Source organism: Balaenoptera acutorostrata, chromosome 1 (genome assembly GCF_949987535.1).
Source record: "Balaenoptera acutorostrata chromosome 1, mBalAcu1.1, whole genome shotgun sequence".
Lineage (NCBI taxonomy): Eukaryota > Metazoa > Chordata > Mammalia > Artiodactyla > Balaenopteridae > Balaenoptera > Balaenoptera acutorostrata.
In genome coordinates, this window is record NC_080064.1 from 177,681,760 (window position 1) to 177,970,117 (window position 288,358).

Below are 288,358 nucleotides of genomic sequence, written 5' to 3' on the forward strand. Positions count from 1 at the left end.
CCTCCAGGTGACACTTTTCATTGGGAACATTGGCTGGTTGGGTCTTTGATCCATTCCCTTCACTTTCCTTGTCACTTTCCTGATACAAAGAGGAATAAGGAAATGTTTAACAGTAAACCCAATACCTCTGATCTCCCCCGTCTTGTAGAGACACCCTTATAAGAAGCTTCGCCTTTATGCGATCTCAGGCTTCACACTCGACTACCATCTACGAACTATCCCATGACCTTCTAACTTCACACAAGAGAGGCAATTAGGAATAAGCATCATGGGGTGAGGGGCATTAGAAAAAGAAGTCAGTCTGACCATGGGAGCTCAGTGAAACTGCAGTTACATGAATTACCAGGTGGGAAAATACTCCTCCGTAAGGGCCCAAATCAGGAACAACCAACCTCCCCATCTCAGGGCTCTTGGTGTCCCCATCAGGATGTCACATACCTTATTTTGTGTTCTATAGTACTCATTTAACACATACTGGTATTTAGGTTGATTAAGACCAAAGAAGACAGCAAATCTTCCACCAAGGAATTCACATGCTAGAAGAAAGAAAAACGCTTTGGTAAACTGAATAAATAATTAAAGTTTAGACTCAGTGGAGATGCCAAAAGTTTCAACTTGCCCTCAAATGGTCTATTATTATACTTAACTCCAAGGCCGACAAAAGATTTCAATTGCTCCAGACTCCCAAAAAGTCCTAAGACTCAAAGGGAATTTGTTAAATCTTCTGTCTTCACATAGGATTACATGTAAACTATCCTTTCCAGGTGAATATATCAGGGGAGACTTTCAAAATACTTAATAACAGGTACAGGTCCTGAGCAATCAGAACAGATGTTGTCCATCCCCATGCGTATCATCTGATCATCAGCTGTGAGTATGGTGCAAAGTATACCCAAAATTAAATCCAATGTTACCGAGACCCATGTCAGAAATTCTTCCATGCATCAAAACAAACTCCTTCCTAGCAGCAATTTAAGGCCTTCCTTGTCTGCCTTCAGTCACAGTATCAAGGTGGCCTGCAGCCTCAGGGATTGTTAGAGTTAGGGATAAAGGTTTAGCATGAATAATGAGGGGTTTCCAAAAAGGTCTCTCCTAGAGGTGTTCTCCTATAAAAGTATAGGACTTTCTGATTCCCGTGATTCATTCCACTTCTGAAGAAACTGCTCATACAGTGCATCAAAATGATGCTCTCTATTTTTTTTTTAATGTGCTTTATCCTTTCAAAAATACTCTAGCTCTGTAATCTGTTTGTTTGCCACAGTGCCTAGTACATGTGCATAAGAGAAGTTTCTAAAACATTAGAATAAATCTCAGGAAGTTTTCCTGTTTATGACCTACTAGAATCTTACATGGAAAAAATTAATTACCAGTGTCGTCTGGGTTCCAGCTCTAACCAAAGTCTCTGTGTAAAGATCAGACTGTTAGCGTATTTATGCCTTCACTACAATCTGGAAGCCCCAGGCAGAAGCTCTTTCAGGCTACAGTTCCATTTGGAACCCTGAAGGCAGATTGATTCCCTGTGTGTCCTGCCCGTCATCTGAAGTCAAAGCCCAAATAGAAATCACTGTAGTCCCCGTTCTCGTTCACACTCTCATATTGCTGTACTGAGTTTTGCTTCTTTTACCTGCTCTAATCTCTAAGGCTCCCTCCCTCCAAAACATTCCACCTCTTCAAATAGTCTTGCCCTAACTAAAGCATAGAAGTCTCTGGAAGGCAGCATTTCTTCTGCCAACATATTTTGGTTGAGGTAAGGTCAGTATTCACCTGGGTCGCTAAGGTAACTTCCAAATTACAAACCTTCCACCTTGATCAAAAAGCACTTAGGGCTCATACCATCTGACTAAATCTCCCTTATCATTACTTTTAATGTGATTTAAAGACCCCCTGGTCACTTTCATGGTCCCCAAGCTGGCCTTGGCCAGACATACTTTCATAGCATTCTTAAGATGTCTCCTCTGTATGTCACCATTCCTGAGTATCCCAGTCTGTAGTCCCTACACTCCTCCTGCCATGGAAGCTGTAACAACAAATTATCATCATAGGCATGTTTACCGGCCTATATTACCCGTTGAATGTTAAGGCCCTTGAAAGCAAAGACTGTCATTTGTCTTTGTGTCCCACGGTCCTGCTCAGTGCTGAGCATACATGAGCACTCAATAAATGTTTATTGAATGAATGAATGAAGATCAATTCCTAAGAGCTATATTTTATATTTTCTCAGATTCTTAAAGTTGTTTCCCCCCATCACATACACAAGCATATGCAAGTTAGAAGGAAATGAGTAATTAGATGTTGGCAATTGTGATTTTTAGAAAATTGGTGAAAGTCAAACAAAATAAGATTTAGTATTTTGTCTCTTGTAAATAGCCACTTAGGCCATTCATTATGCCCTTGGGAGGGATCAATAAAATTCTGTTTATAATAGAGTGATTATGAAAAGGGAACTTGGAACTGTGTCAGGTAACAATAGTTGAAAAAAGAAAAAACTTGGAAGTTTATTCAGGTGAAGAGTCACCTCAGGGAGGACTGACTATTGTCTTCAAATATTTGAAATTCTATGAAAGAGGAATCTGGACTGGTGTTGTCTGGCCTTTAAAAAGACAACTAGGATCACTGGGAAGAACTTTAAAAGAAGATAGAATAGAAGATAGAATTTACTAAAAAGAGTTGAGAAAAGATGGCAGGGTCTGCCTGAAGATGTGAGGGTCTATGCCTTCGGGAATGTTCAAGCGTAGATATGGAAGCGACCAGTTCTTCAGAATGCCATGGAGTGGATTAAACCACTGGAAGTCCCATCTAACTCTGAGGGTCTGTAAGTCTATATTTAAGGCAGAAAAAAATAACCTTAGCAGTACTTACTAGAAAATAAGGTCCTTGCTATTTGCCCTACCCAAAGCCATAGGTAGGACCCCCATGAAAGTTTAGACTGAAAAAAAAAGAGAAACCAAATCAGCGTAAATTAATAACAGGAGTGGTGACTGCAGAGTCTGCAGTGTAGAAGTTTCAAAATGCTTCGTAATAGGTTCCATTTTCTCTCATAGATGAGAAACCTAAGATTATCAAAATTATACGTTGATTGTACTTGGCTGTAGAAAGCAAACCAAGGAGAGCAAGGAATTAGCTTAAAACTGTGTTTTCCACAAATCTCATCTTCCTTAATCTCTCATTCACTCAGCCCCCATGTTCACTAATAATGATATTCTAAGCTTACAGGATCAAGTGTTGAATTTGTTCTCTGTTCCTCTTTTTCTTCCTCTTCTTCTGTGCTATATTCTTCCATGATGTCACCATCAACAAAATGGATAACTCTTTTGGGAGTCCTCCTCTTGGAAGGTCTACCCTTCTCTAGTTCTAACTGCTGGAAACTGTCTTTTTCCATAAGGAAAAAAACTGGTAAATGAAAAACAGGACGCCTTAAGACAATTTGCCCAGGACAGTGTTTATATAGCAGAGACGTGTCTAATTATTTTCAATGGATTGTAAAGACAGAGAGTTCAGAGGTAATCGCAGCTGTAATCTCATCAGTTCTTCAAATCCAAGAGAGGACAGTTCAGTTCTGTACCAAAACAGAAACGATTAAATTAGTAGTGAAAATGTGAACTTTGGGTCTTCAAACAAAATTGTCAACAGGGTTCCTTTATCCCTTATTAATTGCAAAAGCTGCCTGTGGAAATTCCTCAATCATTCTGATAAATACTGAGGAGCACTATAAGTAGTGGTAAAGAGTACAGGCTTTGCACAGACAGGTGAAAATATTTGCCAAGTATATGTCTGATAAGGGACTTATTTTCAGAATATATAAAACATAACTGCAATTTATAAAATATAAACAACTCAATTAAAATAAGGGCAAAGAATTTGAATAGACACTTTCCCAAAAATTTACAGATGCCAAATAAACTTAGGAGAAGTGCTCAATGTCATTAGTCATTAGAGAAATGCAAATAGAAACCATATGCGATATCACAACATAGTCACTAGGAGAAAATTAAAAAGACTAACAATACTAAATGTTGAGGGGTAAGTGAAGCAGCTAGAACTCTCGTAGATTGCTTGCCAGTGGGACTGCAACTAGTATGGCCACTTTGGAAAACAGTTTGGCAGTTTCTTAGAAGTCAAACATATACTTACCATATAATCTTGTAATTCCATGTCCAGATATTTTCCCAAGAGAAATGAAGATATATATCCATCTAAAGGTTTGTATGTGAACATTCATAGCAGCTGTATTTGTAAGAGCTCCAAACTGAAAACAATCCAAATATCCATTAACTGGTAAAAGATAAACAAAATGTGGTATATCTATTCAATGGAATACTGCTCAGCAATTAAAAGTAACAGACAACTAATATTTGCAATACCCTGAAGGAATCTCAAAAGCATTATGCTAAGTAAAAGAAGCCAGACACTGTATGATTCTACTTATGTGAAATTTTAGAAAAGGCAAAATTACAGTGGTAGAAAACAGATCGGTGTTTGCTAGGGGTGAGAGGCTGTGGGAGGAGATTAATGACAAACGGGCAAAGGGAACTTTCTGGGGTGATGGAATTGTTCTAATAGATAGTATGATTGTAGTAGTGGTTACTCAACTGTGTATACATTTGTCAAAACGAATCAAAATCTAGCCTTAATTTTATTTAAGTTAAATCTTAATAAAGCTGACGAGCTTGGAGCCAGATTGCCTAGGTTCAAAGTCCTGTTACTTAATATTCCAGCATCTTGGTTTCTTTATCTATAAAATAAGAATAATATAATTTGAAAATGTGTGTGAATATATACTGACCTTGTAAAATTAAGGAGTAAATGAGTAAAGACACATAAAGGACTCAGAACAATTCTTAGCAAACAGTAAGTATTTAATAAAAGCTAGCTATTGCCAAGTACTTATCACTTACTTAATGATGTATATATATCAGGCACTGTTCTAATGTAGTAAGTACACTCTTGTCTTAATATTTAACATATTTTAAGATTATGTCAGCAAATATGGCAGGCTGAGCTGATGTGGAAGAATTTTTCTTCCTGTTCCAAACACACAGAAACGCAGGATAAAATGAAACAAACAAATTATTAAAACAGGCTGCACTAAGGAAGTAAGAAAGAGAGTCAGAGAGAGGAAGGGGAAGGAAGGGAGTGAGGGAGGGAAGAAGGAGGGGGAAAAGAGAAGGAAAGGAAGAAAGGAAGAAAGCTAACCCAGGTGTCAGAAAAAGAGAGGAAACTCAAAATCATACGGGTGAGCTGAAGCTGAGGTAGTTCCTGGGGTTTCAGAACCAGATATAGGCCTTGGGGCTAGAGTTTTAATACTGGCGCAGAGAGGAGAGAGTCTAAATCACAAATCCCATGAGTGTGGGGAGCTGAAGTAAAGCTACCTGCATAAAACTAAGATAATAAAGTACTATCTTATCTACAAAATATGGACGAGTAAAACTACCTGTTGGCCTGCAAAAGTGGCAAAATAATTTGTCATCTCCTGGCAACTTGGGTAGAAATAGTCACCTGAAAAAAACTGGAGCCCGAGGCCAGGACCCCATACTGGCACGTGGCCCAAATTCATAGCCCTCATACGGTACAAGGACCTATAAGGACCTGAAGCGAAGCTGAGTAACCTGAAGGCAGTGCAGCCCACAGAGCTCTCAGATGCAAACGCAAAATCACCCTGGAGGGAGGCTTCAACAGGACAGGGAACGCTGGACCTCCACTACAAATAACCCTGGCCAAGGATGCGCTCATTGCAAAAACTTACAAATCACATGATGAAACCAACCATCATGAGGAGGGTTCAGCAAATGAAATGAAAAAAATGGGAGAGTCCTCATCCAAGAATTAGGAATAATAGAACAACATGAAACTTTAAAAATGAACATGGTTAATATATTCAAAGAGGTAAAGGAAGCAAAACATTATAGTATCCAAAAGGAACAGGTTGATTTGAAAAGGAACCAAACAGAAATTCCAGAAATGAAATATACGGGAACATAGGATAGGTTGGATGTAGATTAAACATAGTGAAGAAATCTGAGGAAATCTCTCATAAACAGCATAAAGATATATATATGTACATATATATATATTCTGTTAACATGAAAGAAAAATTATGAGCTAAGAATAGATGAGAAAGTTCAATATACTTTTAATGGGAGTTCCAGAAGATGTGAATAGAAATAATGGGGGAGGTGATGTCTGAAGAGGTAATGGTTATGAATTTTCCATATTTGAAGAAAGACACACATCTTCAAATATGAGAAACATGAAGAATACTAGAGGGATAAAAAAATAAAATCAAACCTAGATCATAGAAATTATAGAAAATCTTAACATTTATAACAGATAAGGCAGATTAGGCTAAAGGCTGACTTCAAATCAGCAACAACTGAGCCCAGAAGACAGTTGATTATTGTCATAAAGAATTCAATATCCAGCTAAACAATTTTTGAGAGTAAAATAATGACATTTTATGACCTATAAAAACTGAGTTAAGCATTCCTGCATCTTCACTGAACGATGAATAATATGATTCTGTGTCAAATAGAAGGAAAGTGAACGCAGAAGAGTGAGATGCAAGAAACAAATGTAAATGAACAAGTAAACAAAGTGAAACTTTTAATAGTGACTCTTAAAAACACTACTTTGGTAGGGCACAGTATAAAAACAAGAAGTATTAAGTATTAGATAACAATAACAAGAATATGAGGGGTTGACCTCTTTAAGTATTGTTTTGGAATAGGTTGGAGAGGATTAGTATGCATGCTGACAATTTAAAGGTGACTAGCAAAATAATGGAATTAGAATGTATGGCTTCAAAAACAGTAGAAGAAAAAAAAAAGGAAATAATCCAACAGAAGGCAGGAAAAAGGGGAGAAAGAGAGCAAAGGAAAAGCATGATTAATGAAAACACCAATAAAATATTAGAAATAATTCCAAATAAGTCAGTAATCATAATACATATGAGTGAATCAATTATCAGCCATCTATCAAAATGAAGACCAGCAGATTGACTTTTTAAAAGTTTTATGGGCAATAAAAACAGGATTGACTATACATATAAATATATATTCATACATACATATGTTTATGTATGTATGAATCAGTCACCAAATCTTATTTGTACAATGCCATCGTTAAAGGTCAGAGTTACAAAAAGCCTGTCAAGGGTTAAATTTGTTATCCAAAGCAAGGTGATGTGAGACCTTCTCAGCCCAGGGTCCCCTGAGGAGTCTTAAAGGATATATACATGGTTTTTCCTGACTGACTTAGTGGCAGTGTATCACAAAAGAACCTTGGTGAGAAGTAGGAAGATTTGTTACTACTTAGTTTCTGATACCAAAGAGCAGCAAAAAAAAAAAAAAAAAAAAAAGATCTTAACTTGGTGTTTAAAATATGCCGAGTATAACAGTATTGCAAAAGTAAATATTTTCAATGCCATGAGAAATAAAACATGCTCTATAACAATCAGAAGAAAATAAAAACATTTTCAAAAAACAACTCACCATTATTCCTCTGCTTTTTCTTTCATTGCTTTAATTGGCTTTGTTTGGTTTTGAAAGTAGTGCAAAATTTGGTGTTAGAATTTGTTCGGTAGATGATAAATGAATACAACTAGCCTTTGTGCTGACGTGGAAAGGTTCTCTTGCGTGTGTCGTACAGGGCGGAACGAATTTGAGTTGTGGGAAGGTGAGTTATGTTTACACGTGCAGCATTAAATAAACCCAGTGGCCCTCAAACTTGTCTTCATGTTCGGATTATCTGGGAGTCCTTTTTTAAAATTCCAAGGCCAGGACACACCCGAGACCCGCAGTCTATTGGGGTGGGACATGGGCCTCAATTATTTTTGAGGCTGCCCTGGTGATTGCAATGGGCAGGCCAGTTTGGGGACCAGCGCCCGAAGGAGAGCAGGAAGAAATGTGACTTCTAAGTTGAACAGACTTGTGGGATTTCCCTGGTGGTGCAGTGGTTAAGAATCTGCCTGCCAATGCAGGGGACACAGGTTCGAGCCCTGGTCCGGGAAGATCCCACATACCCTGTAGCAACTAAGCCCGTGTGCCACAACTACTGAGCCTGCGCTCTAGAGCCCATGAGCCACAACTACTGAGCCCGCACGGTTAGAGCCCGTGCTCTGCAACAAGAGAAGTCACTGCAATGAGAAGCCCACGCACCGCAGCGAGAGTAGCCCCTGCTCGCCGCAACTGGAGAAAGCCCACGCACAGCAACGAAGACCCTACGCAGCCAAAAATAAATAAATAAATTTGAATTGAACAGACTTGTGATTTAGTCATGCGGTATACTGCAGAAACCTCCAATAGCCAAGCTTGGGCTAAGAAGTCTTGTTTATTTTTTTACAGGAGGATTTTTTTTGCTTTCTGCTTTCTGAGGCCTCCCTGCTTTGCCCCCAGCTGAAAAGCTTACACATCAAAAGTTTAAGAATAAGGCCTAACAGTCTCATTATAGTCAATTTACTCCTTTCCAGACCATCTCCCAACTCATACATTTCTGAACCAAATGAAGTACCCTAAGCCCCCATTCACCTGGCTCACCCCTGTTATATTACAGACTAGTGATATCTGTTGGCTTTCTGAAGAAAACAGTAGTTTCTGTTTTTCAAAATAGTGTTGTGCATCTTTAAAATCAGAGGGTTCAAAAGGAGCAGAGCGGGCAAGAGAGATGGGGGAGGAGGAGGGGGGGAGAGAGACAGAGAGAGAGAGACAGACAGACAGAGAGAGAGAGAGAGAGAGAGAAGCTGGCTTACAGTCGATTTAGTGAATGCTTTTCTGCCACCTAATGGACGTTTCAGGATATGCTATGCAAAATTCATCTTTGTAATCACAGTGTCTGTCAATATAGAGGGGGCTCAATACTGAACTGTGTGGAATCTACTTATTTGTATTTACCAAAATCTTGGGAGCATTGCCAACTTCACACCAAGTACCTAGACCGGGATGTTTTGTAAGTGATATTTCAGAGGGTCTAGTATTCCCCACAACATGTTTTTTACCTCAGTTTAATTCGCAGGGGAACCTCTAGTTTTTTCTTTAAAAGCCCAAATCTAGTTTATCAAGGATTGTTCCCAAGTATATAATGTAATTAACATACTGTATAATCTCCCTGACCTTTCAATACTGGAGTACACCAGGGCTCAGGTCTTGGACTCATCTACTCCTCATTTGGCCCTATGGCTGTTTTTTTTTTTTAAATAAATTTATTTATTTATTTTTGGCTGCATTGGGTCTTCGTTGCTGCGTGCAGGCTTTCTCTAGTTGTGGCGAGTGGGGGCTTCTCTTGTTGTGGCTCACGGGCTCTAGGGGCACGGGCTTCAGTAGTTGTGGCACACAGGCTTAGTTGCTCCACGGCATGTGGGATCTTCCCGGACCAGGGCTCAGAACCCGTGTCCCCTGCATTGGCAGGCAGATTCTTAACCACTGTGCCATCAGGGAAGTCCCAGCCCTATGGCTTTAAATACTATCTACACACACATTTATAGCCAACATTTTTATCTCCCTGAATCTCAGATGCATAGATCTACCGTCTATTTGACGTGTCTTCTTGGAGGGCTAACAGACAACTCAGTCCATGTCTAAACCTTTTGCTCATACTTTCAGTGCACCCTTCTCCTTCCTGAAACTACTCCCCCACTCACCCAGCTCCCACTCACACACTCACATCTACTCCTCTGGCAGTCTTCCCATTTCAATAAATGGCAACCTTATTCTTCCAGATCCTCAGGCCAAAAACATTGGAGACATTCTTGATTCTTCTCCTTTAATCACACCTCACATTAAATCCAACAGGAAGTTCTCTGGGCTATTGCCAGAGTCTTAATACCACCACTCCACTGCCACCGCCCTGGTCTAAGCCATCATCTGTCACCTGGATTATTGCAGCAATCTCCTAATTGGCCTCCTACCATCTACACTCAAAAAGCAGTCAGTTGTTAAATGTTAAATCATACCATGTCACTTCTGTACTTAAAATTCTCCAGTGGGTTCTCGTCTCACCCCGAGTAAAAGCCAGAGTGCTTACAATGGCCTACAAGGTTGTAGATTTGGCGCCAGTACTTTTCTGGCCCCATTTTGTTCTATTGATACCTTCCCCCTGAGCTGTCTCATTCCAGCCACTGGCCCGCTTTCTGCCGTTCCCTGACCACACAGGCTCTCTCCCCTGCAGGGACCTTGTGCGGGCTGTTCTCTGGATGAGGCTGTCTTCCCTTAGACTTTGTTCCCTCACTTCCTTCAGGTTTTTGACTCGAGGTCTTCCCGGGGCTCCAGTCGTTCAAAGAATCAGCCGACATCGTTCACCACCCCCACCACTCGACAGCTTACGTCATTGTTTTGTTTTGTCTCCTTAGTACTTATCAACATTGAACACAATCTATATTTCACTTATCCTGTTTTTGTTTCCCTCTTCCCTTCCTTCTCTGCCCCACCCACCAGCCAGGGTGGAAGGGGTTTTACCTGTGTGCTCCCTGCTTTACCTCCTGCCACTACAGTACCTGACACAGCTGGAACTCAGTATTTGTTTAATAAATGAATCATATGGTCAGTTCACTTCAATGGGTGGGGGAAGGTACTATATAATAGATTGGAAAAACAAAGAGAACAGTCTTATAATTGTCTTTACTTCCTGATGTTAAAATGGCTACCTTATATTTTTTCATTACATTTACACACTAACCGTTTCATTTTAATTAACTCCTTCACTGAAACACAGCATTGTCAGCTCCATCAACAAAATAACACACTAGTTCTACATCTTGGCGTTTAACTTTGGGAAGGTATAATACCTCAAATTTCCTAGAGTTCTTCCAGTTTTCAAAAAAAAAAAAAAAAAAATTTTTTTTTTCAGATGAACCAGGGTAACACATTCAAGAACCGGCCCTGGGTAACTACCAAGAGCACGTCAGCCTTGTTCGCCTGGGCCTGCGGTGCCCCCTCCTCCCTTTCCCTCTTCCCCTGAGGGCGTCTGAAGGCTGAGCCTCTGGTAAGAGCAAGGATGGGACAGCCAAAGCCCCACTTCACAGGGCAGCACTCACTGCCAGTCTCTCCACGCCATTTCACCTGAGGAGATGGGCCCACTCCAACTGGTGACTCACCCCAGGCAGGCAGAGTGAGGCATTCTGGGGAGGATATATGTGAAGTGTGAATAAACAAACACACGTATAAACCAACCACTGCTCCTCCTTGAGAAATGCTGACAGAACATCACCTGGCAGGACTTTTTAACCTTTATTTTCAGTATTAGACCATATACATGCACCCAACCACCAGGGGTAAGAGTGACATTACTGACATGCCTGTCCTATTGGGGTGTTTCTCAACTTCCCCTACACCATAGCAGATGATCTAGGAAATTCATTGTTTGACATTCTGAAGGTGACCAGCCTGGGAGCTCCAGCCACCTTAGGCCCTGCCCAGCCAGCCCCAGAAGGCTGAGATCAGTAGCTTGAGGCAAACGACCAGAGAAGCTCTAGACAATGTCAAGCCTCTGGGTGATCTAACATTTTCTCTGGGGAGCACTCTGAGAGGGAGCTATGAGCTTACACCCGCCTCAAGCACATCACAGTCATCAGATAGGCTGAATCGCGTGAGTGATAGCTCTGGCCTTTTGGGTAAGTACAATCCAACACCGCTTTCTGTTCTATCATTCAGAGTAGGCGCCCCCTCCAGATTAACTATTTTAATCCCTTTAGTTTACTACAAAAACATTTTTTAAAACAAAAATGTAAATTCGAAGCAAATTACTCAAATATCAGATTAAAGTCTTTAGATACAAAAGTATAGTAAACCAAATGACACAAGTTTATTTTTATGCACATATCGAGATAAAAAATGCCTCATTTTCGAAAGCATGATTACTCTAGAAGATAAGGAAATATTTCTGAATATGATTTTATTTGAGTACATGTATATAGTACTGAAAATGCCACCTCAAAGTTTCTAAAGTACAAAGTTTTCTGCAGAGTACTGTACAGCAATAATGATAAGGTCTCTAGCTTAGCTCACCACCGTATACAAGACTGCAGCATGCTGGATAATACTGTGAATAAAAATATATGCAGGCTGATTGAAACCCTACTTCAAGATTAAAAGGTGGTTAAGTACCAATAAGCATAAGTAGAAACCAAATAGGTCAAGGAGCGTTGAGTACTTAATGAATTCATGTAGCATAAAATAACTGATGCAAATGCATCTGTCATTTTAAAATACAACTGTGAAGAATTATGATTTTACATTGTATTAACCTTGTTACTGGCTTAATAAACATAAAAATATTTATTGAAAAACAAAAATTCCAATGAAATTGGAAGTAAAATCACTTTTATTTTCATAAATAAAAAGATAATTCAGTATATTAACAACACTTTTAGCAGGATATGTACGCTGTCGTTATCTGGTTTAAACTAAGTATGCAATAGTTAACACAAATAGTTACATCTATGACATTCATGCAACTTCTTTACATTTATTTACTTCCCCAAATTTCGAACACGATTTCAAAGAATATTATATATAATGGGATATTTTAGCCACAAAGTGTCACCTTTGCTGAGTCAACAGAATATTTACTATCTGCTTAGCTTAAAGCTGCCAATTACTGAGTAAATGTAATACCAGTATTTACTGCACTTTACAGAAGCACTGAGCATATTACATGTTTTCATTCCATATATGGAAGTATGACCCATAAAAATGTCAATATGTGAAATTGACACATATTGTGTCAATAAATTTAGCCTAGTTACTAAATTTTCAAAAGTGAAAATTTAGTAACTAATAAGCACTAGTTTCTAAAATAAATAGATCTTACAGGCCAAGAGTAATAAGCTTACATCAAGTACGGTTTAAAGTTTTGTCAGTAAATGGCATAGAGCACAAAAATACAGGGAAATTAAAGTGTTTTTTCTATAAACAACAAAATAAATGTCTGTTCAGTTATTACTCCACTTATTCTGAAAACTGCAGCTTCAAATATTAAATGTTATATAGCAAGGAGTAATTAGCATTTCCATGTATTAAAAAAAAAAACCTCACTGATTCTATGTAGCTTTTTTTCCCATGAGTATAAACTATGATTTAAGTAATCATTTATTTGAACACAATATTCAGATAGGTATAATCTATTTTTCATAATGAAATGTTTATTCCTATCCCAATACTTGATGCAGATTTTACTTATTTCTCACAGAATTGCTGTGTGGATTCAAAGGTTTATCTATGTAAGTGCTCAGCACAGCGCCTGGCATAGAGTAAGCTCTCAACATTCCCTACTATTACTACTTCTATTATTTGAACCAATCTGTCATTTATAAGAGAAAAATTAGGTGATGCCTCAGGAGAATAATCAAAAGAAGATAAACCTACATGTGTGACTTTTTTTTTGTTAAAGTATTATGTATCCACTATTTCCCAGGTTTGTGTATATACTAAACTATTTCAAATATTACAAGGTATTTTTAAGATATACTGTACCTGTTTGCTAAGTTTCTGCTATGGCCTTTGGCCTAAAGCAACACAATTCTGACAGGATAAGTGTATTAGAAAACTATATAAAAACCATGTACACTGAAATCAGGTAACAAAGGCATTTTACTCTAACTTCTGTAACAAAGTAGTAGAGATTTACCAGTGTAATTCAGGACAACCAATCTTGTTTAGGCTTAAAAGTTCTTTCTTTTCATCATGCACTATTTGACTTCTGCAAAAACATTTTCACTCTGTCTTCTCACACAAACACTAAGAGCTGTTACCAAGTTCTAAGTCCCCTAAGTAAAAAATCCATTAGAAAAAAGTACTTTAAAAATTTTTGTAGGTTTGCTTACTGAGACTGAAACGAAGTACAGGGCTATCAGCGTAAGAGTAAGCTCTTAAATGGTCTCAACGTACCTATAAACACTGATTTGTGAGTAAATTATAGATTCTAACATATATAAGGGATTTGGTATGAAGATTTTTTGATCTTTAACTAAAAGTGATTTTTTTTTTCCCCAACCAGAAAAGGTAACTGACACAGAAGATAACAAGTCTGCTACAACTGACATAATGGAGAGGGGTAAAAAACCTTGTCTGTTAAAAACTGACTCCTGTCATTCTTCTGGTATCAAATAAGAGGAAGGAAAATAAACTTTTTTTTGTGAAGATAGAAAAACACACCTGAAACCACATGATTCTGGCCTATAGTATATTAACCTGAAACTTACTACTACCCAGAGTTCAGGAAGAAAAACCCAACCCCCAAATATGCCCTTTAGAAGTACAATAAAAATATTTCACAGGTTGTCCTGATTAAAAAGGAGTTTGGAAACAAAGCATGAAACACTTTCACTGTGTTAAAAATCAAGAACAAATAAACTGAAGGCAGATTCCCTCTGAATGTACTAAATTAATCTATAGGCTTCAGAGAAATCATTTCAAGAAAGATGAAGTTCCATGGTTTATCTTATCTGGAAGAAAATTCAAAGTGCACACTGTATCAATGTATTTTAGGAGATGTAGCACCCAGTGTCCTTTTGAGGTTTGATATCTGGTTCTTTCACAGGTTTCACCACTTCTTCTGGTTTGGGTTTAGCCTATGGAGAAAGAAAAATACAGTGTTAAGTACATAAACTAAGATCTGGAAAACAAACACTAGATCTATTCCACTTCAGACTAATATAAAGATGATATACTAAAATACACAGCACGGAGACTAACAAAGCTGTGCCAGAAGCTACATACAAACCAATTCAATTAAAGACATAACAGGAAAGCAACATTTCAGTGAAGATGAAAACCTGGATGGGTAGGCAAAAATCAAGCTAATGGTACTCTTACTCCTTCTGAGGAGGGAGAAACTAAGCCATCAACCTGTGCACATGGAAGCCTTAAGTTTGAAGATTACTTGCGACAGTAACAGGCTACTCTTAGGACATTATTTAAGAGGCTGAACAGGATGTAAAAACTTATTTTAAGGAATAATGGTTTTAGTATGGGTAGGAAATTATATTTAAAAAAAAAAAAACAATTTCAAGGAAGCAGCTATGGTTACAAAATAATTCCCATCCCTTTTTTCACAGACCCCTTCTCTTTTGGTAACCAAACCTCAAAATTTCCACTTAATCTACCATTTGGTTTAGTACACTAAGATGTACTTAGATATAAATGAATAGAAGCAGTCTAATTTTACCCCTGGATGATGTCACAGAATGTTGAAATTAGGTCAAATCTTCAAATACCATGCACTATGCTAAATCAGAAACAGCACTGCTATAGCAATATAAACATGGATGAGCCATCCTTTTTAGACCTGTCCTCCCACACTCTTCTTTTTTTTTTTTTTTTTTAAGGATTTTCTTATTTATTTATTTATTTATTTATTTTTGGCTGTGTTGGGTCTTCGGTTCGTGCGAGGGCTTTCTCCAGTTGCGGCAAGCGGGGGCCACTCTTCATCGCGGTGCGGGGACCGCTCTTCATCGCGGTGCGCGGGCCTTTCTCTATCGCGGCCCCTCCCGTCGCGGGGCACAGGCTCCAGACGCGCAGGCTCAGCAATTGTGGCTCACGGGCCCAGCTGCTCCGCGGCATGTGGGATCTTCCCAGACCAGGGCTCGAACCCGTGTCCCCTGCATTAGCAGGCAGATTCTCAACCACTGCGCCACCAGGGAAGCCCCACACTCTTCTTAAAGGAGGCTCTGACGAATTGTAAAAAGGCAAGATAATGTGTTGAAAACAACATCAGTCAACTATGTAAAAAATCAGAAGACAATTAGGGCCTAGAGGTTTACCTCTGAAAGAGTTCAGATTTTACACCAAGCACTCTAATTAGCTAATTTAACATGTAGACAAATATATGCATCTATTTAAATAGAGGACAATATCAAACTGTGAAGTCTGAATTCTCTTTTTAAATTTTTGTGAATGAATGGAAAAAACCCAATCTCGTACACTGTCATCCTTGGGTCTTTGGGTGAGATCAAAAGCAGCCAACGTTTCTGGTGTCCAGTGCACGCTTGTAGGAGGAAATTCGAAAGGTACAGGTTCTACGAGACCATAATTTGCTTTGAGTTCCAGTTGTGGGGCTTCTGTTGGAACTTTTTGAAAGTAACTGCAAAAAGCAATGGAAACAGCAATTCATTCAGTTATTTTGTTAACTATTTGAGTGTCTATTTATGTCCAAGACCCTGTGCAAGGAAATGGCAACTTAATGATGAATCACATAGAGAAGAATTTCCTGTCTCACGTAGTTTACAGATGAGTAGGTGACAAAGTCAAGAAACCCTGTCAACAACTGTGCAATGTAAATGAAGCTATGAGGGATGTAGAGTGCCGTGAGAACACAAAAGTGGGGCAATTAAAAGAGGGGCAGATTTGGGGGGTCAGGGATGCTTTCCAAAGGAAGTGGTAAAAGTTAAACTGGGCGTGTTCAAGGATGTGAAAGAGCGCAGCATGACCAGATGCAGAATATAAAGGAAAGAATGCAAGAGACAAAAAGCAGGGACAAAATTAATTCTACAACCTCCATAGGTACTGGCCTACAGTTTGAACAACACTGATTTAATAATGGAAAACTGCTTGACAGGCCTAGACAGAACTGACAGAAAATTAATTTACCTGCATTATACATGGCTGAAAACAGAATGAGATGAGTATGTCAAGAGAAGATATGTATATATAACACACAGAGAAGGAATGGCAGGGAAACAAGGGTAAGAGAAAGTTAGGACAGTAGACGTGGGCTATATGTTAATAATTCATGTTTGAATTTTAAAATTTGCTTTTATATGTTATCATCAGAAGCAGAATAAAAGTTAGGTCTAACACAAGTGAATCCTATCACCAATTTAAATAGAAAATTAACGCTCAACTTCAATGCAACTTGATATAAAATGTATGGGAATAGAGACTAACAAACTGCGATATTATTAAAACAATATTAATATTCAAACATTATAAATACGTTCGTCCCCCTGTATCTTTGGGGGATTGGTTCTGGGACCCCGGAAGATACCAAAATCCACAGATGCTTAAGTCCCTTACATAAAATGAAGTAGTATTTGCACATAACCTACGCACACCCTCCCGTAAACTTTAATAATCTCTAGGTTACTTATAATACCTAACAGAATGTAAATGCTATGTAAATAGTTGCTGGCCTGCAGCAAATTGAAGTTTTGCTTTTAAGGACTTTCTAGAATCCTCCCTCCCTGCCCCCCCATATACTTTCCATCTGCGGTTGGTTGAATCGCAGATGTGGAACCCACAGAATACAGAGGGCCAACTGCATATACTATACCGTTATTAATATTACTAAAATCATATTGAGCTGTACTCACATAAATCCATTTTCTCTCTGACATTTTTCAAGGGTGTTCTTCACAAGATTTCCAAGTTTCCTAAAGAACAAGTGTCCTGAAGGTTTGGCTGTTGGTCCAGGGCCTTTGGTTTCTCCATATTCTTTGCATAATGCTTCTGCCTTTGCATAAACTGCATGTGAAAGGGATATACAGTCATTTGATTATAATTAATTATTGATTATTTATACTAAAAAGGCTATTAATCAGAGATGCTCTTTAACTAGTGTAAGAGCACTACCAACAACAGTATAAGGGGTAGGCAGGTATTTTCTACAAGTTCTAGGTTTTCGAAGCACTTTTTTCTTTTCTCCAATTACTTCACTGATTCTCATTCCCTTTCATGAACTCCGCCAAAATCTCTTTTAACTGCCCATTCCCTTTATGATTAAACATTAGTCTTTAAAAGAGGAGTTAATATTCTGGCAGGAATACTTACATTTTTCTGCCTCTTGAAGAGACCTGATTGCTTCACCACATTTATCACTAGCCAACAAAGTCTGACCATGATAACAATAAGCCTGATAAAAGAAACAAATTTTTATTCATTCTCTCCTCAAATGATGCTTTCCACTATCATCGTTTTCTATATGCATCAGACAAAGAAATGCCTTTGTCCATTGTTTGAAGTATCAATGCAGTCCCTTACATCTCTTTACTTGAATAAGCTTCCCCCCATCTCTGTTGGTATATAAAGTGGAATTATGTCAAGCCTTGAGCCAAACTAGCCTTCTAACCATGGACTGAGAGCAAAAACTATTTGCTGAAACCTGTTTTTAAAATTAGGGCAGAGGGGATAAAGGAGGGAAATTAGTGTGCTAATGCAGAGGGAGAAGGAGGGAGGATTTGAGGTTAAGGACTAAACAGGTCTTAAGAAAAATGTTACCAGGCTGGAGTAGAACATGCTTATTCTTTAAATGTCTACCATCAATGCAGGGATTGCACATGGCCTTATGCAGTGTGTCTGAAAGCAGATTATAAGGTATAAGAAATCTTATTTATGATTCTTCACCAACCCAGGTGATACACTGTATGGGTAAGTCTTAAGATTAGCATTAGTAAATATCTTTCTCAGTGAACAGGATGAAACGAGAGAATTCTCATGAAGTTTGCAGAAGGTTCCAGCTTAAAAGTGGGTTTGAATCGAACGGTAATTCCATTGCTATAACCCAGCTCTACATCATCTCCTTCCACTCGCTTTACTCCACAATGGCTGCACTGACCATCAGGGAACATTTATTGAGAGCTGTCCATTATCTGTAAAATGCTAACGAAGAGTCAGGCGAGATGACAGAACTGGTGCTCAAGGGGCTGGAGAGACAGTAAGTTACATTGTTTCTGGGCTAAAAATACTTACATAAGCTGTGTAGAAACACATTTTCAAGTGAAGATATTTTCTCCATTTAGCAGAGTATGCAGGCTCCAAACTGGATAAAGCATGATCTAAAGTTACATTTTAAAAAGCAAAATATAATTTCACCCTGATTCACTAGGAGACTTATAGCTTATGTGTTCAGATGCTAAAAGCAGCATGCCATTCAAGTCTAAAACTCAAGCATTTACACTTGAAAAACCTTGCTTTATTTAAAGTGATTTTATTTATTCATTTATTTATTTTGATTTGATGGTTAATGCAATTTAAGTTTGAGATAATGATAAAAATAGAAATGACTAAGAACTTCAAATTAAATATGAATAGTATTATAGTATCTCTTTCCAACCTTTTTTCATAATACAGCAATGCCAAGAGTAGTCTAGTCACCCAAGTCAGAAGCAAGGATACTCTCCTAACCCTCACTCACCACCCCATCCCTGCATCTTGTATCAAACACACATGGCTCATATATCCTGCCGAACACCTTTCGAATGTATTTCTTCCTCTCCATTTCCTACTCTGCTGTCTTTCTGAAAACCTTCATCATCTCTTCCACAGTACTTAGGAAGAAATGATTATAGTCTAAGTAGAGTCGGCCTACTACTCCTTCACTAGTAAGCTCATTTCTCATCTTGCAATGATAGGGACCTTTCTTAAATTCAAGTCCAGTCAAGTCAGATTGACTTTATTTTACCTTTTAAGGGGTCCCAAATACCTACCGAATGAAGGTCAAACTTCTTAGATAGGCTTACAGACCAACTCATAGCCTCACATATGCATACTTTCGTAACCTTTGCTCCTACCTCTCATGTTTCAGCTAAAACATGTCTCACAGTCCCAGAATGTGCTAAGTTCTTTCTAATCTCTGTACATACTACAGAATGTTCTACTCTTCCCATACGCTAAAGCATCCCAGCAAACCTAGAATTTCTATTTATATTTCCAAACAAGGCTAAACAACCACCTTCCTCTAGAAAGCCTTCTCTAGCATGCCCAGATCCTTTAGGTTTTTATTTCACCCCTGTAACCACACCTTATTTCATGCTATAATAATGTGGTTACATGTTTGTCTCCTTCCCTAGACTGTGAATCCATATACCCAGCAACTAAAAGAGTAACCATCTCATAAACAGAAACATATGCATGTTTCCTAAATAAGTGACTGAAAAGAATAATATGTTAAGGAGAAGAACTGAGTGCTAGTCCCAGCCTCCCACCTGCTAGCAGTTAAATTACAGATTAGTTATGTTAATTCTCTGGATTTCAGTTTCTTGTCTAAATAAGGATAGTAACTACAAGGTTGTTATAAAGACCAAAAACATTTCAGAAGAAAAACAGCTGTTTAATTATTAGATGTAACTGGTTAAAAAGGATAGCATCGTCCTTTTCACTAGAAGTTATGGAGCATATTAACGGTGAACAGCTCTAATTCTTTTATTTTCTTTTAAACAAGATTAATAAAATAATGCAGCTATTACTACAGCTTTGCAAAAGATGAAACAATCTGAGAGTCCTTCTGCTTTGCTTGTTCCCTACTAAGCCAAGGGCTTAATGTGAAAATCTAAAGACTTAAAATAGAACTTACCAGCTTTTTGATAGAAATTGGCTGTTTCATATGCCAGGGCAGCAATTAGTCCAGGAGCATGTTTCAGTTCAATTGCTCGAGCAATTGTTACTATAACCAAAACACAATGAAGTGAATGTATAATTAAGCTCACTTGCATTTACCTTAAGTTCAATTATAATAGCAAAAGACAGTCTGTTATCTATTTGGGATTTTAATGCAGTTTGTTAAAATTTTAATGTGAAAAGCTACAGAAAGTGCAAACATAAACAAGCAGAAAACACTGAGCTTGTTGTTGATACCACTTCCTTAAATAAATCACTAGCCGATTACTAATCACAGAAAACCCCTACTACAAAATCGCATGATGTAAGAGGAAACAAATACTTTCAGGGCACTGGAGTCTGAAATAAAGAAAAACAAAAGCCAACGAAGTTTCTTTATTGTTTTCACATAAGTCTTCATTTATTTCCTGCCACTGAAAGGCAAAGATTTCAAGGTAAGCCAAACAGTGGAAGCAGAAAAGAAATGAGCAAGGTAGAATGGGGGGAAAGATGAGTTATAGACTTAATTTTATGTTGCCAGAAATGGCATGAAATCAAAATCCTCTTAAAAAGAATTATTAAACTGTAAGGCCTTTTCCAGCTAATGAAAAATGAAGGCAAATGCTAAAGGTAAAAATCAATTTTTAAAATTCCTCACTATAAATTTCTCAAATCCTGAAACTCAATTCCAGCTAATTCTGATTTTTAAAAAAAGAACTAAATGCCAATATAAACTTTCTTTAAAAAAATCTTACAATATTTAAGATACCTTCTTGAGCTTCAGCTTGACATTGGATAATGTAAGCTTCTACGAGTCGTGCCTCTAAATCCCTCCCCTTTTCTGCAGGTGTAATTAATTTTGGGATATGACTATCCTGAGAAAGAAAAACAAACAAAAAAACAAAGAAGCCAAGTTTTATTTTAACTCAGCTGTTAGAAAGAAAACTGAAGTTGTGAGATATTCAATTTGGGGATTTATCAGAAATTTAGGGTACAAACAAAGATTGTGTAAAACGGAGCGATGTTAAGCTTACAGAGGATAAAATTTCCTGTACACTAAAACTTTTAAAGCTTTTTATAAATTTTTGTAAAATAAGAAACTCAAGAGCATAATTTGGGTCATAATAAATTGCTTAGATATGCAAGTCATATTCTCAACTTAGAAAATGTTTAACTGAAACGGAAACCAAATTTCCCTTTTGCATGACAGCCGGAAGCGTTCATTCACATTAATAATAGTAAATATAAAGAAGACTACAGTTCTGTAGCTCACTCAGGATCACAGCTTTTTCATCACTGTAAAACTACCTTACCACGAGAAAATGCAACACTGGCCTCCAGTAGCCTTCAGTAAATAGCAGTTTAATTAGAATGGGGTGGGGGTAATTCTGGTTGGAAAATACGTTAGTCTTTCCCCTAATTCCCATCACATCTCCAGGCAATTTAATATAATTAGTGTGTACTGATTGCCCCGCTGGCATTTTCACTGAAATACAGAGAATATACTCAGAAAATTTGGTTTTGCAGAATCATGATTGCTCCTGGCAACTGCTGCAGACAGCAAAGAGAAATGCTCAGAACTATCAATTTTTGGGCTTTGTTTTCTCTCATCTTTTCAGAAGAGACCGCAAAATAAGCAGTGAAGTACCACTTGCATCGTCTAACTGTAATATTCACTGATGATTTTCTGAAGTGGAAACACTTAATATTCTGTAATTGGCTGCACTCACCAACAAAGTACTTAACATAAGGAAAACAGAACACACACTAGTTCTTTCTACATGATGAAATAATTCCTTCACCCCACCCTGCAAAGAATGAAATAAAAATTATTCAAGAATTAAAGCATTAAGAATATATTTTATTATTATTATTTTACCTTTAAATGTTTAAAAATCCCAGCTGCAATTTTTAAGCTTCGATGGACTTCTTTTGCTTCATCCTCTGTTATGCTGAAAGATAGTGGTTACATTAGTTACAGGATGAATCCTGTTTCTGGTATTAAAACCAACAACTAATACATTCTCATAAAACCACAGAAGCTAGTCATTTGTGTTTTTCACTACGTTTTCTTCCTTTTGACACTTAAAAAACTAACAAATGCACATGAAAAATATCCAAAAAGAAGATACTACAAGTGAAAAAGAGAGCTCCTGTTTAGGGGTCTGGACAAAGGCTTCTTGTTTTTCCTCCCAGATAATCTTCTGTGCATAAACAAGCATAAAAATCAATATACATTTAATGCATGCACATACTTAAAAAACGCATACATACACAATATTCACCACTCTGCTCTTGTTTTCATCACCTAAATTACTTCAGAGACAATTTTACATCAGCACATACAATTCAACTCCATTCTTAAATGGCTGCATATTATTCCCATGTTCAGGTGCATCACAGTTGGTAGTTGCCAGTTTCATACTGCTAATATCCAGTTGTACTATTATAAAAACTGTGTCTCATTTTATTTCACAGTTCCTTAATCCTTCAAAACATCTTTCACATACTTATAAGGCTTTGTATTTTTCTGTGAATTGCCTGTTTATGTCCTTTGTTTATTTTCGATTGATTTGTTGATCTTTTCCCTGTTGATTTGTAAAAGCATTATAAAAACAGTTTGTCATATGCACTGCAATTTTTTTGACCAATCTGTCATTTGTTTTCTAACTTTGTTTATGGTACTTTATGTGGTCAAACAGTCAACCCTTTTCTTGGTTTGGGGTTTTATTCAGGAAGACCACCCCCATGACAAGATTAAAAATTTTTTCCCTTTTAACAGTGGGCTCCATAATTCTGATACTTAAAATATTAACATTATGAGGCAACCTTAAATTTATTAGAAGTGATACTTTTTATCAGTAGCCTAGACTTTTTAATAATGAAGCTCCATATGTTTGAAAAATAATACATATGCACATAACCCTCCCCTTTTAACTTACTTTTCTTTTCCAGCCAGTCTTGAAGCATATTTGGTATACCATAAAGCTACATTAAATCCCATGGAAATTAATTCAAAAACAGCATCCTGCTGGGCACTAGAATTATAAACATGATCATTAAGTACTGTCAATGACTGAGACATCTGTATATGAAGCCTGCTATACAACTTACACAAAATCATAAAGAACTAAATGCTAACTGAAAAAATGAAGAGTCCTTGTGTTTAATATAGGTTGGGAGATAAGACACAAGCACACACACACACACACACACACAATTAACACTGAATGACTAAACATAATGGTCCACGATGTACTTCATAATAGTAAACATGAGAACAGCAGTTCCCAAAGGTTACTGTACGTTGAATAGTTTTAAAAATACAGATTACTGGAACTTATCCCAGAAAGAAAGTCTGGGAAGTGCCCAGAATCTGCATTTTTAACAAGTATCCAGTTGATTCTGGAGCATGCAATTCTTACACCACATTTTAAGAAAATGGACATCAGAGGAGAGATCATTTCAGGCAAGAATGGTTAAAGAAGGCTTAATGGTATAAATAGAGTTTGAATTGTGCCTTGAAAGATGGCTAGAAGGGAAGCAGAAGGACATCCCTGATGAGGGAATGATGCTGTTAACGCACAAGAAATGATAAAGATTTTTCTGGTGGCAGTAACCCAACTAGCCTGATTGAAGTTGCCAGTTCATAAAGAGAAATGCAGGAGCAGGAGAGCAAAAAGCCAAGCTGATGTGAAAACTGTAGAAGATTCTGAATGCCAAGCCAATTAGTATACTACAAAGAAAAAGGTCTCAAAAATAAGTGTATTTTATATCTTATTTGTCTCCTTCAGATTCTATAACTAAACATGACATAAAGATGGCAAAAAGCTCACAAAGCAAATAAGATAATATTTTTATTCACTGCTGTTCTGATGAGACCCTGAAAATACTTTATACACATTATCTCACTTATCTCAAACGATGAAGTAAAAAACCTGAAGTAATACCCTTATTACACATATAATACTAATAAAGATACAGAAAAATTACCCAAAGGGAAGAAACTAGAATCATGATTCTGCTTTGTATTTTTTATTTAATTGCTGCCTCCATCTTAGAAGGAATAGAGACATGGAAACTTTTTAGATTAAAAAAAAAAGATTTGTTACAAAACATGTAATTCAAAAATACCTTATAAACTATCCTGTTTAATATACATTATAACATACAAAAATATGACAATTATGAACAAACTTCTTAAACAGTTTACCATGCCAAAAAAATTTAATGTATAGTTTAATGGCTTATTCTTTTCAGCACTGGGAACTTTCCAATGAGTTACATCTACTAATCACACCTAGTAATTCTAGTAATGGTGATCTAAGAGGCATATCTAATTTACAACTTTACCTTTAAATAATAAGAGAGTGTTGCTAATTTTTATGGAGTCTCATGAATAGCTCTCTCCTGTTTACCCTTCGTTTATTTCAATCTGCCTTGCTCCCAAACACTCCATTTCTATTGTACCACATCTAGGTAGTAGTTAAGAGCGTATACAGTTGAAAAAACATTTTTCAGAACAGATATGCTCACAGCACACTTTTCATTGAGTAAGTAGCAATCAAGGATTAAATAACTTAAAAATCTCAGATGTACTGAATACTCAACATTATAACTTAAGGCCTTTATCGCATAATTCTTCACTGTCTCATAAAACTATGCTGAGAAATGCTGTCACAAGGAATGAAAATTTAGCATGGTGGGGAAAAGTGCCAAATTTATGTAATACAAAACACTTTAGAATCTACCAAAGTGTTGTAATGTAACAATGGTAGAGGTTTGATTCTTTAAAAAAGGTTTTTAAGGAAAATATTCCTTAATTTTAGATGAAGTACAAAGGGGTACATAAAGAAAAACAGAAAATGAGGACTTACTTGGAAAACCTTGGTATCCCAGAATATTAAAATTTGGAAAGGACCCACAGTCCGCAACTTCCTACCCAATTTATGAATTCTATTACATACAATATTCCCACGGAAGGAAGGAAGGAAACTAACATTTATTGAATGTCTATTAATGCCTGGCATTATATCAGTCCCTTAATACAAAATTTCCTATTTTGTTCCTCACAAAAGCCCTATACCTGTAACCCCAGCATACAGTTGAGGAAGCAGATGTTCACACAGGAGAAGCTCTGAGGCTGATCTACGTGTGTATGAATCCAAAGTCCACACTCCTTCCACTGTAATGCCTGCCCTGGTTGTTTGGCAATCCCCATTTCCTTCCCTTCTGATTTTATAAAATGGTTAATTCTAAAGCAAATTGAGATAAAGATATATGACTATTTAAACAACCCAATGATGTTTAAAAAAAAAAAGTAGTTAAAAATTTAGCACCATTATGATCGGTTTCCTGTTGTAATTAGATCTAACTAGTTTCAAGTGAACGATGAGAAAGTTCGGAGGAGAAGTTTTTAAAAAGAGCAGAAACAGTAAAATTAGGAAGAAAACAAATACAGTACTGTCAGTCAGAAGAGTATGGAGCTGGGGTGGAACTGGGGAGAAAGAGAGAAAGAAGGAGATTGACCAGAGACATCTGAACTATCCATCAGAAAAGGAAAGTAGCGGAGAAAGCAAAATTCTGATCTGCTTGGACGGAGGCAAAGACCAAAATCTAGGTTTGGGTTTCAAATTCCCAAACCATTCTTTGTGTGTTATTAAATGTCAAGGCTGCTCAATCTAGTTAACATTTATATTGATTATCTCAAAAATGATTTGGTCCAGGAGAAACAAATTCTGTTTGTACTTAATAGACTGCATTAGGAGTTTAGGTCAAAAGTTTTACATTAATTTCCTGATAAGGCAAAATGCTGATCAGACTTACGTTTTAGTTCTTCCACACAGAGGCTATGAGTTAATCACTAGCTCAACAGTTACAAAAATGGCTTGAATTTAGTACTGTTGGTGCTGCTTACCTTGGAACCTGTCCCTGTAATGTATCAGTCCACTTGAAATTTTGAATATATCGTAACTTGCTTTCTTGGGTAGATTCATCCAATGAGTTAATGAAACCTATAAAAAGGTAGAAAACATTTTCAGTTTTACAGGAAATATCACGTGTCTGTTTAGAACATTTTTCAGATAATGACTTTTTCAGATACCTGAATGAAACTCCCAGCCCCTCTATCCCCTTCTCCTAAGGTAACATAATATGAAATATGCACACATTTAATTTTCAAAATGTTAGAAAGACCACATACCACCTTTACATTCTCACATTTCTGATACTCAAGCATACTGAAGAATATAACCTAGAAGACTAAACTATTCAAATTTGAAAAGTCTAAGAATCAAATATGAACTTCTACATAGTTGACTTTTAAAAACTTAAATTGATTTAAATAACTAACCTTGTAAAAGTGAAAAATATGAATCTGCTGCATTCTTCATCATTTGTGGATTACAGTTCAAATCAGTGAACAATTCAAGCAGTCGTGCTCTAGATGATCTCAAGTCACTTAAATGAGACAGAAAGAGATAGCAATGTTAAGTAAGCTGTATTACAATGAATTTATGTAAAAGTGGCTTAAAAGTTTCAACTGTAAAAGCTTAAACACACACACACACACACACACCCCGCCTCCTCTAAGATATTACTAAGTATACAGGAATGAATTTAATTAGGACTAACACGAGGTAAGTGAAATTTCTAGTAACAATTGTTTTAGAAGTTGTACTAAAATAAACTCAGTCCAACTAAAGGAGTAAATCATGAATACAATTATATAATAAAAATACACAGCAAGTTTTAATTTTAAAAAAATCAAACTAACACAAGCTTTTAAGACAGGAGGAAAGAATTAAGAAAGAGTAAACTAATCTGACCAGTTCACAATAGAAGTTTTTTGAAAAATGGAAATTTAACATTTATATATAATTTTAGTATTCCCTTAAAATTTCAAAATTTGACATTATGTCAAAATGTACTTAAGTACAAAACCATATTTCAAAATTTCATTCTATAATACAACACACACACAAACATGCAAAAACACATGGCCACTAGTCATTTTAAAACTGCTCCCTCATCTCCATTCTCCTTTGCTTCTCTGCAGCAATAAATGTTGCAGACATTTATTGTTTCTTTCTCGAAATTCTTTTCTCCCTTGATTCCAATAACGCCAAATTTTCCAGATTCTCCTCTTATCTCTAAAAGTTCCTTCTCTATTTTCTTCCATGTCCCCTTCATATTCCCACCTCCAGCAATGTTCAGTCTTTGGCTTTCTGCTCTTCTCTCTTCTGAGGTCTCATCTACGAGTATAACTTTACATCTAATCCTAGATTTACATTATCAGCTCTAACTTGGTCCTGTTCCAGTTACACCTCTTCTTTCAGAAGACAACTTGCTTAGCGAGGGATCCAGAAATCATATTACATGGACCATGACTGAAGACAATTGGGTGTAAATGACTAAAGACTAAATTTAAATTGTAAGCACCAAGACAGACAGTAGGGACTGTATACCCAGAACTTAGTGTCTGGGATAAAGCATATACTCAAATTTCTTTGTCGAGTGAAGTAATACTAACATTTCAAATATTTTAAGATTTAGAAGGACTGACTGTAAGTAGCAGTGGTGTTTAGATAGGAGCACAAACTTAAACCAGGTTTAAGATGGAATGTTTATTCATTGGTACCAGCTCTAAGGAGGGTGATTCCAAGAAAGTATATAGCAACAATTATATACAGCTGACCAAAAATGGGATGGGCTACCTTATGAATCTGTCATTGTTGAGTTATTTAATTAAAAGCTGGGAGGGAGTAATTCCTGGACTCGGAAAAAAATTTGAATTCTTTTTTATTTTTCCTTTTGGCCATGCCACGCAACATGTGGGATCTTAGTTCCCCAACCAGGGATCAAACCTGCGCCCCCTGCATTGGAAGCGCAGAGTCTTAACCACTGGACCGCTAGGGAAGTCCCCAGAATTTGAATCCTTAAGGCCTATTCTAGACTCGAATACTCTGCTAGCTATTTCCAAGTAGGCATTCAATCATCACCTGCAAACCAACTTGTGCAAAATTACACTCATATTAAAATGACAGAATTCGAGAAAAGTGTACCTTAGAAGTATCTAATTTAGGTTAGTAATTTTACAGATGAGTAATTAGACCCAAAGGAGTTAAGAGACTTGCCCAATGCTACAGTTAAAACAGTTAAGCTGGGACCAATGTCTAGGATTAGGGGTTGGCAAACTACAACCTGTAACTTGTTTTTATACAGCCCACAGCTTAATTTTGCAAAAATGAACAAAGAAGAATATTCAATAGTGACTGTGTGTAGCCCACAAAGCCTAAAATATTTACTATTTAGCCCTTTACAGAAAAAGTTTGCTGACCCCTGGTCTAGATCAACCTTTTGCTCCAATTACTTCTTTTCACAAAAAGTAGCAATTCTCTTGATTTTCCTTTACTGGTACCACCAATGTCTTGATCATCTAGGTTCTGTATCTCATAGACTAAATGAATCCTTTTCAACTTTCCAGAGCAAATCAGACATCTGGCCAGTTGATGCCTCCTTCGAAATATCTCTTGCATCTATCTCTTTTGTTCCAGTTAAACTGCTCTACTCATACTCCCTAGAACAAAGGTTTATCTAACAGAAATGACTTTCTCCTCTCCCTTCTTACTATCTAAGTCAGGGATCAGCAAAGGGCCTGAAGATATTCTAGGCCTTGTGGGTCATAAAGTCTCCCCTGGGAATACTCAATCTTACTGTATAGAGGAAAGGCAGCCATAGACAATATGTAAATAAGTGTGTGGGGGGGAGGCTATGTTCTAATAAAAACTTACTTATGAAAACAATCATTGGGCCAATCTGCAGGACACAGTCTGGCAACCCCTGATCTAAGCCATACAATTCATTTAAACCCCAGCTCAAGTCCTCTCTCCTACTGAACACTCTGAAGGCTATTTCAGGTCATAGGGACCTCTCCCTGCTCAGAACTCAATTAATTTACTATCTGGCCAATGAACAATATCCATATAAGACTTTGTGGAGTCTCTTGTACTGTTGTAACATATAGCTTAACTCTTTAATTGTGACTGTTTAGCCTCTCTGGGACTCACTCACCTATACTTGAGGACCCAGTTTAAATAATCTATGATTTAACTTTTCACATGTCATTTATAAGTTTATAAGGAATCTAAGGTTAGGGACAGTGTGTTACATACTTCTGCATTGTGCATGACCCTAAAAAAGTACCTTGTATCCATGGGTGGCTCAATCAATACCTGTGGAGACTGACAAACTTACCTGCAAATTTTTGAAGCAGCAGGGCCAGTGACCATGCCATAATAGTTAAAAGGGACAGGAGCTGTGGCTTTTAATGGGTTCCTATGAAACCAATGTGTCATTCTCTCCAGGTGTTTCCTATTGACAAAAAACAAATGTATAAAAATTAAAGATAAAACATTTAATAAGCAATGTAAATCATATTAAAATACTTTTTTAAAGTAAAAGTTGAAAATTACTATAGGATATATACATTTTAACATAAAACATATATAAAACAGACATATACATAAATAAAATGCTTCACTGCCATACATCAATCTTGTTTTAACTGTCTGTTTATAGCAGCCTATGTTTAGATCAGGCCTATAAAAAAACAGCATTTGTAAATGTGCTCACAGTAACTGCAATGTTGAATATATTGGAGCAGTAATGTTTAAACTTTAATGTGTATAAAAATCACGTCGGGGCAGGAGGTGGGGGGCTCTTGTTAAAATGCAGGTTCTAATTCAACAGTCTGGGGTAGGACCTGAGATGCTGAGGCTGCTGGTCCCCAAACTACACTTCTGAGGAGCAGAGTACTTGACTTTGGTTGGACAGCTGCAAATGAGAAGGGCACAGGACCAGAGGAACGTGATTCCGAAAGAGGTTCAAATGTGACCCGTATTTAGACTGCTAAGATTACTTGATAGAAATAGGTTTTAAATTAACTGTACCTCCCACATGATATTGCTGATGCCAACTGATTGGCTGTAGCATGTGTTCTATAATAAATATACTTTCCCCAGAATAGCTAATAAGAATCAAAATTTTCATGATAAAAAACCCCACATGATACTTGATCAATAATATCTATCCTTAAAATAGTAAAAAATGGCTGAATTATGAACATATTTAGCATGTGTAACTGAAGAAACCTCAGGTAGAGTTGGAGATGGGACAGGCCTGTAGGGGGAGCTCTCAGGTCCCGCTAGGAAACCTCAGTTAACAGGAGAGAAGTAAACCTACATCTCTGACAGGAAGGTACCTCTAGGCTACTATCAGAAGGAAGAAGAAAACTTCTCTCCATCCATGGCAGCTCAGCCAGTCTGACTGTAGCAGGCCAACCAATGAGAAGCCTCCATACTCTGGACTCCCAGGTTCCTCCAATGGACTCTTTGGTTATTACAGCCCCTCCCAACTCTCCTCTTTTCCCTATAAAAGCATGTTCCCCTTGCTTGTTCTCTGTATTTGCTTATGGTCACCCATCTTTGCATATCGCTGATTGTGATTTCTCTGCTAGTCCCTAATAAACTCAGTTTTGTTGGTTAAAAAAATATATATATATATCTATCCTTAGAACATACTTGTGGTTGACAAGGGGAAGGGCAGGTAGGGGAGGGAAGGACCGGGAGTTTGGGATTAGCAGATGCAAACTAGTATATACAGGATGGATAAACAACAGGATCCTACTGTATAGCACAGGGAACTATATTCAATATCCTGGGACAAACCATAATGAAAAAGAATATGAAAAAGAATGTATATATGCATAACTGAGTCACTTTGCTGTACAGGAGAAATTAACACATTGGAAATCAACTATACTTCAATAAATTAAAAAAAAATGTCTATCCTTAAAAACCAAAACATTTAAAAAACTACCTAAGTGAAATGCCAACTTAAAAAAATTAAGTTCCCCACCTTTCAGGTTAAAAAAGAAAAAAAAAAGGAGTGTGTCCCCTGCTTAAAAAGTCCTTGGGAAGATAGTGAAGATAATACAGGAAGGTGTAGTTGAAGACTTAAATATGGCAATTAGATTTCGGGAAGTGGGAGACAAAATCGGTTAAGATTTAATTAATTTGAAAGCATTATATACAATGTTGTCCATGGATTTTTCTTATCGGGAAAAAAACGTGGGCTGCACAGTGTAAAAAATATCTACTTTATGCTCCTCCCTTACCATATTTATTCATGGCAAAACCGGCTTTGGAGAGCACCAGCTATTTAAGGATGAGGAAACGCACTGTGCATTCAATGAAAAATTGAGCAAGTTCATTTGAGTAACTCAAAACATTTAACAAGTCCTTCAAAAATATATAACCTTCTAAACATCATCCACGTAAATCTCCTTTATAACCTAAGTAAACTAATACTGCATCTCTGTGCATATAAACCAAGCCTCCCAGAGATAACGGCACACGATACACTTGACTGTGTCAACAAATTTTCCACAAATACTCTTTTAAGACGGCCTCCCACGTCCTGGATGAAAATGTCTTAAGTTCTGTATATCTTTACCTCAGGAACGAAGAGGGTAAGTACCGTGTTCTCTACCCCTGCCCAATCTGTCCGGTCAGAGACCCGCACTCCAGTTTTCAAGAATTCGAAGGGCGGGGTAGAAGGACGACACACCCACCTGCAGGTGCAAGGAAGGGTGCCTTTGAAGCCACCAGCACAACAGTCGGATCGAGGCTGCCACCTAACCCGCTGCCACAGTTAGAGTCCGATTACCGGCAAAGGTTCCCCACGCCGGAGACCCTGGGTCCCGCAGCAAACCTACCGCCCCCGAGCTCCCAACCTCCACTTCCTGTTTACCACCCAGCCTCTTCCTCCCGGGCCCCGTCCAGTTTAACGCGGTTAAGACCTTGCGCAGGCGCACACCTTAGCGTGCCCCTCCTGAACAGGCATTTTCGTGGAAAGCCGATACTATCTACCCGGGAGAGGCGGGCAGAAGGTGCCTAAACAAACCCCTATGTAGCTATAAGACCCTCCCCCCCCCCGCCCCCCGACTGCTAGTGGAGACGCGGGCAAGGCGATTCGGTGAATCTAGCTGTCAATACCATTGATTCGTGGGGCTAATGTGAATTTCTTTCTCTCGTTTGTTTCAAGGCACTTTTTACACAGGTTCCATAGACTCCCGGATAGTGGTCCCCAAAAGTCTCCTTCTAGTGCCTTGAAACACTTGAAGGAGACTTTTGGGGACCACTATCCGGGAGTCTATGGAACCTGTGTAAAAACCTTGACCCTATTGCTTGGAACTCCGGGGAGACGACAGGGGTAGGGATAGTACTGGGAAACTCCCATCCTCATGACATACTTACTGGATTTCTCGATGTCTGTACAGCACTCCTCCAGAGGGAAGAAAGGCAGTGTCCGAATCCGCAAACGAGAAAGGGAGGGAGTCGCAGAGCCCGGATTACCGAACTAGAGCGACGGAAACCAGGCCTGCGGGAGCCGATCACGTGGTCAGGGCGGCCATGACAGCTACCGAGGCGGCAGTGCGCGCCGCTCGGGGGTTGAGGCTGCCGCGTTGTCGCAGCCCCCTTAAAACACTCCGTTCCTCAGCCCTTTCTTAGATATTCCTCCACAGTCTTTCCTCTTGCGCTGCGGTCTCCTCCAGAGACAAAGAGCAGAGCTGGCCGGGCCTCCCACGCCGAGGAAGAATGCCGCGATAACAATGGCGGCCGCTCGGTGGAGCGGGGCGGCCTCAACCTAACGCGAGGCGGGGCCTCGGGGGCGGAGCCTCGGCGGGGCGGCCGCTTCAGAGCCGCAAAGTTTGGCTGTGGCGGCAAATGGGCTTGGGCGGCTCCTTGGCGGTTGGTGGCGGTGGCCGTAGCGGTTCCTTTTGGCCCTGTTAATGTCGGGGCCAGGCCCGGGGAGGATGGCGCCCTAGAGCCCGGCCTTGCTGGGGTAGGGGCGGGAGGGGACGGGGTGGGGACCGGCCATGTCGGAGGTGACCCGAAGTCTGCTGCAGCGCTGGGGCGCCAGTTTTAGGAGAGGCGCCGACTTCGACTCTTGGGGCCAGCTGGTGGAGGCGATAGACGAGTATCAGATGTGAGTGACTAACCGCGGGAGCGGGCCAGACCGGCTCCAGTCGGCCGCCTCCCGCTTCTTTCTGTCGGTGTCTCTCATCACTGTATCTGCAGCCAAGGCTTCTCAGGGTGGGGCCCCGCAGGCGCTGGGGCTGAGATCCCACTGGCCCTGGAGACCAAGGTCCGGTCTCTGGGGTTTTTCGCTCTCCGCCTCAGCAGGGCCAGTTCCGTGCAACAGGTAGCCCTTCTTTCCTGGGGCGCCAGCCCATTCAGGCTACCTACCGAGTTCCCTGCCACCGTCTCACGGGTCCCCCGCTCTGCAGTCAGTTTCCTTTTCCCCTCTCCTCCGCCTCTCTCAGGTTGCCGCCCCTCAGTTTCTCTTTTAGAATCTCGGAGGAATACTTGTGTCTTCTCCGCCCAAGTCCCCGGGATGAGGGGCCTCGCTCTGTGTACGGTGCCTTCCTTCTCCCTTGTGTAGGGCAGGAGGGAACTGGTGGCGACTGAGGGGAGGGGAGGGAAGGGGGTGCCCCGAGGAGGCAGCGAGGCCGGAGGTATCTCGTCAGCCAAAAGAAAGGTCTCCTCTCGCGCCCCTTCTCCACCCCTGTTTCTGGGGAGCAGTGTTTTCCCAATTCACCTCGATTCCGTTTCGGTTTCTGGGACTGTTATTTGCTAGGCTGGGTGAGTCCCACCCACCCCCTCCCTCGGTTGCTCTGGGTGGAGTCCCTGCAGGATGTGAACAGAAGAGAGCAAAATGTGAATTAATAGACCACGCACAGGAGTCCCCACCGCCTCCTTGGGTCCCTCCTCCTTTTCCTGTGTATAATGTATAGCCGCGGGGTACATGTGAGCGCCAGGTTCTTTGATCTACTCAAGTCCGATTTCTTTCCCTTTATGGTTTCCTCTCAAAACTTCAGGGGTGTTTTTAAAATTAAAAGACAAGGTTTACGTTTATATTAAACCTTGCTTGTAGTTTCTTGCACATTTTACTGAAAATAGGAACTGCCTGCTGAAATGCTGTTGTTTGCAAACTGTTGCCAGTAATTACTTCTTGGTTTAAAGCAAGTTATTGTTCGAAACCATGTGTAAGTAAAATCCGCCCCAGCGTCTTTTGGAAAGAATACACGATTAGTGCTTGGAAGATCTAAATCCTGTATTCTTTTTCTACAGTCGTTACTTGTGTTTATCTGACCATTAAGATAATTTAAATACGTGGATGTTCTCTATCTCATCTTACTGACTTTGAATTGCCTGTAGTTTTCAAAAGCCCTGAAAACCACCATGGTTTGGGCCATTTTGCCATGTGTTACAACTACTGTCATTTGTTTTGCAGTTTCACTTGATTTCACTTTACTCTTGCAACTGCTCGGTGAGAATATTATTATTTTCATTTTGCAAATGAGGAGGCTCAGGTTAATCGGATTACCTAGGGTCACAAAACTATACTGGTGAAGTCTGGGATTTTTTTTTTTTCCCCCCCAGTTCCAAATCCTGTCTGCTCTATGTAGTGTTTAAGGCATTTATTAAAGATGCGTTGTAGAAGTGAATTGGACAGATTAGAAGACTTCCTTCATTCCCAGAGAATGTATCCTTCCATACTGTAGCCAGTTAGATAGTGAGCACCCATGTATACTCATTCTGCGTTAACTAAACTTGCATAGCCTGAAATCTAAAGCTGCCTCTCACTTGTGATGGTGGGACATCGCAGCTGTTGGCACTCAGCAGCAGACCTCACAATGGAAAGTGAAGAATACCATGTCCAATTGAAATTACAAAGGAAAATTGAATATGCAAGCTGTTTAGCTGGAATTTCTAAAAATATCTCAGCAAGAGAGTAATAGGCACCAACAAATCTATTGTTGAACCTCAGTTACTAACCTTGAACTTCATGATTCAGAGTAATTCTAAAATTACTATAAAAACCACCAGTGTCAAATTTGAATAGAAATATGTGATGATTGGCTTAAATTTTGTAAACATACAGGCTACATACACAATGATGTTGAATTTAAAATTAATACACTCAAAAATGAAGGCCAGTTGTCTTTTTTTAATTTGAATTATCTGTGAGAAAGGGAGACCATTTGGGGGGCCACTAAATGATGTGAAAAAGAATGGATGGGATTTAGTAACTGAGTAGATACTGAGCGAGAAGAAGGAGAAGGAGTCTGGGAGAACTGGTCCTTCTGACTGCAGAGGCGGCCGTGTCTTTACAGCCGTGCAACACACAGGAGTGAATTCATGGGATGGGGACCTTGGGGGGGGAAGGGAATGGACGTGTATGTACTTATCTATCTTAAGGTAAGAATATCACAGCTTAAACAGTTTCATCACTCAGCAAGTGAGAGCTGGGCATACAGAAATGAATAAGATTTGATATCCATCCTCAAAGTATTGAGTCTAATGGAGGATTTTATTTATTTATTTATTTATTTATTTTTTCACTGTGAGAAATGCTGGAGGATTTTAGAATAAATGGGTATTGCTATTACAGAAGTAGGAAAAGAGTGCTACCACACTCCTTGCTGTTTCCTGAAGCATGCTTCTGCCTTAGGGCTTTTGTCCTTTTTCTGGAACACTCTTCCCCCATTATCTCCTTGGGTCGATTGATCACCTCCTTCATGTCTTTGTCCAAATATTATCTTCTCTGTGAGGCCCTCTCTGGCCACCCTATTTAAAATTGTCCGGTTAAGTATGCTGTCCACTCCCACTCCCTCTACCTCAGTCTTGCAGATCCAACCCCCAATCCTGCTTAATTTTTTCTATAGTATTTATCACCATCTAAAATACAACATATTTTATGTGTTCATTTGGTTGGTTGTCTCTCTCCCCACTTGAATGTAAGCTCTTTGAGAACAGGGTATAGGAGGGGTTGTCTATTTTGTTCTCTACTGTATACGTAGTGTCCAGAGTAGCACTAGACTGTTATCAAGTAATTATTTATTTAGATATTATATGATTGTTGTAGTCTAGTGAATGGCTTGATTCAGGAATATGCTGTGGGAGCATTAAGGAGTTGATGCCACAGTACCGTTGGAAGATTTAAACAAATTATGTCAAAACTAAAATTGCTATCCAAAATGTACATGATCAATTAAAAACAACTCCCTCTAGCAGGCCACCTCTTTCAGCAGCCTGGGGGTACCTGCCCCCTAACTTAGGGTAGAGTGGCATGGACTCTGCTGCCTAGAATCAGCTATTTCACAGGATCAGTCCTGAGGCATTAATCCAGCACACAGATGCTCAATAAATATTTGTTAAATGAATGGGTGAGTTTGAAGATTGGATAAGCCCTGTTAATCGTCCTTGCTATGCCTTGTATCAGTGCCTCTCAAGGTGTGGTCCCACATCCTTGCTGGTCTGCAACGAGATAAATAAAGAAATGGGGATTTAAAATTTAGGAATTTCATTGTGGTGTGACATCTTAATGATAGTTTTTATTTTATTTTATAAAAGTATTAGCCTGGAACAGATTGCGGGGGAAAAAACTAGTTCGTCACTCTAAATAGTTTGAGAAGCACTAGTTTCTGTCATGGATTGCTGTGGGGTTTCTGTGGGTCACTTGTTTATGTGCTTTAAGAATATTTAAAACTTCCCCTTGAGAACAGTCCTGTATTACCTGTAGGCACCCTTGGAAACTGAGATTATTCTCTAGAGGAAAATATTTGATAGGTTTTTTACCTTTACTAATAGAATGTCAACTCTTCTACCTGCTCATCTGATACCCAGAGCAGGTGGATTTTCCCTCAATGGACAGATTTATGTCTCACTTTGTCTTAAAATGGTGCAGTCATTTATAGGCTTAGAAAATTAATTTTTTTGCCTAGGTTTTACAAAAAGTTTTTAAAAATAACTTTATTGAGGTATAATTTATATACAGTGAAATTCAGCATTTTACGTTTACAATTCAGTGAACTTTTAGTAAATTTACCAAGTTGTGCAGCCATCACTACAGTCAAACTTTAGAATATTTCCATCAGCCCGCAAAGATCCCTCATGCACATTTGCAGTTATTCCATGTTCCCACTCTAACCCCAGGCAGCCATTAATCTATATTCTGTCTCTAAAGATGAAATGAAATTTTTTCTGGACATTTCATGTAAATTGAATCATATAATACGTGATCTGTATGTGGCTTCTTTCATTTAGCATAATGTGTTTGAAGTTATCCATGTTGTCGTATGTATCAGTACCTTGTTCCTTGTTACTGCTGAGTAGCATTGCACTGTATGGATATACCACATTTTGTGTATCCATTCACTACTTGGTAGACATTTGAGTTGTTTCTCCTTTTTGACTGTTATTATTAACGCTGCTATGAACATTCACATGTAAGTCTTTGGGTGCACGTATATTTTCATTCTTCTTGGGTAGAGATATAGGAGTGGAATTGCTGGCTCATATGGTAAATTTATGTGTAATTTTTAAAGGGAAACTAGTTGGTTAAACTGGGTGTACCATTTTACATTTCTACCAACAATATATGAGAGTTCCTGTTTCTCTACATTGATAGCATTTGTTATTGTGTGTCTCTTTGATTATAGCCATTCTAGTGGGTATGTAGTGTACTTCACTGTGGTTTTCACTTGCTTTTCTCTTACGACTAGTGATACTGAGTGTCTTTTCTTATGATGCTTATTTCCCCTGTAAATCTTGTTTGTAAAGTGTTTCTTCATACCTTTTGCCTGTTTTTAAATTGAGTTGTTTGTCTTTTCCCTATTGAATTAGAAGGGTTCTTTGTATTTTCTGGATATCAGTCCTTTATCAGATAGGATATATGATTTGCAAATATTTCCTCCAGTCTGTTGCCTAATTTTTAAAAACAGGATTCTGTTTGAATTTAACATCATTGTCTACTGACTGTTAACATTTGAGCAGGAGTTTAGAGCTATATCCTTCTTCTGACAGTGACCTGCTTAGGTTTACAGTTACTATTGGCATATTGTGTGTAGAACTTGTCGAATAAAGAAACTGTGCAACACTATAACTTCCCTGAATTCAGGGATGTGTAGTTGACATTGTTAAGTGTAGACTGTGATTCCTGAAGAGAACTCTACCTAGATGGTAGGCCAGCAAGAGTTAGAAAGGAAACCAGGTACGGGACAAGTATGGCTATGGCTATTTCTAATTGTGCTTACTCCTGTATAAAATCCACAGAGTGGGTCTATGAATGACACTTTAGGGCAAACATTCTGGGGTTTCCAGTTTTGGGGGAAAAGAAATAAATGGATGGAAGCACTTTGATTAAGTAACATGGTAGAGCTATCCTGGCAAACGTGATTTTATGTAGGAGTTTCTTGCGTTATGATAAGGAGGATGCAGACCTTTCCTAGATTAGATAGAGGTCATCAAGTGAACTTTACACTTGATCTTTAAAGACATGATTGCATAGATTAGAACTTCCATCTAAGGCTTCTTGGAAACTTGGTGAACTGTCTTTTGCAATGGCTTGGTGGGAAATTTAGCACTTGCTACCCTTTGTATCCCTGTCTCCATTCCCCACCTAGGATAGCATAGTATGCTTGGGAATTATAGTTTCAAATTCTTTTGTAGTTACAAAATGTCTCACCAAAAAAATCCTTTCAATTCTTTATTTTCTTCCCCCCCCCCACTGCAAATTTTTCAAAATTAAAGTAAATATCACGTAACATGAAATTTATCATTGTAAAGTTGTACAATTTGTTAGTTTTTAGTATATTCACAGTGTTATGCCACCATCACCACTATCTAATTCCAGAACATTTCCATCACTATCAAAAGAAACCCTTTACCTGATATGGGTCACTTCCAATTCTCTCCTTTCCCCAGCCCCTGGCAACCACTAATCTGCCTTCTATCTCTATGGATTTACCTATTCTGGATATTTCATGTAAATGGAATCATATAATATATGATCTTTTATATCTGGCTTCTTTCATTTAGCATAATGTCTTTGAGGTTCATTCATGTTGTAGCATGTATCAGTATTTCATTCCTCTTTATGGCCAAATAACATTCCTTTGAATGTGTGCGCCACATTTTGTTTATCCGTTCATCAGTTAATGGACATTTTAGGTATTTCCAGTTTTTGGCTAATCACACATAATGCTGCTCCTGTGATCATTCGTGTACAGTTTTTGTGTGTGTGAGTGTGAACATGTTTTCTGTTCTCTTGGGAATATACCTAGGATTTTGAAACTGCTGGGTTATATGGTAACTCTATGCTTAACTTTTTAAGGAACTGCCAAACTGCTTTCCACAGTGACTGTACCATATTACATTCCTACCGTCAGTTCCAGTGGTAGGGTTCCAATTTCCACATCCTTGCCAATACCCATTATACTTTTTCCTCCCTCTTTTTAAAAATTATACCCATCCTGGTGGGTGTGAAGTTGTATCTCATTGTGGTTTTAATTTGTATGTCCCTAATAACTAATGATATGCTATTCATGTACTTATTGGCCATTTTTATATATTCTTTGGAGAAGTGTCTGTTCAGTCAAACCTTTTACTCATTTTTAAATTGAATTATTTGTCTTTTTATTGTTTAGCTGTAAGAGTTGAGCTTAGATTTGTAACACAGATCCATCCTTGAAAGCTCATCCGAGGCCTAGCTGCTGTTTTTAAGTATGATGGTAACTGGGCAAACAGTGATTTCCAGGTCTGATCGGTAGAGGATTTTCTTTATTTGCCATGAAAAATACATTCAAAAGTATAATTTGACAGAGTATCATCACTTTGTCATGGCTGTAATTTGAACTAATCTTATCAGCAAATTAATGATAGACTGATAAAAGTACCTCTGGCCGGTACTATTAATTGGTGCTCACTGGAAGTGTTTAAGCCAAATCTGGACAACTGCTCTTGGCTTGTTGTAGAAGAAATTCGTGTGTACTAAAGAAAGTTGAATTCGATGTCATTTGAGATTCTTTCCAACTCTGTGATTCTGTTTTTGCTGTCTAGAGCTGAAATTTGTCCCAGTGAAATGGTATGAAAAGTATCTTATTTCCATTGTCGTTGTATAAAGAGTTAGATTCTAAAGATAATGTAGATTTATACTTTGAAAACAGAAGAAAAGTGTTACTGTACTTCACTGTTTTTTAAGAATTAAATTATTTTACCGTGTTTCACTTGAAATAGTTTGCTTTCCTTCAATTTTAAAGAATGCTTTTTTCTTCTTACAGATTAGCAAGACACCTACAAAAAGAGGCCCAAGCTCAACACAATAATTCTGAATTCACAGAAGAACAAAAGGTACCATAAAATAATCTCTAGATACATCAGATTCCAAACGAAAAGGGTTCTGTCTTTTGAGTCCATTAAGCAAAAACAAACAACAAAAACTGTTATACTTAAGTACAAAGAATGATACTGATTATGCTTTGCTGAACATTAAGTAATTACTTTAGAGATACCACATGATTTACCATGTAATGAATTTCTCACTTAATGAATTTCTTTACTCAGCCATTTAGACTCTTAGTGGAGACCATCCACACTTTGGTTGGGGAGGAAGGGGTACTAGAGACTGGAGTTTGAGTGTGAGTGATTGCATCCCACCTCAGTACTTACTTAACTCTGAACTTCCTTAACTCCTTCTCCACCTCCTCTGAAAACAAACAAAAACCAAAAAAGCCACCACTGAAAAAAAATTAGTTCAAGTCAAGAATTTGGCATAAGAATCCATCAACAAAATAAGTGCATAAAGTTGCAGAATGTTTCAAGGGTGCTCTTTCTCCTTGAATTAAAATTTTAATGTATCAAATTGATTCCCTGTACTGCTAGAGACTGTGAAAAATGGGATATTTTAAGAAGCTTTACTGTAAAACAGTGAGAAGAAATGGGAGGAAACAATTCTTATTTTTTCTGGCTCAAGGTATCTAGTGTTAAGTTAAATTTTAATCTCGTAGATAATGAAAAAATTCATGTCAGATTTCCTCTCATTTCTTAAGACATTGTAAAAACTATGGCGACTTAATTTGCTATTATTCTCTTTTTGTACAAGGAGTGGGAGTGATTCTTTGCACACTCTTTAAGTAAGCCTAAACAAATTGGTTTTAGTCCTTTGGCCTGTACTCATTTGATTCATCTTTGTAAGTCTTTGAAAAGAAAAAAACACCAAAAATTAGGGTCAGGGCTTCCCTGGTGGCGCAGTGGTTGAGAATCTGCCTGCCAATGCAGGGGACACGGGTTATAGCCCTGGTCTGGGAAGATCCCACATGCTGCGGAGCAGCTGGGCCCGTGCGCCACAACTACTGAGCCTGCGCGTCTGGAGCCTGTGCTCCGCAACAAGAGAGGCCGCGATGGTGAGAGGCCCGTGCACCGCGATGAAGAGTGGTCCCCACTTGCCGCAACTAGAGAAAGCCCTCGCACAGAAACGAAGACTCAACACAGTCATAAATAAATAAATAAATAAATAAATAAATAAAAGAACGTGAATTTCTTAAAAAAAAAAAATTAGGGTCAGTCATATTTCTTACACAAGTTAGTATGTTTGCATTTTAAAAATATTTAGGGTCTGTTGAACTGGTTTGCAGGGCAGAAATAGAGACACAGATGTAGAAAACAAACGTATGGACACCAAGGGGGTAAAGTGGCAGGGGCAGTGGTGGTGGGATGAATTGGGAGATTGGGATTGACATGTATACACTAATATGTATAAAATGGATAACTAATAAGAACCTGCTGTGTAAAAAAATAAATAAAATTCAAAAATCAAAAAAAAAAGAACCTGCTGTACAAAAAAATAAATAAGATAAAATTCAAAAATTCGAAAAAAAATAACTAAAAAAAATTTTTTTGGGTCTGTGTCATCTAGTGTATCTTTATTTTCTATTTTTTAAATTTATTTATTTATTTATTTATTTGCCTGTGTTGGGTCTTCGTTTCTGTGTGAGGGCTTCCTCTACTTGTGGCAAGCGGGGGCCACTCTTCATTGCGGTGCGCGGGCCTCTCACCATCGCGGCCTCTCTTGTTGCGGAGCACAGGCTCCAGACACGCAGGCTCAGCAGTTGTGGCTCATGGGCCTAGTTGCTCTGCGGCATGTGGGATCTTCCCAGACCAGGGCTCGAACCCGTGTCCCCTGCATTAGCAGGCAGACTCTCAATCACTGCGCCACGGGGGAAGCCCTTTATTTTGTATTTTAAAAAGTAATAAGTAGTATTAAAATTTAAAAGTATATTTTTCTTTTTTCCTTAATAATTGCTAATATCCACAATAGATTTAGGAAACTTAGGATTTTAGCCCTGGAAAATAATTACCACGGAGGAATTGTCTGGTTTGCAAAAGGAAAGGAAGAAGGACTATATGCTTTATCACCTCTAAGAATTGTGAAATCTGTCTACGAATTGCTAAGGAAATGATCAGCTGGCATCACAGAATTGAGAGTTAAAACATCTATATTTTGAAACAATCTCAAATATCTGAGTATGTAAATTAACAGCTAACAAAGTGTGTTATGACTATGGAAACAAAATGAAAGCTTAGGAAATTAAAAAGTTTAATGACAGCCATACTTTAATCACCTGTTTGCCTTGAGTTACTTATATGCCTTGTCTCCAACATCTGTTGCTTAGGTATAGGCTCTATGAGCAACACGACCTCAAATATAAACTGATTTGACCTAAAACATACTAAAGTTTTAAAAAATGTCATCAAGAAATGAGCTTTGCTGATGATTAGACTAACAAGAAAAAATTAGCTTTTTCTTAATTTTCTTTAACTTTCTAAGGATGCAGCTGGGGTGTTTGACAGTGCTGTGTATTTAATCTTTAATTTGTAGCTGTTCTTAGTAGGCACCCGGCTGCTGTCTTTTTTCAGCTTACACAGATCTGACCCTCCACAAGGCCCAGGAGGCACCATGACCTAAAGAAATGAGCCTGAGATCTGGAGTCGGAAGACTTGGTCTTGAATCCAGTCTCTGTCTCTGGGCGTTAATTTCCTTATGTATGAAATGAGGGATTAGATAACCCTAAATGATCTTGAAAGGTATCCCTAAATCTTCAAATGACTTCTACCTTTGAGGTAGTCTGTTCCTCCTCCCCTCCTGGAGGCCTGATTTCTGAGGTATTTATTATTTATAAACCTGCCTAGGAGGCAAATGTGGCTGGCAGTAGTGACTACAGAGAGAGGTTGTGCCTGCCTCCCTATTCCTTGGGCTTGGAGAAGGCCCCCCAAATCACTCTGTACTACATTATGAATATAAGGCAAGTCGTATGCATTTACAAATTTATTTTTCTTTAAAAATACAGGTGAAACATTCACAACGGGCCAGAAACCTCATATTGACATTATAGGCCTTATTTCAATGTCACATAAGGAAAAACTTAGAGGCTCCAAGTTAATAAATGATTAGAAAACAAAGATTTCCCGGACATTATCTGGAGAACATTGACTCTGAAAAATTAATAGATGTTATATGAACAGAGTTTGTGACTTGTTAGGGCTTTTAGTATGCTAATGTGTATGTTGGATTTTTAAAGAGTTTGGGTAACGGAGTATTTCTTAAATTTGTTGGCTTTTGAAAGTCTCCCTCCTCCTCCCTTTATAATATTTCATTGGGTCTGAAGAACATGTTATGGGAAATTTTGAAACCAACTGTTAGGTCTGCAAAATTAATTGAATGCCAGACCTGGCATGTAAGCCAAAGGAGAAGAAATTTGATTGTGTTTTCCTTAAAAGAGGAAAATGGAGAATGTTCCTTACATTATTCTAAGCAAAATTGTTCTATATGTTTTCTATTTGGAATTATATTCTTTATGCTTTTACTATTTTAAATGTTTTTGTAGCAGTGACAAGTTTTAGAATTATGCCAACCATTTAATAATTTGTGGAACTTTGAAAGAAGATTTTTAAAAACCACCATATTTCTAAAGTGCTTTCTTTATGAAGCTTTTTACTGTTAGCTCACAGTAAGATTTCAAAAATATTTGATGAATAAATGCTTTGTTAGATCTTAAGTTATTGATATTTATTTGTATATGATTATTTAAGATTAGAGGAATCCTGTTGTTTTAGAGAATAACATATATATCTTCACAATATTTATTTTAAATCTGAAAAACTCTAAAGCAGAACTACTGATCTCTCTAAAGTTTATTAGTTGATGGTAAAAAATCTTCATATGGCTTTTCTATTCAAAATATTCTCTAAGATTTCTGGTGGAAAAAAAAGCAAGTTTATAATTCTTATTTGATCTTCCCTCATGATCAGTTGACATAGCTTTCATTTCATTTCTTAATAGTTTTGTCATTATAACAACGGGGTTTAGTAGCCAAAAAATAGCTGCCAAAAGCTTTCATTCCGTTAAATTCCCTGCTTTGGTGTAGTAGATTTTCTCATGTAAGTTTCTGGACAGAATAGAACATCCTGTCTCATGATGCTTAGAAAGTTTTTCCCTGTTTTGAATCAAATTTAGTGGTAATGAGAATTCCAGCACTATATGCTTGTTTAACATTTTATAGGTCCCCCCTTTCCACTGCCTCCTCCCTCTCTTCCTTTCTTTCCTCCCCACCCCCGCCATCTAAAGAGTAGACGACTGGCTGTCTAAATGTAAAAAATTAAGTCTGGATTGAGGCTATACTACTTTAACAATGTGTATTTTTTTCAACCTATTTTTCCTTGATATGTTTTAGCAAAATTACTTTAGCTCTTTATTTGTATATTTCTGTTTCATCTTTTCCTTTAACCCCTCTTTTTGAGTTGCCATTTCCCTAGCAAGTGACAAAGTAAAATAGCCGATATTCTGAAAATGACAACATTTTCCATTTCTATACCACAGTAGGTATAAGCAGTTAATTTGAATGAAGTGCTAATTATTTAAATCTTTCTAAAATTAAACTTCACTTACTTTGAGTGCTTAGTCTTAATGTGTATTAGTTAATAGTCAATATTTATATTCTGACACATATGACCTTGTGCTTCTTAATAATTTTTCTGAACCATTTCTTTCTAAGAAAGTTGAAATAATTACAGTAGCAAGCACTTGATTTTGACATCAATAAATGCTGCATGTTTTGCTACAGCTGAAAATGATAGTGTTTCACTCCTTTTTTAATACTGATGTTGGGTGTGGTCCCTTAAAATAGTTATGAATAATGCCTATTGGTATTTTGCCATAGTTCAGTAGATTCTGTGTAAAAAACTGTTGCTTCTGCTTAACTTGAAGAAATATTTAAACTTAAAATAGATTATTAGTGGACTCATAGTTGTTAAACTACATTTTACCTTAAATGTTAAAAACATCAAATCAAATGGATTGTATAGTAAAGAAGGAAAAGGAGTTAACTAGTATTTTTAAAGACTTACTCACTGGTACGTGTCCCTTAATACAGACAACCCTTTTTCAAAACCAGTTTTTAAAGAACATAAAAAGTATGGCCAAATGGTATTAAAATAAGTGTATTACTTTGTTGTATATATTGCTATTGTATAGAATACACTGATGTCCAGGGCAAGTTGCTTAACCTGTCTTCTGTTTTCACATCTGTAAAATGGTTGTATCTAACTCATAGGGTTGTAGTCAGGATTAAATGACTTAATGTGTGTAAATCACTTAGGAGAGTCTGTCATTTAGTAACTGCTCAATAGTTGTTAGCTATTACTATTACTATACAATTATATTTATATTTAAAATTATTTACTAGTTTTGTCAGATTTGAGTGATATATATGAACAATGATTTGGGGTTATTAGATTTTATGTAGAAAAGATTGTTGCTGGTTCCTCCACAACAGCTCTTTCAGAGGGTAAATAAATCTGTGAGTATCTTGATTCCTTTTGCAGCAGTTATATTAAATATAATATTTAAATGTAAAATTTCAAAATAAAATTTGACATTTTCTAAACTCTTATATTAAGATTAAAAGAAATTTTTAAAGATTGTGGAGATAGTTAAATATTGTTACTTGTTCCTTGACCAAGAGTCATGTCTTTTGCTCAGTCGTGGTTTATTTATTTATATATTTTTAAGTTAAAAAAATTTTTTTATTGACGTATACTTGATTTACAATGTTGTGTCAGCTTCTGGTGTACAGCAAAGTGATTCAGTTATACATATTGATATATATACATATTCTTTTTCATATTCTTTCCCATTATGGTTTATAACAGGATACTGAATATAGTTCCCTGTGCTATACAGTAGGACCTTATTGTTTATCTATTTTACATATTAGTACTTTGTATCTGCTAATCCCCAGCTCCTAATTTATCCCTCCCCCTTTCACCTTTGGTAACCATAAGTTTGTTTTCTATGTCTGTGAGTCTGTTTCTCTTACATAAATAAGTTCATTTGTGTCATATTTTAGATTCCACATATAAGTGATATCGTATGGTGTTTGTCTTTCTCTTTCTGACTTACTTCACTTAGAATGATAATCTCTAGGTCCATCCATGTTGCTGCAAATGGCATTATTTCATTCTTTTTTATGGCTGAGTAGTATTCCATTGTATATATATACCACATCTTCTTTATCCATTCATCTGTTGATGGACGTTTATTTACCTTGCTTCTATGTCTTGGCTCTTGTGAATAGTGCTGCTGTGAACATTGGGGTGCATGTATCTTTTCTAATTATAGTTTTCTCCAGATATATGCCTAGGGGTGGGATTGCTGGATCATATGGCAACCCTATTTTTAGTTTTTTAAGGAACCTCCATACTGTTTTCCATAGTGGCTGCACCAATTTACATTCCCACCAACAGTGTAGGAGGGTTCCCTTTTCTCCACACCCTCTCTAGCATTTGTTATTTGTAGAATTAGTGTTTTATTTTGTGAACTGCTATCCCAGCTGTTTATGGTCCATATGATAATTGCATAATGCCATCTAGCCTGGGTGCCAGGTACCAGGACAATACTTGTTACTCCTCTTTGCTCCTCATTTATTTTCCAAAGAAAATTGGTGAAAGAGAAAACCACCAAATCTAATTGACTAAACTTTTGCAGGTCGTCAGTATGTATAGAAAAACATCCTTTTTTTTTTCCAGAATATTTTTTTTGTGAAAGCATTGCAAATATTGTACATATATACTTCACTTTTATTGTCAGGATTTATTCCTTTTTATTAGGAAGAATTTAAAAGTCTTGATGGGCATAATTCAGCTGCCTGCTCTTGCAGATATTTGTTCTATGGGTCTCCTCCTTTTCATTTCAACCCTAGTCATTCATGTTCTTGTTCTGATTACTGTTTACATAGACAGTTGAAATAACCTGATTGATCTTACCTTTAGTCTTTTCCCTTTTCTCCTTCACCCTATGGATACTGTTATCGCAACAGTCTTCTTAAAGGGCAAATCTGATAGTCATTCTTCTGTCCAAAAACTATCTGTATAATTTATTGCTAAAGTAATAACGGATTCTGTATCTGGTCCTAGAAGGTCCCCTTTATAATGACCTCCGTCCCCCAACACACACATTTCACATTTCAAACCTATCTCCCCCTGCTTAAGTTTGGGACTTCAGACAACTGAACCATGACAGTTTTCCTAGTACTTTAGTTGTAGAAATCCTCCCAGTCACTGGGGCGTGAATCCTAATTCCCATTCTTGTCCTGTTCCTCCAGGACATATTACCGCTTAGTTTGCTGAAGCCCTATAGAATCAAGTGCCTCTGCTTTATGTTACAGTGATTCTGAATGTGTCTTATATAATAGAAACATGAGCTTATTAAAGACAGGGACTATGCCTTATCACTTGTATCCATTTTATAGCTCAGATCTGACTGTAAAATTTACCACCATTTATCACAAGTATTGATTCTGCTTAGTATTATTGATATATTTAATTGAATAAGTCAAGATTGGATTTGAGTCAAAATTAAATTATACCACTGCTAACTTTCAGATATTTTTGTTTTTAAGTCTTTCAGTGAATATCAGACTTTATGGAGAAGAAGAGAAGGTAAAGCTTAGGAGGGAAGATGCTTGAAGTCCTTTTCATTGCCCTTTAAATCATATCTAAAGCTATCATCAAAGCAAACTTGATTTAAAATTGGTTGTGGCACATTAGGTCAGGAGTGAATATATACTTACCTTCTCTGCCTGATCCCAGCCCTTCACCTCCTGTTCTCATCTCCAAAGTCTGCAAGATGCTAAAAGAAGTAAAATTTAACTTATTTTTTAAACTTACAGATCGCTTATCAGTGAAAATTAACTTGATGATTTGGACAACTAACAGTTATGATGTATTTGGTATTTATAGCATTTTCTTTTTCCTACAGAAAACCATAGGCAAAATTGCAACATGCTTGGAATTACGAAGTGCAGCTTTACAGGTAAATAGGTTGCCCCCCTCCAACTTTTTAATATAAGGAACAGAAATTATTGTGAACTATTCTGATAAAATATTAGCATTCATGCCAAAAGCAGTATTGTCTCAGCAAGGTTTTATAACAGTAAGAATTCATGGGTTAAACTCATATTAAAAGATTTAGTTCGTATTATATAAACTGTAAAAATAAAAAATATGACTTCAATTTTTTTTCTGTTATTTTTAGCCTGAATGTTCCCAAAACACAAAAACAAAAACCAGTTTGGAATTTTTTATTTTTTTACCCTCAAAGCAAGAAATAGATTCATTTATTTTGGCTGCTTTTTGAATATGTCGTCAACCACTTAAAAGACATAGGATGCAGTGAAATCTTTATAATAAAAATATGTAATACGCATGTTTTAAATTCAGTCCACACAGTCCCAAGAAGAATTTAAACTGGAGGATCTGAAGAAGCTAGAACCAAGTAAGTTTTATTTTATATTTTTTAGTGATACTCCTTTAGAAAAATATTTGAGCTATTATGGACATTAAGGTTATTTAGCAGAGATGCTGATTTGAGTCATTTCTGTTAATATCTAGTGCTATGTAATTTTTTTGTGCTTTTATAATTCCTATAATATTTATAGTAATTATTCTTTGGTTCACTTTCATTATAGAATATGAAAAATTATTTGATTCTATGTCGTACCTCGTCTATCTGTTTTAGCCTTTATTTTGTTTTAATCCCTTTGATAAGACTAATTAAATTACTTTGGTAAACATTTACAGTAGAGTCTACTGGAGAATATAAAGTTACAGTCATTGATGCCTATTTATACTGCATGTCACTGAAAACTGCCATCCAGCTGTTTGATCTGCTCTATAAAATATTTCCTTGTTGCCCTCATTTTCCTTCCTGAAAGGTTTTTTGAGGTAAACAATTCCTTCAAATATTTTGGTGGTTAAGATGCTGCTAGATGAAGCTTTTTTGCTGGTTCAAATGAATGTTCTCTTAGAGGAAATGTTTGAAATATAAGCAAGGGCACAAGTATTGAATATCACCACAGTCAATTTTAGGACATTTTTATCACCCCATAAAGAAACCCTTTATCCATTAGCATTCAGTCATTTCCCTCCAGCTTCCCCCAATTCCCAGCCCTAGGCAACTACTAATCTACTTTTTGTCTCTATAAATTTGCCTGTTCTGAACATTTCATATAAATGGAATCATATAATGTATGGTCTTTTGCAACTGGCTATATATAAGATTATTTTAAGAAAAGCACATTGATGGCTTTAAAAAAAAGATTTCAGCTGCAGTTAGGATGTCTGAGTTATATGATGTTTCTAAAGAAAATCATAATGTTCAATTTTAAATGATAAGAATAAGTAGGATTTGGGATCCTTACCTAGTCACTATTTTCCATTTCTTTTCAGTTTGTTTCCAAATAAAACTTAAGAATCTGTTAGGTATGTAGGATGACTGTAAAGTTTGTAAACACTTATACTCAGATGTTTATTATCTTTTTCCATAGACACACTCAATTATTCCTCCTGTTGCCTCATAGACTTTCTTGTTGGTAATAATGGTTGCCATTTTTTCGAGTAGCAGCAGTATGCCAAGCACTCAGATAAATCGTCTCAACGGCATTTTGCTTACTGACACTTGCCCGTGATCTTACAGCTTGTAAATGCCAGAACCGGATTTTGACCAGGGTTCTAAGTGATCTCAAAGCCTGCATTCCTACCACTGCACTCCGTTATTAATACTTGGAATGGTGCAGTATTGACATCAATCCTAAATATCATGGTTCTTCAGGTCAAGCTCCTGAGAGATTATTGACCCATATCTTAGTGGAAGATTGGACTAAAATCTGCATTAGTCTTCTACTTTGTTTATTTGTTTTTGTTTTTTTAAGATTTGGTGTGGGAATGGAAAGGAAAGAGTATTATTGGGATTCATTTTGTTATAGTTTGAATTTATATAACGCTTCTCATTTGAACTTCTCCCTTCCTGGTACTTATTATCTTTTTGGATGATTTTAATTTGCTGTTGCCTCCAAAAGGAACATAAATGTGTATATTGTATCTCAGTAGGATATACTCTGTAATTAATTTTGAATTTATAAAATCTAGGCACTTGTTATGAGTTAATTATTTTATCAGAATTAAACATTTTCTATAAATTGGTGTTTGTATTTCAGATTAAGTGTTCTTAGTCAAGCTGACCTCTGCCTCTTCTAAGAATGTTAAGGAAAGGAAAATTAATGAATGATTGTGTCTTTCAACATGTTAGACCTAGTTGGTTTATTTTCCTAATGTATTTTTCCTTCAAAGTTTTTAAAATATAATCCTGTCTGAAATTCATACTAAAACTAAGATTTTGAAAGTAGTATTTACTTGATTTTCTTATGTTAATCCTTAGTAACAGACTACTTCTTACTCAAACTTGTCCCCCCGTGACGACCCCATAAACTGTGAAGTTCCCTTTCATTAATTCATCTTTGAAGGCCCCGAAGAAATCCCACCTTTCTCTGAAAGCTTTCTGTGCTTTCCCTAGCCATAATTAAACTCTACTTCATGTCCTTACTAGGAGCACTTTTTATAGCCACCATTGTGGTCTGCCCTGTATTATTCTCACTTATATTTATTTCTCTCCTCAAGAAGATTGTGAATAACCTATGTATTTTCCCCACAGAGCCTCATTCAACGCTATGCCTGTAGTATGAACTCGGCAGATTTTTAAGTTGAATGTCTTCAGGGAATCTTCTCACATAGTTAAAAAAATAACCTTTCAGATGGGAAGCACTTGCTCATTTTTGCCTACCACAAAAATGAAAAATGTCAGCCACAAAAGAAGAATACATCTGGGGTGTGTGTCTGTGAGATTTTTAGAGTGTCAGCTTCCGGAGGGTTGCAGGGCCTGCTCCGTGACAGCAGGCTGGGAGTGCTGAGGTCTTACCAGTAGAGGGTGGGCCTGTGTGTGTGGTTTCTACTGGATGAGCCACTTAGTCCCCCATGGTGGTAGACTCCATGCTCATGATAATACCTTCCATGGAATTATAAACTTGCTTCTCTCTTCTCTAAATCCTCCTAAAATATCAACATTAGTGTCAGAAGAAAAATCCTATGTAAAGTTTATGTAGAACCCTATTTTAAAAGGGCGTTAGAATCCCTGTTATTCCATAGTTGGTGAAAATCGAAACCTATCCTACATTTACAGAAAGGGGGAAAGGAGCTGTTATTTTTCTTCCAAAATTATTCACACAAATTAAATATCTGATATACTCTATACTTATAAATACCAACTAAAGGAGAGGCTGTTATTCCAAAACAAACATTTCCTTTTCAAAGCATTGATACCTAAGGAAAGAAAATACTGTTTAATTCTTCTGTTATAATACAAATTCAAGATATTCTTAATGACTAATATGATTTTCAACTTTTTAATTGATGTTGTTTTGTACATATTTTAAGGTTTGATTTTTCCTTTTTATTATTAAAATGTGATCGTTTCTGATATGGATATACATGATCTTTTTTTTTTTTGTCACCCTTTCCCTGTTCTCAGTATCTAGCATAGTACTGTGTAAGTGATTAATTCAGGGGTCCCCAACCCCTGGGCCGCAGACTGGTATTGGTCTGCGGCCTGTGAGGAACCGGGCTGCACAGCATGACGTGAGTGGCCGGCGGTGAGCGAGCGAAGCTTCACCTGCTGCTCCCCGTCGCTCCCCGTCGCTCCCCGTCCCTCCCCGTCCCTCCCCGTCGTTCGCATCACCACTTGAACCATCCCCCCTCCCTCACCCCTGGTCCGTGGAAAAATTGTCTTCCATGAAACCGGTCCCTGGTGCCAAAAAGGTTGGGGACCGATGAATTAATTGATATTTGAGTTGAATGAATAGCTTACAAGGAGCATTCATGCACCAAGTTTAGAGAGGATCGTCTTATAATTTTAAAAATAGTCCTTCTTAGTGAGATCTGAAATAATAGGATTCTAGTCAGCCAGATAGGGAAAACTGTGGAGAAATAAATTACCATATAATAATGTAGACTTATACTTTTATGGTACTTTAAATGTTCCCATGCAATTTCATATACTGTGTTATTTAATTTAATTTTCTCAACAGTCTGGGAAGGAAATGGTATTCTGATTTTAGAACTGGGGAAACAGAGATTCAGAGTAGTTATGTGAATGCTCAAGTATTAACATCACTGTAGGGCTAAGATCTGATTTCAGATCTTTTGCTACTTCCCCCTTGCTTATCAGACTTCAGCTCTACATTCTATTCCTTGAACAAGCTCCTGCCCCAGAGCCTTTGTTGTTGCTCTCGCTTGTTCTCTAGTTCTTGGAGAGCCCTTGCCCCAGAGCTACTTGTGGACATTTCCTCTCATCCAGGTAATGGCTCAAATGTCTTCTAGTAATTCAGGTTTGAGAGGCCTACCCTGTTCACCTCAGCTCAAGTTATCCCTCTATTCCACGTACACAAGCATCCTCTGTGTCCTTCATTACACTCATCGCAGTCTTAACATTATCTTGTTTATTTGTTGGCTTATTATTGTCTGCTTTTCCTGACGAGGATCTAAGATCCATATATGAGGGCAAGAACCCTCTGTCTCTATCACTGCCATATCTTTAGCACTCAGTGCACGTTTGTTGAGGAGAAGAAAAAGAGAGGAAGAATGAGGGTAAGAGTTAGAGAGGGAGAGAGAATAAGAATGAGTGAGAATCTAGACCCAAGTCTCAGACTTTTCTCCCCGAAGGGCTTAGTAGGAGTGCATACATTAGAAGAAGTCTGATAAACACATCCAGCTCCGATTGGAGTAAAGCATATAATTGCAACCTGTACACAGGGATTTCCTTTTTGGGGATGACAACATCCATACCTATTTTAGCTCTCAACTGCAGGACTCCAAAATTAGAGAGACTGAATAAGTTGAGTATAAAATCATAGAAATATTTTGGGTTGCCCAATTAATGCTATTACTTCACCTTCATATAGTTGTAGGTAGTTACTGGGAATCCATAAGACCAGAGATGAAGCACTAAGTTACATATAGCACCTCTCTTTAAGTTTACATGCCAGGATATAGTCATTGACTACAACCATAATACAGGAGGTGGTACTATGTTGTTTGAAGACTTCTCTTGAGGGTAAATCCCTCTTTGTGTGTGTGTGTGTGTGTGTGTGTGTGTGTGTGTGTGTGTGTATACGAATAAATGTACATATATGTATGTATATATTACACATATGTAATAAACTATGGTAAAATGCGTATGAGAATTATAACCTCACTACTATAAACTTTACCAGTTTTATGGAGTTGAGGGGAAGTCTAATCAGGACGTAGAATAAGATATGCTCATGTCCCTCTCATTGGTCATCTTTGACACCAATCTTTTAATTTAAACACTCCAGGGAGGAGTTACTCTCTTCTCTGGTGCCCCATGTCTCACCTAGGACTTTGTACATAGAACTATTTCGGGGTTCATTTTCCATAAGGACTCTGACACTCTAGAAGTTACTGTCCTTGGAGGTCTAACAATACTCTGAAATTACTGGTACTTGGAGTATGGATATTTTCATTTTGCTAAGATAATCAATGGTTTGTGGCTCTGGATGATGATAAGATTGGGAATTTTTAAAAAAGTATTAACAGGCATAGTAAAATTGACTAAAAATCAGTCATTGACAATAAAATTGTTTATTTTGATTCATGAGATAATTCATATGTCTTTCTCTTTTTATTCTAGTCCTAAAGAATATTCTTACATATAATAAAGAATTCCCATTTGATGTTCAGCCTGTCCCCTTAAGGTAAATTAAATAAGCACCAATATTTGTCTTCTTTTTTTTTTTTTCCAATATTTGTCTTCTTATTCTATCATCTTATTTTATACCTATTTTTCAGAGATTTCTGGATGTTTTATATCAATGTTGGTTTACCGATATCATTAGTAGTAACATATTAACATTTTATGTCAGCATTTTTTATATCAACATCTTACCTAGGAAATGAGTAGCTATGTGGCTTCTCTAGTATATTTAGTTTTGTAGCTCACTCTTTTTTCTGTCCTTTCGCATGTAGAAGAATTTTAGCACCTGGTGAAGAAGAGAATTTGGAATTTGAAGAAGATGAAGAAGAGGGTGGTGCTGGAGCAGGGTCTCCTGATGCCTTTCCTGCTAGAGTTCCCGGTGAGTATCACTTGTTAAAAATATACATTACTTAATACAAGGTCAAGGTGTTTGGAACTTATTTTGGTATTTGCTAGTAGAGAGTAAAACCTCTCCAGGGTTCATGCCAATCTTAAGCAAATGGACATGTTTTGGGCAGTAGCTGTTTTATAAGTATAGTCTGAAAGTATCTTACTATCTGTTTTGGGGTTCCAAAGACCACCCTCGGGTTTGGAGATTCACTAGGAGGACTCACAGGGCTCAGCATGTGATTGTACTCACAGCTGTGATTTATTCCAGAGAAAGAATACAAAAACAAAGTCAGCAAAGGGAAAAGGTACACGAGCGAAGTCTGGAGGAAACCAGGTGCAAGCTTACAAGAGTCCTTTTCCAGTGGAGTCACATAGCTTGTGCTTGATTCCTCTAGTGACAGACTGTAATGACACACGTGAAGTGTCCACTAGGGAAGCGGGATGCACATTAGAGACTCCATGCCCAGAGCTGTTACTGGCGGCTGATCACATAGACACCCTCTGCCTAGCACTGACCAAAATTCCAGACTCCCAGAAGGAAAGCAGATAATTCAGCATAAACCATGTTGTTTGTAAAAATAACTTAGGCACAGTGACCATTCTTATCAGGGGATAGTAGGAACCCTCCCAAAACCCAGATTCCCAGACTCTTGTCAGGGGTCGACCTTGTACTCAGGCCTTTCTAAGAGTAACCGTCTCAGGCCTGCTATGTTAACTCTTTACTGTACACTGTTGTAAGTACTTCTTTAATTAATCAAATTGTGGTCATTAAAACTGGACCCAGGCAGAATGAATACTGAGCAAATGCCCTTTTCTTCCCATCTTGTTTTAGGAAAGCAAATAATGTATGGCAAGGCTTTTTTGTTTACAGACGATCTTCCCTCTCTGTCAGTAACCTAGGCAGGCACCCTGGATAAATTTCTTGCCTCTCCCAATTACTGTTTTACTCTGTTCTGTTCTTATACAGTACACAGTTTTCATTTCTGGTAAACTATAATAGTTCACTTTAGTGTAATATGCTGATATATTGTGATGTATTTTAAAATAGACGCCAGAAGCTTTAAAATACAGTTAGATACAATTTATGTGTTATCCTGATAACTTTCTTGGTAATAAAAGTACAGGCAGACCTTGGAGATGCTGCAGGTTTGGTTCCAGACCACTGCAATAAAGTGAGTATTGCAAGAAAGCGAGTCACACAGATTTATTGGTTTCCCAGTGCATATAAAAGTTACGTGTACACTATAGTCTGTTAAGTGTGTGATAGCATTATGTCTAAAAAAACAAGGTACATACTTTAATTTAAAAAATACTTTATTGCTGGGACTTCCTTGGTGGTCCAGTGGTTAAGAAACTGCCTTCCAGCGCAGGGGACTCGGATTCAATCCCTGGTCAGGGAACTAAGATCCCACACGCCGTGGGACAGCTAAGCCCGTGCGCCGCAACTAGAGAGCTCGTGCTGCGACTACATAGCCCACGCGCTCTGGAGCCCACGTGCCGCAGCTACTGAGCCTGCACGCTCTGGAAACCGCGCTCCACAACTAGACAGGAGCCCGTGTGCCGCAGCGAAGACCCGACGCAGCCAAAAATAAATAAATAAACAAATATTAAAAAAAGAAAAAAAAACTTTATTGCTAAAAAAATGCTAGCCCTCATCCGAACCTTCAGCTAGTTGTAACCTTCTTGCTGGGGGAGAGTTTTATCTAACGTTGACGGCTGCTGACTGATCAGGGTGCTGGTCGCAGAGGGTCGGGGCAGCTGTGGCACCTTCTTAAAATAAGAGCACGGTGAAGGTTGCCACCTAGGTTGGCTCTTCCTTTCACAGTTTCTCTCTAGCTTGCAGTGCTGTTTAATGGTACTTCACCCATAGTAGAACTTCTGTCAAAATTGGAGTCAAGTCTCTCAAGCCTTGCCACTGTCTATCAGCTAAGTCTATGTAATGGTCTAAATTTTTTGCTGCCATTTTAACAGTCTTCACAGCATCTTCACCAGGAGTAGATTCCATCTCAAGAAACCACTTTCTTTGCTCATCTGTGCGAAGCAATTCCTCATCTGTTAAAGTTTTATGAGATGGCAGCAATTCAGTCACATCTTCAGGCTCCACTTCTAATTCTAGTTCTCTTGCTATTTCCACCACATCTGCGGTTACAACGGTAACATCAAAGATCACTGATCACAGATCACTGTAACAAATATAATAATAATGAAAAAGTTTGAACTATTGCAAGAATTATCAAAATGTGACACAGAGACACGAAGTGAACAAATGCTGTCTGAAAAATGGCGCCAATGGACTGGCTTGCTTGCTTGACGCAGGGTTACCGCAGATGTTCAATTTGTAAAAAATGCGATATCTGTGAAGTGCAATAAAGTACTACAGTAATAATAGTGATATTCCCGTGTTTATAATGCCCCTTGGGGAGGAGGCATTATGGAGTTGGAGCAACATAGACTTGAACCAACAGACACTGGGCTTGAGTCTAACCTCTGTCCATTACTAGTTGCACCTATTCTTAAACCAGTTTGAACCTCAATTTCTTTATGTATAAAATGGGGTGATAATCATGCCTAACTCATAAGGTTCCTGTGAAGACTAAACAAGGTACAGCATATACAGCTTTTAGCACAGTACCTGTCACATGCTGAATGTTAGTGAGGTGATTATTCTCATCATCATCTTTCAGTGGAGATAACAATACCTACACTATAGGATTATTGGGAAAATCACTGTAGATGGTAGCTTTTGTTGTTAATAATGTTTCTTTGGTATAGGGCATTATTCCTAATGTACCTTGCTTTATGAAAAGAGAGATGTATTTTTCTTGTTTTTGTCATATATGTAGGAAATTTCAAAATTGCTGAGATGGTGAGAGAAATTATCTCGCTGTTTTACTAACTGAATAGTTGTTATTCCCTTTGCAAACCACATATTATCATTGCCGTAGCTTCCAGTACTATAAATTTCTATCTGACTTGGTTGTTTGCTCGCTTGCTGTACTTCTGTAGCAAACAAGATCTTTAAAGCAGATGATGTAAGCCATGAAACATACAGATCAAGGTTTTTATGAGGTTCAGGTTGCTGAGTTGAAAAGAAACTTCTGCCATAAATTAAATCCATTTGCTATGTAAGAGTAAGCCCAAACTGAATAGATTTTTGTAAACTGATATAGCATTGCGGTATTTCATTTCAGAGGTACAGAAGGCTTACTGAACCCTTCTATTCTCTGAATTTCTTTTTTGAACGAGTACATGTAGTTTAATTAGCTGTTTTTAGTTTGGGGTCATTATTGTCCACGACCTGTAGGTGTCATTAAAAAATAACTCATAAAATTATATTCATTGACATCATCAAAATAACAAGATGGCATTTAACCTTTCACTTAACTGTAAAGCAGGAAACGTTTTATTTTCTTTGTTATTCTGCGAGAATCCAAGATTTTAGTTATGCCTAGGCTGTGTCCGCGTTTGGTGGCAAGATAGTTCTGGGAATTGTTGTGACTTTTTATTTATTATCTTTGTTTTTATATAAGTTACTGAATTGTAAGTTTGTTGTGACTTTTTTTAAAAGTCAGGTTTATTGAGGTGTCACTTCCATATACAACATTCACCCTTTTTAGTGTGCAGGTTTATGCGTGCTGACAAACGCCTCCAGGTCTGTAGCCACCACCGCTGTGAGGCTAATGAGGAATAAGGTACGGTGTGCAGGTGTGGTAGGACCCAGAATCGTTTCTTCCCGTTTAAAACCGAAAGTGACTTTTTAGCCAGCCTTTAATGGGGGGAGGGGGGGAGGTAGATATTACCTTACCTTTTTTGATATTAATCTTTTTCCTTTTCAAAATTTAGAAAACTCATATGGCAAACATCATAAATTTTTGTTAAATAATTGGATTAAGCCAAAGTAGGATTTAATTCTTTTAAAGGTAGGCTTGGTAGATTTCATTTAAATCAAGGATATAAATTTATAACCTGTTTTTTATGGCCTAAAAATGTATTGACATTGCTGAATATAAAGCTCTTAAAATCATAAGCCCAAGAAATATGAATAAAAAATAGCCAAGACACAATTTTCAAGTTTTTAAAAAACATATTTTTACTGAATGACGTGATTAAACTCAAACATAGGCTTAGCAGTTTCAAAATTATACGAATGTGTTGCTTTTTTGAGCCCTTATATAGGCTTAAATATGCATAAAACATGTTTATTTTTGAAACTAAAAATAAAGAATGAAATTTACCTCTTCAGCGTGAAACCTGTGCTCGGGTTTTCCTGCACAAGTACTCAATTCTGAGTTGAACTTGAGAAATAAGCAAACATGAATTTCATTTTCAGCTGAAATGAAGTTTTTTCTTGCTCACACATATAAGAAGTTGAAAACTGCAGCAAAATGTTCATTGCTTTCCTATGACTATCAGGGCATCCTTCTTTCACAGAAATCCAGAGCATGCCTAGGGGAACAGCGGTGAATATCATCTCAAGGGTACGGTTAGACCACAGCTCGCTAAGTTCTTTTTCTTCTCCAAAAGTCTCAAGTTCTCAGGCTGTGCAGAAGAATCAGAGAAAGTGTTCCTCACCCAGGCATTTATTAGTATATAAAGGGAAGGAAAATACTCTTTGATTTTGTTCTCTTGTTCTCCAGACTGGTTTTTAATAAGATGTAAGACTTATTTATATTTTTTCTCTCTCTCAAGCCCAAGCAGTCGTGGAAATATTTCAGGATTTCCTTTTACAAGTTAATTCCTTTTCTTTTAAATCCAAGAATCTTGTCACTTGAAGTTAAAGGGTTTTCTTCAGAGCTTTGCAGAGACTGGTTCATATGAAATGTCTGTTAAGTATGCTACATCCTGCAGCCCTCATCTTCAAAGCACCCAGCAACATCTGGCCTACTCTTTTTTGAAAGTACTCTGGCAATTCAACCTTTCAACTCAGACACCTGTGGGGAACTCTTCCTTGCTTGCTGTAGGGAATGATGGATTGCCCTTTTAAAACTAGCATTTCTACATGAAGCACATGCCCACTGACTCCTTCTAGACTTTGTGGATGTGTGTTTATTATTTTTTTTCCCAAAATGTGGTAGTGATACTGGTATACTCTTTATGTATGCAAACAACTTCAATCAGCTATAATTTTAATTTCATAGACCTAGATACAATATTATTTAAATGATAATGGCCCCTAATATTTTTTTCAAACTTTTAAAGCAATTTTAAACACGAACAAATGTCTTACAGTTTTTCAAACTCTTTTTCTTGAAAGCTCAGAGGAACCCATTTTCCTCAACTGCTAGACAATAAATTACTTGCTAAAAGAATTTGTATGTGTATTTTAATGTTTTACCGCAATTTCTACCTCTAAATTGAATTCAGTATTTCAAAACAAATAAATGGTCCCTCCATAACTTTTTATCTACCTGCAATGTCATTTGCAAAGATTATCTATTGCCAGAATTTGAAGACACTTTTAATGTGTTACCTATCTACCAAATATTGTGGCTGGTTTGATCAATATCATTATCTTAAATCATGTTTAAAATTATCCCAGAATAACTAAAGTATTTTTCTTGAAAGAAAAAAATGCTACTTAAATGCAAAGTATTATCATGTATGTCCTTTTTTTTTTTTATCATGCTTTAGCAGCACAAAGAAATGTGCACTTAAAAAATTTTGGATGACAGGGATTTCCCTGGTGGTTCAGTGGGTAAGACTCTGTGCTCCCAATGCAGGGGGCCTGGGTTTGATCCCTGGTTGGGGAACTAGATCCCGCACTCATGCTGCAACTAAGAGTTTGCATGCCGCAACTAGGAAACCCGTATGCCGCAACTAAGAATCCGCATGCTGCAACTAAGAAGCCCACGTGCCACAACTAAGACCTGGTACAGCCTAAATTAATTAATTAATTAATTTAAAAAAAAAGAAATTTGGATGACAGAATCTGTGTCAATAGTACTAGATATGTGAGTTTAGTTACAAGTATTATAAATTTAAAGCAATGAAAACTAACAAGATTATGTGTATTATCACATATATATGATATTGCTTAGTCTACATTTTGGACACCTGATTGAACTCTGCTCTAAGTGTGGATAAAAAATTAATATACTCCTTGTTAATGATGTTTAATTTCCGAAGCACTAAGGCAAAATAAGGACCAACTCACCTCTTATTTTAGAACCAACGCACGTGGGAACATCTGTACAATATCACATAAAATGTCAAGCAAATAAAGTTACTTAATAAGCAAACTCAAATCACAGTGTTTTCAAAAGATACAATCCTCAGTAATTATCCAAAAAGGCATTGCCTCTTTAGGAGTCTTGTCTAGGTGATGATATACTACTGTTTTGGAACAAAGACCATCATGCCATTTTTCATTTTAGACCAGAAAGAAAAATCGTGTGAGGACAGGGTCTTAAAGGATTTCATTGACTTCAGTTTCCATGTAACCTCTGTTTTCTTCTGTGGACTTAACACACAGACTCCTGGTCTCTGGGCTGGCGGTCCATTCCTAGTCTGGTTCTCTGAAATCTCTCTCTTCCAGAGTGTCTTGGCCCCATACAGAGAACCAACCGGTCCACGTGAGGAGATCCTCCTTACGTTAGGTTCTGCAGTGTTATCAGCTTCCCTAGGAACAGAGGAGTTGTAGGTGAAGGATGAGGGGCTGCAGCTGCTCCTCCGCTTCTGCCCCCAGGTTCTTCAGAACCATTTTTTTTTTTTAAGATTCCATATATATGTGTTAGCATACGGTATTTGTTTTTCTCTTTCTGACTTGCTTCACTCTGTATGACAGACTCTAGGTCCATCCACCTCCCTACAAATAACTCAATTTCGTTTCTTTTTATGGCTGAGTAATATTCCATTGTATATATGTGCCACATCTTCTTTATCCATTCATCTGTTGATGGACACTTAGGTTGCTTCCATGTCCTGGCTATTGTAGATAGTGCTGCAGTGAACACTGTGGTACATGACTCTTTTTGAATTATGGTTTTCTCAGGGTATATGCCCAGTAGTGGGATTGCTGGGTCGTATGGTAGTTCTATTTTTAGTTTTTTAAGGAATCTCCATACTGTTCTCCATAGTGGCTGTATCAATTTACATTCCCACCAACAGTGCAAGAGGGTTCCCTTTACTCTGTTTATTTTAAATGGCTATTAGAATCCCAAAATATTAGCACCTTGTCAGTGGTTGTGATTTGTAGTTAAGTGATTTTTTTAATGTTTCTGGAGCCATAGCTGCGTTCATAAATTGTCTTCCACAATTGATGCACTATGGAATAGGACAACTTGGATTACTGGTCCAAATACAACGTATTGATAGATAGTTTTCATCATCAAGGTGGACTTTGGTGTGTCCCCTATTGCCCTAGTGCAGTAAAATGACCCTGGAGCTTGTGATTCATTGTTGTTACCTTATCAGAATCATCTGTTGGCTTAGGTTTGGAATCCTCCTCTCCTAGCTCATACCTCTTCTTCAGAAGCCACATTGAATCAAATAATTCCCCCCAGTTTTCTTTGACAGCAGTAGGACATGTTTGCTCCAGTCGGTGGTACACTGGGGAGGTAGGGCAGGTAAATCCGAAGAGGCTGACAGCACCGGGCTGCCTTCCTCCATGCACTGTAGAGCTTACCAGCTGCCAGTGGCTGCCCCTTTCTCGCATGAAAAACTAAAAATGGATCCAGCCAGATGAGCGTGGTCCTACTGCCCATTGCCATATGAGGCTCAAAGACCCGTAATAGAGTTGCCGTGGGGACTGCCCAGTCTCTGTCCATCACAGTGAACACGCATTGCTCAGCGCACAAAGTTCAGGTGGTGTTTATTCCTTCTTAATCACTCTCTTCTGTGGAACTCCTAGCCACAGCTCCAGCACACCCCTAGGATTCTGCAGAAACCTGGTTGAGAAATCCTGGCTTAGGCAGTTAGCTGTATGGCCCCCCGAAGACATCCATATTCCAATCCCCAGAGCCTGTGAGCATGTATGTTACATGGCAAAGGGACTTAGGTTAAGGACCTTGAGATGCAGATTATCCTACAGGTCCTTTTTAGGCTTTGTGGACAATTAAATTACGAAAGTGGCAAATGGGACATGGCAGTTAGAAGCATGGACTCTAGGGTCAGACTGCTGTGTGATAATGGACAAGTTACCTAACTTTTCTGTGCCCAAATTTTCACCTTCTACTAACTAAATGGGACTGACATTAACACCTATATCATAGAATTATTGTGAGGATTAAATGAGTTGACACATATAAAGGATTAGAACATTGCCTGGCACGTAGTTAAGTGTTCTGTAAGCATTGATTATCTGTTGTTTATGCAGTGCTACCGCATAGAAGAACATTTGTTATTTTTGATCCTTGCTCTAGATTTAATAGCAAATTATTTAGTTCTAGCTGGAAAAGCTTAGTCTATACCAGATCACATATGATAATTTCTTTTCTTATCCTGATTACAGTCTTCAAGTTTTACAAGTGTAGTTGCTTGTTCTCCTTTTACTTTATATAGTTGAATATTTTAATTGTTCATTTAGAAATCTTCTTTTAATGTAGTGCTTTGATTTCTGATTATCATATGGTTTTACCTTTGATACACAAACATGCTACCTTTCTCATCTAACCCAGGAGCTGCAGGTGGTATGGTATTATGCTCGTATTTTATCTTCTTTCACGCACATGTCATATAAGACAGTGCATCGATACATATATAATATATATTATCTAGCCATTTGTTTACTAGAACATAATATAACCTTTAGAGCTGTGAAATTCATTTATTTATTCAACAATACATTAATTCAAAAAAGATCTGTTTATTACTAATGCCAAACAATAAAAAAATGAGTGGTTACCCAGACTTGTCTTTCAGGAAGCTTGCTATGTAGTCAACAAGACAAAGCCAACAGTACATAATTATGGTTAGAGATGTGCATGGTGTATTATGGATGAGCAAAAAAAAAAAAAGGCTAAGGGAGTTCAGCACAGGTAATCTAGCCTGAACTGACACTCCGAGTGTGTAGGAGTTGGTCATACAGGGAGAGAGCACATTGGAAACCATCATGAAATGCCTTGAATATTCACCTTTTTATATCATTTGTAGTCTTCATTTTATAGTCAGCTTGCAGATACTCTTTAATAGGTGTAATGAGGGTGAAACTGAACCTTCATGATGGAATGTTTTCATGCTACCTTGAATTATAGAATAATGAAGCTGAATAAATTAACTTGCAGCTTGAAATCACTGCCTTTGTATTGAATTGTTAGAAATATATTTAGTAGTTAGATTAGATTTTAGTGTGGTCTGAGGCAAAAAGGTTTGTTGGTAATGAGGAAAGAAATGTCATCCCATTCATTCATTTCAACTAAAAGAGCTAGACAGTTATAGATTATGAACTGATTCATCCAAAGGTAGAAACCAGTTTTAGTGTTCACTTGGGAGAAACATAGTCTCATTATCATTGACTTTGAATATTGGATAAGAAATCACCTTCTGACTGTCAAAGAAAGAAAGCCATAGTCAAAGTAAAAAAGACCAAGGGGCTAACATTCTTAATATATAAATAAAAATTTTAAGTTTTGACAACAAAGACGAACAAGCACATTAAAAGACTGGGCAAAAGACATGAACAGACAGTACACACGTACATACAGACACACAAAGATGTACAAATAGCCCTTAAACATATGAAAAGATACTCAACTTATAATAAGAGACATGCAAATTAAAACTACTGTTGCTTAGGCTGTGACAGATGCTCATTCATCAGTGGTAGGAGTACAAAATAGTACAGTCCCTTTGGAGGGGAATTCAGCAATATTTAACAGTAACAGCAGAAGTACACATTTACTCTTAGGCCCAGCAATCTCACTTCTAGGAATTTATTCTCAAGATACACCTCTAATAATATGAAGAAAATATTTGCATATACGCCAGGTTGTTTATTACGGTGTAATCTGTAATAATAAAATATTAGAAACAACCTAACTGCCATATGTAGGTTGGCTGGATAATACTATAGAATACTATAGATAATAATCAGGAAAATCTCCATGAACTGATGATTTTTCAGAACATATTGTTCAATAAGTAAAATATATCAAGGCAATTCACATTAGCAGATTAAGGAGGAAAATCTCATAATCCTCTGAATAGATGCAGAAAGGTTTAAATTCTAAATCTCTTCCTGATTTTTAAAAATTCTAGCAGACTGAGAACAGAACAGTTCTCTGGGTGTTCTCTAAGGGATGCTTTGAGCCAAAATCATACTTGAAGCATTCCTTTTCAGATCAATAACAAGACATAGTGCCTACTATGACCTCTTTTCATCAGTGCACTAGGACCGAAAACAGAAATAAAAGATAAAAATTATTTGTAGATTTTATGAATATGTGTGTAGAACATGCAAAAGCACCTATAGGTAAATAATCAGAAATAGTAAGAGAGGGGCTTCCTGGTGGTCCAGTGGTTAAGAATCCACCTGCCAATTCAGGGGACACGGGTTCGAGCCCTGGTCCGGGAAGATCCCATGTGCCGCAGAGCAACCAAGCCCGTGGGCCACAACTACTGAGCCTGCACTCTAGAGCCCGCGAGCCACAACTGCTGAAGCCCGCGCACCTAGAGCCTGTGCTCCGCAACAAGCGAAGCCACTGCAATGAGAAGCCTGCGCACGGCAACGAAGAGTAGCCCCCACTCGCCACAACTAGAGAAAGCCTGCGCACAGCAACGAAGACCCAATGCAGCCAAAAGTAAATAAATAAAATTAAATTAAAAAAAAAAAAGTAAGAGTTTAGCATGGTTCCTGGATGTAAAATCTGTACATAAAAATTGATTTATACACATATTGTGATCATTTTGCAATATACAAATATCAAATCATGTTGTATACTTGAAACTAATATAATGTATGTGAATTGTACCTTGATTTTTTAAAAATTATGTACCAAAAAAGAATTGATTTTATCTCTATAAACAATCAACAGTTGCTTAGAAAATGAAATAACATTTATAATAATATCAGAAAATATCAATATAGCTTAATAAATCCAATGAAAAGTATAAGACCCATGTGAAGAAAGCAGTAAAACTTTATTGAGAGAAATTAAGAAGTCTTAAATAAATGGAGAGATATACTCCAGTTCATGGGTTAGAAGAAGCAATTTGTAAAGATGTGGCTGTTTCTAAAATTGATCTGAACTTCACTGCAGTTCCAACAGTGTTTTTGTTATTTGATGTTTCAGGGTTTTCTGTGTTTTTTTTTAAGAACTTGACAGCTGTTGTGTTATAATTTACATGGAAATGCAAAGGGCTAAAAGTAGTTAAGACTCTTGAAGAATAATGTCAAGGCGGGAGAATTTGCTTTACCAAATGTCAAGACTTTTTGTAAAATTATAGTAATCAAGACTCTCACGGTAGTGGTGCAAGGGTAAGAAATAGTCCAGTGAGAGAATGGGGAGCCCAGAAACAGACCCACACTTGATTTATGATCTAAATGCCACTGCGGATACATGGGTGAGATGACAGTCTATTAAGTAAGTAGTGCTGGGACAATTGAGTGTCCATGTGGAATAGAATGGGATTGGGCTCCTACCACACACCGTAGCCAAAAATTAATTCTATGTGGATTATAGAATGAAATGTGAATGGTAAAACAAAAAAGCTCTTATAAGAAGAATACCTTCATGAGCTTAGACTGGGGAAAGATTTCTTGAATAGGACACAGAAAGCACTGACTATAAAGGAATTTAGAGATTGGGAAATTTGAATACATTAACATTAAGAATTTACCATAATCAGAAGACACCATAAACAGAAAAGGCATTCTAAACATGCAAAGACTGATCAGGGTATTAAAAGTCAAGAATAGCTGTTATCTCTTAGGAGAGAGAGTGATTTGGGTGCGTGTTGGGGGCACATGTCAGGCTCCTAGTATGCTGGTAGTGTCTTTCTTTCCTGGATATGGTGCTAGTCACACAGGTGTGTTCACTTTGTGAAAATTCATTAAGCTGTGCTTAGAATTTGTACACGTTTTAATATGTTACCCTTCACTATACAGATTTTTTTTAAAAAAGGAAAGCCACTGAGAAATTATTTGTAAAACATGTATCCAACAAAAAGCTTATGTCAGAATATTAGAGGACTGCTACAAATCAGTAAGAAAAAGGTGAACATTTCAGGGACTTCCCTGGTGGTCCAGTGGGTGAAACTCCACGCTCCCAATTCAGGGGTCCCGGGTTTGATCCCTGGTCAGGGAACTAGATCCTGCATGCATGCCGCAACTAAGAATTCTGCATGCTGCAACTAAGACCCAGCGTAGCCAAAATAAATAAATAAATAAATAAATTTTTTTAAAAAGGTGAGCATTTCAGTAGTAAAGTGGGCAAAATAATTGAATAGATACTTCAGGAAAAGGGAAATACAAATGCTTATTTTTAAATGAAAAGGTGCTCAACTCATTAATCATTGGCAAAATGAGCTTAAGACTAGATTGGCATTTCTCTGCACCTAAATTGGCCAAAAAGAAGAATCTGACAACTCCCAAGTGCTAGTGAGGATGTGGAGCAATGGAGATTGTACTAGGAGTAGAAATTGACACGACCACTTGGGAAAATAGTTTGTAATTACATAGCAAACATGAAGGTGATACACCATGTGACTCAGTAAGTCCTCCCTTTGGAAATGTGTGCTTAGGTGGAGCAGAGCATGTATCCAAGAATGTTTACAGCAGCATTAACAATTTCCAAAAACTTGAAGCAACTCAAATGCCTGTCAACAGAAGAATGGATACAAGAACTGGTATATTTGTACAACCTCTATACTATACTAATTCTGGACAATCATAAAAATGAACAAATTACAGCAACTGACAACAGTTGGATAAATCTAAAGTTCAAAAGCAGGCAAAACATAATTATACAGGGATGCTTTTTAGTAGTGATTTTAAAAGCCAAGGTAGTGAGGAGGAATTCAGAAGAGCATTGGGTGGGGATAGAAGGGAACTCCTGAGGTCATGCTTTATTTTTTGACCTCGTTGGTGGTTACGTGGATGCTTGCTTTCCGACATTTCATTAAGCTGTACACTCGTTTTATTTGCTTTTCTGAATATGTGTTAGATTCACAATTTAAAATTTTTTTAAAGAATAGACAGTGGGTGCAGTAAAGACCTTTTATCTTTAATGTAAGAAAACTTGTGAAAATTGAAAATGTGTTGAAATATGGCAAAATATTTCATGTGAAAAAGTAATGTTAATTTTGAAACAGTTTTAAATACTGCTTTGAATGTCCCATTTTGGTTTTTCTGCTTTTTATACTTCTACCTTGTCATTAGTCAAAAAAAATTTTTAAGAGGTACCACCAGTTAAGACTCTTATATTTCTATAGTAATTTTCATGTCATAAAATTCACTCATTCTAAGTGTACAATTCAATGACTTTTGATAAATCTATAGTGTTGTGCATCTATCAGTGTGATCCAATTTGAGAACATTTTCATTGCCCCCTAAAATTCCCTCAAGCACATTTGCAGTCAGTTAAATGTATTAATAATATATTTTGAACATGGTAAGTTGGTTGATTCATGTACTTCAAATACTTCCTCATTAAAAGTAGAATAACACATTGTTGGATAGAAACTTGAGTGTCAACCAAAGTCCTTTATAAATGTTAGATTCTGTAGTTTGTGGTACTATATACATATTAAATTGAAATCAACTTTTGTTTGCATCTGTTCATCGATTATTTGAAATAAATGAACAAACTGTACAGTCGATTTCTTTCTTCACGTCATTTTCTTGGTGGGGAATGCTCTTGCGTGGTTCTGGGTGGTTTTCAGTTTTAAAAAATTTAATTGATCTATGGAAAAGATTTCAAACATACAACTACTCTTGTGGTTTTATGTGGCATTCTCAGTAGGACTGATTTCTGAGAGGATAGATCATACAGAATAGGATGAAGAAAGGAGTGGGAAATTACACTGTAAAGTTATTCAGTTAAATATATAAATAGTAAGTTATGTTATTTCTTGAAAGATTAATAGTAGCTGAAAGATTTATTGATTGATTCTGTTATTAAATTTTTCAAACTTTAGAAATACATAACAAATGTTTATAAAGCTTTTTGTGTTCTTGTTCTACCACTTCATGTTGAGATATGGAGTATATTATATAGGAGTAAATGTGAAGCATATATATTATGTACATTCTTTACGTGATAATTTGTAATTGGGCTTCCTGGATTGGAATTTTAACAAACTTGAGTTAGTAATTTATGCTTTACTGTTGAATATGAAGTATGGAAGTGTAGATGTATCTTGTGTCTAATTAAGCATTTGTCTGAGAAGAATAACATCAAGTGTCTGGAAGTTTTGGAAACCAAAATAATGACTGGCTAGTTACTAAGCCAGTTAAGAGCAAAGTTATATCTTCTCTATGTTGTTAAAATATTTACTTTGAAATTATTGGTGGAGCTCGTTTTTATTGCTGTTTCTCCATTGCCAGGTACTTTATTACCAAGGTTGCCATCAGAACCAGGAATGACATTACTCACTATCAGAATTGAGAAAATTGGCCTGAAAGATGCTGGGCAATGCATTGATCCCTATATTACAGTTAGTGTAAAAGGTAAATAACTATGTATATCTGTCTTCCCTCTGGGGAATTTTATAATGTTGCTTCTCATTTGGAACTTTTTTGGTGGGGAGAGGGAGGGGATGTTTTATATCTGTGACAACTTATTTTAGTTGATTTTACAGTGAGGCAAAATCCCTGGGAAGAGATGGTCATCATTCCTTCACCAAACATTTCTGAGAGATTTACTAAAAATCCTTTCCTATCCATAACTTACTCTCTTATTTCTTTTGGCTTTTTCTTTGTGTATATCTTTTTATTCTTAAAATTCCGTCAAGGGTGCTGACTAGACAGACACACTGTCTTTAACACCAGATGCATCCTTCAGAAAACAGGTTAAAAAAATGTCCCCCACCTTCCAAGGGTGTGTGGTTTTCTTTGCAAAGCCCGGTGTTCTCCTGTTTTCCCACGCCTCCACTTCAGGTCCTCTCGTTCCTGTCCAAGAGAGGTTTGTACATAGGACAGCTGTGCAGAGGTGGATGAGAATCGGGCCTTCAATTAACCATGAGTGGAGACAGGGAAATAGGATGCATCCATAAACATCCACGCCTTGAACATAATCCTGCGGGACATTAGACGAGTGATGTATTATTTCTCATCCTTAACTATGTTACCGTCATTATTAAGCATGATTACTCTTAGGATTTGTTTTTTTCTATCCAATGGCAAACCATTTTTTTCCTTGAAAACAACTTTTTTGGTCATTGGTTTAAGAGGGAAGCCACAGTAATTGAATTGTTTTGTTGTTGCCAAGCATTTTATACAGCACTTTATTTGTAAAGTGCTCAACAGTCTTTTAAAAATAATTATTGGGTGATTGACGATGAAGTTGTCATACTATTATTCAGAAATAACTGCACAGTTAATCCAGTCTACAGTTAATAAACCTGCAGTTTGAGACAAATCAAACAGGTATGGACTGAAATTAAATGGAGGGAACTTTTACCGATCATAGAAATATTCAGACCCATGGGTTCATTAGTACCGAATAAAAGAAAAAGGATTTTGGCCCCAGACAAGAATTTTAACATGGAGAGACCATGATCCATAGCGCTAAATAACCCTGTGACACTTTAACTTCTGATGTTACTGGTTCTCAAATCCATGGTCTACTGGGAGGTATTTATACCCTACAGTGTTTGACAGGCCATTCACAAAACTACATTCTCATTCAGGAACAAACACTGTAAAATACAAAAAAATGTGATGAAATGTAGATATTATGTTACCTTTGCATATGGTTGAACTGAAACATGTTTTATTTAAATAACTTTAGGAACTGAAGTAATCAAACGAAACATACTCTCTTGCTTTAAGGTCCCTAAGATGGGTCTGTTGAATAATACATGAACACTGAGTAGTCATTAAATGAGTCTGTGTTGAATTAGATTAAACTGGATGATTCCTGGCTCCAGAAATTACAGCAGTATACCGTACGCAGTGTGCCGTCTGGTTATTGTAAATCAGCTGATGTTATAGCAAGTAGAACCAGAATTTAAGTAATATATGTAAGAAGTGTTCATTCATGGAAAAGTTTCCTTGGCAGCTGTCGTGTCCATTGTTTGGTCCTCTGACTTGAATACAGCAGGGGAATTCTGATAGTTAGATTTATCGGCCTTTCCACGTCATGCACCCGAGCAAGGTTGGGAAATAGTGGTAGGAGCACCATTGGGGTATATTACATCCCCAAATGTAATTCACAAAAATATACTGGCCCGTGTCCTCAGAAGACAGCTCTTAACTAGTAAGGATCCAATTTTGTGATGTGTAAGGAGGCTTCCTCCTCCTATCCATGGGGGTCTCCCACCCTCTCTACGCCGTGCCCTCCACATGACCTTGCAAACCAGCCGCCTTCAGGTACCTGCTCACCCCAGACACGGGTCTTTATTGGCCTCAGAATCTCCTCTCAGCTTTGGCCTCTTCAGAAAACACAGCCCTTTGCAGTTCCTTTGCAGTTTTCAAGTCTTTGTATTTGAAGGCTCGAAGCAGAAACTTTTTTTTCCTCTCTAGATCTGAATGGCATAGATTTAACTCCTGTGCAAGATACTCCCGTGGCTTCAAGAAAAGAAGATACGTATGTTCATTTTAATGTGGACATTGAGCTCCAGAAGCATGTTGAAAAATTAACCAAAGGTTTGTGATGCTAAAAGTAGAACTATATTCAGAATTTGATTCTTTATTCTCCAGCTTTGAATCTGTTATGTACAGTGACTGTCATTTTAACTGAGACTAATGCTAATGAGTATACTCTATGTTTATAAGCATTTCAGTTAATCTTCCTAGGCTATTCTCATTTTACATTTTGTCCTTTCTTATAAATGCCATGAAGTATAGAGCTGTGCATACCAGCAATGCAGGAAATATATTATCTACAGATGATGCAGATGAATAATAAAATTTTTTTAACTTCCTTAAAATGATGGTATCATATTTGGACCTTAATGCTGTTTTCAAATGTGACTTTATTTTCACATTTATTCAGACCTCAGACACAATCACGATGACAAGGAGATGGGTTCCGTAGCTGAAGAGACTAAGAAATGTCATCTGCTATCTTAAAGATCTATGAGGTTTTTAAATAATAAAATGCCTCTGTTATTGCCGTGGAAGGGAGAAGAGAAGCTACTCTTTTGTGGACATGGCAGGGTCATACACCTGGGGACCGAGGTCACCGGTAACCTAACAATTGTAATCCTTTCTTGTGTGTTGGTAGCAGATGCTAAATATGCCCATCTCTGGAATTCCCTGGCGGTCCAGTGGTTAAGACTTGGTACTTTCATTGCTGGGGTCCGGATTCAATCCCTGGTCGGGGAACTAAGATCCCACAAGCCACGCGGCTCGGCAAATAAATAAAGACGCCCATCTCTCCCTCACCCACATCCCTTTGTCTCCTAAGTGATTGGCTTTTCTTTCCTTCCTTGACATGTGAAGCGCTCCATCTGGACCCAGGTGCCAGGGCTGCGCACACATTTCTGAACATTGTTAAACTTCTGGTCACTTGTGAGTTTTGTCATCAGTGAAAGTATTAGATGTATGTTAACTGTCTTTAAAAGCAAAGCAAGATCCAGCACTGCTCTGATTAAGCCTGTGTTAATAAGGAGCCAGTTAACAGGGAGACCCTGACGTCCTTCCGTCTCTTTCCTTGCCTTCTTTAGAAATTAATTGTTCTTGGCTACACAGATGAGGCGACTTATTATTCTGTTTTTAGCTTTTCTCTGTGGGGAGGTGGAGAGAGCTTATCTGTTGGGCTTTGGGGAGAGGAAACTATCTACATGTTTCATCACCACTTGTTCACTGGGGGAGGGGTGGGATGGGCGTGCTCTCTAAGCCCTCGTCTTGCTTAGCCCTGTCTTCACACAAGCACATGTCATTCCAGGAAAAACAAAACAGGGCTTTGGACACTGAGAGAGGTATTAGGAAGCAGTTAACATTTAAAAACTGAACCAGCTGTTGTTCAGACTCCAAACTTCAAACTCCCAAAAACTGAATTTTTGAGTTTTTGAGTTTTTGTTTTGAGAAACTAAGTTTGGATTTTTTGATGAACTCTTTTACATGCCTTTTCTACTTAATGCATTTCTATGAGTAATGTTACTACTTAACAAGTATCTTGTGTGGGATTTTTTGGTAGTATTTTCTGTTCTTAATATTTTATAATTCTACCTGTGGATGAACTTATTTACATTCCTGAGTCATTCTGGCTCAAGAAGTTTTGCTCTACTCTGTAGAGTAGGATGATACGGAGACATGTCCCTCCATTCAGGTACAGACGAGTTTTGGGGTGACAACCATAGTCATATCATCAGAGAGATTGTTTGACAGAGGTTACATTGTAAAATTATGACAGTTGTTGCTTGTTCATAGGCTTCTGCTGATCAAAGAAAATTTATTGACAGTAGAAATGTGCTGTCTGTGGCTAATCTGCTTTGCTTTAATTCCTTAGGTGCAGCTATTTTCTTTGAATTCAAACACTACAAGCCTAAAAAAAGGTTTACCAGCACCAAGTGTTTTGCTTTCATGGAGATGGATGAAATTAAACCTGGGCCAATCGTAATAGAGCTGTAAGTGACGCACATACAGAATTAGTACTAATTTAACGGTGACGACGCTCTCTTCTTAACATGTAACCTGGGAATAGATCAGTTATCAATGGCTTTTCTATTGTGGTTACAGATACAAGAAACCCACTGACTTTAAAAGAAAGAAATTGCAATTATTGACCAAGAAACCACTTTATCTTCATCTGCATCAAACTTTGCACAAGGAATGATCCTGACATGAACACCCTGGAACTTCTGTGAATCTCACCACTCAGTAGAAACCATCCTAGCTCTGTGTAGCACATTCGCCCTTCAACAGGCAGGAAGCAAGTCGTACCCAGGCCAGCAGGCCAGAGTGAGTCCATTACAAAGCTGTAGCACAGAATTCAAAGTCCAGCACGTCACTGATGTAAAAGACTCCTTTGGATACAGGCTTACTGTAGATCTTGAAACGTTTTCACTTTTCTATTAATTGTGCAATGAATAGCCTCTTTTCTAATTTGCCACTACTCCTGCCCTGCTTCCTGGAACGACACTGTTGTGGGTGGAATGTGCTCACCTTCACACTTAATACAGCAATAAGAGTGTGCTAGAGTTTACACACCTGTCCACTTCTGCGCCAATATGCTCTTTGGTTTTTCGAGTTAATGTCAGACTTTGGGTTGATGTGGGTAGGATAGTATGAAACTGCTTTGAGAGGAATTGGACCAATTATGCTGCCCAAGGTCAGTCTGGAAATTTATAGGCTGCTTCTCGGAGACGGCCTTGATTCACCCTGATCTCATGGTTCTCCTGCTTAGAAACAGTGTGCCTTGGCCTAATCAGTATCCCATATGGGTGTGTTCGCAGGTGGTAGCTGTGATTTTTCCAGATGACCGGATCGTTTTTCTGAAAGTGAGCATGTTTTTAAGTCATGTTGATTAGCTTTTTTCTACATCACATCGTTACTCTTTCTGATAGTGATTCTGGGGTTAGTGACGGAACCATCTCAGAATAATAACAAATTCTTGGTGGGTTTATAATGTCTTCTAAATCGTGTAATCTAAAAATAATTTGAGTCAGATGCTAACAAGATACCGCAGGAATAACTGCTGTTTTTCTGACAACTGATTGTGAAACCTTAGAACCTGCATACCTCTTCTTATAGTGCTGAGTATGCAAATCTGGAGATATTCTATTTTTTTTTTATATAGGTAGATAGGATTGCCATTTATTTCGTATGTAGATATACTGACATTCATCCATATGGAAATATGCAGGTCATTAGCTTTTTATAATTTGACTATTTACATTCTTTTGACTTAAATAATGGGGCATAAATAAAACTTTCATAGTACACACGAGGTGGATATTTGATACACAGAACATTTAAGATTTGGGGTGGGCGTTCTGTGGGTTAGATGTGGAGCCCACATATTTAATATTCACTTTTAAATGACCAATGCTAGCATGAGGGGAACGCAGTGCCAGTACTTGGCCTATTTTTAAACTCGTGTAATAAGCCTAGTCAGTACCATTCAGTATGTTTGCTTTTTAAAATAAGTAACCACAATTAAGTTCTAGCCCTTGCACTTCAAGAGATCTAGTGTCCACTTTCAGTTGTCTGTTAGGTCAGTTCTGTTTACTATGATGGATGTTAAAAAACTATATGAGCCTGAAGAATTCTCAACCCAATTTAGTCTTGCCTCCCTCTTGATTAGTTTAATTCCAGATGATTCCATCCACAGTAGCTTGAGGGGATGAGGAATTTGCCTTAATAAATTACTTTGTTGTTCGCTCAACTCTTAGACTGTGACTTGTCAGCCCCGTGCCCTCCCCCACCCCCCCGCCCCCAGACTGTAAGCTCCTCAGGGGGCAAGAACCACATGTTCTCCATGTCACGTACATTTTCTGAGGTGCTTGGCAGCGCTCTGTACCCTGTGGAGTACTCAGTACCTTTTGTTTGATGTTGCTGACAAGACCTAAAAATAATCCCTTAAAAAACCTACCATTAAAATGTAGCAAAGCTGATACATTGTTCTCTTTTCTCATAGACCATAAGACACGCACATCAAGGTGATAGTTTGTCACATCTGCTGTCATTCACAAAAGTATGGTTTAGATGAACTCCAAATGCCTTTCATCAGTGTTAAAGAAGCTTAAATCGAACACCGCGTGAGTAGCTTAGCTTTGTAATTCAGACCTGAATGAAATAACAAAACGAGCGACTGTCTTGAAGCAGTAGACACAGAATACTCCACATCCCACAAATTATTTACTTTTCGATGAAAAGCTCAGCCACTGAACAGTAACCACAACTATAGCAGACTTCCAGGCTGAAACGCTGCTGCTCCGTAACTCAGATGATTTTAGCAACCAAGCCCAGAAAGACAGTCAGTTAGCTGGAGATGACTTCTGAAACAGGTGTAATTTTCAAGCGAGTCGGGGCTGACGGGACTGAGGGTGATGCCCCCCACACCCTCTCCAAATTGGCGGCTTGCCTGGGCTGGGCTGCCGAAGGGGTGCAGACAGAGGTCTCTGAGAGGCGGCAGGGGCGGCAGGTCTGGGGCCGCTCGGCTAAGCCACAGGTGGAAGTTCTCTACAACTGACTGACTTCTCAATATGAAACAGAGAATAAACACCAAAAAGGCTTTAGAGGTTAAAAAAAAGAAAAAGACTCCAGGATTTGATGTTGAAATAGATTTAATTTACCTTTGCTACTATATTATCTTCCTAACTGGTGTAGTCTATATTTAAATACTATTTAAATTTTGAAATTATCTTAACTTCACCATTATTTCACGTCCTGAAGAGACTGATATACTCAAAAGCTGTATTTGTGACTTAATCTTTTTATTTTACATGGTTAAAAATAACCTATGCTGTTAACTATGGAGTTTTCCTCTTAAATTTCTTCTATTCTTGATAATAAACAGGACACCGAGATGGAATTCTCTTTTCCTGAAAAACTCCTTATGTATTCGTTATGAATTTTGGAAGAGTTGTCTTCTTTCAACGGTCCATATCTTTCTAAAGTGGCATCTTTTAGTTTAGTATAAAGAAAAAGTTTTGTTTCACAGTGAAGCATTTGCTTTATTTTATAAGGTATTCTTAGAGGATTAAATATCCTAAAGGTGACAAGTCGCGGTGCAGATTTCAGTAGTATCATTACATCACAGAACTTCAGAGAATGCAAGAGTATGATCTAGCTGTGAACAACAATATCAACCTTTTATAATTCTGATTTAATTGAAATCTTAAACTTCTTGAAATACGCTACAAAGTTACTATAAAGTGTCTGGTGAGTTAGTTCTTAGAAACATTGTTTAAAAGACCTGGTGCAGTAATGGGTATAGCAAGTATGATGCAATCCTAGATTCTCAGATTTACTGATTTTTAAATATAAGTGCCAGTATTCAAATATGAATTTTGGAGTAGGATCAATCAACAAAGAGGACTGAGTTCAGCCCATGGTTGCTGACCTAGGGCATGTTACAAGCCTCACAATCCTAAATCATTCTTTCTCATAGTATTACCTACTCTTTGCCCTTTTTTGCCATATTCCTTGAAAGTCAGTGGCAAGGTACAGGAGAAATAACAGACTCTCTACATTTTTTGAAAGAAATTTTCTTACTTTTATGGTCATGACACATCATTTTCATTTTTCTGTTATGCACCCTTAACGCAAGAACGGTAAAAGCAACAGAACATCAGGTCAGACAACTCTTGCTACATGTAAACTCATACTCAGAAAACCATTCTCAACCAGGCAGAGCCACAAGAAAGCACGTGAATGCTGTCCAAATTGGCCCACTGACTTCTTTGAAGTAGAAGGAAAACATATCAGTTGCGGTGCTTCCCGGTGACTTTGAGGTTGAACTCATGAGCGGTGAGCCAGGGAAGTGTGCTGCCAGGTCACCATCTTCAGTTCTGGGAGCTTGAGTTTACATGTTTCCAAAATGGTACAAGTCTCGTGAGAAAACAATGAGTCAACAGACACTTGGGAAATATTAATAACCAAATTTTTATCAACTATTACTACAAAGAACTTCAGCAAGAGGGGAGATAAAAGTTTAGTAATCTTTTAGTAAACATTTTTAGCGTAACAGTCTTTGCGACCAGATATTTTTTAAAAATCAAGCTTATAAATACTGTTGCTCTGTATTCAACTGGTGTACACTAAAAATAGGATAATAAATGGAAATACATGTTCTTATAGCATTTCCACAGGAAATGTTCATATTTTTCACGACATTCTAAATCATTTAGCAGTTACATATGCTACATTAACTAAAACACAGGTATTCTTTATTGCACATTTCAAAGTTGTAAGGAGGCTCTAGTTTACAAGGTGATTTTTATTTTGGGAGGGGGAAATGATATTTTTTAACTGTTTGGCTCAAAAATGCACACTGCCAAGGCAGCTTAGTTCTAAAAACAAACCTTTTAAAATCAACTTTTGGATTCTGAAGCCAGTGAAAATCCTCTACCGTCATGAACAGCGCACAGTCCACTTTCTCTCAGACTAGAAGTCCGAGGTCAGTTACGGGCTCTGTGTGAAAGCCTGCGAACAGCCCTGGCTAGTGCTCTGAGAGGCAGGCGGGGGCTCACCTCTGGAGCCGGAAGCCGGTGAGTCTCTTGCAGCAGAGGAAGGTGGATAATCCTGGGGGCCATGGGTTGGGGGTGGTAATCGGGTACCAGGGATAAAGTACTCTCTTGGGCCAAGAGAGCCTAAAGGTCTAAAAGGTGCGTGTCCTGGTAAGAATTCTCGAGGGTCAAGAGGCAGGTCCCGTTTTCCTGGTGGAACGCCTGGTGCATATTCTCTTAAGCCAAGTGGTGGACGCAAACCAGGACCTGGAAAAATTAAAATTCAGTCACGTAACTACATATGAACATATCTAAATTTAGATGATTCCATGTATGTTAATCGTTAATTCTTCATACCCCTGGAAGTCAGGTGGTGGCATCCCCACTTTATAGATGGGGCAAACTGAGGCTCAGCAAGTTTAAGTTACATGCCTGTAGCCAGCCAGCGATGAAGCAACATAGGCTGGATTTAAACGTGGCTCTACCTAGCTTGTGGTTTTTTTCGACAACACAATTCTGCTGTCTTTATCTCACAAGAGCTTGATTTGTACTTAGAAGTACTATATATCATACTAAGACGATAGATTATGAAATAAGGGCTTCACTGTTAGTAAATTTTGATAAGGGAAATTCCATTGTTACTGTAACAATTAAAAACTCATGCAGTAGGCAGCATGGACCTACATATGCCATCAAAGTCAAGGTGTGTGCCCTGCTGGGAAAGGCCTTCCAGCTCCACCTAATTAAATTCAGCAACATTCTACCTAGTAGCTATTAGATTCTACCTTCTCTTTAACATTTCCTTCCTGTTTATTCCCAAGGTGAGGAGTGATGGATTAATCTTTCCTTCTTTTATACTCTGTGACCTGTTGCTTATACTTCCATTATGGTGATTACAAGTTTTATGTTGCATATAATGTATGTTATGTGTCCTACAGGACGCCTTAAGCTCTTGGAGTTAGGAGAGTTAACTCCATCCATAAGAGAGCCTAGTATGTAGCCAGAGATGTTCAAGAAACATAGGCAGAAATAATATTTCTGACTTTCTATGAACAGCCCCTTTTCCCTTGTCTACAAGAGATACCTACTGCCCATCTCAGTATAGGGAGATTATGCAGCACCCCATGTGTCCTGAGAAACTGGCAGAAAAGTTCAAATGTACTCAGCCAGCTTTACCCTTTCATTGCACAGCCCTGCGTAGCAACTGTTAAAATTTTATCAAGGATTAGAGTGAAAAGATGAATACACTTCACAAGTCCATTACTACCATTCAATCATCATACCAAAGGGCGGAGGAAGTGGCCGAGGCCCAAAAGGCCCGCAGAGTTGAGGAGGTGGTCCGTATCGAATGGGTGGTAGTAGAGGGCCTCCCACGGGGGAGCTCATGAGGGGTGCCCCTGGAAAAGGAGGGGGCCCTTTTGCAGCCATATTAACCTGCAAAGGAGAAGTAATGAAAGTTCTGAAATACTTGGATATGACAGATAAGAGCACCAACACCAGTTAAAGCTAAAACCCAATGAAGCAGATGTCAGGCACCTGTCCAAAGAGCGAACTACGGCAATGAAACTCTACCCCTCCTATCTGTCCCACTGACAGCTCGGGAGGGTTCAAAGAATGTCAGAAGAGTGAACACTTCCACCATAATCATATTATTGCTTGTATAGGCAAACAGAAGAGGATGCAAGAGGACTGTCAGAGGATATTAAGAGAGGTGATTCCCAACTAAGAACTAACAATCACACCATACACACCGTAAACTGCTTCTAGGCAGCCCCTCCCTCCCGTCACCACAATAGCTCATTTTTCCATATTAAGAGCGGAAAGAACAAAAGGGAATGAAAAATCCATTTTCTACACACGTAAGAAGAGCTAATATTCAGAGTACCTTCAATTTCCTTTCACGTGTTATAAGATCTCACCTTGCTTTAAACATGAGGGAACAGAGGCACAGAGAGTATTAGATAACTTGCCGAAGGTCACACAGCACGTAAGAGGCTGGGCTGGAATCCACTATCAGCCTGACTCCAAGCCAGTGCTCTTCCTCCTCTGCCCCCGCTATCAGAGGAGGCTCTACTCTCTTTGAAGTCAGTCCGCTACTTCAAAGGGGTCTTGGGTCTTAGCCAGGCTGCCCTGGGACACAAAGAGCTCTCAAGCGATGTGTATTCCTGGAGTCCTGCACTGGAACTCACAGGTATTTCCCAACAGAGCTAACGTTATATATACACGTTCAGCAGGCACAGCTCCAGCATCTACCTCCATTCACCAGTAACACTGTCCTTCACATTATGAGGTGCTGACCCATCCTTCCCTACGGAAGCTGGGTTGGAAATTCTCAATAATGAAAATACGTATCTCGACGTCAACACAGTAAAGCACTGTGAGGTACCATCAGAGAACTTAGCAGCTGTCGCAGTTACACAAGTTACAAGAGAATACACTTATGTGAACATAATTCAAGGCTACTGCTGGGACCTGGCACAACAGGTAATTCAAGATTTCCACTATTCAGTACTTCACTTATAGCAAACATCCTCTGTTACTAATCTGTAATTTCAGATTATTCAAAATAGGGCTTGCCTGGTATACCACTGGAGATTTTCTTAAATAGCACACTTCCAAGCAAGTACGTAACAATGATGAATTTACACAATATACGATGAACTGACTTGCCTTAGAGCACTCAACACCGAAGCACACAATACAGAATTGAAGTGATGACTTTTCACATTTTAAGGTTAATTACAACAGATGCTCTAAAGAGATTAATCACCTAACCAAAACAGGAAAAAGGAGTAAAAACCAACCAACCAACCAAACAACCAACCAGACTTCAGCAACCCAGCAACACTTCCAAGTCAACAGCAAGGTCAGCATTGCCATGCAATTGAAAGCAAAGCAGACGAGTGTCATGCTCCTCTGATCCTTTCCAGAAATACACCAAGTAAAAAGCCCAGTTCAACCTACAAGTACTTAGTGCTACTGGATGCTCAGCCAAAGACGTAATGCTGGGAACTGAAGGGCCTTCAGGCTCTTGGAGAACAGTTTACTTTTTCAAAAAGTAAATGAGATGGTACAGACATAACAGAACACACAAAAGGGAGATGGACGAGGTAAAGAGAGGGCATTGTAGAAAAAGTTAGATGTTTCCTGAAATACCTAATTACAATTCAAAATGACTGCAGAATTTACCTTGCCCTCATCCATCACCTTAGAGGGGGAAGAGCTTCTTGAGCTACTGTTCATCATGAGAGCTGCACCAGATTCTGGATCTGTGGGAGGCCAGAGAACTGATTTAGACTTATTCTGACTTGTATACTCTCTGAAGAAGAATACAAAGTCCTCTACAATTTGAGACTCTCTGAACACACTTAGGTCCCTTACCAGAGGCAGAGGGTCTCCCAGATGCCTCAGATGACCATCGAGGGCGAGGTAGAGGCCCATCCACTGACCCTTGAGAGAGAAATAACAGCCCTTGCATGAATTTTTCAGAATAAACCAATTGTGGACAGGTCAGGTTTCAGTTCTACCCAGAAAGCAAAATTTAAAATGGGTCTCCCAATACGTATGAGGAGAAATCACTAACAATTTATGCACAAACTTAAAGAATTAAAGTAAGAACTATCTTGGATTTGAAAGACCTGCACGTTAATAGCACCGCTCAGGTACTTCAAGCTACAGGCAATTGTATATGCTGTTTTTTCAGTCTATATGTAATCTGACTTCCATATCTTACCAAGTATTATAGACATATTTATGATTAGAAACAGACTTACAGCATTTCACATTAATAAGAAATAGATGTACACTGCATAAATTATATAGTTTTAAGGCTACTTTTATATTATTCAAGAGAGGAACTCAACAGAAGTTTAAAGATAAAGGCCTATACTTCACAGCAAAAATCTGAAAAGAAACAAACAACAATAAGAATAAATGATATTTACATATTTGTTTTACATATATACTTATACATGACAAATAGTATTGTTATAATAATAAATAAATGCTTTTTGTTCTAAAGCAAATCTAAAGTAGACTATTTATCCACCAAGACAAAATTAAGAAATTTCCTTCTTTATATTGGACAGACCCAAATTCTCAACTGCTGCTTGCATTAGAATTCTCAAAGAAGGAAAAAACTCTTGAAACCATTTACTGCAAGGTAACACGTCAGTGCTCACCAAATTCACTCCGAGGCACCTCTCTTCGGTTAAGCGTAGCAGACAGAGGTCTTGCAGGTGGGTCTGCTGTCAGCGGCGGGGAGCATTCTCCACCACTCACAGGAGATGGGCCAAAAGAGCCATTCTGGCTCAGGGGACCTGAAGACGACGGGCAATAATTACCACTTTAAGTGAACCTTTTTTTTCTAAGTTCTTGGGATAATTTCTAGGGCATCATAAATATTACACACATATTCAGAAATAAAAAGTAATTTAAACACATTTTTCACCAAAAAGTAGATTGCAGCCCTTTAAAAGTGCTCCCTACCTCTCCGTGGAAGGTTTTGTGTGTTGGGTCTTCCTGGCATTGGTTTTATAATCACAGGTTCTTCTTGCAGCATTGCCATCTTTTGGGTTAGTTCCAGTAATCTTGAATATAGAGAAAGAATGGATTTAAATATGAAATAGAAAATTAATTCCTTATGGGATACCACACAGCACAGCCTTTAGAGACTCTAAAACACACTGAAAATATGTTTTAAAATCACATACTTGTGTCTCAAGTTGGCAGCTTCTCTCTTCTCTTCAGCTATAGCTCTTTCTGCAGCACGAGCTTTGAGCTATTGGAGAAAAAAAATATCCAAAATAAGCTGTGGTAGACAACACACAAAATAAAGAAAAGAAAAAAAAAAATCTTACCCAGTTATCGTGAGCTTTCTTCTCATGAGTAGCGATCTGAAAAAGATAACACATCAAAAAATATGTTCAGAGATTCATTATAATAATATGTATTAGAAAGCAAAGAAGTCTGCTGCTGTAGGGCAGTATAATTATTACCTGGTTTTTAAATGAGCGCTCTGTCTTCTGTAATTCTTCCTCCATTTCTTCAATTCTCCGCCTAAGAATTAAACTTGCTTTGATCATTTAGAGCACAACTGAACAATATTTTAAACAATCTCGCCATGTTCCCTTTACTCTAACAGCTACAGCTGTACCCTTTCAGACTTCATCCATATGTATAAAAACACATTCTACATGGCTGTAATAAGAGTACACTGTGATCAAAACTAATACTGCATAATTTCCTTCCTTATGATTTAATAGCTGGAGATTCTGAACTGATACCTTATAATTTCCTTAACTGTTCAATATGTTCTCAAACAATCCTGCTATAAATATTTTTCTCCAAAAAGCTTTTTCTTCCTTTAATTATATCCACAGAAAATTTCCCAGAGCTATGATTACTGGGTCTATCAAATGGCATGATCATTTTTATAAAATTAATTAATTAATTAATTATATTTTTGGCTGCATTGGGTCTCTGCTGCGTGTGGGCTTTCTCTAGTTGCAGCGAGTGGGGGCTACTCTTTGTTGCGGTGCAAGGGCTTCTCATTGCAGTGGCTTCTCTTGTTGCGGAGCACAGGCTCTAGGCGTGTGGGCTTCAGTAGTTGTGGCACGCAGGCTCAGTAGTAGTGGCGCACGGGCTTAGCTGCTCTGTGGCACGTGGGATCTTCCCGGACCAGGGCTCGAACCTATGTCCCCTGCATTAGCAGGTGGATTCTTAACCACTGCGCCACCAGGGAAGACCCAGCATGATCATTTTAATGGTTTTTAAATACATCATACAGCAAACTGCCTTCCTAAAAGAATTTCTCCGATATATAAAACCACTCAGAACTGTTGGCATGAACCAATTTCCCTTACAGTCTTGTCAGTATTGGGTGTAAGGAAATTTTTGTTAATTTAACATTATTTCCTTCGTTAGCTTAAAATTTATTTTTTCTCATGTTAATTAAATGTTTTGACCACTTATTTCTGCTTCTGGTGCCATTTTGTTCTACACAGTGTAAAACAGTTTTTTTTTTTTAAAAAGCCAACAGTAGTTTCATCAGCCACTGACACCCTCCTTAGAAGCTGAACTCACTTGTACGTTTTCACTTCCTCTGCCGCCAAAACCGCCTGTTCATCTGCAGCTGACAGCCGCTGCTCTCTTTCTTGCCGCTCATACTCTTCTTGACTCAATTTCCTAAGATAAAATCAGTTGTCAAATGAAAGTGTTTCTCTTGCTTTCCCAGCCGTCTGTCTGAATGCCTCCTTGTTACTTCCCATCCTCTCTAAAACACACATACAAACAAGTCATAGGAAGGAATTCAAACCTGCCACTTAGGGATAAAAATCAAACTCTGGCCTGTTGGCAAATCACCTGCATTTTTAAACTTCTCCTCATAAGTCTCTACTCACTAGTAAATGAAACAAACAAATGGAAAAAACACTCTGTGCCCCATGGCCAAGTTTCCTGTGTTTGAGACAATGAAAGCTCATTTTACTTCAATGTGGAAAGTCAGGGCTGATCAACCTAACACAATTAAACTTACTAGGATAGAGCAGGGGATAATTATTGCTCTTATTTCTGCCATGGAAAGACCTGCAATTACTTCTCTTACTTCAATCTTGGAAGGACTATTTCTCAATCCAAGGCTGGTACCATGATAATTAGCCCCCAAAAAGCCTTTTAGAACGTCTTCTAATTGTGCAATTAACCACAGATTAATTCCACACTTCAGATGTGGGACTCCTACTGCCTACTTCAATAGAATTATGATTAAAGGAAAGAGAAAAATCTTAGAATTGGCCATGTCTACTGGATAGAAAAAGAATCTAAGCTGTCCCATAATCAGAGTATCATCTACGGGAAACTGGTTTTAACCTACTAACCTTGGAGCTCAAGGTATCAATCTACTATAACAGAGATTGCAATGGTAGCAACATGGTTTTAAAATGCTATTTTCTTGTTACCCTTGTACTTCTTTGACCATAGTTCTGATTCAAAAGAAACTTGAAACAATTTCTATGAAACAGAAGCATAATCAGAAGACCTATAGTAAAAACAGTTAGTAATCAAAGAGAAAAAGGGTTGTATATTCTTTTGTAATTGTCCATTCAATACTCAGCATATGTCTTATGAATAGCTATAATATACTTTACCTAGTAAGATGCTAAAGATAAAAACATGGGCAAAGTACTATCCCTACACTGAGTTCGCAGTTTAATGTGTAAACGATGTACCTAACAACAGAACAACCCCTGACTCAGGAAGAGATGTGAGAAAACTGGGTCTTGAAAAAAGATCAGAGAGAATTTTGCTTCCAGGAATGAATGAGTTAGTCTGAGAACACTGAAAACAAATAGAACATTCGACAAAAATATAAAGAACATGCTTGAAGGCATCAGAGAGCTAATATATTAGCTAGTAAGCTAATATATGAGGCCAAGATCTAGTAAAAAAAAAAAAAAAAAAAGGAATCTCAGAAATACAAATAAGCCTGGCATCTGAAGCCACTTTTCCCCTAGGTTCACCCATGCACTTAAGACAATGTAGAGATATGAGAAGGCTACTGAACAGAGTTTTCAAAAGACTCCTTGCTGCATAGAAAATGAAGTGGAGCTCAGGGCTACCAGTGAGAGGGACCCTAGTAAAAGCCCTGGGCTTTAGGTTGAGGCTAGAAAGAGCTGTGCACTTGGAGTACCAAATGAGCAATGCAGTGTCCTTTGAAGGAACTAAGACCTTTTTTTTTTTTGGCTGCATTGGGTCTTTGTTGCTGCGTGCAGGCTTTCTCTAGTTGTGGCGAGCGGGGGCTGCTCTTTGTTGAGGTGCGAAGGTTTCTCATTGCAGTGGCTTCTCTTGTTGCAGAGCACAGGCTCTAGGCATGCTGGTTTCAGTAGTTGTGGCATGCGGGCTCAGCAGTTGTGGTTCGCGGGCTCTACAGTGCAGGCTCAGTAGTTGTGGTGCACAGGCTTATTAGTTGCTCTGCAGCATGTGGGATCCTCCCGGACCAGGGCTCAAACCCGTGTCCCCTGCATTGACAGGCGGATTCTTAACCACTGTGCCACCAGGGAAGTCTGGAGCTAAACCATTTTTGAAGGACCTCTACTGCTGACTGGATTAAAATAATGACCACATGCTAGAAATAAACTCAAATCTTTTCTCTAGGAAAACAACACCATTCTAGGCCTCCAATTCCCTCTACAATGTTTGTCACTCAATCAAAACTGTCTAGGCACCCCACACTGTGATTAAAATCTAAAAGACAAGAGGAATGACCCATAGAGGATCCACATAATGGAATTATCACACAGACTTTAAAATAACTGTGCCTTATATATTCATGGAAGCAAAAGTGTCAAGATTACAAATTTCAGCAAAGGATTAGAAACTACAAAACTGAAACACAGTAACTGGAATTAAGAACTCAATGAATGATTTTAGTAGCAGATTTGATAACTGAAGTGAGATGTTAGCACACTGGAAGACAGGTCAGAAAAAAAATCCAGAATGAAGCAAATATAGATAAGAATGTAGCAGACATAGGGGAAATTATTTAAAAAAAGGTTTAAATGGAATCTCAGAAGAAGAGAGAATGAGGCAGAATCAACATATGGAGAGAGACCCAAAAATTCAGGAGGTGCTGATGACCTCAAACAGCATAAATGCAAAACAGTTAGGGAAGGGGAGGGGAAGGAGAAGAGAAACACAAACCAAAAACATCCACACCTAGGCACCTCCCAATAAAACTGTTGAAACACCAAAAGAGAACTTTTAAAGGCAGCAACGGCAGGGGTGAGACATCTGAACAGGGAAAATAAGAGTGATACTGGATTCCTTAAAGAAACTTCAAAACCAGAAACTAACTGGTTATCTTTAAAGTGCTGGAATTAAATAACTGCAAAAATCCCAGAGCCAGCAGAATATCCTTAAAAAATGAAGTCAAAATAAAGACATTTTCACACAAAGTTGATGAAATCTGTCACTAAAGGACATTCTTCAAGTAGAATGAAAGTGATCCCAAATGGAAGACCAAAGGTGTAGGAGAGGATAAAGAACTACAGGAACTACAGGCAGACCTCAGAGATACTGCAGGTTCAGTTCCAGACCCACCACAGTAAAGCAGGGAAAGAAAGCGAGTTTCGGAATTTTCTGGTTTCCCAGTGCATGTAAAAGTTATGTTTACACTATACTGTAGTCTACTATAAAGTGTGCAATAGCATTATGTCTGAAAAACAACATACAAGCCTTAACTATCAAATACTTTACTGCTGAAATATGCTAACCATCATCTGAGCCTTCATAATCTTTAAAGTAACATTAAAGATCACTGATCACAGATCACCATAACAAATATAATAATGAAAAAGTCTGAAATACTGCAAGAATTACCAAATGTGACAGAGACACAAAGTGAGCAAATGCTGTTGGAAAAATGGTGCCGAAAGACTTGCTTGACACGGGGTTGCCACGAACCTTCAATGTGTAAGAAATGCAGTATCTGCAAAGTGCAATAAAGCAAAGCGCAATAAAACCAGGTATGCTTGTATAAATATGTGTGTAAATCAAGTGAGTACTGGCCGGGAAGCACTGTAATAGACAATGAAAATATCTTGTGGAGTTTAAGTATACAAAGAATTAAAATGCAGGAGCATCTTAACTCAGGAGGGAGTTAAAGCCCATGAAGAGGTAAATCTATTGACTGAGTAAGTCCAGGATACATGCTGTGGTCTTTAGGGTAAGTATATGAAGACAAGTAAAGCAACCAATAACTACCAAGCTTACACAGGGGAAAAACAGAATTATTAAAAATATTCAAATAATCCAAAAGACAGAAAAAAGAGAAAAAGGAACACAGAACAGGCCATCAAATAGAAATCAAATACCAATATGTAGATTTAAACCTAAATATACATTTAGGAATTACATTATAAGGAAAAAATGAGTACTCACCTATTTATTTATTTATGCCACAACTCACTCTAGAAAAGATTTTAAGGAACATAAACATTTGAGTAGGCAGGAGATTGCCAGGTGGAAATAATGTAAAAGGACATTTTTACTACAGAAAAAGCAGCATGCATAACTACACAGAAGCTCAGAGTGGCATGAAGGAACTGTGGTCAGGTCAGGCTGCAGGTCAGGCAGCATCAGAAGGAGCTGCAGGAAATGCACCTGGAGAGGCAGCTCAGGGCAGCTGAGGGGCCCTGTGTGCCTGCCAAACAGTCGGAAATTGACCCTGAAGGGAATGGGGGGGGCCTCCTCGACAGATTTTTAAACCACATGATGATATACAAGGACTTGTATTTTAGAAAGTTCCTTCTAGCAGCTATACACCTGGAAGAAGAGGTATAAGAAAGAGAAACTGGAGACAGGTGATTAGTTAAGGGCTGGCAGAAAAGATGACTTGGGCCTGAGCACACACAGTGGCTTTGGGGAATGAAGTGCGTGCAATTTGTGCCCTGACATGGTGACTGAATGGATGCTGGAGGAGTTGAATAAAATAGTGCCACACTGACTGTATCATAAAGAAAGACAATTGCCATTTAGGTGATTCAGATGACTACTGGTGGCAGAAAAGTGCCTTTTCCCCCCAATATTTATTTATTTATTTATTTGGCTGTGTGGGGTCTTAGTTGTGGCAGGCGGGCTCCTTAGTTGTGGCTCACGGGCTCCTCAGTTGTGGCATGCGAACTCTTAGTTGCAGCATGCATGTGGGATCTAGTTCCCTGACCAGGGATCGAACCCAGGCCCCCTGCACTGGGAGTGTGGAGTCTTATCCACTGAGCCACCAGGGAAGTCCCCAGAGAAGTGCTTTTTAAAAAATAATAATAAATAATGAAATGGGAAATATTTATCTGAAGCAAGTCAGGTATTTAGAGCTGGCCTGAATAAAACTTGGAAAATCTAAACTAATTTCTTGGTGAGCAAAGAATTAGAGAAAAAGTTAGTGGTATGGTTCCAATGTTTAATGGCATCTGGCAATAGCAACCTAAGCATATGAAAAAGATTAAATTTGCTTAGCAAAATAAGCCTGCTCATAGACTGCTATAAATGCCAAAGAGTGAAGTATAGGAGCAAACACAAATAGCAACTACCACCAATAAACTATTTTAGAGGATTCAGGTATTTTTGGTGGAGAGAACTTGAACTATGAAAGTATATCTTTCAAAAGATATCTAACTCCAAATTTGAGATGTATATTTCAAAAGATTAATACCTAAACGTACACATGAAACAGGTTTTTTTTTTTTTATGGTTTCCATATGGTTGCCATTTAGAACACATGCAGTTAAAAAGTTAGGGGCATGTGCTATAGAGTCAGAAAAACCTAGTACAAGGCCCTGCTTCACTACGATGTGATACTGGGTAAGTTACTTAGTCTCTCTGAGCCTCAGCCTCCTATACTTAATATACAAATAATAATTGTACCTATCTCGTAAGTTGCTCCGAGGATGAAACAAGCATTTCTATATTCAAAACTCCCAACAACCTTGCCACAATTACATATTATATATGTATAGTCTGAATATTGACTATATTAAGTCCAAAACTTACAATACTGTCAGTAACTAAATACTCCTTTTGAAGTATTTATTCTATTTAAAATCATGTCATACAAATCACTCAGGATTTTTAAAGGCTATATTAAAAACTAGTAGAACAAATGCAAGACAAATCAGAATGACGTAACTAACAACAGCGAAAGAAAAGTGGAGTAAGTGGTGGAGCCTCAGAAAGGGTATGAATCGTCAAAAGAAGCACTTCCAGAACAGCAACTGTTAGTACCAATAACTACTGTGCTTCAAGTAAATTACAGGCAATAATTGCGACAATTAGTTAAAATGGAAAAAAAAAAAATTGCAAGTTATGGGAAACAAGGTAGAAAGGAAGAAAGACAAATCTATACTAATTATAGACAGAAAAAACTATAAACAGTCTTTAAAAAAGACAAGATTATCTACAGTAGTACAGACATTTAGTTAGATGACAATATTGTTAACAATGAACCACGAAAACCTTACTTTTGCAGAGCCATCTCCTTCTGCTGATAGAGCTCATTCAGAATCTCCACTTTCTGCCTCAGTGTTTTGCATTCATCTTCCAGTACAGCTTTGGCAGACTGCAGGGAATTGCGATCCTCCTCTAATTTCTTTATTTGGTCTGTAAGGGATAAAACATTTGCACTTTGTGTGCACAAGAACTGGAGAACTTGCTGAAGAGGCCAGCGTTAAGAGGGGTGAGAACATGCAAACAGGAAGCCACTCTTTATTTTTCCAGTGGCAATTTCTTTTCAAGAAGCAACCTACCTTCCAGGTTACATTTAGTGGACATGGAGGCTCTAAGTTTAAATTGTAAAAGTTTTAGATCCTCTTCAACTACTGATATTGCAGTCTGTGTCTAAAATTTGCAGAAGAGAGAAACAGTCTTAAAAGTGAGGCATAGTAAGAATTCACAGGCACTTATAGTACTCTATAAAAAGGATTATACCCGGGAAATGTCCATCATCTGCTTAATCTGCTTTTTCACCTTCTCACTCCGGTCACCTAAAAAACAAAAGGATTTCAGTGCTCTTTCCTTCCTTGCTGTTTAGCTATATTTTATTGATTTCCCCCAAACAATTATCATGTTCAAACATTCAATGAAAAAACAAACTAACCAAAAGAACGGATTCAGCTATTTGACTTTTAAGAGATGTGCAAACTTAGGTTGAAAAAACGAATTCCCAGTTTGTACAAAAAAAGTATTATCCATGCTGTACTTGAGCAAGAAGGGATATGTGAAGTAAAGCTCTTTCTTCTCTCTCAGATCTACCAGCCCCCAGTCAAATATCTTATTTAGAGAGACTCATTCCTCTGCTCTCCCCTTGAATCGGCTACCAGGTGTAGTTTAAAACACCCACAGTGTGAACAATATCCAACTTGGGATAGAGTGTCTACAAACATTTCTCTCATCAGTAAACACTCTTTCCCTTTAGCCTCCACTCTAACTGCTTAGTTAAGTTTACGGCTCCAACCACTCGGTACTTTTGAAATTGGTTGTGGCCCTAACACCACAGAGCTACAGAAATGATGAGCGTGAAGTTCAGAAAGCAGTTTCTCCTGCTGAGGAGTGTTCAGTACACAGAGCTGGGAGACAGGACTGCTGCTGCTCTGGCTCCAGTGCGTGCCTACTGCTGTACCACAAGCCAGCAGCCCACCCCTGCCCAACGCATACCGACCTGTATCGTCGTCCCTTGGTATCCACAGGAGATTGGCTGCAGGACCCCTCCGCCGCCCCCCACAGGAAACCAAAATCCGTGGACGCTCAAGTCCCTTATATAAAACGGCACAGCATTTGCATATAACCTACACACATCTTCCCACATACCTCATCTCTAAGTTTCTTATAACACCTTACACAATGTCAATGTTACGTAAACAGCTGCTGGCATGCAGCAAACTGAAGGTTTGCTTTTTTGAACTATCTGGAATTTTTTTTCTCCAAATATTTTCAACCTGTGGTTGGGTGAATCCACGGATGTGAACCCACAGATTCGGAAGGCCAACTGTACAAATTCAGTGACAGGCGTCTACAGCTTTAACCCGAAAGAGGAAATTCAGACCGCTGAAAAAAGCATCAGTGTACTTAGAGACTAGAAGGCAAAAAGAGGTCCAACCTCCCTGAAACCAATCTTACCTCCCACTTCTCCATTTGCTAATTCATCTGATTCTTTTCCTCCTTTATTTTGACCCTCAGATTCAGATTCACAATCTAACTGATTCAACTGTGTAATGCAATTAGTCAAAGCCTAGAAAAGAAGCAAAAGGATATTTATTAGAAACAGCCTCTCAATTTCAATTACCCAGATTCATGAGAATTCATGAGAATTAAGCATGTATTCAGGAGAATGAACTCACATTAATATTATCATCTTTGTGAGTGAGAGCTACTTCCAAATCTTTCTGAGACTTCTCAAATGATCTGATTTGTTCACTGAGCTCAGCATGTGATTTACTCCAGTCTTTGATTTCTTGCTGCAACTGGAAAGTTAAAACACATGAATTTCTAAACGTTATGGCTTTTGCACTGGAGACAGCAAGACCACAAAAACTGAGCCAGGGAAGCAGGGAGCCATGCTTCTCCTTGGCTCGTCATTAGGGACTATACTATGGCCTTGGCTAAGGGAGAGGGGAGAGTGACCCCATCCCTCAGAACTGCAGTGAGAACCTAAGAGCCGTCGAGGACGCTGATCTAGTGCGCTGCATCCTTCAGGAAACTGCAGCCAGTTCAAATAATTCACTTCCAGTAGGACAGAAGGGCACGTCTCACTGCCTACCAAGCCCAGACTCCAGATCAAGTAACCGTCCCTTGGTCAGAGAAACAGTAACTGCTCAAAGGAGGGTAATAAATACCTAATTCTTTGGTCTAAGAAGCAAGTCCATCGCCCTCTTGAGGCTATTCAAGTTAATAATTGGCTGCTGCTGGATGAGACAAAGACTAAACATTCTGATAGCTGCAAGGAATTGTACAAAAGAACAGAAAACCTAGAACAGATGGAGAATGTACACATGCACTCAATTTGGGGAGCGCAGTTTAAACTCTGCATATCTAAAAATTGAATCCTGCATACATACTTCATTTCCTTAAAAACGATATCCAAGAAAAGATATTCAAGAGGTAATGATATTTGGTTTTCTAGTTTACATAATCTATGACGTTAACTTTCCATTACCTGCTCTTTCTTCTTCTTAAGTCTAGCATTTTCTTCTTGAACCCGATGGCATTCAGACTTCACTTTCTCTTCACTAAGTTTAGCTTCATTAAGGGCAATTTGAACCTAATGCAAAACACTCCTATTAGTGCAATAATTCCAAAGAAAAACACAAAAAAAGTTCCTTTCCCAATTAGACATACGGTTTTTGTCTTTTGCATTTTCTAGCACACATCAAATGTTTGCTCCTCAAAATACCAAGACATCATATTAATATATCTTGCAGGAAGTGTAGAGAGCTTTACCTCTGAAAATTCTGAGGCATTCATTGAAATAACATCTTTTAACTTCTCTACAGATTTCTTGTTTTCTGATATCTGCCATGGGGAAAAAGAACACAAAAATGTATTAGAATTTCAGTAGAAACACTGGGATATATGATAAAAAGAAGAAACATTAACAAAACACATCCCAGAGCCATCCCCTAGATATCAGGTAAAAGCAGATGATCCAGTCTTGGCCTAGGAGAAAAGTCAACAATGTAAAGACATGAGGAAAGAAAATACTGAAGACATAAATATTTCATGCCATCCACAACTTTCCTAGTTATGAAATAATGTGGTACATGACGAGACAAGAAAGTCAAAGGAAAGAAAATGAAAAAAAATTCAAGGAAACCAGTTCAAATCAGTGATTTTTCCTAGTGGTAGAGAAAAAAATCCCAAGGTCACTTAAAAATTCTCTTGCTAAACTAAGAATGGCTGGACTTGAGGGGGAAGAGCCAAATCTCAGATACAGAATTCCACAATTTATCAAGGAATATGTCGAGGAGATGGAGCATAACTCCTCACTCTGTAACTGTGGGTTGTGCACAGTAACTTCCCTCCAAAGAGTACAATATGCAGGGGATGCAAAAAGGGTAACTTCATAGCAGAGAGACCTGGCAAATACTACCTCAGCCAGCTGATCAAGCTTAACTGGGTGTGCAGTACATGGGAACCCTCTCTACTATCTTTCCAACTTTTATGTAATCCAAAAACTGTTCTAGGGACTTCCCTGGTGGCGCAGTGGTTAAGAATCCACCTGCCAATGCAGGGGACACGGGTTCAAGCCCTGGTCTGGGAAGATCCTGCATGCTGCGGAACAACTAAGCCCACGTGCCACAATTACTGAAGCCTGCGCACCTAGAGCCCATGCTCCGCAACAAGAGAAGCCATAGCACTGAGAAGCCCGCGCACCACAACGAAGGGTAGCCCCCGCTGGCCGCAGCTAGAGAAAGCCCGCACGCAGAAACGAAGACCCAAATCAGCCAAAGATAAATAAATTAATTAATTAATTAAATAAATTTAAAAAAAAAAACTGTTCTAGCATTTAAAGTTTATTTTCAGAAAAGAACCATGCAAAAACAAATCAAAACAAAGTACTAAGACCACTCAAAGGGGCAACCATTTCTTATTTGCTCTACATGTTTCAAAGGGCAGAGCCAAGCAATATGAAAATTACCCAGGGCTGAGGACAAAAATACTTCCGAGGCCTGTAAAATTAATAACTTGGGGTATTAGCATTTAAAATTCCACGAAAATGCACAGAAGTAGGTTCAACTTCCCTGACTCCCGATATTATTCTAGTTAAAGCACGGGAAAATGCATAGTTCATCTCACCCAACCTACAAAATAGTTCAAAAACCAATTTACAGTAACACTTAACAGCAAAACTCTCACCAAGTCCTGATTCTTCGCGTTCTGTTCTCTCTCAGATTCTAACATAGCACGCAAACTTTTAGCTGTGTCACCCAGAATTTCATTAGTTTCTTCAAGATTCTTGATTTTATCCTACAAAAAAAGGTATTAATAATAATCACTCATTATTTTTCATTTGTCTTTAGAATGTAATCTCAAAAAAGAGAAGGGATTTTTACCTTAAATCTAATTGCTTCGTCAGAGAGAATCATGTTTTGTTTCTTGGTTTCTTGAACATGTTTCTTTGATTCCTTGATCTAAATAAAATAAAGCATTCAAAATTTAGAAACATAAATTATAGTGCTACCAAAACTTATCTCCAGGACTTCCCCAGTGGTTCAGTGGTTAAGACTCTGCACTTCCACTGCAGGGGGCACAGGTTCGATCCCTGGTCAGGGAAGAACCCACATGTCGGGCCACACAGCCAAAAGAAAAAAAAAAAACCTATCTCCAAATAGGAGATCCCTCAGAGAAGAAAGCAGTACTTTACACATATGATGATTGCTTCACATTTGGATAGTTTGTAAGAGATAAAAAAAAAATTTTAAATATGACTTAAAAACACCATAACAACTGAACTGTAAGACAGGAGGAAATAATTCGAGCTGGAACCATGGGGGGAAAAAACTAAAAGAATAATTAATACCTTCTGCTCATAACTTGATAATGTTTGTACAAGCTCTGCATTTTCTTTCATGATATTCTTCAACTTCTCAGAAATTTGCTGTTCAGTGACTAAAAAGGGGGGGAAATCCATAAAATCATCAAAAATTGAATTACCCAATGCATTAGCAGCAAAGACATGCTATCTGGCACTCTGAGGGAAATGAACTCAGCGTAACTATTATGCCTTTAAAAAGCAAACTGTAGTTAACAGCATTAAGGGTGTAAAAATACTAAAATTTAAGAAAAACATAATAAGAACCCTTACTTCAATGAGATTCCAATTTAAACTTATTTCAAAGACAGGAAATACAGTAAAATGTTTTAGCTCAATGTCTTTCCCCTTCGTGAGCACCACTCTTCTCAGAAAATGTGGTCATTTCAAATATATGCCATTTGTAAACAGAAACAGAAAATGCCCACATATTGACATATCTCTATTCCTCAAATTATCTACTTAAATACATATTTACTGTACTGAATAAACCATTAGCACAGGAACACTGTTCACAGGTAATAAATTGCACTAGTTCGACATTCAAAGTCAATCTGCCCAAGCCAAGTCCTCTTCTCCCTGCTGCCACCTCAACTCCTATCTCATCTACTAGCATCGCCATCTACTCTGTCATCTAAGCTAGCAACCTAGGATTAGTAAAATGTTCAGGAGTTAATAAGTCAATCAGAGATCAGAAGTCACCGTATCTACTTTTAGCTTACACAAAACTCATATCAAATACCAATACTGAGGGAATAGTACAAATAACAAAATAAGCCTGAATATTTACCTTGATATACTCTATTCTTTACCTAAAAGAGAGAGAAATAAAGTTAAACTTGATGTCAAGACATCTTATTAATAGAAATATTATAGTTCTTAACACAATAGTCAAATCATAACAGAATGAAAATTTAATAATGGTTTGGTTCAGCATAAGAATCCACAGGATTAAAAAATAAGAAAAGACTAAAAAATATTTCAAATTTAATTGGTAGTGATACTTCATTAATAGTTTCTGACAGATAAAAGCACGAAGGTAAATACTTTATTTTTGTAACTAAAGATACATTCACAGGGACTTCCCTGGTGGTGCAGTGGTTAAGAATCCGCCTGCCAATGCAGGGGACACAGGTTTGATCCCTGCTCCGGGAAGATCTCACATGCCATGGAGCAGCTAAGCCCATGCGCCACAACTACTGAGCCTGCACTCTAGAGCCCGCGAGCCACAACTACTGAACCTGCGTGCCACAACTACTGAAGGCTGGGTGGCTAGAGCCCGTGCTCTGCAACGAGACGCCACCACAATGAGAAGCCTGCACACCGCAATCAAGAGTAGCCCCCGCTCACCACAACTAGAGAAAGCACACGCACAGCAATGAAGACCCAACGCAGCCAAAAATAAATAAATTAATTAATTAAAAAAAAAAAGATACGTTCATGTATCTTTTCAATGAGCACCAATCTTATTAAATGAGCACTTAAGTTCCATAATGGAAAGGGATTATTATATATATGGAAGTTGCTAAGAGAGCAGATCTTAAAAGGGGGGAAAAGGGGAAAAAAGATCTTGTAACTATGTATTGGTGACGGATGTTAATAACTAGACTTATTGGCAATCATTTTGCAATATATACAAATATCAAATTATTATTTGTACACCTGAAACTAATATAATGTTACTAGTCAATTATTTCTCAATTTAAAAAAAGTGAAAAGGAATAATGATTTCATATTAAATATACTAATGCTTCACTTATCCAAATCATTTATTTGACAACCCCAAATAGCCAGAACGAGATCCAGAAACAATGATAATTGAAAAAGACTCTGAGGAAACAAAATTAAGGGCGTGATTGTTGTACTAAGATATGCCTCTTTCATCAGAAAACATCTTAGAATTCCTAATCAAAGTTGGCTATTGGGTGAATTTAGAAATCTAACAGACTGCAGCATCTGATTTTCCCAACCCCCTAAAAATAGCAGTCATAAATCTAAAAGGGAAAAGAAGACTGCTACAGGAAAATACACAAGCAATGAGAGAAATAACAGCTAACATCTTCTAAACCATCTCCTAAAGACAGCACCGAATTACAGGAGAATAAAATCCAAGCCGTACTCAATTTTTTAAAAAGTGTTACTAAATGTCTTTGTAACCCAGAACTTATTTCCCTTGTCAAATGTCATAAATGGTGATGAGATGCTCAGATCAGTCCACAAATCATCCATGATCTCAATATTATTACAGTATCTAATACCATTTTTAATGATGCTGTTACAGGAAACTGCATTCAGAGTTCCAACACAGAAATAAATAACTATTTCTCTAATGTCACAGCCTTGCTAATGAGGGAGTAAGCTTCCTTTATCCTCCTTTCACCCAAATCAACAGGCGAGGGAAAGCAGGAAGATGCAACAAGCAGGCAATGAGAGTAGGGACCAAGGTCCCAAATGTTGAGGCTGCAGGGCAGCAGTTAGGACATAAAGCCTACATAACCTTGTAAAAATCTAAGCCATGTCAGGGTTTTTGAGATGGGAGAATCACGAGTGGGAAGCAGAAAACGTTTTCACCGTTTCCCCTTCTGTTCACCCTTTCTATTCTTTTTCCTTGTATCTGAGGAAAAGCCCCATGAGGTTTAAGGAGTCTTCACAAGAATCCAGGCAAAAGACCCTTCTAAGTGATTTTACAATCACTTGTGCAAGGAGAGAAAGCTTATTAACAATGATATGTCTAATAAAATTAAGAAATCAGAATATTCAAGTTTAGAATGCTACTCATCCAATGCTTTTGGCCATTTAATTGTTAAGCTTCAACTGAAACTGAAAGCTTTTCATCTGCAAAGCTCATTTACACAGAATGACTTCTTCCTCACTTATGTTAGATGACCACGAAACAGAATCATAAGCATGTATCTGTACGAGAATACATATATATATATATATATATATATATATATATATAAGCATGAAAGACAAATTATGCACAGAAAAAGACCCTAAGGAATAAAAATTTTAGTAGTGTGTCTTTGGACACTATATAATATGTATTTCCAAATAAAAAGATGCTTTCTGAACACAACAGCACATGATCAAATTAGAAAAATCTGTAAAACAGATATATATAAGGGAAAGGACTGAAAATTTACCTCTTCTCCTGATATATATTTTTACCATTTGCAGCATTTTTTCTGTACGTATATATGCATTTATATAATACACAGTTTTATCTACACTTTAAAGTCTTGGTTTCTGCTTTTTTCCTCTTAACATTAAATTGTGAGCATTTTCTGTGCCCCAATGTCTTTGGAATAAATAAATTTTAAGAGCTGCCTAATATCTCATTATATAGATGAACAATAATTTAATAACCCCCCCACGATGGATCATTTAGTTTCTGTGAAGTTTTCACTCTAATAAATACGGTTCCATTTTTAACACCCTGTACAAGATCTCTAATGTATGATTGGTTACTTCTTTAGAATAGACTACTAGATATGGTATTATACTATATAAAAGGACACGAACATTTTTAAGGCTTCTGATTTATAAACTGAAGTTTTCCCATTGAGATTATACACATGTCGTCTTGTTCACCTATGTCTTTACCAACGAAGACTACACTGTTAGCTTGGATTATAAATACTAATTTGTGTTCAGCTTAGTAACTAAAAAAGAAACAAAAGGGCAAGTGATTATAAAACAGTCCTGTATTTATGAGTCTAAAAGTATGTGTTAATTTTATTTACTCACAGCAAGGACAGTTCTCCAGAAGAAAATGGCAAGTGAAACAATTCCTAAGAAGGCAGTGGTGAGTACAGGCTTCCAGGGCAGTCCATAAAAATCAGGCCCAGGCTGAACATCATCAGGCAATGTAGCAACTAGCTGAAATAGAGATATTAGAAATTGTGGGAAACCTGAAAGAAATTTACAATAAAGCAGTCAACAGAGAATCATCCGCAGAAATCTAATTCAAACTCCATTAGATAGCTATCCCCTCAAAGTTCTTCAATAGTTTCCACTGCTTCAATAAAAAGAGGATACTGGCAGCTTCCTATTTCTTGTTTGGCTTGACGTATTTTTAAACATTATGAATCTCTCTTTACGCTGAGCATGTATTTCCATTTTGCAATAAGCCCTACACATCATGTTGTCCAACACATGGCTCGAATCCCTCTGGATCATACTTTTCTCTTAGCTGGTTTTTATGACTGAAGAAGCCACATAAAACATAAAGTTGAAACATACTATAGACTCTTTTATGGCTGCAAATAAAACCGAAGTGATAATGAACAACGCAAATAATCAGCTTTTCCTCTAAGATTTGAAATCTTATTGTTCTCTACTCACAGACAGACAAACGCAGAGAAACTTCAAACACTTCCTGATAACTAACTGGTTTAGATAGACTGCTCTGAATTTACCTGTCTTCTATAAACTCAATGTTTTCATTTCAAATGTTTCCTCAAAGACGGCGCACTGAACTCCTGTCTGCTTCTACACGGTTTTCACGGCCCTGTAGAAGTTAACTATCATATTGGCCCCATCCCTCAAAGGTGCGGAGGATACCGTGAAAAGCAGCCGTAGAGACGTGATGAGGCTCGCCTGTTGTGATCACGACTGTGTACCAGAAAGTAACACAGTGCCTGGCACATCGTAAGTACGCAATTAAAAAATGAACACGCGACAAAACCTTCTCAAATACACTCCCACCATCCCCACCATCTCCTTAAACAGCACCGAAGCGTCCTGCCCGCCTCGGGCCTGACACACTCTATTTCCGCTCCGCCCCGTCACTCAGTGTACCCGTCCGCTCAGAACTCGTCCACCCTCCTGCCAGAGCTGGGGGCGGGGGCCCGTCACCTCCAGAAGCCTGCCGATGAGGGCTGCGTAGAGCACCGACAGGGGTCCCAGAAGCTCCGGGTCCCCCGGGGAAGAGGTGACAGAAGGCACAGTGGCAGGAACTGAGTCCATCGTGACGGGACAGCGGAGCGGAGGCGACGCTTCCCCGCGGGATGGCACCGGACCCCCTGTCCGTCACCGTTTCCTCCTTCGGAAAGGACCCGGCTCAGGGGGCGGAACCTGGGACTGAACTTCGCCTGCCCCGGCCGCTTGCACTTTCGCCCTACTCCTCCTGTAAAACACGTCATCAGACACGGCCCCGGGCGGAAGTACACGAGTCTACGGAGGCTGGGCCCGCCGTAGGCGGGGCCGTAGCGGAAGAAACCAACGGTCGAGCGGGGCGGGGGAGCAGAGCGAAGAAACCTCCGCGGAAGAAACCAAGTAACGAGGCGAAGATGAAAGGGGTCACCTGCGGCAGGAACTGGGAGAGAAAGCGCTGTTCCATGGGACCGGGAGCTTCGAGGAGGAGGAGAGTGGGCGGGGGCTGGGGGAAAGGAGAAAGGCCGGCCACTTAACTCCTGCCCAGAGCTGGATCCTTTTGTCACCAGGTTCTGAGACGCCGGGCACCTGCCCTAAAATGCCCAGACAGGAGATAAGCCGCTCCCGCTCCCTCTGATGGACCACCCCCTGCCTCGGCCGCCGTCTCCTGGGCCAGGTTCCCTCCCGGCCCGCTCCAGTCCTGCTTGCTTTTGCCCTTCCTGGACTCCAAATGTCCACACTGTCCCACATTCGTGCCGATGCCCCTTTAAAAAGTGTAATTCTAGGGAATCTTGTCATTACCACACCTATGCCAATGAGGTCAGTTCTGGGTCCCACATTTTAGGTTTATAGGACTTGTGGAAAAGGGCAAGGAAGAGTCTGGAAATTGCGTTCTGAAAGTGGAAGAAACTAAGGATATTTAACCTGGGGGGAAAAACGATGTTTGCAGATCTTTAAAGGTATGTCTATGAGTTGAATATAAAGCCAATTCATTAGAACAATCAAGCAGGAAAAGCCTGAAAAAGAAGGGCATGGCACGGGTGGAAGGTAGGCAGGCGGTTGAAGCAGGCTCTGTAATTAAAACAGTCTGGTACTGGCCCAATAATACAGACAGACAGACCATGGAACAGAACAGAAAATCTAGAAATAGGCCCAACTGCGTTGGCAACTCAGCATACAGTAAGAGTCAGTTGGGGGGAAAATAGACTTTTTAATAAGGTGGTGTTGGCCTCACTGGATAACCAAATGGAAAATAATAAAAATTCGATCTTTTTCTCACTATTCACAAGAATACATTCCAAATGGGTCAGAAACCTGAATGTAAAAAATGAGAACTACTACAAAAAAAATATGGATGTATTATGAGTGAGCAAAACCTTCCTAATTAGGTCTCAAAATCCAAGGGAAAATATTTGTAACCTTGATTACTTGGAGAAAAAAAAAAAAAAACTGTCCAGCCTGTGGACACAAAAATACAAAATAAGCAAAGCCTGACAATGAAAACCTGCGGAAAAAATATTTGTAACATATTACAAAGGGTTAATATTCCTAAAGTATAAAGAACTTTACAAATAGAGAAAATGGCCAGCAAACCTATAGTAAAATGAGCTGAAAAAATGAATAGACAGTCCTCAGGAAAAGAAGTAGGAATAGCTCACAAACAGGGAACCATGCTCTGTCTCACTCATAATGAAAGAAATACAAATTAAACCCACACTGAGATACCATTTCTCACTTATATTGGCAAGATCCAAACATTTGACAACATATTCTCTTAGTGAGAGAATGCAGAGGAAATGGGTACTCTTATGCATTGCTGATCATTATACAAAATGAGAACAACCCCTATGAACAGTAATCTGGCAACGTCTCCCAAAATTACCTGTGTAATTACCTACTGATGCAACAATCCAACTTCTAAAGTTCTATCTCAAAGATACTAGAAATATAACAACAAATGCTGGAAAGATATATGCACAAAACCATGTTATTCCAGCATTATTTATAATAACAAAAGACTGGAAATAACCAAACTGTCCATCGACAGAAGAGTTGTTGAATACAGTACAGTCAGTATACAGTTGACCACTGAATGACACAGAGGTTAGGGGTACAAACCCACTGAGTAGTCAAAAATCCCCATACAATTTATAGTCAGTGGGCCCTCCTTATGCGAGTTTCCTTGGTATCCTTCAGCATCTGAGGATTCAACCAACTGCAGATTGTGTAATACTGTAGTATGCATTTAGTGAAAACAATCCGCGTATAATTAGGGACCCAAACAATTCAAACTCGTATTGTTCAAGAGTCAACTGTACTACGAAACTGGAAAAAAGAAATCAAATAATTCTATATACTGCTAGGGTATGATGTCCAGAATATACATATCTTTTTAAAAGGGGGTGGAGAAAAGTACATTTTTATCTAAAAAAATAAAAGGAGAAATTATTTTTTTTACAGCTTTTAGGTAAAACTGACATGCAGTAAACTGCACATATTTAAAGTGCACATCTGGATAAGATGAGTGCATCTGTGAACCCATCATCACATTCAAGATAATGAACATATCCTTCACCTCCAGAAGTCTCATCTCCTTGGTAACCCTACCTCCCACCACTTGTCACAGAATTTCTGTCCTAATGGATTAGTCTGCATTTCCTAAAGTTTTATATATATGGAATAATTCACTATGTATTCTATTTTCTCTGGCTTCTCTCACTCAGTATAAATTGAGATTCATTCATGTTGCTGCATGTATCAATAGGTCATTAGTTTTTACTGCTGAGTAGTGTTTCATTGTAGGGATAAACCACAATTTATTTACTTACTCACCTGCTGATAGACATTTGGGTTTTTTCCAGTTTTTGACTTTTACAAATTGAGCTGCAATGAAGATTGACATACAAGGCCTTCTATGGATGTATAACTTATCTTTCTTTGGGGTAAATGCTTAGCAGACGGATGGCTGGATCATCTGACAGGCATATGTCCACCTTTCTAAGAAACTGACAAAATGTTTTCCAAGGTGGTTGTACCATTTTAATATCCCCACCAGCAGTGTATATTTCCAGTTCCTCCACATCCTCTCCAACACTTGGTCTTTTTAATTTTAGTCATTCTATTGTGTGCAGTGATAACTCAGGTGGTTTAAATTTGCATTTCCCTCATAATTAATGATGTTGAGCTTTTTTTTTTTTTTTACTGTGCTTATTTGCTGTCCACATCACATATCTTCTTTGGTGCTGTTATTTTACTGGGTTATCAGTTTTCTTATTAATGAGTTTTGAGAGTTCTTTATATATTTGGGATATAAGTCCTTTATGAGATATATGTTTTGCAATGATTCCTTCCTAGTCTGTGGCTTGATATGATTAAGTTTAAGCCTAGCATCTTTTTTTTTTTCTATTTGTCCCATCTGTTCTTTGTTCCCTTTTTCCCTGATTCTGCCTTCTTTTGAATCAAGCCTTTTAATGATCCTATTTTATCTCCTTTGTTAGTTTATTAGTTATAACTCCTTGTTTTGTTATTCTAGTGGTTACTTCAGAGTTTATACTATACATCTTTAACTTATCAGTCTACCTTCAAGTGATACTATACTACTTCATATATGCAATAAGAATTTTACAAGAGTTATTTATCACTTCTCCCTCTCCTGACCTTTAAACTATTGTTGTCATACGTTTTCTTTTTACATATTTTCTAAACCCCATAGTACATTAATAATATTTTTCTTTAAACAGTAAATTAATTTTTAAAGATATTTAAATAATGAGATAATGGTTTTATATATTTACCCATATGGCTACCATTTCTGCATTCTTCACTCCTTTGTGTAGCTCCATTATTTCCATCTGTTGTTATTTTCCTTATGCCTAAAGGTCTTCCTTTAACATTTCTTATGGTGCAGATGTGCTGGTGAATTCTTTCAGCTCTTGTATGTTGGAAAAAAAAATCTTCATTTAATCTTTGTTTTTGAAAATTATTTTGCTGGGTATGATATTGGAGAGTAACAATATTGCTCTTGAAGTATATATATATTTTTTAATTACTTACTTAATTAATTAATTTTTTGGCTGTGTTGGGTCTTTGTTGCTGTGCGTGGGCTTTCTCCAGTTGTGGCGAGCAGGGGCTACTCTTTGTTGCCGTGCGCGGGCTTCTCATTGCGGTGGTTTCTCTTTGTTGCGGAGCACAGGCTCTAGGCACACGGGCTCAGTAGTTGTGGCTCGCGGGCTCTAGAGCGCAGGCTCAGTAGTTGTGGCACATGGGCTTAGTTGCTCCGTGGCATGTGGGATCTTCCCGGACCAGGGCTTGAACCCGTGTCCCCTGAATTGGCAGGCGGATTCTTAACCACTGCGCCACCAGGGAAGTCCTTGAAGTATATTAAAAGATATTATTCTACTGTATTTTCCCATTCCTTTTTTCCAAAAAGAAACCTGAAGTCAACCTTATCTTACTTCCTAAAATCTCTTTTCTCTAGCTGCTTTTAAGATTGCTCTTTATCACTTATTTTGATCAACTTGATTATGATATGTCTTGGTGTAGTTTTCTTCATGCTTCTTATACTTGGGTTTCATTGAACTTCTTAGATCTGTGGGTCTATAGTTTTCATAAATTTTGGAAAATTTTCACCCATTATTTCTTCAAATAATTTTCTGGACACCTCTTCTATCCTTTCCTGCAGGGATTCCAGTTATACATTTATTACAGTGCTTGAAAGTGTCCCCACAGCTCACTGATGACCTGTTCATTTTTCTTGAGTCTTTTTTCTACTGTATGTTTCACTTTGGATAGCTTCTATTACTATAACTTCAAGTTCACTAATCTTTTCATCTACAATGTTTAGTCTAGTATTAATCCCGCCCAGTATATTTATCACCTCAGGCATTTCATCTTTAGAAGTTTGATTTGGGTCTTTTTTTAAAAAAAAATCTTTCATGTCTCTACTTAAATGGTAATAATAACTGTTTAATAACCTTGCCTAATTCTAACATCTCTGGCAGTTCTTGGTTGGTTTTGATTAGCTGATTTTTCTCCTCATAATGAGTCATCTTTTCTCGCCTCTTCGCATGCCTGGTAATCTTTGACTGGATGCCATACATTATGAATAAATGTGATGGTGAATTTTTTATGTCAGTTTGGCTGATCATGGGGTACCCAGATTAAATGTCATTTTGGGATATGTCTGTGTGTGTTTCCAGATCAGATTAGCATTTGAATTGATGGAATCAGTAAAGTACATTGTCCTCTCCAGTGTGGGCATCATCCAATCCACTGAGGGCCTGAATAGAAAAAAATGCAGAAGAAGGAATTTGTCCCTTCTTCCCTGATTTCTTGAGCTGGAACATCAGTCTTCTATTCTTGGTGCTCCTGGTTCTCAGGCCCTCAGACCTAGACTAGAATCTCATCATCAGCTCCCCAGGCCGTTGGACTTTGGACTGATTACAACACCAGCTCTGTGGGGTCTCCAGCTTGCAGACTGCATACTGTGGGACTTCTCAGCCTCCATCTCTGTGTAAGTCAATTCCTTGTGATAAATCTCTTCCTATATGTATATCCTCTTGGTTCTGTTTCTCTAGAGAACCCTACCTAATACAACAGATATTCTTAAGCTTTGTCCTGGGATGCAGGTAAATTACTGGGAAACAATCTGATTCTTTTGGGTCTTGCTTTTAAGATGTGTTATGTAAGACATGAGCAACATTTAGTCTGAGGCAAAACCCTTCTGAAACTCTACCCAATTCCCCTAGAATCAGGAGGTACTGTTCCTGGCCCTGTGTCAGCAACTGTTCCCTCTACTCACTGATGTGTTTCTCTGACCTTGAATAGTCTTGTCACACTCATGTGCTGATCAATACTCTGATGAATATGCAAAGCGGACCTCTCAAATATCCCTAGGGTTCTCTCTCTGTGTAGTGCTCTCCTTTTGGTACTCCGTGCTGTGAATTCTAGCTGCTTTGCTTTCCCTGGACTTTCAGCTCCATCCCCTTAACTCAGGGTTCCTCCTTTCTGTGCCACAGGCTGGGAACTTTCTCAAGGCAATAAAATGTAACAATTGTAGCCCTCATGGCATCTGTTCCCTATCTTTCAGGAATTACTGTCCTTTGTTACCTGATGACTTGAAAATCTTGTTTCATGTATTTTGTCTGAGTTTTTCTTTTTAGCTGTTTCAGTTAGGAGGGTAAAGCTGGTACCTAAAAATCTATCTATCTTGGCTAGATGCAGAAATCATTTGCTTATTTTTTAATGGTAGGGTAGATAATGAAATTAATTTTTAAAATACCTACAGAGGAGGGTATCAACAGGTTGGATGAAACTAGGACAAAAGTTAGACTTCTCTGAATAGACCTTGTTTTACAAATTGACTTGGGCTCTTGTAAATGTTAGATAATTATAAAATAAAAAATCTTAAAAAACAATCCCTAAAAATTGAAAGCAAATATGAAACAATTAACCTAACTCTGTATCAAGCTGGTGGGAGAACAACATTAAGGAATTATTTCAGGCATACCCTAGTGGGATATAGGTTAAAGACAAAAAGAATTGCAAAACATCCTTGCAGTATTTTCAATCATGTATCGCTGGTGGCAGTGTTGATATTGGTATTTTTAATACTGTTATGTGAATATTGTAAAATAAGGTAAATAATTATGTTGATGTCAGTAAAAACTGAGATTTCCAACACTGGAGAAAGAAAATACAATGTCAGATAGATGTGGTTAGCTTACATTCCACTAGCATCCTTAATTCTGATTGGGAGCATCCACGTGGCATCATGATGAATATTCACATAAGAAAATCCCCACATATTTCCTAGCTTTGTCCTCTAAAAAAGGCCTAGACCTGTTGGCCAACTCAAAAGCAATAAGCAATCTTAGTACCCAGAATGTTGCCTCTAAATACCATTTCCCACTAAAAGGAACCAGGGCTCTTTAGAGAAATAGCTCCTTCGAGATCTCGGCAGAAAATGTACAAAATGAGCTTGGAACATGTAGTTACACTAGAAAGCAAGGAGGGTATCAGTGACCATGAGGTGGTGTCAAAAGGGCCCAGGAGCCAAGCTGAAGAGGCTCCCACTGACCAACAATGGGAGAAATTGAGCACTGATAAGAATAATAACTACAGTGGATTGTAACACAGTAAATATTTTCAAATTCATGACATCATAATGATTCTTAAAAAAGAATTAGAAGAGACACACACACAAAAGCCTCTGGGAATCTCTGGATAATGCTGGGAAGACAACTCATTATTTTGAAAACTATTTAAACAGAAAGAATCAAATATTTATACTGCCTTAACTATACACACCAAATCTCAGTGTAAAGCATAGTTGATTGCAAATTTCTCTTTGTAGAAGTATCCCAGCCTTTACATGAAGTAGGAATAATATAGTCAATTACCATTCTGCAGCCTATGATACAGATTTAGTCAATGTTACCAATGACTAGTAACATCAAAAAAAGAGGGAAATTTAGACATTAGCTGCCTTCTGATAGAAGTATACATCTTCTATTACGTATTCTTGCCAAACAAAATTGAAACTGAATCTGACTACCAATCTGACCAACCAATTCCCAAGAAATATAAAGAACAAGGGAAAATGTTCAATTGTACTAGAGGAATGCAGTTAGCAAAATCCACACTACGATACCCCCTAGCAGCCAAACCTGTTTCTTCAATGAATACATTGCAACAAACAAAAAAGAGACATCTATAGACAGAGTAACTAATCTGATACTTGCCCTCCCACTGAAAATAACTAGAAAACTGGACAAAATATATGAAAAAAAATAGTTTTTCAGAAACAGAACAATAGGCAGCACACAATTGTGACTCCCGAGAGAAGGGAAACAAATGAGGTGAGCCCTGTGATCACCCAGCTTTCTACCTAGAGGCACTTTCTATAGAGACCTCAGTACAGGCAGGGAGAATCAAAGCACAGTACACCAGTCTCACTAGGAGGCAGAGATGAGAGCTCAGGGAGACTGAGGTGCCTGAAGTATGCAGGGAAAGTTACCAGAAAGATGAGAACTACAAAGAAAGAGTTCCAGAAATCTGCAAGGATGACTCCTTCAGTCTTGGGCTGAACTCAGAGCAGCACCTGTGTAAGCAAGATTCCTTGAGGATCAGCAAAGAACAATTACAGGCAAAAAGAACAACTATAAGGAGGCTGGAAGCTGAACAATTCCCAGTTAACACAGGGCTGGGACACATTTGTATTTCAGCTAGTCAGCATGAATTAACGTTAATGAATGCCCAAGGCAGTTAGTACATTACAGAAGAATAACATCATCATAGTAGAGAAACACTAGCCCTGGAGTAAAGACTATACATATACTACACCTCCTAACAGATCTTAAAAATAAGACTAGAAAGGACCAAGCTGATCATCAAGTAACTTAACAGCTTAGCAAAACAAACTTCAATACTTTTTAAAGGAAGCCAGCAAAACCCAGGCATCCAAGACCATTCACATTCACAGTGCCTAGCATCCAAAAAACAAACAAAAACAAACCAACCAAAAAAAAAAAAACTTTAGACATGGAAAAAAGCAGGAAAATGTATCCCATAACTAAGAGATAAGTAAAAACAGACCAAGAAATTGCAAGAGATGACAGAATATTAGCTTTAAAGGGCTTTAAGAGAATCATAAAATATATTTAAGAATTTTTTTTAAATGACCATACTAAGGAGAGAAATGGAAGATATAAAATAGAACTAAGTGGAACTTTTAGAGCTAAAAAATAAAATATCAGGAATAAAAAATTCACTTGATGGGCTTAACAACAGATTAGATTCCACAAAAGAAAAGATCAACGAACTTGAAGACAGCAACAGGAAGTACTTAAACTGAAGCAAAGACATAAGAGGGCTAAAAAAAACAACAAAAAAGAACAGAGCCTCAGTGACCTGTGGAACTACATAAAGTAAGCTAACATATGTATAGTTAGAGTTCTAGAAGCAGAGGCAAGAGAAAGGGGACGCAAAAATTTTTTGAAAAAATAATGTGAAAACTCATAGAACTGTACACAGAAAGGGTGAATTTTACTAGATGTAAATTATGCTTTAATTAATGTGACTTTTTAAAGAGGTGTGTTTTTTCACAGATGACATGATCATCTACACAGAGAATCCTATGAAATCTACAACTCCCTCTAGAAATAATAGATAATTTAGTAAATAAGTACTAAGATAATAAGTAAATAATAAGTAAATTTAGTACGGTACAAGGTCAACATACAAAAGTCAACTATATTTCTACACATCAGCAAAAAAAGTAACTGTAAACAAAACGTAAAAAAGATACCATTTACAACATCAAAAACCATGAAATACATGGCATACATAAACAAAATACACATGAAACTTGTACAGTGAAAACTACAAATCACTGTTTAGAGAAATTGAAGATCTAAATGAATGTAGAGATGAACTTAATTAGAAGCCTTAATATTTGTTGATATCAGTTCTTCCCAAACTCATCTATAGATTCAATATAATAACAATCAAACTCTCAGCAAGCTTTTTTGTAGAAACTGATAAGTTGATTCTAAAATGTACATGGAAATGCGGTAGCCAAAACAATTTTGCAAAAGAACTACCTGACTGCGAGACCTATTATAAAGCTGTAGTAATTAAAAGCGTGTGGTATTGTCTTAGGACAGAAATAGAGATCAGTGGAACAGAATAAAGTCCAGCAAGAGACATGCATATATGGTCAACTGATTTCACCTCAAGGTGCCAAATAATTTGAAGGGGAAAGAAATGGTATGGGAGCAAATGGATATCCATTTGGGGGGGGAAAAAAATGAAACCTGACCTTTACCTCACATCATTCACAAAAATTAACTCAAAATGGAACATAGACTTAATCATGAAAGGAATAACAATAAAACTTCTAGAAGAAAACATGAGAAAATATTCATGTCGTTGGAAATGCCCAAGATTCCTTAGGCAGGAAATAAAAAGCACTTTACATAAAAGTAAACATTAATAAAATGGTGCTCATCAAAGTTAAAAATTTGCTCTTTAAAAGGCAATGTTAAGAGATTGAAAGGCCAAGCCAGAGTCTGGAAGAAATTATTTGCAATATGTACTGACAAAGGAGTTGTATCTAAACTATATGAATATAAAGAACTCTTAGACCTTTATATTTAGAAAGAAAAAAACCCCATTTAAAGGAGGGCAACAAAATAATGCCATTTGCAGCAATATGAATGGACCTAGAGATTGTCATACTGAGTGAAGTAAGTCATTCAGAGATATATGATATCACTTATATGTGGAATCTAAAAAAAGGGTACAAATGAACTTATCTAAAAATAGAGTTAAAGATGTAGAAAACAAACTTATGGTTACCGGGGGTAAGAAGTGGGGAGGGATAAATTGGAAGACTGGGATTGACATATACACACTACTATATACAGAATAGATAACCAATAAGGACCTGCTGTATAGCACAAGGAACACTACTCAATACTCTGTATTGACCTATATGGGAAAAGAATCTAAAAAAGAGTGGATATATGTATATGTATAACTGATTCACTTTGCTGTACACCTGAAACTAACACAACATTGTAAATCAACTGTACTCCAATAAAAATTAAATTGAAAAAAACATAAATATAATAAAGAGGGGCAAAAGACTTGAAGAGCTATTTCACACATAAACCAACAAAAAAGTATGGCCACATGAAAAAGCGCTCAACATCATAAAGCATCAGGAAATACAATTAAAACCTCAAAGACACGCCCACTAGAATGTCTACAAGTTAAGACTGATAATACCAGGTGTTAGCAAATATGTGACCAACTGGAAGTTTTAGAAATTGTTAGTGGAAGTATAAAATGGTACAGTCATCCTTGAGAACGGTTTGGCAGTTTCTAAGATAAAATAAACTTACCATGTGACTGGGCAATTTCAATCCTAACTATAAATCCATTTATAATTGTAATTCTACAACAGGAAAAGCTAATCTATATGAGAAAAAGTTTTGTCAGTGGTTGCCTGGAGCAGGTAGTTCGGGGGATATATTGGGAAGGTACGCAAGGGAACTTTTTCAAACGAAGGAAATGTTCCGTATTTGCTTATGGTTGTTTTTACACGGGTGTATACATTTGTTAAAACTCACTGAGCCATATTCCTAAAATGGGTACACTTTGTTATATGTAATATATATCTGATTAAAGTTGATTTAGGGCATGTATCAACCCCTTATAACGTTTGGACTTCAACAAGATCCCAAATTAAGTAAGAACAATTTTAAAAGGAGGGGAGGGGATTTTGAAATGTGTCAAATAATGGGTGATATTAAGGAATTACCGTTAAGCCGAGTGATGGGCCCATGAGTTCATTTTACTCTTCTCTCTTTTACTAGTACTATTTTGAAATTTTTCCATGCTAAAACACTATAAAAACCCCACAAATTAAAGCAATAACTTCAAATATTTAAAAGATTACTATATAGAAAAGGAATTAGACTCTAAGAGAAAAAAAATCATATGGAGGAAAATTTGGAGTCAATATAAGAATGAACTAACCAACAGAGCAATGTATAGCCTTATAAGGTAGGTTGATAACACAAGGAATTTTTGATGCCCAGACCTCGTAACTACTAGTCAGGGCTGTTCTAGAGGAAATTACTGCAGTTAGTGAGAAGTTGGACTAATTGTTCTCTCTGATCTCTCCAGGCCCTGAGATGCCATTAACTATTGATCTATGCATCTGACTTCTGGTGCCGTTTTTCCAAACAAGTCAGTACCCCATTATTCCCCAGCTCTATCAAATAATTATCTATACTACTTATTTGATACTTCACGAAAGCGATTTCATGTTTTCCATTTTTCCAATTTTCATATAGATTTGATACACCCCTTTTTAAGCCTTTCAGAAATCAGAATGATGCTTCATACCTCTTAGACTCTTTTATTCCTAGCACAATACTCTGTGCATACTGGGCCATCAAAATACTTTCTTGACAATACCTTTCAAATCATTGTTAGTTTGTAACATGCGCCCTTTTCTCTTGCTATTCATGTCTGCGTCTTCTCCCACCATCCCTCAAGCAGAGACTGTATCCTCTACCACATCTGTGTCCCCCAGCCCAGGACTAGAACAGGGCTCTGTGCATATCCACAAATAAAATGAATAAAGAATTCCTCCCACATTTGGAGGCTGTGAAATTTTAGAGGTGATGATGATTCATGCTGATAGCGAAATCTGAATTCTAAGACTGCCTTAATCACTGAAAATTTCATTATTCTAACTGCACAAGTCATGCACACCATCACCGGGGTGGGCTGCCACTACCACAACCATGGAGAAAACTGAAAAATGGTTTGGTTTTTCCCTCCATCTTTCCCATCCTGGTGGGCTTTCTCCTGAATTCCCCAGGTATTCAATGTCTTTACACTGCACTCTGACCATCCAAATGAGAAGTAGGCAGGGGATGAGATCCTATAAAATGCCAGGCACTACACGAGACACTTGACATTATCAATTCATTTAATTCTTACAACAACTGGAGTAGGCATTATCTGCATTTTAAAGATGAGGAAGCTGAGGGTCAAACTTAGTAATTTGTCCAGGCTTCTAAATGATAAACCTGGGATTTGAAACCAGACCATCCTCACTCAAAGCCCCTGCGTTTGAAAAAACAAAAAATAATCCCTTTTCCTACAAAAGTCTTGAAATAACAGAACCTAAAGGAAAAATATTTTTGTTGGAGACAATACTTTCTCTGTAGCTCCAAGGGCAACTTTGTCTCCAAATTCGGAAAGCTTGCTCATTCCCGTATTTACCAAGAAGAATGTCGAATTTCAACAAATACCACAAGGGGGCGCTAAGTCCTAAAAAGCTTAAGCTTCTGGACAGATTAAATGTCTCATGTGGATCAGGACTCAGACAGATAAATCTGAATAAATATTCTGCCATAAGTGACTCTAAGAACAAACACGACCATACTTCTTCCCTCCTTAAAGCCTTCAAAGGATCTCCATCCCTAACATCACTTATCATGACACACAACTTCCTTTATGTGTGCCCATCTCCCTCCAAAAGACCACGACCCTCTGACTCTATACTTGGATAACACCGACTAACGCTTCCCTGGCTTCCCCAAGTAACCTTTTCTTCATGTCCCAACTCTTCAAACATGCCTTCTTCTGTGTGACTGCATCTCCCCCAGTCCTATTCAACAACAAACTACACATCAAACTCACACGGGTCCTTCAACCCTGCTCAAAACATGTCTCGGCTAACTTCTGACCTTCTCTGACCGTCCTCCCACCTCAGTGAATTAATTTATTCAACATATTATTCCACCATCAGGTAAACACTTCTCTTCCTTCCCATATCATACAGTGTTTCAAGTCAGTGTCCTTATCTCCCTGCTAGACTGAAAGGTGCTCGAGGGAAGAACTGCGTTATACAGGTGTGCACACGTCTAGTGCTGGCAGGCAGCACATCCTTCTCAAGTGCTGAACTGAGCTAAGAACCCACCAAACAACATCACACACCTGCGGCTTGTTTCAGAGGCTACCTTCAAAGGCTCAGGAGTCATTTTCATAAAGACATTTTAAGTTCTTCATCTCATGCTTAAAATCAACTTGAAAACTGCAATGATCAACATTCTATTTGAAGAAATTGTATGTCAGACTTACCGTCTTAGTTAAATAAAACACGAATGAATATATGAAAAGAATTGCATTTTCCAAAGTTGTGACACTCGATGGTTCTTCAGCATTTGTTTCTAGTTGCTTTTTTGCATCAACAGCATCGATAGGAGTGACTTCTGTTGTAATTATCCCTAAAATTGAGGGAGAAAGCTAATACTTTATTTATGCTTCAGAATAAGATTTGTTTCTCTTCATTTAAAATATTTATTGAGTGCCCACTAAATATCAGTCACTCTGCCTGGATATGTGCTTCTCCTGAAGACAATTATACAAAAAAATTTCAGGACCCCCATTAGAGCCATCACATCCTCAATTATAAAGTGAACATCACCTCCAACCCACTCTACCCACCAGCAGTCCCTCCATCACATCCCTGGCAATGCAACTGCTATCTGAACAATACAGACTCATGGGGATTGAGAAAACCAGAATTTTATGCTTCTCCCATATATACACCGTCACATTTAACAAACATTTATTTAGTGCTGGTGAAGCACTGTATTAGAAACTTCAGGCAAACAATGAGTAAGAAAAGAGTGTTAGTAAGTCTATCCAAATGGATGATCTTTTTTAAATCTGAAAAACTGTAATTCTGAGTTGGTTAAAAACTGATGGATTTCTGTTTCCTTTTATGTGAGAGAATATGTAAATAAACAAAATTGAAAATAAAAAAAAAGAGTGTTAGTTTGCAGACTTGCACCCATACTCAGCACCAGCATCTGGCACCTGGCAGGCACTCAGTAACTGCTTACTGCAATGGATGAATGACAGCTACACAAAAGGGAATACGGTAAACACCAAGAGAGATGAAAGGGAACTGCTTACAAGGTGGGGGCCTGGAGTGTAGCGCTGTGAAAAAGGTCGAATTCCAGCTGTTCCTGAAAGGATCTCCACGTGAGGGGGTGGTAGGGAGGAGATTTCAGGATGAGTTATTTGGGTCTGGGGTGCTTCTTATGAACAGCTAGGAGTCCAAGAAGCAATTAGTGAGAAGTTGGACTAGTTGCCACTCAGATCTCTTCCAGCCCTGAGATTCCATCGCTATTGACCTATGCATCTGACCACTGGTGAGGTTTTCCCAATCAGGTCAGCACCTCAACACCTGAGATGCATGAAGGACCATTTGGGAAGATCAGACTCTAAAGGTAGTTGATGCCATTTTGTGCTGGAACTTAAAGGACAAGGCAAAACCTCTGTTTTTAATTCTGCAAGCAAAATCTTTCCCAACCCTGAATGTTTTTAAGCAAGAGAGTAATAAGTCTTATTGGTATATGACTTATTCTCAACAAGCAGAACCTTTTTGAGTTACAAGAGTTTAGAAGTGGAGAGTATTATACATGAATGCAACATCCTCTGGAACACAGGAGACCTCTAACATGCCATTTCTTCTCAAATTAGCTGAATTCCTCTTCCTGCTGTGACCTCTCCTATATTTTAAAGGGGGGTAAGTCAGGGGGGCAGCCCAGTGCTGCCAGGCCTGTGGTATCACAGGGTAATGCTTTACCTATGGTTAGAGACCATGGCCTCTAAAAACGTAAAATGGTAATGATTCATATTGCCATATTGGATAGACAAAATAACACAATCAGCTGTCATGACTTATTGGTAAAATGAGTGAGCTACACAAAAATTAGAAAGCTGTTGATACTATTACTTGGGTTGCACTCTTTAAAACTTTATTTTTAAAACAACTTTCTCAATCCAGATGAAATGAGTTGCTCTCCCACTGGATGTTTACTGTGCTCAGTGATTAAGTACTGTTCACAGGGGTCCGTCTACACTGGGCCATTATGTACTGCAAAAATTCTGTACTGTTTCCTCTCATCTTATAGTATGAGGATATCTAGACATAAGTATCCCCTCACTGTTTTAAAAGAAACTTCTATGTCCAGGTAGTAAATTAACAAAAGAACTAAGCTACAATGTACTCTATTGGAGGGGAGGGGAGGTGTGGATGGAGGGAAGATAGAATTTGTGAGTTTCAGAGCAGTGGTTCTCAAACTTTAACTTGTAACAGATCAGAATTCCCTGGAGGGCTTGTTAAACAGATTGCCAGTCTCCACCCCCAGAGTTTCTGCCGCTGTTGGTCTGGCAGCAAACTACTGTTTTTGAGCATAAGGCTTTTTAAGAATAGTATTTTAGATTTAAGTTACTTGCATAAGCTAATGCTAGCCAAACACTGGTTGGTAGGTTAGTTATGGTCTCTGACCTGCTTCCTATGATTGATCTCCATCTGTCTTGACTCCTGCTTTTCTCTGTTAGTTCTGGGATTTCCTACTTTTAATGCATTCACACCTGTGTTATTCTCCCCTCTATTTCCTACCTTTAGCAACAAATCTCCTAGGAGGGCTTCTTTAGGATAGGCTTCTACTTTGTAGAGAAAAATTAGCAAGCTTTACCTGGGTCTCCAGCTGTCTCAGTATTTGGCTCCTGGGACACTTCTGATGTACCCATGTCTCTGGTCACAGGCTGATCCAAGTGGCTGGGCTCTTCAGGAATCTGCATTATAAGAACTTCTGTGTTCTCCTGTGCAATATTCTCCTCCAGCGGTGGTTTTATGTCTATAGGGGAGAAGAACACACTGGGCTGGCAAAGCTCGAAGACAGTCCCCCTCCAGCAGCCCCTCACCACACATCTCCAGGGCCCCTCACCCCTGCCCTCAGTGTGCTACCATCCCGTGGGGCACAACTGGGCAAGGAAAAAAAGAGTTTCAGTTGCTTTCCTTTCACTTCACAGATGCCTAAGCTACACAATGAAATTGACAAAGAAACCCTCACCCCGGGAATTCCCTGGTGGTCCAGTGGCTAGGACTACTGTGCTTTCACTCTGCCATGGCCCAGGTTCAATCCCCGGTCCCGGAGCTAAGATTACACAAGCCACGCGGCAAAACACACAAACAAAACAATACAAAAAAACCCCTCATCCCAAAGTATTTCATAAATACATATATTTATGGTAGGGACTTCAATAAGCCTAACTTCTCTTGGCAAACCAACATATGCCCACATAGATAAACGTGCAAAAGGGAATTCCAGTCAAGAGCAGAAATAGGAGACATCTATTCTACCCAGAAATAACAGACCCGCTTCATACACAAGCATGCTTGTTTCACAGAGCTAGCCCAGAGAAGGGCATTACATACAAAGGCAGCTCGCTGAAGTGCCTTTCCAATATTTTCAAAGTACCTCCAAGAGTCAGAAGGAGTGAACTCATTTCTGTCCCTAAGAGGCTCAGAGCATAGCCCAATGTGACCCACAGTGAAGGTGAATTTCTTTGAAACCTCATAGTTTACCCTGAAAATTCATTTGAGTTTTGCATTCTAATCCAAAATATAGTTGCTTTGATTAAAAGTAAAAATGTTCCCGTCTCCAAATTGGCATTCTGGGAAGATACATTTTTTCTGTGGCTTTATGTCCCCCTGTTAGTCTGCCGTATACCCTCAGTTCAAATGCCTCCATTTGAAAAGCATGGGGACAGAGAAAAGACTATGCAGCTAGCAATCAGCTTATGTAGGATGCTGGCTCAGGGTCAGTTCAATCACTATTTCCTCAACGGCTTCTCCGCCAAGTGCTGTGTTAGAAGGCTCTGCATCCTGGTTTGATCCTTGATTAATCTGCATGTGAGAACCCGAGGGCCTGGTAGAATTGAACTACCTAAGTGACTGCCCTAAAGAGGCAGGAAAGAACATGGCATCCACCAAAGATGAAAGCTGGAGGGAAATGAAGAAACTCAGGCAAGGCATCGAGTTAAAAGTTATGCCAGTCAATCCCTGGACAGACAGCAGTTATTCTATGTGTTCAAAAAAGCCCTTTCATGAAACCTGTACATTGTTAACAGGTCTACTTTGTGCGTCATTTTCTTGTTCGTTTCTTTCTCTTTTTATGAAGTTTCCTTTTGAGAATGCTACCAGTCTCACTGTCTAAGGGAAAAGCAGGGCAAGAAATCCTTATCCACGCTCCAGCCTCCAAGAAAGAAGGCGGGAAGGGCCGTGTGGGCGTCCCCGTGCTGCCCCTCACCTCTGGGCACGCTGGGACCTGTGGACGGATCTTTACAAGCACGGCACGAGGTGCTTCAGCAGCCCCCTGGTCCCCACACCCGTTTCTCAAGCCCAACCCTACAAGGCCATAGGTGGGCACCTCACCTTCCGCTGGTCCACCCCAGCCTTCCTCTGCAGGCTGCGCCGCTGCCAGGGGTGCAGTCTCCTCCACCGTGGAGTGTTTGTACCTGACGAAATAGATCAGGTCTTGAACATCATCTAGCACCGCAGCCTCTTCAAAGATGCTACTGTCCTTCATCCCCAGGTCTCTATTCTCCATCACACGAGCATCGAGCATCTTCTCTGCCTCGCTCAGAATGTGCGACTCCCAAGCACGAAAGACCTTATCTAGGACTTTCTCCACATTATAGGGCAGGCTCTCCCGCTGTGCCGACTTCAGCTTGGATGACATGTCCTGGAACATGGCTTCCAGCTTATGGACGTCAAAGTACTTCTGGAAGCGCTGCAGAGACGGCTGATCTTTAAAGAAGCTGCTGATTATGGGCAAGTCCTCCATGCGGACGCTGTGCTCAGGCGGTACAGGTGTACGTGGAGCCCAGGGGAATGGGTCATCATCATGGTCCTCAGAAGCAGACCCCTGGCTTCCTGCATCCACGAGTTTCTGTACCTCCTCCTCATCCTCTTTCCAGAGTTCTATCCCAGGCTTCTCTGCGAGCCCTGAGGTCTTCAGGTGTTCCTCAAGGTTGTCTTCTTTAAGAGAATCAGGATCTTTATTCTGAGACGCTTCACTGAACTCTGGAGTCTGATTTTCTTTCTTGCCAGGAAAGTCACTTCCTTCAGAGGGTCTCTGTGCTTTCTGATCCCCATGAGAGCTTTCTTCTTTTTCCACCATCGGACTACCTGGGTCCCTGCCTAGACTGTCTACCCCTTTACCTGCAGTCTCATTTTTTCTTTCATTTTCCAATATATTACTAGTTTCTTCTTTGTTTTCTTCAGTTGCAGGATCAGTCTTAATGGCGCCTAAAACAGCTTTTTCAGGGACTTGCAGGTCAACATCTAACCTCTTGTTCTGAATCTCAGGGCTTTTTTCTTTAGACCGTTTTGCACTTACAGCGTTTTCATCCTCCAGTAGTTCTTCGGGGCTGTAGTCGTCATCTTCTGCTTCTGGTATTTCAGTGTGGAAACCTGGTCCCTCTGTGCTATCAGTTTGGCCCGTTGTTCCTACCTCCTGCGTGGCCGGCAGTGGCTTGTGCCCTTCATCCGAGGCGTCCGCTGTGACCTCTGTGGCCTCTTCCTCAGAGAGCCTTCTCTTCTCCCTTGCTGGCTCATTCACTGTGGCGGCCCCGTCTCCTTGCTGCCAGGAAAGATTTCTTCCCAGAATGGGACCCTCTTCTGCTGGTTTTCCTGGCAAACCAATTTCACCTGGGGAGGAGGGTCCAGTCTGATTTTGAGGTTTAAGAAGCCATTCCTTTATAAGTCCCTCACTTGGATGCTCCCCCGAGAGCATGTGTGGTTTTGGTCTGTTGACCGAACCATCTACTTCCTGCGCACTCTCTTTGGAAGCATTATGCTGATGGCCGCCCAAGAATGCTGCCACACCCACGGACTCCTGTTTCGTCTTTCCTTCGTCCCTTTGATTCCCTGCCGCTTTAGGTACCGATTCCCTCTCTGAGGCACCTTCCAAACTCTGCCCTCCAGGCTTTTCTTCACGGAGCATTTCTTTTGCGATATGAACAGCTGCTCCTTTTAGGTCATCCTCTTGGTTGGCAAAGGCTGGTTTTAATGCTTCTGTACCCTTTTCAGCCGCTGGCGAGGAGCTGAGGTGGCCGCTTTGAGGAGGAACACTCACAGTCATGCCTTCTCGCATCTCCTCCTCTAACCCTGCCCCATCCTGCACCAGGTCCCTCTCGGGTTCCTCAACCTTCCGCCCTTTTCCTTTAATGTGAAGTTCTGTGTCCACTTCTGGGTCTTTGTCATTATTTGTATTAGGGACTTCGACATTCCAAAGGCCGTCTGCTGCCTTTTCAGGGTCAATATGATCTACTGCTGGTTGTGGTTTCCCCAGTTTGCTGTCCAGGACTAATGCATCATCCCTTTCCTTTTCTTCCTTTGATTCAGTACTCTCTAAATGTGTACCTGTGTTTTCTTTACCTTCTGTGACATCAGAGAAGATGGTATCTTCCCAGGTTGTTAGTATATTTTTATCACCGTTTTTGATGCCAGGGGTCTGAGTTTCCTCAACTTCATGGTCTTCATTTGAATTCTGCTCTCTCTCTGTTGAATGTTTCTCAACTCCGGAGTTCGCTGGAGCTTTCGTATCTTCTCCACCTATAAAGGTTAGTAATGGCAGCTCATCAAAGTTTTCTTCACCCTCCTCTTCTTCCTTCCCCACTGTGTAATACTCAGCATCCAATTCCTCATCAAAATCATCCTCTAACGAAGTAACAAGTCTGGTTGTCTCATCATCTGATACAAGTGCATCGGCAGTTGAGCCAAATTTGGTTTTCAAGTCCAGAGTCATTTCTGTTTTCAAAAGTTTATAAGCATCCATCTTCTCCTGTTCATTCGAGACCTGAGAACTATTGCTGGTTTTGTTGTTTTCAGTTTCTGGCACTTTTAACTTATCTTGCAGCATTTCTCCAAAAGGTTCAAATGAAGAACGCTCTCCCTGAGCATGACCCGTTTGACTATTTACATGGGGGTGGCTCTTCTGAGCCTCGTGTCTTTCCCTGAGTTCCTTAGTGTTTTCTGATAATATACTTTCACTTTCCTCTGAGTTGGGTTCTACTGGCTCAGGTTCAGGGTCACTTCCCTTAGACGCTTCAGGAGGTTCTTCCACATGCTGAGAAGTTTCTTCTTTAACTTCCGCAGAATCTCCAGTGGCAGAATCGTACAATTCCAAAAATCCTAGAAGTTCTTCTACATTATAATTATCAAAATCATCTCTTCCCCCATCAAAACAAACAAAATCTGTCTCCTGCAAGAGAAGGAAAAACATTAGTGTGTCACTAACCGAGTGTCACAAGAGCAAACGCTTACCCAGGCTAATGACAGAGATGATCTCAAATTCATGTTTGGCTCTAGAGGGGCTTTTGTGCCAACCTTGGGGAATCGGGAGATAGGAGGATGGAACCCACTTTTCCCTGGCTTCCTGCTTCCATGAGGAAGGACTTCTACCTGAGTAATGCTCCTCCTGGCTTCCCTTCATTCTTCTTCCCCAGGGGAGGAATGATTCATGTGGCTGGTGGGTTTGCTCTGCACCATTCCTGTTTTCTGCTTGAGATTGGATGGAAGGGACACACACCCTCTCTCTTCCATGCTGTCAGTTTTACAGGGACAGCCCCCCTTGGGGAGAACCCCACTTGGCTAGCTCTGCCTGTGGCTGGGTAAGTCTGTCTTATTCTAGACTGCAATGTTCAAAAGCCCATTAATTTCCGCACACTTGAGCCGTGTTCTCCAAAAAGCTTTACCAGTAAGTAATGGTGACATTTTGGTCTCCATCTACCTGACTCCTGGGTTTCTTGATTTGTTCTAAGCACAAGTAGGGAAAAGTAGGGTATCATTTATTGGGTCCCCCGACTTCCAATACCTATGCCTGATGTTCTGGGAATTTACCTCATGCTAATTTGCCCAGAAGCTGGAAGACCACCCAGCATCTCCATCATCCTCCCCTCTAGGCTGTGCTTCTCTGCTTACCCAGCTGGAAACAGGGAGAATCACCTAGCTGACAGGCTCTAAGTCTACAACAGATTTCTGGCTCATTTTTTCCTTGGATTGGGAAAGGTAACTCAACTTAAGAAGCACCTTACTGAAATACAGGTGCAGGGGAAGTAAAAATGTTAAGGAACAGAGAATGGTGTCAAGGGGCTCCCCACTTAACTATCACCACAAGTACAGCTTGAAAACAAGATTCAGTGAGGGATACATTCTACTCTAAACCAGGGTTCTGATTAGCTGTCAATAAGATCTGCTTTTAGACTACCTGTAAGTCTATATTCTTCCTTTCCTCTGCTAGTAAACAAATTGACATAAAATGGGTCGTAAACAGAAAGAAACGTTAAAAAACCAACAAAGATAATCTCCTTCTCCTAACTAAACTCTCACAATACTCTGGAGAGGCCTGACAAGTGTGGTAAGGATGAATGATTCCTCTTCCCATCGCGTGCATTTCTGAGCCATTTCTTAATGTTGAGGGAAGCATGTAGTGAGAGGTACAATGAGAAGGCAGAATCCCCAACAAGTGAGGTCTCTGTGACCAGTGAGCTGCTGTCTCATGCGTATTTCCCGCCCAGCAGCATCTTCATTAGGAGTGAAGCCTAACAGGCAATAGGGCTGATTTCATGTCCCTCGAAAAGACAAGGAAAGTTCAAGAACAGCAATGGCTCTATGACGTCATCCGTTCTGCCGAGCTCAGCTGAGAAGTGCCCCAGGCCAGCAGCTCACATGCTCTTGCAGCAACACCAAAGAGTTATTCAAAGATTTCTGTTTGAAGGTGGGTATCAATTCTTATAAATTTTAAAACTCCAGAAAATAATCAGCTGGAATGAGGATCCCAGAGCACAAAATCCTTGTCATCACAAAGCTATTTTAAGTTGGTGCACCCTGGATGAATGCTTTATAGACTGTGCAGTCAGGACCTTGCAGATTTGAGGCTGGACCTCATCTGAAATGCTCAGGTTCCCTTTTCCAAAATCTATCACATAACTCTAATCCCTTAAATCATTAGAGTCAATAAGAAAACCTAGTGTAATTTGGGGTTTGATTAATTTAACCTGATCTCTACATACTTAAAAATGTCTAAAAGCTATTCAATGAGTAGTTTTCAAAGTGAGACACCTTCTCATCTTACTTGTAAAAAAAAGTATTTACCTCCTAAATTTAATAACTAAATACAAAGATATTTAATTCTTCGTCCTTTTTTCCTCACATAAAATAGCAAAGAAAAATCCTGAGTGAGTATACATAGCCTTGTATAAGAACACCTGCTTCAACGTATAACTATCAGATTATGATATAAAGTTTCCAGTAAATTCTTTTCAAACTTTTCTTTCTTTCTTCCTTCCTTCCTTTCTTTAAAGGTGTCTAATAAATTAAAATCTGATACACAGATGTTAACTTTTTTTTTGATCAAAACACATTAAAAGACTTGCAAAAATACTTAATTGAATGTAACTGATGAAGTTATAAACCAATTTATAATTGAGAACAATAACAACAAAAAATCCACAACTTACATCTGTTGGAACTTGTAGCTCTTCTTGAGTATATTCATGGACTACGCGGATTAAATCCTTTGGAAAATATCCAAAAGTACGCCCAACCTATATTAAATGGGCAAAAGAAATGAATATCAATAAAAGTTCTGTAGAAGAAATATAAATGAGAGACTTCTTAGTAGTGAGAGGAAACATATAGATAGGTAGATATAACCACAAGAGATGCATAGTTGCTATTATGATTACAGAGATTATTATTCCAATAAAACTTAAGTACAGAATGTTGTAAGGGCAACTTTTCTAAAACCACTGAAGTTTTCTTTCAACATTCAGCTTAATTTTAAACACAGGGCACATAAAGTGAGATTTCTGAAGTAGCTAGAAGATCTGCATAAGAGAATATTATTGTATATTATGTGATTAAAACTATGTAAATCAAGGCTGGTTAGAAACAATTCCAAATAACCTTAACAAGAACTTATCTGCACATTTCACAGTATCACTCATAAACCAGTACTTAGAAGTCTTTCTTAAACCAATAAACAAAAGCCATGAGGGGACTTCCCTGGTGGCACAGTGGTTAAGAATCCGCCTACCAATGCAGGGGACACGGGTTCGATCCCTGGCCCGGGAAGACCCCACATGACGCGGAGCAACTGAGCCTGCGCACCGCAACTGCTGAAGCCCGTGCACCCTAGAGCCCATGCGCGGCAACTATTGAGCCCATGCGCTACAACTACTGAAAGCCGCCCGTGCTCCGCAACAAGAGAAGCCACGGCAATGAGAAGCCCGCACACCGCAATGAAGACCCACCGCAGCCAAAAAGAACCGTACAAACAAAAAAAAAGCCATGAAAATTAATAAGTAAAAAAAAAAAAATTTCTGAAATGCATGACCACTACAACAAAAGGCAAATATTTATTGATATCATGGGCTATACTAGCTTTTTCAACAAATGGATTTTCAAGTATTTGGGGAGAAAATAAAATTCATACTAATTACACAGCAAGCTTAGTTTCTTGCAAAGTAAACCACTATAGAAGATTATCCCATTTATCTATAGCACTAACCGCTAAGATATATTAGGTTTGTCCTCTTGAGAAACATACACTGTCTTTTGCTAGCTACAGTCTGAAAGGGAGAAGCAGATCTCTTTCCAATCATTAAAGGAGATTGACATGCAGATCAAATGCACAAAAAGAAAAAAAAAGGCTATCTTATCAGTAACCCCTAAAATATCCTCATTACCAGGTCTCTTGTTATATCTGGCAACTATGTGAAAGCCAGTTTTAGTAGAATACTGCCTTGAAGATTAGATAAGAGGAGGCAATTTTAAATTGCTACATTAGCAGTTAAAGTCTGAAACTCTAAGAAACAATAAGAAGCTGCAGGATGAAAACTAAGAAATAAAAACAAGAACCATTCTGAAAGCTCAGGAGAGATAGTTTTTAATTTCCTTAAGTATAAGGTTCATGAAATGACACAGGAGACTGAGGGAAAACACATTTACTTCCTTCTTAGGAAAATTTTATTTTATTAAGAGAATATGGAAAAGGGAAAGAAATCAGAGCTATGTGGAGAAAGGAAATACATTTATCTTTGTATAATCTTTGTCAACTGAGACCATAGGTCATAAAATACTCGTAATTTTACATTGAGTGGGTCCTGTTTCTTATGATCTGACAAAAAGATGCAGAATCATGGGCCCTCATGACTGAAAGTAAGCTTTATATCTAATTTTGCTTCCGTATATCATCTCTGCCAAGGAACTGCTGATTTGATTTGGGAAAAGAAAGAAAAGGGGAGGGGAGGGGAGGGGAGGGGAGGGGAGGGGAGGGGAGGGGAGGGGAGGGGAGGGAAGGGAAGGGAAGGGAAGGGAAGGGAAGGCAAGGCAAGGCAAGGCAAGGGAAAGGGAAAGGGAAGGCAAGGCAAGGCAAGGGAAGGGAAGGCAAGGGAAGGGAAGGGAAGGCAAGGCAAGGGAAGGGAAGGCAGGGGAAGGGAATTGTTTCAAGAGAACAAATTCTGCATAAGCTACTATTAAGACAAATGTAAATAAGTGCCGCTGCCCTGAAAGGAAATATTCACAAGGAAAATGGGTAAGACATGGGCCCTGCCGTTACAGAGCTTTTGACTTCACAGGAGGAAAGACAGTACACACATTAACTACAACACAAGGCAGTAAAAGGAACGCCACATGAGCAGTGCAAACAAAGTGCCACGTAAACAATTATTAGACAGCAAAGATCCCTTCTGGCTGGGAGCTGAGGGCAGTGCTTCCCTAGGAAGGCAGGGTCAGAGTTGGGAACCAGAAAGATTGGCAGCCTTTCTAGACGTGAATATGGTTGTGAGCAAAGGTGTGGAAGAGGGAAAATGCAAAGTCAAGTTCACTTATCCAAACGCTCCAGCTTCACCACTATATGAAAAACACAGCCTAGGGACTTCGAAAAAATGTTCCAAGAGTACAGACTATCAAGAAATCTCATGCAGTAGACTTGAAAGAAACAGAATAGATTCTTCTTTGAATATGGTGATTCAACTGGGATCCCGCCTAAATACAAGGGCTGTACCTGACCAGATGGTCTTACAAGACCCCTCCCTAGGAATCTGGACTGCCAGCAAAACAAATCGATTTTTCCCGATGGGGGATTCTCAAGCCCTCTTTCCTGTTGTTTGTTTGGTGTTTTATTGAGAGTGAAAATTTTCACATTTGGGACTGGGTGTATCTCTAAGTTTGTACAATCCTAAGGGCATTGAGGACTCTTATTGCTTTCAGTAAATAACCAGTCCACACATCACATAAAAAGGAAAGGACAAGAGCTCATAAGCATCCCAATCAGGTCACTCCTAGTGAATCTCCTCATTAAAAACATCAAAGCATGACAAAGTCACTGATTTCCATGTCTGCTGTCCTGGCACCCACAGAGCTGGCTGGGAATAGAGCTGCTTCAGTGAACTTGGGGGAGCAATTGTCCAAAAAAGCAGGAAAAGGATGCCCCAGCAGTTGCAAGCAAAACAAGCAAGAAAGCACACAGTGAAAATGACATTTTGCTTTTTTAACAGAAACAGCACACATGATTAGGTATGTGAATAATTTAGAAAAAAATTATTTTTAAAATTAACTCTAAACGTGAATACCTGAAACACTACCTTGCATACTTTACAGGATTAAGCCCACAAATACTTCCTTTTTGAAACAATGAAGTTAAGATTTTTCAGGTTTCACCATTGGTAACTACTAGTTTGTTTTCTGCATCTGTGAGTCTGCTTCTGTTCTGTTACATTCATTCGTTTTTACTTTTTAGAGTCTACTTATAAGTGATAACGTACAGTATTTGTCTTTCTCTGCCTTATTTCACGAAGCACAACAACCTCCAGATCCATCCATGTTGTTGCAAATGGCAAGACTGCAATCTTTTCACGGCTGAATAATACTCTATTGTATATATATCCACCACATCCTTATTTACTATGTATGGAGCATCTGTGGCTGGTAAGGCCTAGAACTTGATGCTGAGGAGTGATAGCCAGAAGCAGCTCAGTTCTGTTGAAGTCCCTCTTCTGTGTCCCCAGCTGGGGACACAGAACCATCCTCTTTTTCCACAGTCTAGCAGAGAGGACAGGTTAACTCCATCAAAGACCCCAAGAAACAGTTTCTTAAATCTACAGTGCTGGCTTCCCTGGTGGCGCAGTGGTTAAGAATCCGCCTGCCAATGCAGGGGACACGGGTTCGAGCCCTGGCCCGGGAAGATCCCACATCCCGCAGAGCAACTAAGCCCACGTGCCACAACTACTAAGCCTGCGCTCTAGAGCTCGCGAGCCACGACTACTGAAGCCCGCGCGCCTAGAGCCCGTGCTCCGCAACAAGAGAAGCCACTGCAATAAGAAGCCCACGCACCGCAACGAAGAGTAGCCCCCGCCCGCCGCAACTAGAGAAAGCCCGCGCACAGCAACGAAGAACCAAAGCAGCCCAAAATAAATAAATAAAATTAAAAAAAAAAATCTACAGTGCTAAACAAGCCAATAAAAAGGAAGAAAATTAAGTATGTCAAATTTTTACTTACACTTCCAGCCCAAACTTCAGGCGATCCCCCTGCCAGTTTATAGTAGACATATACAGGGTCACCTTTTTTAAAATTCACAAAACGACAATCCGGGCCTGTAAAATCTTCCAGAGCCTCACCCCGGTACATTAACACTGTATATAAAGAGAGAAAAAAAACAAGCAGATATCAGGATTCAACTTCCACAGTCCATATTGGCTGATCAGGAAATATAAGAATCCACTGTAAACAACAATCAAGTTTCTCCAGTACTCTCTGGACCCAATCGCTTTCAACTCATATGCGCAAAGCCTCTACAGAGCTTTATTTGTTATAGATCATGACATCCCCCTGCAAGTAAACAGGAGACAGGGAAACTTTCCCAATGCGTCCACCGCCACACATGGCTGGTCTCAAGTGAAGCTCTTGGTTCCCTCTCTGTCTAGTCCTCAGTCTTTGCTGTTGCATAATCATAAAAAGCTTCATTTTGCAGTTGGGTAAATTCGAGCGCAGATGCTACTAGTGTAAGCATGACTAAATGCAGAGATAACAGGTAACTGGGGAGAGCACCCAAGAACCCCCAAGGGGTCAATTAACTTGAACTAACCGCTGAAAGGCCCTATATCTTTAAGTGGCTGTAACTGTTGCCACGCAGCAGTAAACACTGTCCATTTCATTTGCAGTCAAGTTGCTCTCTCCCTCAGTAGATGGATAAATTAATGGGAAAGGACATCACACCCTATTATGGATCCAGTCACATTACAAGATATTATTTTTCTGAAAGTATATAATGTTGACTATACCCAACATTAAGGTTTATTTATTTCTATAAACAAAATCAAAAGTAGGCAAGTGGGTTTTGTTTCTATAAACAAAATCATATGTGGCAGGGACAAGCAAAACTATGAGAATTGTTTAGTAGTTACCTTCAGTCTTAAAATGCAGGACAAATCACACTCGATCTAGAAATTGGTAGAAGCAATATTTTTCTTTTTGTTGGCCAAATACACAGTTTCTAATGTAAGATGAAATGGACAATAAATGCAATTAAGCAGCAGAGAAAAAGAAGAATGAAAGGGAAGTAACACTTTTTTTAACAGCCAATTAGCAATAAGTACATTAAAGCACATCTTTAAATACGTATTTGAGGGACAAACATATAAAGGGGGTTATTCGGATTTTAAAGCTAGAATCTTATTATTTTAATACATGTCAGCATCCTAATTCAGATATAATTAGCTGAGAGGCCAAGTCGAAGGTGATGGACAATTTAAGACTGGGGATTCTATCAGAATTGGAAACGGCAATGTATCTCTTATTCCCCCTTAAAAGAGATCACTGCAGATTTGTAATAATAAATCAGATAACAACATAGTGCACACTAAGGAACAGCTATCTGAAAAGCACACAAAGACAGCTCACAGGCACACACCTTACTAAGTAAACACTTTAGGCAACACAACACAGACCCAGAGCCTGCTCTAGCTGCTGCCTGTTGTGTTTGGTTACATCTGTTTTGACACATGCCATTTCTCATGTTATGTGACCACCATGGGCCCTTCCAACACCATGTCTCCATACTAAGGAAGCATCAGTGATGTGATTCTCTAGGTAACTGGTTTTGAGGAACCCAGGTAGGATAGTGCTTGAAAGCAACGAATAGCAAACATCTGCTATATCCAACCCTGCTTGCTAATAACCCGGATTTACTCTGAGAAAACTGCAGGAACAATTCATGGAAGTTGCTCCACTTTTGTGGCGTTTATTTACATCAGTCCTAGGGTTACTTCTAGGAATGGCTTAACACAAATCAAAGACTGTCTCCTTTCTTTCCTCTAACGGCTGGCAGTGCTACAGTTCTTCAAATAGTGAAATTTGGTTTCGAATAACACCCATTTTGAATATAAATAGCTAAACTGTAGGCTTCGGCCTCCTCAGAACGAACATTTTTCTATAGGTACTGGTTACAACAGATGAACAACCGTTTCTGAAGCGGTTATCGGTAAGTTTACAAGGTTATTTGAGACCGGCCGGGAGGCCACAAGGATGATACTTGTCCGGCAAACACACAGGAAGACAGCCCAAGAGCACAAATGATTAAGGCTGAAGCTAGTTGGGTTTATAAAACTCTTGCAGTATTTACTGTTTTTACTTTAACAATCCTCTTCACCTGAGTTTGGGGCTCTCTGCCCTCCTCAACGCCCGCAGTCCGCCCTCCCACCGCCAATTCGCGGTTAGGGAACCATTCCGCTTCCTGCGCGAAAAGGAGGCTGCTGGTCCCAGGTGGCCTCTTTCGAGAACGAAAGATTTTGGCCTTTCCGGTGCCCTCCCTGCCTGGCTGCATGCAGGAGCCTTCCAAGCACAGAAATGACAGAACTGAGGCAGAGCCGGGGAGGAGACCTTGGAACACACCGCAAGCCTGGACTCCAGGCTCGTCCCAAACCTAAACTCCAATCCCTGTTCAAAAGGCGGTCCGAGCCCCGAATCCCAGTGAAGCAGAGGGGCGAAGCGGCAGCGCCAGGAAGCCTTTGCCGAGCCCCACCAGCAACCTGCCGCAGGGAAGACGCCCACCGAGCCCTTAGCGCATCTGCCCCCGGACTGCACCCAGCGAGGTCCCCGCCGAGGGGGCAGGATAGCGCTTGCGGGCAGCGCGGGGAGCCCAGGGAGCGCGGCGCGCCACCCCATCCTTCCTCGGAACCGGGGCGGGCCGGAGGAGGGGACGCTGTGAGCGATCCCCGGGGAAACCGGAGGCCACCTCCGACCCCCCCACCCCCACCCCCCGCCTCCGTCGGCAAAGGAAAAATGAACAGCTGGCAACAAGTGGGAGGTGCAGCCCCCCACGGCCGGGGCCGGCTGGCCCGGGCGCCCGCAGGGCCGGAGGGGACAGACGCAAGGACCCGGGGCTCGCCCACCTCGGCGCTCTGCCCGCCCGGCCTGCGCCCCCCGGGCCGGCTTGGTGCGCTGCCGAGCCCCCGCCCCCGCGCCGCCCTCCCGGGCACTCACTGCTGCATTCGTCGTCCGCGCAGAGTTTGTGCTGCGAGAAGCGCCGGACGGTGTCCGGGTCCGGCTGGCCGGGTACCCGCCAGAGCGGCCTGAGCAGGAGCAGCCACAAGAGGAGTCCCGGCGCCGCAGCCATGTTGTGGTCACCTCGCGGAGCCGGTGACGCGGAGGAGGCGGCCCGGGCGGGGCGGCGGGCGGAGCGCGGGGGGCGGGGGGACGCGCGGCGGGGCGGGGCGGCGCCCGCCGGGGTGTGAGTCCTTGACCGACACGTCAGCACGGCCTCCGGGAGGGGATGGAGGGGGTCCGGGAGGAGGAGGGGGACCCGCACTCGCACCTCCTTCCCAAGGCTTTCTCCTCCGGTTGCTGCCTTGGCAACCGGGACTCTATCTTCTCCCTCGTCCAATCGCCTGCCTTTGCCCCTGTCCATTCGCAGTCGGCCCTCCGCGAGACTCCCTCCCTCGCCCACCCCTCTCTGCGACTTTGGATCCCCCGACCCCGCGCCATCCCAACAGCAGGTCTTCTTTGACACCTTCTTGCAGCTTCTGATTTCTGGTTCGTCTCCAGCTTGCTCACCCTCACCCCCCCTTCTTGCTTTGGTACCTCCTTTTCCGAACTACCAAATCCCACCCACGATTTACCACTGATAGTCTCCAGTTCGAGATTCCGTCTTCTTCTGACTCCCAGGGGTTTTGGGGGGCCCCATCCCATGACCCTCTTATATTAGGAAAGGGAGGTGTCAGTGGAATGGTGGGTCGGTGACGTACAATAGAGCCGGTGGCCTGCTTGGTCTTTTTCCCCACCCCCGGCCCTGGGGGTTGGAGGTGGGCAATGGCTCCTCATGCTGAGATCTTCAGATTTGGGGGTCTTTATCCATAAGGGGAGAATAATTTAATTCCATGCAAATATATTGAGCTTCCCTTTTATGCTATTATTTCAGGCCAGACGCTGGACAAAGCATTAGGATGGTGAGGGGAAACACGTAGATCAACAGACAAGATATCAGGCCTTTGTCTAAAGAAGCCCACAATTTAGTGGAAACAACTCACATCAAAACGACTAAAGAATAAATGTCGGGCTTCCCTGGTGGCGCAGTGGTTGAGAGTCTGCCTGCCAATGCAGGGGACGCGGGTTCGAGCCCTGGTCTGGGAAGATCCCACATGCCGTGGAGCAACTAGGCCCGTGAGCCACAACTGCTGAGCCTGCGCGTCTGGAGCCTGTGCTCCGCAACGAGAGGCCGCGATAGTGAGAGGCCCGCGCACCGCGATGAAGAGTGGCCCCCGCTTGCCACAACTAGAGAAAGCCCTCGCACAGAAACGAAGACCCAACACAGCCATAAATAAAATAAAATTAATTAAAAAAGAATAAATGTCGTTAGGAGGAAAAAGCTAATCAATAGTGGCTAACATTTATTGAGCAGTTTCTTTACGTCCAAGTGTTATTCTAAGGTGTGTATATATATATATAATCAATTTGTTTAATGTATCTTCACAACAATAGTAGGTCCTATTACTATCTTCATTTTCAAGATGAGTACATTGCATTTGTCTGTGACCAGGGTCTTCTCACTGTTGTCTCTGCCAAGGCTATTTATCAACCTTGAATGCCAATCAAATGCATTAGTTGGTTTCCTAAACTGACTGGATTCTTTAAAAGCAAGAGGAAAGAATGTGGCCCATCCATGCAAACCATAATGCTGAATAAAGGAAAAGATGAGAGATGTTCACAGTTGTTTATCTATAGGGGCCATGAGATGTCCCATTGGTCCAGTGTCGTTTCCATGCTGTCTGGAGAGAATGTACAATAGATTAGGTGACTGTCCAAACAGCAGTGCCATGAGGAGTTCTTCTTTTCTTTTCTACTCTGTGTTTCATTGCTTTAGAATCTTAGGTGTGTCTAATAGGCATCTCCAACTTCATATGTTGAAAAGCAAACTTCTTATTTTCTCTCTCAAACCATGCTCCTTTCAATCTTTCCTATCTCAATAACTGGCCATTTAATTCTATTTCCCAGGTGTTCAAGTCAAAAACTTACAAACTGTTCTTGACTTCTCTTTGTCTCATACCCCAAAGTCCAATCCATCAGACAATCCTGGGCACTCTCTTTGAATTGCTTTACTGAGGTGTAATTGACATACAATAAATTGCACACATTGATAGTTTACAATTTGATAAGTTTTGACACATACACACTCGTGAGACCACCACCACTATCAAGGTAATTAACATATCCATTACCCCAAAAAGAGTCCTCATGCTTCTTTGCAATCCCTCCCTCCCCTCCCCTGCCCGTCTCCAAACAACCTTCTGTTGCTACAGATTGATTTGTATTGAATAGTTTCTAGAATTTGATATAAATCGAATCATACATTATGTATTCTTTTTTGTCTGACTTCTTTCACTCAGCATAAGCATTTGCAATACGTCCAGGATCTGACCACTCCTCACCGTCTCCTATGCTAACACTGCAGGCCAAGCCACCATCATCTCTCAACTGAAAGACTGCAGTAGCCTCCTCACTGTTCTCTCTGCTTCTGCCCTGCCCTCCCAAAGTCTATTGTCTCAATAGCAGCCAGAGCGATCATTTCGTGATATAAATGTGGTCATGTCTCTCCTCTACTCAAAACCTTCCTCTAGCTTTCCACTTCCAAGTCAGATGCAATGACTTTATTATGGACTGCACTGTCTTATTTGACCTGACCCTGCTCATCCGTTTTACCCCCATTTCCTAGCACTCTCCCCTGGCTCTGTTAGTTTCGCTCAAATACACCAAGCACACTCCTGCATCAGAGCATTTGCACTTGCAATTTTCCCTCAGCCTGGAACGGTTCCCCTAAATAGTCTGCTTGGCTAACTAGTTCCCTCACTTCATCAAGGGTCTGTAACAATACCATATCTTATTAGAGATGCCTTCCCTGATCACCCTATATAAACAAGAACTCCTTCCCATGATTACCTAGCCCATCACCCTGCTTTATTTTTCTTCAGAGCAGTTACCACCTGCCTTACATTTGTTTATCTATTTGACTGCCCCCCTCCCCCAAATATAAGCTTCATGGGAGAAAGGAATTTGCCTTGCTCATTGTGTAACATAATCCCCAAGGAAAATGTCAAAAACGTCTAGAATGTATGAGGTACTCAACAAATGATCTGATAGATGAACCCGTAATTCCTCATGTATTGTAAATATACTACACTATTAACGTACGTGGAGGCTCCATATATAAATAGCACCGAGAGGGAATATGCCACGAGACCAAGGCATCTTGTGTTTTCCCTTCAGCGGCACCCTCAACACTGGAAACCAAACTTGGAAAATATGCACTGTTGATGGAGGGCGTATTTGTTGCGTAGGGAGTGAATGAAATTGCACTGTACTCTTTTTCTGTATCTTATCAGAATATTAAAGCAGATCAAGAGGTCATTTTCATTTTTGTTATTTCTATTTAGAGCAGTATTAATGACAATTCATTGGTGGAAAAAGCAAAATTCCAAAATGACCTAACTGAATATCACTTCACTAATATTTAATTTGACTGATTTTCGCATATGCTTTTATATGAGGAGTGAGAGTACTCAGTTACTAAGGAACTGGCTGCTTAGTTTGTAGATTTTCCAGGGGTTTATGTGCATTATTTTTTACTATTATTATTGCCTTAAAGAGATATTAACAAGTTTGGTGGCTAATCAAAAAAAAATCTCAGCTGACCACAGTGAGAGTGGTGGTAGTAGTTCTTCCTGCCTGCATATATATAGTTATAGTGGATGAATCAGCATTCAGCTTTACTCATAGCATTTAAACACAGATGTTCAACATAAATTCTAATCTCAAGTACATTATTTGTTAACACCTCAAACGGAATTTCCACTAAGTAAAGGTTGAGTAAAAGTCAAAAAATAAATGTGTGTAGTTTGGTGGCGGGGAGAGCATAAAGTATAAGGTATGGAGGGTCCCTGACCTTAGAGAATTTGCAATCTGATTGAGAAAACAACACAAGTACATCTGAAACAAAGAGAGGACAGCATAATAACATATATCATTGTAAACCTCCCATCGTGCCTACCCAGGAACATCCATAAGGCCTAACACTGAAGTTATCAGAAATAACCCAGTCTGTTCCCAATGCTGAAACCACTCAGAGTCCAGAGAATAGGATAAAACATTTCTTAAGGACTATGGCTTCCAATCTAGAGGGAGTAACAGGGACTAGATTTACCCTCCCTCTGTGCTTCAATTCAGTATCTAGAAAACTAGACAAAATCTATGAAATGATAATTTTTAGACATTGGACAACAAACAGTATAGGCAGTGACCCCTAAAATAAGTGGAACAAATGAGGCGAGTGCTATGATTGTCCCAACTTACTTCCCAGATAAAGTTTCCAGGACACAACCAGAAAAGGGAAACTCAAACAGGTGATCACGTTGAGTTGAAGAGACAGATTTGCAAGTTTGGGGAGGCCAACACAGCTGGAATGCGTAAGGGAAGAGTACAGGAGAGAAGAGAGCTACACGGAAAAAAAGAGAACTTTGCAGAGAGAGCTCCAGAGATCTGCATAAGGTTTCTCTCAAGTCTCCAACTGAGTAATGATAAGTGCCTGTGTGTGAGGAACTACCTGAGGCCAAGGAAAGAACCACTGAGGGAAAAAGGAGAACAATCACTGGAGTAGAGAATAGTTTGTATTTTCACTAGCCAGAGTGAAAAACCTGTCATATTCAGTTCATCAGGTAGAGTACTCAGTAAAGGGAAAAATCAGCCTAAGATCTAAAGCTACTCTTATCCTGCCTAACAAGGCTTGAAAACAAGCCTTGAAAAGATAAAAATGTTTTCAAGTAAATTAACTGCATTCCAGAACAGAGGTCAAGATTATTTAAAAGAGTACAAAATATCCAACACTCAACAAGGTAAATTCACAATGTCTGGAATACAAAAAAAAATTATGAAGTATGCAAAGAAGCAGGAAAATACAAACCATAATGAAAAGAAAAATCAATCAATAGGAATGTTCCAAAATGACACAGATGATAGAATTATTACACAGGACATTAACACAATTATATTTCATATGTTCAAGATTCTGTAGGAAAGCATAAACATGTAAAGGAAAACATAGAGGATAGAAAAATGATCCAAATCAAACTTAGGTGAATAAACCAATGGCTGACATGAAAAATACACTGGACAGGATTGACAGTAGATTAGACACAGAAGAAAATATTAGTGAACTTGAAGACATAGTTATATAAACTCCCCAAAATGAAACAAAGAAACTGAAAGAAATGAACAGAGCATCAGTGTGGACACCTTCGGTTAGCCCAATATTTATGTAATTGGGGTCCCTAAAGGAGGTAGGAGACAGAAAAGGTATCTGAAGAAATAACGAATGAAAGCATTCCAAATAAGATGAAAACTCAGATCTAAGAAGCTCAACAAACCCCAAACACAAGAAACATGAATAAAATTAAACCAATGCACGTCAAATTGCTTAAAACCAGTGATAATGAAAAAAAATTGAAACTCGTCTAGAGAAAACAGACACACTATGTACGTAGGAGTAAAGATAAATTTCTCTTTGGAAACATGCAAGCCAGAAGACAGAAGATCAATATATTTAAAGTGCTGGGGGTAAAGTATGAAATTCTGGAGTTGTATATCACGTGAAAATATTTTTCAAAGATAAGGTGAAGTCTTTTCAACATGTGGTGCTGGGACAATTGAATATCTACATGCAAAAGAATAAAACTGAACTCTACCTTAGCCACATACAAAAATTAACTCAAAATGGATCACAGTCTTAAATGTAAAATTGGGAAGATTGAAAATCCTTGAAGAAAACATAGGGAGAAATCTTGGAGTAGTCAATGATGACTTAGGTATGACCCTAAAAGCATAAGCAACCAAATAAAAAATAGATAAATTGGACTTCATCAAATTTAAAACCTCTGCTCTTCAAAGGATCTAATCAAGACAGTGAAAAGACAACCATATTTGCCATTCATATATCTGATAAGGGACTTAGATCTAGAATATATAAGGAACTCTTTAAGTTTAATAATAAAAAGACAAATAACCTAGTTAAAAATAGGCAAATAATTTGAATAGACATTTCTCCAAAGAAAATATATAATGGTCAATAAGTAGATGAAAAGATGATTAACATGATTAGCCATTAGGAAATCAAAACCACAATGAACTATCAAAACTACAATGAGCTATCATTTCATATCCACTAAGAAGACTATAATAGGGAGACCTTCAAGATGGCGGAGGAGTAAGACATGGAGATCACCTTCCTCCCCACAAATACATCAGAAATACATCTACATGTGGAACAACTCCTACAGAACACCTACTGAACGCTGGCAGAAGACCTCAGACTTCCCAAAAGGCAAGAAACTCCCCATGTACCTGGGTAGGGCAAAAGGAAAAAGAAAAAACAGAGACAAAAGCTTAGGGACGGGACCTGCACCTCTGGGAGGGAGCTGTGAAGGAGGAAAAGTTTCCTCACACTAGGAAGCCCCTTCACTGGTGGAGACGGGGTGAGGGTTGGAAAAAGGGGAAGCTTTGGAGCCACGGAGGAGAGCACAGCAACAGGGGTGCGGAGGGCAAAGCAGAGAGATTCCCACACAGAGGATAGGTGCTGACCAGCACTCACCAACCCGAGAGGCTTGTCTGCTCACCCGCTGGGGTGGGTGGCGGGATGGGGCTGGAAGCTGAGGCTCGGGCTTCGGAGGTCAGACCCCAGGGACAGGACTGGGGTTAGCTGCGTGAACACAGCCTGAAGGGGGCTAGTGCGCCACAGCTAGCTGGGAAGGAGTCCGGGAAAGAGTCTGGACCTGCCTAAGAGGCAGGAGACCATTGTTTTGGGGTGCGTGAGGAGAGGGGATTCAGATCACCGCCTAAATGAGCTCCAGAGACAGAAGTGAGCCACAGCCATCAGCACAGACACCAGAGACGGGCATGAGATGCTAAGGCTGCTGCTGCCGCCACCAAGAAGCCTGTGTGCGAGCACAAGTCCACACCTCCCCTCCTGAGAGACTGTGCAGCCTGCCAATGCCAGGGTCTCATGATCCAGGGACAACTTCCCCAGGAGAACACACAGCGCTCCTCAGGCTGTTGCAACGTGGCACTGGCCTCTGCGGCAGCAGGCTCGCCCCGCATTCCGTACCCCGCCCACACCCTGGCCTGAGTGAGCCAGAGCACCGTAATCAGCTGCTACTTGAACCCCGTCCAGTCTGAGCGAAGAACAGACGCCCTCAGGCGTCCTACACGCAGAGGCGGGTCCAAATCCAAAGCTGAACCCCGGGAGCTGTGCGAACAAAGAAGAGAAAGGGAAACCTCTCCCAGCAGCCTCAGGAGCAGCAGATTAAATCTCCACAATCAACTTGATGTACCCTGCATATGTGGAATAGCTGAATAGACAACGCATCATCCCAAAATTGAGGCAGTGGACTTTGGGAGCAACTGTAGACCTGGGGTTTGCTTTCTGCATCTAATTTGTTCCTGGATTTATGTTTATCTTACTTTAGTATTTACAGTTTATTATCATTGGTAGATATATTGATTTGGTTGCTCTCTTCTGCCTTTTTTTTTATATATAGATATACATATTTTTTTCCTTTTTCTCTTTTTGTGAGTGTGTATGTGTATGCTTCTTTGTGTGATTTTTGTCTGTATAGCTTTGCTTTTACCATTTGTCCTAGGGTTCTGTCTGTCTGTTTTTTTGTTTTTATTTTTTTTAGTATAGTTTTTTTTTTTTTTTTTTTTAAGGATTTTCTTTTTAATTAATTAATTAATTTATTTTTGTCTGTATTGGGTCTTCGGTTCGTGCGAGGGCTTTCTCCAGTTGCGGCAAGCGGGGGCCACTCTTCATCGCGGTGCGGGGACCGCTCTTCATCGCGGTGCGCGGGCCTTTCTCCATCGCGGCCCCTCCCGTTGCGGGGCACAGGCTCCAGACGCGCAGGCTCAGCAATTGTGGCTCACGGGCCCAGCTGCTCCGTGGCATGTGGGATCTTCCCAGACCAGGGCTCGAACCCGTGTCCCCTGCATTAGCAGGCAGATTCTCAACCACTGCGCCACCAGGGAAGCCCTTTAGTATAGTTTTTAGCACTTGTTATCATTGGTGGATTTGTTTTTTGGTATGGTTGCTCTCTTCTTCTTTCTTTTTATTACTTTCTAATTTTTTTTATTTTTAATACTTATTTTTTATTTTAATAACTTTATTTTTTCTTTCCTTCCTTCTTTCTTTCTTTCCTTCTCTCTTTCTCTCTCTCTCTCCCTCCCTCCCTCCCTCCCTCCCTCTCTCTCCCTCCCTCCCTCCCTCTCTCTCTCTTTCTTTCTTTCCTTCTTTCTCCCTTTTCTTCTGAGCCATGTGGCTGACAGGGTCTTGTTGCTCTGGCCAGGTGTCAGGCCTGAGCCTCTGAGGTGGGAGAGCCGAGTTCAGGTCACTGGTCCACCAGAGACCACCTGGCTCCACATAATATGAAACAGCAAAAGCTCTCCCAGAGATCTCCATCTCAACGCTAAGACCCAGCTGCACTCAATGATGAGCAAGCTCCAGTGCTGGACACCCCATGCCAAACAACTAGCAAGACAGGAACACAATGCCACCCATTAGCAGAGAGGTTGCCTAAAATCACAGTATGTGCACAGACACCCCAAAACACACCATGGACGTGGTCCTGCCCACCAGAAAGACAAGACCCAGCCTCATCCACCAGAACACAGGCACCAGTCCCCTCCACCAAGAAGCCTACACAACCCACTGAACCAACCTTAGCCACTGGGGGCAGAGACCAAAAACAACGGGAACTATGAACCTGTAGCCTGCGAAAAGGAGACCCCCAACACAGTAAGCTAAGCAAAATGAGAAGACAGAGAAACACACAGCAGATGAAGGAGCAAGGTAAAAACCCACCAGACCAAACAAATGAAGAGGAAATAGGCAGTCTACCTGAAAAAGAGTTCAGAGTCATGATAGTAAAGATGATCCAAAATCTTGGAAATAGAATGGAGAAAATACAAGAAACATTTAACAAGTACCTAGAAGAAATAAAGAGCAAAAAAAATATGATGAACAACACAATAAATGAAATTTAAAATTCTCTAGAAGGAATCAATAGCAGAATAACTGAGGCAGAAGAACGGATAAGTGACCTGGAAGATAAAATAGTGGAAATAATTACCGCAGAGCAGAATAAAGAAAAAAGAATGAAAAGAATTGAGGATAGTCTTAGAGACCTCTGGGACAACATTAAATGCACCAATATTCGAATTATAGGGGTCCCAGGAGAAGAAAAGAAAAAGAAAGGGACTGAGAAAATATTTGAAGAGATTATAGTTGAAAATTTCCCTAATATGGGAAAGGAAATAGTTCATCAAGTCCAGGAAGCGCAGATAGTCTCACACAGGAAAATCCAAGGAGAAACATGCCAAGATATATTAATCAAACTCTCAAAAATTAAATACAAAGAAAATATATTCAAAGCAGCAAGGGAAAAGCAACAAATAACATACAAGGGAATCCCCATAAGGTTAACAGCTGATCTTTCAGCAGAAACTCTGTAAGCCAGAAGGGAGTGACAGGATATATTTAAAGTGATGGAAGGGAAAAACCTAAAACCAAGATTAATCTACCCAGCAAGGATCTCATTCAGATTCGACAGAGAAATTAAAACCTTTACAGACAAGCAAAAGATGAGAGAATTCAGCACCACCAAATCAGCTTTACAACAAATGCTAAAGGAATTCCTCTAGGCAGGAGACACAAGAGAAGGAAAAGACCTATAATAACAAACCCAAAACAGTTAAGAAAATGGTAATAGGAACATACATATGGATAATTACCTTAATGTAAATGGATTAAATGCTCCAACCAAAAGACATAGATTGGCTAAACGGATAGAAAAATAAGACCCGTATATATGCTGTCTACAAGAGAGCCACTTAAGACCTAGGGACACATACAGACTGAAAGTAAGGGGATGGAAAAAGATATTCCATGCAAATGGAAATCAGAAGAAAGATGGAGTAGCAATTCTCATATCAGACAAAGCAGACTTTAAAATAAAGAGTATTACAAGAGACAAAGAAGGACACTACATAACAATCACGGGGTCAATCCAAGAGGAAGATATAACTACTGGAGATATTTAGGCAGCCAACATAGGAGCACCTCAGTACATAAGGCAAATGCTAACAACCATAAAAGGGGAAATTGACAGTAACACAATCACAGTGGGGGACTTTGACACCCCCTTTCACCAATGGACAGATCATCCAGAATGAGAATAAATAAGGAAACAAGAGCTTTAAATGATACATTAAACAAGATGGACTTAATTGATATTTACGGGACGTTCTGTCCAGGACCAACAGAATACACTTTCTTCTCGGGTTCTCATGGTGCATTCTCCAGGATGGATCATGGGTCACAGATCAAGCCTTGGTAAATTTAACAAAATTGAAATTGTATCAAGTATCTTTTCCAACCACAACGCTATGAGACTAGATATCAATTACAGGAAAAAATCTGTAAAAAATATAAACACATGGAGGCTAAACAATACACTACTTAATAACCAAGAGATCACTGAAGAAATCAAAGAGGAAATCAGAAAATACCTAGAAACAAATGACAATGAAAACACGATGACTCAAAACCTGTGGGATGTAGCAAAAGCAGTTCTAAGAGGGAAGTTTACAGCAATACAATCCTACCTCAAGAAACAAGAAACATCTCAAATAAACAACCTAGCCTTACACCTAAAGCAATTAGAGAAAGAAGAACAAAAAAATCCCCCAAAGTTAGCAGAAGGAAAGAAATCATAAAGATCAGATCAGAATTAAATGAAAAAGAAGTGAAGGAAACAATAGCAAAGATCCATAAAACTGAAAGCTGGTTCTTTGAGAAGATAAACAAAATTGATAAACCACTAGCCAGACTCATCAAGAAAAAAGGGAGAAGACTCAAATTAATAGAATTAGAAATGAAAAAGGAGAAGTAACAACTGACACTGCAGAAATACAAAGGATCATGAGAGATTACTACAAGCAAGTATATGTCAATAAAATGGATAACCTGGAAGAAATGGACACATTCTTAGAAAAGCACAACCTTCTGAGACTGAACCAGGAAAAAATAGAAAATATAAACAGACCAATCGCAAGCACTGAAATTGAGACTGTGATTAAAAATGTTCCAACAATCAAAAGTTCCAGGAACAGATGGCTTCACAGGTGAATTCTATCAAACATTTAGAGAAGAGCTAACACCTATCCTTCTCTAACTCTTCCAAACTATAGCAGAGGGAGGAACACTCCCTACCTCATTCTACAAAGCCACCATCACCCTGATACCAAAACCAGACAAAGATGTCACAAAGAAAGAAAACTACAGGCCAATATCACTGATGAACACAGATGCAAAAATCCTCAACAACATACTAGCAAACAGAATCCAACAGCATATTAAAAGGATCATACACCATGATCAAGTGGGGTTTAACCCAGAAATGCACGGATTCTTCAATATACACAAATCAATCAATGTGATAAATCATATTGACAAACTGAAGGACAAAAACCATATGATCATCTCAATAGATGCAGAAAAAGCTTTCCACAAAATTCAACACCCATTTATGATAAAAACCCTTCAGAAAGTAGGCATAGAGTGAACTTACCTCAACATAATAAAGGCCATATATGACAAACCCACAGCCAACATCATTCTCAATGGTGAAAAACTGAAACCATTTCCACTAAGATCAGGAACAAGACAAGGTTGTCCAGTCTAACCACTATTATTCAACATACTTCTGTAACTTTTAGCCACAGCAATCATAGAAGAAAAAGAAATAAAAGGAATCCAAATCGGAAAGGAAGAAGTAAAGCTGTCACTGTTTGCAGAGGACATGATACTGTACATAGAGAATCCTAAAGATGCTATCAGAAAACTACCAGAGCTAATCAATGAATTTGCTAAAGTAGTAGGATACAATATTAATGCACAGAAATCTCTTGCATTCCTATACGCTAATGATGAAAAATCTGAAAGAGAAATTAAGGAAACACTCCCATTTACCACTGCAACAAAAGGAATAAAATACCTAGGAATACAGCTACCTAGGGAGACAAAAGACCTGTATGCAGAAAACTGTAAGACATTGATGAAAGAAATTAAAGATGATAGAAACAGATGGAGAGATGTACCATGTTCTTGGAAGAGTCAACATTGTGAAAATGACTATACTACCCAAAGCAATCTACAGATTCAATGCAATCCCTATCAAACTACCACTGGCATTTTTCACAGAACTAGAACAAAAAAGTTCACAATTTGTATGGAGACACAAAAGACCCCAAATAGCCAAAGCAATCTTGAGAAAGAAAAACTGAGCTGGAGGAATCAGGCTCCCTGACTTCAGACTATATTACAGAGCTACAGTAATCAAGACAGTATGGTACTGGCACAGAAACAGAAACATAGATCAATGGAACAGGATAGAAAGCCCAGAGGTAAAGCCACACACATATGGTCAACTTATTTTTGATAAAGGAGGCAAGAATATACAATGGAGAAAAGACAGCCTCTTCAAAAAGTGGTGCTGGGAAAACTGGACAGCTACATGTAAAAGAATGAAATTAGAACACTCCCTAACATCATACAAAAAAATAAACTCAAAATGGATTAAAGACCTAAATGTAAGGCCAGACACTATAAAACTCTTAGAGGAAAACATAGGCAGAACACTCTATGACATAAATCACAGCAAGGTCCTTTTTGACCCAGCCCCTAGAGAAATGGAAATAAAAACAAAAATAAACAAATGGGACCTAATCAAACTTAAAAGCTTTTGCACAGCAAATGAAACAATAAACAAGACGAAAAGACAACCCTCAGAATGGGAGAAAATATTTGCAAATGAAGCAACTGACAAAGGATTAACCTCCAAAAGTTACAGGCGGCTCATTCAACTCAATATCAAAAAAACAAACAACCCAATCTAAAAATGGGCAGAAGCCCTAAATAGACATTTATCCAAAGAAGATACACAGATTGCCAACAAACACATGAAAGGATGCTCAGCATCACGAATCATTAGAGAAATGTAAATCAAAACTGCAATGAGATATCACCTCACACCAGTCAGAATGGCCATCATCAAAAAATCTACAAACAATAAATTCCAGAGAGGGTGTGGAGAAAAGGGAACCCTCTTGCACTGTTGGTGGGAATGTAAACTGATACAGCCACTATGGAGAACAGTATGGAGGTTCCTTAAAAAACTAAAAATAGAACTACCATATGACCCAGCAATCCCACTACTGGGCATATACCCTGAGAAAACCATAATTCAAAAAGAGTCATGTACTACAATGTTCATTGCAGCTCTATTTACAATAGCCAGGACATGGAAGCAACCTAAGTGCCCACTGACAGATGAATGGATAAAGAAGATGTGGCACATATATATAATGGAATATTACTCAGTCATAAAAAGAAGCAAAATTGAGTTATTTGTAGTGAGGTGTATGGACCTAGAGTCTGTAATACAGAGTGAAGTAAGTCAGAAAGAGAAAAACAAATACCGTATGCTAACACATATATACGGAATCTAAAAAACAGAAATGGTTCTTAAGAACCTAGGGGCAGGACAGGAATAAAGACGCAGACATAGAGAATGGACTTGAGGACACAATGGGGGGAAGGGTAAGATGGGACGAAGTGAGAGAGTGGCACGGACTTATAAATACTACCAAATGTAGAATAGATAGCTAGTGGGAAGCAGCCACATAGCACAGGGAGATCAGCTTGGTGCTTTGTGACCACCTAGAGGGGTGGGATAGGGCGGGTGGGAGGGAGACACAAGAGGGAAGAGATATGGGGATATATGTATATGTATAGCTGATTCACTTTGTTATAAACCAGAAGCTAAGACACCATTGTAAAGCAATTATACTCCAATAAGGATGTTCTAAAAAAAATTTTTGCTAGGACTTTTTCTGTGGCCTACCATGTGGTCTATCCTGGGGGTTGTTCTGTTTGCACTTGAAAATAATGTGCGTTTTAGTGTGGTTGAGTGGAGTGTTCTGTATGTGTCTTTTGGGTCTATTTGGTTTACAGTGTTATTCACATCCACTGTTTCCTTATGGATTGATTCTCTTCTTGATGATCTGTCCATTGTTGAGAGTGGGATATTAAAGTCTCCAACTATTACTGTAAAAAAAAAAAAAAAAAAAGAAGACAACTATAATAAAAAAAGATAGATAATAACAAGTGTTGGCAATGATGTAGAGAAACTGGAAATCTCATGCATTGTTGGTAGAAATGTAAAAGAATACAGCCCCTTTGAAAAACAATATCTCAGTTCCTCAACAGTTTAAACACAGAGTTACCATATAACCCAGTAATTCCAATCCTAGGTATAGAACCAAGAGTAATGCAAACATATACCCACACAAAAACTTGTGTACAAATATTCATAGTATCATTATTTATAATAGCCAAAAATGAAAACAACTCAAATGTTCACCCAACTAATAAATTAGTAAATAAATAAATAAAATGCTGTATATCAATACAATAGCCAAAAGAAAAAATGGGGGAAATAATACATGCTACAACATGTATTGATACATGCTACAACAGGAATGACCCTTGAAAACATTATGTAAAGTGAAAAACTCCAGCCACAAAAGACCGCATATTGTATGGTTCCATTTACATGAAATGTCCAGAATACACAAATCTGAAGAGACAGAAAGTAGATTATTGTTTGCCTAGGGCTGGCAGAGATGGGGGAGTTGAGAAAGGGGTGACAGATAAAAGGTACAGGATTTCATTTTAGGGGTGATGAAAATGTTCTAATATTGATTGTGGTCATGCACAACTCTGTGATTATACTAAAAACTGTTGAATTGTTCACTTCAAATGGGTGAGTGTATACTTATGTGAATTATATGTCAATAACACTGTTACAAAAAATTAAGAAGATTCCCATGCCAAAAAGCAAATTTCTAAATGTGAAAAACAAAACAAAGCAAAAAAGATGGTGAAATATATTTTCAGACACACAAAAGCTAAAAGAATTCATCATTACCATATCTACACTGCAAGAAATGTTGACGTCTTTCAGCAGAAAGAAAATACCAGACGAAAATCTGAATCCACACCAAAAAGTGAAGAGTACAATAAATGTATATATGTGGACAAATATAAAATATATTTCTGGTTAAAATAAATAAAAGGTAAAATAATTTTTCTCATTTAAAAACTCTCTTTAAAAATAATTAGCTATTTAAAGTAAAAATAATAACACTATACTGTGATGTTTATAACATATGTACATACATGTAAAATGTATGACCATAAGCATATAAAAGCAGGAGAAGAAGAATGGGAGTATACTGTTGTAAAGACCTAAAACTATAAGGGAAGTGATAAAATATCACATGAAGGAATACTGTAATAAGTTAAAGATGCATATTATGAACTTTATAACAATAGTAACAACAACAACAAAACCACAAAGAATTATAGCTAGTAAACCAACAAACAGACAACACGTTCTCAATTCATCCAAAGGAAGACAGAAAAAGAGAAAAGGAGAACAAAGAACAGATGAGGTAAATAAAATGCAAATTGCAAGACCATAGATTTAAACCTAATTTTATCAATAATCACATTAAACATTAATGGTCTAAACACCCCTATTAAAAGGTATAGATTTTCAGATTTAATTTTTAAAAAGGAAGACTTGGGACTTCCCTGGTGGTCCAGTAGTTAAGACTCCGCACTCCCAATGCAGGGGATCCAGGGTTCGATCCCTGGTCAGGGAACTAGATCCCGAGTGCCGCAACTAAGACCCAGTGCAACTAAATAAATAAATAAATAAATATTTTTTTAAAAATAAAGAAATAAAAAGCAAGACTCAACTCTACACTTCCTATAAGAAAACACACTTTGGGCTTCCCTGGTGATGCAGTGGTTAAGAATCCGCCAGCCAATGCAGGGGTCACGGGTTCGATCCCTGGCCCGGGAAGATCCCACATGCCACGGAGCAACTAAGCCCGTGAGCCACAGCTACTGAAGCCATGCGCCTAGTGCCCATACTCTGCAACAAGAGAATCCACCTCAGTGAGAAGCCTGCTCACCGCAACTAGATGAAGCCCCTGCACAGCAATGAAGATGCAACACAGCCAAAAATAAAAAACAAACAAATAAATAAATTTATAAAAAAACAACAAGACACTTTAAGTATAAAGGCACAAATAGGTTAAATGTAAAGAAAGATGAATCAAGCTAACGCTAATCAAAAGGAAGCTGGAGGGCTTCCCTGGTGGCGCAGTGGTTGAGAATCTGCCTGCCAATGCAGGGGACACGGGTTCGAGCCCTGGTCTGGGAAGATCCCACATGCCGCGGAGCAGCTGGGCCCGTGAGCCACAACTACTGAGTCTGCGCGTCTGGAGCCTGTGCTCCACAACAGGAGAGGCCACGATGGTGAGAGGCCCGCGCACCGCGATGAAGAGTGGCCCCCACTTGCCGCAACTAGAGAAAGCCCTAGCACAGAAATGAAGACCCAACATAACAATCAATCAATCAATCAATCAATAAATCTTTAAAAAAAAAAAAAAAGGAAGCTGGAGTAGCCATATTATTGTCAGACAAAGTAGATTTCACAGCAAAGAATATTACCGGGGTAAAGGAAGTTGTTTAATAATTTTAAATAAGTTAAATCATCAAGAGGATACATGTATTTTAATTGTTCATCTTAATAAGAAAGCTTCAAAATATATAAAGCAAAAACAGAACTTACAGGAGAACTGCACAAATTTATAATTATAGTTGGAGATTTCAAAAGCCGTCTTTCTCTCAATAATAGATAGAATAATTAGAGAGTCAATAAGGATACAGAAGACTTAAACAATACCATCAGTTTACTTGACCTAATTGATCTCCATAGAACACTACCCCAAAACAGCAGAATACACATTCCTTTTTCAAGTATTTGTGGAACGTTTACCATGATATTGTGGGCCATAGAACAGTACATTTTAAAAAATTTGAAACATACAAAGTATGTTTGTTGATCTCATGGAATTAAATTAGAAATCAGTAACAAAAAGATCTCCACATTTTGGAATCTAAATAACAAACTTTTAAATAACCCATGAGTCAAAGAACAAAATCAAACAGGAAATTAGAAAGTATTTCACAGTGAATGAAATTGAAACCACAACATATCAAAATTGGTAAAATGTTACTAAAGTACTGCTTAGAGGAAAACTTACAGCTTTAAATGCCTATGTTAGAAAACCACAAAGGTCTCAAATCATAACTTCACCTTCTACCTTAAGAAACTTGAAAAATAAGAGCAAATTAAAACCCAAGCATAAGAAAGGAAATAATAAAGATAAAATCAGAAATCAATAAAATAGAAAGCAAAAAGAAAATAGAGAAAATCAACGAAACAAAAGTTGATTCCTTGAGAATTCTAATAAAACTTACAAGGCTCTAGTCAGATTGATCTGGAAGAAAACAAAGAAATGACACTAATTGCCAACATCAGCAATGACACAGAGGACATAACTACAGACATTAGAAGAATATAAAGGGAATATTATGAACAACTTTATGCCAATAAATTATACAATTAAAGTGAAATGTGCCAAGTCTTTGAAACACACAGACTATCAAAACTCACTTTAAAAAAAAAAAAAACCTGAACAGCCCCATATTTATTTATTAGAGAAATTAATTGGTGGCTAGGAGAAAAAATATTTTCCAATAAAGAAAACTCCATATCCAGATAGCTTCACTAATGATTTCTATCAATATTAAAGGAAAAAATAATACCAATTGTACACTACAAACTTCTCCAGAAAAATTGAAGAGAGTGAAATATGTTCAAACCCATTCTACTTATCTGCGAACCAAGCCAGAAAATAACCTTGTAATAATGATATTACAAAAGCCTCACGAATACCGATGCAAAAATTTTTAACATAATTTTAATCAAGTTGATTCCATCAATATATAAAAACTATAATACATCACTACCAAGTGTGTATTATCACAGGAATGCAAGGTTATTTTAACATTCCAAAGCCAATCAATGTAATTTATCATGTGAACATTAAAAAAAGAAAAATAATATTATCATCTCAATAGATACCAAAAAATATTTGACAAAATCTTACATCTATTATTGGTAAAAATTCTCAGCACCTTGGGAATACAGGTATTCCGCAGAGATATTGTGGGTTTGGTTCCAAACAATTGCAATAAAGCAAATACCACAATAAAGCAAGTCACACAATTTTTTTGGTGCATGTACAAGTTATGTTTACACTATACTGTAGTCTATTAAGTGTGCAATAGCATCATGTCTAAAAAAGTACATTAAAAAATAGTTTATTGCTTAAAAAATAATAACCGTCATATGAGCCTTCAGTGAATGTCGTCATAGTAAAATCAAAGATAACTGATCACAGATATGATATGATAATAATGAAAGAGCAATATGATAATAATGAAAAAAATTTGAAATATTGTGAGAATTACCAAAATGTGATACAGAGACATGAAGTGAGCAAATGCTGTCAGAAAAAATGGAGCCAATAGACTCGCTCCATGCAGGGCTGCTACACAACTTCAATTTGTAAAAAGCACAATATCTGTGAAGCAATAATGCAAAGCGCAATAAAACGAGGTATGCCTGTAGGAGGAAACTTTCTCAAATTGATAGAGGGCTTGTACAAAAATCCTATAGCGGGGAAAAAAAAAAATCCTATAGCGGACTTCCCTGGTGGTGCAGTGGTTAAGAATCCGCCTGCCAATGCAGGGGACATGGGTTTGAGCTCTGGTCCGGGAAGATCCCACATGCCACGGAGCAACTAAGCTTGTGTGCCACAACTACTGAGCCTGAGCTCTAGAGCACACAAGCCACAAGTACTGAGCCCACATGCCACAACTACTGAAGCCCGCCTGCCTAGAGCCCATGCTCGCAACAGGAGAAGCCACCACAATGAGAGCCTGCGCACCGCAACGAAGAGTAGCCCCTGCTCTCCGCAACTAGAGAAAGCCCGCGCACAGCAACGAAGACCCAACGCAGCCAAAAATACATAAATAGATAAATTTATTTAAAAAACCCCCAACCTATAGCTAGTGTCAATCTTATTGATCAAAGACTGAACCCTTTCCTTTAAAGATTAGGAAGAAGTCAAGGAGGTCTGCTCTTACCATTTCTATTCTACACTGTACTGAAGTAGTGAAAAAGGCAAGAAAAATATAAAAGGCCTAAAATTGGAAAGGATGAAGTGAAATTTGCAGACAACGACTATGTAGACTATCCTAGGAATCTGCAGAAAAGCTACTAGAATTAGTGAGTTTGGCAAGGTTTCAGGATACAAGAACAATATGCAAAAATTAATTGTGCTGTTATATGCCAGCAATGAACAATCAGAATGTGAAATTAAAAGCATAATACTTTTTACAATAGCACCCAAAATGAAATATTTTGGGGTAAATCTGATAAAAGATGTGAAAGAACTGAATACTGAAGAGTATAAATTACTGTTGATGAAAATTAAACAACGAAATAAATGGAGAGCTAAACCATATTCATGGATTGGAAGACTTAATATTGTAATAATGTCCATTTTACTTAAACTGATCTATGAATTTAATGTAATTTCAATCAAAATCCTAGCAGGTTTCTTTGTAGAAATCAACGAGCTAATTTTAAGATTTATGTGGAAATGCAAAGGACATAGGATAGCCAAAATATCTTTGAAAAAGAGAAAGTTGGAAGAGTTACACTACAGTTTTCAAGACTTATTATAGTTACATTAATTATAATAGTGTGATATTAGTGTAAGCAGACACACAATAGGTCCACGGAACAGAGCAGACAGTCTAGAAATAAACCTACACATATATAGGCAACTGATTTTCAACAAACATGCCAAGGCAGTTCAATAGAGAAATGTTAATCTTTATAATAAATGGTGCTGAAACAATTGAATAGCCATAGGTTAAAAAAAAAAAAAATCAACCTCAACGCTTACTACACACCATATACAAAAACTGACTGGAAATAGATCATTGACCTAAATGTAAGAACAACTTATTGAAGAGAACATAGGAGAAAATGTTTGTGACCTCAGGTTTGCCAAGATTTCAAAAATACACACAAAAACCACAAACTCTAAAATAAATAAATCAGTAATATGGGCTTTATAAAAATAAAAACGTTTGCTCTGGGGCTTCCCTGGTGGTGCAGTGGTTAAGAATCCGCCTGCCAATACAGGGGACACGGGTTCGAGCCCTGGTCGGGGAAGATCCCACATGCTGCGGAGCAACTAAGCCCGTGTGCCACAACTACTGAGCCTGTGCTCTAGAGCCCGTGCTCTGCAACAAGAGAAGCCACTGCAATGAGAAGCCTGCGCACCGCAATGAAGAGTAGCCCCTGCTCTCCGCAACTAGAGAAATCCTGCATACAGCAACGAAGACCCAATGCAACAAAAATAAAATAAATTAATTTTTAAAAAAAAGTTTGCTCTCACTTCTACATTCACTGTTATGAAAATGGAAAGGTAAACCACAGACTGGGAGAAAATATTTGCAAAACATACATTCAACAGAGGAATTGTATCTAGAATATATAAATAACTATTACAACTTATTAATAAGAAGAAAAAAATACCCAATTTGAAAAAAGTGGGTCAAAAATTTAAACAGACACTTCACTAAAGAAGATACAAATGTGGCAGGTATGTATTAATGTAAGAAAAGATATTGAATACCATCATCAGTCATTAGGGAAGGGCAAATCAAAACCATAATGAGCTATTATGGCACATGCACTAGAATGGCTAAAATTTAAAAGACTGATCATAACAGATGTTGCCAAGGATGAGGATAATTGGATCTCTCATAACGCTGCTGGTTATAATTTAAAGTGATTCAACCACTTTGGAAAACAGTTTGACAGTGTCTTTAAAAATTACACCTTATCATATGAATGCAGTCTTTCCACTCCTGGGTATTCACTCAAGAGAAATAAAAGTATATATCCAAACCAAGACTTGTTCGCAAATGTTCATGGTGGCTTCACTGGTAATAGTAAAAAAAACCACACACAAAAAAACCAAAAACAAACAAACAAAAAACAGCTGTCCATCAACAGCTAAATAGATGTTAAATTTTGGGATATTGCTCAGCAATAAAAAGGAACTATTGATACTAGCAACAACAAAGAAATTCTGAGTGAAATAACACAGACCCCTAAAATAATACACACTGTAAAACTGCATCTATATAAAATTCTAGAAAATTCTAACTAACCTATGACAGTGGTTGCTTAGTGATAGAGCAGGGAGACTAGGGATGGACACAAAGAAACATAAGAGAAAAGACAACAACAGTAATGAGACCTAATCTTACTAGAGTGAAATGATCCTGTTAAAGAGTAGTGGGAGATAAATTTGGGTGGCTAGGGTAGGTCGGATTTTGAAAGATTATTAATCAAGCACAATAAATTAGACTTAGAATAAAAAACAGAAAGCTATCAGACTTTAAGTAAAGGGATCATATAACTGAAGTGGAATTTAAGCAAGTATCCTGTTCTAAACGCCAAGGAGAATGAAGATTTGTGCTGGGCATGGCCAGTAGAGTTAAATCCTTTTCCTACAATTAAAAAGCCACGTCAAAGTCATGTCAAAGGGTATGTTCTCCTGGGAGTGCGTCACATACAAGGCAAGGTCTTCTATCACCATGTACTATTTGTCTAGTCCTGACAAATATTATTCCCATTTCTACTGAACTAAGAAAGAAACTCAAACATCTGAAATTGCCAGTAACACATAGGCTTATATAGAAGTTCTTGTTTCCGGTTCTGCCTAATTTACCTTGGCACTATTTTCACAGAAGTCAAATATTTGGTGCTTTGATCAAATACAGAACAAATTCCAGGGTAGGGCCTGGACAACACAATTTCCACAGTGTAGACTGTTTGGCTCTACCTATTTATGGTTTTCAGATAGGAATTACTTCCTTACTAGTACAATAGCATAGGCAGAGAATGTAGTCAAAAGCATTAAACTAGGTATCAGAAGTCTAATTGTGTGACCTTAGGCAAGTTGCTAACTTTTCTGAGTCTCAGATTCCTTGTCTATAACATTGGGGCTCATGGTAAAACTTCATAATGTTTCTATAAGAAGCAGTGGGAGGGACTTCCCTCCTGGCACAGTGGTTAAGAATCCACCTGCCAATGCAGGGCATGTGGGTTTGATCCCTGGTCTGGGAAGATCCCACATGCTGTGGAACACCACAACTACTGAGCCTGCACTCTAGAACCCATGAGCCACAACTACTGAGCCCGCGTGCCTAGAGCCTGTGCTCCGCAACAAGAGAAGCCACCGCAATGAGAAGCCCGCACACCACAAGGAAGAGTAGCCCCCGCTCGCCGTAACTAGAGAAAGCCCACGCTTAGCAACAGACCCAACGCAGCCAAAAATAAATAAATAAATACATAGAAGCAATGGGATAATATATTAAAATGTTGCCCATTTATGTTGCTTAAATAATTAAACAGCAGAACTTCAGGCTCTTACAGCCAATAGGAATGGTTGATGGTACAAGAGTGTCAGCAAATCAATGACTTTGTCACAGAGGAGACATTTTTTGATAGTACCTCTACCATGGAAACTGTTTCCTTCTTACTAAAAGGTAGCATGGAGGGTAACAGAACCCCCAAAGTGTGCTTGTGAGGTCAAACGTGCCTTCTGGAAGGAGACATTGAGAGCTGAGAGGGAGAAAATATGCCCTTGACGGAACATACAATCAGAGCAGATGTTACAGATCATACACAGCAAACCTCCTGAATGTTCAGCATTTTGATTGATACAAGCAGTATAAATTAGGATCCGGAACATAAATACCATTATGAAGACTGCACTCAAGAGTGGATCCTAAGCAATTGCACACCGAAAGAGTAAGAATTCTCTGCAAGTACAAAAGCTCATTCCAATTTAATTCTACATGGGATTTGAAATGGTATGGAATACATAAGAGGATGAATCAATGACACCAAACTAGAATGATTAAACAGAGAATCTAAATATAACTTGATATTTCCCTTAGTTCTCACTGATTCTCTAGAACAATGCTGTCCAATAGCAATATAATGCCAGCTACATATGTCATTTAAATTTTCTAGAAGTCACGTTAAAATCAAAACGGATGAAGTTAATTTTAATAAATTTTATTTAATCCAATATATCCAAAATATTATCATCTCAACTTGTAATAAATATAATAATTATTAATGAGACATGTTACATTCTTTATTTCATATGATCTCTTTGAAATCTGGTGTGTATTTTACACTTACAGTACATCTCAATTTAGGCACATTTAAAGGCAGCACAGCTCTTGAAAGCAGGGATTAAATATTAACACCAGATCCAAACCATATATTATACACATTTGCACATTATTTTGTATACATTTTAAAGAAAAGCAAAGCTTAAAATTGTGTTTTAGGATTTAAAATATTTTTGGCCAACCTCTCTTGGAACTTCTGTGGAAAGAGAAAGAATGATGGTGATTATCTCAAAACCTCCTATTTTTTGTTTGCAATCAGACTTTTGTTATTTTGTTATCATTTATTTTTCATAATTACCTTAAACACATTTACTATTCCTGACAAACATAAACAAACCAAGAATGACATTTAAATGTGTAATAAAACAATTTGCACAAGAGCCCTTATCCCCTTAGGTTGAACTGTAGGAAAACACAGTTGCAGAACATGTAACTTGTTTAGGCAAATGTTTCTCTCTAGAGCTCTATTGACATTTTGGGTGGAATATTCCTACCAGTTGCAGGATATACAAAAATCCTAGCCCTGGCTATGAAATTTTAGTACCATCCTTAGTCATGGTAACAAAATAAAAATTGCCCCCATGCATCCACACCCCCGCCCCAGTAGAAAGGACACCAACCTCCCAGTTGAGAAGCACTGCTTAAGACTTTTGTTAAAATCTGATCAGTTAACAAAGCACCTGCGGTTGTGAATATTCTGTAAAAGAAACGAATTATAATATCAACCTAAGAAAAAAAATCCCTATATATCAAAGTTACTTGGATCTACAAGGGAGATATTTTATATATATATATATATATATATATATATAGTATATATAAGTAAATAAAAAAATATATATATAATAAAATAAATAAAATAAAATATATATAATATATATATATATAATTAAAGCTAATACTACCTTACTAGATGTCTTACATGTCTGAATTTGAATTTTCTCTCCTCTGAGAGGGGTCTTATATTGTTCTACTTCCACATTCCCACATTTGTTCCCTCTTCCGCATTATCTCATCTTAAATTTACACCTGAATTAATTGTATTTTTTTCTTTGTATTAATAGTCAAATCATGGATATATTTTGAATTATTTGGAATGACTGTAGAGGATTTTTTTCCCTTTATTCTTAACAAAAGAACATGCTTCTCAATTAAAACTTAGGAGAATATAGGTTGAGATGCAGTATGTAGAGTTATTTGGATAATAATTGTCATTAAGTGGGAATTCCCCGGTGGTCTAGTGGTTAGGACTTGGCTATTTCCTTGCCGTGGCCTGGGATTGATCCCTGGTGGGGGAACTAAGATCCCACAAGCCGCGAGGTGGCGTGGTAAAAAAAAAAAATTGTAATTAAGTAAATATACATCATCTTCATGACGGCTGATCTCATTTACCTCTTATAACCAGGTTTCTCCACAACAGAACGCAGTTACTCCTCGGCATTAACAGCTACCAGTTGTATGTTAAAGCACCCAGGAGAAGCAATATAGTCAGTGACTATCATAATGATTGAGATGTATGATGATATCAGTAATTATTTTTAGTATAGATATCTTTTGGATACAACAATCATCACTAATATGATCATGTATCTTTAAAATTTTATGTATGTATGTATGTATACTAATCGAATCTCTGTTGTGAGCATAAACATTAATTGGTACTCTAGAGCAACTGTTGGCAAACTATGGCCAATAGGCCAAATCCAGCATGCCACCTGTTTTTGTAAATAAAGTTCTATTAGAACACAGACATTCTCATTCACTTATATTTATCTATGACTGCTTCTGTGCTGCAACAGCAGAGTTAAATAGTAGTGGTGACAGAGAGACTGTATCACCTACCGAGTCTAAAATATTTACTGTCTCTTTAGAGTTTGTTGACCCCTGCTGCAGATTGTAAGTTAAAGGTCAGCAAAAAACCTACACAAATGATTTTTCTTTTCTTATGGCTAGAATGAATTTTATGGAATGAGATCAAGGAGCTGTTAGTTGTCTTGGGCCAAGGTCTCTTCCTCATAAAGGAGCATTTAGGACTGGAAATCTTGACACTGTCTCATGTCAGAGGTGAGAAAACCTGGTGAAGTTCATTTTAATGAGATTTAAGAAGTATCTTTTCTAGAGAATTTTCAGGTGAATCTAATCTTTCTAATTGGTGTCTGAAACATTCTTTATTAGATTGCAGGGAATCTAATAAAGCTTCACGGGAATAATCAAAAGGTTTGTGGGAATAATATTGTCTAAATAAGAGTTTGCAGTTTTTAAAAAAATGTAATTCATCATGTTAAGTTGCTCTTTGGCACAATGCAATTGTAAGAACATCTTTTTGTTCCTTAGAACATGTTTTCTCCTAGATTGGAATCTAGAAGTCTTTGGTATGCTTTGCTTTGTTTTATGTTTGCATTTTTGTCATGCCATTTCTTTTTTTTAATCTTGTTTATGCTATCGGTAGTATAGTCATTTTCTTTTTACTCTCTTCTCTCCAACATTTTCTACCAGAACTGTACCATGGAAAAGGAAAGAGGTAGGTAGAGGACAGAAAGATATCAATGTTAGTTCTTAACTTTCTGTCTTTTGTCTACCGTTGTCTACAGTTGTCTGATAATGTTAAGGTAAATCGGAAATATCTTCCCCATTTTTGTGGAAGCATGAATTTCTAGCCAGATAAAATCCATTCTAGTTTGGCTTCGGTGAAATTATACTTCATAGCAGGGGAAGAAATGTAGCCAGACCAAACCTTTATACAATAAAACTATGACTATATTATTTTCTGTGTGTCCTCTTGGACCACAACTGTCATTTAGGTCAGCCTTGCCTGTGGAGTTAGAGCAGGGGCTTGAGTGAGACCAAGGATTTATGACACAAAAAGCAGCAGGAGAATTTTTCTCACAAGCCCATAGCTACTGCATAGTATTTATGAAGACAACATATAATCAAGTATTTCAGCATTTTAAGGAATCCCTGTACAAATTCTCACTAGACCCTTTAATCACCTGTACAATATTGTGATTCTGCTCAAATGGTACACTTTCAGGGCAGGGGAAACTCAAAAGATTCCTGTGGGAGCTCATGCCATTATTTGTGCAGCCTTAGTTATGAACAAAACTCTTGTAATGACTTTAAAGCTGCTTCTCTTTAACTTTCACTACTTAGTTCGAGTTCCGTTCTCTGATGCTACGAAAAAAGTCTGACTCTTCCTTCACAGATGAACCCCCCAAATTTTGGAAATATTGTGTTCCAACGAGTCTCTGCTTTTCCAGGGTCATCTTCCCTAGAACCCCTCAATTTTCCCTCATTTCACATTTAACCATCTTACTTTCAACCCTTATTTCATAAGTTCATCAACGTTCCTCATGAAAAGTGACTCCAGACCGGTGCACAGAACCACTCCCGCTGAGAAGGAAAAGATATTCTCGTCCAAATTTTGGGGGAGCAGTCAGAGTCACTTAAATTCAAAGCTAAACCTTTAATGAAAAAGGAAAAAGATTTCAAGGAAGCAATTAACAGGCTATACAGAGATTTATCTTGTTAGGGCCACGAGCCGCGCCTCCGAGGCTCGCGGCACGCGCCAGCAAGCCAAGCAGTAACTGAAAGGTCGTCGTACGGGGAACTACTCGAGTAAACTGACATTCTGCTACTTGGACTGTTACCCTCATCCAGCCGACCTCCCGTTGCATTAATCTTCATTTGCAACTAAAGTCTCCCACTTCTTTCCGCTGAGACAAAGATGTACACCTGGGTTCAATCCAATGGGAAGGCGGCTGCCCACGGCCACTTCCGGGTCACTTCCGGGTCGAGGTGCCTCCAGCGCCCAATCGGGAGTTAGGGGCGGGGCTGCGTCTGCGCGCCGCCGTAGCGTCGGGGTCAGGTTTTGTACACTTCCGCTCTCAAGTCGCTAACTCCGCTTCCCGTGAGAGTTTGCTCATGCTGGTCCAGAGTCTGGATACTGAGTTTGGTGTCGCAGAAGAACTCTGGCTTTAGGCAGGTAAGTCCCGCGGTTGTCTTCCATCTCATTGCCTGCGTTCACAGTGGAACGGGAATGGCTGTAGTAGGTTTCACCCGTGTTCTCCTATTTTCTCCTGATCCTCTGAAACCTTGAGTTCTGAGGGCGAGCCTGGAGGGGTGGGGCAGCTTTGGTTACCGTGACAACTGCAAGACACCAGTTTAGGCTTTGAGAATTTGAGAAGGGAGAGCTTCTTCTGGAATGACTCCTTAAAATACGTGTGAGTCGGGTTCAAACTCAAGTGTTATTTAAAACCCGTGCTCGTAACCACAGAATTTGATTTTGAAAGGTTTATTCGGGTTGTGATGTGGAGAAGCCAAATTTGAGGCAGGGTAAATAGTTAGAAAGCTAATGCAGCAGTCCAGACACAGTTTGAAGGTGTCCCGAGCCAGGGGAGTGGTGTAGAGTTGCGGAGCAGAGAGAAGATAGGAGAAGTACTAGCAGGTATTACCAGCAGGACCTAATAATCAATTGGATATGTGGAAGGAGGGAGAGGGGTCCTGAGCATCTGGACGGTTAAGTCCAAACTCAGCTTGGCACAAGGCTGTTTTTGTAGATTCTTTTCCCGTCATCTGCCTTCCGCCCCCCTCCTCCACTCACACCCCAAACTCTGTTCATGCCAAGTGTGTTTGGTGTTCTAGTTCCCAGAATATTGTCCTCACCTTTTTGTGACACTGAGCCAGGTTACATAGTTTCACTGAGCCCTTCAGGTTTTTTCAGCATGAAAATGGAAGAAAGTAATACCACTTACCTCCGGATTTCTGTAAGGATTAATAGCCCTGGTGTATAGAAAGGGCCCAATAAATGTTAACTATTACTGTTATTATTTGTCATATTGTTTTATTATACATTATTTTGATGTTTCTTCCTCTAGATGACTTTTTTTAAACTTAAAAGGTTAGTATCTTATCTATCTTTGTATCTTCTTGAAATATAGTAGTAGTTGCAGTTGTCTTTTTTTTTTAATGGGTCATTCATTTTGACTGCTGCTGACATAATTAAATTCATTTCTTTAAAGGAACTACCAGGTACAATTAATTTTGTTGATCATTGATATTTATTAGATAAAAGATGGCTGTCTTTCTGTATAACTCAGAAGCCTGTGGATTAAGATGTACAAAAAGTAACTGATATTCTCAGTCTGGAATAGGTATGAGTGATTTCAGTGAAGAATTGATAAGGCCCACAACAGAGGATGAACAGGAGGAACCGCGTGTGCCCTCTGGTACAGGAATGTGTCTTCCTTGGCTCCAAAAGCATATAGAAACCATAGGTAAGTAAAATAACATATAGCCATTTCAGCTCTAATGCAAGGAGATGATAAGATTCAATATGGATACAAAAATGGATAACCAAGCTGGTTCAACTTTCAAAATAAGAATGTATGAGGATTTTTTTTAGGCTGTTAATAAAAAAGAAATAATAAAAATAGATTTTTTTTTTCTTTTAGAATTCTTTTCCTTTGAATTAATAACAGTCTGTATTATGGTAGATACACTTTTTTTCCCCCCAGTAATACTTACTGAGCATTTATTATATCCCTGGCATTGGTTAAATATTGGGGATACATAGTTGAAGAAGATATGATCTCTACCACTGAGGAGTACATACCAGAAGTTTCTGTTGAATTGCATTGAAATAAGCCCTAATAGAATTGATTTATAATAGATTTCAAGAAAGGAATATTTTCTTCTATTTTCATCTAATGTAGAAATAAACAAGTTTTTCTATGGAATAAATTCCTTATCAGAATATATAAAAGAAGCAGTTTTCTGTATGTTGGCATGTTGGGTTGTGTAGTCCTGGGAATACATTTGAACCGGCACTTTTCTAATTGCCCACAAATATATCTTTCTTAGCCTGGCTTTCTTTCCCTTGACTGAGATTCCCTGGCTCCTAGAGTTTAGCTCTTATTTCTTTATTTTTTAATCTAAATATTATCTCATTTAATTATCTCAGTAAATTAATCCTCAGTAAATCTATGTGCAAGGCATTTTAGAGATGAGGGAACTGAACTTCAGAAGAAGTTAAAATTCTTAATGCCGGTATCAGGAGTCAAATCCAGGCCCATCTGATCTCAAAGCCTACATTGAGATACATATATTGAAAAAAGGGATAATATATGTAAAGTGCCTAGCATAGAGCGTCATGCATAGTGAGTGTTGAAAAAATAATAGTTTACTTCCTCTTTCCTCATTTTATTTTTGCTGAATTAATGTACATGGTTTGAGCCAGGTTTGAATGAATGGTACTTCAGAGGGCATGCTACCTCACCCCTTGTAGGGAACTAGTAATCTAAAGTTTCTGCTAGTTTTAAGGCATACCTGGGCGTGTGTCTGTCACCAGTGTCCTATAGAGAGCTTGAGTCAGTCCACAAACAAGTAGGTTTAAGACCAGAATTTACATGCTTAGACATGTTTCATATAGTACAGATAGCCTGTTAAACCCCAAATACTTTCTGTCTGCAATGAGAATATAGTTGCAGGTAATATTGACATTGTAGTGGTAATTAACCACAGTAGGAAAACACAATTGCCTAACAATTATTTATTTTTTATTCTCTTAAATTTCTTTTGGCGTTTTGAAGGGTGTGTCCCCTAGAATAAAAACTTTGAAGGTGGGCACCAATCTGGAATAAAGCTGTATGTTGAGCACCTAGAATAGTGCTTGGCTATGGTAGTGCTCAAAAAATATTTGTTGACAGGCTGACAAGTTTCCAGGTTATTTCAAGGAAATTAGAAATTAGGTTGATGGCACTGGTTCTTTATTGTACCTCATTCCATCAAATTTATTTTCCTTGACAGTTATTCTTAAAGTTTATCAGCAACAAAGAAGATTATCTTTTGCTCACGAAGGATGAAATGAGAGCTACTCCTGAGGTAATTAGGCTCAGTTGGAAGACAGGAGGGGAATTTTCCAAAGATTTATGTATCCTAGTCTAAAGTTGATTTCCAGTTTGAGCTGTGAAAACTTGAGAGGTAGAAGGGAGTCTGGCCTGAGATCAGTTTTCCTTTAGGTGAATAACCGAGGTTTTAGGGAAGAGGTATTTTGTCACTTTCTTGGCCTAGCTGCCTGGTGTTGCTGCTGATACTGGGAGTTTGGGTGTAGATCCTGTTAAATGCAGCTTCTAATTCAGAGAGGTGGATGGGACATAGTATTCTGCATTTCTAATAAGCTCCCTGGGGATACTAAGACTACATCAGGAGCCCCAGGTGATTTGTATGTACATTTAAAAAGTTTGAGAAGCACTGGTCAAGAGAAATAGTCTTTGGGACTTCCCTGGTGGTCCAGCGGTTAAGACTCTGTGCTCCAAATGTAGGGGGCCCTGGTTTGATCCCTGGTCAGGGAATTAGATCCTGCATGCGGCAACTAAAAGATCCGGCACACCGCAACTGAAGATCCTGCGTGCTGCAATGAAGATGCCGTGTGCCGCTACTAAGACCCGACACAGCCAAATAAATAAATAAATAAATCTTTAAGGGGAAAAAAAAAAGAGAAATAGTCTTCTACTTTTTTTTTTCCTGAAGAATTAGGTACTATCTTGCACAGGTTTAAGGTGCCATCTAAAAATTGTATGATAAGTTTGAGAGTTGCAAAAGGCATAATTTTTGGCATATATTGGCAATTTTAAATGAAATTATCATGTGACTTAAAAAAATAGTTTGGTGGAATCTAAATAATATAGGGATGTGATACCTTTATCATCCATTTAGTATTTATGAAAAAGCTTTTAATAGATGGAAATTTTATATTGTTCCTTTTTCTTTTATACTTTTATTCTTGCCATAAAGTATGTATCTACATTTAATTAATTTTTGTTAATATCCTGTACGGTTTTAAGTATTAAAATCTCTTCTGGATTAAGAAATCATTGTAATTGATTATTGTACCCACCTAATCAAAATAACATAAGTAGTGTTACAATTTTTGTTAAAGTTTAAGTAGTAAAGGTAAATTTTTATTGCGTATTTATCTCAATAAAATGGGTAAGGTTATCACTTTTTTCCAGTTCTTATATCTGTGGATGAATATTACGTATTCCTAGAATGAGAAAAGATTTAGCTTCAGTTCTACCGTATTTTGTTTTAATTGGTGGAAATTCTGAGAAACTTTAGTGACATAAGTAACTAGCTGGCAATGAATGGAGTTTAATTATAGCAATGTATCATGTCTTTGGATTCCTTCTGAATTATTTATGAAAAAATTACTTAGTGATCTAAAATAAAAAATTATTAGGTTCTCCTACAATTTTGATAAGCAAAGAATTAAAAATCACCTGACTTGCAAATGGATGTGTTAGAGTCGTTCACTTTCTCAACACTAAACACCTGTATTTTCACCTTAAGGTAAAATATAATGATTTTGATCATGAAGTCTTGTGTATAGGCACAGTTTTCTAGGAGATCAATTTTAGGAAAGAGTATGTGAGAAAGTTGAAGATCTGCAGGTTAATTGCTGTAAAACTATCTTTGCATGGTACTTACTAGTCTCTGTGTACTCCCAGGGGTGAGGGTACCCCAAATGGAAGACTGCTGGCCTGTACGCGTCTTTAGTAGCGTGGGAAGGGAAGAAGAGGTGGCAATATGCCACCTGTTACTTATAACCGGGGTTGTAACTAAGCCCAAATATTCTTAACAAGAGGATTGTCAGTACTTTAGAGATATAAATGCTAATGTCTACACTTATTGTCTCATCTGCATTTACATCACTGAGTTACTGGGAACTCAGTCCTTAAAAAATAAAAGTGCACCTCTTGGGGTTTTCAGAACATAGGTAGGTAAAAAAGACCATACTTTCCTAGGATGACCCTGATGATTTTTACCCATTCTAAATACTTGGGACTGTGCTTTTGGGGCCCTCTTTAAGAGATTCTTCCCAGATTGTTTAGTGCAAGGATGAAAGGACAGTTGAATCAGATTTGAAGGATCTGGTGATCCCAGTAGCCCGAGAATGTCAAATTAGACATCTTCTAATTAGACATTTTTTTCATTTGCTAAAACTAGTTAAAATGGATGGAAGAGTTTGTTTCAAATGGAGCCAGCTTTGGAATTGGGGATGGGTTGGGTTAAGTAATACCTACTGCTCTACTTGTTAAAACTATGCTTATCAGAAATAAGTTTCTTAAATTGTTGATTTGGGGTCACTGTGGGTCAAGACTCTCCTCTTTAACCTTTATAGCGACTGGAGGAAGACAGGAGAAGGATTTTGCTCAGACAACAAGTGCTTGTTTAAGTCTTATCCAAGAAGCTCTGCTGAAGCACCAGTGGCAGCGAGCTGCAGAATACATGCACAGTTACTTTCAGATCTTGGAAGATTCAGATAGCAACAAAAGACAGATTGCACCGGAGGTAAGTAAGGTCTGAGTCTGCTGGAAGATAGGACAGAATCCTGGGAGTTTCTGCCTCTTGAACTCCACCCAGGATAGCTTTTGCTATTGGTTGATTTTACTAAAAGCTACTAAAAGTGGTTTTGGGTAGAGAGTTTGTATGAGGACATTTTTTTGCACACTTCTTTTTCCTATTATCATTTTAAAGGAGACAAAAATAGTTTTAAATCTGAATTCTCAGATTCCCCAATACTCATTCATTTAAATAATTCTTTCCCTGTGTCCTTATTTTCCCCTTTCTGTAGGACGTTCCCCATCTTCAAACAAACATGTTGTTGTTTCTCCCATTTAGCATCATCTCTTGACCCCTACTTCTTCCACAGGCTGTGCCCCATTTCTCCATTCTGCCTTTCAGCAGAACTCCTTGAGAGAGTTGTGTGTACCTGTCCCTTCCAAACCCTTTCCAGTTAGACTGCCCACCAGCCATCACCATTTCTACCAAATTGCTTTGTCAAGGTCAACAGTTATCTCCATGTTGCTGAATCCAGTGGCAGATTCTCAGTGCTCATCTGACTTGATCTGTCAGCAATATTAAACATAGTAGATCATTCCCTCCTGTGTGACATAGTTTCTTTGTCTGGCTTCCAGGACACGGTACTCTCAGTTTTTTCTCCTACCTCACTGGCCATTCCTCGGTCTCCTTTTCTGACTGCTCCTCTTCTCCTTTGCTTTCTGACGTGGGACTACCCAAGAACTCTAACCCTTAGTTGTTATCGTTATCTGAACTCACTCTTGATGATCTCATTCAGTTTCATAGCCTTACATTCAGTCTGCATGCTGGCAATCCCCAATTGTGTATCTGGGGTCCTGACATCTCTCTTCAAGTCCAGATTCCTGTATCCAGCTGTCTACTCAACGTCACCTCTTGATGTCTAGTATCAGCTAGTATGGTACGTCACATCATAGTAACATATCTAAACTAGGTCTTCTGATATCCCTGTCCAGCCTAATTTTCCTCATCTCAGGTGACGTTTCCTTTATGTGTCTAATTGCGAGGGCCAAACTCTGGGGTGTTTTTTCTTTTATACCCCATATCCAAACCATCAGAAAATCCTGTTAGCTCTACTTTGAAAACACGCTCCCTGCAGTCTGAGTACTTCTCACTTCCTCCATTGCTGCACCTGCACTCAAGTCCCTCTCACCTCACTTAGATGACTTCTTGCCCTCCCCTACCCCCGCAGTCTATTTTAAGCGTAATAACCAGACTGATCCTTTTTTTAAAAAAAACTGGTTTTATTGAGATATATTAACACACCATACAACTCACCCATTTAATTTGAGCAGTTCAGTGTTTTTTTCATATATTCACAGAGATGTGCAACCATTACAGCAATCTAGATTTAGAACATTTTTCATCTTGCCCAAAAGATGCCCTGTACCCACTTGTAGTCGCTCCTTTCCAACCCCCAGCCCCTGGCAACCAGTAATCTACATTCTATTCTGGACATTTCATATAAATGGAATCATATAACATATGTCTTTTTGTGAATGAATTCTTTTACTGAACATAATGTTTTCAAGCCTTTCCATATTGTAGCGTATTAGTACATCATTTCTTTTTATTGCAAAATGATATTCCAGTGTATGGCTCTATCTCACTTTATGTATCGATTCATCAGTTTTTAGACATTTGGGTAGTTTCCACTTTTGGTTACTCTGAATAATGCTGCTTTGAACATTTATGTACAAGGTTTTTTTTTTATGTACAAGCTTTTGTATGGATGTTTGTTGTAATTTCTCTTGGGTGTATACCTAGGAGTGGCATTGCTGGGGCATAAAATATATGTAACCTCTTAAGGAACCACTAGACTGTTTTCCAGAGTGACCGCACCATTTTACATTCCCACCAGCAGTATACGAGGGTTCCAACATCCCTACATCCTCGCCAACCGTATTATTGTCTGTTTTCTTGATTTTAGCCATCCTAGTGGTTGTGAAGTGGTATCTCATTGTAGCTTTGGTTGACATTTTCCTAATGATTAATGATGCAGCATAGTCCTTTTAAAACATAAGTCAAATCATGTCACTCCTCTGCTGAAAACACTGCAGTGTCTTCCCATTTCACTCAGAGTAAGAGCCAGAGTCTTTCTGATTGCCTGCAAGTTCTCCGTGCTCTGCCCACTCCCTTTCCCCCTTTGACCTCAATTCCTATTACTGTCCAACTTGCTTTTCCTTCTCCAACCTCACTGGCCTCCTTGCTCTTTCTTGAACAACCATACTCCTTCCTGATTGCCTTTGCCTTTGCTATTTCTTTTACGAAGGTCTTTCTTCAAATATCACTATAGTCACCCTCCTTCAAGTCACACCTTCAGTGGGGCCTACCTTGACTATTTAAAATTGCAACTGGGGCTTCCCTGGTGGCACAGTGGTTAAGAATCCGCCTGCCAATGCTGGGGACACGGATTCGAGCCCTGGTCCAGGAAGATCCCACGTGCCGTGGAGCAGCTAAGCCCATGTGCCACAACTACTGAGCCTGCGCTCTAGAGCCCGTGAGCCACAGCTACTGAAGCCCGCGTGCCTAGAGCCTGTGCTCCGCAACAAGAGAAGCCACTGCAATGAGAAGCCTGCGCACCTCAACGAAGAGTGGCTGCTGCTCACTGCAACTAGAGAAAGCCCACGCACAGCAACGAAGACCCAATGCAGCCAAAAATAAATAAATAAATAAATAAAATGAAATTGCAACTGCACACCAACCCACTTCACTTTCCAACTGGCACTCCTGATCCCTTTATCCTGCTTCATTATTTTCCCATAATACTTGCCAATTTAATTATTATATTTCTTGGTTATTGTCAGTCTCTCTACAATAGAATGTAAATTCCACAAGGGCAAGGATATAGAACAGTGCCTGGCATATATTGTTAAATTTATTCTGTAAACACTTTATCCACAAATAACTTCACATGAATATCTCAAGTAACTTTTACTATTACAGTAACCATTGCATCAGTTAGATATTTAATAGAGCCAAAAAATATTTAAAAAATTTAACCATTGATTGAAAGTTTAGTTAATGGACTAAAGTTATATAGATCTGTAAAACATTGGGCAAGTTACAGTCTCTTTTGGTCCAGAGTTTGTTGTACAAAATGAAAGAATTAAATCAGTGGTTTCCAGACACTTGTTTGGGCTCTGTTTAAATCACATGGGGCTTTTGTTTAAAATATAGATTCCTGTGCTGCACTCCAGTTCTACTGAACTGAAGTCTGAATCCCTAGAATATTTATTTTTTAGTGGTGTCCCAGGTAATTCTTACATACAACAAGGTTTAAGAACCACTGTGATAGGATAATCTCCACATTTTCTGTAAGCATCAAAATACTGCAATTTGGTGTTCTGTAAATGAAATCTTGATCTTTCTGAGTTGGGAAGATGAGTATTATGATTACACAAAACAATCAGTATGTATGTTCAGAGAAAGAATTGATTTAAAATCCACTTAAATTTACTTTGAAGTCACTATTATTGAAGTACTTTAAATTGGGGTAAGAGAATAGACCATGCAAAAGAAGAGCTCCAAGTTCTGTCACCAAAGTTTTGGTGCTCCGGGGCAAAAATATTTTTATTAAAATTTGTCCATAGCTGATGAAAATTCTTAAATTGGAGCTCTAAATATAGACTAAATATAGTCAATAGTTGTAGAACTTGATGGGATCTCAAGAAACATCTAGTCCATAGCTCTCATTTGGTAGATAATAAATATGAGGCTGAGAGCAGTGAAGAAGCCAATATTAATAGAACCCAAGTTTTCTGACATTAATATTCTTCCTGCTATACTAGTTAAAAATGTTGTTTTCAATATGTATCTTAACTGCTTACCTTCTTTAGACTACTAACTACTATTATAGTTACCTGGTATTTTTATTTAATCAACAGAAAAGATTTTTATCCCATAAGATATTATATTAGTTTCACTGGGTAAAGTACAGTAAAATGTTGACGGTAGTGGTGTCTAGAAAAAGGAACTATAGGTGGTTTTTTAACATTGTAATCAGAAAAAAATAGCTTTCTTAGATATTGGTTTAGGCAAGGATTTTACAGTTTTGTTAGTAATTTCTGTTTTGACAGATTATTTGGAGGCTTGGAAGTGAAATTCTTTATTATCATCCCAAAAGCAATGTGGAGACTTTCAATACCTTTGCTGACCGGATGAAAAATATTGGTGTCATGAATTACCTGAAGGTGAGTATATAGGTTTTGTGAATTTACATCTGCGGCATTCATTTCTAAAAATTGCTTGTCTCAGTGATGAGGTAGGTAATAATGTAAAAAGCATGAGAAAAGGGGTAAGACACCTGGGTCAATAAGAGAAGCTGAAAGAAAGCAGCATCGTGAGAACCATTTACTTCTCCTTTTCCTGTTGCCTACCACGTTGTCTGAGTGAAAGTATCTTCTCTTTGTGTATCTCTGGCTGCCAGAATCAGTCCTTCAGAGATGGCAGTAGTGCGTCATTATGATGATGGGCCAAATTCTAATATGTTTACTTAAGTCAGTTGAGGTCTCTGAGAATTGATGCTTTTGGAAAAGGGAAACAGCTAAACAAATTGGGAATTTGAATACTTGAGAAAAAAATTGTTTCCAGCTTTGTTGAGATATAATTGACATATATCATGTAAGTTTAAGGTGTAAAATGTGATGATTTGATGCATGGATATATTGCCAAATGTTTACCATAATGAGGTAGTTAACTCCTCCATCCCCTCACATAATTACCATTTTGTTGTTGTTGTTATGGTGAGAAGGTTAAAGCTCTATCCTCATAGCAGTTTTCAAGTTAACAGTGCTATAGTCACCATGCTGTGCATTAGATCCTCAGACTTACTCATCTTATGATTGAAAGTTTGTGTCCTTTGACCAACATTTCCCCATTTTCTCCACCCCTCAGCCTGTGGCAGCCAGCATTTTACTCTGTTTCTATGGGTCGGATGTTTTTAGATTCCACATAAAAGTGAGATCATACAATATTACGATTTTCTGTCTGACTTATTTCACTAAGCATAATGCCCTCAGAGCCCACCCATGTAGTCACAGATGGCAAGATTTCATTCTTTTGTGTGGCTGAATAATATTCCATCGTGTGTGTGTGTGTGTGTAACATTTTCCTTATCCATTCATCCATCAGTGCTCACTTAGATTGCTTCCATGTCTGGGCTTTTGTGAATAGTGCTGCAGTGAACATGGGAGTGCAGGTATCTTGTCGAGATAGTGATTTCACCTTTGGATATATATGCAAAAGTGGATTGCTGAATCATATGGTAGATCTACTTTTAATTTGTTTGAGGAACCTCCATACCATTCTCCATAGTGGCTGGACCACTTTACATTCTGAAGAGACTGTACACCAGCAGTATACAAAGGTTCCCGTTTATCCACATCCTCACCAACACTTGTTATCTCTTGTCTTTTTGATGCTAGCCATTCTGACAGGTGTGAGGTGATGTCTCATTGTAGTTTTGATTTGTATTTCCCTGACAGTGATGTTGAGCACCTTTTCATGTACTTGTTGGCCATTTGTGTATCTTCTTTGGAAAAATGTCTGTTCAAGTCCTCTGCCCATTTTTAATTGTAATGTGTTTTTTGTTGTGTTTGCTATTGAGTTGTATGAATTCTTTATATATTTTGGGTATTAACCCCTTATCAGATACTTGATTTGCAAATATTCTCTCCCGTTCAGTAGGCTGCATTTTCATTTTGTTGATGGTTTCTTTTGCTGTGCAGAAGCTTTTTAGTTTGATGTAGTCCCACTTGTTTATTCTTGCTTTTATTGCTTGTGCTTTTGGTGTCACACCCTAAAAAATCATTGCCAAGACCAATATCAAGGAATTTTTTTCTCTATTTTCTTCTAAGAGTTTTATAGTTTCAGATCTTGCCTTTAAGTCCTTAATCCATTTTGAGTTAATTTTTGTGAGTGGTGTAAGTTAGGGGTCCAGTTTCATTCTTTTGCATGTAAATATCTAGTTTTCCCAACAACATTCATTGAAGAGACTGTCCTTTGCCCTTTGAGTATTCTTGGCTCCCTTGTCAAATATTAGTTGACGATATATGGATGGGTTTATTTCTGGACTCCCAGTTCTGTTCCACTTGTCTGATGTGTCTGTTTTTATGCCAGTACCATCCTGTTTTGATTACTGTAGCTTGGTAATATAGATTGAAATCAGGAAATGTGATACCTGCAGCTTTGTTCTTTCTCAAGGTTGTTTTGGCTATTCAGGGTCTTTTGTGGTTCCATACAAATTGTAGGATTATTTTTTTCTATTTTTGTAAAAAATGCCATTGGTATTTTGATAGGGATTGCATTGAATCCACAGATGGCTTTGGGTAGTAGGGACATTTTCACAATACTGACTCTTCTGATCCATGTGTGAAAATGTTTCAATGTTTCTAATGTTTAGGTGGAACTTTCTCCTTTAATAAAAGCCTTATCCAAAAGAATTGACACACTCCAAAATGTTATGACATCTCCCTCTGTCTGGTATATATGAGACTAAAAGCACTTTCTCAATAAAGTTTTTAAATGCTTTGCTTTTTAATTTTTTTTCAGTGCCTCTAAACAAAGTTTTATTGGAACATTGCCACACTCATTCATTTCCATATTGTGAGTAGCTGCTTTTAGTAGGACAATGGCAGAGTTGTGATAGAGACCATATGGCCTGCAAAGCCTAAAATATTTACCCTCTGGTTTTTTGTTTTTACTTTTCCTATTTTCCAAATATTTTTAAATTGCTGTAAAATATGTATAACATAAAATGTGGTATTCTAACCATTTTTAAGTGTGTAATTCAGTGGCATTAATTACATTCACATTGTTGTGTAACCCTCACCAGTATTTCCAAAACTTTTGCATCACCCCAAATAGAAACTCTGTACCCATTAAGCAATAACTCCTCATTCCCTCCTCCTCCCAGGCCCTGGTAACCTCCGATCTATTTTCTATGTCTATGCATTTGCCTATTCTAGGTATTTCATATAAGTGGAATTGTATAATATGTCCTTTTATGTTTTGCTGTTTCGCTTAGCATAATGTTTTCAAGATTTATCCATGTGTTGGCATGTATCAGACTTTATCCCTTTTTATGGCTCAATACAATATTCTATTGTATGTATCTATGAAATTTTGTTTATCCTTTCATCTCTGGTTTGGTTATTTCCACCTTTTGGCTATTGTGAATAACACTGCAGTGAACATTGGCGTGCAAGTATCTATTTGAGTTCCTGCTTTCAATTCCTTTGGATATATACCTAGGACTAGAATTGCTGGGTCATATTTTTTGTCATATATACAAATACATATATATATATATATATATATATATATATATATATATATATATATATATATATATATATATATATATATAAAGTATGTATGAACATATAATTCTATGTTTAACTTTTTTAGGAATCACCAAACTGTTTCCCATAGTGGCTGTAGCATTTTGTATTCCCACTGCTCTCTAATTTTGAAAAATGATTTTACCTAGTTTAGGATTCTTTTCAGATTTTATTGATTTAGGAAAAATTTTTTGCTTCTCTTATGTGCCAGGTTCTCCCTTATGATCTTATTTTCTGGTAGACCACATACATTATAAGTAGAAACTAAATGGAGGCAGCATATGGTTCTACTTTAGGAAGAATTTTGTAAGTGAACAATTGGAAAAAGGGAATGGCCTGCCTTGGTGTTGTGTGCTCCCATTTTCTTCTTTCAGGGAGAAACTGGATAGCCGTTTGATTGGGGAGGGAAGGTAGAGTTTTAAGTAAATTATTGGTTAGATCCTTTTACGCTCATAGAATCTACTCAGTTGAAGTAAAGAAACCTGAGAGGAACCTTATTTCCTACTCTGGAGTCTGAGGGTGGTAGTTAGGATAGGCAATAAAACATGTTTTGCTGTTAATGATTTTAAAAACACTTGCTGCTGTTTTCCAGACAATGTGCTAGCCATGGCTCTTGCAGTAGGGGAGACAGGCATGTAAATGGAATAAATGGTTCTGGGTGCCGTAGTAGAAATGGACTGTACAGTGAGAAGACACAGTGGAAAATGGTCGGCTCTCTGGAATTTTGGAAAGGGCTGGGATTGAATGAGTGGGGGAGTCGGAAAAGAAAGGAAATGAGGCTTCAGATGAGTCTGATAAAGCTAGTGGGTATTCACAGTGCATACTGTGGGAAAGAGTAGTCTAGCATGGCAGGGGGTAATAAAGAGTTTAATAGCTCTGTGTCTAATGCTTTAGTTACTGTAAAAAATCACGTGGGGAGAAGCCAGGGGAAGTAAGCTGAACTCTGTGTGCCGTTTCTAAGGAGCTTAGATTTTTATTCTGTAGGCAATGGGAACTATTGAAAGATTTTACACAAATGACTAATGAGATTTCTTTGGCGGTCAGATCCATCTTTGAAGATGGATTGTAGTGGGGCAGGATTAGAGACACCAGTTGAGAAATTATTACAGTAGTTTAAGATGAAGGTTTGAACTCTGACTCTGTTCAGATGATTAACTGTACTTCCCATTATTCTTCTCCTTAATGTCCTCCCTACTTGTACTGCTCATTCTTTGTGTAATTATTCTTTTTTTTTTTAATTGAAGTATAGTTGCTGTATAATACTGTGTAAGTTACAGGTGTACAGTATAGTGATTTACAGTTTTTAAAGCTTATACTCCATTTATAGTTAATGTAAAATATTGGCTATATTCCCTGTATTGTACACTGTATCCTTGTAGCTTATTTTACAGGTAATAGTTTGTACCTCTTAATCTCCCACTCCTATATTGCCCCTCCCCTCTGTGTGGAATTATTCTTATTGCTTCTCCTGTATCAGGCATACACTTTCCATTTGAACCAGTGCCATTCTTCAACACCCCTTATTAAGATGTTTTCTCTGAGTTTATATAACATGTATAAAATAATTTATTGTCTGCTATGGGCTAAACTAGGTATTAGGTGGTATACAAATATCATCTCACTTAATCCCCTTAATGGCCTTCAAAAGAGTTAATAGTAATTGTTCCATATGAAAGAGGAGACTCACAAAGGGTAAGAGTAGCTTACTCAGGTTTGTGTAGCTTTAAAGTAGCATTTGAGCCCGGACTCTGTCTTCAACGTCCCTGTTCTTTTCACACTGCCTTCTGTTTGTAAGTTTATATAATTTAGTTCTCGTTTACGTAATGATAATTTTTTCATTTGTCTTTCTGCTAGATTGAAATTTTTGATAATGAGGACAATATTGCTCCATCATTTGTGTCCTACCAAGGTCTTAGCCCGAATGTATCATATATTTACTGAGCTTTTTGACTGAGGGTTATCTAATGACCTATATGACGGTGGGCTTTTTCTTACTGTTGCAGATCTCCTTACAACATGCATTATACCTTCTGCATCATGGTATGCTTGAGGATGCGAACAGAAATCTCAGCCAGGCAGAGACATGGCGATATGGTGAAAAGTCGTCTTCTCAGGAAGTGTTAATCAACCTTATTCAGGCCTATAAAGGGCTTTTGCAGTATTATATTTGGTCCAAAAAGAAGATGGAATTGTCTCAGCTTGGTGAGTGAATATGAGTGATAAGTAGTAAGATTGACTCAGAGGGACAGAAGGGGTCTGGAGGAGTAATCTAATTCCCCTACTTCCAAGCCTGGCTTTATCCAGATAGTACAGAGAACAGACATTTCTGTGGATGTAAAATTCTTGATCATCCTTTATAAAATTTCTGATATTTAAAAAAACTTTTCAGACATCAATTAGGTGATTTATAGATTAAGTTCATGACCATTTTAGATTCACTGCTTTCTTAAACATGATTTCCAATATAGGTTACAAATTTTCTTCAGCAGGCATTATTGCATATAAGAAGCATTATTTCCTCTGTGTTTACAGTGGAGTTTAGTTTGTTTCATTATGTTGTTTCTTAGGAAAATACGTTTAAAGAGTAGGGCAAGATAATGTTGTTTCATTTCCGTATGAAGTTCAGAACAGACAGTTTTCTTGATTTACTGACCACCCCAAAAATTGACTATGTGTTCTTCTCAAACTGACTTTCCGTGGTGATGTCATCCTCTCCTGTCCCTAAATTTCTGTTCTTTGGAGCAGTGTGATTCTCTGTACTTTTTTTCCCTTGTATAGTTTTTCTCCATAACTCCTCTAGGATTGACCCCTTCCTTTCTATTTTCACATCCTCCACCCAAATCTCAGTTCTGACATTTATCACATCATTTGTGTTAAGCAGTGTTTCCTTACTGTCCTTATGTGATAGTATTTCCTTGGTCTCTGGGCATGTGGGTTCACTAATCTCAAAATTCCCTTCCTGTTTCCCATCTTTGATCTCCCCCAAGACACTTCTGAAATGCTGTCTTCATCATGATAATATTGTGAGGCCTTTGTGCATTCTCCTCCTCTAGAATGCCATCTGCCCTTCAAGACTCATTAGACCCTGCCTTCTTTTACCTTAAGTCTAATGTATCAGCTGCATGTTCAGCCTATATCATTTGGCTCTTCACCTCTTGCTTTTTAATCATTCTAAGTTTTTTCATGTGTGTTTTGTGTTGTATCTCCCTGTCTAGATTCATCCATCTTTTGAGGTCATGTATCTGTCCTCTATTTCTTTTGCTAACCGTGCCATAATGCCTGCCGTAAAGGCTTGCTGATACTGATTTAGGTAAGTTTTAAAGTCAGTATTTACTTTTCTTCTTACACTTTAAGTAGAACTCAAGCAAATATATGATGATTAAAGCAGTTGGAATGTGGCATTTACACCATCACTGCCATGGATAGATAATTCAGTACCTTCTGCAGCTGACACTCTTCTGTAGCAACAAGAGATAAAGATGGGATAATATGTGGCGCTCTTTAGATGGTCTTTAACCTCATGTGTCTGTTTAATGAGAAAAAAAGTTAGGACTGGTTTTGTATAACCAACTCATAAGAATGGAACATGTGAATGTGTATGCTCAGAGCTGGTTTGGGATTTTTCCTTGCTGCTGTGGCCTGTGCTCGTTGGCTTTGAGGCACTTGGTGGCTGGGAATCCCCTTCCATGGTAAATCCATACCTAACTTGTACTTACCCAGGGATCTGCCTTTCTTTCTTAACCATTTTTTCTGATATCATTTCATACCTACTTTCCTGTTACCACTTCACTTCCAGGTTCATATTGATATTTATTCAATTGATCCACTGGGAAGAGAATACCAATCCCTGTTTGGGGGTGGGGGCTACTTTTTTGGCCAAAAAGTGGCACTGGTACCAAAAAGTGTTTTGTGCTTCTATCAGCTGTTGCTTTCGAAAGACTGATTCTCCTTTTAAACCTTTAAGATTGTGAAATATATCCCGAAACAGTGTGTAAAACAAATGTCTGGTAGAATGGATAATTATAAAGCAGACATCCATGTAACTGCACCCAGATTAAGGAGCACAACATGGCTGACCCCCTAAAAGTTCCCCACGTGTGCCTAATCGCACTTCCTCCCAGTGTCTCAAGAAGACTGTCCTGACTTCAAGGGTAACTACCCCCTTGTTTTCTTCAAATACTTTTACCACTCAAGTATGTATCTGTAATTTAGTTCTGCCTATATCTCAGTGTCATATTTGGATTCACACTGTGTATATTCTTTTGGGGCCTTGCATATTTTGTTCAGCATTTAACATGTGTTCATATAGTTGAATTAGCTCTAGTTTGTTCATTTTTATTGTTGTAAAACCATACATTGTATGATATTCATGCAATTTATTTATTCCTTCTATATATCGATGGCCATTTAGGTTGTTAATAGTTTGGGGCTATTATAATTAATGCTGCTTTGAAATTCTTGGGCATGTGTAGTGATACACATATGTGTGTATTTCTAGGAGTAGAATTGTTGTCACAGAGTATGTATGTCTTCAGCTTTACTGTATAACAGGCTGAACTCTTTCCAAAGTGGTTAACAATTTATATTCCACTAGTAGTCTGATTTGGGCTTTCCTTTGTCTGTCTTCTGCTCATTGTTTGTTATTGTCAGAGTTTTCATGTCACCCAATTTATTGGGTGTGGTAATCTCATGTTTTTTTTAAGAACAACAGCTTTATTGAGAATTGAGATCTGATTCTTAATATGGTTCACCCACTTAAAGTATAAATTCAGTGGTTTGTGGAATATTCATAGTTGTGCATCCATTACCACAATCAATTTTAGAACACTTTTTTTTTTTTTTTAAATTTTATTTATTTATTTATTTATTTATGGCTGTGTTGGGTCTTCGTTTCTGTGTGAGGGCTCTCTCCAGTTGCGGCGAGCGGGGGCCACTCTTCATCGCGGTGCGCAGGCCTCTCACTATCGCGGCCTCTCTTGTCGCGGAGCACAGGCTCCAGACGCTCAGGCTCAGTAGTTGTGGCTCACGGGCCTAGCTGCTCCGCGGCATGTGGGATCTTCCCAGACCAGGGCTCGAACCCGTGTCCCCTGCATTGGCAGGCAGATTCTCAACCACTGCGCCACCAGGGAAGCCCTAGAACACTTTTATCACCCCAAAAAGCAACGCTGTAGCCATTAGCAGTAACTCTCGACTCTCCTCAGTTCCTCCTGTCCTAGGCAACCACTAAACTACTTTTTGTCTCTAGAGATCTGTCTATTCTTTTTTTTTTTTTTTTAAAACCAGCAGCATGGAGATTTAATGTCCTTTCTCTCTTTTTTTTTTTTTTTTTTTTTTTTTTAAAGTTTTACTTGATTTTATTTATTTATTTATTTATTTATTTATTTATTTATTTTTGGCTGTGTTGGGTCTTCGGTTCGTGCGAGGGCTTTCTCCAGTTGCGGCAAGCGGGGGCCACTCTTCATCGCGGTGCGGGGACCGCTCTTCATCGCGGTGCGCGGGCCTTTCTCTATCGCGGCCCCTCCCGTCGCGGGGCACAGGCTCCAGACGCGCAGGCTCAGCAATTGTGGCTCACGGGCCCAGCTGCTCCGTGGCATGTGGGATCTTCCCAGACCAGGGCTCGAACCCGTGTCCCCTGCATTAGCAGGCAGATTCTCAACCACTGCGCCACCAGGGAAGCCCGAGATCTGTCTATTCTGACAGTTCATACAAATGGAGTCCTAAAATATGTAGGACTGACTTCTTTGTTACTGACTTCTTTCACTTAGCCTAATGTTTTTAAAGGTTCACCCACATTGTAGCATGTAGTGGCACTTCATTCCTTTTTATTTATTTTATTTATTAATATTCCATAGTATGGATATACCACGTTTATGTATCCATTATCGGGTGATGGACATTTGGGTTGTTTTCCACTTTTTGGCTATTTTGAATAATGTTGCTGTGAACTTTTGAGGGACCTCTGGACTGCTTTCCAAAGCAGCTGTGCCATTTTCCATTCCTAGCAGCAGTGTATGAGGAGGGCACTAATTTCTCCACGTCCTTCCCAACACTTGCATTATCTGTCTTTGATATAGCTATCCTGCCGGGTGTGAAGTAGTATCTTGTGGTTTTGATTTGCACTTCCCTAGAGGCTAATAATGTTGAGCATCTTTTCATGTGCTTGTGGGCCATTTGTATATCTTCTTTGGAGAAATTTGCATTCAGATCCTTTTCTCCTATTTTAATTGAATTACTTATTATTTTATTATTGAGTTATAAGAGTTCTTCATATATTCTAGGTACAAGTCCCTTTTCAGATAGGTGTAGGATTTGGAAATGTTTTTTTTTTCTATTCTGTGGGTTATCTTTTTTACTTTCTTAATGGTGTTTTTTGAGTCACAAAAGGTTTTAATTTTGATGAAGTTTAGTTTGTTTTTTCTTTTGTTGCTTGTGCTTTTGTTGTTGCATCCAAGAAACCTTTGCCTACTCCAAGGTCACAAAGATTTAGACTTACGTTTTCTTCTGAGAGTTATATAGTTTTACAGTTGTTTTTCTAAAATTCATTTTGAGTTAATTTTTTTATATCACGTGAGGTAGGTAGGGGTTCAACTTTATCTTGCATGTGGGTATTCACTTGTTCCAACATATTTATTGAAAAGGCTATTATTTTCGCACTGAATTGTCTTGGTACCCTTATCAAAAATCAGTTGCCCATATATGAAGTTTTATTTATGGACTCTAAATTCTCTTCCATTGATCTATATATATATCCATATTTATGTCCATATCACAGTCTTAATTACTGTAGCTTTATAGTAACTTTTGAGGTCACAGTGTGAATCCTCCAAATTTGTTCTTTTTAAAGATTGTTTTGGCTATTCCTGGTCCCTTGCATTTCCATATGGATTATAGGATCAGCTTGTCAATTTATGCAAACAAGCCAGCTGGGACTTTGATAAGAATTGCATTAAAGCTATAGATTAATTTAATAAATCTTCCAACCCATGAACACAGGATGTCTTTCCATTTATTTAGGTCTTCTTTAATTTCCTTGAACAATACTACTTTTCAGACTATAATTTTATGTCTCTTTTGTAAAATTCATACCTAAGTAGTTTATCGTTTTTTTTTTTTTTTAAACATCTTTATTGAAGTATAATTGCCTTACAATAGTGTGTTAGCTTCTGCTTTATAACAAAGTGAATCAGTTATACATATACAATATGTTCCCATTTCTCTTCCCTCTTGCATCTCCCTCCCTCCCACCCTCCCCATCCCACCCCTTTAGGTGGTCACAAAGCACTGAGCTGATCTCCCTGTGCTGTGCGGCTGCTTCCCACTAGTTATCTATTTTACATTTGGTAGTGTATATATGTCCATGACACTCTCTTACCCTGTCACATCTCACCCTAGTTTATCGTTTTTGATGCTATTGTAAATGGCATTATTTTCCTAATTTCATTTTTGGATTGTTCACTGCAAGTATATAGATATACAATTGATTATTGTGTGTTGATTTTATATTATGCAACTTTCAACTCATTTATTAGTTATAATAAGTTTTTAGTGTATTCTTAGGATTTTCTGTGTACAAGATCATGTCATCTGCAAGTAGAGATAGTTTTACTTCTTCCTTTCCAATCTGGACGTTGTTTGTATTGTTTTCTTGTTAAATTGCCCTGCCTAGAACCTCCATTATAATGTTGAATAGAAGTTGCAAGAGAGGACATTCTCTCTTGCCTGCAGTCATTCACCATCAATTCTGATATTAGTTGTGGGTTTTTCATAAGATGCCCTTTATCAGATTGAAGAACTTCCTTCTTTTCCTAGATGTTCAGTGTTTTTATCATGAAAGGTTATTGAATTTTGTCAAATGCTTTTTCTGCAACAATTGAGATGGTTATGAGGTTTTTGTCATTTTTCTATTGATTTGAAATATTGTATTAATTGATTTCAGATGTTAAACAACCTTGCATTCCCGGAATAGATCCCACTTTATGTGTTGCTAGATTCAGTTTGCTAGTATTTTGTTGAGAATTTTTGCGTCTATACTTATAAGAGATATTGGTCTGTAATTTTCTTGTGTCATCTTTGTCTGGTTTTGGTATCAGGATGATTCTGATCTTATAGATCAGTTGGGAAGTGTTTTCTCTCTGTCCTTTTTTTAGGGGGAGAGTTTGTGATGAATTAGTACTATACTTGAAGTGCTTGTTAGAATTCACCAGTGAAGCCATCAGGGTCTGAGCTTTTCTTGTGGGTAGTTTATTGATTACTGATTCTGCGGAAGTTCTCAGTACTGAATACTTTAAAAAATCTTTTGTCTTTGGACAGATGAGGATGATTATGCTTACAACACAGCATCCCAGAATATGCTCAACCACAGCTGGAAGACATCTATAAACCTTTGTGCATTGATTCAAATTCCTGGAGTTTGGGACCCTTTTGTGAAGAGTTATGTAGAGGTAAGTAAACTTTTCATAAGGTTTTATTAGTTTCATTTTGTTATAAGCTTAATCTTTATTGATCAGAAAGCAACTAATGGAGAAAATTGTTTAAAAATAAAAAGAACATGATGCTTTTTTTTGGTCTGAATAATTTTTGTTTATTTTACCAATATACTGTAAACGTTACTGTGTTTATTTTCACCACTGGATAATGTGTCATGGCCAAATACAGTAGTCCCTCAGTATCCATGGATGCTGAAGTCCCTTGCTTTTTGAAAGTTTCATTAGTGCTAAGTGATAATTATGTTGTCCGAAGATAATCTCTGCAACCGTATGCTAGTGAATCTGGAAATTCCTGTGTCAGGATGGGAAGGAATGAAAGGAAAGGAATTATAATTCCTTATGCACTCCTTTTGTGGCTAAAGTTATGTAGGGCACTGAGGTTAGTTGCATCGTTTGAAGACTTTATTTCTCATAGGAACACTTCTTATGTTGAAGTTGCTGCATTTTTCAGTAACAAAATATGATAAGGGAAAAATGGGAAACCATGTAGGCCTTTTTTATGATCTTCTGTGTTCTATGGAGGTTGTAACATGCTGGTGGAAGCAAAAACTGGCATCACTATTGTTCCCTATAAAATGCTGTTTTTCAGTTGTATGAATTTTTTTGTGCTCATCAATAAAGTTAAGTTGTACATGATATTTCATATAGCTATCTTACAGAATTTAGCTAAGATATCATGACTTATTTTATATAGATGCTGGAATTCTATGGGGATCAAGATGGAGCTCGAGAGGTGCTTACCAATTACGCCTATGATGAAAAGTTCCCATCAAATCCAAATGCTCATATCTACTTATACAACTTTTTAAAGAGAGAGAAGGCACCAAGAGAGAAACTGATAAGTGTACTTAAGGTAGAGAATTTTTTTGTTGGTGTTTGAACAGGGTTGGGGATCTACTTTAAGACATTCTTAGGTCACTGCTTTCCAACTTTCATGTTATAGCATCCAGAGAAAATGAGAGTGTATGTATGGTACACTGAGGTAAAGACAGGAGGCTTCAGGCTCCCGGCAGACCCCCCCATCACTACCATTCCCCCATCTTCTGCCCAAGTGAGACGGAGGGGAGAGGATCAGTATTTCAGAAACTGTCACCCTGGTTGGAAAGTTCTGCATTGCTTTTTTTTTTTTTAGGATATCATCTTTATTGAAATTTAACTTACATACAATAAAACAGATATTTTAAATGTACACTGGGATGCATTTTAACAAATATATGCATCCATGTAACACTATAATAATCAAGATATTGAACATTTCCATCACCCTACAAAGTCCCTCATTTCCCTTTGCAACCAAGCCGCTCATGTACTCTTGGCCCCAGGCAGTCACTGATCTGCTTTCTGTCACTATAGATTAGTTTTATCTCTTCTAGAATTTCATATAAATGAAATCTGACAGTATGTACTCTTTTTTTTTTTCTTTAGGTCTGGATTTTCTTGCTCAGTAGAATGTTTTTGAGATTTATCCATATTATTGTATCAATAATTTATTCCTTATTACTGCTGAGTATTATTCCATTTTTTTAAATTATTTTTATTATTAATTAATTAATTAATTAATTAATTTTTGGCTGTGTTGAGTCTTCTTCGTTTCTGTGCGAGGGCTTTCTCTAGTTGCGGCGAGCGGGGGCCACTCTTCATCGTGCTGCGAGGGCCTCTCACTATCGCGGCCTCTCTTGTTGCGGAGCACAGGCTCCAGACGCGCAGGCTCAGTAGTTGTGGCTCACGGGCCTAGTTGCTACGCGGCATGTGGGATCTTCCCAGACCAGGGCTCGAACCCGTGTCCCCTGCATTAGCAGGCAGATTCTCAACCACTGCGCCACCAGGGAAGCCCATTATTCCATTTTTATACATTGACTTCTTGATGGACATTTGGGTTATTTTCACTCTTTGGCTATTATGAATACCACTGTGAACATTCATGTACAAGTTTTTGTGTGCACATATATTTTCATTTTTCTTTGGTAGTTACCTAAGAGTGGAATTGCTGGAAGGTATATGTTTAACTTAAGAAACTGCCCAACTGTTTTCTGAGGTGACTACACCATTGACATTCCCACCATCAAAGTATGAAAGTTCAGTTTCTCTTATTTGTCTTCTTATTGATTTGGAAGTTTTTTTTGTTTTGTTTTGTTTTTGTTCTTTGCTTTTTTTTGAATTGTGAGAATGGGTACCATTTTTTTTTAAATTAATTATTTATTTATGGCTGTGTTGGGTCTTCGTTTCTGTGTGAGGGCTTTCTCTAGTTGCGGCAAGCGGGGGTCACTCTTCATCGCGGTGTGCGGGCCTCTCACTGTTGCGGCCTCTCTTGTTGCGGAGCACAGGCTCCAGGCGCGCAGGCCCAGCAATTGTGGCTCACGGGCCTAGTCACTCCACGGCATGTGGGATCTTCCCAGACCAGGGCTCGAACCCATGTCCCCTGCATTGGCAGGCAGATTCTCAACCACTGCGCCACCAGGGAAGCCCTGGAAGTTTTTTTATATAATCTGGGTACAAGTCCTCTGTCAGGTATATGGATGGTAAATATGTTCTCCCAGTCTGTGGCTTGCCTTTTTGTTTTCTTTACAGTATCTTTCAAAGAGCAGAAATTTCTAATTTTGATTAAGTACAATTTACTCATTTTTCTTTTACAGTTAGTATTTTTTGTCTAAGAAATCTTTGCCTACTCCAAGATAATGAAGATTCTCTTCTGTGTTTTTTTTTCGAGAAGTGTTCCAGTTTTATGTTTCGGTCTGTGACAGATTTTGAGCTAATTTTTTTGTGTAGTGTGAGGTAAGGGTCATTGAAAAGACTATCCTTTCCCTGTTGAATTACATTGGTAACTTGGTTGAAAATCAATTGACCATGCATATAGACTCTATTGTGTTCTAGTAATGTGTATTTCCATCCGTATACCAATACCGCACATCATGACTACTGTAGCTTTACAGCGAGTCTTGGAATCATGTCATGAAAGTCATACAAATTTGTCCTTTTTCAAAATTGCTTTTAGCTTCGCTAGGTCCTTTGACTTTTCATGTACATTTTAAAATCAGCTTGTCAATTGCTACAAAAATATCTTGTTGGGATTTTGAATCTGTAGATCAATTTTGAGAGAATAGACATCTTACTAATACTGAGATTTCCAAACTGTGAACATGGTATGTCTCTCCATTAATTTAGGTATTTTATTTCTCTCTGAAATGTTTTGTAGTTTTTAGTGTATATATTTTGTTAAATTTACCCCTAAGTGTTTCAAGTTTGGGATTGTCACTGTATATTGTATTCCTTAAAATTTTTTTTTATTGTGGTAAAATATATGTAATATGAAATTTACCATTTTAACCATTTTCAAGTGCACATTTTTTCTTTTTTTTTGGCCACGCTATGTGGCATCTGGGATCTTAGTTCCCTGACCAGGGATCGAACCTGCGCCCCCTGCATTGGAAGCTCGAAGTCTGAACCACTGAACCGCCAGGGAAGTCCCTCAAGTGCACATTTTAACGGCATTGCCATTAAGTACATTCACAATTTTGTGCAACCATCACCACTGTCTACTTCCTGAACTTTTTCATCATCACAAACAGAAACTCTGTATCCATTAAACAATACGGCTCCCCCAACCCCTAGTAACCTCTATTCTACTTTTTTTTTTAATATATTGAAGTATAATTGATTTACAATATTGTGTTAGTTTCAGGCATACAGCAACCTCTATTCTACTCTGTCTCTTTATAAATTTGCTCGTTCTAGGAACCCCATCTAAGTGGAATCATACGGTATTTGTCCTTTTATGTCTTATTTCATAATGTTTTCAAGATTCATCCATGTTATAACATGTATCAGAATTTCCTTCCTTTTTAAGCCTGAATAACATTCCATTATGTATATATAATGGAATATTATATATATATTATATAAATATATTCCACATTTTATTTATCCGTTCATCTCTTGGTAGACATTTGGGTTGTTTTCGGTTTTTGGCTCTTGTGGATAACTCCACTATGAGCATTGGTGTACAGTACGTGTCTGAGTCCCTGCTTTCAGTTATTTTAAGTATATACCTAGGAGAGGAATTGCTGGATCATATGATACTTCTTTGGTTAACCTTTTGAGGAACCATCAATCTGTCTCCATAGCAGCTGTACCATTTTACATTCCCACCAGCAGTGCATGAGGGTTTAAACTTCTCCACATCCTCACCAACACTTTGTTACTTTCCTTTTTTAAGAAATTGATAATAGGTCTCCTGAGGTGTACGAAGCAGTGGTATCTCATTTTTATTTTGATTTGCATTTTCCTGATGGTAGTGATGTTGAGCATCTTTTCATGTGCTTAGTGGTTATTTGTGTACCTTCTTTGGAGAAATGTCTGTTTACATCCTTTTTTTGAATTAGGTGTTTCATTTTTTTGTTATTGAATTTAGGAGTTCTTTATATATTTCATGGTCAGTTTCTAATCATATTTTAGAGGAATAAGAAAAAGAAAGGTCCTTTTCAGCCTATACAAATGACTGAGAAAAATCCTTTTCTACCAATCTTCCTTTTAAAAAGCCAATTAGCTCTAATCTGTACTTGTATAGTCATCAAAATTGACATTATCAAACCTTCAGATGTGGAAACTGTACATTTTATAAAGTTTTCAACAGGCTTTGTTTTACTGCATAATACTTAAAAAAATGTTTTTAAAGAAAATCTGGTTTATTCTTGATTCAAGGCACTTTACATTTTCTTAACAGCTTTTTTGAGATAGAATTTATATAACATAAAATTCACTGTTTTAAATGCACAATCCAATTTTTTTTAGTATATGTACAGTGTTGTGCAACCATTATCATAATCTATTATAGAACATTTAATGACCCTCCAAAGAAACACCATACCCATTAGCCCACACCCACCCTCTCCACCCAAACCCTAGGTAACCACTAATCTACTTTCTGTCTCTATAGATTTGTCTATTCTGGACATTTCATATAAATGGAGTCATACAATATGTGGCCTTTTGTGACTGGTTTCTTTCCCTTAGCATATTTTTAAGTTCATCCATTTTGTAGCATGTGTCAATACTTCATTCCTTTTTATGTCTCAATATTATTCCACTGTATGAATGACAACATTTGTTTATCCATTAACCAATTGATAGACATTTGGGTTGTTTCTACTTTTCAGCTATTATGAATAATACTTCTGTGAACTTTTGTGTAAAACTTTTTGTGGAACATACGTTTTCAATTGTCTTGAATTGAAAGGGTATGCATACCTTGGAGTTGAATCACCAGAATATGCTAACTTTGTTTTACTTTTTGAGGAATTGCCAAGCTGTTTTGCTAAGGAACTGCACAGTTTTACGTTCTCACCAGCAATGCATGAGGGTTCTAATTACTCCACATCCTCGCTCATATTTGTTACTGTATTATTATTATTATTATGGCCATCCTAGTAGATAGAAAGTAGTATCTCATTGTGGTTTTGATTTGCATTTCCCTAATGACTAGTGATGTTGACCAACTTTTCATGTGCTTATGGGCTATTCGTGTATGTTCTTTGGAGAAATATTCCTTTGCCCATTTTTTAATTGGGTTGCTTATCTTTTTGTTGTTGAGATGTAAGAGTTCTTTATATATATTCTGAATACTAGACCCTTATCAGATATATGATCTGCAACTATTTTCTGTTTTCTTCCTTTCTGTGGGTTATCTTTATCTTTCTTGGTAATGGTTTATTTATTTATTTTTTTTGGCTGAGTGGTGCGGCTTGCAGGATCTTAGTTCCCCCACGAGGGATTGAACCCGGGCCCTCGGCAGTGAAAGTGCCGAGTCCTAACCACTGGACCACCAGGGAGTTCCCTTGATAGTGTTCTTTGAAGCACAAAAATGATTCATTTTGATAAAGTCCAATTTAGTGTTCTTACTTTGGTTGCTTGTGCTTTAGTTGTGTCATATCTATGAAACTATTGCCTAATCTAAGGTAACACATATTTACACCTAGGTTTTCTTCAGAGTTTTATAATTTTAGTTTTTACCTTTAGGTCTTTGATCTATTTTGAGTTAATTTTTGTATGTGGTGTGATGTAGTGGTCTAGCTTCATTCTTTTGCCATGTGGATATCCAGTTGTCCCAGCACTGTTTGTTGAAAGGAATTTTCATACTCCCATTGAATTGTCTTGGCACCACTGTCAAAAATTAATTGATCATGGATATATATGGTTTATTTCTGGACACTGAATTCTGTTCCATTGATTTATATGTCTATCTTTATATCAGTACCACAGTCTTACTTGCAAACTGCATAATATACTTTTAAAGTTGCTATTTTAATTTTACTCTCCAAGATTTCTCTTTACCCATTTGTGCAAGAAAATACTAAGGACAGTTACAACAAAAGCAAGGTGCTGAACTTTACTCAGGTTGTCAATCATTAATGGTGTTTTGAAAAGACTTTAAAAAATGGAACAGAAAATAACTGTATTCAGCACTTATCTTCAAGACAAGATAGATTTAGAGAAATTCTGGTTTTCCTTTTGAAAAATACAATATTTGAAATTAACTCAATAAATGGGTTTAAATAGATTGAACATAGCAGAAGAGAGAATTAATGAACTGTGTAGAAAATCAGGCTAAAGAAGGAAGAGCAAAAAGGATAAAAAGTGTGGAAAAGAGTGTACAAAGGACTCGGTGAAAGGTCTGAACTACTTGTAATTGGAGCCCAGGGAAAGGAGAGAGAGAACGGGGTTCAGAAGCAAACAAACAGGCAAAGACAATATTTAATGAGTCAATGGCTAAGAATTTTACAAAACTGATGAAAGACTTCCAGAGTTCTGATAGTGTTCTGTCTTTTGATCTGGGTGCTGATTATGTGAGTGTGTATAACTTGTGAAAGTTTATTGAATGGCACGCTCATGATTTGTGTACCTTTCTAGTACATATGTTATATTTCAATAAAATATTTTTTAAAAATCTAAGTGAATTGAACCATGTACAGAATTCCCTAAATCCAAAAAAAAATGTGATTTTGTAAAAACTGAGTTTTAATAATACTCTCTGATATTGGTATATTGATCATGTTGATTGATCTCTAATTTAAAAACTATTAAGAGAAATTAACAAATTTACTTTTCATTTTGTGGGAAATTATTTCAGTGTAAGGTTAAATTACCTCAGCAGCAGACAGAATAAATTCATCTCTAATATTAAATGTGTTTAAGTGAGAAATATACTTTCAATCCTATTTTTTGCATATTCATAAAAATTGTCCATCCTATTTTTAGAAAGAAAAACCTTTAACTTCTCCCTATTGTGTAAAAAGATTGTAAAAATATTGACTTGAATACTCTTAATGTACTGTGTTCCTGAATACAATCTCCCAAAATAACTAGCCTTGCCTTTTTTGGGTTTTGTTTTGTGTATTCTGTGACCTTTTGTGATCAATAAATATTAAATCTCTTTCCTATGTGATATTGATTCTCTTTTTCTTTATTTTTTTCCTCAGTCCTGGCTACTGAAAAGAAATTAAGTTTTTAAGTGTGGTAAACAGTATAAGTATAGAGAAAATAAAAAGTCTCCGTCTATCCACATCCCCCCACCCTCCCAACCAACTATCTTGTTATTAGGAGGGATTTTTTTTTTTTAAATAGCTTTACCTAGAACACCTTTCTATACCAAAATTGAACTGGATAAAAGCAAAGTATCTTTTAAATCCTTGATTCCTTTACTGAGGGCATATTAGATAGTAAGAACTTTATTTGAAAGTAAGCTGAAATTAGAGAAACGCCTTTTGATGTGTAAAAATTACAAGATTATCCTTTCTTCCAGATTTTGTATCAGATTGTACCATCTCATAAACTGATGTTAGAATTCCATAGATTACTGAGAAAATCAGGTAAGTAGTTTGTTTTAAATCTCTTTGTGCAGACAAGCTGTAGACTGGGGCTCAGCAGACTGTGGCTATGGGCCGGATCCACCTCTTGCCTGTTTTTGTTTTTTTTTTTTAATATTTCTTTCTTTTCTTCCTTCCTTCCTTTCCTTCTTTTCTTTCTTTCTTTCTGCATTGGGTCTTCGTTGCTGCACCCGGGCCTTCTCTACTTGGGGCGACTGGGGACTACTCTTGGTTGCGGTGCGTGGGCTTCTCATTGCGGTGGCTTCTCTTGTTGTGGAGCATGGGCTCTAGGCGCGCGGGCTTCAGTAGTTGTGGCTCGCAGGCTCTAGAGCTCAGGCTCAGTAGTTGTGGTGCATGGGTTTAGTTGCTCCGTGGCATGTGTGGTCTTCCTGGACCAGGGGTAGAACCCGTGTCTCCTGCGTTGGCAGGCGGATTCTTAATCACTGCACCACCAGGGAAGTCCCCTCTTGCCTGTTTCTATAAATCAAGTTCTGTTGGAGCACAGCCATGTCCATTTATTTATATGCATAAATATAAAAGCAGTCTATGGCTGCTTTTGCCCTACGACAGTAGTGTTGAGTAGTTATGACAGCCTGTAAGGCTTGCAAAACTTATACAGTGTCTGGCCCTTTACAGAAAAAGTGTGCTGACCTCTGCTATAGAATTTAGGCAATGGTTGCAAAAGAAAAACGGCTTCAATTTATATGATTCAGCTCATTTTAATCTTTACTAGGGTTCAGCTCAGTATAGAAAAGAACATAATTCTTCATAGGAAATCCGCTTGTTAAGTCCAGTAGGTACTGGGACTACCTCGGTTCTTCTCCTAATAGAAGAGAACATATATAAAATGCCCAAATAGGGCCAGTAGCTTAAATAATGTTCTCAGTAGTATAAACCATATAGAGATCAGACTCACCACCCTGCCTTCATTAATGTGGACTAAATTATCGAATTCTTCAGATTCATCACAGGAGAGTATGATCACAATGAATTGTTTTAAACTGTTAATCAAACTAGAAGGCTTATGATTCAGTGATACTTTATCAGTGGAATATAATCTTTTAGCTTTGCACTCTTCAGTGCTTTCTGTAAACTCTAGCTGTTGTGACCATTGCAGAAAACGAAGAACACCATAAACTGGGGTTGGAGGTATTATTTGGAGTCTTAGATTTTGCTGGATGCACTAAAAATATAACTGCTTGGAAATATTTGGCAAAATATCTCAGACAGACTTTAATGGGGTAAGTAAGAAACATACAGTGTTTATTACTGGATCAGCATAAATAATGTTTTATAATATTTTAGCTAATAAAGTTCTTTGTTTATGTTTTTGGATTTCTTGAACTGTGTCTTCAGCTGTTTTTTTCTGAGTACGTCAGAAGAACAGGAAATAGGAAGTCACAAGTAAAACATAAAAAATTCTATCCAGATTTTTTGTCTATCAAAATGGGTAATAGCCCTTACCACTACTCTGCTAAGAGCTAAGTTTGTGCTTTCTAATTGGAAATAGGGACCAGAAGGGGTCACCTCCACTCTTCACTAGATTCTTTGTAAAGCTGTTTGTGATTTGTGTCATCAACTTGTAAGATCACATGGGAAGCAGCTTTTCTCCCAACTGTTCTCAGTCATTTTCAGTGGTTTTTTTTAGGACCTCATAAAATCGTCACGGTTATTCATTCAGCAAATATTTATTAAGTCCCTTGTGAGCTGGGTGTCTAAAGCTATCCCTCTGATCAAAATAATCATCAGTGCCACATTTTGAGCAAAAGAAAAGGAGTGGCCCTTGTCATTTTTACCTTGTGTGTGAGAGAATAAAGGATATCACAAAAAATTAAATTTCATTGATTTATTATATCCATTTTAGTTGCTTAGGAACTTCATTATCAGTGGGAACTTGCTTCAGGCTTCAGACCTGACTCGACCTTAGAACAGTCTTGATTAGGAAGTATTTTTGGTGTGATATGTTGATGTACTCACTGTAAACCACTTTCCAGATCTAAAGCACTGTACAAACCCTTACTAACCCCAGGGTTCTTGAAGGCAGAGAAATGTGCTGCTCACTTTTTAAACCTCTAGAAGTTTTGCCACAGGGGCAAATAGGTACTAAATAAGTCTTTGTCTATTAAATTATTGATGAATACTTAGCATTGCCTGGGTTCAACTGTCAAACCTATGTGTTCCTGTGTTTGTATAATAATGCCATCTCAATTTGGATAGTAATTCTTTATAGCATATAATTTTAAAGTAAGGTTTTAAAGTAACTTTTAAGAAATAAATAACAATAGCTAACATTTGTTGAAAATTTACTTTGTACCAGACAGCATGCAAAGAGCTTTATATGACACTTGCTATACTGTGGACCAGTTTAATACTAATAACAATGCTACGAGATGGGCACCATTAATATCCTCAAGGAAATTGAGGCTCAGAGAAATGAAGCAACTTGCCGAAGATCACATAGATAGTAGATGGAGGATCTGGGATTTGAATCTGAGATTTTGACCTTAGAGTCTGTGCTGTTAACTGCTGTGCTGTACTGAACTGGCTCTTTCATTAAATGGAAAATGGGACGTGGAGATCAAAGAGAACGAAAAAGGATTTGCTTTCATGCGTGTGCTATGCCATGGCCATACTCAGAAGCTAGTTTGGAAACATATTCCTTGTCATCTTTCCACAGACCCTACTTAAGTTCAGATTCTGACACTATAGGTCTGTCTTCATCAGTGACCTTCCCTTTTAACATTTTTCTTTTCCAGGAGTCATCTTGCCTGGGTTCAAGAAGAGTGGAACTCCAGGAAAAACTGGTGGCCAAGCTTTCACTTCAGCTACTTTCGGGCAAAAAGTGATTGGAAGGAAGATAAAGCTTTGGCTTGTGAGAAAGCTTTGGTAGCTGGGTTACTGTTAGGAAAAGGTACATGTTTTGTTTTCTTTTTATCTAGCCATAGCTTTCAGGTGATTCTGAAATTACAAAGCGTGACCATTCATTCATATTAGAGTTTACCTAAACAGTATCTAAGGGTATTAGATGCTGGAAAAATAACTGCTGAGTGGAAAAATGAATACTGAATTCGGGCCAGGTGATCTGCTTGTAGTGAATTTCCATGGATTAGAAACAGTGATTTCATAATGTTCATCGTCATTGGTTTTTATGCTCTAACTTGAGTATCTTTAGGGGCCATTAAGATAAAGGATGCACCGTTTTCACAGCAAATGACCATTTGGCTGTGCTGTAGAGAAAGTTTACTGAGTTTGTCTACTATATTAGACATAAAAAAATATTCTTTATTGACCTCATTTTTTTATGACAGCTTTGTTATTTATATTTACTTACCTGTTGCTGTAAGGATGAGACATTTTCTTCCCTTCAGAAAAGAAAAAAAAAAATACCTCCTATTAACTTACTTAAAAGTCCTCTTAAAAGAAAGGGAAATTGGTCTTTTCTTTGGGGAATATCTTGGCTGTTAAAACGCTTACCTGCTTTGTACCACTGAAATATAGAAAGGTAGCCAGTACTGAGATGAGACGGCCACAGAACGTGTCCAGAGATGAAGAAAGTGACCTCACAGTGGCCATGAGTAAGCAGTGTGTGGCCACGGAGTTTAAAGTATCCTAAAGAGATTCTTCAGGTCGGTTTAGATATAATTTGTATTGATTTGGAATTAGTATTCTCAGTTAATGTTTCAGATGGTTACTAAGATTAGTAAAATACTGATTTTATTGGAGGAAAGGGATTAGTAAACATGAAAGTAGTTTTAAAAATTTCTCTCTGATGTACTGATGACAAGAAACAAATGTGATTTGGATTGTGACTTTCTACTTCATGAGTATAGAGGTTTCTGGTACAGATATCAAAAGGTACCTGTGTTTGAGTGGGGTCTGAAGACCTGGGTTAACTTTCCAATTCTGTCCCTTACTTGCCAGGTCACTTAGGTCAAGCAGTTAACCTTTGGGAGCCTTCTATTTGAGATGGGCAGTGTAACACCTGCCCCGTTTGCTTACAGGATTGCTGTAAGCATCACGCAAACATCACATCAAAGTGCTTTATACATTCTGAGGTATCCTGCGAATATCAGGCATAAAATGTCTGAGAATGGGCTCACCTTTTCTTCTTTCCAGGTGTTAGTATGGGGGTTGAGTCAGTCTGTTGGGAGTTGTGCTGGGTTTTGCTCTTGATCTGGTTACCCTCGTCACATCCTGGGATTGGAATTTTAGTCGTGGCCTCCCTTTGCTTTGTGCTTGGAGTAGGGTACCGTGGCTGCCCTTCCTCCCATGCTCTGCTCAGGGTGAACCAGGCCCGTTTCTCCTTGGAGGGGCCTTTCCTCCCAACACGTCAGGCTGCTTGGCTGCCCTGTGGCTTTAGCTCGGTGGGCTTGAAGTTGGGCATGGTAGTTTATTTGCTTTTTCTCTGTGTTAGATTGGTAGCAGAGTTTTTTCCAGTTTTCTGTATTCTAGACAGAAGCAGAAATCTGTGTACAAAGTATTTTGTTTTTGCTGAAGTGGTAGATGTGTTTAGAAACACAAATTATTATATTAACACCACACTCACCACTGCTTCCCAGCTAATAAATTATTAGCAGTTCTCACCTACTATTTTCAGGGATAATAAAATTGTTACTCTAGGTACAATATATATTCTAGCAATTTCCCAGAGAACATGAATAAATGCAAGCTGAGACTGTAATAAAATTAATTTTCCTATTTTTTTTTTAATGAATAGCCCAGTTTTGCTTTTTTTTTTTTTTTTAAAGAAATTCACGTTCTTTTATTTATTTATTTATGACTGTGTTGAATCTTCGTTTCTGTGCGAGGGCTTTCTCCATTTGCAGCAAGCAGGGACCACTCTTCATCGCGGTGCGCGGGCCTCTCACTGTCGCGGCCTCTCTTGTTGCGGAGCACAGGCTCCAGACGCGCAGGCTCAGCAATTGTGGCTCACGGGCCCAGTTGCTCCGTGGCATGTGAGATCCTCCCAGACCGGGGCTCGAACCCGTGTCCCCTGCATTGGCAGGCAGATTCTCAACCACTGCGCCACCAGGGAAGCCCCAATTTTCCTATTTTTTTATGGTCTCATTTATTAAATAGAGAAAATCTCTTATAATATCCAGCTTACATTTTTCTTACAGGAATTTGATTCATGTCTCTGAAATACTTAACTAGTGATCCTCTTAGCTTTGTAAGACTATCAAAAGCAGGTAGAACTTGTGATGAGCACCTTTGGCACCTTTGGCATATCTGCATGATCACCATCCAGCTGCCTGCTAGATGGCGGGAATGGCTAGATTAAATTTTTGATCTCTTCTAACCTATGATTTGTTTATTCTAATTCTTCACATCAGGGTTTTCTACAGAGAACTTCCTTATTGTCATAGATGTGTCTTTGGCTCTTTTACCACCTTATCATTGAGAAGGAAGCTCTAGTAGTTTGCTTCTGGAGAAGGCTCATTTAATATATGAATATATATATAATATGCATATCACCTTAACTAAGGTTTAGGAGGGAAGGTAGAAAACAAGCTAAAGTATATGCTTTAATTATGATGGATCAGAAATATTTTTGTATGTAGGAAGCAGTACATTTCATTGGTGACAGCTCTGAGAATGGGCTTAGACATATTGGTGTAGGTAATACAAATCCGTCTACTTTTATAATCATCAGTATGCCAGAGTTGAAGCAAAATTTTTAAAATGTAGAAATATACTTGAAGAATTTGATAAGTATTAAAATTTTCTGTTTATTTTGCCTTGTTTTGTTTCTTAGATTGTAGATATTTTCGGAATATTTCAAAACAAGATCATCAAGTCTTAAAGAAGAAAATTAAGCAGATGAAGAAATCAGTGAAAAAATACAGCATTGTAAATCCAGGACTCTGATACTGAATTTTAGTTACTTCAGATTAGTAGCTACAGAGTCGTAACTCAGTTGATAGCTTTAAATGTATTTATTTATTTGGTATTTTAAGAAGGTAGCTTATTTGGCTATGAAAAAGTTATTTTTATATTTTTTTATATTTTCTTTTACTCTCCGTTATAGCTAGAGAAACAGTCTCATTGCCTTTGCTCTTTGTAAATATATTTTTTCTTTTTTTTGTACTGTTAAATGTAACATTTATTAAGGAATAATCTTCAAATAAAAATATATTTGTTTAATCAGAGCATATAGCTCTACAGCAGTTATTGCTGTTTGCAGATAATTTGCCTCTGATAATTGTGTAATAAAATATAACTTGTGGGACTGTTAAATGAACGTGTGTATTCTTTTACATGCTCAATGATCCATGTTAGGTTTACCACCATGAAGAATATATTGGTGATGAGTTCTCTTGAGGAAACAGAGAAGGATTTAGAAAAGAACTCCTCTTTCTCTGTTGGTAGTAAGACATGGCAGTGTGGGGTTAAGTGACCTCTGGTAGAGAGCTACCTTTGACTCTGGAGGACTCATTTGGGTCAGAGAGGGTAGAGGGGCCTGGTTGCTTTTAGCTGGCACTGGCCTAACTTTAAAGGATTCCAGCTTTGTTGGTTTGCTTGTTTGCCTGGCACAGCAATCTAAGACATGCTCTAGAACTACTGTGTCCCTCTCCTTTCTCTTGGAAACCAGAATGCAGTGCAGCAGTAGGTAGCTGGACAGTGGAGAAATAGTGTCCCAGGGTCATACAGGAAGCCCACTGGGAAAGCTTCGCTCAGAAGCCAAGAACAACTTTCCTGGAATATCAGCTGAGCTTTATAATATGTTGTGGTAACTGGTGGAGTAAGTGCTTCTTGAAAACTGTCTTGGCTCATATACATTTACTGTTCAGATAACTAGTATTTGAGTTCCATGAAGGCTCCCTAACTTCAGAGCAAGTCCGATATTAAGATGGCAAACCACACGTTTTCCCCATTGGCTTATATTCCTACCAATTTCAAACCATCTGTCAGAAAATTAGGGGACAAATTATGCTTTGTCAATAATTTAATTCGATATTTTATACTTCGTAAATAAATGACTATCAACAAATAACTACCCAACTTTATAATATTTGTGTGAAACAAGTAGGTGCCCCACAGAACCAAAGTAAAGCAAGTGAAAACTACCAATGAATAGGGCCGGCTTCACCACTGGGAGTCCATGCTTGGGTGGTAAAGGAGTTCTGTATAAGATCAACACTATAAGGGTGAAAGTCCCAGAGGATGTGGACAAAATCTCAAAGCCTAAGCCAAGATGGTCAGGGCCTCTAGTCCCTGAAACCTATAGTCAAAAACTCTAAAATAGGATTTATGAATTCTCATGATCCCTAGCAGGGTGGAGGTGAGAATTAAGGAGAAATGAGTAGATATGGTTATCAAATGTTCGTATCTAATAGCACAATAGGAGCAATGTGAAATTATTTTCAACTGTGAAATTTTTTTAAGCCCACTAAGATTAAAGCTAGTTTCATGAGTCATAATGGCTAAAATTTATCAAGCACGTTGGGCTTTACATTTCGTCATCTCATCACTGCAGTCCTATGAATTATCCCTATCTTAACAAGAAAGAAAGTGGTGTCCTCAGAGATTAAGTAACTTGCCCAGGGTCACGGCTGGTAGGTGCTGGCTCTAGGACTATAATCCGATCAGTGTGGTTCCAAAGGTCACACTCTGTCTGTGCTATGTGTACTGCCTTCCAGTTTAGTCATGTTTATAACCTGCAGCGCCCTGAGCTAGGGAGCAGGACAAAGAATAGAGGGGATCCATCACCCATCCTTTCTCCTGGGCATGGAAGGTTCCCTCTCTGTGTCCTCACTGATCCCTCCCCATACAGCCTCTTGTGAAATCACCACATTGTTTAATAGTCTTTGTACATCTGTCTTTCTCAGTTGTATATTACCTAGCCTTAATAATCTCCATATCACCAACACCTAACAGAATTTCTGGCTTATTAAATATTGAGTAGAACTGAATGAAAATTTATGAAAGTTATGGACTGAGCACGCCTGTCCCATAGGCAGTAATAATCTTGGTGAATTTCTGCCAAGGGTAGGGCCTCAGGAGACTGTTAGGTTTGAATCCTGGGTTTATCATAAGCTTTCATTGTTTCTTTACCTACAGAATGGAGACAAGTAAAATTGATTGCTGTACTTTCTTTTTTATTTTTATTTATTTATTTATTTTGGTTGTGCTGGGTCTTAGTTGAGGCATGCGGGATCTTTAGTTGCCATATGCGGGCTTCTTAGTTGCGGCATTTGGACTCAGTTGTGGCATGCATGTGGGATCTAATTCCCCGACCAGGGATCGAACGTGGGCCGCCTGCACTGGGAGCGCAGAGTCTTACCCACTGGACCACCAGGGAAGTCCATGTACTTTCTTTTAAAAAAATGTTTTTATGCATCATGATGGAATGAGAAAAATCTGGGATGTAATTCAGAACACCTAAATTTTCTTGCCATCTTTTGCAGTCACCTAAAGCGTGACCCTAAATGTTTCATGGAACCTCTCAGACTTAAGCCACTTGTCTATACATTGGTAATGGCATATCTACCCTGCTTAGCTAATAGAATTATTGTGAAGATCACATGAGATGAAGTGAGAAAATACTTCATAAACTATAGTACATAATACAAATGAGAAGAATTGTTAATACTTTCCCTAAGCTCAAACGCGCCTGCTCATTTTCAGACTGTGAGAGAACGCAGATAGATGCCAGAGAAATCAGTAAACTATATGAGAGGCTACTGAGCTGGAACATTTCTTTTTCTATTTTTTCTATTTTATTCCATGACCTGATTCTAGGATAAACACCAGACTCTTAACTTTTCAACATCGTTTTTAAAAGGCACTTGCTGGGCTTCCCTGGTGGCACAGTGGTTAAGAATCCGCTTGCCAATGTAGGAGACACAGGTTCGAGCCCTGGCCCGGGAAGATCCCACATGCCGTAGAGCATTTAAGCCCGTGTGCCACAACTACTGAGCCTGCACTCTAGAGCCCACGAGCCACAACTACTGAGCCTGCATGCCACAACTACTGAAGCCTGCATGCCTAGAGCCCGTGCTCTGCAACAAGAGAAGCCACTGCAATGAGAAGCCTGCGCACCGCAAGGAAGAGTAGCCCCCGCTCGCCGCAACTAGAGAAAGCCCGCATGTAGCAACGAAGACCCAACACAGCCAAAAATAAATAAATAAATTTATTTAAAAAAATAAATTAAAAAAAAAAAGGCACGGGCTTCCCTGGTGGTGCAGTGGTTGAGAATCTGCCTGCTAATGCAGGGGACACGGGTTCGAGCCCTGGTCTGGGAAGATCCCACATGCCGCGGAGCAACTAGGCCCGAGAGCCACAACTACTGAGCCTGCGCGTCTGGAGCCTGTGCTCCACAACAAGAGAAGCCACGATAGTGAGAGGCCCACGCACCGCGATGAAGAGTGGCCCCCGCTTGCCACAACTAGAGGAAGCCCTTGCACAGAAACGAAGACCCAACACAGCCAAAAATAATTAATTAATTAATTAAAAGGTGCTAATAATTTTTTTAAAAAAAGGCACTTGCCATAGGAAACAACATGTGTGTGTGTGTAACTGCTATGGGATGAATTGTGTGTCCCCAAAAAGATGTATTGAAATCCTAACCCCCAGAACCTCAGAATGTGACTTCATTTGGAGATTGGATCTTTATAGAGGTAATCAAGTTAAAATAAGACCATTAAAGTGAGTGCTAATCTGACTGATGTCTTTATAAAAAGGGGAAATTTGGACACAGACATGCACACAGGGAGAAAGTTGTGTGAACACAACGACAGATATTGGGGTGATGTATCTACAAGCTAAGGAATGCAAAACATTGCTGGTAAACCCTGAAAAGGTAGGGGAGGGACGTGGGCCAGATTCTCCCTCCTGGACCTCAGAAGGAACCCACCCTGCCGACACCTTGATCTCAGACTTCAGGCTCCAGAACTGTGAGACAATAAATGTCTGTTATTGAAGCCTTGCAGTTTGTGGTACTTTGTTACGGCAGCCCTAGCAAACTAATACAATAATTTTTAAAGAAAATATCATGCCTGCTTCAAAAGTGAGAGCTAAAGTGATTTCAGATACTCAGTCTTGGCCCAGCTGGTGGTTCCAGGTTTATCTCCTAAGCTCACCTCACAGTCAAAATTTGTCGTCCGTTCTTCCCCATCTGTGCGTTATCTCAAAACCCTGCTCAACCTTCATTAAGATTTTTTTCTTTGTCCCCTCCAGCCTGATGTCATCTCTCCCTCCTTGGAATCCACTGGCAGTTTGTTCCTTCCTTATTATCTTAATATAATCTGCCTTGTATTATTTGGAAACTTATTTTAACTTTTCTTCTCAGAGCATAAGCTTCTTGAAAAAGTTTGTTTCATGCATCAGTTTTCTGTTCAACATTCCTCTTCCAGCATAAGCTTTGCACATGATCATACAAACCTACTGAACTGACATTGAGACATCTATTATAAAATTAATTACTGCATAATTATTATATAACCACATGTATTATGGTATTATATCTCAAATATTATGCAGCCCCATCTGAAATATTACATATTTTAATAATGAGAAATTCATGCTGTCATTACATCTGATGGGACCTGCAAGCCAATCTCTCCCTGCTAATTTTGTAATCACTCTGCCCAAAGCAATAAGATCTGATTTACATGTCCTGGGTAGGTAGGAAGATTTGCGTTTTCATATGTCCAAGTTTATTTTTTTAATGCCGAGTTCTAATTCTGTAAACAGAATCATTTAGAATTATTTTCCTAAAAGGAGGCATTCCTTTGGACTCAGTTGTTTTTTCATGGCAAAGGAAAAGTGAGACAAACGTTAGTACAATCAAAAAGTACTCTCAGGTCCTGCACGGAACAAGAGAATGCACTCATTCTTACACGTCACAGGGTAAACGGTCACCTCCCATTTCTGAGAAGGCCTCAGGGCTGTAGATTCACTGGCGGAAGTTGGTCCAAGTGTAGCTCCTCCCGCCCAAGGCTTCCAGAGCGATGACGTTATCTGACCTTCGAGCAAACAACCCCGTGGAATCAGCACAGCCACCAATGAATTACTGATGCTGTATTATGTTTTAAAAAGCAACATTCAACGGGGTATGCTGTTGAACAGTACCCCCAGGAGAGCAGGGCTGTTTGGGGATCATTCTAAGCACTCCCTCCCCTTGACTTTTCTCTTAGTTACTAAAATGTTGTTTGTATTTTAAAAGCTACTTTGGGCTTTCATAATCCAGAGCATCATGAGCACAGCCTTGGCTAGATTGAGGCTCAGTGTCCCTTCTTGGTGACGCTCTGGCAAAGGCTATTGGTGGTGGTGGTGGGGAGCCAGTGAGAAGAATCTTTGACTTTGTCTGCATTTCAAAGGGCAGTTTTTGCCAGTAGGGACATTTCAGGCCGGAGGGAAACTGTGGAAAATACCCAAAGGAAAGTGAGCTCAGGTACCAAATGTTCCCTGTGAGCCTGAGCCCCTGTTCGTGCCTCTGTTTGGGTTTGGGTTTGGGGCCGTGTGAGTTTGGGGTGCCGTGTCCTTTATCACTCATTCAAGAAATATTTATCAAAAGCCCGTTATGTGCCAGGGACATGTATAAAGCAAAAGATGTATTAGTATTCTTCAGTACTAATGTTGAAACATATGCTAAGTGAGGAGGGATGCCCCCAAAGCAAGTATAGGTTTGGCAAAAATAAAGAACCCAGATGTTCTGTGCTTCCTGTTGAAACTGTCCCTAAAAGTCCTTGCCGATGCCATGTTTTCACCAGGCCACCCTCCCTCCTTTTCCTTCACCATCTCCTCTTTTTTTTTCCTTTTCTTTCAGTTTTATTGTGTTACAGCACTGTATAAGTTTAAGGTGTACAGCATAATGATTTGACTTCCATACATTATGAAATGATTATCACAGTAAGTCTGGTGATGGTCTATCATCTCACATAGATACAAAATTAAAGAAATAGAAAAAAAGTTTTTTCCTTGTGATGAGAACTCAGGATTTACTCTCTTAACTTTCATATGAAACATACAGCAGTGTGAACGATATTTATCATGTTGTACATTACATCCCTAGTACTTATTTAGCTTATAACATAGCATAACATAAGGAGGAAGTCTGTACCTTTTGACAGCCTTCATCCAATTCCTCACCCCCCGCCCCTGCCAGTAACCACGAATCTTATTTCTTTTTCTATAAGTTTGTTTGTTTCTGAAGTGTAATTGACCCACAACACTACGTTAGTTCCTTTTACACAATGTAGGGATTCGCTATTTCCATACATTTCAGAACGATCACCACGATAGTTATATTCACCGTCTCCTCTTAACTCGTGAGATGTCCCCTCAGAATACGCACCCTTCCGGATGGCAGGAACTGCACCATCCACTGCCTCCCCCATCCCCCCTCTGTCTTCCCAGACCCACACCCGTGTTCCTGTGTTGCTGCTGGCATGGCATCGCCTTCCAGTCTGCTGTCAGGGACCGTGTAATGTGTGGCGTTCTCCTTGGAGATCCTGGGCTGCTCAGCTTGTGAAGGACTATAAACAAAGTGGGGATTTCCTGCAGGAATTCTTTGCAGTTTTTTTTTTTTTTTCTTTGCAGTTTTAATGAACCACGGCATGTCTGCCGTGGACATCACCGCACCTTTCTGCCAGCACCCCAGTAGCTCCGCAGTCAGGGCAGGCCTTGTACCAGCTTCCTGTTTAGGGGACTGGAGGGGAAGGGACGCCTCTCACTGCTTTCACAAGAGACAGCTACCCAGCTCCCAGAAGGGACATGGCTCAGACACCGCCTCAGTGAACCTGGTTGTGGGGGGAAGAGAAGGAAGGAAGAAAAACTCAGCGCGGGAGGGAGGGAGGGAAAGAGCAGAGAGCAGGAAGCCAGCCTGAGCACACAGCAGCCGGAGTGTGCCAGGACCAGGATGCTCAGGAGGTCCATTCCCAGGGGTGGTCGGGCCCCCTGGCTCCTTACCTCTTCTCGAATTTTCTGCCTCTGCCTCACGGTCTTGTTGGGCCAGGGGGGCTTGCTGCAGGGGCACCCCCAGTGCCTGGATTATGGGCCCCCCTTCCAGCCCCTCCTGCACCTCGAGTTTTGCTCTGACTATGAGACCTTCGGCTGTTGTGACCAGCGTAAGGACCACCGCATCGCTGCCCGGTACTGGGACATCATGGAATACTTTGATCTGAAGGGCCACGAGCGGTGCGGCGGTTACATTAAAGACATCCTTTGCCAGGTAGGTCTGAGCAGAACCCTCTGGGGAAGTGAGGGAGCTAGCTTAGAAGAGTGCTCTCCAGCCCCAGCTGATGGGGTGCTGGGCTGGCCGGCGGGGGTCCTGGCAGGGAGGGCTCTTTGGGCGCCCAGCCCTTTAGAAGCTTGCTCACCTGCCAGCTGCCTCCACCTGGGGCTTTAGGCTCTGGACAGACACACTGAGGCAGAGTTTGGTTCCCACAGGTTTCCCAAAGCTCTCCCTCTGGGGTTCTGCGGGCCCTGATGGTTTCTCAGGCCCCAGAAGAACGCGATTGGCATTCTTCATGGAGCTCCCTGGGCAGCCGTGGTCTGGGTCCTCCCTGCAGGGCTCTGAGAGCTGGGCACAGCACACACCTGCGGTGCTCACAGAGCACATGGGGGGAGTGGTGGCATCCGTTGGGATGCAGCCCTCGTCCGGGTCATTTGTGCCAGGGGGTCTCTGGCGTGATGATGGGGGCTCTCCCCAGCTTTCCAGACCTGGCCTAGGAGAGCTTCAAGCTGCTGAGTGGCAATGACTCAGAGGTTCTGCTTCTCCTGGCTCTCCAGTAGCCAAAACCCACATCCTTGGCAGACATCACTTCAGTAGGGCTCAGCCCAAACCCATGCTGGATGCAGACTGCACACACTGACTTTGTGGGAAGAGGGGTTCAGGGGTACAGGGGAGAGTCCGTGTTGGAGAGCAGGTGAAAGAGGTTGCCGTGAGGAGTAGCACTCTAATGACGTGCTGGGGGTGAGACACAGCAAATCCAGGCAGACCTTTGATCTGAGACCCGTCTGGGCATGTCAGCACAATTACTTGGCTCTCCTGCTGTGATTCCAGAGCCAACTGGCCACCCCAACTCCCAGTGAAGGGAACATAGCAGAGCCTGGCACAGAAGCCAGCCACCTGTGAGGCCTCGCTCCGGGCTGTCCTCTCTCACCTCGGGCTCCACCCCTTGGCTGTTTCCTGGAGAATTAACTCTGGGATAACCATCTGGGCAGAAGCTGGGCTCTTATGAGCAACACTGAGGCTCTTAATTTCTGAGATATTCCCCTGATAAAAATGTCTCTTCCCTCCCTCTCTCCTGCCTCCCGCTTCCCTTTTGGGTGAGGTTTCAGAAAGCCAAATTCAACAGCTCTCCTGTTTTAAGGATTTGAGGAATAAGAATAACCTACACATGTCTATAACGGGAAAGAATACAAAAAAGAATATATATATGTATAACTGAATCACTTTGCTGTACAGCAAAAATTAACACAACATTGTAAACCAACTATATACTTCAATAAAATTAAAAACAAAACCAAAAAGGAAACAAAAAAAGAATAAGCTATAAGTGTCTATTTATTAAAATTCACAACTTTATTCTCCCTCTTTCTCACCACCCCCACACGTGGTGTGTTCCCAGCAATGATCCTGTAGGCAGCTACTAGGACCCCCCATTTTACTGATGAGGAATCAGGAGTTTTAAAGGACTTACTGAAGGTCAAACAGTGTCAGGGCACAAATCCGGAGGCTCAGGCTCCAAGTCTCGTGCCCTTTTGATCACACCACGCCAAAGTAGAGTCACAACGGCCCTGGCCCATCCACTCAGTGGTTCTCTGACCTGGGGCAAGCGTAAGCTCCACTAGAACAGAGCCTTTGTGCACCTTGCACACTGTCATAGCCCCCGTGCAGAGGACAGTGCTTGGCACACAATAGAGACTCTTCCTGGGCCTTCATTTTCTAAGACAGAGAAACGATAGTTCCTGAGCTGACTGAGTAAAGGCAACTGTGCAAACTCTAAATTGCTGCATAAGAGTGTGCCACGGGAGTGATTATATGTCCACAGCCTCCTTTGCTCCTGGGTATTTCATCCTTATTTTTGTCTTCCGTCTCTCTTCTTCTTTCTACTCCCCAGCGGTGGACAGCTCACTCAGGGACTCAGAGCCGTTCCTATGGCTTCTTGTCAGCAGCTCTGACAAGTATCCTAAATAGAAACAGACGGCCCAGGGAGAGATGCTGTGACTCTCTGGGCTTTCTTCTGCTCTTCCAGGTAACCAGGAAGTCGCTCTGCAGTCTGCAATCAGGGCTGAAATAAGAAAGAATGGGGAACTCAACATATCTGAGAAATGCTCCTGGTCCCTCTGTTAAGTGATGAGAGAACAGACGTGAATGAGACGGCCCTGGGGGAGGCATCAGTGGTCAGAAGCGGGTTCTGGGCCAGAGGACCCTGCCCTACTCCACAGCCCCAAACTACCCCCTTTAAATTGGTCTTTCTTACTTTCTTCATCTCACTTGCCTCTGCCTTTCATCACTACTGAGAGTTGGTTGTCTGCCCACAATATTCTATTTTCCTCCTAGAAAACGCTATAGTTTTGGGAGGCCCAAGTAGCAGATATTCCTTTGGTTCACAGTCCTTGTATGTTTGTCAAGAGCAGTCATATGGCCCCATAGCCACAATTTAAATTTCTGTGGCTCGCAGCATGGTGTTTTGTATATATTAAACACTTCAATATTTTTAATAAATAAGGGAAGAAATTGCTAGATGCCTAATCTCTGGGAATGATGTAGCGTGTTCATTTTGATCATTTTATTTTTAAATTATACAATATTTTGAACATACGGGAAAGCACAGAAAATTAAGTAATTAACACTACGGATCCAACACTGAGATTCAACAAATGTAAAGCTTTTGCCACATTGCCTCAGATGTGCATAAAGAAATTAAATCTTACAGACACAGCATTTATGATAAAGGGAAGGTACATTTGGTACTCTCTCTTTTTTAGAAAAAATTGATCGTTTAATAAAACTATGTCAAGAATGAACTTAAAATGCTAGAGATAGTGTAGTGAATATGAGGCTTTTTTTTTTTTTTTTTTTCCCTTTCTGCTTTCCAGAAGCATTAACTGGGTAGAAAATTTGGGTCCCAGAGAGGAACTTTACCAGTAGTTGGTAACAGGAGCTCCAGAATCCTGGCTCTTTCCCAGATCTTTTTTCCCACTGTTTGCTCAAAAACTGGTTTCAGCTCCACCGTGGTCAGTCTGCCCGCTGGGGCTGAGCTGCCTCTTCTTTTCCAGGAGTGCTCACCCTACGCAGCCCACCTCTACGATGCTGAGAACCCGCGGACGCCCCTCCGGAACCTTCCCGGCCTCTGCTCTGACTACTGCTCTGCATTCCACTCTAACTGCCACTCTGCCATCTCCCTGCTCACCAATGACCGCCGCCTCCAGGAATCCCATGACAAGGATGGCGCACGCTTCTGCCACCTCCTCAACGTTCCCGACAAGGACTACTGCTTCCCTAACGTCCTGAGGAGTGACCATCTCAACCGCAACCTGGGGGTGGTGGCCGAGGACCCTCGCGGCTGCCTGCAGCTCTGCCTGGCCGAGGTGGCCAACGGGCTGAGGAACCCGGTCTCCATGGTCCACGCTGGGGACGGCACCCATCGCCTCTTCGTGGCCGAGCAGGTGGGGGTGGTGTGGGTCTATCTGCCTGATGGGAGTCGCCTGGAGCAACCCTTCCTGGACCTCAAGAGCATCGTGCTGACCACTCCCTGGATTGGGGATGAGAGAGGCTTCCTGGGGTTGGCTTTTCATCCCCAGTTCCACCGCAACCGCAAGTTCTATATTTATTATTCATGCCTGGGCAAGAAGAGGGTCGAAAAGATCCGGATTAGTGAGATGAAGCTTTCTCGGGCAGATCCCAACAGAGCTGATCTCAAATCGGAGAGGTGAGGCATACCCACGAGAATCTGCAGCTGTGTACTGTGTTTCAAAATATCGCCAATCAGTCCTCTGAGATGATATAGGGGAGCTTTCCTGGGTTTCGAGCTACTAGCTTATAATGATGATAAAGGAGTCATTGTTGATTACTGAGGTTAACCCAAGTTAGCTTCTTGAGTCCATGGCTTATTCATGGCTATAGCCACCCACCTTATACCTAGAACCACGCTTGCTTGATTTTACAGAGGGTAAGCAAAGGCCGGCAGCCATAAGGGTTTGAGAAATGATTTTAGATAATATCAATATATTAAATATAATAGCATCCTCTGATTATTGCGTGACCATTAGATCCCAGGCTCTTTACCATGAACATGGGAATTCTCATCCTTGCAGGAAGCTGTGACGCAAGGCCGTTAAGTTACTGATGCCTGGTCAGATGAAGGGCTCAGTGCTAACTGACCCCACGCTCCTGCTCTTCCACTCTACCATTCCGCCTTTTTTCCATCTCCTTTCTGCCTTGTCTCTCTCTTCCCATATAGACAGGTTAGGGGATTGAAGAGCATGAAGAAGTGGTAGACTGACCCCTGTGTGGTTGCCCGAAGGAAGGGACTGAGGGCTCTTGTAGAGCAGAGAGTAAGGCTGAGCCCCAGAAAAGGGTGATTGTTACCCAGCTGTGTCTACGGCTCATGAATTCAGGATATGGAAGAAAAATGATCCATGAGGGAGTCATACTAGGAAACGAGGGGTGTCCCAGAGCCCCCGAGCTACCTGCTTTGTGATCCTTGGGAACGCTGAAGCAGGTCTTGGCTGGCTTGGACCCGTCATTTCTGGATGTCTCAAGAGGATGCTGTTTCAGTTTGTATCAAAGCATGGTTTCTTTTTCCTTCCAGGGTCATTTTGGAGATAGAAGAACCAGCCTCAAATCATAATGGTGGACAACTTCTTTTTGGCCTGGATGGCTATATGTACATATTTACTGGGGATGGAGGACAGGCTGGGGATCCCTTCGGCAAGTTTGGAAATGCTCAGAACAAGTAAGCTGGATGGAGGCTGGGCCCCTGTCCCTAAAATTTAGGATGAGCCCTGGTGTAACGTTTTTGCTGAGATGGAATCTGCAGAGGGTCAAACCCAGATCACTTACTGTAAGATGTAACCCCCTCTGTTGACGCAATGGGAAGAATATTTGGTTTTCTGTCCTATACATTTCAGGCATAATGTAATTTGGTGATTAATATTATGGGTGCTCAGTGTAACTCTCAGAGGGCCATGTAGAGATGAATTCAGAATTTTTAAAAAATATATATTAGCGGGACATTATTTACTATGCCAAGATCTGACCGTCCAGTTCAATTCAACTCAACAGTATTATTGATCACTGTGTTCCAGGCACTGTGTCTCATGTGGAGACACATGAGAAGTCAGTTAATAAGAGCTAATGTATATTGGATGCTCACTGTGTGTCCAGTGCTGTTCGAAAAGGCTTATGTCTATTTGAGCATGTAATTCTGACAACCACAAGGGCAAAAATTTTAGTCTGTTTTCTTAAATTGACGTATCCCCAGCACCTAGAATAGTGCCTGGCACCGGAGTCATGCCATAAATACATCTGGAATGAATGGATTCTATGAAGTGTAGGTATTATGATAGCCATTTTATAGACAAGAAAATAGAGGCAGAGAGGAGTGAAGTAGTTTGTCCAAGGTCACACAGGGGGTCAGTGGCAGAACCAGAATTCAAACTCAGACAATCTGGCACAGGAGCCCAGCGAGGCTGTGCTAGCTAGATAAACGACACCTGATCTTTCTGCCCTTTGCACCCAGCAAGCACGTGGCTCTCAGTATCCCTAGTAATAAAAATATTAGGGTTGGTAATACAATAATAAAGAGCTAACATATGTCGAATGCTGACTGTATGTCAGGAATTGCATGACATGCTGTATACACAATAACTCATTTAACCCTTACATCACAACCATGTTGCAAGGTACTTACAAAGGAGGAAACAGAGGCTCAGAACCACAGTCATTGGTAGAGCTTCTTAAAAGCCTCTGTTCTTTCCACTGACGACATTGTTATATGAGGAAGAATAGAACCAGCTCTTAAAAAAATTCATAGTATTAGATCAAACCTGAGAGAAACCATCCTATTATAAAAATAGAAAAATTGAAGCTGAAACTTGCTCCTTGTCACATGGACCAGGACTACATCAAACTTTTGCCTAGTAGTTCTCTTTGAGTCAAAAATCGGGAAGTCTTAACACTATATATTGTATATATAGAGCGAGTATATGTGTGTATATTACCTCCCCATGTGATTCTTGGTTGTCACTTGAGATCAACTATCAGTAGGCTGTCTTGGGCGGTCTCCTCTAGTTCTGTGACATTTTATTTTATTTAGAATACATAACATGAGATCCATCCTCTTAAAAATTTTAAGTGTGCAATACAATATTGTTAACTGTAGGGAAAATGTTGTACAGCGGATCTCTAGAACTTATTCATCTTGCACGCAAATGGCCAACAGGTACATGAAAAGGTGCTCAATGTCATTAATCATCAGGGAAATGCAAATCAAAACCACAATTAGATATCACCTCACACCTGTTAAGATGGGTATTATAAAAAAACAAAGGGCATGTGTTGGCAGGATCTGGATACATTTGAACCTCTGTATACTATTGGCGGGAATGCAAAATATATAGTGCAGCTGCTATGGAAAACATTATGGAGGCTCTTCAAAAAATTAAAAATAGAACTAGCATTTGATCCAGCAGTCTCACATCTGCATATTTATCCTGTGCCTGTTTCTTGGCCTTCTTCTTTTCAGAAGTTCCCTGCTGGGAAAAGTGTTAAGGATCGATGTGAATGGGGCAGGCTCAGGTGGCAGGCGGTACCGAGTGCCCCTGGACAATCCGTTTGTTTCTGAGCCAGGGGCCCATCCAGCCGTCTATGCCTACGGGGTCAGAAACATGTGGCGCTGTGCCGTGGACCGAGGGGACCCCATCACGCGCCAGGGCCGAGGCCGGATCTTCTGTGGGGATGTGGGACAGAACAGGTTTGAAGAAGTTGACATCATTGTTAAAGGCGGGAACTATGGCTGGAGGGCAAAGGAAGGGTTTGAATGTTACGACAAAAAACTTTGTCACAACGCCTCTTTGGGTAAGTGAGAAGCTCTTTGATTTCTTGAATGAGTTCAGTGAGTTGCAGGTGGAGGTGGGGGAATAAAACCTGGGAGTGTCTTGCCCTGCAGGTGCCTTTGTTTGTGTCCTGTGGGCTCGTGCTTCTTAGGGTGGTCCCCCAGCCACTGGCACCTGAAACGCCTTGGTGCTTGTGAACCTAATTAATTTAAATACTTGGTGGATTGGGGGGGTGGGATTGACCTAGGAATCTATACTTTAAATAAGTTACTCATGTGATTTTCAGGCATACAATTTTGAACCACGGGCAGAGGAAAATAGGTGGCTATATGTTTTTATTTATTTACCATTTGAGAGGGCCCACTGAAATGATATTCTGTGTACAATCAAGTAATAGTATAATGCCTAAGCATCAATAATCAAGGTGTGCTTTAGAAACTTCATTTGGCTTAAAATTCCAACTCTCTGACTTTATCACCATTGCTTAGTCTTTTTTGTCCTCTTGTTACCGAACTCAGGTTTGGCTGCTTTGTTGCTCAAGATTCCAATACTGAGAGACAAGTGTTGGGTAAAAGGAAAGATAGTTTTATTGAGGAAGCTGGCCATCCTGGGGAGAAGGTGAACTCATTTCCCAAAGAACCAATTTCCCCTTGCCACTCAGGTGGAAGAGTTTTAAAGGGGGGTTTCAAGGGTGTATAGGAGGAGGGAGAGGGCTACATGCAGGACAGCACAGGCATCTCTGATGATCATCTTGAAATTGGTCACGCGGTGTGGTCCGATCAGAGTCATCTTGATTGGTTATTTTTTTTTTTTGATTGTTTTAAATACAGTTAATTTTTAGTTCCAGGGTTGGTTTGTTTCCACTTTCTTGAGGTCAGTTCTTGGAAATGTGGAGGATGGAGCAGCTTATGTCATGGCTACAGTCTGGCCATCATGTAGTTAACTTCTTCCACCTGGTGAGGGTTTCAGTATCTGTAAAACAGCTCAAAGGATATGGCTCAGTATATTATCTATCGCCTTTGAGGAGGAACTAAATATCCTTGACTTTGTTTAATGACTAAACTATTATTATTTTGTCCTGTTTGACTATTTTCCTTGCTTCTGCATTTTTTCATTTCTCTGATTAAATTTATTCTTTGGCTAACGTTTTTCTACAGACAAAAGGCAGGTGGAGGGCTCGGGGTGGTCTGTCCTGGGAAGGCCTTGGAGGGTCCTGTTCTTTACACTCTTAAGTTACAAAGCAGACATCCAGATCCTTGCAATATTCCAAATCCTTAAACCTGAGGATCTGCCATATCAACCTAGGGGGAAAATTTAGGTGTGTGGATTTCCAGGTCACTGCCCCACATATGGGAGAATTTTAGGCTTCCTCTCTGCTTTCAGAGACCAGTCAAATGGGAAGCTCAAGAATATCATGGCTGGTCTGTTGGGAAAAATAGACATGATTCGCTTGGCTGCCTGTTCTCCCAAAGGCCAGGAGTTGAAATATTCTCCACTTAGTCAGGCAACTGCATTAAAAAGCTCACTTCTTCCTCTTCGAAGCTCCCAGTTTTTAGCCATGACACTCACTCTTTTTCCTTGTTTCTGGACAGATGATATTCTGCCAATCTATGCTTATGGCCATGCAGTGGGGAAATCTGTCACTGGAGGTTACGTCTACCGTGGATGTGAATCCCCAAATCTCAATGGCCTCTACATCTTTGGGGACTTCATGAGTGGGTAAGGAAGGACTGATGTCCTCTCTCTTTTTTTTTAATATTTTTATTGAAGTATAAGTTACATATGACAACATGCACTGTCTTAAGAGCATGGTTGGATAGTTTTACAAATGTATACACTCATATTAAGACCAATCATATCAAGATGCAGAACATTTCCATCACTCTAGAAGGCTCCTTCTTGACTATTGCCTGTGAGTACCACCCCTTTCTCTCGCGCTCTCTCTCTCTCTCTCTCACACACACACACACACACACACACACACACACACACATTAAGCCAGAGATAACCACTCTCATCACAGATTAATTTTGCTTCTGGAACTTCATATAAATGGAATATATGGTATGTGCTCTTTTTTGGGGTATGCTTCTTTCATTCAGTAATGTCTGTGAAATTCATCAATGTTGTTGCATGTATCAGTAGTTTGTCTCTTTCATTGCTCTGTAATATTCAATTGCATGAATATGCCACAGTTTATTCATCTGTTTTCCTATTGATGGATGCTTTGTCTGTTCCCAGTTTGGGGATATTGTGAATAAAACTGCTACAAAGCTTCATAGTTTTCACTGCAAAGGACTTGCACATTTAAGTATTTCATAGTGTTTGATGCTATGTTAAATTTTGTTAAATATATTTATAGCATGTATCCAGCAACCTTGCTGAACTCCTTATTAAAGTGACATTTTTGTTGATTCTATTAGATTTTCTATGTAGAAGATCATTTTGCTGTGAATACAGATACTTTTTTCTTTTTCTGAATTGGAAGCCTTTTATTATTATTTTATTGACTTGTTGCTTCACTTCAAACCTTCAGTACAATGTTGGATAGAAGTAGGGGAAAGCATTCAATTTTTTACCAATAAGGATGATGTCAGCTGTAGATGTTTTGTATATGCCCTTTATCAGATTTAGGACATTTCCTTCAATTCCTAGTTTGCTGAGAGTTTGTATTAGGTATGGATGTTGCATTTTGTCATATGCATCTTTGCATCTGGTGAGAGAATCATGTGGCTTTCTCATTTTTAGCTTGTTAATATGGTGAACTGCATTGATTGATTTTTTTGATCATTGAAGCAATCTTGCATTCCTGGGATAAACACCACTTGGTCAAGTTGTATTTGATTAACACATTGTTTTTGTTTTAATATATTGTTGAATTCAATTTGCTAATATGTTGTTTGGAGTTTTTGCATCTATGCTCATGAAGAAATAGTGAGCTGTAGTTTTCCTTTCTTGTATTATCTTTGTCAGATTTTGTTATCAGGTTAAAGTGAACTTTATAAAATGAGTTGAAGAGTATTTCCTCTTCTTTAGTTATCTGGACTAGTTTGCGTAAAATACGTGTTTCTTCCTTCTAAGCGAAGCCATCTAGATCTGCTGTTTAATGGTAGATGACACGTAGTTGGGTCCTGTTTTTTGATCCACTCTGACAATCTCTGTCTTTTAATTGGTACATTTAGACCATCAACATTCAAAGAGATTATTGATATAGTTGCATTAATATCTGCCATATTCATTACTGCTTTCTATTATATTTGTTGACCTTGTTCTTTGTTCCTATTTTTTCTTCTACTCTTTTTTCTGCCTTTTGCAGATTTAATTGAACACTTTATCTGATTCCTTTTTTTTTCCTTTCTTAGCATATCAGTTATACTGTTTTTTGTAATCATTTTTTAGTGGTTGCTTAGCGTTTGCAATATACATTTACAACTAAGCTAAGTCCACTTTCAAATAACATCGCACCACTTCAAGGGTAGTCTGTGTCTTACAATAATAAAATAATCCCACTTAATATAATAATATATTTTAATAATACTATTATTTTACTATATACATAAGCATACATAATCAAATACATAGTTGCTATCAGTATGTTGAACAAACTTCTATCTGTTAGATCAATGAAGAATAAGATAAATAAAAGTTTTGATTTTTACCTTCACTTATTCCTTCTTTGATGCTCTTCCTTTCTTTATATAGATTTGAGTTTCTGACCTATATCATTTTTCTTCTCTCTAAAGAACTTCTTTTAACATTTCTTGCAAGGTAGAGGTACTGACAACAAATTACCTCAATTTTTGTTTGTCTGAGAAAGTCTTTATTTCTCCTTCATTTTTGAAGTATAATTTCACAGGTACAGGATTCTAGGCTGGCTGCTTTTTTCTCTCAACACTTTAAATATTTCACTCCACACTGTTCTTGCTTGCATGGTTTCTGAGGAGAAGTTTGATGTAAGTTTTATCTTTGCTCCTCTATAGGTAAAGTTCTTTCCCCCCTCTGGCTTCTTTTGAGATTTTTTTCTTATTTTTGATTATCTGTGGTTTGAATATGATATACCTATGAGTAGTTTTTAAAGCATTTATCCTGCTTGGTGTTCTCTGAACTTCCCAGATTTGTTGTTTGGCATCAAACATTAATTTGGGGAAATTCTATATAATTATTGTTTAAAATATTTCTGTTCCTTTCTCTCTTCTCCTTTTGATATGCTTGTTATGCTTATATTATACCTTTTGTAGTTGTCTCACTTTTCTTGGACATTTTGCTCTTTTTTTTCCAGTCTTTTTTCTCTTTGCTTTTCAATTTGGAGGTTTCTATTGAGATATTCTCAAACTCGGAGATTCTTTCTTCAGCCATGTCCAGTCTACTAATAAGCCCGCCAAAGACATTTTTCATTTAAGTTATAGTGTTTTTGATCTCTAGCATTTCTTTTTGGTTCTTCTTTAGAGTTTCCTTATCTCTGCTTGTATTGTCCATCTGTTCTTGCATGCTGTCTACTTTATCCATTAGAGCCCTTAGCATATAAATCATAATTGTTTTAAATTCCTAGTCTGATAATTCCAACATCCCTGCCATGTCTGAGTCTGGTTGTGATGCTTGCTTTGTCTCTTCAAACTGTGTGTTTTGCCTTTCAGTATGCCTTGTAATTTTTTCCTAATTGCTGGTTATGATGCACTGGGTAAAAGGAACTGCTGTAAATAGGTCTTTAACAAAGTGGTGTTGAGGTGTAGGGGAAGGGAAGTGTCCTAGTCTTATGACTAGGTCTCAGTTTTTTAGTGAGCCTGTGCCTCCGGACTGTGAACTTCATCTGTGTTTCTCAGTTTCTCTCCCCCTTCCATACACATTTAGGTGGGACAGGATGGCTACAGTGGGCTGGAGTCAGGTACTTACCTTCCCCAGGTCTGTGAGGCTCTGATAAAATCCTGGCAGGTTAGCCTCTGGTTAGTTGCTCCTGAGGAGAGACATTTGTTAAGAAAAACAGAAAGCACTGGTGTATTTCAAAATGGTTCCCTTTTCCCTCCCCACTGCTGGAAGCACAAGGAGATTTTGCTCTGATATTTACTGTGGGAAACTGGTCCAGCTCCTGGAGGTAAAAGTCATAAAAGTGTGGGGACCCTCGATGACTGGGCACTTCTGCAGCTTCTAACTCTCAGACTTGCCCACACTGAGCTTCTAGCAATTTGTCAATCATAGATTAGGTTTTCCAACCCCAGAACTGATTCCTGTGAAGGTTTCTGCTTGTGGTTTTCTATAAGTTGTAATTCTCTGTATCTGCCTGTTCATCTCTCCAATTTTGGGGGCAGTGGTTTGCCCTGTGACCTCACTTCTCTTAGGGATCTAAGAATAGTTGTTGATTTTTCAGTTTTTTCAGCCTTTTGCTTATTGTTAGGATGGTGTGCTGACTTCCAAACTTCTTACATGCTGGACCAGAAACTAGAAGTCCTCTGAAGTTTTCCTCGTGGAGATTTTTAACTACAATTTCAATTTCTTTAATAGATATAGGCTATTCAGTTGATTTCTTTCTTTCTGAGTGAGCCTTGGTAGTCTGCCTTTCAAGGAATTCGTCCAGCTCATGTAATTTGTCAAATTTATTGGCATAAATATTCTCTGATTATCCTTTTAATAACTGTGTCACTTATACCAAATATTGGTAATTTGTGTTTCTCTCTCTCTCTTTCCTGATCAGTCTGTCTAGAGTTTTATCAAATTTATCGATATTTTAAAAAACCAGCTTTTGGGTTCATTGATATTTTTCCTATTATTTTCCTGTTTTCTATTTCATTGATTTATCCTCTTTTCTTTCTTCCTCTTGCTTTGAGTTTAATTTGTTATTCTAGTTAAAGTTTCTCAAGATGGAAGCAGAGCTCATTGATTTGGAACCTGTCATCTTTTCTAATGTATATGTTTAGTGCTATAAATTTCCCCTCAAGTACTGCTTTAAAAGCATCCCATAAATTTTGATATATGTTTTCATTTTCATTCAGTTAAAAAAAATATTTTCTAATTCCCCTTTTGATTCTTTGTCCCACAGTTTATTGTGAAGTGTGTTGTTTAGTTTCCAAATTATCTGAAGGTTTCCAAAAATCTTTCTGCTATTGATTTCTAATTTAGTTTGATTGTGGTCACAAAACATACTGCATATGATTTGGGAGATTATCCTGTATTATCTGGATGGGTCCTAAATGTAATCACAAGCATCTTTAGAAGAAGGAGGTAGAGGGAAATTTGAAGACAGAAGAGGTAGAAAGCAATGTGACAATGAAAACAATGAGAGAAAAGGCAATGTGACATGGGACCATGAACCAAGAAATAAGGACAGCATCCAGAAGCTGGAGAAGGCAGGGAAACAGATTCTCCTCTAGAGCCTCTGGTGGGAGCACAGTCCTGCCAACACCTTGATTTTGGCCCAGAGAAACCCATTTCAGAATTTTGGCCTCCAAGACTGTAAGAGAATAAATGTGTGTCGTTTTAAGCCACCAGGTTGTGGTAATGTGTTACAGTGGCAGTAAAAATGAATACAGTTACCATTCCTAATACTCTTCATTCCTTTGTGGAGATTCATATTTCTTTCTGAGATCATTTTTATTCTGCCTGAATAGCTTCCTTTAACATTTTTGGAAAAATGGGTCTAGTGGTCATAAATTCTTTCCACTTTTGCAGTCTTTATTTTCCCTTCATTTTTTGAAAGATATTTTTGCTAGGTATAGAAGTGTATGTTGACATATTCTTTCTTTAATTCTTTAAAAATGTCCACTATCTTCTACTTTGCATCATTTCCAATGAGAAATCTGCTGTCATCCTTATATATGTTCCTCCATATTTATGTGTCACTTTTTTCCTCTGGCTGCTTTTAAGATTTTCTCTTTACCACTGGTTTTCTGAAATTGCATTAAGACATACCTTGGTGTAGTTATCTTCATATTTCTTGTGCTTGGATTTGGTTGCACTTATTGGATCTGTGAATTTATAGCTTTCATCAAATCTGGAAAATTTTATTTTTATTTTTCAAATTTTACTTCTGTTTCCTCACACCCTTTCTCTCCTCTCATTTGGATACATTTATACTGGGGCATTTAAAGTTTTCCTACAGCTCACTGATGATCTATTCGTGTTTAAATTTTTTGGCTAAATTCATTTTTGGATAGTTTCTATTTCTATGTCTTCAGTTCATGAATCTTTTCTTCTGTAATATCTAGTTTGCCATTCATCCCATCCAGTGTGGGTTTTTAAAAAAAATCTCAGATGTATTTTTTGTCTCTAGAAACTTGGCTTTTAAAAAATATATCCTAGGTCTCTATTTAATGTTTTGAACATACAGAATATAGTAATAATCACCTTTTTAATGTTCTTGTCTGCTGATTTTAACACCTGTGTCAATTCTGTGTCAGGTTTTGTTGATTTTTCTCTTTATTATGGGTCATATTTTCCTCATTCTTTACCTGCTTAGCGATTTTTGATTGGATGCCAGACATTGTTTACTTAACTTGTCGGTGCTGAATATTTTTGTATTCCTATAAATATTCTTGAGCTTTATTCTGGGACACATTTCAGTTACTTGGAAATAGTCTGATCCTTTCAAATCTTGCTGTTAATATTTGTTAGGCAGGACCAACATAGAGCTTATTCTAGAACTATCTATTCTTCAATATTGAGGCAAGACTTTCCCAAGAACTCTACCCAATGCCCTGTGAATTACATTCCCAATATTTCTGACCCTGAGTAAGTGCCAGGTACTTTTAGTTCTAATTATTTTCCTTGATTTAGCTATTTTCCTCACATGTGTCTGCTGTTAAGTATACTGATAGATTCTTGAGGATGACCCTTTGCAGATCTCTGGAGTCCATTCTCTGTGCAGCTCTCTTCTCTCCAATACCTGTCCTACAGACTCTTCCTGCATTGGTCTTCCTGGACTCTCATCTCTGTCTTTTCAACTCAAGGCCTGTGCTAGGCTCTGCCTATGTTTTTCTTCCTTATGCTAGAAACTCTTTCAAGGTAGTAAGCTGGGACAATTGTAGGGTTCACTTTGTTTATTTCTCTCTTAGGGAACACAGTCCTCCATTGTCTGATCTCTAGTATCTTTTAAACCATTGTTATTCTATTTTGTCTAGGTTTTTGACTATTTAAGGTGGAATGGTAATTCTAGTCCCTGTTACCCCATGTTAGTTACAAAGGATGTTAATATTTTCATGCTGCAATTCTTCATTACAGAGATAAGGTAGAGTTAGTAATTGGGTCAGTTCCTTTGTCATCACTTGTTAGATCTTTGGGATTTAATTGTTCTTTATGTTTTTCCCATAACCCGCATCTACAGTGATTCTTAATTAAAGCATATGCGTTAGAATTACCTGTGGTTGGGCATCTCTGTTTCTATAAAACTCTTCAGGTGACACCCCTGGTTACCCAACTTCCTTTCTTTTTTCTTCTAAAAACCTGCTTTTAGTTCAGATAGATGACAGGAATAGGAGACATCTATCTGCTACTATACAGACATAATAATAATAATAGCTACTGGTTTTGAGCCCTCACTATATGCCAGACACTTAGTGAGATATTTATATATATTATCTTATTTAACATTCACAATGCTTGCCTATGGTAAATTCTCTTACCATCCCCCATTTTATAGATTGATAGATTTTATATAGGCTTAGAGGTGTAGAGCAACTAGCCAGTTAATAAAAATTAGATTAGTCTTTTGTAGTGGTGCAACCTTCACAGGGCACCAAGCTCCTCTTATAATAGCAAGTGAACTTCCCCATCTAGGGCAAGTGGGTGACTGAAATATCTCTGCAGCAGCTTTTTTGATTCCTGAGGGAGGCTAGTTATTGATCTCCTGTGGGAAACTCAGTCCTAGTAGTCAAGGATTCCCTGATTCTAGGAGGAAAAAATATCCTGCATGGTGGAAATATGGATTCCTAAAATATAAGGTTTTGCTTTTCATCTAGTCGACTTATGGCTTTGCAGGAAGATAGAAAAACCAAGAAATGGAAGAAAAAGGACATTTGCCTGGGCAGCACTGAGTCCTGTGCCTTCCCAGGGTTGATCAGCACATACAGCAAGTTTATCATCTCCTTTGCTGAAGATGAAGCAGGTAACAAACGTACAAGGTTATTCTATTTCTGCTTACTGGAACTTAGATAATCACAGGCATTGTGAACTGAACATTTACTATCATAATAATCATTATTATTACTATTGTTATTATTACTCTTATTATTGTTATTGAAAAAGCAACTACCACTTTTTCTATTTTCACTGTCATTTAGTCACCTTTTATAATGTAGTGGATACTGTTCTAAGCACTTTACATTTTAAAATCTTATTTAGTAATCACAACACCCCCATGATGTAATTATTATGTTTATTTCACCAATGAGGAAACAGATTGACTATGCCAACTTACCCCTTCTTTGTTGAACTGCACAGCTCACTGTGCAGGGCAGACCAAGGTCTACACTGTAGTCTCTTCAATCCTTTGACTATGAAGGAGGTGCATGTGCTCCTTCCTTCCTGATTTTATTCTAATCTGCAATTATACAAATGTGAACAGGGCCAACAGTGGGGCAGACAGTGGGTGTTTATCCTGCTGGTGTTGCCTGAGAGAAAGTACCTCTGATGATCCCCCGGCTGGGCTGGGCTCTTCCTGACCCTGCCAACAGTTTGTTAGGCAACTTCTGTGAATGAACGACGGAGAATTTCTTTCTTGAGAGATCTGAGAAAAGGGTAGACAGCTAGGTAGGAGGCTACTCCCTAGAGAGATTAGGCATATGTTAAGGGCATCAGCAAAGCAAGGAACGTGTGCACCTAAGAGCGGGGGGAGGGAGGGAGAGAGAGAGAGGGACTCAGCTTTAATAAATATCCTCAAATTTTGAAATCAGAAAATGAGGTTTTAATTTCAGCTTTACATAAGTTATGTGTCAATTTGAAAGTTAAATTTTTTTTGTTGTTTATGTAAGTGGCAACAAGGCCTGTGATCCTTCCGGTATTTAGCACTGCACCTAGCCATGCTTGGAGGCAAGGAAGAGAATAAAATGATCTCTTAGGGGTCCCTTCCAGACACAGGACTCTCTACAAGTGTAAACCAAAGCCGTGATGGTTTCCTCAGTGTTTGGTTACTTTCCACTCTGAACCATGGCTGGCTGTACAAGAGCTTCACTTGAGTTGGACATAAAGAAAACCGGTCAGCAGCTGCACCGTTCCCTCTCGGCTAGCTTATGAATAGATAGTTCAGGATGAATATTTTATAGGAGAGGATATTTTGGAAAATTTAAGCGTTCTTAATAGAGAAAAGTCTTTGTGAGTTCCACATTGGAAGTCCAAACATACAAAAAAGCAGAGAAACCACAGGCTGGCCGGTGATGATTACTGGAAAGTAGATGATGTGAAAACCACAGGCTGTGGTGGGGCCTCTCTCCTGCTGGTGCCCCAAGGAGGCTGGACCCCCCAGAGGCTGGAGACCCTAGGAGGCAGCCTGCCTGGGGCCCCTGGGCTGCCACATTCTGTGGCTTGCTCCTTTTCAGGATGCCACAGAAAACCCAGGTTTTGGAGGTTTGGTTTGTTGAGCCGGTAGACTTCTTGCAGGAGAAAACAAGGCAGTTTTTGAATACCACTCAAGTACATTTGGCAGACAAAACGAAGTGTCCTTGGCCGAATTTGATGGAGTGGACTTGCCAAAGTGTTCCCAAGCCAGACTTTGCCCAAGGGCAGCCCTAAAGCCAGCGAGGCTCTCCCCAAGGCAAGTTATTTTCTTCCAGAGTTGCTTGCTTTTGTGTTTTTGCAAAGATTGATTCAGATTTTCTGCATGTGTTATAGTCTTTCCCATTATTGACCTATTTAGAAGTCAGTATTATTTCATTATTTTACTATCAGTCACCAGCTTGAGATAAGCCATGTTTTAGTTGCGCCAGAGCTCTGCCTTCACTGTTGCTACAGTTTATTTCCTGAGTTCTTCTAGCCAACAGCTGGCACAAATAAGCGAGTGAGTAAATAAATGAGTGAGTGGCAGGCGTGGGGCGACCTGCGGCTGAGTTCTGATGGGTTGGATTTCTGAATATCAGTCACTGGAGCACATCCTCAAGAGGACTGGCTGAGGTCATAAAGCTTGCAGTAAATTCACATTGCATGCATTTTGCTTTACATGGCCCGTTATAGTTTTCTGGTGTGTTTTTTTGGCCCTAAAATACATTTTTAAAAAATGTCAGACCCTACAGATGAAATTCACTTCTAGCATTGTCTTCCCCTAAAAATGCAGTGGGAAATCTATGGCATGTTTGGAACATATAATTTACACCAACTGTAGTCATGTGTAGGGAATATGCAGCAATGCAGGGTTTCCAATTCTCCTTTTAGACCAGAAATCGTTTGCATGGTTGGGAGGGACCCCTGCCCGAGGGTGACCTGTGCACATGCAGACAGCTGGTAGACACCTCATTTATCTAATGTCAGTATCACCTTGGATGGTACCTGGGGTTTCTAATCAGAGGAGCAAACTGGCTCTAGGGAAGGGTTTGTCCTAAGTCCTCAGACCCCCTTACAAGGGGAGGATTATAAATACAGTTTGTCAATACACAAAACCAAAGTCTATTAGGCAGTTGTTACCTTGTGTGCGTTACCTCTGCAAAGAACATCAGTCTCACAGTCGGCCAGAGACAAACATTAGTCACTGCTCTCCACGAATTCAGGGAAGAAGATTGTTTAACTAGCTCAGAGCTGTCTAAAGCTCTAGGCTTTTCCAATTTGCACCTTATTAAGACGTTTCCTTCCATCAGATTGAGGGAGAGCTTGTGTAAAGCACACAACAGCAAGTGCATTAAACCCAGTGCGATAGCACAAAAGTTGTGTCAGGCTCACAAAACTGTCACGGTGCCAGCCTTTAGGGAACAGAGACATAAGGGAGTAAGAGGAACTGCCGATGACGGAACACGTTCTCATTTAATACCTAATAATCAGGGGAGGTATTCTTATCTCCCTTTTACAAATGAATAAATAACACGAGGGTTATCCAGGTGGAGAGGTTGCCCAAGACGACACAGATGGTAATGGGTGTTATCAGATTTCAAACTCAGATTTATCTAACCAAAGTTGGGCTCATAAACCCTACACTGTCCCTCACAGGGAACCGTGAAACGAGGTGGAATGAGGTACTTACTATGAGAAGGGAGCGGAGTTTTCTGGAGTTCAAATACGAGGAAATGGGAGGAAACAGGGACCCCTGGTAAAAGAGATGTGGAAGACGGTGGGTGGAGGTGATTTCTGTGGGGTGTGGAGAAGACCAAGGGGGTGCTGAGGAGTGGGGGGTGTCGCAGGAAATAAGGAACCCAAGACTGAAGAAGGTGGAGCTGGAGGACAGAGGGAGATGGGGGAAGGGGGACTAACACAGTAAAGAAGGGGTAATAGAATATAAAGTATCTAATAAGTGGTCCTCAGCCTGTGGCTTGCCTACCTCTGGCATTCACGGAGACTCCTTATCAGTAGTGAAGAACTGGGGAGGGAGATGGAGGCTCACTGAGGCGAAGTTTCTGAAAGCAAAGAGGTGATAAATGAGATGAGAAGCCCTTTGGTTCAGGGAACAGGAGCAGAAACGTGCCTCTGCTGGGGGACACCCCAAGCTGGTCTGGGGGGCTGAGATGGACTTTCTCCTTGGGGAGCTCACTGACAGCCTCACTGTCAGTCGGGATTTCAGGGACCCCTTCCTGGGGCTCACGCATTTCAGGGCCACAACCCCTGGTGATGATTTTCTGTGTGTTCAGCTGTCTTGGCCCGGCCTTGTGTCCTGTCCTTGATGGCCTGTTCCTATTTTATCAGGGGAGCTCTACTTCCTGGCCACCTCTTACCCGAGCGCCTACACACCGCATGGATCCATTTACAAATTTGTTGACCCATCGAGGTGAGACTTGGGTTACCTTTTCTTCTCAGGCGATTGGAATTGGTCTTTATCTCCATGGCAGGTCAGAAAAACAGTCCTCACTCCCCAAGAATTGCCAGATATGATCAACGAAGCGTATCTTTCTTTTAGATGCAAAGCAGATTGGTCTGGGACTTCCCTGGTGGCACAGTGGTTAAGTCTCTTAGCTCCCAATGCAGGGGCGCCAAGTTCGATCCCTGTTCAGGGAACTAGATGCCACATGCACGCTGCAACTAAGGAGCCCACGTGCCACAGCTAAGACCCGGAGTAACCAAATAAATAAATTAAAACAAAAAAAAAAGCAGATTGGGCAGACAAATGTGTAGGACAATGCATCTGTAGGAATTATGGAATATTTGGGAAACGGTCTCTTTGTGGTTGGAAATGAGGATCTTGAGCCTTTCTAGGATGACTAGTCTAGACCTGTGGCTCCTGTCTTGTTTGTTTTTTGTTTCTTTTTTAATATGCTTCTGGAAACTTCTGTCTGGGATCATCTGACAGTGGGTGTACACCTCTGCCCACCTGAGTAGATATTGATGTCCTATCCCATGGGTTGGTCTTTGGCACATACAGTTGGCCCTCAGTATCTGTGGGTTCCACGTCTGTGGATTCAACCAACTGTGGATCAAAAATATTTTTAAAGATTCCAGAAAATTACAAAAAGCAAAACTTGAACTTGCCATGCCCTGGCAACTATTTATGTAATATTTACAACTAATTACATAGCAGTTATATTTATGTACAATTATTTACATAGCATTTACATTGTGTTAGGTATCATAAGTAATCTAGAGATGATTTAAAGTATATGGAGAATGCGTAGGTTATATGCTAAACACCATACCATATTACATAAGGGACTTGAGCATCAGTGGGTTTTGGTATCTGCGAGGTCCTGGGACCAATCCCCGGGAGCTGCGTCTTAAACTGTCAGGTTTCTCAGTGTCTCCACCTGATCTTTTCTGGAATTCAGTGACAGTATTTATTCACTTGGTAGACTCTGTGATGTTTAACTCTGCTTCTCTGCCCACCTCTCTCAGAGACTAACCAACCTTCAACTCATCAGGCAAAAGCCATACTACAGCCTCCCATTTGTGAGGTTGTTGAAGGTGTGTGCATATCTGTCCCTGGGAGAGAGATGCAGTGTATCCATCCTGAGAGCTCTGGGCAGTGTGCGGGATTTATCTCAGGATTCTTACCCAAAGCCAGAAAGTCTCCCCGTGAGTCAGCTTGAAGGTAGACCTGCAGAGGAAGACTTCCCTGTGAGGTTTATGTTACCATATCTGGGGTGGTGTTCAGAGGACCTTTGCTACTGGTGAGGGCTCAGAAGCCCAGCCCAGCACAGCTCCCCTTGGCAACCGGGCTCGGGTTTGGTGTTCTCAGAAGTTCCCAGAAGAGACTCAGTCCCTGAGGCTGTGCCCGGGGGCTCTCCTGGTGGAGTGCAGGGTTGTCAGGGGTGAATTAGGGACAGGCTGTCTCCACTGCTGGGTCCACTCCATGCAGATCTCCTGTGCTTGAGGGATGCAGCAAACCCAGGGTCTTTAAAGTGCTTCCAGTGGCTGACGGTGCCTGGGTGGGGAGTTTTCTGCTCTTTCTATCAACAGGTTTCCTATGTGAATCCCTTTTTCTTTCGTTTGACAGTTTCCTGATGTGGTTGGGGGATAATTTAGCTTACCTCTAGTGGCATGAGAGGTCAATCATAAAGCAACTGTAGAGGCTGCTTCACAATGAAGACATCCTTTCTCATGCACCTTTCTCTCAGCTGACATTTATGGAGTCATTTCCGTGTCCCAGGCACTGTGCTGGGTGCTGTGTGTGCAGGCTGACATTTGATGCTGACAGAATCCCAGTGAGACAGGGTAACACCCTCAGTCTACAGATTAGGTAACTGAGCCTAGCTGCCTTCAATCCCTTGCCCGAGGTAGAGCTGGTGAGAGGTGACAGAGGATAGGAATGCATTCCTCTTTCTGGCTCAGTCATTTCAGCACTACCTGTTCACTTCAGTTATAATGACGACTTGAATTGTACAAACTTCTGTAGCAGTGGATCCAGATTCTGCTCTGCTTACTTCTTCAGCCCGTCTTTGCACTAAATGCACCCTCCCCAGCATTCTAAGGAGCAGTTGGGTTATTTATGTATGCTTTCCCCCTTCCATCTTTTCCTTCTGCCCTTCCCTTAGAATCATAGACCCTGGATGCTGGGTTTGAATCTTGGCTTTACCACCAACTAGCTGGGAGCGTTCCTAGTCTGCAAAGTCCCTTTTATTTCAGAAGATGCACCCAGGGGACAGCAGTTTAAGAATCAGAATACTAGGAGGCAGAGAGGCTGCCATTACTTAAGGGGCCGTGCCATGAGTATCTGAAGAGATTTTCTTTTTTTTTTTTTCTTTTTTTATTTTTTATTTATTTATTTTTTTTAAACATCTTTATTGAAGTATAATTGCCTTACAATGGTGTGTTAGCTTCTGCTTTATAACCAAGTGAATCAGTTATTGTATATGTATAACTGATTCACTTGGTGAAGAGATTTTCTTTAAAGGGAATCACTTTTGTATGTGCTGAGCACTGCTCCAAGCATTTTTTAAAATCTCATTTAAAAAATAATTTAAAAAAATTATATATCGGGGCTTCCCTGGTGGCGCAGTGGTTGAGAATCTGCCTGCCAATGCAGGGGACACGGGTTCGAGCCCTGGTCTGGGAAGATCCCACATGCCGCGGAGCAACTAGGCCCGTGAGCCACAACTACTGAGCCTGCTCGTCAGGAGCCTGTGCTCCGCAACAAGAGAGGCCGCGATAGTGAGAGGCCCGCGCACCGCGATGAAGAGTGGCCCCCGCTCTCCACAACTGGAGAAAGCCCTCGCACAGAAACGAAGACCCAACACAGCCATAAATAAATAAATAAATAAATAAATAAATTTTAAAAATAAATAATTAAAAATAAAAAATAAAAAAAAAAGAAACTGCCAAAGTGTTTTAAAAAAAAATTATATATCAATCACCTACGGTGTGCCAAGCATGCAGTTCTTATTTAATCCTCCCCATCTCCCTGTGAGGATGGGTGATATTACTTTTCTATTTTATAGAAGCGAAAATCGAAACTTAGCAAGGCTTACTTGCCCATGGTCCCCAGGATTTGTACCCTATTCTCTCTGTTGCCAAGCCCATGCTCCAACCCCCTCACTACACTGTCCCCGAAGGGCCTGCAGCGTCCCTGTGATGTCCATGTCCTTTCTCCTCTCTGTCTGGGCTCATCGCACATTTCCTGTTACATCTGTCCCATCCCTATGGATAAGGGAGGGCTGAACCCAGTTCTTGCACATGTATGCCTTCTGGTGACCGGGATTTCGTGGTTCCATCTTCAGAGTCTTGTATCCTCACTTTTTCTCTCTGTTTTTAGGCGAGCACCTCCAGGCAAGTGCAAGTACAATCCGGTGCCGGTGAAAACCAAGAGTAAGCGGGTCCAGTTCAGACCACTTGCCAGTGAGTCCATCTCTGTCTTTAGGCTCAGGCCTTGGCATCGAGGTGCCGGCAGAGTGCCCTCTGCAAACAGCTGCAATCCCGGGGTGGCAGGTCTTATTTTCTCACCTAAGGCTTATCCTCTGGCTGAGGGCTATGATCTGTGGCTCAGTCATTATGTCTCCTCTGTGTACCAGGGTGAGAGGGGGCAGCACCTGCTTCTGCTGTGACCTGCTGCCATTCATTCATTCATTCATTCGTTCATTCAAGTATTCATTCATTCATTTAGTACTTACTTTGTGGCGGTCCCTGTGCCAATCCCTGGGGATACAGCAGTGAACCTGACCTGTAGGAGTTTAAACTCAAAGGAGAGGAGGGCATGTAGTGCAGGCCAATGAAGAAGTAAATATAGCATTGATATTATCCTTCTGGCGAGAAGGATGTCCAGGGGACTGAGAGGGCCCTCAGAGTGAGAACCTCTTCCTCCCGGTACGGTAGTCAGGAAAGACTTACCGGGGAGGGACACTATCTTAAGGGAACTATTCTAGAGCCATGCATCTCTGGAGTGGTCCCATTACAAAAGTAATCTATTTAGATCAAGGCCAGGGAATTAAACATATTAATTTCAAAAGAATTTATATTCAAGAACCCTCAAGTGGGCATAGGATTCCTGGGCGGCACTTCCCTTCGAGCTACTTTCCAGAACTAATATTTCTCCTAAATAAACGCTTGTTTCCCAGAAACGGTGTTGGACTTGCTAAAGGACCAGTCCGAGGAAGCTGCTAGAAAACTGTCCAATGCAACTTTAGCCTCCAGTCCAGACCGGGCCTCGTCTCAGAAAGGCTCCTCCAAGAAGCCGGCTTCTCCCACAAGCAGCAGGAAGACTTTTCCAAGGTCTGGTGCAAAGCAGAGAGCCAAAGCGTGGTCCTCAGGCCCCCAGGGGAAGAGGAAGAAGAGCCCGAGACGCCCCCGAGGCAGAGGAAGCCAGTCGGCACAGTGGAGGCGAGCTGGCAAGAGTGTCCCTCTGCTTCTTCGGTCACGGCGGCTGGTCAGGGGACGAGGGCCCAGAGAACCACCTTGCCACGCGGAAGCTGCTACCGCTGAAGGTGACCTTAGACGTATGGGAAGCCGGGGGTGGAGGTGGGAACCGGCGGAGAGAGCTTGATTTAGGCGGCACGGTTGTCCTGTCCACGGGAATTTTTCCATCTAAACAGATGCTCCTTGTCCGCTTCTGCGGGGAGACCAAACCCCATGTTGCCAGGGCACCTGGCTACTCATGTGCACTGGTCTGTAAACCTGCTTGGAATTCCACTATGCGTTTATGTTTTGCTTTGTAAATGCCTGTGACCTAAGGTAGTAAATCGACACTTGCTCAAATGGACAAGCTCCTTTGAGCTCCTTTATGTTTGTCTGGCGTTAAGAAATGTGACGTGCCTCACCAGTTTGCCTAAGAACGATGTCACTCCCATGCCTCATCCCAGCTCAAAGAGGAGGACTGTAGAAACAGGTTTCCAAGGAGAGCCCCTCTAAAATGGTCATCTCCTTTGCCCCCTGTAAAGATCAGGGTCTGAACAAGGTCAGGTCCTGTTCTGTACCTCCAGTGCCTATTATTTTGCCCTGGCAAATAGCATAATAAACGTGACTACGTTTTGCATACCTGTTGTGTGCTAAGTTTATATATTATATTATCTGAAACCTCAAAACCTTGCTTCTTATGTGTTGCCATATAACTTATGTTGAAGGTGAGGAAAGTGAGGCTTGGTGAGGTTAAACCATGTGCCCTAGACCACAGCAGCCAGGGAGCAGGGAATTGTTCAGCTGGACTTGAGCCAATGCCCCTGTCAACCTCTGGTGAACTTGCCTCCCTGGAGGGGTCTCAATGAGGGTTGGTGGCTTTTAACCAGGTATTTGAGGAATGAAAGAGCTAAGAGAGGAAATGATCCCTGTCTTCAAGAAGTTCTCCAAATTGTGCAAAGCATCCAGCACGGTATAGGCAATTTGACTCAAGCAGAGCAAAAACAAAAGTGCTCGGGTTGTTAAGGACTTTTAGAGGTCACGTGATCCTTGCTTTAGATGAGGTTAGACATATCCTGGACAGGTTATTTTAGACTTCCAAAGAAGTAGATTCCATTTTTTTCTTTAGCAAGCTCCATTTGTAGGGTAACCTAACCTAATCTAAATACACCAAGCCTCTCTGATTCTCTTCCTCTTGTTTTGTCTTTATTAAAGATGCAAAACACTGGTCATCATTTTCTGAAGATCATTTTTAGACCATCTCTTAGCTACCTTCCCTTGCCCTGTCTCATGCTTTTGCTTTTCTTTACTTTTGCCTACATTTGTAGTTCTTATGAACACTCTAGTTGACTGAAAAAAATCGCACAATCTAAAAGTTGAGAATTATACTTTATTTGGCAGACTTACTGAGGACTATAGCACAGGATAGCAGCCTCTCAGGTAGCTCTGAGGGACTGTTCCCAAGAGGTAGGGGAGGAGCCAGGATATATGGGAGTTTTTGCTGAAAACAAACAAACAAACAACATGTGGTTGAACATCAAAAGATTAATGCTAATCACAAAAAAGAGACGTTTCAAGTTAAAGATCTTAGTGCTTTTCTATGTATGGGAAGATGCAAGAGTTTGGGCTCATTGAAATTATTCCTTAGGTATGCATCTTAACTCTCTAGAGCCAGTCTCTTGTTTTTCTCCATCCTGAATTCCCCTCAGGGTGCACTGTCAGGGGAGGCTGCAGTGGCTGATGGTTTGATAGCCACAACATCCTTTGTTTACTGAAATGGCAGGCGACATTCTTTGTACACACTCTCCAGGATAGAAATGAACTTCAGGGTCTGACCAATCCTGATATTTTACACTTTTAGCTTCTCAGATGAAGATATCAACATAAAGATGGGAGGGCTTACACCCTGCATCATTTTGTTGAAAGATGGCTGAAAATCCTGGTGCAGTTCAGGGAGACTGGATCTAACCTCTGGAAAGAATATATGAGCTCACTCTGTCCCATTTTTTTCCTGTACAATCTTTCTTCAAAGAAGTGTGGCAAAAATAGGGTCTGGCCCTATTTGATGAATATAAATGCAAAAATCCTCAACAAAATATTAGCAAACTGAATCCAGCAATACATAAGAAGGATCGTACAACATGATCAAGTTGGATTCATTCCAGAGTTGTAAGGATGGTTCAACATATGGAAATCAATCAATGTGATATACCACATTAACAAAAGAAAAGACAAAAACCATATGATTTTCTCAATAGGTACAGAAAAAGCATTTGATAAAATTCAACATCCATTCATGATAAAGACTCTCACCAAAGTGGGTATAGAGGGAACATATCTCAACAAAAGCCATGTATGAGAAACCCACAGCCAACATGATACTCAATGGTGAAAAGCTGAAAGCCTTCCTGCTAAATTCAGGAACATGACAAGGATGCCCACTCTCACCACTTCTATTTAACATAGTATTGGAAGTCTGGCCACAGCAATCAGACAAGACAAAAAAAAAAAAAAAAGGTATCCAAATTGGAAGGGAAGAGGTAAAACTGTCATTATTTGCAGATGACATGGTCCTCTATATAGAGAACCCTAAAGACTCCACACAAAAACCATTAGAACTAACAAATGAATTCAGCAAGGTAGCAGGATACAAGATTAATACACAGAAATCTGTTGTATTTTACACTAACAATGAAATATCAGAAAGAGAAAGTAAAAAAAAAACACTGTTTAAAATTGGGTTAAAAACAAACAAACCTAGGAATAAACTCAACCAAGGAGGTGAAAGACCTATATGTTGAGAACTTTAAAACTTTGATAAAGAAAATTGAAGATGATTCAAGAAATGGAAAGATTGTTATAAAGCAGAAACTAACACACCATTGTAAAGCAATTATACTCCAATAAAGATGTTAAAAAAAAAAAAGGAAATGGAAAGATATCCCATGCTCTTGAATTGGAAGAATTAATATTGTTAAAATGGCCATACTACCCAAAGCAATCTACAGATTTAATGTGATCGCTATTGAAATAACCATGACATTTTTCTCAGAAATAGAACAAATAATCCTAAAATTTATATGGAACCACAAAAGGCCCAAAATTACCAAAGCAATCCTGAGGAAAAAGAACAAAGCTGGAGGTATAACCCTCCCAAACATCAGACAATACTACAAAGCTACAGTAATCAAAACAGTGTGGTATTGGCACAAATCAGACATATAGATTGATGGAATGGAATAGAAAGCCCAGAAATAAATTTACTTACCTATGGTCAATTAATCTATGACAAAGGAGGCAAGAATACACAATGGAGAAAAGACAGTCTCTTCAGCACGTGTTGGGAAAGCTGGACCGCTCTATGTAAATCAATGAAATTAGAACACACCCTCACATCATATACAAAAATAAACTTGAAATAGTTCAAAGACCTAAATATAAGACATGACACCATAAAACTGCTAGAAGAGAACATAGGCAAAACATTCTCTGACATAAGTCGTGGCAATATTTTCTTAGCTCAGTTTCCCAAGGCAACAGCATTAAAAGCAAAAATTAAAAACTGGGACCTAATCAAACTTAAAAGCTTTTGCACAGCAAAGGAAACCATCAACAAAACTAAAAGACAACCTATGAAATGGGAGAAAATATTTGCAAATGATGTGACTGACAAGGGGTTAATATCCAGAATATACAAACAGGTCACACAACTCAATATCACAAAAACAAACAATCCAATCAAAAAATGGGAAGAAGACCTAAACAGACATTTCTCCAAAGAAGACATACAGATGGCCAACAGGCATATGAAAAGATGCTCAACATCGCTAATTATTAGAGAAATGCAAATCAAAACTACAATGAGGTATCACCTTACACTGGTCATTAAAAAGTCTACAATAATAAATGCTGGAGAGGATGTGGAGAAAAGGGAACCTTCCTACACTGTTGGTGGGAATGTAAATTGGTGCAACCGCTATGGATAACAGTGTGGAGGTTTCTTAGAAAACTAAAAATAGAGTTACGATATGATCCAGCAATCCCATTCCTGAGCATATACCCAGAAAAGATGAAAACTCTAATTTGGAAAGACACATGCACCCCAGTATTCATAGCAGCACTATTTACAATAACCAAGACATGGAAACAACCCAAGTGCCCATCAACAGACAATTGGTTTAAGAAGATGTGATATATATATATGTATATATATGTATATATATATGTATGTATGTGTGTGTATACACACACATACACACAATGGACTATTAGTCATAAAAAAGAATGAAATATTGCCATTTGCAGCAACGTGAATGGACCTTGAGAATATTACACTAAGTGAAGTTAGGCAGAGAAAGACAAATATTATATGATATCACTTATACATGGAATCCAAAAAAATAATACAAATGAATCTATATACAAAACAGAAACAGATTGCAGACATAGAAAACAAACTTATGGTCACCAAAGGGAAAAGAAGGTGGGGAGGGATAAATTAGAGTATGGGATTAACAGATACAAACTGCTGTACATAAAATAGATAAGCAACAAGGATTTACGTATAACACAGAGGACTATATTCCATATCTTGTAATAACCTATAATGGAAAACAATCTGAAAAAAATGTATATATATAACTGAATCACTTTGCTGTACACCTGAAACTAACACAGTATTGTAAGTCAACTATACTTCAATTAAAAAAAAAAAAAAGGCTCTGGCCTGGAAGTGGGTTTTTTTTGGTCATGTTTTTATTTAATTTAATGAATTTATTTATTGGGTCATGCTGGGCAGCTTGTGGGATCTTAGTTCCCCGACCAGGGATTGAACCTGCACCCTCAGCAGTGAAAGAGCAGAGTCCTAAACACTGTAAAGTGTTTTGAGCCCTGGGAGAAAGGTGCTCAGAATTCATGTGTTAAAATAGAGGACCACATCCATCAAATTCAAGGCTTTCCGAACACAGCTTTTCAACAGGAGGATAGCGGGTCTAGAGAAGGGAACTGACAGGTACCCTGAAACTCCAGGAACCTGGGGGAGAGGCAGGGTATTCCTCTCTGGCAAAGTGGCTTTATTTTTTGGAAGATGGCTGGCAATGCCCGTGAACTTTCATGAAGGGGTAGGACTGTGAGAAAACAACCACTAGGTCACAGCCAACATGTATTCAACTTCCTTAGAGCCTGAGGAGTTGAAAGGTTCAGAAAAATGCACACATGCATGTGCGTTTTCTTTATAGAAACCGGCAGGAGGAGGGGGAAGGGGATGAAAGATGAGGACTGGGAATGGCTGGAGGGAGATGGGACTGGAATGCATCTTTTTCTTACTAACTCTGTTACTTGATGACCATGTAAAGCCAGGGTAAGGAGTCTTGGTATTACGGTATTTGAGGACCTGAAATGGCTTTGCAAAAAGGCATTCAGCGCCAGTGAAGTGATACTCCTTATGTGATAATTATGTATATTTTTCTGGCATGAATGGGGCCTATTTCTTCAAGGCACTCTGACCACTTGTCTCCCAGCACTCCTAGCAGCACATATCCAGACCATAGAAGGGCAAAATAACCAACAAAAGCATGTGTGTTTTTCCAGAGCTAAAATCTTGCAAGCCAAGATAGAAATTCTTACAGTTACATCATTCTCAAAACTAACCCCCTTTAAGAAATATTCTCTTAATGGACTTGAGGACACGGTGGGGCAGGGGGAAGGTAGGCTGGGACGAAGTGAGAGAGTGGCATGGACATATATACACTACCAAATGTAAAATAGATAGCTAGTGGGAAGCAGCCGCATAGCACACGGAGATCAGCTCGGTGCTGTGTGACCACCTAGAGGGGTTGGATAGGGAAGGAGGGAGGGAGACACAAGAGGGAGGGGATATGGGGATATATGTATATGTATAGCTGATTCACTTTGTTATAAAGCAGAAACTAACACACCATTGTAAAGCAATTATACTCCAATAAAGGTGTTAAAAAACAAAAACAAAAACATTCTCTTGTTCTCTGTGGAGTTTCAGATTACGTTGGGGAGATATGTGATTTCATTTCAACCAATGCCATGCTTACTGCTTGCCAGGCACAGTGCTGGCTCTGGGAGACCCAGAGATGAAAGGTTTACCTGGTGTGAGCACAGGTTAAGAATTAACCTTGAACTCAAGGTCACAGGACCCTGGCTCCTTGAACCTGCACCATCCAACAGAAATATGAGAGCTGCAAATGGTAGCCACACATGTAATTAAAATTTTTCTAGTAGCCACATTAAAAAAATAGGTAAATTTAATGTATTTATTTTAATTAATCCAATATATTACAGTATTATCGTTTCAATACGTAATCAATTAAAAATTACTAATGGGACAGTTCACTTTTTTCTTTGGTACCAAATTTTCTAAATCCAATGTGTATTTTATTCTTTCAGCACATCTCAATCCGGAATAACCACGTTTCAGGCACTCAGTGGCCACATGTGGTTAGTGGCTACTTTACAGACAATCCTTTATCAAGAAATCCTGGGTGGAGAGAATTTATTTATTCAGAAAAGGCTCTCGTGACCCTACTGTCACGCGACATTCTGGAATTCAGGGAAAAAACGGAGAAATGAAACCGGTTGCAAAACTTGGCTTCCCAAACAGCCCGAGACTATTTTTATGAATCGATTGCTCCCCCTTCCTCTCGAAGGGGGCAGGACCTTGGAGCCAGGCTGGGCGCCTAAGCCAGGGCTGCCACGTGTCATCACAGCGCGGGCCTCAGTCCAGGCCACGCTGGCCATTCTCTGAGCCCCGGGAATAGTGTCGGAACGTGCACTCGCCGGCCGGGAACAGGAGAGTGGGAACCTGGCCACAGCGCCGCCCGCCGGCCTCGCGGCGTAACTGCAAGCGCAGCACCGCCTCCGCGCGCCCCGCCCGCCCCACGCGCCCCGCGCGCCCCGCCCGAGGTCGAGTTCCCAACGCGGGCCGCCCCTCTGCCTTTTGTAACTCAGTGCTGGGAGTCTGCAGGGCGTTGAAAACGAGCCGGTGGAGCCTCGCGCCTCCCTTTTGCCGGTGCTTGGGCCTCAGGTCCGGGTAGCGCTGGGTCGCAGAGGACCGCTTTTCTTTTCTTTTTCCTGCTCTTTGTTGCATTCCAGGATTTTCTCTTCCGGGTCAGTTCTAAAGCACAGTAAGGATGCTCATGATTTGCATTTCAGGAGTAACTTTTAACCCTGCCCGAAGTAACGTTTTCAGAAATCACTTTGCATTTTGGTGCGTGTTTACACAGAACGATTTTTAAAAAAAGCACGAGTGCACACGAGGCCCCAGCGAGGATCGAACTCGCGACCCCTGGTTTACAAGACCAGTGCTCTAACCACTGAGCTATGGAGCCTGCTTGCCACCTGCCCTTCTCTAGTTCAGGGACATTGGAAGCAACATTGCTTTCTGGCAGTCTGAAACTGACCCTGTGCATCCTCTATCAGTGACAATTATAGAGACAACATAGTAAGTAGAAAAAAGCCCAGTCTCAAAATTGTATGTTTATGATTACAAAATACTAAATCATACCTACGATAAGTTATGCATACAGATAAGTGCTGGAAGGGAAAATGCAAAAATGAAATAATGTTCTGATGATGTTATGAGTGGTACCTTTACGTCTTAAAAAATTCTCCAATCTAGTGTTTATATGACAAATTGTATCAAGTTTCGCACCTGTAGGGAAGTTATGGGGGGTGTCTTTGGTTCTTATAAATTAAATAAGTTATTGATTATGGATGAATTAATTGATTCAACACATTTATTGAGTAATTGCATACTATTAGACATCAGAGTGAATCAGTAAAGCTCTGTGCCTGCTCTTTTTTTTAATGATTGGGATCATGAAACGATGCCTTATTTCCTTTTGCTTAATTAACTCTTTACTGAAGGAATGAAATTATGCCCGCAGCATGATCCATCAGCGCAGGAAGGAGAGGATGATGGTCACGCGCTCCCAGTGGTCTGCAGGCTTCTCTCCCTTACCTTCTTCAGGTGTCTGCTCACATTCCGTTTCTCAACAAGACACCCCCCCCCCCCGCCCCCGCCCCTTTAAAGCTGCACTGTCCTCCTTATCCTGCCCTTTTGCCCCACGCTACTTAACTTTCTTTCCTTCTAGATAACGTGCTTATTATTATGTCTATTATTCTCTCCAGGTTAGGATGTTCCTTCTTAGAGGCCAAGGGTTTTTGTTTTATTCCCCGCTGTATTCCCAGCGTCTAGAATAGTGTCTAGCACACAGTAGGTGCTCAATAAATGCTGAATGAATGACGTCTACGATGATGTTCATTTTGTGAGCCAGGAGAAATCAGGGAGACGTTTTGGGAGGTGTCGTGTCATCATTTTCCTTTACTTCCACTTCCACAGCCTCTCCATACAAGTTGGAATTTTTAACACCCTTTAGTTTCCTTGGCCTATCAGATTTTCTTATTGTCCTGTTTCCCCGCCCTTTGCCCTGAGATTGACTGTCCTATTGCGAGGCTTTCCTCCTTCCTCTGCTCCAGGAGCCTCCAGGGGCTTCTCATTGTTCTCAGGATAAAGGGCAAACTCCTCGGTTAGTTTCATTTTTAGCATACAAACTTCTCCTTCCTCTCAAGCAAGCCTAGGAAACCCCTCCATTTCTCATTTTACGTGGCTTCTTCTGCCTGTAACATCTTAGCCTGGTTTTAATGTCTCACGTCATCTTGCCAAAAGCACCAAGCACTGGCTTATTTTCCATCGGAGGTGATTTTGAGGAGTGCATTTGTTTCTAGCCCTGGCAAAATATCAAACACGGTGGGGCTTAAACAATAGAAACGCATTGTCTTACAGTTCTGGAGGCCACAAGTCCAAATTCAAGGTGTCGGCAGGGTTCTTTCCTTCCGAGGGTTTTGAGGAAGGATCCCACCCAGGCCTCTCTCCTTGGCTTGTAGATGGCTGTCCTCTCCCGGTGTCTCTTTCCTCTATATGCGTCCATTTCTGTGTTCAAATTTCCCCTTTTTATAAGGACACCAGTTATGTTGGATTAGGATCCACCCTAGCGATCTCACTTTAACTTGATTACCTCTGTAAAGACTCTGGCTCCAAACAGGCCACATTGTGAGGTACTGGGGGTTAAAACTGCCGCATGAGAATTTTGAGGGGACACAATTTAACCTGCAACAAGTAGGTCAGGCGTTGAATCAAGGCAGCAGCAAGGCCTCCCTCCATTCCCTTGATCCCATGCTGCTTCTGGCCTGTGGGAGCTTCACCAGCGATTTTCACCTGCACCAGCCTTCCCCACAGCCCTGGTGAAGAGGATCTGCAGGCAGCCGCGGGTGCGATGTGATGGAAAAATGGACCCTCTCCTCTCAACTCAAACTTCTGAAATGTAGGATGAAGGACGGGATGAAAGATCAGTTGGGTGGGCATCCTATAAAGACTTTAATTTGCTCATAAGTAGCACGGCATTAGAGGAACATGCCTGGGAGGGTTTTATATTTAATTTTAGATCCCTTCCTCCTTCTCCTGACCCCCTCCATCGAGCCCTAGCTCAAGCCCTTTCACCACCTGTAAAATGGAGGCCATCATTTTGGCTCTATCTCAGAGCACTTTGGGGGATTCAACACGGTTGTGAACTTGACAAGTGGTCAGAGATTGTGAAGTGTCAGATACAAGCATGATAGGCATTGTTCTTCATAGGCTGAACATCTCCCCCTAGTCTATGGTTGACCCAGAGCAGAACATCTCAGGGGGAGATTCCAGCCTGAGGCACTGGGAGCAGGGAAGGCATCCAAGGTCCAATTTGGGTGAAGGGAGAGGAGGAGATGGAAACAGAAGTCCCTCAACTATGCTGTGGTTTGTTTGTTTTTTTTTGCTGTAAGGCAGCAGTTTGCATGGCAGTTTGCTTTGCTTGCCCATCACCCGCAAGCTGTCCTTTCTCTCCAGCTGTGCAGGGCTGAGTCTCCTGCATCCCGGAGGTGGGGAAGTAGGACAGAGGTCGGCTCTCCACCCACCTGGGGCAGCGGCTCTCCTGCACCGTCCTTGGCATCACTGTTCCTGCATCCGCTGTCCTGGGAGCAGGCCTTATTCTATCCCATCCAAAATCAGGTGAGGATGTGAGGTGTAAGGGTCAGGGGGGACTTTCAAGTTTATGTACCCTGCACTTCATTTTGAAGATGAGGAAGTTCGGCCCCAGGAGGGGAAGGGGCTGACGTCCAAGATGAAAGGTAGGCTCTTTAGTGGGGACCCGAGGGTCAGGATGTGAAGAGAGGGAGGAAATTGGAGGGTCGTCCCTGGGATCTGGTCCCTCTGTACACCCACCCACAACTGATCTAGGGGTGTGGGGTGGGAATAGGACCCCTTAGCTGGGAGAACCCCAGAGTCTGGGCATGGGGAGAGGGAGGGGCAACACTAAAGAAGGGGAGGGGCAGGAAGCCGAGGACCCTATTGCTTTATAAACACGACACAGATTCACAAGCGGAAGTGACGGCAGTTAGGGACTGTGGCCCTGTGTCTCAGGAAGCATAGAGCATACAGGGTTGTCTAGTTACAGGAGATTCAAAATGAGCAGGATAGGAATCCCTGCCATCCAGGTTTCCATTCAGTGCCAGAGAGGAGGGATGAATACCCAAGTGCATTGCAATGTTCTTGGTGTCCAGTGATGCTGGCTGCCTGGCTCAGGTGTCTGAATTCTGACCCGCCTCCCGCCCCCCCCCCCCCTACCAAGGTTGGTAGGAACTCAGGACACAGGAGGGGCTCAGGGGCTCAGAATCTGGGATGCTGGAGTCAGGGGCCCTGAGTCTTAGATGACCCTCTCCTCCATTTGCCCAGACCCTTGGTGGGAGGGGCTGTAGCATCCTCCAGGATGACTCAGGGCACACAGCTCTTCTCAACAACCCGGACCCACACCGCTTCCGGCTGTCAAGAGTTCAGAAAAAAAAAAAACAGAAGTAAAACCAATGAATCACTGAAGCAGTAAATAGGAAGAGTATTGTGCACGCACCAAAAAGACGGTTTGCAAATGGGGAGCACTCAAACCGAACCATGGAACGGGGCTCCAAGGAATATTGCTATAGAGCAGCTTATATAGTGTAGAGTCTGTGACTGTTGATTCTTCGCAGCGATTGGTTACAGTATCAGAATTGTTTACAATATTAGAATTCTCTGAAATGAAAAAGAATTGGTTTCTTGGTTACCTTGTATCAGTTTCGGGGAACAGTTTAAGTTTTGCTTTTGATTTTCAGCAGCGTAAGAAAGAAGTGATCCAGGTCACGTTAACCTTGCTTGTTTGGCAAAAGAAGCTAAATTAAGCTTTGCTTGTATAACTAAACTGGTCTTGTCTGCTCAGGGACTTTGTGAGTCTGGTCTCTGTTTGTGTTTGATTTTAACAGGCCAGACGCCTCCCACACGTGGGTGGGCAGAGTCTGACCTTCCTGGGGGCAGTTCAAGAACGAATGCCTCCCTGCCCTATACCGGATGGAAAGCACCCGCTTATTAAAATCATTGTAACAAAATTCAGCTCCTGGATGTTGGTCCCGTCTCATGCAAGATAGACTTCTCTCAGACAGAATTTTAATCAGATTGCTGGCCTTTTGGATGGGATTGAAGCACCGGCTTCAATTCTGAGTCTGGAGCTAGGTGTGCACCAGCCGTGCAGGGGCGTCATTGGGTCAGGGTGCACGGCCAGTTAGCGGTGGGACTGGGGTTGCTGGTGTTTAGGTTGTTCTGGGGGGGAGGAATCTGGAGGGGTGAAGACCAAAGAGGCTGGAGAAGATGCACCCCTAGCCCCACCACCTGCTGAGCTAATTTACTAGCTCAGACGAGGTCTCGTTTGGTTGGCCCCGCTGATCCTGGCATCTGTTCATGAGCTGCTGAGCCAACAAAGACTGGCTCACCCCGGGAAGGTGAGGGTTGATCACTTGCAGATCAAAAGGCAGGGGGAGGGCAGGGCAGCGGGGAAGACCATGGACTTCGGGGTCTGGTAACTGAGTTTGAATCCAGCGACACCTGGTCCTGGTCACCTTTTGCTGACTGCAGAGGGCTCCAGGCTGCACCATGGACCAGCTCAGTCTTCATTGTCAGAGGGGCCTGGTGCCCAGCCCAGCTCTGCCCTTTGCTGGCTGCACCGAAGTTACCTAACTTTTGAGGATCCGTTTTTTTCACTCGTGCAGAGGGGCTGAAGTGTCCATCCTTCCCAGGGTGGTCGTGAGGATAGAACAAAATTCTGGTGTAAAGATGCCAGCCCAGGGCCAGCCTCACTTCCCCTTCAGGTACCACCACGTGGACCTGCGAGGTCTGGTTGGCTCTCTGGCCTTCCCTCTGGCTGTGGCAGAGACAGCCGGGCCCCTGCAATACCCACTCTGCCCTCTATCCCTCGAGACATCTCAGTCTCCCCTGGACACTTCCTATCAGCTTTTAACATGCTGGAGTCTCTCTCACAAAAAGCATAATAAAACAAAACAAAACAAAACAAACTCTCCCTTCACTCCAGGGAGTTGTCTTCACTTGTTCTGTAACAGGGAAGAAACTTTGTATTCTGCTACAAGTTAATCACTAAAGGGATGTTGCCTATAAGCTTAAATTATACATAATGGCCCCTCTCTGGGAACCCTGCCTCCCAGGTAATGAGCATTAAGCTAAAATACCTTTGTTTAGCTCACAGGCCCAGGCCCATGTGTGAATGGCTGCAGGGAGGAAGAAATGAACACATCTCCTCTGGAGTTTGGCTGGAACCAGGACTCTCCCCCCTCCTCTTTTAGTATAAAAGAAGCCTGAATTCCAACTTGAGGAGGATGGTTCTTTGGGACACTAGTCCGCCATCTTCTTGGTCTGCTGGCTTTTCAAATAAGGTCGCTATTTCTTGCCCCAACAGTTTGTCTCTCGATTTATTGGCCCGTCTTGTGGCGAGCAGTACAAGCTTGGACTTGGTAACAGTTCTCTCTGTTCCTCATCTCCCACTCATTCAACTCTCCAGCTCCCTTCTACCCCAGAGCTCCCCTGAAATGACCCTCCCTGGCCTCGTCATGGATAAAACCTTGGTGTCTTGGCAACACTTGATGCCACTGGCCATTTATCCTCCTTCGATACTCTTTTTCATGTCGGTCATGGTCCACACTCCTGACAGGCTGCTCAGCTCCCAGGAAATGGTTTCTCAGCCTTCTTTACAGACTTCCCAGGCACATAGGGGCCAGCCTACCTGAGTCTGAATTCTGGCTCTTTTCCTGCCAGTCTGGGAGTCAGTGATGAACCAAACTGGATGTGGTCCCTGACCCTGCAGAGCTCATGGGCCGGTGGGAAACCGCCATCATTCAGATAGTTGGTGGCATCATGGGGACCAAGGCCGAGGAACAGGAACGGTGAATGCAGACAACTCGCTTTCCTCATTTGTAAAATGGGGATAATGATGATTATGATGTTAATAACAATAACGCCTTCTCATGTGGGTACTTGGGAAGAAGAAATGAAGCAGTGCGTGTCAATACTCTATCCGGAGCCTGGTGTCTGGGGAGCGCTTACTGATGTAAATTACTTTTATTACTCATTTGTACCTGGAAGTACTGAGTGAAGCCCTCCTATCGTCTGTGGGAGTGTTGCTCACAGAAACGGAGGTGGCAGGAGGCAAAAGAAGGGATGCAGCCCCATTTCTGCAGCCAGAGCTCCTCTCGGGGACCTGCTGAGTGAGATGTTATCACTCTCCTTTGAGCTGAAATAGGAGGCAGTGAGTCATGTTCAGAAAGAGGAGATTCTCTCACCTCCCCAAAGACCACGGATTAGAATTAACCTTATTGAAGTCAGACCGGGCAAGCGCTCAGTGAGGCCAGGCGGGGGATAGTCTTTCAGTGGACGCAGCTGTCAGCTGTCTTCTGTCATGTTCCCTGCTCTTTGCAGCCTTTTGTAGAAGGAGTTTCCACCCACCACCTGCCATAGACTGTGGGGTGGGATTTCCAGACTTTGGGTTGGTAGGATGAGAGGCTGGAAATATTGAGTTCAGGGACTGGAGGGCAGTTGAGACACTGAGGGGGTCCCAGGAAATTGTTCAAGGCTTTTGGGACAGTCTTAGGAGACAGAGAAGCTAGGCACCCCCGAAACAGCTTTGTGTGTCGTGGAAGGGGGAAAAGAGGACCTCCCGTCTAAGGGGAGTTGGGTCCTAAGGTAGAAACACAGAACTTAAGGGGCTTAGTCCCATGAGTCTCAGTTCTGGCCGCACACTGAGTTACCTGGGGGCTTAGAAATGTTATTGCCCAGGCCCCAGAAATTCTGGTTTAATTGGTTTGGGGTGACTCCTAGGCATTCCTTTTAGTATGCTCCCCATATGATTTCAGTGTGCAACCAGGGTTGAAAACCTCATTTAACCCATCCTTTTTATCTTGTAGATGAATAAACAGAGACTTTGAAAGCTTAAATAATTGACCCCAAATAAAGGCCATACACTCAATTATTGACCACAGGGTCTGAACCCAGACCCAGGGCTTTCCCCTGGAGCAAAATCTCCTCTGCCATAACACTTTGGACTGATCTTCTTACAGAGAAGAGCTACAGTCTCTATGTCTTTAAACCTAAATCTGTATATACTATTTTAATGGTGCTAGCACACTCTAGAAGGACTGTGGACAATCAAGACTGTTCCAGAAACACCTGTGATCTGTGGTCCCAGGATCTGGAGGTGGTGATGAGCTCAGGGTTTGGAGTCACAAAAGCCTGGTTTTAAATGGTAACCCTGCCACTGCCGGCTGTGTGACCTTGGCCACATTACCTGACATCTCTGAGCTCCAGTCTCTTTATCTGTAACGTATTTCCTTAGAGAGTCAACACAAACTGGTTTCTTGGTTGTGAAGGTTAAATAAGATAATGTCATAAACCCCTTAGCATGCAATTTGTGCCTTTTAAATGGTAGCAGTGGCAGTAGTAGTTGTTGTTGTTAGTATTACTGTTTTTATATTTCTGTGTACTTGCCTTCTAGAAGAGTGGTTCTCAACTAGGGGTGATTTTTCATGCCCAGGGAACATTTGGCAATGTCTAGAGATATTTTGATTGTCATAACGGGGGAGAGGGGTGCTACTGGCATCTAGTGGGTAGAGACCAGGGACACTGCTAAACGTTCATGGTGCACAGGACAGGCCACCCACCCCCCAAACAAAGAGTCATCCAACTCAATGGTGCCAAGGTCGAGAAACTCTGCTCTAGGTATCTGGAAAGAATTGGGAGCTTGAAGGCCAGAACCACTGAGTGATAATGGGATGATAGACTTTGGTTCTTGCACTGGCAGGGAAGCAAAGGGGCACCGAGTTTACGGGGGCTGTAAACAGCCCCATCTCTGGGTAGTTGCCACAGAGGAAAGACTTAACACCTCTTTACATGTGAGTTCCTGCAGGTAATAATAACACTGAGATTTATACTCCTTAGGGGTGCTGTGAGGATAATCCTGCATCCAGAGCTTAGAGTCGCTGGTATGAAAGGCTAAATAAAGCCAAGACGATTGCATCAGGTCCCGCGGGAGGGCTGCCTTTCTCCACGGTTGTGCTTCGGGCACCTGGGGGTTGCATTAGTCCGCCTCTCTCATGAGCTCATCGTTTATAAATGACAGCCACCCAAGTCGGAAAGTATGACCCGGAGTTGTCAAGTAGAAAACTTACTCAGCTTTCTTGTTGGAGCCTTGTGTCTTAACTTATTTATCTTAAAAATAAGACAAATATAATACTGCTAGGCAAGCTCTATTATGCGAGAAGAGAAGAATGCGTGTAGCAATTCTCCTTGAGAGCACAAAACTTTTGTCAAGGTTAACCACCGTTATTTATCTTGGCTGCGGTTGCGCGAGTGGACACTAGGTGGCGCTACGTTCTCACGCGAGAGGACGGTGCCTTCCGTGTTAAGTTATTAATGTCAGTCTTGGAGTACATGCACCCCAGAGTGAAAAATATAGTAACAGGAAAGATTTAGTTCTTAAAATAAGTCAGCAGCCCAATGAAGCAAATACTACCATGGCAGGTACATTCTCTTGCTGGAACTGATGGAAAAGGGCATTTATTGCTTACAGGCATCTGGCTACGTGTATCAAATGATAAAAATACACAATTAAATGAAACCTCCCAGCAGGCCTGGCCTCAGAAGAGAGTGAGAAGCAGCTGAGCTCAGCCATAGGCCTGGGATCTGGCACTGATGTGCCTCTGTCACGACTGTTGCATAAATGTGCAGCCGTCATGCGAAGACCCTTCTAATTGTCTGGTTAGCTCTTCCCGAATTATGAGCGGCCTGGCCCCGCACTTAGGCAGCCATGCCACTTTTTTTGACCCTCAGGTTTTTTTACCAGTTAGAATAGGGATCACTTTTCTGGCCCACGTTAGAAGGTAAGCAGAGTGAAGATCACAGGTGGCCGTGGATGGGACTGGAAAGGAGGAAGTGCTGTTTACATGTTGTCATGGTGATGGGACCAAACTTCTCACTGGCCCCTCTGGCCAGCGGTCACCATGCGGGCTCTCCAACCCAATTGTAAATGGATTTGGACTCACTGGCTCTGACTCAAATTCACAATCATCTTGCCACTGGTCTCCACAATCTGTAGCCACTACTGCGAAGTCCCACGTGGGTCCGGGCTTTAGAAAGGGAGGTAACAGGATTGAGAAGGTGACTGCAGACCCAACAGTCCTGCATTCCAGCTCTGCCACCAACTAGCCCTTTGACCTTGGAAATGTCATTTCACTGAAGCCTTCGTGTTCTGCTGTCATCTGTAAAATATAGATTGAATGGGCAGGATGGCTGCGAGAGGGCCTGAACTTCTCCAAAGGCATGCACATCGATCAGAACCTGAGATGGTTTGCAAATCAGGTGGCCAGACAGCCACACGTGACGTCAGAGGAAGTGTTCAAGCCAGTAGAGGGGCCTCGAATTGAGATGGGCTGATGCCATTCCCACCAATTCAGTCCCTTTTCATTTTTGCTTATGTCTGCCCAGACTTGGTCCCTACACATGCTTAATAAACTGTTACAATTTAGTGTCTGCTCTTCAGTTTCCTGACGTGTAATAATGTACTGATAGCTCTCATGGACGCTGCAGTAGGGGCAGTGCTAGCACTTTAGGGACATCAGCTTTCTCAGTTAATGCTCACGGCACGTGCAAGGTCAGTACATCTGAGGAAACGAAGGTGAATCACTTCGGAAAGTCCTGGGGCAGGTGGGTGGTAGAGCTGGGAGGCTAGCTCAGGTCTCTGAGGAAGCAAGTAGGCAGGAGACTCAACTGCCCCATATGAGAAGCAGAGACTCTGCCTTTTCCCTCGGATTAGAAAGTGCCTAGAGGCTGCTCTGGAAAGAATATGCAACGAGTTCTCGTTCAATCACTGATGATAATTCGAAGGACATACAGATATACATCTACTCCTCCATGTAGGTGCAGGGCTTTATTTTTATCCCGAGTTGCACACATTCATCGTGTTAAAAGAACCATGGAATCAACTGGGTGTCCCACAGGGTGACTCTCCTAATGGCCAGTTTAAGACATCTGTCAGCATGGAAGGGGGACATGAGCTTGCTGGTCCAGGCCAGAGCGAGTGAGCCCCCATCCTCCCCCATTTGGTTTGGGACAGGCCAGTCCCCTTACTGCTGGGCTATTAAACCAGGGCTGTCTGGGCTAGTGATTCTTCGGGGCTGAACATTCACCTTCCTGCCAAAGTGACAGAGTGGTGGACAGTCTCCAGGTCCCTGCTGAGGTCAGACCTTTGAGATGCAAATGATTCTTGAAATAACTCTGATTTTGAACTTGCTAGCATCTCACCATCTCCCAAACCTCGTTTCAGGCCTCCCGAGAGTCAAAGAGCATCTTGTCTTCCACATATTGTCAAAAGAGTTGAGCCCCACCGCCCTCCCCGGGGCCAGGATCTTTGAGCTTTGGAATGTAAAGTACATTTGTCAGCTTTGCCTGTCTCCTCCCAGGTCATTCTGTGTCATCAGTTTCAGGTAGGGTGGCTGGGCAAGGGAACTAACATTTGTTGAGGGTACACTGTGTTTTAGGGACTCACGAGGTGCATTACATACATTTATCTCACTTACTACTCACAACCGCCCTGTCTGGTAGCACTAATTAGCCTTGATTTAGAGATGTCTTCAAGGATGACCTTGTCTCTGATTATGCAGCTTGAAAATGTTGTAATTGGATTTTAGGCTCAGATCTGAACTCTTCCTAGTGCATTGTACTATTGAAGTTTATACCTCAATCAACATGTACTTATTTAGGTCTCTTTTCTGCAAAAAAGTGCTGCCCTAGGTAACCTAGAGAGATACAAGGAGTACAGGACATGGTTCTTGCCCTCAGGGAATTAGAGTTGCGGGAAGAAGACTTACACAGATGGAAGTTAATGAATAATATGAAGAAGTATCACAAATGCCCCGTAGGAAGAGATGACATGTTCAGTCTGAGGGAGTGACACCTGGGTGGTCAGTAGAGGTTCATGGAGAAAATGGGAAATGAGTTAGTTCTTGAAATATGCGTATGATTTGGGCGGGGCCAGAGATCAGATAGAATCTAATTGAAGCAGACCTGCATGGTATGTTCTGAGAGCAGGAGTTGTTTCATGATGGGGGGTTACTGGTGGGGGAGTAGGAAATTTGGGGTGGGAGCCTTAATGCCAGATTCTGGAGTTTGGACTTTGCCCTGAAGGCAACGGGGGAACTGTCAATGTTCTCCAGATGGGGTGGGGAGTAGGCAAAGATTTGAGAAAAGTAGAACTTTCAGAAATATTAAAGAGGAAACAAAGGGTAGAAAAGAATAGAGAGAAGACAGACCAGGGAGAAAGGAGGAAGGGAGAATAGTCAGGAGGCTAGTCATTTGCCCATCATGTACCAAGTAATATGCTAAGAAACTTTATAATCTCTTATCCTCAGCCTGTCCCTCTAAGACAAATATTATTATCCCAGGTTAATAAGGTATCCGTGTGGCATTATTGTTCAACAAATCTGTTTTCTCTTCTTCCTGGGAATACAGTTAGACCAAAATTTCCAGATCCTCTTGCAATTAGGTGTGGCCATGTATATCACCTCCAGGCCTGACTCATACCTACTTCTTGGGAAATTGTCTACTTTCTCTCTTCCGTTATCAGCCAGGTGGGCGTTGAGGACCAAGGTGACCATTGTATAATAAAGAATCTGTCTGATCTTTGTCCCAGGTTCCTTGGAGGGAGTGTTTGTCTTTGTTATTCATTATGGGCCCTGGGACCACAGCTGGGTTTGTGCTAATGAGGTGACTCATTATGGGCACGCTGATAGTTTCAGGTTGGCGGTTGGCCATGGGAAAGAACAACCATGAGATCAGAAGATGGAAGTTTTGAGTCATGTGATATCAGCCTGATCTCCTGACTTCTGGGAAAGGGACGGGGTGGGGGGTGGTGCTGGAGATTGAGTTCAATCATGTGACCAATGATTTAATCAATCGTGTCTATGTAATGGAAACTCTGGATGCTGAGACTTGGGTGAGCTTCCTGGTTGGTGAACACACTGATGTGGCAGAAGGGTGACACACCCTGATTCCCTGGGGAGAAGACACGGAACCTCCACATTTGAGACCCTCCCAGACCTTGCCTTCATTTGGCTGGTCTTGATTTGTATCCTTTGTAATAAAACTGTAATTGCAAATACAATAATTTTCTAAGTTCTGCAAGTCACAGTGAATTATCAAGCCTGAGGGGGTTGTGGAGACCTCCAAATCTGCAGCTATTTGGGCAGAAGTGTGGGTGGCCTGAGCTAGCAGCTGGTGTCTTAAGTGGGGTCCATGCCCTAAACTTGTGTGGTCTTTGCTGAGTCTAGATAGTTGGTGTCAGAATTGCACTGCAGTGACCTTGGAAGCCGGGTGTTGAAGATGCCTGACGCTCTCTTAGCCTGGATCCTGAATGCCTATATGGACCAGAACTCCATCCAGCTCTCCAGTACCCAATGGATTTTATAAGAGCCATAATTAACTTCTTTTGGATTAACTCTTAATATTTGGGGGTTTATCTGTATAACATTTAGCATTACCTTCATTGACAAGCCATTGAGAGGCCTGGATAGCTTAGACTTTGGAAAATACACTCATGTTGGATTATTTTATCGTTGAGCTCCTAGAAAACGGCCAGGTCCTTACAGGTAGGGATGGGATTTTACTGTTCAAGAAATTGATGTTTCAACTGTCAATCATCCTGGGCAAGAGTAAGGCAGTCCTTGGGCTGGGAGAAAGAGCACCTTCCTTCTTTTTCAGGCCCAGACTCTGATTGTGCGAAGGCCTGGGGCACCTCTGATGTTGGGGATGAGCTACCCTTGACCCTGCAGGGTGACTCCCAGCTGTGGCAGTGGGGGAGCAGCTTCAGCAGTGTTTGGCTTGTGCCTGCCAGGTGCACACCTCCATGCAAAGCCACGGGAGAAGCCAGGACTGATTTTAGGCATCCACAGAGCTGTGCTTGTTCCCTAAAGAATTTGTGGGACTTCCCTGGTGGCGCAGTGGTTAAGAATCCACCTGCTAATGCAGGGGACACGGGTTCGAGCCCTGGTCTAGGAAGATCCCACATGCCGCGGAGCAACTAAGCCTGTGCGTCACAACTACTGAGCCTGCACTCTAGAGCCCGCGAGCCACAACTACTGAGCCCACGTTCCACAACTACTGAAGCCTGCATGCCTAGAGCCTGTGCTTCACAACAAGAGAAGCCACTGCAATGAGAAGCCAGCGCACTGCAACAAAGAGTAGCCCCCGCTCAGTACAACTAGAGAAAGCCCGCGCACAGCAACAAAGACCCAATGCAGCCAAAAACTAAATAACTAACTAACTAAATTTATTAAAAAAAAAAAAAAAGAATTTGTGGCTGGAAAGAGGTCATTGCTACGAGCCATTGCCCCTGGTCCAGGGTGTTTCTGCTGAATGAGCAGGTCAGAAGACGAGAGGTCTGGTTGTCTTGGGATCCGTGGGTGAGTGTGGAGAGCACTGGTCACAGCAGCCGTGGCTACTGGGGGCCTTCTCTTTGCCCTGCTTTCATTCTCTGGGCTCCATCAGGGAGCCCAGGCCTCTGCCTTGAGACAGCAAATGGGCAGGAGGCAGCGGAGACCAGCATCAGGAGGGCCATGATTGCGGGAACAGGCCGCAAGGAGCTCCCCTTCTCCACAGACCATGTCCAGCGATGGGGAGAAACTTCTTGCCCTGCTCATCTGGGCAGGCAAGGGCTCCCTGTGATTGTGCTTTGAACCCTGAAGCAAACATATTTTATAGAGAAGAAGACTTGTAATAATAGAGCTGTGAGTGAGGGCGGTGAGAACAAAAACCAAGCGGTGAAAGTGATCGACAGTACGGGGTGAATAAAAGACCATGTTTGGCCATTGATTAAAGACGGAAGAATCTGGAGTGTAGATTAGAGACGAGATTAGGGCTTTAGGGAGGTGTCAACGAGACCCTTTCCTGCTCCTCTTGGAAGTACACTGTCCACAGGCGCGCCGGGTCCTAAACCCTCTCTCCCATCAAGTGCTTTGCTTCTGCAACGACCTCTTCTCTTTTCCCCATAAATTTTCCTTCTCCACTAGATTACACCAGCATACAAATATGCGGTCATCTCCCAACATAACAAACCCCACCCTAGATTTTGTTTTCTTTTAGCTGCTGCTCCAATTCTTTGCTCCGCTGAATATCAAAGCTCCGCGGAAGACTTGCTGTTTCTAGTTCGTTCCTCACCTCTCGTTCCCTCATCCGTCTCCTTCTCCACACGCCACTGTCTCGTCTCCGTGACCTCCGTGTTGCCAGATCCAAGGGTCTATTCTCAGTCTTCACCTCACTGGGGCCCTGGCCTCGGTTGACCTTCCTGAAACATTTTCCTGCCTTTGCCTCTAGGCCCTCATTCCTGATTGTCCTCTTACTGCCCTAGCAGCCCCTTCTCGGTCTCCTCTGCTGCCCCTCCTCCTCCTCTTCCTCATCTCTAAACATCAATGTGTCCCACGGTGAAATCTTCTTCTCTTCTCTGTCCAGACTCATTTATTGGAGGAGCGCATCTTGACCTAGAGCGATAAACATCCGCGTAAAATAGAGCCTCTCGCTGCAGCTGTCTCTGAAGCCTGCTGTATTTTTCTTTCATCACCATCTGGGTTGTAGTTTATATCTATTTCTTTGATTACTGTCTGAGTTCTCTCATCCCTGAGGGCGGGGGCCTGATTCTGCCCACTGCTGCATGACCTGCCCTGTGCTTGCGGAACAAGTGGATGGACAGAGACGTGGCATCTCTGACTGGGAATGTACTTTGGGAAGATGATGAGGAATCCAGTGTTAGAAACATGGAGCTGGCAGGACGCCCAGTGCAGGTGTCCAGGGCGCTGCTGGAAATTCCAGCCTGGAGCCTAGAGGGGCCCGAGTTGGAGGTTGTGTCCTCATGAAAGGGAGGTGGGAGCCAAAGCATAAGTGAGCTCTTCAGGAATGAGGGGTCAGAGGTCTGAGGCTGGAACTTGGGGGACAGGGGTGGGCTAGGGATGAGGGGGCAAGGGAGCCAGGAGGTGCTGTCCTGTCCTGGCAACCAAGGCAAGAGATTCCGGAAAGAGGGGCTGCTTAGTGGTTTGAAATCTTGTAGAGAAGTCCAAGAAAATGCTAACCAATCTGGCAGTGGGATTGGAGGATGCAGCTGAATGGGAGAGGGTGGCCCCCATTTCAGGAGCTTCAGGTATGGGAGGGCATGATTCAAGTTACTGTGACCAGGGTTTGATAAGGAAAGGGAGGTGAGACCCAGGATGGCAGTTTAAGAGGGCAGCATGTGTGACAGGAAAGGCTTCTGTCCCTTAGGAGTGGGGAGGCATGGGTACATGAATCACACATCAGGGTTTTTAGAGACTCAAGATTTACAGATGAGTAAAACCAGCAAATTGATATAACAAATTATTTATACTGACAAATAATATTTATACACCAGCACAAAGAAATCAGATTTATATAATGCAACAGCATAACAACTCTGTTCCCATAAACGACTGAAGTCTTATAATTGATCAAGATCTATATTACACATCGATGAGAGTCGTGAATTTGCCCAGCAGCTCAGCTCTGCCTAGAGATGTGAGAGGCTTAGGCATGGCATTGCTATCTGGACGATAGCATCACATTTTGATCTGAATCTAAAAGACTCTTCCATGACTTGGCTATTATAAATAGTGCTGCAATGAACATCGGAGTACATGTAGCTTTTTGAATTATTGTTTTCTCCAGATATATGCCCAGTGGTGGGATTGCTGAGTCATATGGTAGCTCTATTTTTAGTTAAGTAACCTCCATACTGTTCTCCGTAGTGCCTGTACCAAATTACATTCCCACCAACAGTGTAGGAGGGTTCCCTTTTCTCCACACCCTCTCCAGCATTTATTATTTGTAGATTTTTTGATGATGGCCATTCTGACTGGTGTGAGGTGATACCTCATTGTAGTTTTGATTGGCACTTCTCTCATAATTAGTCATGTTGAGCATCTTTTCATGTGTTTTTGGCCATCTGTATGTCTTTTTTGGAGAAGCATCTATTTAGATCTTCCGCCCATTTGTTGATTGCATTGTGTTTTTTTTTTTTTTTTGATATTGAGCTGCATGAACTGTTTGTATATTTTGGAGATTAATCCCTTGTTGGTCACTTTGTTTGCAAATATTTTCTCCCATTCTGTGGGTTGTCTTTTCATTTTATTTATGGTTTCCTTAAGCAACCTAAATGTCCATCGACAGAGGAATGGGGAGAGAAGATGTGGTACATATATACACTGGAATATTACTCAGCCATAAAAAAGAATGAAATAATGCCATTTGCAGTAACATGAATGGACCTAGAGATTATCATACTGAGTGAAGTAAGTCAGACAGAGAAAAACAAGTATCATATGATATCATTTATATGTGGAATCTAAAAAATGGTACAAATGAACTTATTTACAAAACAGAAATAGAGTCACAGATCTAGAAAACAAACTTATGGTTACTAGAGGGGAAAGGCGCTGTGAGGGATAAGTTGGGAGATAGGGATTGACATTACACACTACTATATATAAAATAGAAAACTAATAAGGACCTACTATATAGCACATGGAACTCTACTCAGTACTCTGTAATGAGCTATATGGGAAAAGAATGTAAAAAAGAGTGGATATACATATACATATAACTGAATCACTCTGCTGTACACCTGAAACTAACACAACACTGTAAATCAACTATAGTCCAATAAAAAATTTAAAAAAAAGACTCCTTCTGAGATAAGGGGCCCAGCCGGGATTTTCTCACTTGATTGGGAGTGAGGTGTTGACGTCAAATGCTCTTCCTCAGAGAAAAACTGATTCAATTAATATGGGAGGTTTGATTGATTCATACTGGGACTTACTCATTAATCTTATGTTTGTCTCATCTATTGAATACCTACTATATGCCAGACCCATTGCAAGATATTGAGGAATGCCCAAATAAGAGTAAAAATAAGTGATCTCTGTTCTCAAGGAGACCTAACATTATCTGAGAGATGGGTTTTATTATCTTAATGTTTATAGTTGAGGTTAAGTGAATTGCCCAAGGTTGCCCTGGGCAGAGCTGATCCTGGTAAGCAAAGGAGAAATAATTTATGGAAATTTAGAGGGGAAGATGCTGGAGGGAGGGAGCAAGATTGGGAGAAATCAAAATAAGGAGCAGGGTCCTGAGCACAGGAAAGGGCAGCCTTTGGAAGGAAGAAGGCTGGGTCTCCTAGCAATGTGGGGAAGGGGGGAGGATGGGCGTAAGTGGGAGAAATGGAGGCATTCACTCTGGTGGCCCCAGGATAATGATAAAGTGTGCCGTGAGGTGGTAGGCCTTGAGAGACTGTGCCGTTTTTAGGGAGGGCAAAGAAGGTTTGAACTATGTGCTATGGGCATATGGGAAGGCCTCATGAAACCGAGCAGGACCCTGTGGGCCTCCTGGGCACAAAAGCCTTTCTGTGTCCCCCATTTCTTGATTACAGGACATAAGCTTCATTCAGCCTCCATGACCTTCCCTGAGTTCCAAGGGTAGGTTCAAACAGTTGCTAATTAGGGAAGGGAGGGTTTTCAGAGACAAGGGAAGAACAGCCAAGAGAAACAATACTGCAGCCTTGGGGCAGGGTCCTGGTTCCCAATTAATGGATACACACAACAATATCTTTGCAGATACAGAACCCCCCACCAGGTGGGAAGAGTTAACTGTATGCTGCCCTCAAGCACTAGACCCCAGACCGGTTGGACCCAGAAGGTTGACGATGCTGACTCCCACTTACCTCACCACCAACCCATCAGAAGAATGTCCATGAGCTGATCACGCCCTCTTTGACCCACTATATAAAACTTCTCACTACACCCTCCAAGTTGGGACACACAGTTTTGAGGCCATTAGCCCGATGTTGCCCCTTTTGCCTAGCAAATCAAAAAAAGCTATTCTTTTCTACTTCACCCAAAACTCTGTCTCCAAGATCTTATTTGGTGTTGGGGTACAGAGGCCAGATTCGGCTTCACTCACAGAGCTGCTGGGTTTGGGGTCTGGTTGGAATTGGGTGCCTGGATTCTCAGGGGACTTGGTGACTGCTACAGCTTCACCTCCTGGTCCTGGAGCAGAGATGGGGGAGCATTCTAAGCTGCACATGGGCACTGGGCATTTTTCTTGATTATTAGATCCTACAGTGAAGGAATTGAATCTTTCTAATTAAAAAAAGAAACAATTCTGTGTTGCTTTGTGCAATGTCTTGCACATAATAGGTACTCAGTAATTTTGATACTGAGCAGGGCCCTGTGGGGCTCCTGGGCACAAAACCTTTCTGTGTTCCCCATTTCTTTCATTACAGGAAATAGGTTTCATTCAGCCTCCACGACCTCCCCTGAGTTCCAATGGGCAGGTTCAAGCAGTTGTTAATTAGGGAAGGGAGGGGATTGGAGACCAGGGAGAAACAAACAGTCAAGAGAAACAATAGTGCACCCTTGGGGCGGGGTCCTTGTTCCCCATCAATGGATACACACAACTATATCTTTGAGCTGTTTTGCAGATACTAAACCCCCCTCCAGGTGGGAGAAGTTAACGATTAACAATGGTATGCTGCCCACAAGCACGTGGACCCCAGACCAGTTGGAACCTGAAGGTTGATGATGCCGACTCCTACTTACCTCACCACCAGCCAATCAGAAGAATGTCCACGAGCTGATCACGCCCTCCTTGAACCATTACTATAAAACTTCTCACTATCTTCTCCAAGTGGGGAACACATAGTTTTTTGAGGCAGGAGCCTGCTGTGTCCCCCGTTTGCCTGGCAAAGTAATAAAGCTATCCTTTTCTACTTCACCCAAAACTCTGTCTCCGAGATTCAATTCGGCACCGGTGTACAAAGAAGCTGAGATTTTGGCATCAATTTTGGGGAAGGGGAGTTGAATTGATGATCTCCTGTTTCTTTAAGCAGGTTCTTGTAAGAGGCCAGAGAGCCTCTTTCTCCTGGTTGCTAGCCTAAATTCTCCTTCATTTATTCCACACTTATTTATTGACTTCATACTATATGTGAGAGAACATACAGAGAGAACTATATGTGGGAAACATACAGATGAATAACATACTGGTTCTGCCCTTAGGGAGCTTCAAGCTAAGGTTTGAGTTATACAGTATTAAATGCTATATGAGAGGAAAAATGAAGTGCCCTGTGAATTGAGGAGGGGGCCACACCCACTGGGATTAACCTGGAAGGCTTCATAGGGGAGGTGGTTGGGAATTCAAAGAGTTTGGATTTGGCCGTGCAGAGAAGGAAATATGGTCTAGGTGGGAAAGCTCTGAGGGCAAGTACAGAGATGATCAGGTAGTTCAATTTATTGTGCACTTAAGAGGTATCTCTTAAAAACAAATATCGTATATTGACGCATATATGTGGAACCTAGAAAAATGGTACAGATGAACCGGTTTGCAGGGCAGAAAAAGAGACGCAGATGTAGAGAAAAAACGTATGGACACCAAGGGGGGAAAGCGGTGGGGGATGGTGGTGGTGGTGGGATGAACTGGGAGATTGGGATTGACATGTATACACTAATATGTATAAAATAGATAACTAATAAGAACCTGCTGTATAAAAAATAAATTAAAAAAATTCAAAAAAAATAAAAAGAGGTATCTCTTGGATGAATGAAGGAAAGTTGAATGAACTAGGGCTAAGAGAGTCTGATGCCACTTAGGTGATCAGAAATGTGGACTGAAATCCAGATAATGATAATAACAAACTTATGACGCTTATCATGTGCCAGACACTGTTCCAACACAGTTATATACGGATACTAACTTAATCCTCATGGCGGCCCCATGACATGCAGTCATGATAACCCAGTTGACAGGCAGGGACTTGCCCAAGGTTTCACAGCTTGTACGTGGTGACCTGGGATTTGACTCCAGACAGTCTTGTTGGATGACTGAACGCTAGGCTGTGATACTGTGATTTATAATAAGAAATATATATTTGGTCTTTGTCTCCATTTCCAGCACAGAGCTCCTAAAACCCTTGGAATTTCCTAAGTGATGAGAGTGATAAAGATGTCTTTTGTTGTATTAATGAGATGACTTTTGGTCCTCACCTAAGGATGGGGGCTGGTTGGCAATGGAGCCAACCATATGATTACAGGGCTGGAACTTTCAGTCCCACCGTAGACCTCCAGGGAGAGGAGAGGGATTGGAGGTTGAATCAATCACGGTTGGCCAATGATTTAATCAATCATGACTTTGTAAAGAAGCCTCCATAGAAAACTCAAAAAGAGAGAGTTAGGAGAGCTTCCTGGTTGATGAAGACATGGAGATTTGGGGAGAGTGGTGAGCCTGGAGAGGGCATGGAAGCTTTATGCCCTTTCCCCATACCTTGCCTTACGCATCTCTTTCATCTGGCTGTTCCTGAGTTATAACCTTTTTTTTAATAAACCGGAGATCTAGTAAGTAAAATGTTTCTCTGAGTTCTGTGAGCTGCTCTAGCAAATTAATCAAAACTGAGGAGGGGGTTGTGGGAATCTCTGATTCACAGCCAGTTGGTCAGAAGCACAGGTAACAACCGGGGCTTTTGACTGGCATCTGAAGTGGGGTGAGGAGGGCAGTCTTGTAGGACGGAGCCCTTAACATGTGGGATCTGATGCTATCTCTGTGTAAATAGTGTCAAGACTGAGTCGAGTTGTAGGACACCCAGCTGGTACCTGAGAATTGCTTGGCGGTGTTGGGTTCCAAGTCCCATTGGAATTGAGGTGCTCAGAACATTTTACAGGCCAAGAAGTCTGGATCCTTCTTATACTTCTATCTGCTGTCACCAGGCTGCTCACACAAGGCCTCACCTCAATTTTCATCTCATTATTATATGCACCCTCTCCCTCTCTCCCACCGAACACTACTACCCTCACTCTGTCCGCCTTACTGAGGATGGAGATGGCATCGGGAGGCTGCAGGTGGCACCAGAGACCTCATCAGGTGGCATGCAGAGCCCCAGGGGAACACTGGCTATTTCTGCACAGCTCACTGCAGACTCAGGCAGTAAGTGGTAATTGCAAGTAACTGCAGGAGGGGGTCTTGGTTTAAACTTGCCCATTACCAGAATTCTGCATTTTTTTTTCATTTTATTTATTTATTTTAAATTGAAGTATAGTTGATTTATGATGTTATATTACTTTTAGGTATATATAGCAAAGTGATTCATATATATATATATTATATATATATTTATTCTTTTTCAGATTCTTTTCTACTATAGGTTATTACAAGATATTGAATATAGTTCCCTGGGTTATACAGTAGGTCCTTGTTGTTTATCTATTTTTAATATAGCAGTGTGTTTCTGTTAATCCCAAACTCCTAATTTATCTTTTCTTCCCCCTTTCCCCTGTGCTAACCATAAGTTTGTATTCTACGTCTGTGAGTCTATTTCATAAATAAGTTCATTTGTACATTTTTTAAAGATTCCACATATAAGTTATATCATATATTTGTATTTGTCTGACTTACTTCTATGATAATTTCTAGGTCCATCCATGTTGCTGCAAATGGCATTATTTCATTCTTTTTTTATGGCTGAGTGATATTCCATTATATATATATATATATATATATACACATATGTGTATGTGTGTGTGTATATACACACACACCACATCTTCTTTAGCCATTCATCTGTTGATGGATATTTAGGTTGCTTCCATGTCTTGTAGACTTTGCAGTGTGGTGATAAAGCCAAAATAATTTGGATAAATTTAAGCTGTGCAAACTCCTTGGCCTGGGATCAAGCTTTTCCTTTTCCATATCTAGTTTTCACGTGCACTGGCGAATAGGCCAATCTGTGTGTCTGTATTAATGAGTTATCACAGTGATGAAAATGCTTCATTGTGGGGCTTCCCTGGTGGTCCAGTGGTTAAGGCTTCGCCTTCCAATGCAGGGGGTGCGGGTTTGATCCCTGGTCGGGGAGCTAAGATCCCACATGCCTTGTGGCCAAAAAACCAAAACATAAAACAGAAGCAATATTGTAACAAATTCAATAAAGACTTTAAAAATGGTCCACATCAAAAAAATCTTAAAAAAGAAAGAAAGAAAGAAAATGCTTCATTGTGCCTCCGTGGGTCAGAGACCTGGGGATGAGAAGGCTGAAGTGGTGGGGACAACACTGAAGTGTGTTGGTAGCCTGGTGTCTGGGGAAGGAAAGTTGGCCTAAGAGGGATCCCATGTATTCTGATTTATATTTTAACAGCTTATGCTGAACCCCTGTAAAGGCACGAGGGCCTTCTGACATCTAAGACCTGGGTAATGTTGCTCACTTTGGCTTGATGGTTGGACTTTAACCCGGACCACCAACGTGAGGACCAATCACATGCCAGGAGCAGGGCAAGATGTTGGAGATCTACTGATGCCTAAGACCTGGACCTTGCCCTGAGGACATCCCAGCTTAGCAGAAGAGACAGATACATACATGAATGACTCATCTGCCGTGTGCACGGACTCGTTCAGAGATGTGTGGGTATAGGGTGCTCAGGAACACAGGTGAGGGGGCATGAGGAGGGAGGGAGGAAGGGAAGGAGAGAGGAGCTGACATTTGCAGGATGGGTGAATGTGAGCCTCCTACTAATCACGTGTTAGTAGATCTACAGTACTATTTAGTTTGAAGGGTCTGCCTCGGATATTAAGTTGTTCTGCAGGTGAATGATTGGTTGAGACATGAATATTCATACCGTGGTTGATTACAGTTGCTGTAGTCTGAATCATGCCATAGTTCCCTCCATGACCGCACCATTGCCTCCACCAAGGACCAGCCTCCCTCCAAGGACCAAGTGCAGGTGGTCTCCGTGGTGTTGATTCCTTCTTCTGTGATGAGGGAGGCTGACACAGGTGGGAGAGACCCAAGGAAGGTGGGGACACTTCTCTCTAGAGTCTTGCTAGAGAGATTGGGAATCAACTGAATCACCTCGCTGACTCCATCCTGGGCTCCTGAATCTGGGAGAACTGGGAGGATTTACAGCTGCTTCTCTGAAACCATGACAAGGTCATATTGTTGCCCTCAACAACCCGGCCGGGGTAGGGGGTGAAGGATCTAGTCTGTGGTCATCCATGCTCTCTTTCTTCTAGCTCTCCCTGCAGCTGTGAGTCTCTAATCCAGAGTATTCCATACCTTGCCTTGGAGGAGTGGGGTGAGAAGGCACAGACTCCGTATCAGGGAGCCCCACCATTTACTCACTGCTTGACTTCGGCCAAATTACTGTATAAGCTGCAGTTTCCTCATTTGTAACATTCAAGTCGAGTTAATCCTAGTTTCTAACTTTTTGTAACTCTGAAGCTTTTAGTTACTCTGAAGCTTAGGTTAGATTGTGTATAAATACCTATTTATACAATGCTGAGCACATGCCTGGACATTACATAAAATACATGAGATCATAAAAATATGTAGTTTTTTTTTAAGCTCTTAGTTGCTCTGATGAAACGCTTGTTTATTTATTTATTATTATTTTGAAAATTGACGGTATAGTTGATTTACAATGTGTTAATTTGTGCTGTACAGCAAAGTGAATCAGTTATATATATATATACACATTCTTTTTAATATTCCTTTCCATGGTTTATCACAGGATATTGAATATAGTTTCCTGTGCTATACAGTAGGACCTTGTTTTTTATCCATTCTCTATATAATAGTTTGGAAATGTTTGTTGGTTGAGTCGAGTGCTTTTGGAATATTTGTGGCCTTAGTCATTTGAGTTATTTTCCTCCCACAGACTTTTTGAGAATTTGTTGACCCTCCTGCTTGAAGTGTTCCCGATATTATGACTCATTTGACACATGTTTATTGAGAACCTACTACATGCCAGGCATCGTTCCAGGCCCTGGGTGTGCAGCAGTGGACAGTTCAGACATTGTGCCCGTGCTGTGAGCACCCCCTGGGGTTCCCACCGTGGGCTGTGCTGGCTGGACTGTTGCCAGGTGTCCTGGGGTGGGGCTGGGGGCAGAAGCTGTTTCCACGGGGTGGGCTGGGGAGTGCCACGTTGACCCCATAGATGGTGAGCTGGTGATTTTTAAAGTCTTCACCTGCCGCTGACCTGTCTCTGCAATGGACTTACCTCAGCTCTCTGTCTTCTCAGTGGGCAGAAGTCAGCCACCCACCAATACACCTTCTGTTTGTGAAGATGCCCTGAGAAACTGAATGAAAACGCAACACCATTCCAAAGTGAGGACCTATGCTTTGGGCTGTATTTGTAAGGAACGTTCTTTGAGTCTTTCCACCGACAAATCTGTCCCGCTCTGAACGCAGTATATTGAGGCTCGACCTTGGCTACACTTACTTGGAAGCTTTGAAAAGAGGCTGATGTACCAGAGGGGACCCCCCCCCGCCCCTCCCCGGACCAACAAAATTGGCCTCTGAGTGGGCCTGAGCATCATTTATTTTAAGTTTCCCAGGTGGTTTTAGTGGCAGTCAGAGCTGAAGCAGGTCTTGTCAAAATCTTGCAGGATAGAAGTTCTTAGATTTTCTTCAACCGTCAGCAGGCAGTTTGTCGATGATCATTGGTGAAAGTGAGTCATATCAGTTCCCCAAATTGCTTCCCTAAACTTCCTCCTGAGAGTTTGGTGTGTTTGTTAGGAAGAGCTTATTTTCAGATGTGGCTTCTGCTATTTTGTTCCAAGCGGACTCCCTTTTTTATTTTTTGATGAGTTCTGAAAGCTGTTTGGAAAGAGATAAGGCAACCTCTTGCCTATAAAAATGGGACCAAAATAATACACGATTTCTCACTTACAAAGTAGGAACATAAAAGAGACAGTCAGGTAGAGTTAACTAATGTAAGAATTAAAATTTTACGAGGCACTTATATGCCATGTATTGTGCTAAGGGTGTGTTTGTGTGTGTTTATACATACACATATATACAAGATGAATAAAATTTGGTCACTACGCTTAATCTAATGAGAAAAGAAGTCCTCCCTGTCATGAGAGTAAAGCAGGAGGGTGGGAAAATGGAGGGCTTGGAGTCTGTGTGGGCTCTGGAACCAGACTGCCTTGTCTGGATTTGAATTCTGGTTTCAAAATTCATTTGACCTTTATTTACTTTAGTCCTCTCCTCTCTGAAATGAGAGACAAGAATCATACCTAGTTAATTACGTTGTTGTGGGATTAAATATGTAACATATATAAATTATGCAGAATAATGCCTGGCAAATAGGAAGCACTTGAAGGATGAGGGAAATTATTGTGTCAAGGTCACAAACGGAGCATTACTGTTTCCCATTTTCAACGATATTTGAAGTTTCTGGAATGGCAACTCAACAGTGACTGAGTCAGATGTCCTCCACTTCAGACATGGGGAGGTTGGCTGTCCATTTCCTCAGTCCTCTCTGGCTTTGCCTGGGATATAGATGCTGCGAGAGCATCCTTGGGTATGTTTTGAACGTGTCTGAGCCATGATTTTATCATCTGTCAAATGGGAAGACTATCTATTTAGCAGAGCTGGTGTGAGGATAAGATCCCCACACAGGGCTTCCTAGCATAAGAGCTCAACAGATGTTCTTCGTTCTGCAGAAATGACCGTGTGATTTGTTGGAGCAGGCACTGCTCTAGGCATGGGATGGTACTGAGAGGAAAGCAGCTGGAGGGAGCTGGGAGGGGTATGCGGGGACAGGGGGATATTGAGGTTGCAACTTGGTAACATTAACACTTATTTTTAAAGCTCTCGCCTCCACCTGGCCCAAGTCGATACCATTATGCTTTGCATTTGATTTAGCGGCGGGATTAAGTGTGCCCCGGGATTCAGGGGACGGTGGTGAAGGCGAGCCGTCTGACATTCTCATCTGCATGAAGGGATAAACTGTCCTTGCATCTAATCCACAACCTCGTGTGAAGCTTGTTGGCCGGTCACTAGGCAGAGCTTGATTGGACCACAGCATCTAGAGGGGCTCTTCACACCTGGCAGATAGTTTTGGAAAGAGGGAGCATGCATGTTAATTCCCTTCCTCTGCAGGGTGAAATTTACTTACAAGCAGGATTGGCGTGTTTCACAACATGCCAGGATCCGCAACTGATGAGTAGAAGTGACGATGACAATAGAAGACAATTTTAAGCCTAAACCAGAGCCTCAGGGAGGCTATGCCCTCCTCTCGTGGTGGTTTGCTCTCCAGCCGCACTATCTGGCTGTCTGTTTCTAACTCTGCCAGCCGGGGACGCAAGTCTTTAGCCTGCTTCCTTTACAAGGGTGTGAAAACTTAATAAAATGGCTGAAAATTTCTCTGCTGCTACAAATTGGCCCAGAAATCCCTATTTAGTGTACAATCATACATGAGGCATCCAATCAGACAAACACCTAAAACAATGCTTAATCATTCACCCCTCTACTTTTATTTTTGGCCCCTGATTCTTGCAGAAAAGCAAGTGCTGGGAAACATCAACAGAGATAATTAGCAGTGAAGCCGAGGCAGCGGGTACTGCTAGATGGTCCATGTCTAGCAAAACGTTAGGGCTGGGATAAGCACTCCTTTTATGCAGTAATTTTGGGGGAAGAAAACGGAGTTCGACTTCTCTACTTTGATGATGGTTTCCCTAAAGGGAACCAGTGGCTATTTACATATTCCAGAAGAGGTCGTCTGAACAGTGTGACATTTAGTTGCTATATTCTCTTTAATTTAAAGCATCATTTCCTAAATGATAAGCCACAGAGCACTGCCCCTGAGTGGTGTCTATGAGGAGGGTTTTGTGGTCACAGTGGCCTGGGAAGCCTCGGTACTATAGTACCTCCTGGAGATTCACAGCTCATATTGGCAGGTTAAAGGTTCTGAAAAGTCCTGCAGAGAAGAAATGGGTTTCAAGTTGTCTAACCAAGCATGTTCCAAATTTATTTGACTATGAAGCCCTTTTTACACATATAACACCTACCTTCTGGGAACCTGGGTCAAAGTGAAGGGAGTAGCATTTACTGAACTTCTTCCATTGCAGGAAACCTGCTAGATGCTTTATAGACATTAGGTTGTTTCTTACATTAGCCTTCTGAAGTGTACGTTTTCATTCCCATTTTACAGATGAAGAAAATGAGGTTTGGCAAGATCAAAGAGCTTGCTCCAGGTTACACAGGTAGTAAACGGTGGAGCTGAGATTGGAACCTTGCTCTCTGTTACTCCAGATCACATTCTCTTTTTACTTCACCAATTCATAATGCCGTTCCCAGTTTTAACCAAGGAGGCAGAAAGGGGATAGATGGGAAACACTAAAGGACTTAGTTTGAGGGTCAGTCAGGTGCAAGTTTGATATTTTTTTCTTCCTGATGGAGGCAGTCAAGACCTTCCACCTTGTAGGGACATCTCTCTGCTAAGAGAAATGTTTGAGAGGTGGCCAGGTCCCATAAATTTAGGAGTTATTGTGATGAAGAGGTGGCTTCCCTTGAGTCTGGAGTACAGAGATATTTAGATGGGTTAACAGAGGCCCACAGTCTACATTATGATCCTCCTATTCCGAGTGATTCTTTTTTTTTTTTTTAATTTTTATTGGAGTATAGTTGATTTACAATATTGTGTTAGTTTCAGGTATACAGCAAGGTGAATCAGTTATACATATACATACATCCACTCTATTTTTTTTTTTTAAGATTCTTTTCCCATACAGGCCATTACAGAGTACTGAGTAGAGTTCCCTGTGCTATACAGTGGGCCCTTATTAGTTATCTATTTTATAGATAGTAGTGTGTATATATCAATCCTTATCTCCCAATTTATCCCTCCCCCTTCAAGTGATTCTTTCATCAAGTCATCCCCATCAAGTTCTCCATCTGCTGAAGTTCTGGTGGGTGATGAAATGTATCGTCTAGTTCTGGTAAAGAATAGTTGGCCACCAGCAGCCAGCAGGGTAAACATGTCTGATGAAGCGTCCTGTTCCCTGTGGGCTTCCCCTCATCCTCAGATGCCCTGTGTGGGAGGTGCTTCTGCCCAAAGGCCCTCGGGGGAAGGGTCTGCTCTGGGGTTTGGGGAGCTGGCACAGGGCTGGCATCCTCAGGACATCGCTGTTGCTAAGTCAGGATCCGAGGTCCTTCTCCTGCTTTTCCCTCTTCTGACTCTCTCCTAGTGTATTGTTGACCGTCCTGGTGTGACAAAGGGGTTTTGCTACCAAACCTGGTTTCCAAAGCATAGTTTAAAAAGATTTCTTTTAGGTGGCCTGTCCTAGGACGTTATCTGGAGTGAGAGGTATGACAGAAAACTGTCAGGGATGATGAGCATCCTTCATGACTTCCCTCCCTGCTCTGAAAAGCAGGGCGGGAACGCAGCTCCGGCTGAATAATGCTGGTCTTGGGAGAGAGTTGGAGAATTAAGTAGAGAGACCAGGGTCTTGGTCAGTGGATTCAATTCATCTAAAATGCTTCTCATGCTGGCTGGGGGCAGAGCAATGAAGAAAAATAAAGATGAACAAAATCAGATACTCCTGGGAGGACACATGTAAACACGTAATTGCAAAACAGTGTAGTCAAGGCTTTAGGAGAGGCACTTACTTACAAGGTGGGAAGGCAGCGAGGGGTCAGCACAGCCTGGAGCGGGGGTCCCAGCTGAGCTTGGAAGTGGGAATTTCTTGTTGGACAAAAGGGCAAGGAGGGAGAGAAGAACATTCCAGGCAGAGGTAACAATGTGTGAAAGAGAATAAGGAGGTTTCTGTAGCCAGTGAGGGTTGGGGAGGAACTTCCCCTGGATGGAAAACACAAGTTCCTGGATGCAGGCTTGGGGTAGGGCTTGGAAAAGCAGAAAGGAAGGCCACAGTTCAAGGATACAGGGTAGGGAAGAGGACGTTCAAATACCTTTAATATAACAGGTGTTATGCCGAGTCACCGCATGGAGAACGAAATTATCTTTGGCGGAGAATCATGGGCTTGGTTTTGTCTAAGGGACGTGAGATTTATCATCTCATCCTCCATCTCTTTTCCTGGAAAGACAGTGGGAGAGGGAATGACAAGGCCCCTGTCCAGACTTTTGCAAAGCCATGTGCTACATCTAAAGCTGAAACTTAATATGACTGTTCACCACGTGGCCCAGGCAGTGTGGAGGTGATGGCAGGACCCTTCAGGATCCTTACTTCTTCCCGAACCTTCGGGGCAGACAAGTGAGCCCTTTTCCCAGCTGTAGTTGAGCCACCTTCCTGCTGGTGCCTGAAGGCCAGCTCTGTCCCAGCTTCGAGTCTCAGGCCGCAACAGAGAATACCCGTGTTGTGTGGGGAAAGGCATTCTGCGGAGCTGTCAGGGCCTGAATATATATATATACAGCGACTGGGTTGTAATATGTCCAGAGTTGCCATCGAAAAGAAAATAAGGGAGATCTCCGCATTTGTCAAGATGTCACACCTCGTGCGTGTATTTATAGCTGGACAGAGTGACTTGCTGACCTCCATACTACTCACAGGGGCCGCAGCCATCTTGCCCTTCTCTAATCCTTCAGCCTCCCTTTGATGCCGCAGGTGGGCCAGGCTCTGCTGAGAAACACTGGCCTGAGGCCGCATGTCGCTCTAGCAGCTCTGCCTGCGGACGAGGCCCATGCGTCCCCGGAGAAGGATGCACGAGGGGCTTTGTTTGCTTTTTCCTATTTCTCTGCAACACCCTCAGTGACCTTCATCACGGTTTTTATGGAATGGAAACAGTAGGAAAATGTATGGAAGAGAACCCGGGGCGATGAACAAACACCAGCGCCGTGGCCTCCTGAGTTCCTTCTTGCGCTCTGAGTCGAGGCCGTTCACGGAGGCCTCCCCAGGATGAGCTGGATGAGGGGGTGTTTCCAATGGACAGGACTGGGATACAGCTGGGGGAGCAGAGCCAACCAGCATATGGGCCTACAAGCAAAAGGCAGGAGGGAGGAAAGGCTGGGTACCAAGGGGCCTCGGAGAGAGGGGCAGGGAGGAGTGAACACGTGTGTCGCAGGTGATGCCAAGGCCAGGCTGTGTGGGCCCAGGTGTTGAGATGGAGAGGGCTTCCAGAGAGCCAAGGGCAGGGAAGGAGCTAGAGTTTTCCTTCTAGGGCTCTTTCTCAAAACCCTTAGAAAAGCTATGGTGGAGGAGGATGGTCATGAACTTGTGAAAAGAAGACTTGACCCAAAAGAGCAGGGTCTTATGAACCAACCTTTTTCTTTTTCTCCTCCTTCCCTCTCCCTCCTCTTCCAGGCTGCCCCACTCTGCACAACTCCAGGTTTGAGGGGAAAACCTGCATTCTGTTCCCACCCTCAAGCATGAGGTTTCATGGGTTCAAAGGCTGAGGCTCTAACGTAGATACTTCAGGCTTCTGATGATGGGCTGGCGAGTGTGTGTGTCTCCCCTCAGGGTAGGAGAGGCGGTGAGACTGCACGAGAGGTCTCTTGTTTGCTGCTTTTTCTCTTGCAAACTGTCCATCTCTATTTGGGGGAATTGGGTGGGTCCGGGAGCTGAGGGGCAGTCATGGCCATCAGTGGGAGGTGTGAATGTCGTGGACAGGCCGGGAGAGGGCAGGTGTGACACATGGGTGAAGCCAGCTTGCAACACTGAGTCAAACTTTGGTCCCCCTCCCTGTGAGGAGGGTGAGAAATTTCGATGTCAAAGCAGAATTCCAGGTTACAGAGGCTCTGGTGGTTGACATCTGTCTCTGCTTGGAGGCAGCAGCGATGGCCACCTGGCTGTCTGAAAGGCAGGAAGGGGCCCAGGTGTCTCCAACGACTTGCTCCCTATTCTGCTTTGGCAAAGGAAAGTGGTTCCACAGCACAGAATTAGAATAATTCGATTCTCTCTTGGCACCATTGAATCATGAGCCCAGGGTGTTTATCGGGTGGAGTAATCAATCACACAAATCCTTTCTCTTCCTCCTTCTATTCCCTGGTTTTTCAAACACACACTCAGATGAACAAACTGGGAAAACAAACAAAAAACAAAGCAAAAAAGGGTACAGCCTGGATGCAAATCATAAGCACTTAGAATAGAAATCGTCTTCTTCATAGGGTCCCCCCATTTAACTGCCATCTCTCCTACCCCACCCACTTGGAGTGATGTTGAAAGCTGGAATTTTCATTGTAGGAAGCCAGAGTCTGCTTTCGGATGGCTTCATGAGGTTGGGGATAGTGTACTGCCAGGGAGTATCAGCCTGGGGGCAATGGAGACCATCCTTTGCCTCCCACTGGGTGTGGTGGGGAGGAGGGTGGGGTGTGAGCATGGGACTACAGTCCTTGAGCTCAGAAGCGGCCCCTGGGCGAATGGGGGTCTTTGCTCTTGACCTCGGCTCTCTGGTTCCATTCATTTCTGCCATTTTGTAAAAACACTTTTGAAAGCACAGTTTATAATTTTGAGGTGTTCTAAATGTTTTAATGCTGGGTAAACCCTGGTGGCCTTGTCCTTGTCATAGCTCTGGATGCAGAGATAAGGAATTTATGCAACGAGCTACCTTATTTAAAACAACTGAAAAATAGTCAAGAAATATTTTATATTAATACCAAATCCTTTAAATATGTCAAGTCCTTAAAAAGTCCTGTGGGGAGTCAATAAACTTCTAGGATTTGCATACCTTCATCCACCACTAGACAATCAGTGTTAATGGTTTTGACGCTGGCAAATCGAGTCTCTCCCCCATGACATGGTATCCTTGGCGACAGGAGGAACTAATAGTTGTTCATTTCAGCCACGCTTGGATGCTTCACATTTGTTATCTCAGTCCCTCTGCCCTGTCTCCCAGCCCTCGACACAGGTAGGTGTCTCTCCCTACTCTGCAGGTGAGGATGGTGAGGCTCAGAGTCTGGGTAACCTGTCCAGCTAATCAGTGCTAAGCGGCAGGAGTTAAGGAGGGTTAATGCTGGGATTTGAGGCCAGGCCAGCCTGACTCGGAAAGCTGTGCTCTTTCTATTACCCCATGCCATCTCTCGATGGCTTTGGTTCCTTTTTTTAAAGGTCACACACACAAAATTCCATCTTTTCAGGTCAGGTGTGCCAAAATTCCTGGTTTGGCATTGGACCCTTGGACTCTGTGAGTGCCTTCGAGGGGAAGCCCGTGATCTGTGTGTATGCCCCCCTCTGCTTCCCACAGGTGTAGGCTAAGTTGGGTTGGTAGGGCAGGTGGCACATAAGGTGGATAATTGATTTTCTTCTCATGAATATTTATTTGAGGTTACTTCTCCAACTGCTCTCCTTCTGTACTCTCAGAATGGTCACTGAGCACTGCACAGGAGCATGCCCGCCCCTCTCCTTCTAGGTCACTCCTCTCACCACTGGAGGAACAGGGCTGAGCCAGTGATCACTGGAAGGTCTGAATGGAGAGCGCTGGGTACGCTCTCTGGGCTTGGGGCTTTTCCACATTGCATATCCTTAATTGCACAGAGCTCTTTGGAGCCATCTGATGAATTGATTCTCAGCACGGCCATCTGCACAAACATGCAGGGCTGCTTGCGAGACTACGAGACAGTTATGCCCGAGTTATGTGGCTGAGCCCCCGGGCAGCTCTGGAAAGAGGAGGATACATAGGTCACCGATAATAGCCTATGATGGAGAGGAGGAACCATAAAGTACAGAAGGCTCATTAGTTTTGATGGATTGGGCTCAAATAATACAACATTTTAGTCCCTTGTGTAAAATCTAGGCTAAGTACAGAATAGAAATGTCTCTTTGGGCACATGGTAACTGCCTTTTGGGGGAAGGGGAAATTGGTGATCCTTTTATTATGGTTCAGGGGTTCAAAAGTGACTAAGTTTGTGTAGAAACCATGTCTTTGCCTCAGAAAAGGCTGTTTATCTGGTGTTCTATCAACAAGAACTGAGTATCAAGCGACTCATCCCCCATCAGTGAAATGTGAGAATTGATATTCCTACTTATGTCTCTGAAAGATGGAAATACCTTAAATGCCCCCCCCCCATATTATTATGGATGGACAAACTATGTTCATTGAAGTTTTAATGTAAGATGTATTTCATAGGTTCAATTCTGGGACCAATTACAACGTAGGGGCTTTTTTCTCCACACCATCACGCAATTCTCAGACACCAGCTGGGTGACCTACAGTTCAACTCCATTCTGACACTATCTACCTGGAGATAGTGTCAGATCCCTCAGGCTCAGGGTTCAGTCCCACAAGACTGCCTGCCACTTCAGATGCCAATTGTAAGTCCGGGTTGTCATTTGTGCTTCTGACCGACTGGCTATAGATCAGAGGTGCCCACAACCCCTTCGTTGGGTTCAATTAATTTGCTAGAGGGGCTCACAAAACTCAGGAAACCAGTTAACTCACTTGATTTCTGGTTTAATACAAAGGATAGTAAAGGATAGGAATCAACAACCAGGTGAAGAGATACATAGGGTGAGTTCCCGAGCAAAGGAGCTTCTGTCCTAATGGAATTTGGGTCCCAACACAATGGCACATGGAAGCGTTCTGGTTCACCAACCTGGAAGCTGTTCAAAACTTGTCCTTTTTGGGGGTTGTTATGGAGGATTCATTACATTGGCATGATGGATTAAATCATTGGCCACGGGTGACTGATTCAACATCCAGCCCCCTCTCTCTCCCCAGAAATCAGGGGGTGGGACTAAAAATTCCAACCATCTATTCAGGTTGGTTCCCCTGGCAACCAGCCCCCATTCTTAGGTGATTTCCAAAAGTCCCCTCATTAACATAAACTCAGTTGTGGTGGAAAGGAGCTGATAACGTGATACCCATTTCACCTTGAGGGCTCTGAAGGGATTTCAGGAAATGAGGATAAAGGACAAAATATTGTAACAAAAAGTGATCCCATTTCTCTTATTGTTCAGGAAATTCCAAGGGTTTTGGGAGCTGAGCCAGGAACCCTGAAGGATGACCCAAATATATATTTATTATAATCACAATATCACAACAAGGTACAAATTCTTTACAAATTGTTAGTCTTTGCATTGCATATTTAGGAATATGCTCAGTATTGAGATAATTAGTATAATTCTGACCATGATGTATAACATATAGCTTATATTAGGTTTCCCATTCAATATTCATTCATTCATTCCTCATTAACAGGTTACCCTTTCATTCTTTCTTAACACAGTGCCTGGCACGGGGTAAAAAGTAAATAAAATTTAGCTTTTAGTATTATCAAAAAAAGAGTATTAACTGAGCACCAGTCTTTGATAGGCACTGTGATAGGCATAGGTGATGGAGTGCTGAGTAAGACACAGCTAGTGCTGGAATGAAACCTACATCTAGTGGGGGAGACAGGCCAGGACACCAGGCAATGAATGCCTCTGTGCGGGACACATGGGAGGGGCACCTTTCCCAGACTTGAGGTGCTCAGAGAGTCTGAAACAACTGGAAATTATCCAGGCAAAGAGGACGTGTAGCTGGGGGAGCAGAGTATGCCTGAAGGTGAGAGTACGTTGTGTTCCCAAATAATGAGTGCGTTCCTGGAGAGAGACCACTGACCTCTATTTTGGAGTGATCACGCTGTAGCCTCCACACTTTCCTTCTAGGTGTCATCTGTGTGAACTCTTGGTCTACACCAGTGGTTCTCAACCGTATTTTGCTCTCCCTCCTCCCCATCTCCAGGGACATTTGGCATCATCTGGAGACATTTTTGGTTGTCACAACTAGAGGGAGGGCGGGTTGCTACTGGCAGCTAGTGGGCAGAGGCAGGAATGCTGCTAAATGTCCTATCTATGCACTGGACAGCACCTCAACAAAGAATTCTTCAGCCCCAAATGTCAGTAATGCTGCAGCCGAGAAACCCTGGTCTGCATTAAATCTCTGTGCTAAGTCTCTGGCCTCTGAAGTTCCTTGATGAACAGTCCCTGAAGGAGGAAGTGGGAGGTGGGCCCTGGTGGATGGGATATGGGGACACCAACCAGGAGCCTTTGGTCACGTTCTCCGCTAGATGCTGGAGGAGGAATTTCCTCTCCACCCTTCATGTTCCTGTCTGTACTAATAGAGAGCAGTTGGCTAATAACTCTAAAACGTATCAGAGTATTGTACAATCTGCTGCCTTCCCAATGGCATTTTAGCCTTAATCGTCATCCTGAAGAGTTTGTGTAAAATGAGATAGTGATGTCACATTGAGTGATTGTGACAAGTAAAAGAGATAACATATGTGAAGCGTGCGGCATGGAATGATCCACAGGTGCATCTTCTTCTTCTTATTGTGTTTACTATGGTGTGATGGCTTCTTTGATGTGTCAACTTGTGTAGGCTACAGTCCCCAGTTATTCAACAAACACAATCTAGGTCTTGCTGTGATGGCATTTTGCAGATATAGTTATCTATCATGTTGCCCCCAAGGAGGTGACTTTAACTAAGAGAGATCATGCTGGATCACCTGGCGGGGGGGAACATGACTGAATCAGGTAGAAGGCCTTAAAAGCAGGGCTGCGGCTTCCCAAGGAGAAGAAGGAATTCTGCTCTTGGATGACATCTTGAGCCTCTGCCTGTGAGTTCCAGACCCACCGACGTAAGCAGCTTTTGGAAGGAAAGAGCTCTCTGCGGGACGCCCCTTTGGTCTTGTCACTAACCTTTAACCAGGCACCCCCCCCCCCTCCCCCCCATGCTCTACTCATCTCTGGTCCAAGCACACCTTTCAAATCTTTTGATCACACAATACCTTGCCTAAGGTGTTGGTTCTCTCCGTAGATCAAGTAAGTGGAAATGAAGAATAAGTGATTAACAGATGACCAGATCTATTCTCTAGCTTCCCCTTCAGTAATCTCCCAAACTGTGTGACTAAACTGTGTGAACAAGGTAATATCTAGAGGGAGATCACAAGGAGTCAACAAGCCTGCACACAAGCCTGCACACAGTGGAGCATGGTAATGACTCTGACCCCCTATCTCAATGATTGAGATTACTTCCCTTTTTCCCTTTAAAAACTTTCATGGCAGAGCAGAATCTTCGGAGATGGTTTCTGGGGGACACTGAGTCCACCATCTCCCCAGATTGCTGGCATTCTGATTAAAAGCAACTTTCCTTTCTACCAACATTCGTCTCTCTTTCGAGTATTGATTTTTGAGCGGTGAGCAGCCCGACCTGAGTTCGGCAACACTGAGATCTTTCTTTCCTGACTCACTGCCTTTGGGATAGCGGTGTGCTCAGCCAGTGCCCACAACTGCATAGGTAATTTCTTGTAATGAATCTCTTAATATAAGCTCTTACTGCTTCTGCTTTTCTGATTGAACCTTGACTGAGATGATTAGTATTCAAAGTATTTGATGTCCACTTGGTAAGACGTATTTCAAGGTTCTTGAAACGTATTTAAAAACAATTTCTGCTGAAACCCCTGTCCCCTCCCACTTCTGAGTGGACAGGTGATGATCACAGAATACACAGAATAAAAGGAAAGATCTTCTTGTCAAATCTTTCAGGAGTGGAGGCCAAGAAGGTAGATTGGATGTGGAATTGGTCTGGCTGGTTAAGTGGACATGATCTCTACCCTCTATGAACTTGCAATCTATAAGTAGGTTTCAGGGAAAGCTTATGTAATTTTGATATATAGTTCAGCTTTCTAATGAGGGTGGATCCCAAGGTAAAGCATTTATTTGTTGGGCTGGGTGATGATGGGGCAAATGCAAGTTGGAATGAATGTTTGCTACCTAAAAGCATGGAGATGGACAGAAGCTGAGGAAGGGCTGAGAGAGGAAGGGGGCTGTGTCCAGGGGGCTTCTGAGGCTGGAAAGGGGGTTGTGAGAAGAGAAGATGGGTGATGTGGCTATTAGGAGAACTTCATGGGAAAGAATAGAAAAGTATGCAGAGGATTTTAAAGAAAATTTTCCGTATGGTATGAGAATGTAAACCTTATTCCTTGTCTTCCCATGAACTCTTCAATAAAATATTCACTTTTATTAATGAATTATGAATTTTAATCAATTTTGGGGGTATATTGAGGTGTTGAGCCCTGCTGTAAGGGGAGTGGATAGTGTGATGGAGGCTTCATATGCGACCTGGTCACACATGGCTTATAAATTTTTAAGGATACACATTACTTTGTTTTGTTAATGCAGTCAAAAGTTTGTTATTTATGATAAAATGGTTCATCCATGCATTTCTCATCTACTTATTGCACTGTCTGGGGGCACTGTGATGGGCATTGGGCATAATGTCTGAAACCAAGGCTGCCATGGGAGTTATGGTCTGGTTCAAAGAACATGGTACAGATAAATAAAAGGCAACTATAATATAATGATGAAATGGCAAGTGAGAAGGTGTTATAGCGGCTCTTGAGAGCTTACAACCTGGAACTGGTGGGTCAGGAGGCTTTCTGGGGGAAGTGATACTGCATCTTAAACCAGAGGATAGGTAGGAGGTAAGAAGATAAAGAGCCAGGGACAGGTGATTAAAGCTCTTAGTCTAGCAAACAATTTGTTAAATAGGTGCCATGTTTCTTGTTGCCACTTTTCTATTTATATTCTTTCCTGGAAGTTCCATATGGACCTCATATCTTGATATAAAGTGGGGACTTAATGTGAGGCTAAGACTTTTAAAGTTTAAAGTTTTTTTTTTTTTTCTGGTAGAAAATCATCCACTGTGAAACCCTTCCAGGCAGAAATAATAACAGTCCAATCTGTCTGTTTTTCTGGCTGTCCTGTATGTACAGGTTGAGGGTGGAACACTAGAAGTTAAGAAAACTATAAGGGAACAAACATAGCACAAACATGGACTTGATGGTAAATTTCACAGTAACAGAATTTAGAAGCAACCCTTAAAGCCTGAGAGAAACAGTTTAAGGACAAACACAAGCAAAGCCTTCATTGACTCTATTATGTGGAACTTTTATTTCTAAAACACATCACAGATTGAGATTACAGAAAAGTCCAAGACCTTGGACAAGTTAATATATGATGGATTCATAATGAGCTATTAGGGGAATCAAGGGATATTTGGAATAAATCACATTACCATCAAGTTTTGACATCATGGAAGTCTTAAAATGCCTCAAATGCTACCAAAGGGAGACACTGGAAGAGATGGTCATGAGACTCCAAAAGACAATGAAAATGCTTTTTCCCTAAGCAATATATATCTAGAATGTTTTTATTTGCACACTCTCTTGAACTTCTCTGTCTCTGCCTCTCTCTTTATCGAAATAGTTGACATACAATATTATATTAGTTTCAGGTGTACTACATAGTGATTTGACATTTTCATACATTATGAAATGATCACCATGATAAGTCTAGTAACCATCTGTCCCCATACAAAGTTATTACAATATTATTGACCATATTCCTTATGCTGTATATTACATCTCCATGGCTTGCTTATTTTATAACTGGAGGTTTATACCCTTTAATCCCCTTCACTTATTCCCCCCTCCTGCCCAACACCCACTCCCCTCTGGTGACCACCCATTTGTTCTATGTATTTATGAGTCTGTTTTCTTTCTTTTTGCTTGTTTTGTTTTCTAGATTTCACATATAAGTGAGATGATATGGTATTTACTTTCTCTGTCTGACTTATTTCACTTAGCATAATATCCTTTAGATCCATTCATGTTGTTGCAAATGGTAAGATTTCATTTTTTTTAAATGGCTGAATGATATTCCATTGTATATATATATATATATATATATATATATATATACCACACCTTCTTTATCCACTCATCTCTCTGTGGACATTTAGATTACTTCCACATCTTGGCTATTATAAATAATGCTGCAACAAACATAGTGGTGCATATATCTTTTTAAAATATTTTTTCTGTTTTCTTCAAATACCCAGAAGTGGAATTGCTGGATTGTATTTTTAATTTTTTGAGGACCCTCCATACCGCTTTCCATAAAGACTGCAACAACTTACGTTCCCACCAACAGTGCATGAGGGTTCCCTTTTCGCCACATCCTCGCCAACACTTGTTATTTGTTGTCTTTTTGATTGTAGCCATTCTGACAGGTGTGAGGAGGTGACATCCTGTGGTTTTGGTTTGCAATTCCCTGAATGATTAGTGATGTTGAACATCTTTTCATGTGCCTGTATGCCTTCTTTGGAAAAATGTCTATTCAGCTCCTCTGCCCATTTTTTGATTGGATTGTTTATTTTTTTTTGATGTTGAGTTGTATGAGTTCTTTGTATATTTTGGATATTAACAGATGTATCATTTGCAAATATCAGATGTATCATTTGCAAATATCTATTCAAACTGTCAGAAAGAGAAATTAATAAAACAACTCCATTTACAATTGCATCTAAAAGAATAAAATACTATTCTCTTATTCAGTAGGCTGCCTTTTGGTTTTGTTAATAGTTTCCTTCATTGTGCAAAGGCTTTTTCATTTGATGTGGTCTCATTTGCTTATTTTTGCTTTTATTTTTCTTGACTGAGGAGACCCCCCCAAAAATATTGTTAAGACCAATATCAGAGTGTACTGCCCATGTTTTCTTCTAGGATTTTATGGTTTCAGGTCTTACATTTAAATAACTTTAATCAATTTGAGTTTATTTTTGTATATAATATGAGAAAGTAGTCCAGTTTAATTCTTTTACATGTAGCTGTCCAGTTTTCCCGGCACCACTTATTGAAGAGACTGTCTTTTCCCCATTGTATATTCTTGCCTCCTTTGTTGTAGATTAATTGACCATTAATTGTGTGCCTGGGTTTATTTCTGGGTTCTTTAATTTGTTCCATTGATCTATGTGTCTGTTTTTATGCCAGTACCATAGCTTTTTGAGTATTGTAGTTTTGTAGTATAGTCTGAAGTCAAGGAGCATAGTTCCTCCAGCTCTATTCTTTTTTTCTCGAGATTGTTTTGGCTATTCAGAGTCTTTTGTTTTTCCATACACATTTTGAAATTGATAGGGATTGAACTGAATCTGTAGGTTGCCTTAGGTAGTATGGTCATTTAAAAAATATTAATTTGGGACTTCCCTGGTGGCCCAGTGGGTAAAGACTCCACGCTCCCAAAGCAGGGGGCCTGGGTTTGATCCCTGGTCAGGGAACTATATCCTGCATTCATGCCACAACTAAGAGTTAGCATGCTGCAATGAAGATCCTGCAGGCTGCAACTAAGACCCAGGGCAGCCTAAGTAAATAAATAAATAAATATTGAAAAAAAAAAGTATTAATTCTTCCAATCCATGAACATAGTATATCTTTCCATCTGTTTGTGTCATTTTCAGTTTCTTTCATCAGTGTCTTATAGTTTCCCGAGTACAGGTCTTTTACCTCCTTAGGTAGATTTATTCCTAGGTATTTTGTTCTTTTTGATGCAATGGTAAATAGGATTTTTTTAAAATTTCTCTTTCTGATAGTTTGTTATTAGTATATAGAAACGCAACAGATTTCTGTATATTAATTTTGTATCCTGCAACTTTACTGAATTCATTGATGAGCTCTAATAGTTTTTTTGGTGGCATCTTTAAGATTTTCTATGTATAGTATCAGGTCATCTGCAAATAATGACAGTTTTACTTCTTCCTTTCCAATTTGGATTCCTTTTATCTCTTTTACTTGTCTGATTGCTGTGGCTAGGACTTCCAATTTTATGTTGAAGAAAAGTGGTGAGAGTGCGCATCCTTGTCTTGTTCCTTATCCTAGAGAAAATGCTCTCAGCTTTTTACCATTAAGTATGATGTTAATTGTGAGCTTGTCATATATGGCCTTTATTATGTTGAGGTATGTGCCCTCTACACCCACTTTCTTGAGAGTTTTTCTAATCATGTATGGATGTTGAATTTTGTCAAAAGCTTTTTCTGCATCTATTGAGATGATCATATGGTTTTTATTCTTCAGTTTGTTAATGTGGCATATCACACTGATTGATTTGCAGATGTTGAAAAATCCTGGGATAAATCCCACTTGATCATGGTGTATGATCCTTTTAATGTATTGTTGGATTCGGATTGCTAATATTTTGTTGAGGATTTTTGCATCAGTTCATCAGTGATGTTTGTCTGTAATTTTCTTTTTTTGTGATATCTTCGTCTTATTTTGATATCAGGGTGATTCTATGCTAGCCTCATGGAATGAATTCAGTAGCTTTCTTTCCTCTGCAGTTTTCTGGAATAGTTTGAGAAGGATAGGTGTTAATGCTTCTCTAAATGGTAGAATTCACCTGTGAAGCCATCTGGTTCTGGACTTTTTTTATTGGGAGTTTTAAAGTTACTGATTCAATTTCATTACTGGAAGCTGGTCTGTTCATATTTTCTGTTTCTTCCTGGTTCAGTCTTGGGAGATTATACATTTCTGGGAATTTGTTCATTTCTTCTGTCCACTTTATTGGCATATAATTGTCCATTTTATTGGCATATAAATGTCCATTTTATTGGCATGTAATTGTTCATAGTAGCCTCTTATGATCCTTTGTATTTCTGTGGTGTCAGTAGTAACTTTTCCTTTCTTAATTTCTGATTTTATTGATTTGGACCCTCTCTCTTTTTTCTTGATGAGTTTGGCTAAAGGTTTTTGTTTATCTTTTCAGAGAACAAGCTATTAGCTTCACTGATCTTTTCTATATTTTTTTAGTCTCTATTTCACTTATTTCTTCTCTGATCTTTTTGATTTCTTTCCTTCTATTAACTTTAGGTTTTGCTTGTTCTTTTTCTAGCTCCTTTAGTTGTAAGGTTAGGTTGTTTATTTGAGATTTTTCTTGTTTCCTCAGGTAAGCATGTATTGCTATAAACTTCTCTCTTAGAACAGCTTTTGCCATTTTGGATAATTGTGTTTTCATTTTCGTTTGTCTCCAGGTGTGTTTTGATTTTCTCTTTGATTTCTTCAGTGACTCATTGGTTATTTAGCCTCCACGTGTTTGAGATTTTTGCAGTTCTTGTAGTTGATTTTGTCTCATAGCTTTGTGGTTGGAAAAGATGCTTACTATGATTTCAATTTTCTTAAACTTACCAAAGCTTGTTTTGTGGCCTAGCATGTAATCTATACTGGAGAATGTTCCATGTGCCCTTGAAAAGAATGTGCATTCTGCTGTTTTCAGATGGAAATCTCTTTATATATCAATTAAGTCTCTCTGGTCTAAGGTGTCATTTAAAGCTAGTATTTCCTTATTGATTTTCTGCCTCAATGATCTGTCCATTGGTTGTTGTTTTTCTTTTCATCATTTGAACACATTGTGCACTTACTTCTGGCCTGCAAAGTTTCTGCTAAAAAGTCAGCTGATTATCTTATGGGATTTGCCTTGTATGGAACTAGTTATTTTTCTCTTGATGCTTTTAAGATATTTTTCTTTATCTTAAAATTTTGCCATTTTAATTATAATGTGTCTTGGTATAGACCTCTTTGGGTTCATCTTGTTTGGGACTCTCTTTGCTTCTTGGACCTGTGTGTCTGTTCCCTTCCCCAGGTTAGAGAAATTTTCACCTATTATTTCTTCAAATATGTTCCCTGCTCCTTTCTCTCTCTCTCTTCCTTCTGGGACCCCTATAATGTGAATTCTCTTAAACTATCCTCATTTTTTAAAATTCTTTTTCCTTTTTATTCAGTTCAGCTTGCGTGATTTCCACTTCTCTGTCTTCCAGATTGCTGAGCCACTCCTCTATCTCATCTAATCTACTGTTGATTCCTTCTAGTGTATTTTTTATTTCAGTTATTGTATTCCTCAGCTCTATTTGGTCTTCTTTATATTTTATAACTTTATTGAAATTATCACTCATCCATTCTTCTCATGAGTCTGGTGAACATCTTTATAATTATTACCTTGAACTCTTTATCAGGTCGTTTTCTTAGCTCCACTTTGTTTTGTTCTTTTTCTGAGGTTATGTTTCATTACTTTGGAAAATAGTCCTCTGTTTTCTCACTTTGCCTAATTCTCTTTTTATTTCTATGTATTTGGTCAGTCGGTTACATTTCCTGATTTTGGAGAAGTGGTTTTATGTAGAAGATGTCCTATGGGGCCCAGCAGCATGCTCCCCTTGGTCACTAGAACAATATGCTCTAGGAGTGCCTCCTATGTAGGCTGTGTGGGACCTTCTTTTGTGGCAGGGCTGACTTTTGTGGGCACACTGGCAGGCGGGGATGAACCCCACCATGGTTTGCTACAAGCCCATGTCTTGTGCAATGGCTGCAGGTCTGCTGGAGGGTGAGTTATGCTTCTTTTGTAGTTGTCTGCACAGCCCAGAGGGGCTCTGGGCTGGTTCCAGCCTGTTGGTGTGTGGGGCCAGGTCCCTGATGCTTATAGGCTAGAGGGAGGATTCCAAAACGTGTGTGCTTGCTACCATTTGTGTTATCACAGTAGAACAAGCTCCCCAAAATGACTGCTGCCAGTGTCTCCATCCTTGGGGGGGGGGGGGAGTGTCCCAGTTGCCTCCTGCCTCACCAGGAGGCTGTCCAAGATCAGCAAGTGGGTCTGACCCAGGCTCCTTTCAAACTACTGCTTCTGCACTGGCCTTGGAGTGTGTGAGATTTTGTGTGAACCCTTAAGAGTGATGTCTCTGTTTCCTATAGCCCTCTGGTTGTCCACATGCAGGCCCTGCTGACCTTCAAAGCCAGACATTCTGGGGGTTCATTTTCCTAATGGGAGACCTCAGGATGGGGAGCCAAATGTGAGGCTCAGACCCCTAGCTTCTTGGGGAGGACATGTATGATTTTGATATTCCTCCCATTTGTAAGTCACTGACCTGGGGTGTGGGTCCTGACTATATTGCATCTTTGCCCCCTTACTAATCTTGTTCTGGTTCCTTTTTTGTGTCTTTAGTTGGGGGAACTCTTTTCTGCTAGTCATTGGGACATTCTCATAAATAGTTGCTCTGTAAGTAGTTGTAATTTTGGTGTCTGTGGCAGAAGGTAAATTCAGGCTCTTCCCACTCTGCCGTCTTTTTTTTTTTTTCTGGAAGAGGGACTTATAGCATCAGAGAGCTATGATTAACTGCAAATAGCAAACTGAAGCTCTGTTACATGTCTCACTACCCATTTCCACTCATCATGCTTTATCCATATGTCCTCTGTCTATCTCCTCTTTCCTTGCTTCCTTTCCTTAGACCTTGAGTCCATACAGCTGACTTTTTATTTATTTATTTATTTAAGCAGAGGGAGCTTTTTTTTCTTGGGGGCGTGGGAAGGAAGGCCGTTAATCTTTATGGTGGAACAACACACTGAGACTGTCCCCAGCCAACCCCACTTGTCACTTGGCCTATTTCAGGGATTGCTAGAGCTGACTTTCTGTGTTCGTCCATCTGAGGGCTCTGGTTGAACTGAAGCTCTTTGAGGGCAGAGGCCCTTAGTGTTCCCCTCTCCTTGTGCCTCACACCATGCCGGCACGGGGTGGTGTCAAATTTATTTCAGTACGATGGATGTCCCAGACTGCCTTTTACTCTCAAGTGGTTGGTTTAGGGAGTTTTTAAAAATTTTTATTTATTTATTTATTTTTGGCTTCATTGGGTCTTCATTGTGGTGTGTGGGTTTCTCATCACGGTGGCTTCTCTTGTTGCAGAGCACAGGCTCTAGGCGTGTGGGCTTCAGTAGTTGTGGCACATGGGCTCAGTAGTTGTGGCTCACGGGCTCTAGAGCACAGGCCTAGTAGTCGTGGTGCACAGGCTTAGTTGCTCCATGGCATGTGGGATCTTCCTGGACCAGGGCTCGAACCTGTGTCCCTTGCATTGGCAGGTGGATTCTTAACCACTGCACCATCAGGGAAGTCCCACAGCTGACTTTTTAAAAAAGTCACCAGTGTCTGCTGATTTATTCTTTTCAGAACTCTGGTATTGAGTCATTATTGTGGGAGTCTCTTTCACATGTTTGTAAGAGAGTCTGCCAGATGAAAAGACATTAGCTCATCATTTGATATGGCTCATGGATGAGTTGATTTGTAAGTGGAAGTCTCTTATGTTGATTACAGGAGGACATGGAGAATAATCTTCAGGAAAGGACTATGGAAAATAATTTCAGCTGAATGGGAAAAGATTGTCATGCTATCTTTTTTTTAGTATTAAGATTTTACTTTTTAAAAGAAGTTTAAGGCTTCCATTCTATCTTGTTTTTAAGGGGCTTGCTTTCCTAACCTCAGTGGAATGGAGAACCAATTATTTAGCCAACTCTTGCTTCCAATTAATTTCTCTGAATCATCCAGGTGTATGTTTTAGGCTGTATTTTTGTCAGCATTTTTATTGACACAGTTTTCCATTTTACTTTGCAGTGTGCAAAGATTAAGCCATAATTTGGTGAATTACAGGAATAGGAAGATTTGTCAAGGGGTAGTGGTGAGGGTGATCTTGAGGATCTACTCTGAGCCCTCCTTGAACTCATTTCTCTAGCCGTTTCCTGGCCCCTCTCTGCTGGGATGGGTTTGGGCTTGGTGATCCTCATCTACCTTCAGAATTATATTGATACCCTGCTGTCCACTACCCATTTCTCAAAGTAGCCTTTGGCCTTGGTCTGACTGGGGCAATGTCTTTTTACTTCTGCCTGCTATTAACTGACTTGTTAAATTCTGGTGTTTTCATTTGAAAAATGGAGAGAAACTTGGGTTAGGAAGGTTGTTGGTTTGGAATGTGATTCCTGACAAAGGAGTGACCTTTTAGCCCTGGCTATATCTGGTAAGACACCAAATGTTTTCCTTTCAAGCTGAGGTGGAAGAATTTCTTTGATGGAGCAGGAGTAGGAGTTGACTTCTGATTCTCCAATATTCTTTGATTCTAAGATTCAAATAACAACTTATTATTTTTCTACATCATCTCCAAACAGATTTGTTTTTGTCATTAAGTGTGTTGAGTTAAATATAAAATTTCTTTAATTTGCTTTCTTTCTGAAAGCTTGTGCTCTGATTGCTGTATCAACTAAAATTCTTCTCTTCTTAAACCCATTGCCCCCCAGCTTTTGCCAATTTATTTGGTAGATTGAAGACAAAGTAAGAAATTAATACAGACTCATTGTAATGTGTGAAACGATACAAAGGTGTATATAAAATAGCTAGTAGTATTCTATCTACCACCCAGCCCATTCAAATCATATTCTCATGAAATAACCAGTGTTAAAAGCTTGATGTATACACTCTTTAACATCTTTCTTCATACTCATCCAAGCCTACATAAACACACCTGACATGTGTAGGTTCCTTTTTCCCCTTAAACATGAACTCTTACTATCTAATATCCTCTACCTTGCATTTCCCCCCTAAAAACACACCATGAGCATCCCCTTGAATGAATAGATTTCTCTAACCTTGTTCTGTTCAATACAGAGCCACTAGCCACGTGTGGGTATTGAGCACTTGAAATGTGGCTAATCCAGATTTCCAGGACTTAGAATGAAAATATAAAGGATGTAAACTATCTTGTTAATAATTTTTTTGTTGATTACATGTTGAAATGATAATATTTTGGATACACTGAATTTAAATAACATATATTCTTAAAATTAATTTCACCTATTTCCCTTTACTTTTTAAAATTGTGGCTACCAGAAGATATGAAATTACTTGCATTATATTTGTACTGGACAACACTGCTTTAATCCATTCTTTTTAATAGGTAATTATATTCCAAAGAACTTCATGTAAGTTGGTGATCTATATCTGCACAAAAGTATTTTGTTTAAAACTCTTTCCATGGAGAACTCTTTGACCATTATAGTCTAGAAAAGTGGCCTTTTTTTTCTTAAAGACTACATCAAAACAGTCATAGGTAATGCCAAATACACATTTCTAATGGGGTACTGAGCTCCTTGCAAAATCCCAAACTACACCTGTTGTACCAGCAATTCCTCTGAGCCCTGTTCTTTTTGAATAGCTGTCATACAAACAGAAAAATTATACAGAATTCCATATATTTAGTACTGAGACTGGAGGCACTGAACCTGTTAAAACAGGTAGAGCTTTAAAGTCAGGGAGGCTTTAAATTTGATATAGAGTTTGCTCAGCAAGATCCATGTGGTGTTGTAATTTGGAAGAATATTCTAGGAAGGGCAATAACTGGTAAGTTTCAGTAATAAGTTGTGCAGAACCTGCAGCATTTTCCTTTTGTAGAGAATGAACCATATTTTGGAATCAGAAGACCTGGGCTGGAATTTGGACTTGGCCATTTAAAAGCTGTGAGATCTTGGATAAATCATCTAATTTCTCTGGGTCTTGGATTTCTCACTGGTGAAATGAATTTAGATGACTCCCCATATAGTACTCTTTTCTTTCATGCCATGATGCTTCTCAAAGTTGGTGGAAGGAGCAGATGATTTGAAATGAATAAATTAAGTCATCAAATTATTTAGTTCTTTTTATTAAAAGTAAGGTCCATTTTATAAATATGCAGCAGTAATAATGTCATGGATATATATGTATATATATTCACATATATATGAATTATATATACGTGTGTGTATATATATATATATAATTTATATATATATATATTATATATATATAATTTACTTCTAGTTACCTGCATTGTGTTCCTAGTTCCCTAATTTTTCTTTATTTTGTGGTCACGGATACAGAGAACTCCAACTTGGTCACTGTTGTACGTACATTAGTGGTGGAGACAGGTCCAGGTTCTCAGTCCTGCTCTTAACTGGGTTCCCTGCCCTTTAATACATACCACCACACTGTTTCCCAATAACTTCAAGCCTTCTTCATGTATTTCAGTGACTAAATCCTTCCAAGAAGGAAAACTATTTTAGGAGTGGAAAATCTGGGGCCTATATATCTTGGACATAAAGTTTGGCTAAATCGTATAAGCAGGAGCTTTAAAACATGGCTTTACTTTACTAATGACTATTACAGACGGTCTCACATTCACTGGCAGGAATCTTCTTTGGGGGATTCTGGCTGCCCCTGTGCAGTGGTCCTCGCTCTTAGGTTCCAGTGTCTCGCATCTGTGATACTGTAGGCTAGAGGAAAAGTGGAGTTACTCCATGGCTAATAGAGAGCATCAGCCTTGTGATTGCTGCATTGGGTTTGGCTGACTGTCCAGGATTAATGACCTTGTTGCAAGGCCTTTATCAGTCACTACACAGGGTTGGATGACTTCTGTCAAGCAGGCTGGGCAAATATCAGGGCTTCAGACTGAGCCTCCCAGGGAGAAATGAAAATGCAGAGGAAGGGAGAGAGGGACATCAGAGATTCTGGCTGGGGCAAAGTAAGCTGTGTGTGTGTGTGTGTGTGTGTGTGTGTGTGTGTGTGTGTGTGTGTGTTGTGCGTGTGTGTATGTCTCACTCTCCAGATATGGTTACTCTTGGCTACCAGGCAAAGATCACCCTACTCTTGTAAGTTATCTTCAAGTCCTCCAAGAAGAAATTTTTCTATTGTAACTCTGATAGTCCCGGGGCTGACTGTACTTTCCCAGAGTTTCACATTATTCATTTCCAGAAAGTAATTTTAGTTGATTGCCTTGTGGTCTTTTTGAATGAGGCATTTTAAGAAAGAGGAGACAATTGAAAGGTTTGGCTCACCGTCAAAATACATCTCTTCTGAATGCTCCTAAGGGAAGTTCAATTGCCAATTTGGAATGGAAACTTGTTGGAATTTCCATCTCTGGAGGATTTTAATGGGCGATGAGACAACTATCTTTCTTGGTCCATTTAGTTGGATGCCTGCCTGGAACAGAGGCATCTGATGACCTCGTAGTCCTTTTCAGTATTGACTTTTTATGATTGGGTAGTAGATTCAGGAGACAATACTAGGCTGAGTATTACTCATCTGCTTTATTATTTGGCCCAATGTCTCTCCACCTTGTCTTTCTAAGCAGATTTTAAATTATTTGAAGGCTGGTATGCTGCTTTTTGTTTCTTTCATGTTCTTCATGGAAGGCGGGGGGTAAGTTATGGAGGTTTCTGGAGGAGACCATGTCCAGGGAGATAAGAGCAAGGTCCTAGGTGGAAGGATACCACATTTTCTGAGGTTGGAGGGAAGGAATCAAAACTGATATGGGTGTAAATAAATTAACAGATAATTGTGAGAAAAGATGAGGAAGATCACACTTCATAACCTCAGCTTCACTGATGAAGAATGAGGTAAGATCATCCACTGAAAGAAAGAAATCTAAGGGATAGAAAGAGAATGGTAAACATTTGGAATAATTATTGCAGAGAATGGAAGAGGGGATTGACCAAGGACAAGTCAAAGTTTTGCTGGTTGGTGCTAGAGCTCAGATGAATTTTGAAGCCATGAATATGTAGTGGAACCAACCCTGAGAGCTGCCTGATTTTTGTCAGTGGTGCAGTTGGTGTATACAGGGATGGAGAAGGAGGATTGGAGGGTTGACTCAGGGTTGGAATATTCCTAAGTAATGTGGTAGACAGATAACAATGCAAGGTAATCAAGGTTAGCAGACAGGATAGTTCAGGTAACCTATTCAGGGATGTAGGCTTGGATGGGAAGGAAAAGTACTGCTGGTTGCAAAAATTTGAGAAGCCAAGAGACTAGAATACTCTGTGAGCCCAGGGAGTAAGTGTAGTAGGAATGAGAAACTACAGAAACTTAGAGGCTAGAAGAATGGCCAGAGAGTAGATTATTGGAGTTCAAGATTTTTGGGTGATGACAAAACCAGGGTGTGGCCATGAGGATAGGTGGTCCAAATGCAGTGGAGTAAATGAGCAGAGTTAGGGAGATCCATGAACTTCAAGATCACATTGCTGGATGTATCATCACGTGGGTGGTTTACCTTCATGGACATGCATATCATCTAGGATCTGGTTAGGAATAAGAGTGGAAAGGACTGAGTGAGGACTTAAAGGGCTATTATGGGGGGAGAATACAGTGCTTTGTGGGCCCATAGGCAGGTCTTCTAACCCAGACCTGGGGAGTCTATAGACTTCTTGGGAAAGTGATAGCTAACATGAGCCCCAAAGGATGAGTGAAATTAGCCAGGGGAGGGAAAAGTAGGGCAGGGAAGAGAGTATGATTGTTTCAGGTAGAGAGAAGAAGAATGTTAAATAGATCAATGTTTTATAAAGTGCCTAGGTTCATAAAATTAATGATAATCTGGAGATGTAGAGCCTATTATTAAATAATATAGTCTATAGCTTGGCAATTTTTTCCACTTACAGTAGCCCTTATTCTGTTATTTTTAATTAAAAAACTTTTTATTAACTCAGACTTCTGGGGGCTAAAGTTTATATCCTCACATTCATAACATCTGGTGAAACCATTTAATATTAGGAGGGAGATGAAATGTTCCCCAGGACCTGTCCTCCTCACATACTGTACGACTTAGCCCTCTGTTTCCAGATTAATTTTCAATTATAGAACAAGTGTATTATTTATCCTACATGGCTGAATTGGAAAAAGGAAAAAGAAAAAGAAAACATGGAACTGGCACAGCAGAGGAGAACATACAGTGGAAGATGGATAATATACCCAAGAGCATGTTGACTTGTGTCTTGGTAAGATGCAAATGAGGGGGTGTTATTTATATGTGCAAATATTCTCATGCTAAAAGTAGATTAAGAAAAGAGAAAAGCACTCAGAGAAGAGAGCCAAAATGTCTGCAAGGAAAAAAAAAGGTCATAAAAGAGGCCAACTCTATTTCAACCAAGTACTGGGGTCATAAATTACATCCAAGGAGATTTAGTTAACAGACAGGTTGGACTTGGAACCCACATTCCTTTTTCCACCTCGTTCTCACTGTGAGAAGGGGTTGGTTGTGGCGCAGTGTGAAGAGCCCAGGCATTGGACCAGAATGGAGCTGGACCTGCATCCTGGCTCTGTCTCAGCTGGTGAGCAGTGTGACTTTGATCATGTGTCTAAGCTTCTCTGAGCCTCCATTTCAGCATCAGTAGAAGAAGAAGCAAAAACTCAAGTCAAAGCGTGAACGTGATGATTGGAAATTATGGATGTGAAGCACTCAGAACAATATCTAATACATAGGAGGCAGTTAATAAATGGTAGCTATTAGCTATTACTACTGATGCCACAACTACTTCTATTCCTAAGAATACGAGCACTCTGTTGGATAAATGAATCTGTGCAACAGAGGGAATGCCTGCCAGGGATATGTCATATGTGTATGTGTATGCTACACTCTTAACAAATTCTTGCCCTAATAAAACAATTCAAAATACAAATGGAACCTCTGTAGTCTTGCAGACAGGGTCACACTTCCTCCAGGAGGCTAATAGACATTTGTCCGTGACCTTATATGTGTGTGTGTGTTTGTGGGGAGAGAGTACTGGGGAGAAAGGAAGGTGATTGGGAAGCTGGAAGCAGCTTCCCTTCCTCTAAATAGAGTCTGGAAGTTTAGCACCATAAGACCTAACCCTGGTATCAGTGCACACATGCCCCTGGGATCCATTTTCCAGATGGAAGATGTGATTCTTGGCAGTATCCCCAGCTCCTTCTTCGAGGAAGGGCTCAGAAAAGGAGTGTCATTGGAGTGGTTGGCATGACTGTGACCTGGTGGAAGGGGAGATTAGTGCTGAGCCTCCTTGTAAGAGCTCGTGTGTTACAGGTCTGGATGGGGCTCCAATGCTCACTTTCTTGGCTTAAGCCACGGCATGTGTCCAGCTGGACGGAGTGCAGTGCACCTTTTGGTTCTAATTGTGCACATGTCCTGAGTTAGGTGCCAGGGAGCTTCTGTCTTCCTGCCTGATAAACAAGTCAAGTTTAGACTTGGCTGTTTACATAGTCTCTGGCACATACATTTCTAAGTGTATAATATCTGTTTTGATGCCATTGGAAATAAAAAGCAAATTTGGTGTGCTAGAAAAGCTACATGAGAAAGGGTCATTAGGAAAATATAGCAGAGATCAAGAAAAAATGGAGGAGGGAAGGAAAATATGGGCTTGGTGATTTTAGAACTGGGAAGCGCAATCCCAGGAGGAGAAGTCTCTTTTGGTAAACATGATTAAATTTATAGGAAAATTACCTGGGGAAGCTGTGAGTTTGTCTTCTTCAGACTTCTTGATGATAGACCTTTGTCTGCTTGGAATAAATGAAGGAAGCCTGCTTATAGGCAGGGAGATTGATTAGATAATTGCTACTCCCACACTGTACCTTTTTGATTCCATATTAAAGAGTAGAGAAGCACATTTTAAACAAGGTATTTTAAAATATTTAGATGAGCAGATTTCTGGAGTCATGCAACTCACAAAGTATTACATTGTCTTAATTCACTTAGGTGATCCTGGCGCACACTGGCAAATGGATGCTGGCAATTGATAAGATGGTCCCATAGATAGTGACACTGGGACATATTGTCACTGCTTGATGTCCCTTTTTGGCCCATTGTCTTTATTCCATTGCTGGCTAAATCCTCAGGGTTGACAGCTTGGTCTGACATCCATTTCCAATTTGGCTCCAGCTCTTCTGCAGGACACGGCACATGACTCTCCTCACTGGTCTCACCTCTGTGACCCCCTCCCACCCTCCATGGGCTCCACCCTGGACCCCAAGGAACTGAACAACCAGGACCAGCCAACCTCTTGTCCCCTAACACTCTACTCTGTCAGAGGAATGAGAAAGAGTTGCATTAGTCTTTAGGGTTAATATATCTATTAAAGGAAGAATAATCAGGTACTTTATATAAAATAAATAAGTAAATGAACACCAGATACATGTATCTTTTTGAACTATGGTTTTCTCTGGGTATATGCCCAGGAGTGGGATTTCTGGGTCATATGGTAGTTCTATTTTCAGTTTTTTAAGGAACCTCCATACTGCTCTCCATAGTGGCTGTACCAATTTACATTCCCACAAACAGTGTAAAACTATTTACAATAGCCAGGACATGGAAGCAACCAAAATGTCCATCAACAGAGGAATGGATAAAGAAGATGTGGTACATATATACAATGGAATAGTACTCAGCCATAAAAAGGAACGAAATTGTGCCATTTGCAGAGACGTGGATGGACCTAGAGACAGTCATACAGAGTGAATAAGTCAGAAAGAGAAAAACAAATATTGTATAATATTGCTTATATGTGCAATCTAGAAAAATGGTACAGATGAACTTATTCACAAAGCAGAAACAGAGACACAGACGTAGAGAACAAGTTTATGGACACCAAGGGGTGGGGGAGGGTGGGATGGACTGGGAGATTGCTATTGACATTTGTACACTACTATGTATAAAATAGATAACTAATGAGAACCTACTGTATAGCACAGGGAACTCTACTCAGTGCTCTGTGGTGACCTAAATAGGAAGGAAATCCAAAAAAGAGGGGATATATGTATATGTATAACTGATTCGCTTTGCTGTACAGCAGAAACTAACAAACACAACATTGTAAAGCAACTCTACCCCAATAAAAATTAACTTAAAAAATAAAATAAATAAGTAAAAACATATAAAATGTAATGTACAACATGGTGACTATAGCTAATAGCACTATATTGCAGATTGAAAGGTGGCTAAGAGAATAAATCTTAAAAGTTCTTGTCACAAGAAAAAAATTTTTGTAACTATAGTTGGCCTTTGAACAACATGGATTTGAACTTCAAGGGTCCACCTATACACAATTTTTTTCACTAAATACGTATTACAGTACTAGACGGTACATGGTTGGTTGAATTCAGGGATGTGGAACCATGGCTGTGGAGCGGAGGGCCGACTGCAAAATTATGCACAGATTTTAGACTGTGTGGGGGGTTGACGTCCCTAACCCCTGTATTGTTCAAGGGTCAACTCCATGTAAGGTGACAGATGTTGACTAGACATCTTGCGGTGATCATTTCACAGTGTAGACAAACATTGAATCATTATGTTGTACATCTGAAACTAACACTATGCTATACGTTAATTACACTTCAATAAAAAACTAACCAAAAAGGTAATTCTTAGAGTCAATGCAATATCTTATTTAAGAATCCATGAGTTCCTATTGATAGTTTCAACTTAATTTTAATAGTAGTATGTACAGTATATTTAATTTCTTTGATTTTTACAATTGCACATCTTTCTGATTACCCTGGAATTATTGATTCCTAACATCAATGTATGAGTTTCCCGTGGCTGCTGTAACAAATGGCCACAACTTGATAACAACAGAAATTTACTCTCTCACAGTATCAGAAGCCAGAGGTCTGAAATCAGTATAGTTAAACTGAAATCAAGGTGTTGGCTGAGCTGTACCCCCTCGGGAGATTCTAGGGGAGAAACCATTCCTTGCCTCCTCCAGCTGGGTGGCTGGGACCTTCCATGGCTCATGGCTGCATCACTCCAATCTCAGCCTCTGTGCATGGTCACACTGCCTTCTCCTCTATATGTCTGTGTCAAATCTGCTGCCTTGCTCTTATATGACACATGTGATTATATTTAGGGCCCACTTGGATAATACTGGCAGGGAAGTCTCCCCATCTCAAGGTCCTTAACTTGATCACCTTGGCAACATAGTTTTCTTTTCCATGTGAGGTACAGTCATGGGTCCCAGGGATTAAGTTGTTTGTTGATTACTTATCCATCTACCTATCAATCTATCATATATCTATTTTACTGAGATATAACTGACATACAACATTGTGTAAGTTTGGGGTGTACAATGTGTTGATCTGATAAATTTATATATTGCAATATGACTGCCATCGTAGTGTTAGCCAATACCTTTGTCATGACCCATAATTATCATTTCTTTTTTGTGGTGAGAACAAGTAAGAAAAAAAAAAAGAAACTTTATAGTGCCTGTGACTCTTTCCTAGAACAAGGACATTTGTCTTCTTTACAGATTTCAGGAAATAAAAGTATACTTGCAATTCTGCAAATTACATTTAAATTTGCAAAATATTGCCAATCAAGCCAGGGAGTCAGGCTCAGCAAACCAATTTTCAAAGCTAATGGTTCTAATGACAAGTCCTTTTAATTGAAAATTTAGCACAAGAAAGAGAGATACATATATGCCTGAACTTACTAGTTGCTCACAGACATTGACCTTTAGCTGAGAGGACACGGCATCAAACTTCCCATTGCCTCTTGACTGGGCCTTGGAAAAGTGGAGAATTCTGGAATCTAGTCTCTTCCCGCTATGGAAGTTCAGGGCAGGATTACTACCGAAAACTCATTTATAGAAAGAACATCCTGTGAGGAGTAAATCTGTTTCACAAAAGTCTAATCGTGATTCTCCTGTTCACGGAAGATGAATATGATAATGAGGACCGTGCTAGGTCTGGGAAGGAAGGACGCCATCAATCAATCAATCGATCGATCGATCAATCGTCACTATCATTGTGTCATTGAAACCACTTTATGTCGTATCTCCGAGTTCATAAAACACTGTCACGTGAGTGATCTTGCTTGATTCTCCCAACACTCTCAGAGGTAGACAAGTCAGGTATCATTTATTGCCATTTTGCAGATAAGTAAACTGTGACCCGGAGAGGTATGACACTTGCCTGAGCTCTCACAGCTAGAAAGTGGCAGGTCTTGGACTAGAAACCAGCTCTTTGAAGTCTGAGCCTATGTTTTTGCTCTGCGCCATTCTGCGTTGAAAGTGTATATATGAACTCCGCAAGGGTCTTGCTAAGTGCTTTATGAGGCCGATGAATCATCGTACTAAGTGCCTAGGAACTATCCAGCGTTATTAATCGCTTCACTTCTGATCCCTGTCTTTAGACTCTCCAGAGAGGGAATCCAGCCTATTAACACTCAGCATCCTTTGGTCATGCCCTGCATTAAGCTGATGGAGGTTCATTTGTTCTTATGTGGAGTCTGCTGCTCTGGGGTCTGGTTCTGGCAAGCCATGAGCTGCCCCGGCCAGGGGAGGCAAGAACACAGGACCACCATCTATCACGCAGATTGACTGCGGCTCTCTAATCCTTGGAACTCATGTCTGCAGCTAATGATTGTAGAACGAAAACGGTGCATCCAGGGGAAGTAAGCCACCACAGGAAAACGGGGAAAATAGAGTCACGAAAGTGGGTACACGATCATGATAATGATGCACTTTGCTACATCTTTTACTCCAGTCCAGAGATGATAGAACATGGCATTATATTATGTGCTGATGTCCACAGCAAAAAACAAGGATGTAAATGACTAGAAAAAGCCCTCTGAGCTGGCAGCCGGCAGCATTCTGGCTCTGGTTCTCCTCATCAAGTGCCTTCAGCTATAACTATACCCGCCTGCCCCTAACATACTTCTCTACTTTGCCGTGCTTTCTCCATAGGTAAACTGGGGAAGATCTTGCCTCTCTACTACAGGATGAAGCAGATGGCAGATGTAAAGTGCCTGAATGAAGTGTTGCATAGACAAGATGATAACAAACATCTCTGGCTACCTGGGCGTATGTGAGGGAATATTTGGAAGGTATCATTAGCTGGTATCACAGTATTTTATGTAACGTTTTTGCATACATTTTTCCTTTGTATGCCCCAAATTATTATTCCTTTTTGCCTTTTAGATCAGGAAACGGGGCTAATGCTCAGGTCAGATCACTGGTAAAAGGCGGTGTTGCAGTGGTTCCTGACTCTGAAATACCTGCCCTTCCACTCAGGATGCTCCTCCCCCATGGAAGGTCCAGGTCAGGTTTTGGGCTTTACTCTGATATAAGTATTCTGTGTTTTGGTCAACTGCTTGGGTGTTTTATTTCTGTGTTCTCTGTTGTTTTGAAATACTGGGAAGTTTTACCTTCTACTTTTTTTTGGTGGGAGGGACAGCTCCCTGATTGGGGTCTGCATCCCTGCACTGAGCAGAAGCACAGACCCAAGATGCTTCTTGCATAGCTTCGTGAACACTGCTGGGGCACAGACTCTGAGGCTGTCTCAGGGTCAATATTGTGAGGGTATCTGTGATTCTACCACGGCTTTGGATGAGAGATGAGAGATAAATGAGGTGCTGGTTTATGATACTCAGACCTTGGGGTTTACCCTCATCATTCATTGTAATATTGCTTTACTAAGAAAAAAATTGGAAACAATGTAAATGCCCATCAAGAGGGGATGGATTAAATACATTATGATATATCATTAAAGAGAGTAAGGTAAATTTGTATGTGCTAATACGGAGAAATAGCCAATTAATAACATTAAGTAAAAAAGGAATATATATTTTACTATGATTCCATTTTTATAAAGAAAAGAGCTATCTATCTCTCTATCTATCATCTATTTTACTGTCCTAACTGATGAATAAAACACTTTGGAATGATATTCTTAAAATAAGGAAGGATTCACAATGAAATTTTAATAGTTATTAATTTTAGTGAATAGTCTGAGGGTCGGAGGGGGAGGGGGATTTTAACTTCTCGTTTAATACCTTTCCATATTGTTTGAAATTTTAACCATAATCCTTATTTTCTCTGTGCCTTGGTTTCCTCATTTATAAAATGGGGGTAATAATAAGTGGCTGAAGTTTCAGTTCGTGACACCCAAACCTTGGGGTTTACCCTTGTCTTTCATTGTAATACTGCTTTTGTTAAGAAAAATATCAGAAGCAATCTAAATGTCCATCAAGAGGGGATTGGTTAATATCTCATAAGATATTTGAGGGGCTTGAATAATTAAATGCATATAAAATGC

At 40.1% G+C, this 288,358-nt stretch overlaps 6 protein-coding genes and 1 non-coding gene across 13 annotated transcripts in view; 3 read left to right on the plus strand and 4 right to left on the minus strand.

Moving 5' to 3' along the window:
• Positions 1-3,379, minus strand: part of FAM177B (family with sequence similarity 177 member B) — a 3,483-nt gene extending 104 nt beyond the window's left edge. The window contains exons 1-4 of the mRNA XM_007172079.2: positions 3,212-3,379; positions 2,860-2,926; positions 439-536; positions 1-79 (exon numbers count right to left, since the gene is read on the minus strand). The exon at positions 1-79 is cut by the window's left edge and continues 104 nt beyond it. Of these exons, the coding sequence (XP_007172141.2) occupies positions 1-79; positions 439-536; positions 2,860-2,926; positions 3,212-3,379 (412 nt within the window). The remainder of the gene's footprint in view (positions 80-438; positions 537-2,859; positions 2,927-3,211) is intronic.
• An 8,912-nt stretch (positions 3,380-12,291) lies between these two features.
• BROX (BRO1 domain and CAAX motif containing) lies at positions 12,292-32,986 on the minus strand. Of its 3 annotated transcripts, XM_057544902.1 has the most exons (14): positions 32,615-32,986; positions 31,812-31,929; positions 29,553-29,669; positions 26,650-26,756; positions 26,215-26,311; positions 23,240-23,335; positions 22,177-22,249; positions 21,067-21,172; positions 20,275-20,364; positions 18,672-18,757; positions 17,754-17,835; positions 17,297-17,447; positions 15,909-16,068; positions 12,292-14,557 (listed from the first exon to the last, which is right to left on the minus strand). In XM_057544902.1, exons 3-14 carry the CDS (start codon positions 29,651-29,653, stop codon positions 14,471-14,473), a joined length of 1,236 nt encoding a protein of 411 aa, XP_057400885.1. In that variant the 5' UTR covers positions 29,654-29,669; positions 31,812-31,929; positions 32,615-32,986; the 3' UTR covers positions 12,292-14,470. The 3 variants fall into 3 exon arrangements, with proteins under 3 accessions (XP_057400885.1, XP_057400880.1, XP_057400894.1); XM_057544897.1 differs by lacking the exon at positions 31,812-31,929; XM_057544911.1 differs by lacking the exons at positions 31,812-31,929; positions 32,615-32,986 and adding an exon at positions 31,930-32,093.
• Positions 32,987-33,072: 86 nt separating this feature from the next.
• Positions 33,073-76,333, plus strand: AIDA (axin interactor, dorsalization associated). Its single transcript, XM_007172047.3, has 10 exons — positions 33,073-33,347; positions 40,486-40,555; positions 48,519-48,572; positions 48,980-49,034; positions 54,303-54,366; positions 54,638-54,744; positions 69,238-69,360; positions 71,377-71,499; positions 73,307-73,424; positions 73,537-76,333. Exons 1-10 carry the CDS (start codon positions 33,238-33,240, stop codon positions 73,631-73,633), a joined length of 921 nt encoding a protein of 306 aa, XP_007172109.1. The 5' UTR covers positions 33,073-33,237; the 3' UTR covers positions 73,634-76,333.
• Positions 76,334-77,382: 1,049 nt separating this feature from the next.
• Positions 77,383-156,939, minus strand: MIA3 (MIA SH3 domain ER export factor 3). 3 transcript variants are annotated; one of them, XM_057544866.1, is made up of 28 exons: positions 156,888-156,939; positions 126,873-127,006; positions 122,830-122,916; positions 117,740-120,572; positions 115,998-116,159; positions 113,587-113,732; positions 98,794-98,925; positions 95,834-95,855; positions 95,032-95,120; positions 94,565-94,642; positions 94,368-94,478; positions 92,952-93,023; positions 92,668-92,772; positions 91,853-91,975; positions 91,632-91,743; positions 90,444-90,499; positions 90,263-90,353; positions 89,978-90,116; positions 84,054-84,155; positions 82,967-83,027; positions 82,829-82,864; positions 82,682-82,749; positions 82,458-82,558; positions 82,151-82,288; positions 81,351-81,419; positions 81,159-81,238; positions 79,253-79,403; positions 77,383-78,236 (listed from the first exon to the last, which is right to left on the minus strand). In XM_057544866.1, the coding sequence occupies exons 1-28, from the start codon at positions 156,922-156,924 to the stop codon at positions 77,926-77,928; spliced, it is 5,646 nt and encodes a 1,881-aa protein (XP_057400849.1). In that variant the 5' UTR covers positions 156,925-156,939; the 3' UTR covers positions 77,383-77,925. The 3 variants fall into 3 exon arrangements, with proteins under 3 accessions (XP_057400849.1, XP_057400844.1, XP_028019765.1); XM_057544861.1 differs by lacking the exon at positions 156,888-156,939 and adding an exon at positions 129,855-130,020; XM_028163964.2 differs by lacking the exons at positions 113,587-113,732; positions 115,998-116,159; positions 117,740-120,572; ... (1 more) ...; positions 126,873-127,006; positions 156,888-156,939 and adding an exon at positions 99,904-100,177.
• A 192-nt stretch (positions 156,940-157,131) lies between these two features.
• TAF1A (TATA-box binding protein associated factor, RNA polymerase I subunit A) lies at positions 157,132-192,540 on the plus strand. 3 transcript variants are annotated; one of them, XM_007172049.2, is made up of 11 exons: positions 157,132-157,222; positions 158,381-158,513; positions 162,419-162,588; positions 166,695-166,808; positions 171,962-172,160; positions 178,269-178,399; positions 179,139-179,297; positions 186,240-186,306; positions 187,421-187,544; positions 189,060-189,214; positions 192,059-192,540. In XM_007172049.2, exons 2-11 carry the CDS (start codon positions 158,393-158,395, stop codon positions 192,169-192,171), a joined length of 1,353 nt encoding a protein of 450 aa, XP_007172111.1. In that variant the 5' UTR covers positions 157,132-157,222; positions 158,381-158,392; the 3' UTR covers positions 192,172-192,540. The 3 variants fall into 3 exon arrangements, with proteins under 3 accessions (XP_007172111.1, XP_007172112.1, XP_057400873.1); XM_007172050.2 differs by having other exon boundaries at positions 157,137-157,222; positions 158,391-158,513; XM_057544890.1 differs by lacking the exon at positions 187,421-187,544 and having other exon boundaries at positions 157,137-157,222; positions 158,391-158,513; positions 192,059-192,178.
• A 6,625-nt stretch (positions 192,541-199,165) lies between these two features.
• Positions 199,166-223,938, plus strand: HHIPL2 (HHIP like 2). The gene is made up of 9 exons (XM_007172080.2): positions 199,166-199,477; positions 202,534-203,186; positions 204,069-204,212; positions 206,004-206,335; positions 207,906-208,032; positions 215,259-215,404; positions 219,118-219,199; positions 222,614-222,696; positions 223,413-223,938. The coding sequence occupies exons 1-9, from the start codon at positions 199,166-199,168 to the stop codon at positions 223,835-223,837; spliced, it is 2,304 nt and encodes a 767-aa protein (XP_007172142.2). The 3' UTR covers positions 223,838-223,938.
• A 7,033-nt stretch (positions 223,939-230,971) lies between these two features.
• Positions 230,972-231,044, minus strand: TRNAT-UGU (transfer RNA threonine (anticodon UGU)). Its single transcript has one exon. It is a non-coding gene; the product is annotated as a tRNA-Thr (tRNA).
• Between the last annotated feature and the right edge of the window lie 57,314 nt (positions 231,045-288,358).

What these genes read in the sequence shown, in the direction of transcription:
- BROX (XM_057544897.1), bottom strand. Translation starts at nt 29,653, where the DNA reads ATGACACATTGGTTTCATAGGAACCCATTAAAAGCCACAGCTCCTGTC. An exon ending in ATATTTTTCACTTTTACAAG is followed by an intron (nt 26,312 to 26,649) that starts GTTAGTTATTTA and finishes ACCTTTTTATAG; the next exon opens with GTTTCATTAACTCATTGGAT. An exon ending in GGATTTTTAAACATTTAAAG is followed by an intron (nt 21,173 to 22,176) that starts GTAAAATAATAA and finishes TTTCTTTCTCAG; the next exon opens with GATAGTCATATCCCAAAATT.
- AIDA (XM_007172047.3), top strand. Translation starts at nt 33,238, where the DNA reads ATGTCGGAGGTGACCCGAAGTCTGCTGCAGCGCTGGGGCGCCAGTTTT. An exon ending in GCGATAGACGAGTATCAGAT is followed by an intron (nt 33,348 to 40,485) that starts GTGAGTGACTAA and finishes TTCTTCTTACAG; the next exon opens with ATTAGCAAGACACCTACAAA. An exon ending in GTTCAGCCTGTCCCCTTAAG is followed by an intron (nt 54,367 to 54,637) that starts GTAAATTAAATA and finishes TTTCGCATGTAG; the next exon opens with AAGAATTTTAGCACCTGGTG.
- MIA3 (XM_057544861.1), bottom strand. Translation starts at nt 129,987, where the DNA reads ATGGCTGCGGCGCCGGGACTCCTCTTGTGGCTGCTCCTGCTCAGGCCG. An exon ending in ATGCCTCAGAATTTTCAGAG is followed by an intron (nt 92,773 to 92,951) that starts GTAAAGCTCTCT and finishes GTTTTGCATTAG; the next exon opens with GTTCAAATTGCCCTTAATGA. An exon ending in AGCGCTCATTTAAAAACCAG is followed by an intron (nt 82,865 to 82,966) that starts GTAATAATTATA and finishes TATCTTTTTCAG; the next exon opens with ATCGCTACTCATGAGAAGAA.
- TAF1A (XM_007172049.2), top strand. Translation starts at nt 158,393, where the DNA reads ATGAGTGATTTCAGTGAAGAATTGATAAGGCCCACAACAGAGGATGAA. An exon ending in AAAGCATATAGAAACCATAG is followed by an intron (nt 158,514 to 162,418) that starts GTAAGTAAAATA and finishes TAACCTTTATAG; the next exon opens with CGACTGGAGGAAGACAGGAG. An exon ending in TTGTGAAGAGTTATGTAGAG is followed by an intron (nt 178,400 to 179,138) that starts GTAAGTAAACTT and finishes TATTTTATATAG; the next exon opens with ATGCTGGAATTCTATGGGGA.
- HHIPL2 (XM_007172080.2), top strand. Translation starts at nt 199,166, where the DNA reads ATGCTCAGGAGGTCCATTCCCAGGGGTGGTCGGGCCCCCTGGCTCCTT. An exon ending in TTGTCACAACGCCTCTTTGG is followed by an intron (nt 206,336 to 207,905) that starts GTAAGTGAGAAG and finishes GTTTCTGGACAG; the next exon opens with ATGATATTCTGCCAATCTAT. An exon ending in TTTGGGGACTTCATGAGTGG is followed by an intron (nt 208,033 to 215,258) that starts GTAAGGAAGGAC and finishes CTTTTCATCTAG; the next exon opens with TCGACTTATGGCTTTGCAGG.